General features: G+C 44.7%; 1 protein-coding gene and 1 long non-coding RNA gene across 5 annotated transcripts; one reads left to right on the top strand and one right to left on the bottom strand.

Moving 5' to 3' along the window:
* Positions 1–2,517: 2,517 nt before the first annotated feature.
* On the bottom strand, positions 2,518–222,633 carry PPP4R3A (protein phosphatase 4 regulatory subunit 3A). Of its 4 annotated transcripts, none has more exons than XM_033952661.1 (15): positions 222,181–222,633; positions 176,034–176,089; positions 141,445–141,543; positions 131,858–132,475; positions 102,241–102,318; positions 84,694–84,810; positions 81,716–81,832; positions 69,773–69,943; positions 52,134–52,236; positions 51,723–51,881; positions 42,127–42,296; positions 34,306–34,448; positions 31,508–31,698; positions 25,750–25,976; positions 2,518–3,506 (listed from the first exon to the last, which is right to left on the bottom strand). In XM_033952661.1, exons 1-15 carry the CDS (start codon positions 222,320–222,322, stop codon positions 3,393–3,395), a joined length of 2,505 nt encoding a protein of 834 aa, XP_033808552.1. In that variant the 5' UTR covers positions 222,323–222,633; the 3' UTR covers positions 2,518–3,392. The 4 variants fall into 4 exon arrangements, with proteins under 4 accessions (XP_033808552.1, XP_033808553.1, XP_033808554.1 ...); XM_033952662.1 differs by having other exon boundaries at positions 69,812–69,943; XM_033952663.1 differs by lacking the exon at positions 84,694–84,810.
* On the top strand, positions 222,611–224,530 carry LOC117363988. The gene is made up of 2 exons (XR_004540164.1): positions 222,611–223,585; positions 223,819–224,530. It is a non-coding gene; the product is annotated as an uncharacterized LOC117363988 (long non-coding RNA).
* The last annotated feature ends 19,263 nt before the right edge of the window (positions 224,531–243,793 follow it).

Genomic DNA, 243,793 nt, shown 5'->3' with positions numbered 1-243,793 from the left:
TCACTGCCTTTCCTGCACAAACCTGTAAGTTTCTCTCTCTTTTTGCTTCCTAATAAATTTACTCTTACAACAAAAGGATTAGAGCAGGGGTTCTTAACCAGGGGTCCATGGATGGGTTTCAGGGTGTCCATGAGGGTCAGATAAAAATTAACATTTATATTCACTATACAGCCCGGCACTGTTGAGTTTTCTTGCAGATAAAAGAAAATAGATGTACTAGTAGTAGAAAACATAGTAGGTCTGTTTTAATTTGCACAAGAGAATTGTATTTCATAATTATGAGTGGCCATTACTTTTTGCATAAAAAAAGTGGGTTTTTTTTTAGATTGTTTAAAGTCTAATAATACTTTATGTATGTCATATGTATGAGAAAATCAAATCTCAATAATGAAAGTACACTATATTTATGCATGCAAAGTTGTGTTTATGTGAATATTTCTGGGGAAGGGGGTCCATAGCTTTAATCAGATTCTTAAAACAGATCCGTGACTCAAAAAAGGTTAAAGAATCACTGGACTAGTAAACTAAACTAAACTAATCTAAAGTAAACTAATCTAACCTTTTTTGTTCTGCAGTGGGGTCCCTAATTAGGGAGGGAACATGCAACCCCTCTGCTGAGAGAAGCCCTGATAGACCTGTCAGATCAACACACTGACCTGAAGCCTGTGGACCAAAGTTTAAGGTTAAGGAGGACAAAACCTTTCTGGCTTGACTGGAATAAGGATTGTGGCCCAATCCCCAAAGATATGACCTTTAAAGACACATGCTGTAAACTTGCTCTAAATATCTGAACCTATTCACAGTATCCTACTGCACCTATGCTGTATACTGGAGGTAGAGAAATACAAGGGAATTCCAGCCTGAACTAATTCTGATACTAGTGATGTTGCTGTAATAGTTCAGTATATCTGCCTCTTTATTTTTTTGTAGGGGGCTACAAACCACTCAAATGGACTGGTTTAGACGAATGAAAAGGAAAGTTAATTTTGCATGTATATTCAACACACATGTGCAAGGAGACAGTGGTGAAGTGGTTAGCACTACAGCCTCAGCACCCTGAGGTTGTGGGTTCAAACCCTGCACTGTTCCTTGTGATGCTGGGCAAGTCACTTAGCAAGTCACTTAGGGCTAGATTCACTAAGCTCATCGATCAAGTCCCGACCACTTAGCGACCCTGACCAGATTCACTAACCTTCCTCCCGATTCTGATTTGAACATGCAAATGAGGGAAAAAAGGGCATCCAAAAGTAGGAAGGCAGTGATTCACAAAACAATTTCAGGAACACCGACTGGGCTGCCCGATTAAAAAACAAGCGACTCCTGAGGACCAGTTGCTTGTGCAAAAACCCTGCTCTCTGCCCCGACTCCATGATTTTAACCTGCAGTGCAGCACCGCTTTCAACCCGCAGGTTAAAACCACGGGCTTGCGAAAGTTTCCAGTTAAAAAAAAGAAGTTTCCGGCTCTTCCTTCGTGGTGAGCATGTGCAGACCATCTAGAGGCAAATAAAATGGTCTGCGCATGCTCAAAGATCGCTCTCCAGCAATCTGTGCAGTTAGTGGGGGGTATGCCTCAGATCACCCTCATTTGCATCACCCCCATTTGTGACTCAGTCAGCCTGCCTTGGATCGGCCACGTTTTGGACAAGTTAGTGAATCTAGGCCTTAATCATCCACTGCTCCAGGTACATTAGATAGACTGTGAGCCCACCGGGACAGATAGGGAAAAAACGCATGAAGTTACCTGTACGTAAATCGCTTTGAGTGTGGTTGTAAAACTACAAAAAGCCGGTATACAAGTCCCAATCCCTTTCTCAATGCTACTGCTTATCAATGTCAAATATGACAGGCAAAGAGGAAGCAAAATATGTACTTTTATACGTAGTTTGGATGAGTGGAAAGGATACAGGAGGTAGAGCTCCTATATGCATCTGCTAAGATCAAATTATGTCTTCTGCATGGCACTGTTCAAAAAAACAAGTGAGATTGATCATCAATGCAGGGAACATTGGTTTTAAATATAAGATTGTTCTATAGAAAAGTATTGCTATCATCAATACTAGATTTGCCATTTCCTGTGTTTACAGGTAGTCACGTTTTAAAAAGTTGCTTTGGACACCAACAATAGAATAGTAAAATCACAATCAAAGAACATTGCCAATCCTGGAAATCCTTATGACTCATATTCCAGGAAATAAGCTTAGCAGATCATCAGTTTTTAGAAATTTATTTTTCACCTTCACTGAAACATTTAATTTTAAAAAAATGGTCATGAGTGTTCTATTTTGACATGCCTAAACATCTGTTCTCTATGCTGATTTGTAAACGTACCTCAATTATTTTTATTACTGTAAGATGTGCAATTTAATGATCTCTTTGGAATACTAATTCCATGCTTTTCAAACACATATACCGTGTCTGAATTTAATTCCCTGAATGGCTTATCAAGACAGTTGCTGATGTAGAGTTATTTAATATAAAATATTTAGTCACAAAATAGTATTGCTTCAGGATGCACAATATGGCAAATATTCATTTACTTCGGTCCATAAAAATGATACCAAGCTCCATAAGGTCCTAAACAAGTTCAGCATAATGTAAAACAAAAATACACATGGTGAAACAGGTACCAGCACAACAGTGACAACATATTGCATCAAAAAAGATTTTTAATGGTCCCAAATATATACTCAACAACTAAGCATACACTCGGGGGAGGGGGGGGGGCGCAAGAATAAAAAAAAAAACATGACACAAATATGACATCTAGAATTCCACTCAATCTTTAATCAAAAAGGGACAGACAAATCCCCCACCTCAAAAAAAAATCTGTGGTTTAAAGGGCAAAAGGGAACAGATAAAAAAGGGGAAATGTTTTATTTAGCCCTCCCCCACAGAGGTTTTTAAAACCTGTTATAACTTGACTAAAATGTTCAGAATGTATGATTTCAAAGGCAAGTCTCTTTATACAAAGAAACTGCTGGCATTCTTTGTAAGGAGTGAAGAATCACTGCTGAACAGCCCATTCTTCCAAGTCTCATGGTCCGAGAAAGCACATTTCTGATTGAAGCAACTGACAGCCAATCCAGAGTTCCACTTATAAAACTCCTGCCCTCTTGGCTATTTTTTTCCATTTCCTTCCCTGAGAAAAGGGCAACGTGTGGTCCAAGCTGGAGAGCTCAAAGGCATTAAGTTTTTCCCCTTAATTTAAAATTCCCTCCATCCCCTTCTTCTGCTCCTATGAATTGGCACTTGATCAGCAGAAATCCATGTGTATAGGTTGATCTGCGTCAGATACAATAGTTCACAAAAGACTGCTGCTTTTTATGGATTTTTGGGGAAAAATCAGTTTTTATTTTTTTTTATAACAGGTAGTTAACTTTAGGTAATTGCCATTAAGACCCAAGCTTTGCTTTCTTTGATAAAGGTACAGTTTCTTCTTTATCTTCATCTTCATCTTCCTCCTCTTCATCATCATCAGGATAATCTACAAGCCCCACTAGGCCTCCCTATTTGGGGGGGGGAAAAAAAAAAGACCATTAAATTATGCTAACAAACTGACCTTTAAAAAAGAGTGCATTTTAAGGATTGCTAACATAGTTGCAGGGGGCTAGTCTGTCAGGGCCTATTTTCTAATAAACTTGCAAGTTCACATTGATATGCAATTATCCTACTGCCATGTTTGTGTGACTCAGTTTAAATGTGTCATGTGTGGAAGAGAATCCGTGAAGCCTGGCCTGATGTAGAACAAAGAGAAGTAAGGATGAGAATCACAGGACATAGTACTAAAAACAAAGAAAATTACAAAGACTCTAGGAAAATAGAGGACAATTGTGGATCTCTCTAGAAAAGAACAAGCTGGACCCCCCCCCCCCATGAAAAGTTAGAGGAACCTACAAGAAAAGAGAAATAGCTATTTAAAATGGAAATGAATGTACTGTAATAATTTCAGCATGTGATACTTTCTAAATGTAAAGGCTAATATAGAAATTAGCATTTTGAGGCAGGAATGAGTGAGGATTGTGTCTTGCAGTTAACATGAAGAGACTCTCTTACTAAACTGTGGTAAAATTTGCAGTCACTTTGGCTTAACATGGGACTTTACTGCATGGTAGCTGAAACTATAATATAGCAACATTGGAGCATTTGTTTTCACAGGTCCTGAGTCACAGCAATCAATTTTTCAAAATGATTGGGGGTACTCAACTCGGCAGATATTACCATGCTTGTAAAAAGGAAAATAAAGTATGGCAGAGTCCTGGGCACTAATGGCCAAAGCCATATTTAGATGTAGAGCACAGCAGGTAGTGTACACACTTAAAGGACTGAAATAGAGGCTGACCAAACTTTGGTTTTGGTTCCAAAATTGATCCCAAATCTTTTTCTGCCTGATTTCGACCAAAAGACTATGGCTTCAGTTTTGGCCAAAACCGACTAAATGTTTTCAGTGGAAGCAGTAAATTTGTGCCTTCTCCTGTTTCTACGTCTCCCTCCCTCCAAAGAAGAGTTGCCATCTCCCTGCCCACCTGCAGGTGCACCTTGGGCCTATTTTATAATCTCTGGAAGTCTAGGGGTATAATCAAGGCAAGAGTGATCCCCAGCTGCTTTTTGCCCATGATATCTGTTCTCAAAATAACTGCCATGACCTATAGTGGCAATCTTGTAAGACTGCTGCAAGAGGTCACAGCAGCCATTTTGAGAGCTAACATGAACAAGAGCAAATGGGGATCATTCCTGACATGAATAAACTGCTATAGCACAATTTGTAAGGGAGTCACTGGGGGAGGGGGATGCTACTCTTTGCATTTTTTTGTATGTGTAATGTGATTTCAGTTATGATCTTGCATAGTTGTTTATTTGGTAAATAGAGTGCTCCAAATGCTTTTGAAACAAAGGTTAGCGGGAATTAAGTTTGTAGATTTGGAAAGACAACACTTTGGGAATTATTAATTCATTTATTTAAAAATGTTATAGCCTACTACATCCACAGTTCTGGGCCTCTCTGTGGAGTTATGACATCAGCTGTCACTCTAAATGTGGTGCAAAGTCAGCCAATGTAAAAAGCACTTAGTTTCAATTTTCAATAGCTGAAGTCCATGTGTGTAGAGGCTATTTTGCTTGGAAGTATGGTCTTTCATTATTTAAATTATTACACATATTTTGGTTTGGATACTATATATGGGTGATACTAAAGAATTTCTAGCCTCTGCTGAGTATGACGAAGATGAAGCACCGAGATGCTTCCCATTTTTTATTTAGTTATAAAACTGATAAAGAACAAACATGATATATATTCTTACTAAAATAGGATAAAGGAGTCCAGACACTGCAGACATTATACCAGCCTGATGTACAATCCAGAATAAAAAAAGCACATTGTTACTGAACGTGAGGACTATAGGCTCTGAAAAATTATAATCAAGAGCAATACATTTCTCCTGTTTCAACATTTTATTAATTTCAGTTTCTAATATATAAACTTCCTTTCACTGTAATATTTCCTTACTGACATAAGCTGACCAGTACTTGTACTTGAAAAAAAAATCACTGCAGGTTCCTTTCTCATAGAATCTAATTTCTGCATACCATCAGTTTCATTAAAACACTGCTTTCTCTCATCACTTGTGTACAGTTGGGGTAAACATAAAAAGCTGGCAATTATGATTTTTCTTTTACACATTCTCACAAAGTTCTTGTCTCAGAGGCTATCAAAATACATCAGCACTGACTTGGGAACTTAAACATGCCAGACTTGTTGAGAAGTCCTTGTTAAAATGGTTTTCCCATGTGTCAACCTATGCTTGCAGTTCCTGGATCTGTGGGTTTAGCAGGACTGTGGACTGCAAGCTCTGACAATCCCCAGTGGGCCTTATTGGTTCACATTCACATAACCAATCTTAAGCTTTCAATTTCAGCCATAAGTATTTAGACAGTTTTGGTAGTAGTTTGTTTTGCTTGAAACTGAAAAAAAAAAGCTGTTGTGGTCAGTCTCAAGATTGATTACTTAAAGAAGAGCTAGGGAAGAAGTTAACATTTCACTAGTCTTTCTTCCTTTCTAACCTCATCTCATCCCTGCCATTTAACTCCACTTCACTTTACTCCCTCCACAGTTTATCTATACTTGTTATATCTCTTCCAATTCAGTCTGGCCTATCCATAGTTTCAAGCAGAAAATCCACCACTTATTCCTAGGATAAGCAGCATAAAATCTGTTTTACTACTTGAGATCTAGCTAAGTACTTGGGACCTGGGTTGGCCAGTTGGAAACAAGATACTGGGCTTTATGGACCTTCGATCTATCTCAGAATGGCAATTCTTATGTTCTTATGTTTTATTTTTGTGAAAAAGAACATGATGTTCGCCATTTCTCCTTCAATTTGAGGCTTGACTGCAGGTCATCTCCATTACAAAATTTTTTTCAAATCATGGCATCACATACTGCTAAAACTTCTGCTCCCCCAAGACCTTTCAGTAAAATAGCTTGTATATTCTGGTAAACATAAGATTAGCCTTATTGGTCAGACCAATGGTCCATCTAGCCCAGTATCCTGTCTTCGCGGAGGCCAATCCAAGTCACAAGTACTTGGCAAAACCCAAATAGTAGCAACATTTCATGCTACCAACCATGTCTGTCTCAACAGTAGACTATGGACTTTTCCTCCAGGAACTTGTCCAAACCTTTTTTAAAACAAGCTACATTAACTGCTCTTACCTTATCCTCTGGAAACATGTTCCAGAGCTTAACTATTCTCTGAGTCAAAAAATATTGTCTTTGTAAATCTTGACGCAGTAAAAAAAAAAAAAAAAAAAAAAAAATCGATCCATTTGTACCAGTTCTACACCACTCAGGATTTTGTAGACTTTAATCATCTCCCCTCAGCCGTCTTTTTTCCAAGCTGAAGAGCCCTAACCTCTCTAGTCTTTCCTTATACGAGAGGAGCTCCATCCCCTTTATCATCTTGGTCGCTCTAATTTGAACTTTTCTAGTGCCGCTATATCTTTTTTGAGATAAGGAGACCAGAACTGAATGCAATACTCAAGGTGAGGTCATACTATTGAGCGATACAGAGGCATTATAAAATTATTAATCTTGTTAACCATCTCTTTTCTAATAATTCCCAGCATCCTGTTTGCCTTCTTGACCACCGCTGCCGCACATTGGGCGGAAAGCTTCAGCGTATTGTCTATGATGACACGCAGATTATTTTCTTGAGCACTGACCCCCAAGGTGGTCCCTAGCATCCAATAACTATGATTTGGATTATTCTTCCCATGCATTACTTTGCATTTGTCCACATTAAATTTCCCCCTTATGGTTCCTTTGTTTATTTTAGCTTTACAGCTGCATTCTCACGTCAAGGTCATAACTCCTTCCTTATTCCTCCACCTACAGCTCTAACCTATTACCCAGCCTCTCTTCCCTATAGAGCTCCTTTCTACTTCTTCCAGACCTATACAGAATAATTCTCTCTTCCGTTAATCCTGTTACAATCCCCTTCACACCTTCCTCTCTATTCTTTTCCCTAAAGCTCCACTTCCAGCGCATGTCCCTATCACCCAGCCCCTTCTCTTCTTTAGATCTCATTTATGTTTCATTTAATTTTTTTCACAGCAGAATATGGAGTAGATAGTAGATGCTGCAGATGGGCAGACTGGATGGGACATATGGCCTTTATCTGCAATCATATTTATATCCCTTTTAATTCACTTACCCCTTCCTTCCTCTCTTCATAAATCCACTCCCAATGCATGTCCCCATCACCCAGCAACCCTCCCCTTACAGCTGCTTTCTGCCACCTCCAGCTCTTCAAAGCTGCATTGTTTCCCAGCCAGTAACCACTTTCAAACTTCTTCATCTCTTGCAACCCCTCTATTCCTCTCCTATTATTCTCTGTTCTTTTTACCTTAATTGCTAAATACATTATTGTGACAGAACATATAAATTTGTCATGCCAATAAAGTTATGTGATTCAGTCTTCTTTTGTTATCTGTTACTCCTCCTCTCTCCATTGGCAGCTGTAGGTAGAAGTGCCTCTATCCTTGGTTAGAGCAGCCCCCCTCTCCTTGAAGCCCATCAGTCTGAAAAAGCCAACCAACAGACTATAAAACTGTCTCTCTCTTTCTCCTGTAGCCCACTGATCAGGAAGGCAGGAACAGTAACTGGAATACAAAACTATCTCCTTCCTGCCTTCTTTGCTGCTCTGCATCATGGAGATTTCTACTCCCACTATAATAAAGTACAGTGGAACTTTGGTTTACGAGCATAATTCGTTCCAGAAGCATGCTCGTAAACCAAAATACTCGTATATCAAAGTAAGTTTCCCCATAGGAAATAATGGAAACTCGCTTTGATACGTTCCCCCCCCCCGAGGCCAGTAGTGTTGCTCCCCCCCCCCCACTTGCAAAGACCCCCCTCCGCGTGAACCAGCACCCCCCTTCTCCCCCCTGCGTGAACCGACACCCCCGCCCAAATAACTTAAACTTACCCCCCGTGTCTGGCACCGGCACTCAGCCCACAGGATGTGCCGGTGCCGCTAGAAGATTTTCCTGCTTCTGCCGGCCTTGAGCATGCATCTGCTTAAGAGCACAGTACTTACCGTAACAGGTGTTATCTGGGACAGCAGGCAGATATTCTCGCATGTGGGTGACGTCATCCAAGGAGCACTGGTACGGACAGTATTAAAAGCATACTGTCACTTTAAGTTTTAAGAAACTTTGACTGCCCACACCGTGCATGCGCGAGTGCCTTCCTGCCCGTTGTAGGTTCGCAGTACCTCAGTTCCATAAGCAAGCAAAGAAGCCAACCAGGGGAGGTGGGTGGGTTGTGAGAATATCTGCCTGCTGTCCCGGATAACACCTTTTACGGTAAGTAACTGTGCTTTATCCTAGGACAAGCAGGCAGCATGTTCTCTCATGTGGGACTCTCTATCTTACTGCAATGGGATGGAGGGAGAATTGGCCTTTAAAAGAATAAATTTTGTAATATTGCTTGGCCGAAGTGACCATTTTGTCTGGAAAAAGATTCCAAACAGTAGGGAGATGTTAACGGATGAACTGAGGATCAAGAAGCTGCTTTGCAGATTTAATCTATGGGACTGGAACATAATAATGCAACTGAAGCTGCTATAGCTCAGGCCTTATGTGCTGTTATATGACCCCCGAGCTGCAGCCGAGCCTGAGCAATAATACCGCTAACCATGTGGAATTAGTGTGTGGAATTAGTTCTCTTGACTACAGGCTGGTCCAAGTATTAGGATCAAAGGAGATGAACAATTGAGGAGATGTTCCATGTGCTTTTATCCGTTGTAAGTATGACGCCAAGGTTCGTCTACAGTCCAGAGTATGAAGAACTGTTTTCCAGGGTGAGAAAAAGGCTTGTGAAAGAAAACTAGAAGCACAATCGATTGATTCAGATGAAATTTGAGACTACTTTTGGAAAGAAATTTAGGATGGGAGTGGAGAACCACTTTATCCTGGTGGAAAGCTTAAAAAGGTGGGTCTGACAGCAACATGTGAAGCTTACCCACCCGACGTGCAGAAGTGATGAAAATTTACAATATCACTTTCCAAGTGAAATAGTTAAGATGAGCAGAAAACACTGGCTCAAATGGAGGTTTCATCAGTCTAGTGAGAACAACAGAAAGAACCCAAACCACTGGAAGCGGTTTGAGCGGTGGGTTGGTATTGAAAAGTCCTTTCATAAACCTGGAAAGAAGAGGATGAGCAGACAATTATTATTGTCAGGGATATGGAATGCACTGAAAGCCCTAAGGTGAACTCTGACTGAAGTGGTTTTAAGACCTGAATTGGATAAATGGAGAAGGTAATCCAACATTGAAGACATGGAGAAAAATTAAGCATCTTAATGATGAAGAGTACAACCACAATGAAAACTGTGTCCACTTCTGTTGGTAGCAGTGCTGTGTAGACGATTTTCTGGATGTATCTAACATGACTCTGATAGGATCAGAAGATCAGCAACTGCTGAGGTCATCCCAGGAAGTACCATGCAAGTCAAGTGCAATGACTGCAGATTAGGAAAACTAGTCGAGAGGCATCTGCCCCCAAATGATGAAGAAGAGAGAAGTGCCTGGAACAGAAGTGAGGCAGTGTGTGATTGTGGGGGGAACACAAATAGGTTTATCTGAGGAGTTCTCCAGAAGAGAGAATACCTGATGGCAGAAGAAGAGTGGTCGATAGTTATGGCGGTTAAATAAAGGGGATTTGCTGTCTTGAAAAAACGTTACAGTGAAACATGTTTGACATAGTGCTTATCCCAAAACTGACCACAAAAAGCTAAGTACAATTACTACTTTAAAATTATTGTATTTAAAAAACTATTTATGAAATGATTTAATATTTAAGGGTATTGCACCCATGAATTGAAAAAATTTTAAAGAATTTAATATATAAGATAGGATCCTGTGACAAAGTGACATGTTAACCACTGGGTAGATCATTGATTTGACCCCAGTGTGTTGTCTCTGAGGATCGGGAACCCAACGTTTGAGATTGGGTCCTTAGGGATGGTGATTTAATCAACACCATTTAAAAAGCATAGGTTGTAAAATTAAGCATCCAGTCAAGTGGCTGAAGAAATCTGCTGAGTATGTCGGCCAGATTATTCTGTACTCCTTCAACATAGAAAAGATGTGATGGTAGTAAAGATTGCAACGTAAACAATATCAGCAACTCACTTCTTAGCATTGCAACAGAAAGTGAAACGAAACAAAAATCTATACAAAAAGGAGATTACCATTGAAAAATAGCTGGAAAGCGATGACCACAAATGCTCGCAGTCTAAGCAACAAAGCTCATGATCTGCAAGCCCTGATGTTAGAGGCAGATCTGGATATTGTCGCTATCACAGAAACATGGTTCAGTGAATCCCATGGATGGGATGTAAACATACCGGGATATAATCTTTTTAGGAAGGACAGAGATAGTAAAAAAAAGTGGAGGAGTAGCTCTCTATGTAAAGATAGATATCCAAACAACCGAAATGCAAGGGATCTGGGGGAGAGGAAGAAGCGATATGGATCGCTCTGAAAATTAAAGCTGGAACTTCTATCTATGTGGGTGTAGTCTACAGACCTCCGACTCAATCGCAACAAATTGATAAGGATCTGATAATGGATATCCAAAAGTTTGGAAGGAAAGAGGAGGTGCTACTGTTGTAGATTTCAACCTGCCGGATGCAGACTGGAATGTTCAGTCTGCGGAATTGGAAAGAAGTAGAGAGATTGTGGATGCCTTTCAAGAGGCTCTGCTCAGACAAACGGTGACGGAACCCACGAGGGAAAAAGTGATATTGGATCTGGTCCTCACAAATGGAGAGAGTATCTCTAATGTTCGAGTGTGTGTAGCGATCATCAAATGGTTTGGTTTGATATAAAGGCTAAAGTGGAGAGCGGCCACACGATACTTAAAGTCCTAGATTTCAAATGTATGGACTTTAATGAAATGGGAGAGTACCTGAAGAAAGAGCTTTTTGGATGGGAGGACAAAAGAGAAGTGGAAAGACAGTGGTCTAAGCTGAACGGAGCGATAAAAAATGGCTACGGACCTTTATGTGAAGAAAATAAATAAAAACAAGAGAAAAAGGAAACCGATATGGTTCTCCAAACTAGTGGCGGAGAAAATAAAGACAAAAGAGTTGGCGTTCCTGAAATATAAAAATACCCAAGAGTGCAGAAAGGACTACAGGGTGAAACTGAAAGAAGCCAAGAGAGAGATACGTCTGGCGAAAAGGCGGAAGAATAAATGGCTACAAATCTAAAAAAGGGAGACAAAATTTTTTTCAGATATATTAGCGAAAGGAAGAAGATGAAAAATGGAATTGCTAAAATAAAAGATGCTGGGAACCGATATGTGGAGAGCGATGAGAAAAAAGCAAATGTGCTAAACAATTACTTCTGTTCTGTGTTCACAGAAGAAAATCCTGGAGAAGGACCAAGCTTATCTGTCAAAGTAATATGAGAAAATTGAGTAGATTCTGCGCCGTTCACAGAGGAGAGTGTTTATGAGCAACTTGAAAAACTGAAGATGGACAAAGTAATGGGACCGGACGGGATCCATTCCAGGATACTGAGGGAGCTCAGAGAGGTTCTGGCGGGTCCTATTAACGACTTGTTCAACAAATCTCTGGAGATGGGAGTGGTTCCCGGGGATTGGAGGAGAGGGGATGTGGTCTCTATTTACAAAAGTGGTCACAGGGATAAAGCGGGAAACTACAGGCCGGTGAGCCTCACTTCGGTTGTTGGAAAAATAATTGAAGTGTTGCTGAAAGAAAGGATAGTGTACTTCCTTGAATCTAATGGGTTACAGGATCTGAGTCAACATGGCTTTACAAAAGGTAAATCATTCCAAACAAACCTGATTGAATTTTTTGATTGGGTGACCGGAGAGCTGGATCGAGGACATATGCTAGAAGTAATTTACTTAGATTTCAGCAAAGCCTTTGATACGGTTCCTCATAGGAGGCTCTTGAACAAACTTGATGAGCTGAGGTTAGGACCCAAAGTGGTGAACTGGGTTAGAAATGGCTGTCGAACAGACGCTAGATGGTGGTGGATAATGAAAGTCACTCGGATGAAGGAAAATTGAGTAGTGGAGTCCCTTAGGGTTCTGTGCTGGGGCCGATCCTGTTCAATGTTTGTGAGTGACATTGCTGAAGGGTTAGAAGGCAAAATTTGCCTTTTTGCAGATGATATCAAGATTTGTAACAGAGTAGACACCGAAGAGGGAGTGGAAAATATGAAAAAGGATCAACAAAAGTTAGAAGAATGGTCTAAAATCTGGCAACTAAAATTTAATGCAAAGAAATGCAGAGTAATGCATTTGGGGATTAATAATCGGAAGGAACGGTATATGCTGGGAGGTGAGAAGCTGATATGCACGGACGGGGAGAGGGACCTTGGGGTGACAGTGTCCGAAGATCTAAAGGCGAAAAAACAGTGTGACAAGGCGGTGGCTGCTGCCAGAAGGATGCTGGGCTGTATAAAGAGAGGTGTAGCCAGTAGAAAGAAGAAAGTGTTGATGCCCCTGTACAGGTCGTTGGTGAGGCCCCACTTGGAGTATTATGTTCAGTTTTGGAGACTTTATCTGACGAAGGACGTAAGAAGACTTGAAGAGGTCCAGAGGAGAGCGACGAAAATAATAGGCTTGCACCAGAAGACATATGAGGAGAGACTGGAAGCCCTGAATATGTATACCCTAGAGCAGTGATGGCTAACCTTTTTGAGCCCGAGTGCCCAAACTGCCGCACAAAACCAAAGAATTTCCTCAAAGTGCCAGCACGTCAATTAAACCTTAATAACAAGATTTTAGTATCTAAAAACTCTTTATAAAGTTGCCTGAACTATGTAACATCATTTTTAAAGGTTGGAATCTTTGTATTGTCAGAGAATCAATTTGATTCACAATCCTTTGGTTTTCATTTCAATTTATTGGCAATTTATAATGTTTTAATGATTTCATTCAATTTAATGAATTTAGGAAGAATTTGATTCAGTTACACAATATATTTTAAATGTATTATTCACATAACATGTCAAATGTATCCTGAGTAAAAAAAAAGATAAACTTCTTAAAACTGTTAACTGTGTCAAGACTCGGTGTGCATTCCCAAAGAGTCTATACATGTTTTTTTGTAAAATTTACAATCAAATTAGGAAATAGTTAAATCATTACATTTCTAATAATATGATGTAAAGAAAACAAAAGAGCTTTCAATTAAACCAACCGTTTTTATTGGAAATTCCAGATTGGAATACAACAGGGCCATGTAAAATCCCTTTTTTAAATAACATCTTTAAATAATATTTAAATAACTTAGAAAGTGTCTTAACTGCAAACTGAAAACACTGCTTCATGTAAACATATGCATTGGGCATGCTCTGAAAAAAATTAATGTGACTTTTGTTGTTGCATGTATGCTGATAACTTGTCAATCCTTGGCTCATAGTGCGTTAATTTCAGAGCAACACATGCAGCACTCATGTCATCCGTTAATCTGTTTCTAGCATCAGATTTTATATGATTCAAAGCCGAAAACAGCTGCTCACAAGCATAGGATGACCCAAACAAAGTAAGAAGAGCAACCCCAAGTGCTTTCATGGACTTAAAATTGTCTGGCAGAGAATTCCACGCTTTTAGGATTTCATTTTCAGAACTGCTAGCAGTGATTTCATTTGTCACCCTTTCACACTCAATACGTTCAAGAGCCGCACGCAGGTCATTGAATTTACTTTTCCAGATAGAGCTTTCTTGAAATTCCAGTAGCTCCCTTTCCAAATTTTGAATATCCAACCACTGTAAGCAGGAAAGATCAAGATCTTCAAATGTGGACTTTTCTGGGGAAGTTATAAATGAAAGGGTTGTCTCCATCTTACGGAACTGAGAAAATCTTTTACTAAAATTCTCCTTTGCTTCGGCTACAATGGTGGAATATGCTTTGTGGATTTCCTGGTGTTTTTTATGACTGTCCACAAATGTTGTAGAATTATCCAAATGTATTTTTAGGTTGGGAAAATATTTTAGCTGTCCACTCTCAAGGTCTTTTTCAAAAACATGCAATTTTCTCTCAAAAGCTTTGATGTCACTAAACATGCTTTCTGCTGTTTTTCCCATGCCTTGTAATTTTTTGTTTAGTACATTAAAGTGGTTAGTAAAATCTGTAAAGAACATGAGGTTGGTAAGCCAGGCCATGTTGGTGAGTTGAGGATAGTCTTCCCCCTTTTCGTTCATAAATAGCCTAACTTCTTCCAAGCAGGCCATAAATCTCTCTAACACTCGTCCTCTGCTCAGCCACCGGACATTATTGCACAATGCAGCCCCAGATCAACAAAACAACCCAGAAAGCTTTTCTAACCATGAGAAATCTCCGTAAAATCAGAAAATTCTTTGACCAAGCACAATTTAGACTAATCGTCCAATCCCTAGTCTTAGGTCTGCTGGATTATTGCAACTCCCTATATCTTGTCCAGCCACTATGATAAAACAACTCCAGACCATACAAAACACCGCCCTCAGATTGATCTACTCACTCAAAAAATATGATCACATAACAACTGCCTTCTTAGACTCTCACTGGCTACCCATACAAGCACGAATCCAATTCAAATTCTACTGCCTGATATTCAAAGCATTACACGGCTCTTCCCCCTCCTATCTAAATAACCGCTTAAACCAAATCTCCACCTCAAGACACAGAAGAACCTCGAACCCTTTCGCCTTCCCCCCACTCAAAGGCACACAACGCAAGAAAATGTTTGACAACCTTCTAGCAACACAAGCAGCAAAAATCAACCATTCCATCTCCAATCTTATGACAATATCAGACAACTTCAAAACATTCAGAAAAGAAATCAAAACCCTGCTTTTCAAAAAATTCATCCAAATATCTTAACCCCTCCTCTTTTACCTCCAGAAGATTCACCTACCTTCAGATAACCTTCCCCCAAATTACCCACCTTAACATCTTCCAATTAAAAAAATACCATAAATAGATTGTAACCTACCCTCTCTAACTGCATTCCATATGTATTTTTCATACAGTTCTTCACTGTCAGTTTAATTTCCATCCTATAAATTCACATAGAATTTTTCTTTTTTCAACCATCTTTATTTTCTCTTCTTTATTAATTTCCAGGTACTTTAGTTAGATTGTGAGCCTTCGGGACAGTAAGGGAATTTTTTAAGTACCTTCTTACTTCTCATTTATAATCTTAATGTATATTTTCTTCAAACCGCTTAGAACCTAACGGATGTAGCGGTATATAAGAAATAAATTACATTACATTACATTACATCAGTAAAGTGTTATATTGTGCCTGAACCTCATCAAGAAGGGCTTGAAATTGTCGAAAATTAAGAGCACGCGCCATGATGAAGTTCACCATTTTTATTACATCTTTGAGGACATCGTCAAGTTTTTTGCTGCTTTCTTTGGCGCAGAGAGCCTCTTGATGTATTATGCAGTGAAATTGAATCAGTGGATGTTTTGCTTCCTTAGCAAAGAAATGAATGAATCCTGATGTTGTCCCCACCATGCTAGGTGCTCCATCGCTAGTAACTGAAACTACTTTTTCTGGACTTATGTCTAGTGATGAAAAAGCCTCCATCACAGCATTGTGGATATCTATCCCTTGTGTTCTTCCAGGCAAAGACAGCAGTTTTACCAGCTCTTCTCTCATGATGTCACCAGTAGCATAACGCAAAATGAGCGCTAGTCTTGCATGGTTAGTAATATCTGTACTTTCATCCAAGCACATGGAGTAGAAGGGTGCTTTTTGTAAGTTGCAAGTAAGCTGTTGACTAACATCAGCAGCCATTAGCAGAACCCTATCTTTTGCAGTATTTCTGCTTAGCAGCATCTCAGAGATGCGCTGCACAATTTTATCCTTGTTTTGGAAATCATGGAAGAGTGAATTACTCCCAGCCAAAATTGCCTTTTTGATAAAATCTCCATCAGAGAGGGGCTTACCATGTTTTGCCATGCACAGTGAAATTTGAAAGCTGGCAACTGTAAGATGATTAGTTTTTGAAAGATAGTTGCTAAAACTAAGAGACTGGAAGTGATATTTCTTTAATTTTCCTACAAGGAACTCTTCTTTGAGCTAAACCAAGTTCAGCAACACTGTTATGGTTAGTCTCAAAGTGACGTTTGACACTTGATGTGCGAGACACAACACTTTCATTACACATAATACACAATGCTTTCCCACTGCGTTCAATCACTCCATATGTACTCTGTCCAGGCCTCTTGGAATGGTCTTCCACTATCTGTTTTTGCTTTTTTTGCTGTACTCATTTTCTTTGTTCAAAACTTCAAGTCTACAAAAAGATAAAATTTGTATAATAAAAAAAATCTAATGAAGTGCTGTATACAAATCCGTCCCCATAAAAAAATATGTGATTGGGAAATTTTACTAATTGTAGACATCCGTTTTGGTCAAAAAATATACTGTCCGGGTGAAAACCGGACTTGTGCAACCTGAGTGTATGGGAAAAGGACTTTTATTTTTCATTATTGGAGCCTTTGTTATTTTATTATGTTATTTACAAAAGCACTGTGAAGGGCCACATATACACTTTACTGTTTTTTGCTATATTGAGTTTTCCATAAGGTACAGCGCAGATTAGTGTGTTGGTTGTTCACAGAGAGCCCAGCCCTCCTCTCAGCTTACTGAACTTCTCTATGCAATCATCATAAGCAGCTTTTTTATTTCCTCGAATTTAGCATGTCCCCCATGGAAGATACAGAGGTTTTTACAGAGGAGCACATTATTAGACACATTAACTTCCCCCCATATCCTCACCTCTCTAGCATGGGAGCACTAGGAACTGTTCCTGATTACAGATGTCACATGTGGAGTCACACTACAGCCTCACTGAGTTCCTGTGACAGACTCAGTGTGAAGCTTCTCTTCCTCCCCCCCACTTCCCCCTCACACACTGCCTGGCTCATAGGATACTAAGGGGAAGACAGGCAGGCTAAACATCCACTCAAAGGACTGCAGCCAGCACAGGAGGATGGGCCGCGGCCCACCGGGACAATGCCCGGTCCTCCCAATGGCCAGTCCGGCCCTGTTGCCAGGTGAGCTGTAAAGCAGACACCGGCACACTCGCCTCCCGCCGCGCCGCATATCTTAATTGCGGACTAGAGAGTTGCGCAGGGACAGAAATCCCACCCGTCCCCGTGAGGAATCCCTCCGTCCCCACCCGTCCCGCGAGGAATGTCCTCCGTCCCCGCCCGTCCCCGTGAGGAATCCCCTCCGTCCCCGCCCGTCCCTATAAACTTCAGAAATAGTTATTTCATTTAATTATGCTACTGAATTAAAGGCTCTGGTAGAAACCCATTTACAAATAAGCAAAAAGACTTTATTAATTTGGAAATATTAATTGGGAAGAATACACACTTTGTAAATGGGTTTCTACCAGAGCCTCTTTTGTTTATAAATTTTTATCAACACAACTAATATACTACTTTATCCTGAAGCAAAAAAAAAAAAAAAAGAAAAAAAGAAATAGAATTCTTTTCCTACCTTTGTTGCCTGGTTTCTGCTTTCCTCATGTTCTCATTCAGTTCCTTCCATCCACTGTCTCTCTTCCTTCTGCGTCTTCCATTTGCTCTGTTACTGTGCCTCTCCCTTTCTCCCCCCTTCCAAATTGGTCTGGAACCCATCTTCTTCCCTCCGCTCCCCCCATAGTCTGGCATCTCTGTCTTCTTACCTGCCAGCGTCTTCTCCCCACTCTCTCTTCCCCATTTCCTTTCAGCGTCCTTCTCCCCCATGTCCTGTCAGCATCCTTCTCCCCCCTCTGTCTTCCCCATGGCCTTTCAGCATCCTTCTCCACCCCCCGTCTTCCCCATGGCCTTTCAGCGTCCTTCTCCACCCCACCCCCCATCTTCCCCATGTCTTTTCAGCGTCCTTCTCCACCCCTTTGTCTTCCCCATGTGCTTTCAGCGTCCTTCTCCCCCCCGTCTTCCCCATGTACTGTCAGCGTCCTTCTCCCCCTTCTGTCTTCCACAAATGCTTTCAGTGTCCTTCCCCCCCACCCCATCTTCTCCATGGCCTTTCAGCGTCCTTCTTCGCCCCTTTGTCTTCCCCATGTGCTTTCAGCGTCCTTCTCCCCCCCCGTCTTCCCCATGTCCTGTCAGCGTCCTTCTCCCCCTTCTGTCTTCCACAAATGCTTTCAGTGTCCTTCCCCCCCACCCCGTCTTCCCCATGGCCTTTCAGCGTCCTTCTTCACCCCTTTGTCTTCCCCATGTGCTTTCAGCGTCCTTCTCCCCCCCCGTATTCCCCATGTCCTGTCAGCGTCCTTCTCCCCCTTCTGTCTTCCAGAAATGCTTTCAGTGTCCTCCCCCCCCCACCCCTTCTTCCCCATGGCCTTTCAGCGTCCTTCTTCACCCCTTTGTCTTCCCCAGTGCTTTCAGCGTCCTTCTCCCCCCCCCGTCTTCCCCATGTCCTGTCAGTGTCCTTCTCCCCCTTCTGTCTTCCACAAATGCTTTCAGTGTCCTTCCCCCCCACCCCGTCTTCCCCATGGCCTTTCAGCGTCCTTCTTCACCCCTTTGTCTTCCCCATGTGCTTTCAGCGTCCTTCTCCCCCCCGTCTTCCCCATGTCCTGTCAGCGTCCTTCTCCCCCTTCTGTCTTCCACAAATGCTTTCAGTGTCCTTCCCCCCCACCCCGTCTTCCCCATGGCCTTTCAGCGTCCTTCTTCACCCCTTTGTCTTCCCCATGTGCTTTCAGCGTCCTTCTCCCCCCCCCCGTCTTCCCCGTGTCCTGTCAGCGTCCTTCTCCCCCTTCTGTCTTCCACAAATGCTTTCAGTGTCCTTCCCCCCACCCCGTCTTCCCCATGGCCTTTCAGCGTCCTTCTTCACCCCTTTGTCTTCCCCGTGTGCTTTCAGCGTCCTTCTCCCCCCCCGTCTTCCCCATGTCCTGTCAGCGTCCTTCTTCACCCCTTTGTCTTCCCCATGTGCTTTCAGTGTCCTTCCCCCCCCCGTCTTCCCCATGGCCTGTCAGCGTCCTTCTCCCCCTTCTGTCTTCCACAAATGCTTTCAGTGTCCTTCCCCCCCACCCCGTCTTCCCCATGGCCTTTCAGCATCCTTCTTCACCCCTTTGTCTTCCCCAGTGCTTTCAGCGTCCTTCTCCCCCGCCCCGGGTGCAGCACAGCCGGCCAGGTCCCCTTACTTTTGTGGCGCTTCCGCGACCGACAGACCGACAACAGCCCCGGTCTGACAAACCTCCCTGCCCTTAACCGCAAATCTAAATTTCCTTCTTACAGCTGCTGTAAGAAGGTAATTTAGATTCGCGGTTAAGGGCAGGGAGGTTTGTCGGGCCAGGGCTGTTGTCGGTCGGTCGGGTTAGCGCTACAAAAGTAAGGGGACCTGGCCGGATGTGCTGCACACGGGGCGGGGCGGACCGCCCCCCTCCCTTGGTAGCCACTCGAGCCGCGAGGCTACTCCTCCTTACCTACCCTGCCTGCAGTACAGAGCCAAACGGAAGTCTTCCCAACGTCAGCGCAGACGTCGGAGGGAGGGAGGGCTTTGTTTACCGACGTCAGCGCTGACGTCGGGAAGACTTCCGTTCGGCTCTGTGCTGCAAGCAGAGCAGGTAGGGAGAAAAGCCGCGCGACTTAGTACATCCAGCCCCGCAGGAACCCCGCGACCCTCGGAGGCGTCCCAACGGGATCCCCGCGACCCGTGCAGCTCTCTATTGCGGACCTTCCCGCGTGCCAGCTGCAAGGCCTTCGCGTGCCACAGCTGGCACGTGTGCCATAGGTTCGCCATCGCTGCCCTAGAGGAAAGGAGGGACAGGGGAGATATGAACATAAGGAAGTTCTTCTTCACCCAGAGAGTGGTAGAGAACTGGAATGCTCTTCCGGAGTCTGTCATAGGGGAAATCACCCTCCAGGGATTCAAGACAAAGTTAGACAAGTTCCTGCTGAACCAGAAAGTACTTAGGTAGGGCTAGTCTCAGTTAGGGCGCTGGTCTTTGACCAGAGGGCCACCGCGTGAGCAGACTTGCTGGGCACGATAGACCACTGGTCTGACCCAGCAGCGGCAATTCTTATGTTCTTATGATTCAGACGTTCAAATTCTTGAAGGGTATTAACGTAAAACAAAATCTTTTCCAGTGAAAGGAAAATGGTAAAACCAGAGGACATAATTTGAGGTTGAGGGGTGGTAGATTCAAGAGCAATGTTAGGAAATTCTACTTTACGGAGAGGGTGGTGGATGCCTGGAATCCGCTCCTAAGAGAGGTGGTGGAGAGGAAAACGGTGACCGAGTTCAAAGAAGCGTGGGATAAACACGGAGGATCTAGAATCAAAAAATAATATTAAATATTGAACTAAGGCCAGTACTGGGCAGACTTGCACAGTCTGTGTCTGTATATGACCATTTGTGGGAGGATGGGCTGGACATGGCTGGGAGGATGTAGATGGGTTGGAGTAGGTTTTGACGGAGATTTCAGCAGTTAAAACCCAAGCACAGTACCGGGTAGAGCTTTGGATTCTTGCCCAGAAATAGCTAAGAATAAAAAATTTAAATTGAATCAGGTTGGGCAGACTGGATGGACCATTCAGGTTTTTATCTGCCGTCATCTAGTATGTTACTATGTTATGTTACCATGTTTTAGAAATATGCTTCAAGAAATTACTCAGTTCCAATTCTTCTTGGTCTCTCATTTGTGTATTCTAGGAGGACTTGATGGGAAATTACTGTTTTGAAAAATCTGTAGAGCACTAAAAATCGCTCTGAGTTCCAAGAGGTGGAAGTGGAACCTTATGTGTGTGTGAACACTGTTCAGGTGGGTTTTGCTAGTATATTTGGGTGAGTCTGTGGTCAGAACTTTCTGATGTGAAGGTATTTGAAACAGCAGCCCTTTGGAAAGATTCGAACAGTGTATCTATCACTTAAAGAGATTGATGAAGCAATGATATGACTGTGAAAATAGATCAAAAGCTGGAGATCATTGAGACGCCAGGAACCACTGAGGTGTTCTAAAATGAAGACCTGTGAAGAGAACAACATGGGTCATAGACGCCTTGTGAACCAACACTAATATCCTTCTTCTGGGTGATATGGACAGAAGATGGTAGACTTGAGTGCAAAGTCGAAGCAAATTGACCTGTCTTTGCTGAGTTAGGGACGCCATGAGGTGAATCATGTCGAGCAGGGCCCCTATGAACTTTAGAATTTGAGAGGGCTGAAGTTAAGATTTTGGAGAAGTGACTTCAAACCCTTAATGCTGAAGAAAACAGCATTGGTGACTGTGCGGAACTCTTGAAGTGATAATGTTGCTGCCAGAACTATCAGGCACTTGGTGATCACTCTTAGACAGGAAGGTAAGCTGAAGGGCAGAACTTTGTTGTAAAATGTTGATAGGCTAATTCAAAAACCACAGAAATTTTCCATGAGCAGAATTAAGTGATATATGGGTATAATCTGTTATATCTAGAGAGCATAGCTAATCGTTTTGAGGTAAGAATAGATGCAAGTTCCCAGAAATAAGATTTGAACTTTTCTTGAACTAGAAATTTGGATATAGATTCTGTCATCTTCATAATGAGAAATACTATCATTGAGGCAGAGCCTATATTCCCGAAGAAGAAGGGACATCTTGAGAGATAAGAGGTTTCTCTTGGATGATTTGGAGGTATGGTAATAAAAAAAACACAGTAACCATCCTTGATGACTGAGAAAACTCACAAGTTGGTTGTTATCAAGACCAACGTTGGTGGCAAAAATGAAGATGACCTCCAATTGGTTGAGAAAGTGGCTAAGAGGGAGAAACAGCACAAATATTGAGCAGACTTGAGGAGCTGCCTCTGAGCTTTTTGAGGTTGGTGTTATTTTTACTTCTTTTGTAGTGGCAGTCCAGAAGCAGAAGGTGTAGAGGCATATCATCTTTGATATGAATAGGAATGCTTAGCAGAGTGCTTTGAAGCATGAGGCTTAGACCTTGTGCTGTTCAAAGAATTCCAATTCTGTTCATGTGTGCCAATTTTTGTGTAGCCGCCTCTATAGAATCACCAAAAAGCTCTTCCCATAAACAGGAAATATTGGCTAATCTATTTTGGAGATTGATGTCCATATCAGAGAGTCTTAGCCAAGTTAGACATCTTGTAGCCACTGACATAGCAGGCGCTCTAGATCAGTGTTTCTTAACTCGATCCTGGAGCACTCCCTTGCCAGTCAGGTTTTCAGGATATCCACAATGAATAGGCATGAGATTGATTTGCACACACTTCCTCCATTATATGCAAATTTCTTTCATGGATAGATTGTCTTCTAGGTGGGGAATGATGATGCCTCTCAGAAAATCCATGAGAAATAGCCTGATGCTTTGATGGAGAGCTGACCTCGGTATCCTGAGTTCTCCTAGTGCTATGCTTAGGCTGGGTTGGTACCAAGGGAGTCGATGTTAGCACCGGCATGCAGTGCAATTTTAACATATTATTGAGCTCCTTCTGGAAGAACTCATCGAGTTTCTCCCTGAAAGTATGCAATGGTACTGATGCAGCAGGTAGTCTCAGAGTGGGTGACCTTGATGAGGATGCACACCGTGAAGGAGAGACAACTTGAAAAGCTGGAGAACGATGGTGTCGTTGTTTGGCCTGCATCAAGGGACTCGATGCTGTAGAGACCTGTGACGCTTGCTGAGAATGCAGCAGTACCGATGGCTCAACAGTCGGTACCCTCCATGCAGTAGGTTGTCTCGAAGCGGGTGACCTCGATGAAGATGTACACTGTGAAGGAGAGACAACCTGCAAAGCTGGAGAATTATGGCATCGGTGTTTGGTCTGCATCAAGAGGCTTGATGCTGTTAAGTCTTTCAACGCTTGCTGGGAAATGGATGCCTTAGCTGGCTTCCCTGATGCTATACATTCTTGTGATGTTGACATCGATGCAGATGCAGGAGTTTCTGATGGTGACTGCTTCAAAGATTTGGTGATGTCCATGGCTGAGCTGAAGAACTTCACCTGTTGAATGTGATGGGCCTTGATGGAGCACTTTTGTAAGGTGGAACACCGAGCACAAGATTCAACTTGGTGTTCAGGGCCCAAACACTGTAGACACCAACCATGAGGATCGGTAATAGAAATAGGGCGTTGGCACCTATAGCACTTTTAAAAACCAGTCAACAGTTTCAACATGGATGGAAAAAGTTTCAAGAAAAAAGACAAAAATACATATTTGTAGCTTTTTTAAAAAAATTTTTAAAGAAAGAAAGATCAATACTGAAGGCAAAAAGAAAAGTAGAAAAAACTTGAAAGCTGGAAAGCAACACAGACTGAATGGAGTCCATTCAAAAAGTACTTCGCAGAAAACAAAGAACTGAGGTACTGCGAGCAGTCATGCATGCGCGGTGCGGGCAGTCGCAAAGTTTCTTAAACTTAACATGACAGTACACTTTTAATACTGTCCATACTGGAACTCTCTGGATGACGTCACCCACATATGAGAATATGCTGCCTGCTTGTTCTAGGATAAAACCAAAGATCAGAGATCAGGAGAACTAGAATGGAAACAGGCTTATGGTCTTGTGAGTTATTTCTTAGGACTTTGTTTAGAAGCGAGAAACAAGGTTAGGGCCACCAATGGAAGAAAGATGTTGGCTAGGTAGAAGAATGCAAGAAACAATCATGCAACCTGAGGTTGAAAATTATGGTTAATAATGAGACAATTTGGGTTATCTGAATTGGAGGAAACAACGGTATGAGGAATTTCACAAAAGTAGAAGATAAAGAAATTTGCAGTGGAACAGAAAGTCCACTAGGCCAGTAGGAAAGAAGTGGAAACGTGTGAACAAAAACATTTTGTGTGCCTTGTAGAAATACAGGTAGAAAAAGCAAGGGGAGAGCGCATACTGCTTGAGGTATGTGATCGTATGATACAGTGGAAGAAAATAGAAAATACATAGTGTGGTAGTAAAACATAGTACTACGTAAACCAGAATCCAACAGAGCAGTCGTTGGAACTTTGAATAAGAAGAGCATAGTATTTACTGTGTACATGGTAGGTTCTAAGGATATCATAATGAATGGAGTGTGAAACTTGAAAACTAATGGAACTTGAAACTAATGAGTAAATACAACTCATTACAGGGTTGGAACAAGCAATTGAGTAGGCTCGAGTGTTAAGGTAATTGGGTACAAGGTACCATTTAGGTGAGGTTTTTTTTTCCCCCCAAACAAAATAAAGGAAAACTCAAGTTTGCGCAAAAAGATGTGGAGGAACGAATACTGCTGGAGGCCTGAAAAGAGGGAGGGAGGGAGTACGCCGGAGGAAGGCACCATCCCCGTAGGATCCCCAAACGTAGACGAACCATCCCCACCGGAGCCCCGCAAGTCTGGAGGGGTCCCCGCGGGATCCCCAAGGACCTGGAGGGGATTCCCACGGACTCCATGGGATTCCCGTGGTCCCCATTCCCATGCAGCTCTCTACCAAGAATAGAACCTTGAGGCACACAACTGGTAACATCCCTTTCCTCAGAGCAATCTCCATTGACCACTGCCCTCTTGTCGCCTTCCACTCAACCAGTTCCTGACCCAGTCCATCACTTAAGGGCCCATACCAAGGGCACGCAGTTTATTTATTATTTGCCTATGTGGAACACTGTTAAAAGCTTTGCTAAAATCTAAATACACCACATCTGGTGCACTCCCTCTATCTAATTTTCTGGTCACCCAGTCAAAGAAATTGATTAGATTTGTCTGACATGATCTGACTCTAGTAAATCCATGTTGCCTTTGGTCCTGTAATCCACTGGATTCCCGAAACATCACTATTCTCTGTTTCAAAAGTGTTTCCATTAATTTACTTAACACAGAAGTCAGACTTACCGACCTATAGTTCCCTACCTTCTTCCTTACTTCCATTTTTGTGGACAGGGACCACATCTGCCCTTCTCCTGTCCTCCGATACCACTCCTGACTCTAAAGAAGCATTGAAAAGTTCAGCCAGTGGAGCCATCAGAACTTCCCTAAGTTCCTTCAGTACCCTTGGATGTATACCATCCGGCTCCACTGTTTGTCCACCTTCAGTTTAGCTAACTCTTCAGAAACAAAATCCTCTGAAAATCGATCAGGATCTACCACACCTACATCCTTATTTGCATTTGTCACTGCATTAAGAATAAATCTGAAGCTTTATAAACATTGTGTTACTTGAAAGTTCCATAAAACATATGAAAATACAAAAGGTTTTGTAAATATTAAGCCAGATTTTTATCCCTAAGAAGTACCTTAGTAGTGATAGCTGCCGTTTGAGGTGTGCTTTTAGAAACAGATCCTGGAGAACCAGGAGATCCTGGAGAGCCAGGAGATCCTGGAGAGCCAGGTAGGCTACTTGCAGAAGTCTGGCTGGTGAGGTTCGTTTTAGTACCACTAGAGAAGGAAAGTTTAAAACTTGGACTCTGACGTCCTGTCAGATTAGTTTTTAGAAGCACTTCTTTTTCTTCACTTTCTTTCACTGGAATAAAGAATTAAAAATTTTTGGTTAGCGATATATTTAAAGATTCATATTCAGTCATGATAGAACTACATCATCATCTAAACATTCTAGACTTAAAATGAAGCATAAAAATTCAATCTATACCCGTTTAAATAACCCAATTAAAAGTTAATAGAAAAAAAATACTAGTAATGATTCCAATTTACTTCAGAGGAAAAATGTTATTTTTGAAAGTATCTAAATTTCTAGCTTATAAGAACTTAGCAATTGCCATAGTTCTAAGTAGGAAATAAAATCCTGGATTTAATGGACCTTTTGTCTAAAAGTGGTCAATTCAGGTCACAAGTATCCCAGAAGGACCCAAAAAGTAGTAACATTCCATATTGCTTACTCCCAGGGATTGCCTGTGGATTTCCCACCTTATTAATGATGTAAACTCAGGTATGCTGTTTTTATCACATCCTCTGGCAATTAATTCCAGAGCTCAATAACGCACAGATTAAAAAAATATTTTATACAATTTATTTCAAATATACTTATGTAAACTTACTTGTGTGTCCCCTAATCTTTGTACTTTTTGAAAAGCTAAACAATTGATTCAGGTTTACACATTCTACTCCAGTTAGGAATTTTATAGGCCTCTAGTGAAGTGGTTCCCAACCCTGTCCTGGAGGACCACCAGGCCACTCAGGTTTTCAGGATAGCCCTAATGAATTTGCATGCCTGTCACTTCATTATATGCAAATCTCTCTCATGCATATTTATTAGGGCTAGCCTGAAAACCCGAGTGGCCAGATGGTCCTCCAGGACAGGGTTGGGAACCACTGCTCTAATGTATCTCCTCTCAGCTATCTCTTCTCCAAGCTATCCTCCTTTATCCTTTCTATATAGAAGAATCATTCCATCCCTTTTATCATTTTGGTATCTCTTCCCTGTATCTTTTCTAATTCCATATATAATTTTTGAGATGGAGAGACCAGAACTACACAATATTCAAGCTGTAGTTTGCACCTGTAATTACAGAGGCAATATATCTGTTTTATTTCCATTTCTTTCCTAATAAGTCCTAAAATTCTATTTACTTTTTTGGCTGCCACTGCACACTGAGCACAGAATTTCAACATATTGTCCACGTCAACACCTAAATCTTTTTCCTTGTAAGTGACTTCTAATATGGAATCTAGCATTGTATCGCTATAGTTTAGGTTATTTTCCCCCCTGTGCAACACTTCACAAGTATCCACAACAAATGCCTTCTGGATGCCCAGTCTTCCAAGGGCCTCTTGCAACCTCTTGAAATCTGCTTTAGGTTTAAACAACTTGGCATAAACTCTGTGTTTGATCACCTCATTTGTTCCATTTACAAATCATGCAGATCTTGTGGTACTTGAATATTTAACTTTCTCCATTTCACAACTGACCGAATCACCTGTACCCATTATTTTCTATATTTTTAAAATTTATTTATGCTTTTACAAGTTGAATAATCAATGCTTGAAAGGAAATATAACAATCCAAAAAGAGGAAACTAATAATACAAATTATAAAATAATTCCACACTAGTTATGAGCCAAATAAATATGTTGCTTTCTACCACAGAACTTCCTTACGTTTGTATGGAATCTATCCCCTTTCAACTTTAGAGAGTGCCCTCTCGTTCTCCCTGCCTTAGCTACTAAGTCTATTCCCTTCAGTACCTTGAATGTTTCTATCATGTCCCCTCTCAATCTCCTCTGCTCAAGGGAGAAGAGGCCCAGTTTCTCTAATCTTTCGCTGTACGGCAACTCCTCCAGCCCCTTAACCATTTTAGTTGCTCTTCTCTGGATCCTTTCGAGTAGTACCGTGTCCTTCTTAAAGTACCAGTGCTGGACGCAGTACTCCAGGTGAGGGCGTACCATGGCCCGGTACAGCAGCATGATAACCTTCTCTGTCTCTTCAGTCCAGCATCTGCCCCTTCCATTCACTGTCTGTCTTTCCCTGCCATCTCTCCTCCTGCCCCCCCCCCACCCCCCCAATTTGGTCTAGCATCCATCATCTTCCTTCTGTTCCCCTCATGGTCTGGCATCTCTATCCTTCCCTCCCCCCTGTGGTTTTTAGCATATCTCTCTTCTCATTTCCTCCACTCAGATCTGATCATTCTCTGCTCTCTCTTCCCTTTTCTTCTCTGGTCTTCCTTCTCTATTTTCTGCCTCCATCTAAATTAAATTCTTTCTTACTATTTAGTCCCGTTTCCCTCTTTTCACTGTGTCTACACACAGCTTGTCACCCCTTTCCCTCACCCCTCCATTATCTTACTATTTTCTTCCCCCTTTATTTATCTCCTCCTTCCATCCAGTATGTGTTCTTTCCCCACTTCCATTCAGCATCTGCTCTCCCTTCTCAACTGACATCCATCTGCCTTCTGCTCTCTCTCCCTTCTTCTCACTTCCATCATCTGTCCCCTTCTCTCTCTCTCTCATCTCCTCCATTCCATCATCTGCCCCTTCTCTCTCTCTCTCTCCCCCCCCCAACTTCCATCATCTGCCCCCCTTCCCCTCACCTTTGTGGGTCACTTTCTTTCCCCTGAGGGTGGCTCATGTCACAGGGGAAGCTTTGGCCGAGCAGAACCGCTTGATTGACAGTGGAACTTACTTGATTGATGTCGATGCTGGGGCCCGTTGCCGTTTGAAGGAAAAAAAAAAAGGTGGAAAAAAGGAACCTGTAAAGGCGAGAGGAAGGGAAACCTCCAGGACAGCTGCTTTTTGCCCTCCTTCAGCGGCCCAAGAGTTCAGACCAGCAGCGGCAGCTCTGTATGCTTTTAACTTCGGCACAGAGCTGCCCCTAATCAATAGTTTAGCGCGGTTTCATGAGGCAGCCTCGGGGCCTTTGATAGCCGGCCCGCTTCGATGATGCGATGTGGGCCGGCCTAGCAAAGGCCCCGAGGCTGCCTTATGAAACCGCGCTAAACTATTGATTAGGGGCAGCTCTGTGCCGAAGTTAAAAGCATACACAGCTGCCGCTGCTGGTCTGGAGGTGCGGAGACAAGGCAGGAGGCAAACGCGGTGGAAGGCAGGAGTCCCGGCGAAGGCAGGAGTCCCGGCACAGCGACTGCAACAGGAAGTTGCAAGTCAGCTGACGCCGGCCTTTCGTTGCGGTGGGGACCGAATCCTTCGCGGACCGGCAAGATTTTGTTTGCGGACCGGCGGTTGAAGAACTGTGCTCTACACTGTGTGCGCTGTGACGAGAAACTTGTGCGCTGCGAGGTAATATTTTGTGCGTGAGCGCACCCCAGCGCAGCTTAGCGGGAACACTGCTAGTGACTAAAGTCCACATTTTGAGGAGAGAGAATCAATCACTTCCAAGGGTAGTTGGATTCCAGGAAATATTACTAAGTTAAATCAAATTACAGAGTACAGTTGGAGTATTTTTTATATTTTAACCAGTTCCCAAATCTACAAAAAGGAGTCTTTCTCCTTTATCCCTTCCCTCCCTCCAACTGGGTGCAACATTTCTCGTACCTCTATCTCTGCTGCTTGAAAGCTTTAGGCTGCCAGTAGCGTTACTGAGTTGAACATGCTGCCTCTGGGGGACCCGGAAGTTTCCCCTCATCTTCAACTTCCTGTCCCTGCAGAGGCAGGACGTTGCAGCAGAGTGAAAGCTTCTAGGACCGCTGAAGGCAGCATTTTCAGCTTATTAATGCTGCTGGTGGCCCAAAGATTGAAGGCTGCAGCATGGAGAGACCAGACTCTGGATCCCCAATGAGCTGCATCTGGGGCAGATCGCCCCCTCCCCTTTGTACATCACTATAGTAGTAGTATTAGTAGGACATCTGCGGTCATTTGAGGTCCCAAAAATATTGGGGGTGCTCAGGCACCAAAGAGCTGGCAGTGCCTGGCACTTATGTCACAGACAGAATAAATGTTGTTTCAGACTGCAATCTGAATAGGTGAATCACAAATTAAGAGTTATTCATTTACCAATAAATTCTGACATCGCATGAATTTGTTAAATTAAAAAATTATACAAGTCAAGTCATAAAATTATTCAGTTTTAGATGTAACTGAGAACATGATATTTACAATAATAATGTGAGGCCAAGCAGTAAGCGGTTTAAAGATTCTGCTCATCTCAAGTACCCACAGCTATGGTTCTTCTTTTTGCCTTTTACAATTGTTATGGGGAATAGAAAGAGCAAAATTTGGAATTTCCCTCCAAAGCTCTGAACTTGGAGCTTTGTCTTTGCTAAAGCAGCATTTTAGAGGGTAAGATGATAGTTTCTCATGTTAAAATTGGGGCAATAATGCTGTCTGTGGCTGGCGCCAAGCTCTGGAATGCGCTGCCTGGTATTATGCGATTCTGTGATGGGAGATTGAACTTTAAGAAAATGCTGAAAATGCAATTATTTGTTAATGCTATTCTTTGTTAATGCCTTCCTGTCCATGATTTTATGGGATCTTGTAGGATGAATTTAAAGATTTTAATGATGATACCGTTATTTGTCTTCTTGTGTGTCTTGTTGAAACATGTTTAGCATTTCTTAAATATGTATGATTGTAATTTTGTAAACTGCATAGTTATTATGCGGCATACAAATTTTTAAATAAATAAATATCATTAAAATCCAGTAAAGTAATCCTCCCAAATAGTAAAGCCTATTTTCTAAAGGCTAAGTTAAAGAGAAGGATGGGAAAAGACCAAGATGATCAAGGACTCTCCCTCTTAATATGGAGAATGCTATTTTGGAGAAGTTTAAGAAACAGAATAGTGCACTCTTAAAAAAACTTCATGTTCAAAAGGACAGAGATTGATTCTACACTAATTTTTCAGTATCAATATGTGTTCTTTGTAGGACAGAGACCTGCCACACTATTCAAGAAAGGAGGAAATTTTTTTATTCTGTTATATCAAATACAGTACTTGATTTTTCTATAAAAGTCTGAATTATGAAAATGTTGTCACATAACTTAAGAGCCCTTTCAATTGCAACTTTTCCTTATTCAAAAATATCCATGACTGAAGCTACCACTAAATTTCAGCAGACAAATTTCCTTGTTTGTTTTGGAATGATCTAGGAATCTTTACAAGCTCACTCTACTCGTATATTTCCTTTATTATTGCTTTCACCTTTTCTTTCTTGGTCTGCTTAAAGTAGGAAACATGCTCATAACTTTCATTCCATTTTAATTTTTCTCTACAGTGTGATACTTTAATTATGCTTAAAATGTATTTCAAATTTAAAAATCATTTAAAGAATAAAACTCTTCCAACAATAGATTTGAGCAGGTTGGAAAATGATCATCCAAGCATTTGTAAATGAAACCTTGTGGTGTTGGAACCCATTTCCAGTTCAAACTGAGTTATAAGCTTAAAGACGCAAAAAGTAACACTGTTGGGGCTAACCCCCCCCCTTCCCAATTTGACAGCAAAAATTCACAAATGTTTGAAGCTCTCCCGAGGGTTACATAAATAAGTATAAAGTACATAAATCCTCCTATGAATGAGGCAAGTGTAAATGTAAAAAGTCATTCTTTAGAAAGCCATAACTTCATCTTTTCCTCTCTCATGCTTACATTTCTTTCTTTCCATGAATTTACTAATAGGGTCCATGATGTCATCATCATTCTTTGATTTGTCAGATGGAGGCACTACTGCTTCTCCATCCTCAAGATCATCTTCATCCGTGTTGAACCACATCTCTTCCTCATCCTCCAAAGTCCTTGCATCTCGCCGATACCTATGGTTTCTCAGGATGGAACGCATGCTATAGAACAACAACAAAAAAAGATATTTGTATACAGCCTTGGTCTACCGTTTCCTACTTACCATGACTGCTTTCTATCTTACTAAGTCACACTGACTCCTTTCTTCTATCCCTGAACTTATGGAGCTAGTGCTGCTCGATTCAGTGAAAAATATTTAGATTCAATTAACCCTGTTGAATCGATTTTTCGATTCAATGTCAATAACATAGCTTTTTAAGTTTAAATATTTTGTTTAAATAAGGCAATATCAAGGAAATCGGGCCAGAAAGGACCCCATAGTCCCCCTCCCCAGCACCCACGATTCTCAGCTCCCCCAGGCCCAGAGCATCACCAAAGAAATAGGCCCCATATTCCCCCTCACCGATTCTCAGCTTCTCCAGAGCATCTAATATAATAAAACCCTAAGCCACGCATGCGCACTCCCACCTGCGTGCTCCCATTTTCCATGCGCTGTAGGGCACCGCAGGTAGGAGTGCGCATGCGCGCTTAGCTGTGGCAGTGGCCGATTAACAGAGGCAGCAAACACGCCGTGACTCCCCCTTCCCACCCTCACTCACCCACCGTCAGAGAAACATCGCTATGGCTGACTGCATTGGACCGCGAGGAGGTCATTGGGAGTGCTGGCGGCAGACACGTGCACAGAATTGGCGCTCGGGGGCAAGTAAAATGGAAGACGGGCCTTAAACCACTGGCCTACCTGCTATCCACCTCGCGCAAACCTAAATCCAGGAAAAGGTGCTGCGGCGGCTCCTCTCACGAGCCGCACCTGCGTTTGAGAAGGCTTCCGACGCAGGCAGCGATGGTGAAAGGAGCCACGGCGTAAACTTTAAACTTAAAAATAAACTTCTACCGGTAGTGCCGGTTTTCCTGCTGTGCCCTCTCGATCTCCTTGACCACTGTGAGTGCGATGGTAGGCCACACCGTGGGAAGCAAAGGGGGGGTTGGGGGAAATGCTGCTGCACAGGGACCTGCTGCTCAAAGAAATGGACACAGAGGGAAATACTGCTGCTGTTGCTGCACAGGGAAGTGAGGTCGGGGGAGGGAAATGCTGCACAGAGAAATGAAGGGGGGAGGAAATGTTACATATGGAGCAGGGAGAGACAGATAGAAATAAAGACAGACAGACAGCAGGAGGGAGGGAGACAGAAAGAAAGGAAGAAAGACACTGGGGCCGGAAGAGGGACAGAAAGACAGACAGAGAAAGGGGGTCAGGGAGAGAGAAATACAGCAGGAGGTAGAGAGACAGAAGAAAGAAAGAAAGAAAGACAGACAAGACATCTATTCTAGCACCCATTAATGTAACGGGCTTAAAGACTAGTCCCCAAATAAAGTCTCCTTATTCCCCCCAGCTCCCCCGATTCTCAGCTTCCCCAGGCCTTGAGCATCCCCAAAGAAATAGGCTCCATATTCCTCCTCCCTCCTCCTCCTCCTTCGCAAAACCGGAAGTTACATTAGATGAAGGACTCCGGCATCCGCGGCAGAAAGAAAGCCTGAACGTGAGCGGGTCTCAAGGGGGCTGACCTTTGAATCAGTGAGTTCGATTTTTTGTGCAAATGAATTGATTCAAACCGATTCATCCGAGGTGAATCGGTGAATCGATTCTAATCGGGCAGCACTATATGGAGCTTTTTCCCTATTATGGTTTGCTCACTTCACTTCTGGTAAGAAGACAAGGCGGTGGCTGCCATTCTGAATTTAGTGAGCAGGAACCAACTTACATCATTTTCATCTCCAAAACTTAAACTCACTGTCCTCAAAGTGCTTAGTGCTGGTCATACTAATACATAAAAACTCACATCCACCCATATACAAAATGAAATAACTGATGGACAGAACATTTGTTTTCTAATTATTTGTTCACACTCTTCCAAAGAGTGAAGATCCATTTTAGTATAATCCATCAGGATTTTAGTTTAGAGGCTATCCATGCAATAACATTAAAAAAAAACTCTTTCTATACTATACACAAAAGGAAATGGACATTCTGGGCTGGAGAGGACAAAGGAAGGCTGTTCCACTCATGTAGATGATGTATCTAATTCCAGATAGATATACCTGTTCACTCTTGTACTCTTGTTATGAACATAAAGAGTCAGCTAATTTCAATATATTTATCACACTTAAAGACTATCTTAAGAAAATACTATAAAATGGTTTTAAAATCAATCTCAAATCCTCAAAAATTCATTCGGCATTAAATATCTCAATAAGGAGCCAACATGGTGGTTAAACTGGCAGTGCTGTGCACGATCACTGCAAAGATCCCATATTCGATACCCCAGACATGTAGATTTACAGATCTGCTGAGGATACTACAGAGGTAGCATTCTCAGCCACTGGGCAGGGGTAGGAAGGGAGTCATTCTTAACAAAACCTAATGGCTGATCTCAGCGTCCATAATTTCAAGGATTTGGAAGGTGCATGGTCCTCAGTTCAAGCCCATCGGTGCAGTAACCACAGTAGGTAAACAGAGGTAAGGGGGCAAAAATCTGCAAGCAGCTGTATATGAAGATTCATATCACCATGATGTACTATAGTTCCAAATGAGCAGGAAGTCCTGCTAGGACAAAACACACTAAATGCTTTAGTAGATGTAAAAAACATACCTGTCAAGTTTGGGATTATCTTGCCTTTCCCTTTGTTGTTCATATCTTAGTTTTAAACCTTTAAAAGTTTGTACATAATCTATATCTTCCAGTGCTTTCCAATAATTTTCAATTACATGAGCTGTTAACGATTTTACATCTTCCTACAAGAAAGGAATAAAACCATAAGCAAAAAAGTTCCTTCTCTGTACAACTGTGGGAAAATCAGGTTCATCACAAGGAGATCAACACTTTAAAATAAGAGATCACGGATAAGCATTTTCAATCAACAAATTCACATTATTCATAGCCAAATTTGCCTATGAGATTTATGATCTCAGAAACCAAAGTTCCAAAGATTCAAAAGATACTCTATTTGCCAAGCATCATTCAGTGCCCCCTGTATAGATGTATCTGCACTGTTAAACACGTGGGAGCTTCATTAGTATAAATCTGAGGAACGTGTAAAGCTTATAAAAAATACTCACTCCCTGGTTCTATTAAAGCGGCATTAAAATCAAATAAACTTTAAAACCTATTGCAATTTAAAACAGAGAAGGAAACAAGATTTGGAGCAAGGTCTGGGAGATTGGGAATCATTGCAAAATATCAAACTGAGGTTGATTCCAAAGTAAGTTACTGAGTGTTATTTTAGAGTGTTGCATAGAGCCAAAACAATGGCCAATCAGGGACTTCCTTAGGCTCCTTCCTAAGTCCCTGATTGGCTCAGACGTCTCAGGCCCCTTCCCAAGGGAGGAGCCCAAGGCGCCTGAGCCAATCAGGGCCTTAGGCCCCTCCCCGTACCTCACAGAGTGATTGAGTCAGTGAGTTTACATGCAAATGATTTAATTTGCATGCAAACTTGATAGTGAATCAATCGCTGTTTGAAAATCAGCCAGAGAATCGGCCAATAGCAATTGAGTTGCTATCTTTAGTGAATCTAGGCCTTAAAGGATTGGTTGTTGGGGAACAACAATACACCCCCTACTTTCTTTGAGTCTGCTTTTTATGCCCCTTATTCCTTCCATGCTTTGTTATATTTGTCGAGAGTTGATTTACTGCTAGGCCTGTACAGTAATATTTTACTGGCTTCTATGCAAGAACTGTGGGAGAGTGAATGCTGTAATGAGTCCGTCTGAGGGGACCAGCGAGAGAGGAGAGAGTCTTGGAGGGGTCTCATGTGTGCTCTGGCCCAAGGAACCACCTCTATGGTCACCACCATCAACCCCAGGACCTGCAGATAATGTCACGCCATAGGAGCCAGCCTCAGCTCTGAAATCTGCTTCTGGAGCTCAAATCTGTGCAGCTCTGAAAGAAACACTTGGATTGGTGCCATGTCAATCAAGACTCCCAGGTGCTGAGATGATTGAAGCTGATTTATTTATAAATGATCTGGAAACTGGACCGACGAGCGAGGTGATTAAATTTGCAGATGACACTAAACTGTTCAAAGTTGTTGAAACGCATGCGAATTGTGAAAAATTTCAGGCGGACCTTAGGAAATTGGAAGACTGGGCGTCCAAGTGGCAGATGAAATTTAATGTGGACAAATGCAAAGTGATTCACATTGGGCAGATTAACCTGAATCACAGTTACCAGATGCTAGGGTCCACCCTGGGGATTAGCGCCCAAGAAAAGGATCTGGGTGTCATCGTAGACAATACGATGAAATCTTCTGCCCAATGTGTGGTGGCGGCCAAAAAAGCAAATAGGATGCTAGGAGTTATTAAAAAAGGGATGGTTAACAAGACTAAGGATGTTATAATGCCCCTATATCGCTCCATGGTGCGACCTCATCTGGAGTATTACGTTCAATTCTGGTCTCCTTATCTCAAGATATAGTGGCGCTAGAAAAGTTCAAAGAAGAGCGACCAAGATGCTAAAGGGGATGGAACTCCTCTCGTACAAGGAAAGACTCCTTCAACTTGGAAAAGAGACAGCTGAGGGGAGATATGATTGAAGTCTACAAAATCCTGAGTGGAGTAGAACGGGTACAAGCGGATCGATATTTCACTCCGTCAAAAATTACAAAGACTAGGGGACATTCAATGAAGTTACAGGGAAATACTTTTAAAACCAATTGAAGGAAACTTTTTTTCACTCAGAGAATAGTTAAGCTCTGGAACGCGTTGCCAGAGGATGTGGTAAGAGCGGATAGCGTAGCTGGTTTTAAGAAAGGTCTGGTCAAGTTTCTGGAGGAAAAGACCATAGTCTGTTATTGAGAAAGACACGGGGGGAAGCCACTGCTTGCCGTGTATTGGTAGAATGGAATATTGCTACACCTTGGGTTTTGGCCAGGTACTAGTGACCTGGATTGGCCACCGTGAGAACGGGCTACTGGGCTTGATGGACCATTGGTCTGACCCAGTAAGACTATTCTTATGTTCTTATAAACTGACTATCAAGCCAAAGTCTTGGAGGATTTGCACCCCTCTCGAAACCGCCTGCTTGCCATCCTCCTTGGACGGAGCTCTGATGAGTCAAACAGCCAAATATGGGTGCACCTGAATCCCAGCTTTGTGGAAGTGCACTGGCATCACCATCACCACCTTGGTAAAGGTGCAGTGGCTAGGCCGAACGATAGCACAGAGAACTGGAATTGTTGCTCCAGCACATGAAATTGCAAGTACCTCCTGTGAGCCGGAAGAAGGGAATGTGAAGACAGGCCTCCGTCAAATCAAGGGAGGCAAGAAATTTCACCAGTGCCACTGCCATTATGACCAACTGCACGGTCTCCATGTGGAAGTGTGGTACCTTCAGTGCCACTATGACACACTTGAGATCCAAAATTGACCTCCAGTCATCTAAGTCTTTCTTTGGCATGATGGAGTATCTACCCAAGCCGAATTCTGCATATGGAACTGGCTCGATGTATCGTAGCTCAAACTTTGAGGGATCTCTCCAGTCAGCTGGTCGAAGAATTTACAAAGAGGTCTGGTAAGGGGGCACAGACCTTGATTTGTACCCCTCCTGGACAACATCCAGACCCTAGTGGTCTGTGCCAATCTGAGATCAGATGAACCAAAAGGCTGACAGTCTGCCTCCTATCTAGAGCTCAGGCCATGTCTTGGCAACATTGTGCTCTCTCAGGGACTGGTGAGGAGCAAAAGCCTGAGGCTTGCTGTCTCCTGCCCCCGCTGGATATCTGATTTGGTCCCTGAAAGGGTCTCTAACTCATTTGGCCTCCTATATACATACTGAATCTTCAGGAGCCTCAAACTGCCCCGTCCGGAACTCCAGGCCATTTGGGGTCTGCTGTCTGGGTAAGGCCTTGGGGCAACGGTCCGCCACACAGATCAGGTCATCTAGACCCTTGCCAAACAGCATCTGCCCCTGAAAAGGAAGCCTGCTCACCATAGTTTTAGGAGGTAGAATCTCTTGCCCATTGTCTGAACAAGAGCATCCACCAGGCGGAGATGGCATAGGTCGAGACCTTGCTCATAACTCTGATAAGATCATACAGAGCATCCACAATATAGTTCAGAGAGCAGAATTTGGGAATGTTCCTCATCCTTCGGGTTTGAGGACTGAGACAGGCACGTGCCACAAAGTAAGAGGCGGCTGCCATCTTAATCCCTAGGGCTAAAGCCTCAAATTGCTGTTTGAGGAGCAAGTCCACTTTAAGGTCCTGAGTATCGTTTAATATTACCCCTCCTTCACTAGGCAGGGAGGTTCTTTCAGTGACCTGCACCACCAGCAAATCCATTTTCTGCTGGACATCTGGCACCACTGGATACAACTTGGCCATAATTTTAGCCACTCAAAGGGATCCTTTTGGTGACTTCCAGTGGTCAGTGACAAGCTTAGTAATGTCCGGATGCGAGGGAAAAAATGTGGTCATAGAAACATAGAATATGACGGCAGAAAAGGGTTGTAGCCCATCAAGTCTGCCCACGCCAATGACCCACCCCCAGACTTCACCCGGCTAGAGATCCTACATACATATCCCATTTCTTTTTAAAATCGAGCACGCTGCTGGCGTTAATCACCTGCAATGGAAGTTCATTCCAATGATCGACTACCCTTTCGGTGAAGAAATACTTCCTGGCGTCGCCATGAAATTGCCCGCCTTTGATTTTCAGTGGAAGACCTCTTGTGGTTGAAGGTCCTTTAAGAAAGAAGATATTGTCTTCCACCTCGATGCGGCCCGTGATATATTTAAAAGTCTCAGTCATGTCCCCCTCTCTCTACATTCCTCGAGCGAGTATAGCTGCAGTTTATTTAGTCTTTCATCATATGGGAGGTTCTTGAGTCCCGAGACCATCCTGGTGGTCATTCGCTGAACCGACTCGATTCTCCACACATCTTTTTGATAATGTGGTCTCCAGAATTGAACACAATATTCAAGATGAGGTCTCACCATGGATCTGTACAGGGGCATTATGACTTCGGGCCTCCGGCTGACGAAACCTCTACGAATGCATCCCACCATTTGTCTAGCCTTGGATGCAACTTTCTCCACCTGCTTGGCAGTTTTCATGTCTTCACTAATGATTACTCCCAAATCACGCTCTGCCCTAGTCCTAGCTAAGGTCTCACCATTTAGAGTGTAAGTTCTGCACGGGTTTCTGCTGCCAAGGTGCATGACCTTACATTTTTTGGCATTGAAGCCTAGCTGCCAAGTCGAGGACCAATGTTCCAATAAGAGCAGGTCTTGTTCCATACTGTCAGGCAAGGTGCTGTTATCTACTATGTTGCATAGTTTGGCGTCGTCGGCGAATAGTGTTATTTTACCTGGTCGGAGTCACAGAACTGCTCATAACTAAGCATTAAGAAGAGGAATTTGGAGGAACTTCCTGCTTTAACTCTTGTAGTGAGGTGGAAATAATACTTGAAAGCACAGAGGCCTTGAAGAGCCGATGCACCGTGGGGTCTTCCACCTGGTTCCAGGGTCATTATCACCTCTTGACCACCACTGTCCTCCTGCAAGGAAGAAACTCTGCCAGAGAAACTTCATTCTGTGATAAGTGTGGCATGGAATCAGACTTTCCATCAGACTTAACTTCCTGGTCCAGGTCTGCTACCTCATCTGGTTGGGGTACATGATGAAGGGAGAACCCCGGTGCCACCGCCACTGGTGCACTGCTAACACACACTGAGGACCCTTGGAATTTCAACTAGGCATTCCACATAAGGCTCATAATATCCATTGTGAAGCCTTGTACAGCGGGTCTCGAAGACCCTGGCAGGGACTCCCTGCCGATCCTCCTGGGCTCCGCGGCAACCATGTTCAAAGGGTTATAGAAAGGGTCTCTTCCTCTGAGAGCACACCTCCTGTGTATCCCCAGCCCTGAAGGACTCAGAGGCTGAGCCCGAGGCTCCTGCTCCTCCCCCACATGCTTCTTTGCACGCTGGACATGGATGCTCTTCAGCCAACCATCCAGCGCAAATGTGGCATGATATAGGGGTAAAAAGGCCTCTCTGAAGGAAACCCCCCGCACAGGGAAATAGATTTTAGAGGCATAGGGACCTAGACTCTGTTGTCAGAAACCTTGAAATTCAAATTTTGGGGACACAGCCCCACGCCCCATCCCCGATTTTCCCCATAGGCTACAATAACCTTGCTCACTGTGCAATGTGGTGCCTTCCTGCTTCAGCTTAGGATTTCAGCTGGAATCAAAGGAGAAGAAAATCTGCCTCACAGATTCGCTGGCCGAACCTGGTCTTCTGGCAACCAGTTGCACTGAGGTCGGACTGAGCCTCAACGCTTGAAAGCCCATGCTGTGAAAGTGGCACCATCTCGGATCTCGGAGGATTTCGGAGAAGGCCACCTTCACCTCCCTGATCTTCAGCTGTCTTCCAATTGAGCGGAACTGGCCCTTCATCTCTTCCCTGTCATACTTCCGTCCGCTCACATCATTTGTTCCCACGTGGATGAGCACAGCAGTATCCTCTCTCCCTGCGCTGTCTATGATCCTGGAGATCCTGTTGGCCACATCCTTCACTCTTGCTCCAGGCAGACAGATGACGATTCTGTCCTCTCTTCCTCCTGCGGTGTGACGTATAATGGAGTCACCTATGATGATCCCCATCTTCTTTATTCGGGGGTTTCTTGGGGGTCGTAAGTCCACGTCTATGGTATAAGGCCAGTCTTCTTCCTCCAGTGCTACTCTTGAAATAGTTTTCGGTTCTTCAGATGGGGGGACGTCTTCCTGTGTTCTCTCTCTTCCTCCTGGTGTGTGGATGTCTCCTACCTCATCTTCGTTTTTTTTCTGTGTTTGCATGGGTGTCTTCTCTCCTCTCTTCCAGGCCTTCTGTCTGGGTATCCTGGGTACAGCTTTCCAGCCCTGGGATCTCTACATGTTGCGCTCAAGCTCCTGAGTAAATCAGGGATATGAATAGCTGTGCAGGGGATGGCCCCTGAGCTCAAAAAATATAAAGGCAGGTTGGCTAGCTAGGTGTCCCCAAAGGCTGATCCTGCTAGCAGCAGATCTCTGCCACATGGATCTATGTTTTTTCCCAGGCAGAGGACCCAACAAGTGGAAACCTCTGGGCACTGAGTCTCCAAACGAACCCTGAGAAAAAAATACCTGAAAATAATAAAACCGCAGAGCAGATCAGAAGCACTTCTGAGTAACTTGCTTGCAAAAAACAAAGTGAGGGGGCAGGAGCAGCTCCCTGGGAAGAAGGCGGAGTTGAAAGCATGATTGACAGTTTTCTGCAAGTAACTTGCAAATTGAGATACAGAACCCTATTGCTTCAGGACCACTAGACATATTGCACTAGAAAATTTTTATATGTTCTGAAATAAAGTGTGAAATGCAGAGAAGTGTAGTAAACATCTTATCAAATTATCCTGCCTTACATTTAACAATTCTTCTAGAACTTCTTCTGTAGTCACTGGAGCAAAGAAGAACAGTGTATCGCAAACTGTGCGCCGCGGCAGATTCCAGGTGTGTCGTGAGATGCCCGACGAGACACACCGTCTGACTGCTTACAGAACATGCCTCTTGCAGCAAGAAGCATGCCCTATAGGCAGTCAGCCAGTGCCTCTCCTCCTCTCCGCACATCTCCCTCTCCAGCAAAGAGATTGGGACTTGTATACCACTTTTTGTAGTTTTACAATCACACTCAAAGCAGTTTACATACAAGTACTTCAAGCATTTTCCCTGTTTGTCCTGGTGGGCTCACAATCTATCTAATGTACCTGGGGCAGTGGAGGATTAAGTGACTTGCCCAGGGTCACAGGGAGCAGTGCGGGGTTTGAACCCACAATCTCAGGGTGCCAAGGTTGTAGCTCTAACTACTGTGCCATACTCTTCCCCTATCAGCAGTAATAAGAGGTTCAGGGCCATGGCTGGAGCACATCCGCACATTGCGTCGATGTCTGCACACTTCCAGATGCTCTCCAGTCGCAGCACGGCGTTTAGGGTGCCACAGCAACAAAAAGTTTGAGGCACACTGTCTTAGAGTAATTGGATTGTTTGAAGATGACTAGTAATCACTGCTCCATTCTCTATACACTCTTGATGCCTACTGCAAAACAACCAACAATGGCCAGATGGCAGCAGAGCTTCTGTACAAGAAACTTTACTACCAATGATGATCATGCCATCAGTACACATAGAAAGACATTCCCTCCCTCCAAAAGTATCACCAAAGCTGCAAAAAGTGCACTTGAAATAGCATCCATGATTCTGGCTGAAGAAAAGATCAACAATCTCTTCATTTATGAATTGGTTTCCAACTACTATTTCTTCTAATGACATTTTAACATGACATCATCCATGAAAGCAGGCCCTGGGCTTCCTTTTCCTAATATGTGAAAAGATAATGGACAGCTGTCAAGAAATGTTACATTGTAAGAAACAAAATTAAAATAAAAGGTGCAATTAAACTCACCACTCTAATGTATTCGAACATCTCAATTATGGCAGAGTTCATCAGATTATAACGGGAACCATTATTGAGAAATGCTTTGACCACTGGTTCAAACAAAAAACTTTTCATTATGTAACGGTTGTAAAATTCATCCTTTAGTCCAACTATTTTTCTCATAAAACGTAGGGCACCTGAAATAAGACAAAAAAAACAACACACACCTTGAAAAAGCCATTTCTCTCTTATTAAACCCTTTGTTCTGATGGGCAAGAAACTTTTTTCCAAGGAGTTCTATCCATTCAACATAAATTTATCACTTGCAGGGTAACTGATTTTGGCTTCATGCTCTCAGAAGAAAGTTATCAGCCAATTCTTCAAAATACTTTTTTGGTTCTTAGAACATAAGAATTGCTATATTCAGTCAGATCAAAGGACCATTTTCTCCTAATATCCAATTTCCAACTTTGGCTAAGCCAAACCACAAATACCTAGAAAAATCTCAAAAAGCAGTTGCTTTCCCCAGGTCTACAGACTTTACCTCCAGGAACTTATCCAAACATCTTTTAAACCCAGCTATACCAACTACTTTTACCATATCTTCTGGAAACATGTTCCAGAACTTCTACGTGTTGAGTGAAAATAAATGTCTCCTATTTGTTTTTAAAAGTATTACTATGTAATTTTATAGCATATCCCTTAGTCATTGTATTTTAAGAGTAAATAAATAATTTCCTTTTATCTGTTCCACTCCACTTAGGACTTTGTAGATCTCTATCATGTCATATCCCCTCAAGCCTTTTCTTCTCCAAGCTGAGATCTATATCCTGAATCATTTTGGTCACCTTTCTTTGTACCTTTTCTACTTCTGCTATATATTTTCTTGAAAACTGAGCACTGAATGTGAGATTGCACCACGAAGAAACAGAGGAATTATAATATTCTATGTTTTATTTTCTATTCTTTTTCTAATAATTTCTAATATTTTGTTTGCTTTTTTTTGGCTGCCACCACAAACTAAGCAGATTGCAATATACCTCCTCAATATTTTCTTGGATACTGACTTTCAATGTGAAATTTGCATCATGTACCGTGTTTCCCTGAAAATAAGAGTGTCTTATATTAATTTTTGGTCCAAAAATGCATTAGGTCTTATTTTCGGGGGATGTTTTATTTTTTTTAATGTACAACAATCATATCTCTTTTCCTCTCCTCCACCCCAATTCTTCCTCTTTCCTTTTCCCCCTCCCCCCCCCCATGTGCAGCATCTTTCCTCCCCTGTCACCTATCCCCTTTTGCAGCATCTTTCTATTCCTCCCTTCCATCCCCTTCAAGTTTCAAGTTTCAAGTTTAATGATTTTTTGATTAATTGCTTAATCATAATTCAAAGCGATGTACAATTTAAAATACATTCAGAGGGAAACAATACAATACAAACCTTAAAAAAGATTAAACATATAATACAAATCAAACTTGCATAATAACATAATATTAGAAATAGTTCAACATATTCGTAACAAAAGGTAAAAAGGGGAAGTGAAATACAATTCATGATAGAAAAGTAGAACAAACAAAGGGAAAAAACATTGGGAAGATATGTAACAGTAAAATTTAAGATTTAAAACAACAGTTTAAAAATTAATAAATCAAATGCCAAATGCATCTTTAAAAAGAAATGTTTTTAAATTACTTTTAAATTTTCCCAGATCATGCTCATTTCGTAAATAGATTGGGAGGACGTTCCAAATCTGTGGCGCAGTTACTGAAAAAATGAATTGCAGTCTTGTATTAATGATCTTGAGTGAAGGAATGGTTAGTAAATTTTGCTCATTGGACCTTAATGTTCTAGTCGGATTGTATGGGATTAATAATTTATAGATAAAAGCTGGAGTTTTATTGAGTAAAGCCTTGAAGGTGAGTAGACAGAGTTTATAAGTTATTCGATGAGTAACTGGGAGCCAATGTGCTTTTATTAAAAGAGGAGTAACATGATCAAACTTTCTAGAATTAGTTATAAGTTTAATAGAGACGTTTTGAATAATTTGGAGACGTTTGATTTCATTTAATGCTATCCCTTTAAAGAGTGCATTGCAGTAGTTCAATTTCGCGATTACCAACGAGTGAATAAGAATATTTAAAGATTTGAGGCATAGAAATTTTGAAATTGTTCGAATCTTACATAGTCTGTAAAAGGTAGTTTTAATAATAGTACTGATGTGATCATGAAAATTAAGTTTGGTGTCAAAAGTAACCCCTAAAATTTTTATATTGTTTACTAATTGCAATGGGATATTTTTTATAGTAATAGGAGCAATGAGAGTGGAACTTTCTTTCCATGGGAATAACATAATATTGGATTTTTTGATATTGAGAGCCAATTTGTTTGCATTTAACCAGTGATAAACTAGGTCAAGTTTTTCATTGATCTCTTGGATATCAGACATTTTATTAGTATCAATTAAATGCAGAAGTTGGATATCATCTGCATATGCATAAACTTGAAAACCCACGGATTGACACAAAGTAATTAACGGAGCAAGAAAGATATTGAATAATAAAGGAGAAAGAATGGATCCTTGAGGAACACCGTGAGTAGTTAAAGAAAAGTTTGAGGTTGAGTCATTAAAGAAAACAGCAGAAGTACGATCTGATAAATAAGATGTAAACCAGGAAAGAACTTGTGCAGCAGACTCCAGACCCTCCCACCGTGAGACTGACATACCTCCACTCTGAGGTCTCCAAAAACAGCAGCAATGGCAGCTGTATTTGGAGGACTCAGAGCAGAGGTATGTATCTCAGGTCTCACCAGGGTGAGGATCGCTGAATTGACGAGTCCGATTTTTTTCAGCAAATCAGGCAGCACTAGTGTCAGGGATGGAGTTGGGGGAGTGTCGGTGACATTTGTGGGGGTGGGGGGCTTTGGGGGGGGGTTGATCTTAACTAGAGCTTATTTTGGGAGTAGGGCTTATATTAGGAGCATCTTTAAAAATCATACTAGGGCTTATTTTCGGGATAGGTCTTATTTTGGGGGAAACAGAATTTTTCTTCCTGATATGTATTACGTTGCACATGGCTGCAATAAATTTCAAATTTCATCTCCCTCTTGGATACCCAGTTTTCCAGTCTTAAAAGCCCTTCCTGTAATTTCTCTCAAGTCTCAATGGGATTTAATAACTTTGAATAGTTCTGTGGCAATTGCAAATTTGATCACCTCACTCACTGTACAGTATAGATCCCTGTGGCACTCTACTATATACCTTACTCATACTCCATCGAGAAAACTGGCCATTTATTCTTACTCTCTGTTTTCTATCTTTCAACCAGTTCTCAATCTGTAACAGAACACTGTCTTGTAGCCCATGGCTTTTTTCTCAGTCTCTTATGAGTGACTTTGTGAAAAGCTTTCTGAAAATCTAGATATACTATATCAATCAACTCACCTTTATACACGTTTCTTTATGCCTTCAAGAAAATGTAACAAATTGGTGAGGCAAGATTTCCCTTGGCTGAACCCATGATGACACTGTCCTGTTAAACCATGTTTGTTTAAATGTTCAGTAATTTTGTTCCTTTTAATAGTTTTTCTGGTATTTAATTTCCCAGATCCCTGGAAACCATTTTAAAAACTCTGTTTCATTGGCCACCTTTTGATGTTCAGGTAACATGAACAATTTTACAGACAGGAAATTCTATATGCCTTAATACTTAATGTTAAAATTTCTCTTCTTCCTTGTTGTATTTTCTTTTCTGTAACCGCATTGAACTGAAAGGCATTTTGTAGTACATAAATAGGCTTATGTTAGTTATCAACAATTTCATTTTTGAGTTATTTCAGTACTCTGGTGTGTATACTGTCCAGTTCAAGTGAATTACTGTTCTTTAAACTTGTCAGTTTGGCTTATTACCTTTTCCAAGTTCACTGAGATTTGTTTCAGTTCCTCTATATCAGTGGCCTCAAACTCAAACCCTTTGTAGGGCCACATTTTGGATTTGTAGGTACTGGAGGGCCTCAGAAAAAAATAGTTAATGTCTTATTAAAGAAATTACAATTTTGCATGAGGTAAAACTTTATAGTTTATAAATCTTTCCTTTTGGCTGTCTTAATAATAATATTGTAATTTATAGCTAAAGAGACATATCAAGAAACTGTTTTATTTTACTTTTGTAATTATGATAAATAGACCGAGGGCCTTAAGATAGTTCCTGGCGGGCCACATGTGGCCCCCAGGCTGCGAGTTTGAGACCACTGCTCTATATCATCCCTATTAAATATAATTTCTGACAACGGTAGCTCCCTTACATCTTTGGTTAAACCTAGAACATAGGAGTTCCTATAATAGGACAGACTAAAGGTCCATTAAGCCTGGTAAACTATTTAAAATAGTGGCTAATCCAGGTCACAAGTATCTGGCAAAATCCCAAAGAGTAAAACATTTTATGCTGTTTATCCTAAAAATAAGCAGTTGATTTTCCAAAGTCCATCTTAATAATGGCTTATGGACTTGTTTTAGGAAATTATCCAAACATTTTTTTAAAACCCTAAGATCAGCTCACCACTTTCATCACAATCTCTAGCAACAAATTCCAAAGTTTAATTACATGTTAAGTGAAAAAATATTTTCTCTGGTTTGTTTTAAATTTACTACTTAGTAGCTTCACCACATGCCCCCTAGTCCTAGTATTTTTGGAAAGAGTAAACATCTATCCATTCCACTCCACTCTGTTTTATAGACCTCTATCATATCTCCCCTGAGCCGTATCTTCTCCAGTCTGAAGAGCCCTAGCTTCTTTAGCCTTTCCTCATAGGGAAGTCATCCCATCCCTTTTATCATTTTCATTGCCCTTCTCTGTACCTTTTCTAATTCCGCTATATCTTTTTGAGATGCAGCGACCAGAATTGCACAGTTTTCAAGGTGCAGCTGCACAATGGAAGAGATAAAAAGGAGATTATATACTTACCCTGGTAAATTATTTTCCACTAGATAGGTGAGACATTCTAGACCATAGGGTTTATTTCCCCATACTTGCATGAGCTGCAGAAGAAATCTATTCCAAGTTTTTCACTCTGCCTCCAGAGTACATCACAGAACATTAGAATAGCTTTACTGAGTCTGACCAGTGGTTCATTAAGCCCAGTAGCCTGTTCTCACGGTGGCCTATCCAGGTCACTAGTACCTGGCCAAAACCCAAGGTGTAGCAATATTCCATGCTACTAATACAGGGCAAGTGGCTTCTCCCATGTCTTTCTCAATAACAGACTATAGACTTTTTCTCCAGGAACTTGTCCAAATCTTTCTTAAAACCAGCTACGCTATCTGCTCTCACCACATCCTCTAGCAAAGCGTTCCAGAGCTTAACTAATCCCTGAGAGAAAAAAAAATTAATTCCTATTGGTTTGAAGAGCACTTCCCTGTAACTTCATCAAGTGTCCCCCTAGTCTTTGTAATTTTTGACGGAGTGAAAACGCGATCCACTTGTACCCATTTTACTCCATTCAGGATTTTGTAGATTTCAATCATATCTCCCCTCAGCCATTTCTTTTCCAAGCTGAAGGTGTCTTTCCTCATATGAGAGGAGTTCCATCCCCTTTACGATCTTGGTTGCTCTTCTTTGAACCTTTTCTAGCACCACTATATCTTTCTTGAGATAAGGAGACCAGAATTGAACACAATACTCCAAATGAGGTCGCACCATGGAGCGATAGAAGGGCATTATACCATTCTTAGTCTTGTATCTCGCTTCTGAGCCGGATCTGTGAATTAAGCGTAGTGCTTTCTTGCTTTGCGCCGCAGCCATGAGGTTGAGGCGGGGCTGCCCCCAGCGCCTCACAATCGCCTGAAACACCTACTGTGTTAGGGTCCACTCGCCCAGAACTCTAGATTGACGGCTGAGGAAGTCTGCTTGAACGTTGGCCACTTGGGCCACATGCGCTGCAGTCAGGGCCAGGAGATGACTTTCCGCTCAAAGGAAAAGAAGTCGAGCCTCCCGAGTCAAGGGAGAGTTCTTAGTTTCTCTCTGACAACAGGCAGCCGGACAGGCAGGAGAGAGCAACCGGAGTGCTGTTTTGACACGCAGCTCCTGATTGGTGAGGCCCGACTTTAGTGCAGGAAGAGGTAGTCTGAGCATACTGTGAGTGATTTCCTTCACTTGCCGGTGCTCCGGCTGCTCTCTCCTGCCCTCTCCTGTCTCCCCCTCTAAAACTCGTATTTGTGGTTTTTCAACATTCGTGGGGGTTCCTGGAACAGAACCCCTGCGAATATCGTGGGAGTACTGTATTTCCCCAAGAGGGTTTAAATGATTCTGACTTAAATATTTTTGAATGTTACAGTGAGAGGTTGTATTGTATGGTGAACCCCACTATTCACCCTTTTCCATTGAGAATATCGACCATTTAACCCTATTCTGTTTTCAATCTTTTAAAAATTTTATTTATAATCTTTTCCATTTTTTAAATCAAGCATTACAACTTGAAACAGATCAGAAACATTTCAAAAGAAATAATAATAATTAAAAAAAAAAAAAAAAAATCAGATAATTACACAAAAGTGTATACTTGGCAATATATAATCTACTATTTAGTCCACCATGATTTGAAATCAAGAAAAGAAATTAAATTTCAATAAACAAGAAACTATTCTTTATATTAGAGTAACGGCACTAGGTGATCCATTCTACAGTTGTTTGACAGATCATTTATCACTGGTCTGAGTTACCAACCCTTCTTTTGGTCCTATAAAATCTAACAACTGTCTGGGCTGAAAGAAAAGGAAATTCTTATTTTGATAAGAAATGTAACATTTAATCGGAAATTTAACCAAGAAAGTAGCCCCAAGAGTGAGGACTCTTGGCCACAAGGCCAAGAACTCCTTCTTTCGCTTCTGTGTTTTCTGATCCAGGTCTAGAAAAATTCTAACATTTGAGCTCAAAAATTTATCATTAATGTGATGAAAGTACAGATAAAGAATATATTCCCTTTCAATTTCCAAAGCCAATGTCAGCAACAAAGTGGTTCTGTTACTACCTCAAGGGAACTTTCCAAAAATAAACACAAATTCATAACAGCATTATTTTTAGATTTTTCAGTAGGAGTGGATTCTCCTTGAGGTCTCTTAATATTCAAATAATAAGCACTAACAATTGGAGGCAAATTTTCTAATGGTATGGCAAGAACCTCTTGAAAATATTTTCTCGCCATCTCTATTGGTGAGATGATGGGACATTTAAGAAAGTTCAAAAACTTTAAAATTAATTCTGAGTGAATTTTCAAAATTCTCCAACTTGCAGGAAATAAAAGATCTTTCGTTAACCATTTCCATTTGAACAGTCTTTATTTCCTTTAAACCTTCCTCTTGTTTCTCCAATTTTTCACTGAAATTTGATAGTCGCACCCCTTGCTGCTCCAACTTGGAGTAGATAGTTCCATAATCAGTTTTAATAGTTGAAAGACTCAATTTTAGATTAGCATCCATGACAGATATGGCCTGCCAATGCGCTTCCATATTTATTTTTTCTGGTCTTTTCAGCTCCCCAAAACTGATAGTATTCCCTCCAGAAGTACCTCTCCTTCTGTGGTGCTGAGGGATAGCTGGTAACAATCACCGACACCGTCCTCCTGAGGCTCCAGTGTTGGCATCCCTCCTCTGCCTTCCCTCGCCGAATCCTACTCCTGCTTGCACCAATTCACTTCCGGGTTGGAGAGGGACCAACCTCTTTCTGGATTCAGCAACGCCAGAACAGCTCCTGCGCAGAGTTCCCCCGAAGACTCCAGGCTCATCCCAAAGGTAGGACAGGTCTCCTCAGTTGAGTAGGCAAAAGCGCTTGAAATTGTTGTTTGTATCAAGCGCTGAGGGGGTCCCAAGCACTGGAGGGTTAGGGCGGGAGGTCCCTTTCATCTTTCCCATCTTAATCAGGAGAGAGTTAATCCTCGGCGCTAAAATTAATGAAGAAAAAAACTGTGATTCGCTGTGCCCGTTCAAGCGTCTGTCCTCAACGCCATCTTGATTTATTTGACCTGCTTTCAATCTTTTAAACCACTTGTTAATCCATAACATCCCCTCCTATGACTTTCTAATTTCCTCAGAAGACTTTCATGAAATACTCTGTCAAATGCCTTTTGAAAACCAAAATACACAATATTGACCAGCTCACCTTTATCCATGTATATTCACCCCTTCTAAGAAATGCAGTAGATTGGTGAGGCAAGATCTCCCTTGACTAAATCCATGTAGTCTCATTTTTCTTTCCTATGTATATGCTCTGTCATTTTGTTCTTTATAATAGTCTCTACCATTTTGCCCGGCACCAACACGGACTCACCGATCTATAATTTTCTGGATCACCTCTGGAACCCTCTTTTAAAAATCCAAATCATGTTTGCAATCCTCCAAGTCTTCTGGGACCACGTTGGATTTTAAAAGATAAATTACTAATTACTAACAATAGCTCTGCAAGTTCATTTTTCAATTCTATCAGTACTCTGGGATATATACCATCTGGTTTAGGTGATTTGCTACTGAGTGCCCCTTTCACCCCTCAATCATCTTGCGATCCAACTAATTCTTTTCCCGACTTCTTGTTTTTAATATACCTAAAAAAGCTTTTATTATGTGTTTTTGCCTCCAATGCAATCTTATTTTCAAGATCTCTCTTTGCCTTATCAGTACCTTGCATTTCACTTGCCATTTCCTATTATTTACAGTTGGATTCTTCAGAGCCGTCTCATCTCCCCTGAGCCATCTCATCTCTAAGCATAAGAGCCCTAGCCATTTTAGCCTTTCCTCATCGGGAAGTCGTCCCATCCCCTTCATCATTTTTGTTGCCCTTCTCTGTACTTTTTCTAATTCTGCTACACTTTTTATGAGATGCGGTGACCAAAACTGCACACAATATTCAAGGTGTGTTCACACTATGGAACGATACAAAGGCAAAGAATGAATTTAGTCTCTCTGCAATGCTCTTGTCCTCCTTGAGTGCTTCTTTTAGTCCTTGATGATCTAACAGTCCCACCAATTCCCTCACAGGTTTTCTGCTTCTGAAGTACCTGAAAAAAGTTTTTACTGTGAGTTTTTTGTCTTGATGGCAAACTTCTATTCAAATTCTGTTTTAGTCTTTCTTATTAATGCTCTGGATCTGACTTGTTAGTGCTTATGCTGCTTCTTGTTTTCTTCATTTGGATCCTTTTTCCATTTTTTCTAAAGTTTTTTTTGTTGTTGTTCCAATAGCCTCTTTTACTTTACTTTCAATTACACAGACTCATTTCTCACTCCTTCCATCTTTCTTTTTTGTCATAGCTTTCTTATATTTTCACTAGAAAGGCATAAACAAATTATAGCCACAATATCCACTCTGTCATAGTTATATAATATTTCTACACACTCAAGTGTAAACTGCATAATTTGATCCGAGAGGCTTTTTTAATTTATTAGATTTTCATTTTCTCAGCTTTGAATAATGAAAATAGTGTGCACGCATACAATAACAGAGCTATAAAGTCAATAAAGTACAGCCATTATTGCACTGAAATGAACAGTTTTGTGGCTGGGTTATATCAGTTATCTAATTCACAAACTGATATTTCTATTTCAAGGATAATTTAGAATTCAAATAAAAACCCAACTTACACAGTGCCAAGAACGCATGCACTGAAGACATAAGAACCAGCACTCGCCGAAGAATATCCTTGTTGATAATATAGTTCTTTATGTGATATGTGTGATGTTCAACACAAAATGTTAACAACTCCAATATCAATGCCAAAAGTTGGGCTGTCTGAAAATCATCTAAAAAGAAAATGCGTCAAATTATTATTACTTTGCTGAAAAACCTAGATGCATTTATGACATATTTCTCTGAAATATATAAAAATTAACTTTAAAATATGAAAAAGTAACTTAGATAGAGACAAATCTTAATCAACTCAGGAAGGAGGTAATATATTCTAATTTTTCTTTGATATGTTGTCAATTTAGCACTCAAAATATAACAAGGTGAAAGGTACTTAACATAACAGGCAATATGCATAGTGCTCTCACCTTTGCTGGGCTTCTCCTCCGTAGTATTTGCCAGCAAGGGGGCAGTTAGAACATGCATACAATGTTTGTAAAAGAAACCCAGAAATTCTGTCTTTTCAGTTTTCTAGAAAAACAAAAACATCAAGATCACCAACCTAATAGAAATTGAAGATTTAATAATAATAATAATCATCATCATCAGTGAGAAGGACCATACTACTTCCAGTACAGATAGAATTCATAAAAGTCTGGAAAGTCACATTTAGAAATCAGCTTAGACCTTGACAAATTCCAGGAGCTAGGTTGCCATGGTGACTAAAAATTATGCCCTGGCACCTGGAATTGTGTGTCCTGGTGCAGTATTTTGTTTCCACATCACCACTTCCAAATGGGTCTTCTTTTGCATAGCATGACTCAGCAGAAGTTTGTATTGTGTGATGTAGGAACTCAAGACACAGGTCAAATGGTCCAAAAAGAGATTAGGTTCTTACCTTGCTAATATCTTTTCTAGTAGTTATGTATATCATTCTGGATAGACTGATAATATCCCCATGATCGCGAGCCATGCAGAAGGAATCCACTCCAGCCTTTGGATCCCTCTTCCTTCACTAGAGGGCTCTGCTGTCCCTTCAGTTTGTACCTACTGTCCTTACCTCTTCCTATGCACCCTAGCATCCTTCTAGCTTTCGCCATCACCTTTTCAACCTGTTTGATCAACTTAAGATCATCACATACAATCACACCCAAGTCCCACTCTTCTGTCATTCACATACGTTCTTCACCCCCTAAACTGTACTGTTCCTTCGGGTTTTTGCAGCCCAAATGCACGACCTTGCATTTCTTAGCATTGCAAGGTTTGATCCAGAACATATAAAGACATATACATATGTTTGGTTTATATTATGTTTTATTTGTAGTTTGTTGACCACACAACCCTGAGGAAGGCTCTGTGTAGCTGAAACACAGCCATGCACTCAAAATGGCAACCATCTTTGGCAGCACCTATGAACAGACTTTTTCCCAAATGAAACATCTGAAATCTCCAACCAGATCTAGACTAACTGATGCACACTTGCATCACCTCTTATGACTGGCACTTCCCACTGAAATACTGGTAAGTTTATGTTGGTTAAAATTGTTCTTCATTTTAAATATTGTATTGTTCTTTCATGGTTTTCTTTTGCACTAGAAATAAGATATATGCAGTGTGCATGAGAATTCGTTCTTTTTTTTTTTTTCAAACTATAGTCCGGCCTCCAACAGTTTGAGGGACCGTGAACTGGCCCTCTGTTTAAAAAGTTTGATGGTCCCTGGTTTAGGAGGTGAAGAACTTATGTGCATGACTGAAGAGCGGGACTTGGGTATGATTGTATGTGATGATCTTAAGGTGGCCAAACAGGTTGAAAAGGTGATGGTGAAAACTAGAAGGATGCCTGGGCAGGCTTGCATAGTCTGTGTCCCATTTATGGACATTCAGTTGAGGACAGGCTGGGGAGGGCTTTGATGGCTGGGACGAGCTTTGATGGAGACTTCAGTAGATAGAACCTAAGCACACTGCCGGGCAGGGCTCTGGATTTCTGGCCCAGAAATATCTAAGAAAAAGAACAGTTTAAATTAAATGATTCATTTATGGAGCATGTATGGTTGGGCAGACTGGATGGGCCATTCTGGTCTTTATCTGCCATCATTTACAATGTTATCTTTTGTTGTCTGGTCACCTTATTATTCAAATAATGTTGGTCCCGGCTCTGGTTTCTGTTTGTCTTCTGTTAACTCACTCAGCAGGGTCCCTGCCCATTTGACGACGACTTTTTTCTCCGTACCTTCCCTTCTACTGCCATATCCAACATTTCATTTTCTTTCCCACTGTCTACCATCTCTCTCTCCCCCTGCCTTGTGCCCTGGGTCAAACCTCTCTATTCTCCTTCACGCAGCATCTCTTCCTTCCTCCCCTCCATTATCATGTGCAACATTTCTTTCTCTCTCCCCATGCACCATCTCTCCCTGCCTTCCACCCTATGTCCAACATTTCTCTCTCTCTTTTCTTTGCATGTCTCCCTCCCTTCCTGCACATGCAAGATTTCTCCCTTTTTAACTCTTACGGCCTCTTTTACAAAGGCGCGCTAGCGGCTGCGCTGCGCTAACGGCCCCGATGCACATAGAGATTTAAAGGGCTTTGGGGCTGTTGCCGCATGGCAGCCGCTAGCGTGGCTTTATAAAAGAGGCCATTTGTTTACTCCTGTCAGAATTCTGTGCAAAAAAATTCAAAATTCTGTGCACAAAATTAGAAAAAAATGAAAGTTTGTCAAAATTTAAACAATATTTTGCTAATTATTATCCATATTTCATTTAAAACAGTTAAAATAAAATGTTTTTCTTCTACCTGTGTTGTCTGAATATTTTACTTTTCCATTATGTTGGTTCCAGTTTCTTTTTTCTGCTTTCCTGTCTTCTGCTAATTCTCTATCAAATGGCTGCTATAAATTTGTCTTTTCTATTTTCTCCTATCTATTCTCTCACTACTCCTGCCTCAGACATATTGATCATTCCTTTTTAGCTGTCTTCTATCTTTTTCTTAACCTTCTCCTCTTTTTCACTTTTCAGCTACCTATCAAATTTCCATCTTTGCTCCCATTCCCCATCTCATTCCTTCCTCAGCCCTCCATTCCCTTTCTTCTTCAATGTACCTCCGTTATCATATTTCTACCCTCAGTTATATCTATCCTCATCTGCTTCTTTGCCATTTTCTTTTCCTCCTCCTCAGGGTTATACCATTCTCAGCAAACCCACGTTAAGGTTCCATGAGGGGCGTTCTTAGGAAGAGGGCCTTGTCGGTGATTTATAAGTGACTCAATGCTGGGGGTATGTCTGTGTTGCCTTATATGAAAGCTTGGGAGGGTGATTGGGGGTCTGCTATACCCAGGGAAGTGTAGGAGGTGATTTGGCGAGAGGTGTCTTCTTCAGGCATTGCTGCTTTGATTGTTGAAAATGGATTTAAGGTGATGCTCTGGTGGTATTATACCCCCTAAAATGTTAGCTAAGATGAGGGGGGAAGGTTGGGTTTGTGCTGGAGGGATTGTGGGGAGGTGGGTACCTACTTGCATATGTGGTGGTCTTGTGGGAAAGTGTGGGGCTTTTGGACCAGGGTATTTAGTCAAATTTCTCGCATTCTGAGACGGAGAATACCAAGCGATTAGCATCATGCCTTACTGTTTTGGCATGAGCTAGATTTGAAGCGGAGGGAATTCTCCTTTTGTACTTTGGCGCTCACAGCAGCCCACTTGATTTTGGCCTCTAAGTGGAATCAGCCGGTGCCTCCATCTTGGTAGTTGGTGGAACGGAGGTTGCACCAGTGGCAGCTTATGTATCGTCTTACTGCTGCTCAGCATGGTAACCGCCATGGTTATGCCCACATGGCAAAATTTTCGCTTGCTCACTTAATTCTTTTTGCTGGCCTGTTGAAGGGGTTGGGCTTTCTGGGCTTGGAAGTGTCTTTGGGAGAGCTTATGGGTAGGTACCGCTGGTGCTTATTACTTGAGACCCTTATGTATGTCTTGGGATTGTGGATTTTGGGATCTGTCACCGGGGGTGGGGGGTACTTAGTTGTAGTACTATTATTGTAGGCTTATGTCTCTCCTGGTATGCTGATTTCCTTTGAATTTGTCTCTTTGTGCTTGTTCTGGGGGGACATGATCAATGCTAGAATTCTATTTCCTTGTTGGATTGCTGTATTTATCTTGTTGTGTTCTTCCTGTGTGCATTTTTTCAATAAAAGTTTTAATTATTTTTTTAAAAAAGGTTCCATGTGGGAAACAAGTTTTTTTTACCGGTGGCCTGAGTCACAGCACTCCCTTTAAGAATGTAGGGATGTCCAGATGAGATGCAAATGAAGCCTTACGCTCTCAAGACCGGAAACAAGACAGTCCCACTACTTGGACCCTGAGGGACACCACTGTAAATCCCTTGTCAAGGCCTGCCTTGAAGAAGGTTAAAACCATGGAGATTGGAGCAGATAAAGGCTCTGCCTTTTCTTTAATGTAGCAGTGCTGGAAAGTTTCCCATGCCTTAGCATAAGCAGAGACAGTCATAGGCTTTATGGCTCTGAGCAGAGTAGCACAATGACCACCTCTGAGTATCCCTTACAAGCTAATGTAGTGCACTCAAGAGCTGTGCTGTAAGAGCAAATCGATCTGGATCTTTTATGATCACTGGTCCCTGAAAAAGAAGGTCCGGATGTACTCGTAGTCTGAAGAAGCACTAGGTCTGCATACCACAGTTTATGGGGCCAATCTGGAGCCACAAGAATGACTGTTCCACGATGGCTTAAAATCCTGTGGAGAATTCAGCCTATCATAGGCAATGGAGGAAACACATACAAGAGCTCACTCTTCAGACACAGCTGGACCAGAGCATTTAGCCCCATGCTTCCGGGTTCAGATCCTCAACTGAGGAATTGGTGCGCATTCTTGTTTCTTGCTGTTGTCAGATTGAACGTTGGATGACCCCAGCAACAAACAATGGAATAGAAGGCTGCTGCAGATAGCGTCCATTCACCAGGATCTGTTTTGTTGAAGAAATCGGCTTGGACATTGTCCACTTCTGCTACATGCACTGCTGAAAGAGCCTAAAGATGAGATTACACCCAACTAAATAGTAAGCGGGCCTTCAGACTCCCACTCTTGGTGCCTCCCTGGCGATTGACATATGCCACTGCAGTAGCACTGTCCGAGAAGACTTGGACCGCTTGCCCCTCCAAGCTCTTCTCCAGCCTCTGCAACACCAAGTGAATGGTATGACATTCCAATCTGTTGATTGACCACTTCCTTTGGGAGACCAACCAATGCCCCTGGATCAGGTGTCCGTTGCAGTGAGCCCCTCAGCCAAATAGGCTGGCATTCGTTGTCACAACTACCCATGAGGCTATTCTGAGAGGCATGCCTCTCAATAATGCCTGTGAATAGACCCACCAGTTCAAACTGGCCCGGGCTTCCAGAGTCCACAGCAGAGATCTGCAGGGGGTCCAACTGAAAAGATCACCTCGATAGTAACATGATCTGGATAGATACATGTGAGCCTTTGCTTATGGGACCATGTCTATTGTGCTGCCATGGAGCCTAGCACTTGGAGATAATGCCAAGTGGACAGAGCTGGTTTGACCAACAAGCTTATTATCTGGATGCAAAGCTTCTGTCTGTGTGCCTCTGGAAGATAGACACTCCCAAGTATTCCAGGAATTGGGACGGAACCAATTGATTCTTTCATAAATTCACTATCCAGCCTAGGCTTTGCAGAACCTAGACCACATGGGCCACCGCTTGTTCTCCTTCTGGGAATGATGGAGCCCTAATTAGCCAGTCATCAAGGTATGGATGAACCTGCAAACCTGTCTTGCTTAGATGGGCATCTACCACCACCATCACCTTGATAAGTGTGTGAGATGTCATTGCAAGCCCAAAAGGGAAGAGCTGAGAACTAGTAGTTTTTTCAGAACATGAAATCTGAAGAACTTTCTGTGTTCTGGAAAGATGGGTATGTGAAGGTAGGCCTTCATCAAATACAGCAAGGCTAGAAATTACCTCAGTGCCACAGTTGCTATGACTGATCAAACAGTCTCCATGCGAAAGTACAGAACTTTCAAGGTGGCATTGATGTGTGTGAGATCCAGAATAGGTCTATCATCTGAGCCTTTCTTGGGCACTGAAAAATATATGGAGTATCTGCCTGGGCCTGAATCTTTGGACAGCACAAACTCTATGGATGAAATATCTAACAGTCTCTGAACTGTAGCTGCAACCTTGCTTGCTTTCTCTGGTTACCCTGCAGGGGCGTCCACAAACCAGACTGTTAGGAGCTGGGCAAATTTGAGCTTATAATCTCTCTAAGTAATCTCCAGCACCCAACGGTCTGGCGAGACCTGTGCCCAGGCCTCCGCATACTCCGAGAGCCATCTCCCTATCTTCAGGGGAACTGCTCGGGACCTAGCATTATTGTGCTTTCTTGGAGGTTGGAGTGGAACGAGTGGGACCTGAGAATCTCTGTCTGGCTCCCTGGAAGGATCCGAGAGAGGAGCTATACCCGAATACTGTCAAAAGCACCTGGAACCATGAAAATTAGACTACTTGGGGCCTCTAGAGGTTTGTGGTCTATTGTCAGGTGAGATTTTGGATGATGATCTGCTTCTCTGGTCGTGAGATCATCCAGACCGTTTCTGAACAACATTTGTCCTTTGAAAGGAAGTTTGATGAGGGTACCCTTGGAAGAGGAATCTCCATCCCATTGTCCAATCCGACATTTTGTGGATTGAGATTGAATAAACCAAAACTTTGCTCATGACTCTGATGTAGAGAGCATCAGCTACATAGTCCACTCCCACTAATAGGAGTTGGGGCAAAGGCTCATTGTCGAATAGCTCAAGATTATGCAACCTGGTACGACTGGTGCATCTCACAAATGAAGCTACTGCAGCTGTTTTGATTCCCAAGGCCAGTACTTCAAACTGTCTTTTAAGAATCACATCCACTCTTTAATACTATGCCTCCCTCACTTGGCAGAATTGTGTGTTTGGTTACTTGTACTACCAAGAAATCTACCCTAGGCTGAGCAAACAGCTGCTGACATCAGATACATACAAGCCATAGTCTTGACTAGTTTGAGACCTTTCAGGTTTATCCCAACGCTCCATGACTAATACATTGATGTCAGGATGCCAGGGAAATGTGGAAGACTGGGCTCTCACTATGCTCATTATAGACCTGCTGGGAGTCCAAGTTTTAACTCCTGCAAAGAGTCCATAAGCTCAACCAGAGCTGAGGGCCTGAACAGCTGTTGGATCGTGGAGTTATCCCCTTGATCGAGGGCCACCACAGTATCTTTTCCACTTGCACCGGCCTGCAATCCTGCATCTCCCAACAGGGAAGGCGTGCTCTGTGACAGTAAAGGCATACAAATAGATTCCTCATCTGAGTCTCCCACAGAAAGGCCCACCGGATCCTGGCCAGGCTCTGACACTGAGGCAGATGTATCCTGGAAGCCCAAGTCCCCTTGCACACCTCCTGGTGCACTGCCAGACTTCCTCTGGGGATCTCATCCATCCAGATAAGCTCTTCACATCAGACTGACAAATTCTGAAGAAAATGCTGTACTAGGCAGTGTGGAATCCCCTTTAGTTGACTCCAGCTTCCATGTCTTGGGCTCTGCGGCCTCCACGCAGCTCTGAATGGACCCCCTGACTGATCATCAGCTCTAGAGAGCAAAGGGGAGGCTAAGCCAACTATTCCTGTCCCCCTCTGCATGGCATGTGGTGCAGGTTCTTCAGGCACCCACCCAGCGCAAACTTGGTATGAACTGAAGGTAACGGAGCCAGAGGACACAATCCTAGCCAGTTTTGAGGCAAACCAATGTGATTTGGGTTCTGGCTGGAATTCCAAGATGGCCATAGTGGCAGTGTTTTGGCGCCACAAAGACAGCTCCAAAATGCTTCAACTAAAATTTTAAACCAGCGATTTTAATAATAATAATAACAATAACTTTATTCTTATATACCGCCAGCAATCTTGCGACTTCTAGGCGGTTTACAAGCGAGAGACAGTAAATACAATAAAGAGAAACTGTACATACAACGAATTAAAGAGTATAGCAGTGTGCATCTGATAACATTGATAATGTTTACGACAGTATGTGTGCTGCAGGCCAGGAAGTGCCAAGCTGCTTACACAGAAGTAGAAATATTCCGTAAATTGAATAGAGTGTTCATGGTTAGTGATTAGGGGTTGAGGTTAACAGTTTATAAGTACAGGTATGTGATGATGTTACGAGGGGGGTTGATGTTCCGGTTCATTACCTAGGTATTTCAAGAATAGGTAAGTTTTTAGGTGTTTCCTGAATTCTTCATAGTTGTTTGTGTGTGCAATTAGTTTTTCTAGGTCTTTACCCCATATGGCTGCTTGATACGATAGCCGTTGTTGATGGTGTCTGAAAATGTGCTGAGGTGCTGGAAATGTGCTGCAGTCTGCCTCAACTCCAAAAGGTAGCTGGATCTGGGAGAAGAAATCATTGCCTCAAATGGGCCACTCCTCTAACGCTGAATCTTCGGGTTGCCAGTTGGACCGGTGTCTGACTGAGCCTTGAACCCCTGTGGACCCAAAAGGGAGGTGAAAAGTAGATGGCACCCAGCAGAACCCTGCTGAGCCCCCTACAGATGCCCGACAGCCAGCACACAAGCCCCTGCGATGCGTTAGGTGAGAAATGCTACAAGGGGACTGGACCCTAATTTCCAAAAATGTTTCTGCAAGCTGGCCAACAGGTACCACTGAGGGATTGGTCTGCAGCTGGAGACCTCAATCTGCTTCTCTTCCATAAAGGTAGAGCTGAATCCTCGACGAGGGGAGTTCTGAGCACCAAAATGTGACAAAACTTTGTAAAAAGACAGAAAAAAAATAAAGAAATAAACAGGGCAGATCTGAAAGACTCCTTCTAGCTCACGTGCAAAAATAAAAGCTGACAGGGGCAAGAGAGACCTCTAGTGAAGGAGAAAGGATCAAAATACTGGAGTGGATTTCTTCTGCACGGCTTGCAAACACGGGGATATTACCTTTTCATCCAGAATGACACTTATTTCACTAGAAATCTCTTTTCTTTAGTCTGTGAGATTTAGAACCACGGGACCAGCATCAGAGTTTGTATAGCATGCAAAAAACTTCAGCTGATTCATGTTGCATGTTACTCTTCGTTGGCAAAGCAAGAGCAGGAGGGTATTAGGACCAGGGGAGAACATTGCTGGGAGTCTTAGGATTGGAGCAATGGACATGCTGCTGAACAGGGGGGGAAAAAAGCAGGATCTCTGAACTGCTACAGGGCTCAAGTCCTTGCTTCTTTTCTATCCCCTCTTATTATAGACTTCCTGAAATCAATGAAGTAAGTTCATGCTGAATGAAGAAGTGGACACATGGCAAGGCCTTGAGCTCTGCAGTGGCTTAGAGATCCCATGTTTATTTACTACTTTGCTGCAGGCTGGACTAAGCTGTGCCATGGAGAAACTTATTGCCTAGTAAGGCAAAGCAAGATAAGATGATGGGCTGCTATAGAAATGTCACCTAGTCTGATGCTTCAAGTAAATTTGTCCCTGACTGTCAGTGAATGGGAGAGGGTAATCTTTATAAAAAGAATGAGGAAGAAAAAAAAAAAAAGCAAAGAAAGAAAAGGAGGACAAAAAGGTAGCAAATGTAGGTGCTGGAACTTACAGATTCCAACCCTCAAGTAATGCTACTCTTTTTTTATTTTAAAGACTAAAATGGCTGTTTCCTGATGTGTCTGCATTTATATGTATATGGACACAAGGCAATACAGTGAAATTTGTTCTTACCTGATAAATTCCTTTCATTGATTCCTGCAAGATCAGTCCAAACACGGGAATTGTGTCCCTCAACCTTATCTTTTTTGAGAGGTGGTAACCAGAATTGCACACAGTATTCGAGGGGGGAGGGGGGTTTGCCGGCAGGAAGGCCTGGGTTCGGGCATTGCAGCAGGGTTCAGAGGAGGAGGCTGTCTTCCGGCAAGAGGGCTTGGGCTCCCTTCTGCCGGAGATCGCCGCGATTTGGATGAGGGGAGGTTTGCTGCAATTCAAGGGGGGGGGGGGAGAGAGAGACGGTTATAGTATTCTGTAACCGGCATTGTTTTTGACAGACGCTGGTTCCAGAATCCTGCTTTTAGACGAAGGACTGGCCCCTACTTCACCTAAAACAGTGGTCTCAAACCCGCGGCCCTGCCAGGTACTATTTTGAGGCCCTCGGTATGTTTATCATAATCACAAAAGTAAAATAAAAGTTTCTTGATCAAATGTCTCTTTAGCTAAAAATTACAATATTATTATTAAGACTTAGCCAAAAGGAAAGATTTATAAACTATAAAGCGTTTTACCTCATGCAAAATTGTCATTTCTTTAATAAGACTTTAACTATTTTTCCTGAGGCCCTCCAAGTACCTACAAATCCAAAATGTGGCCCTGCAAAGGATTTGAGTTTGAGACCACTGACCTAAAAGGTCTTGTTTTGGGTGTTTGGGACTTGGGTGATTTTTTTGGTTGGGAATGTGTCTTAAGGATAGACGTAGTGGTGGTTTGGGCGATTAAACTAGTGAACATAGAGGTAGGCCATTCTTTTAAAAAAACCTCATTTTGGATGTTTTTGTTTTTTGAGAATGGACATTTCCTTGTTTTCTGCTTTCTGCGTCTAGGGACTTAGGCCAAAAGGGGACTTAGGCCTTTATTTTTAAATTATTATTATGCCCCCTAGGTGTTCAATCTGGAAGTTGCAGAAATCCAACACTTTTCTGAGCACATGCTCCTCCTCCTTAGACTGAGAGCTAGAGCCATATCTAACTGAGTCCAAAAGCCAAGCAAGCAACATACCTGAACAAATCCATGACAAGGGGGGTATGGAGGAAGATCCCCAGCAACATAAACAATGTCTGAACTGGTCTGCTCTGCAAACATGAACAAGTAGTAAACAGGCACAAAGGCAACTCAGAAAAACCATTGAGCAACAATGTAGTACTAATCCACTTTGTGCGACGAGCACCCCAAGATAAAGCCTTGGGCAATGCGCACACTCACAGAAAACTCCCCACAGGATCTGGCAACCGGCTGGAAAATCTTCAGGCCTGTAAGGAGAATAACTGAGGCAAAAAAATGCAAGCTATTCCAAACCACTGAGTGTACACAGAGAAGGCAGGTTGTATGGCATCCTATAGGGACTAACAGAAAGAAGATTATCGAAGGTAAAAACCTAATATTCCATTCTGTTACGTCCCTTCCGGATTCCATATGCTAGGCGACATACTAAAGCAATGGTAGGAGCTAGGGAGGGACAGAAGAGCCTGCCCTCAATACCAAGGTCCCCAAAACAGCATCAAAACGAGCCGTCACATCTACTTGGTAAAACCGGGTAAAAGTATGAAGAGAGGACCAAGTAGCCGCCTTGCAAATTTCATCAAGATGAATCGCACCAGACTCCATTCATGAGGCAGCCACACCTCTAGTCAAATGGGCATTAAAAGAAACCAGCGGCTGTTTGCTGCAGGTGATGTAAGTCGTGGAAATGGCCATTCGAATCCATCGAGCAATCGAACATGCTAGTCAGCCACGGCAAGGCACAGCAGCCAGAAATCATTAGTCCTCCTCAAATAATGGAGCAAGAATCTACTGACATCCAACTTGCGTAAGATCTGACCTTTGCGCTCCAAACCTGTGAAATGAAACATAGGCAAATGAACCTCCTGGCTGACATGGAAGGAGGATACCACCTTTGGTAGAAAGAAAGGTACCATATGGAGGACAACTCCTGCATCCGTAATATGGAGAAAAGGTTCCCTGCACAAAAGAGCCTGAAGCTCTGAAATATGCCATGCTGAGATAATGGTGACCATAAAGACAGTCTTGATCATTAGATCCAGAAGAGAAGTATTCTTCAGGGGCTCGTATGGGGCTTCCCCAATGTCCTGCAGAATGATGTTAAGATTCCACGAAGGGAAAGGATGATGCAAGGGAGGCCGTAAACGAAGCACCCCTCTCATAAACCTGGTCACGTCTGGATGAGCAATAAGCGAACTAGTGCCTCTGCATGCTCTGAAGTACGAAAGGCCCGCAACCTGAACTTTAAGGGAGGCCATTGCTAAACTCTTTTCTAGGCCCACCTGAAGAAAAGCCAGGACCACCAAAATGGGAGCCTTCTCAGGCTCCACCTGGTTCTTAGCACACTACTACTGTTGGAAAGCCTTCCAGGCTTTGGCATAAGAAGCCATAGTAGAGGGTTTCTTTGACTGCAAAAGTGTTGAGATAACTACATTTGAATAACCATGCTTCATCAATGCTGAGCGCTGAATAACCATGCTTCATCAATTCAGAGCTAAGCTGTAAAACCAAAGCGCTGTAGGTTCTCAATGGGCACCAACCCCTAACTGAGAAGGTAGTTATGAAGACGAAGTTGGAGTTTCCTGTCCCACTGAAGACGGACGAGATCCGCATACCATGGGTGACGAGGCCAGTCCAAACCTACTAGAATCACAAGGCTGGGATGCATCGCTATCCGTCAGATGACCCGATCAACCAGAAGCCATGGAGGGAACACATGAAGGAGCTTATGAGCCAGCCAGGACTGAACCAAGGCATCTAGTCCTAGGCTTCCATGCTGTATTCATCGACTGAAAAAGCACCTGGCCTTCGAGTTCTTTGCTGAAGCCATCAAGTCCATCTGGGGCTGACCCCAGCGCTATATGATCAGACAGAACGCATTTTGTGAGAGGGACCATTCTCCCAGGTCCAGGACTTGTTGGCTGAGGAAGTCTGCCTGAACCCCAATCTCTGATCTTGGGATGTTCATCTTTACCTTCTTTATGTTCCTAGAAAGATGACTATATGTTTTTTTGAGCAATGGTTTGAATTTGGCTTATGCTCTCAAAAGCGAGATCCCTCTCAAAAAATGGCAGGATCATAGTCAACTCATCTCTCCATTTTGTTTTCTAAAACAACAGAAAATGTAATTCCACCAATGTAATGTTTCTTTCTGTCACATTTTTTTTGGGTATTCTCTGTTTTGATTGCTTGAATAATCTAAAAGTGCCTGATCTATGGGACTTTCCAAGCTCATTTTCCACACTAATTGATTTTTCCCTTTCCCCTTGTTATTATCCTTAATTGTTCTCTCTTTCCTTCAAATTGTATTTCTCTCCACTATCCTATTGTTTCATGTAAGTAAAGTTATGAAATTAATAGTTTGTTAATTGGATCCCTTTTTAAATTTTTTACTGTAAAATGCTTAGAATTTATGATTAATGTTTTATCAAATTTTTAATAAACTTGAAACTTGACTCTGGCCACAGGGACTGCCGAGAGAGGCAGAAGATGAGCTTCTGCCCAGAGAAACAGCATGTGAGCCTCCTGGCCCAAGGGAATGCTTCTTGTGTCCCCTTGATGTTTTACATACGCCACAACCATAGCCTTGTCAGAGAATACTCGCACTGCTTCTCCCTCCAGAAAGGGCTGGAGAGCGAGTAACACCAGCCAAATTGCCTGGAGCTCCAGACGATTGATCGACCAACGTTTCTGATGAGGAGTTCACTGACCCTGAATGGATCTGTCCCTGCAATGAGCATCCCAACCCAACAGGCTGGCATCGGTCATAAAACTCATCCACTCTGAGATTCAAAGAAGCCTGCCCTGGCAGAGAGCTTCCCTCTAAAGAAACCAGCTCAAGCTGCTGCAAGCTGGTTCTGTCCAGGGGAATGGCATCTGAAGGGGATGACGTTGCGGAGACCGAGAGAGGAGGGACTCCTGTAAAAGGCGCATGTGTGCTCTGATCCAGGGGGACGGCCTCCAAGGAGGCTGCCATGGACCCCAGAGCCTGCAGATAATGCCAGGCCGTGGGAGCCGGACAGTCCAGAAGAGCTCTAATCTGTTGTTGAAGTTTCTGTCTGTGTGCCTCGGGAAGAAACACATGACCCTGCCTGGTGTCGAAGAGAAGACCCAGATACTCCAAGGACTGGGATGGTGTCAAGTAGCTCTTCCTGAAGTTGACAATCCAACCCAAAGCCTGAAGCAGAGACACTACTGTCTCCATTACATTTTCACATTCCTGTTGAGATGGAACCCGGATCAACCAATCATCCAAGTAGGACACCCTGCCAGTGGAGAAAGGCTGCCAGAACTACCATCACCTTGGTGAAAGTGTGGGGCACCGTCGCAAGGCCAAAGTGCAGAGCTGTGAACTGGAAATGCTGTTGTAGAACATGGAAATACAGAAACTTGCAATGATCCAAGTAGATTGGACTATGGAAGTAAGCCTCTGCGAGATCCAAGGATGCCAGAAACTCTACTGGAGAGAAAGCTGCTATTACTGTGCGCACTGTTTCTATGCGGAAATGAGGAATTCACAAGAAGCGATTGACCAGCTTTAGATCCAGAATGCGTCTCCAATCCTCAGATCCTTTCTTTGGCACGATGAAGTATAAGGAGTATCTGCTTAAGCCAGTTCGTGTTCTGGAACATGTTCTATTGCTCTGATGTCTAAGAGATGTTGCAGGGTAGCGCAGACTCTGGACTCCTTTTTCCGGCCGTCCTACCAGAGAGTCCAGAAACAAATCCAGAGGCAGGCTAAACTCATCTATCTTGTGCTCCTCCCAAATGATGCCCAGCACCCATTGATCTGAGGAAATGAGTCCACTCCTGATAAAACTGAGAAAGTCGGCATAAGGAAGCCCAGCCTGGCATCATTGGGGCTTTTTAGGAGTAGTAGCTGTTTGGGAACCTGAGGCTTTAGGATGCCTAGAATTGGAACTGTTTGAACGAAGGTGGTAGCCCTGGGAATATCTCTGGTTAGGGCACTGGTCTTTGATCAGAGGGCCGCCGCGTGAGCGGACTGCTGGGCACGATGGACCACTGGTCTGACCCAGCAGCGGCAATTCTTATGTTCTTATCCCTGACAAAACCTGTGGGAGGAACAAAAATTACTACATTCCCCTCCTGATGACCGACGAGACTGGTTCACAGGGAGAGACTTAGGGCAGCACTCAGCAACATTGATTATGAGGTCATCCAGAAAGAAGCTGGCTCTTGAAAGGAAGTCTGCTTAAAGGGAGGGAGCGTCCCAAGCCCAATAACAGATCCAAAGTCCGGCATGCAGACACTGCATAAGCAGAGACATTACTAAGAACTCGAATGATATCATAAAGAGCGTCCGCCACATAATCCACCCCATACATCATCAGCGGGGGACACACTGCACAATCTCGTATGACAGGCATGCACCGTAAAACAAGTGACCACCGCCACTTTGATACCTAAAGATGCCACTTTAAAAAGCTTTTTCAACATAATACCTACTCTGCGATCCTGAGAATCCTTAAGCATCACTTCCCCAACACTAGGGAGGGCCATGTGCCGTATAACCTGTGCCACAGCGGAATCTATCTTAGGCTGTTCAAAAACCTGCTGAAAATCAGGATCTAACGGATAAAGCGTAGACATTATTCATTAACCAAACCAAGAAGCTGTGGATGTGATGGAAAAAAGGAAGACAGCACATTAGAACGGGTCCATGACTGAAGCCTGAGATATGGAAGGAGGAGGTTCCAATTTGAGATCCTTCAGAACATCAGCAATAAAAAGGTGGACAGAGCCATGCTTAAAAAGCCTGTGGTTAGAAGGGTCATTACCCAAATCCGGACTCAGGGTGGCTGAGGTGACTAATCCCTGCAAAGGTATCAGTTGGATCCAATATAGAAACAGTATCAGGAGACAGAAGGGACTTAATACCTGAGTGGCAACTAGCGCAATCAAGGTCTGCCACAGCTAGATTAGAGGGATCCTGAACACGAATCTCCACCACCGGCACAACCAGCCGAGAAAGACCCAACACATCTGTTGGCTGCGTCAAATGAGCGGAGTCTGAAGAATACACAGTCGCTGATCCACTGCCAATCCAGCACAATCAATGCACACATTCAAAAGATTAGGGGCTGGGGAGTCCATCCCAAACAATTTTTAATCAAAACGAAAGGTTTTGAGGCAGAAATAAAACTTGGGGAAAAAAGATTGTTTAAAATCTAAGATGGCCACCGTCAGCGAATATGCACCAAAAATAAACAAAAATAAAAAATAGCTATTTAGGGTCTGGGGAGGTGGGGGACCTGAACCCAACCATCAGAAACTGTGAAAAATGACTTTTAAAAAAAGTTTAGCAAGCCAAAGTACTCATAGGAAATAATGGAGGTTTACTCACAGTCACTGAAATGCCTTTGCCTTTCAACAGTTTCACACAGCAGCTGAATGAAGAAAAGGATTTTCTGCCTCAAAATAGCTCCAAATGGACCAGACTTGAAGATCTTCAGACTGCCAGTTGGCTGGACACCGATTGTAACCTCCGCCTCCATGGATCCTTGCCATGTGAACAAGGAAAGGAAAGGAAATGGAACTTGCACGCTGATTCACTTCAAACACATACAACCAGTCCGTGCTTAAACCCGTGACAAGGTCAGCAGGCAAGCAAACTCTCAGGTGAAGAGAACCCAAGTCCAAGAAGGGTGGTATACAGCAGGCTTGCTCCACGGATCCACCAAAGCTTCTCTGAGAAGCAGCAGTCTGGCTCCATGGGACTGATCTTTTCCTCCAACAGGGGATCACCAGAAAGGGGTCTCAAGGCACTGAAGCCACCGAAAAAAAACCCGAACTTCTTCACGGATTGCTTGCAGAAATTGAAACTGGATATGGCTCTAGCTCTCATTCTAAGGGGGAAGAGCATGTGCTCAGAAAAGTGTTGGATTTCTGCAACTCCTGGATTGCAGGTTGGGATTGAACATCTAGAGTATGGAATCCAGAAGGGACGTAACAGAAACTGTTACTATGTATGTTATTCTGAAAGTCAGTGTTTCCCTGTCTCCAGCGAATGTGGGGAGGGAGAGAAGAAAAGAGAGCACAAGCCACTTGTTTGGACTAATCTAGCAGGAAGATGAATAATGTGCTTTACCAAAGGCTTTACATTCAGCAAGCCTTTAGTAAAGTATTTGGGGAATTGTGCATGCTTTGTTTTTGATGCCCTATATAAAACTGGGTTTGTAAGTTATAATTAGAACAATGCTTCTAACTCAGGAGTGCACAACTTCGGCCCTCGCCAGCCCAGGTTTACAGGATTTCCCTAATGAATATGCATGAGATCAATATGAATACAATGGAAGCAGTGCAGGCAAACAGATCTCATGCAAATTCACTGGGGAAATCTTGAAAACCCGAAAGGATTTGTCCTTTGAGGGCGGAAGTTGTGCACCCCTGTTTTATCTGGTTTTCTCCTACTCCTGCCAATGTGTATGTCATAGGTCACAGATTTTTTTTTTTACTTCAAATTCCTCAAAAGGTGTATCATTTCATTTCAATCCAAGCAAAGTATTTGCACTGTGAAAAGACCAACTATATTTAAAAGTTAGGACAAGATAGATCTCAATAAAGACTCTGAGCAAGCCATTTAAATCATATGAAAAAAACTGCAGGACTTACAAAAGCTCTATAGTAAGTTCAATATAAGCACAATGATTTTATTACTATTATAAGGTTTTGTCTAGATATGCTAAAAGGTGTAGCAAATTTTAAAAAACAGTTATTTGAACAGAAAAAGGTGAAATGAAAGATATGAGTGTTTAAAACATTTCCACTGAATTTCCATTCTACAACTATGAGGGTAGGAGCATGCCACTTTTTTTTTAGAAGTGAAATCCTTTCCACAGCAGAAAAGAAAGCATTACTTGCATGAAAGTGAGGCAGTACTTGTGAAGTTCTGGTTTTGAATGCTGTCATGGACTATTAATTTAGACAGCAACTATTAATCAAAACCATAATTGCTTCTTTTCTGCTGCTGAGTGAGGGGCATTCTAATAGCAACTTTGTCTCGTATTATTTGGCACCATTGACAAGGATTACCTCCTGTTGCAGGTGCTTAGTGTTTGTTTCAGCAGTATGCCATCTTCTTTTGTGCTTCCTTTTGGGTTTCTTGCACAATTTTCTAGTCTGTACATCTTCCCTACTTTATTGCCCTTCTCTTGTACTTTAATGCCGCTCTATAAATAATCCATATTTACAATTTACCAGAAAACAATTTAATTTAAAAAAAGTATAAAACTACCTTAAAAGGTATACAGAAGAATAAAAGCATCTTGCTTACATTGGCAGTAGCTAACATATTTTCTGGGTCAACTAATGTCCGAAGCAGACCCATGAGCTGAACTGCCCCTCCAAGTTCAGGATCTGTGTCACAAATCATGTGCTCTATGATGAGATTAATAAGTAATATATCCTGCAATAACACACAAAATTAACATTAGTGTAAAATACCACATAGAATATAACTGAAGACTAGTTAATCATTCTCTATATTTCTAAACAGTAACAAAGTTCAATCTATAACTACATTTTTTTTCAGTCTTAGTTTATTTGAAGTTATTATGAAACACAACAAAGTCAAATAACATTGAACAGAAATGAGAAATGAGCACATCAATGAAAAGAGTTATAATAATCTTAGTTGTATAGAAAAGTAAGACTGCAAATTTATCAAGTGAGTTAGATTTTTTGGCATTGTAATGTAGAGAATAACACGAGGGAAAAATCTGTCCCCGTCACTGGACCACCGTCCCCTTCACCGCCCCCGCAGCATCCACCCTTCCCTCTCACCACCTCACTGCCCTTCAGCGGCCTGAGAATCTCCTTCCCCCTTACCTTTACGGTGTAAAGAAACTTAAGGGAAGGAAGGCACACGGTCACCAGTCGCATGCGCAGCCTCTTCCCTCCCTCCCTCCGGCCAAATCTATCTCCCTCCTTCCCTCCCCCTTACCTTCGCAGTACTTTAGAAAAGAAACTGAAGCCGACGAAGCTGCCTGTGCCGCCCTTCAGTTGCGTGTGTGTGGGCGGAAGCTTCTTCTCTAGGGGAGAGAGATAAATTTGGCAGGGAGGGGGCCACGCGCAATTGGTGACTGCACGCCTTCCCTCCCTTAACTGCAGGGACAAGGCCATTCACCGCTCCAGGGGGCGGTGGATGGCCTTGTCCCCATGCCCACAGTGAGCACTTCCCCCCCCCCCCCTCCCCACCGTTTCAGCAGGCTACCTGCGGGTAACTGCCACCGTGTCATTCTCTATTGTAATGTTCAAATCTATATAGCAAGCAAACTGATTCCACCATCTATCATAAGTAACTTGCAAGAGGTCTTTCCAAGATGCACATATAATCTTCCATGCAGCAACAAGTAAAGAATCAAATAATATAGCATCATTATCAGATAAAGCATGAAAAATCTCCATCTGCTGATACATTAGCAGAATTTAACAATAAAATTAAAACACTGAAAAAAACAGATTCTTTTTGGCTAGTCCCAACGATAAAATTACGGATAAAACTCTCTGTTTATGAGGACAAAAATATCCAATAGCCTCGTCTCTTAAAATGTTAGGAGTCACACTCCTAACATTTTAAGTCGACATTTAAACCTGGGTGAGCATACTGATAAGCTTGTAAAGAAATGTTTCTTTGCATTATAGAAGTTGCATTCCATCGAAAAATACTTTGACCCTATTTCTTTCAGATTACTAGTTCAAGCATTAATTTTATCTATTCTTGATTATTGCAATATAATCTATTTGGGAGCTTATAAAACAGACTTAGGAAGATTAAGGCTAATCTAAAATACAGGGGTCCATTTAATTTTTGGATTAAAAAAAAAACCAGGAACATGTCAACCCTTACAACCGTCAGCTGCATTGGTTGCCAATGGAAGCAAGAGTACTTTTCAAATTTGTTTGTATTTCCTATAAGATGTTATTTGGATTAGCTCCGCTATATCTCCACTCTCATTCTGAATAGTACCGTTCAACTAGGCCTACTCGGCAGACTGGTTTATTTACTTTTCCTAATCCCAAAAATTACTGTTATAAAAAATATTTTGATCGATCTTTGGCTTATCAAGCAAGTAAAGTTCAAGTATGGTTAGATGACCTGATTCAACAATCTGCATCTTATTGCACCTTTAGAAAATTGATTAAGACCTATTTTTTTAAAAAAATTGTTACTTAATTGATGACTATGTCATAGGTTCTTATTGTATTTTTCACTATTAAAATATTGTACTGCTTTTCTGGGTGCTTTGTATGATCACTGGACTGCCCAGTCCTCTTTATTCTGTGAACCACCTAGAACTTTTTGGGTGTTGGCGGTATAGAAAAATAAAGTTACTATTATTATTATTATTAATATTAAAAGAAGCACTTTTCAAGATAATAGTTGCATAGGTATAGTGTGCAGTGAGTTTACGGATTTTGCAGATAGTATCCTAAACATCAATTCAAAATTTGGTAATAACTGAGCATTCAAAAATAAAATGTCTAAAGGTGCCAATATTAGCTTGCAGGTCCAGCATTTTTTTTAGAGTAAGAGAGATCAATTAAATAGGATTTTAGTGAGGTCCAGAGGGACCTGTAGTGGAGGAAATAGCACAGCTACTTACTGTAACAGGTGTTATCCAGGGACAGCAGGCAGATATTCTCAACATATGGTTGACGTCACCGACAGAGCTCCCTAGCGGACGTTTTCGCAAGCAGACTTGCTTGAAGACCTTCAAGCTTGCGATTGGCCCGTGCATACACGCGTGTGCCCCTCCCGCCCAACCTAGGGCATGCGCCTCCTCAGCGTGGCCTCAGTTCAGATAGCTAGCAAAGAAGCCAAACACGGGGAGGTGGGTGGGTTGCGAGAATATCTGCCTGAACTAAGGCCAGTACTGGGCAGACTTGCACAGTCTGTGTATGGCCATTTGGTGGGGGATGGGCTGCGAGGGCTTCAGTGGCTGGGAGGGTGTAGATGGGCTGGAGTAGGTTTGGTTTTTTTTTTTTTTAATCTTTATTCATTTTTAAACTTATAAGTGTGATAACATATCCATACAAATAACCATAAATATATTACATTACATTACATTACATTAGTGATTTTTATTCCGCTTGTACCTTGCGGTTCAAAGCGGATTTATATATCACTTAATAATCAACAATGATACATATAATATTCTCTTATCTCCCCCCTCCCCACCCTTATCTATCATATAATCAATACTTATACAACATGTAACAATAAAAATACCCTCCCTCCCACCCCATAATTGAACTTGTAAATTTAAGGGAAACAAGATTTTTCTAATCATTACAATACTTTATTAATGGCTCCCAAATATCTTGAAATTTCCTGAAACAACCCTGTTGTATTGCAATAAGTCTCTCCATTTTATAAATATGACATAAGGAGTTCCACCAAAAATTATAATTTAATCTATTCCAATTTTTCCAATTATATGTAATTTGTTGAATGGCAACCCCAGTCATTATAAGTAATAATTTGTTATTATTTGTAGATATCTGACTTTTTGCTCTCATTGCCATACCAAACAGCACAGTATCATATGATAATGCCACAGGGTTATCTAATAAACAGTTAATTTGGTCCCAAATTGATTTCCAAAAATTCATAATGAATGGACAATAGAATAATAAATGATCTAAAGTCCCTGCTTCGAGATGACAGTGCCAACATTCATTAGACTTAGAGCTATCCAATTTTTGGAGTTGGAGAATCTTGGCCACCTTCCACGAAGAGCATGTGGTTGCAAAGTCGCACAGCGTGGGCACGACTCAGCATGGTGCTCCAAAACCCAGGCACTCCACACATCAACAATGAGGGTCGGTGATGGAGATAACCCGGTTGCACTTAGTACAGTTTTTAAACCTGGAACGAGGCTGGGACATAAGAAAAAGGACGACCGTGGCCCCGCGAGGCCAGACAGCCAGAACAAGACCGGTGAACCCGGTCAAAAATATACGAACGGAAAAAAAGAAAAATAAAGACGCGGGCACAGCGACTTAACTGAAAATAACCAAATAAGCCTGCAGTGCAAGAGGGACAACGAGATTGCACGAAGCAAGGAAGCAGTGCTTCTGGCTCCGTGGAAAACATAGAACTGAGGCCACGCTGAGGAGACGCATGCCCTAGGTCGGGCGGGAGGGGCACGTGCGGGCCAATCGCAAGCTTGAAGGTCTTCAAGCAAGTCTGCTTGCGAAAACGACTGCTAGGGGGGGCTCCGTCGGTGACGTCACCCAAATGTTGAGAATATGCTGCCTGCTTGTCCTGGGATAAACAGATTGTGTTACAAAGGCGGATTTAAATATAGAGTGCCAAATGGCTTTTAAATCTGAGTCGGTTATGGGCAGGTTTAAATCTTCCTCTCAGGATTTGCAGATGCTTCTCATAGAGGCAGAACGCAAAGATTTAAAGAGTTTATAAAATTGCAAAGCAATATGCCCATTTACATGAATTTTAGCACAAAGTTGAAATATATCAGGAGTGGCATGTAGACAGGCAAATGGAATGTAGCTCTTATATAGGGCAGATTTTAATTGTAGCCAAGAGAAAAATTGGGAATCCTCTAAATTAAACTCCAATTGAATCTGTGAAAAGGTTTTCCAGTATCTAGTAGAAAAGAAATGGCTGAGGGGAGATATGAATGAACTCTACAAAATCCTGAGTGGAGTAGAACAGGTACTAGTGGATTGATTTTTCACTCTGTCAAAAATTACAAAGACTAGGACAGTGTTTCTCAACTTGCGGTTTGCATACCCTTAGGGGTACGAGGGCCGCTTGTTGAGGGTACGCAGCCTAACTGCAGCGATATTCCCTGCCTGACAGTAGAAGCTGCTACCACTGGGGATCCCTGGCTGCCCACCTGCCCTCCGGCTGAAGCCACTGCCAGAGATCCCTCTCTCCTCGCACCCCCTCCCCCAAAGCTGACCCAGTTACTTGTTGAGCCGCATTCTCTCCCTCCGCCCTCAGCCAATTCCATACAGGCACAGCGCAGGGAGTGACACACACACTGCATGTACGTAGCTGACCCAGAAACCTCCTCTCCGACATCAGGGTTGACGTTAGAGGGAAGGCTTGTGGGTCAGCCACGTGCAGCATGTGAATCGCTGCTTGGAGGGAGGAAGGGAGGGATCCCCGGCAGCGGCTTCAGTGGGGGCAGCCACCCCCGGCATACAACTTAATTTTGGGACAAAGATTGGAAGGCAGGGAGGGGCATGAATATGGGACACAGATGGGAGGAAGGAAGTGGGCACTAACTTGGGATATAGGAGGGAGGGAATAGAAAGGAAGAATTGTGTGATGGTACACATGGAGAAAGGAAAATTTAGCACAGAGAGAGAGAGGAGTGAGGAAGAGATGAATGGGGAATAGAAGGATGAGAGAGAGAGAAATGTTGGATATTGTGGTGGAGACAGACCAGAGGAACAGATTGAAGGAGATGCAAGGGGGAGGAATGCTAGACACAGTGATGGAGGGAGAGATGTGGCATGGCGTTGGAGAGAGATGATAGGAGAAATGGGCATGGGGGTAGATCCAGTCAGATAGTACTCTTATAAAAGCTGGTCCAAAATCTAAATCCAGCTTACCAGTACTTCAAGACATAGGGAGAAGTATGGCCTGTAGGAAAAAAGGAGGTATTGACCTCATTTAGAATATGTCCAAGGGGCATACTCCAGAGGGACTTCCTACAGTGCATGGGGGCAAGGGATGAATAAACAGACCCACTGGTACCAGAATAAAGGGGGATTGTACAAGAACTATTAATACTATTTTAAAAGTACAAACAGTTTCTCTCGCATTTCTGAATCTTTTTTTCAGCCCGCTTGCTCTCTTAAATCTAGTTTCATAACACCAGCACCTACCATTATGCAGACAGCATACTGCTGGTTTATTATACCAAGCTTTTAACCCCTGATCTCACCAGACTCCAACTCTGTTTAGAAGATGTGGCTAGTTGACCTCACACTCATAACATAACATCGTACTTATAAACCGCATAATGTAATGTAATGTAATGTAATTTATTTCTTGTATACCGCTACATCCGTTAGGTTCTAAGCGGTTTTAAGAAAATATACATTTAAATTGAAAGTGAGAAGTAAGAAAGGTGCTTAATAAAAATTCCCTTACTGTCCCGAAGGCTCACAATCTAACTAAAGCACCTGAAAGTTGATAAAGAAGTGAAAAAATAAAGAAGAGGATTAATGTTTAATATTTTAACTAGATAGCATAGATCTGATTAGTACTTTGGTAGTGGAAGAGAGGAGAAAAGGAATAGATATAAAAGGGAGAACCGTTAGAAAATAGAATCTTGAAGAGAATTTAAATGAGGAGATATAACATAATAAAGGCAGAATTAAAAACAATTGATAATGTTAAAGAAATTCATAATATTACAATGAAAATAAAGTAAAAATGAAAAATAGTGTCTTTAAACAAGATTCAGCGTTATTGATGAATTTGGAGCAGCAAGCGGTGTTGCTAGGGTAAATAGGACACTCCTGTCCTGTCATCACTGTGCCAACCTTGGCCGACAAACAGCGGGACACCAGGGTAGAAGTCCTCCGAATCTCGGGTAGGCAGGTGATGATTAGTCCAACGCCGCTGAAGTAAATGCGGTGGATGTAAATGCACTTCAGCAGTCAAAAGGCTCCGAGCTGTACACTGACATCGCTGGGGCCGAGTCCAACATGGAGCTCCTTCTCCGCCGCCGTCACGCTCCCGTATCGCCTGAACTTCGCAACTTCGGTGATAAACCCTGTAGAGAGGCTGGGCAGATGGACGATGGGACCTCAGGGCAACAGTCATCAGATCCCAGGCCGAGCAAGCGTCGAACAGGCCCATGCAGCCTGAAATCAGGTGAACAAAGGACATGCAAAAGTGACGGAGAGGACCGCTCTGATCATGGGCCCGATTCTCCCGCTCCTGTCCGATCTCCGAAACATCCTCAGACATCTGACCCCGCAGGAATCTCTCTCCAGATCCCCCAACCATTGGCCATCGACTGCAGCGCGGCATCTGCACCGCTCTCCTTCGGGAAGACGCTCGCCTGAGGTCAGCCATCTCCCCTTCAGCTTCCAATCAGGGGTAAATCGCCTCACATAGCTGTTGGCACTCCAGGCTAAAGGGTCTAGATCAGGACCTCCACAACCCCAAGTCCAAGTCCGGTCTCTCTCACACCATCCACTCAAAGTCCCATGACCCACAAGTGCAGGGCTCCTCAATCTGCTGAACTGGATCCAACGGCCAGAAAACAAAAACGGTAAATAATTTGAAAATAAAAATAAACAGAGGAAAATAAATTGATAAAAAAGAAACTAAGGATTAAGACTACAGCAAAAATTAGAAATCAACAATAAAAATTATATAAAAAAGACAAAGAAAAATAAAAAATAAAAATAAATAGTGGGAGACAGAACAATAGATGTCTTAACTGTCCGCCATCTTGAAAAAAAAACAACAAAAAAACCAAAAAACCGTAAGTTCAATGCGGTGAACAAAAGATTAAAAATAACATAACCTAAAGATGATTGGATTAGTTCACCAAGTATTTTGAGAATTGAATTTGGAAAAAAAAAAAAAAAAAAAAAGTAGCCTCCTAGGTATCAGCAGGCTTGTTTTCTACCTCTCAGATTACACTCATTCTCTTTTGTCATCCCATTCCTCTAATGTTATCATTTAAATATCTAAGGATTATAATTGATTACATCCTATTTGTCCCTCAAATCTCCAATCATGAAGGCAGGTTTTTATGCTCTTCACACAATTTGATCAGTCAGGACTTATTTTGATCAGAGTACTCTATGTCTTATCTATTATGCTCTTATAACTTCACAATATTACTGCAACTCAATCTATGCACGCCTCCCTCGTTTCAGCCTTAAGAGACCACTTCTTCAAAACAATGCTACTCAACTGATTTTTAATGCAAAATACCACGATCACATAACTCCTCTTTTGAAACAGCTACATTGGCTGCCTATCCCGTCTAGAATGAAATTTAAAATTCTTACTCTAATATGTAAAGTTTTTCATGATGGTATACCTAGCTATCTATTCTCTCTTATATTCCTACATACTGCCTATGATCATTAAACAATCACCATTTGGTGGTACTTCCTTTGGCTCAAAGAGGGAATCTTCACCTAAAATTGTTTCTACCAAGAATTCCAGTCAGAACTGAAAACTTTCTCAATTCCAATCTGCTTTTGACACATCTTAACCTCTACCTTAAGAAAGATAACACACTCTGAAATCCCTACAATAAACAGCTTCGAAAACATTAAGGGATACTACCTAAATACCCGTTCGGTGAGAAACAAAGCACACATAATAAATGATTGGATACTACAAACAAAACCAGATCTCCTGTTTCTGACAGAAACATGGATGATCTCTGACAATGACACAATCATGAAAGAAATCCTACCTCAGGGATACAAAATCATTCCACTATCAAGAAACTGGAAAAAAGGAGGAGGACTAGCGATCGTCCTAAAAGACCACTTCAACTACATCAAGACCGACTCCAAATCGTCTGAAAACCTTGAAATACTAACTTGCAAAATCACAAACGCACAGTTAGAAGAATCACTAATTACAACTTTATTCTATATCCCACCCAAAAAATGGTCAAACGCTAAAGAGGAATTCGCCGAATTCCTTACCCTATCCACCCTAAAAGGACCATACAACCTGCTTCTGGGAGACATAAACACACATCTAGAGCAACAGACAAAACCTGAAATAACCGAAATCGCCAACTTCCTAATATCACTAGACTTTCCTAACCCAGACACAGAAATAACCCATGAAAAAGGACACAAACTAGACTTAATCACCTTCTCCCACAAAGAAATAATAGATCCCAAAATACAATACTACCCAGGACCCTGGGAAAAATGCGTCTGGTCAGACCACTTCATTGGCAAATTCAATCTACACTGGCTAAAACAGAACACACAACAAAAACACAAAAACGTCAACACGAACACAATTACCAGCCGGGGCATTATCAACCCAACAGAATTCTGGACCCACTATGAGTTACATCCCATAACCAACGAAACTCAGTATTTCCCTACAAGATGGGAAACTTACAGCAAAGATCTCCTAGACCAAATAGCACCATATAAAACATACAAAAAGAAAAATAGACCACCAAATGAATGGTTCGACTGCGAACTACTAACCACCAAACAGGAACTAAGAAAAATGGAGAGAATCTGGCAAAAAACAAACAATGAGTCAGACAGGACAAACTGGAAACAAAAAATGAAAACATACAAAAATATGATCAAAGAAAAACGCACCAAGCACTATGCAAAAAAAATTGGTACATCAAAAATAAACAGCAAAGAGTTGTTCAAACTAGTAAAAACAATAACCGATACAACACAAATACTGAAAAAGGACAATGAACCCACCCCATCAGCACAAACCCTAGCCAACTTCTTTCAAAATAAAATTGCTGACCTAAGAGCAACTCTACCCACTACCATAACAAATGCTCTTCAATACCTCGAACCTCACGACCAAGACACCAGAGTCGACATGATATGGGACCACCTTGAATACCCAAATTGGCATCAGTTCCTAAACCTATTCAACAAATACACTAAATCTAACTGTCTACTTGATGCATGTCCCCCTAAAATAATGATAGTTGCTCCTCCAAAATTTAAAAAGGAACTATTTGAATGGCTAACTTCCACCCTCACAAGTGGAACACTAAACAAAAAACTGGGACACATACTAATCACCCCAATCCCCAAAGATCACAAAACCTCTTCAGCTCTGACATCCAATTTCAGACCCATAGCAAGCATTCCTCTTTTCACAAAGATACAGGAAGGATTGGTCAACCTTCAACTAGTAAACTACCTAGACAAATTCAACATCCTTAGTGAACACCAATCAGGATTCAGGAAAGGATACAACACAGAAACTGTCTTAGCCTCCTTACTAAACCACCTTTATGACCTCTTTAGCAAAGGCAAAAGCGCACTAATCCTACAATTAGACCTTAGCAGCGCGTTCGACCTGGTAGATCATGAAATCATGCTACTGTGCCTTGAAGTGATGGGAATCTCTGGAAAAGCAAAGAACTGGTTCAAAGAATTCCTAACAAACAGATCCTATCAAGTAATCAGCAATGGTAATTATTCCAAACCATGGAAAAACCCTTCAGGCGTGCCTCAAGGTTCCCCACTATCTCCCACCCTTTTCAATATTTATATCGCCTCCTTAAGTCACCTCCTACAAAAACTAAATTTAATACACTACATTTACGCAGACGACATATCCATTCTAATCCCCTTAAATGACATCACAAAAGAAATTGTAGACAAGCTCTCAAACGTAATGACCGAAATCGATAAATGGACCATTAATTTCAAACTAAAACTAAACGCAGAAAAAACAAAAGTCTTTCTGGCTAGCCCTAATGACAAAATTACAAGAACATCGATAAAAATAAACAATCACGAGTACCCAATTTCCAAAAATATAAAAATACTCGGTATCACTCTAGACACACACCTAACTATGACTGACCACACAAACGCACTAGTGAAAAAATGTTTCTACACGCTATGGAAACTAAGGACCATAAAAAAATACTTTGACCCAACATCATTCAGGTTGTTGGTACAGGCACTGATCTTATCCATCCTTGACTACTGCAACATCATCTACCTGGGCATACCACAAAAAACAATAAAAAAACTGAGATTATTACAAAACACCGCCGTTCGACTAATCTTCGGACTAAGAAAAAACGACCACATCAGCCCCTACTATAAAAAGTTGCATTGGCTTCCAATTGAAGCACGAATACTATTCAAATTTGCTTGCACCTGTTTCAGACAAGCCTGGGGACTAGCACCTTCATACCTACAAACTCACTTCATCCTTCACAACCCCACACGAGCGACCAGAAACAAAAACATCTTTGCATACCCAAAGATTACTGGCTGCAGATTCAAATCATTCCTGGATAGAACCTTTAAGTTCCAAGCAAACAGACAGCAAGTCTGGCTGAAAAACTACATAAACAAACCCAATCTGTCTTACAGTGCATTCCGCAAATCGATCAAAACCGCCCTATTCGCAAAATTCACTGACTAAAATTGTCCCCTCCCTCTCTAGGACTCCCCTCCCTGAAAACGCCTTTCTTTCTCTCTCTAAAGAAGCTCCTCATGTACTCATATATTCGCTGTTCCTAGAACTCCAATTCAAATGGAAGTTCTAAAAAAATACTCAGATATTCTTTACCCTCTGAACACCAATCTGTACGTAACTTTCCCTTCTACACTATTGTATTATATTTAGACTCATTGTATGGTATTGTATTAAGACTTATCAAGACTTAAGTATTGTATTGTATTTAGATCTATTATATTGTATTGTATCTAGACTTGTTGCATTACATTGTACTGTATTGTACATAGACTCATTGTACTGTATTATATGTTGACCTATTGTATTGTATTGAGACCTCTTGTTATTCGCTGAATGTCCAGCCTTCTTGCAATGTAAACCGCCTAGAAGTCGCCTGACTATGGCGGTATAGAAAAATAAAGTTATTATTATTATTACCTATGAACTAGATGTGCTGCTATGAGTGAAGGTGATGTGCCACCAGAAACCAATCATCAAATACTACTTAGTTTTGTTTTATTTTAACTAGGGTGGGAGTGTGGTGCAGAGGTTAAAGCTACAGCCTCAGAACCCCGAGGTTGTGAGTTCAAACCTGTGCGGCTCCTTGTAACCCTGGGCAAGTCACTTAATCCCCACATTGCCCCAGGTACATTAGGAATATTGTTGTGAGCCCACCAGGATGGACAGAGAAAATCACTTGATTATCTGAATAGATTCATGTAAACCATTCTGAGCTTTCCTGGGAGAACGGTATAGAAAATTGAATAAATAAACTGCTCTTGTAGAGTTATGTATATTAACTTTCCTATGGAGTTCTTTTCTACCTATGGCAAATTTTACTTTATTGTGAACCACTATGATCTGCTTATGTAACTTTGGTGGTATAGCAAATTTTAATAAAACAATATACAAATGATAGTCACTTATAAAAAGGATTGTTTCAGACCTTAGCACAACAAAACTAGTAGTAAGTCATATATATTTTTGATTTAGATTTATGCAGTTCCTACTCACATCATCATTCTGTTGAGCCTCTTGCATGACAAACTCTCGAACCATGGATGGATTGTATTCAACCAAATAAGAGAAAATATCAGTAGCAGCACTTCGCACCTGTGCATCATCCATACCCTGAAACACAGAAATATGTCTATTGGAGTAGCCTAATGGTTAGAGCAGTGAGCTGAGAACCAGAGAAACCAGGTTCTATTCCCACTGTGGCTCCTTGTGATTCTAGGTAAGTCACTTAACCCTCTATTGCCCCAGATACAAAATTTGGACTATGAGCCCCCTGCACTACCACTAATCCCAGTCTATGGTCACCAAAAGATATTCCATTCAGCCTTCCTATCAACAACTAAAGATAAGTCTGTTCTTGTTTACGAATTTTGACATATATAGAGACATTAGAATATTTAAAGAAGGAAGGTTGGGATCGTAAAGGCAATGATGGTCCCAGTGGCAGCCATAGTTTGGTGTTATCACTAAACAAATTTTGGTTGAAGGGTCTGAGCACTTTACATATATTTAATACAGCTGTGATATTAGTGGACTATATTATAATCATCACAGAATTTATAATTATCTCCCTAGTAGAGTGAGAGTATAATATATGAAAACACTTTGGCTGTAATACAGAGAAGGGGGTATATCAAACGTGCTACCCCTTACCTCACTTTTCTCAATTTGTTCAGATGCCTTTTAAACATTATTGTAACAAATTATCCCCCTCCTTTACTAATGCTTAGCGTGGGTTTTAGCGCCGGAAGCAGTGGTAACTATTCCGACGCTCATAGAAATTCTATGAGGGTTGAAGCAGTTACTGCCACTGCCGGCTCTAAAACTCACGCTACGCGTTAGTAAAGGAGGGGGTATGTTTGCCCTTTAGAACAATTATATACAGGAAAGTGTTTCAAAGCAAATGAACAGTCATCAAATTCATCAATGGCAGTAAAAAACTACAATCACATCACTCGCCTTTTCTTAATCGAACACTGGCTTCCCACTGCCTACCAAATTCCATAGAAGATACTTGTCCTATGCCAGCAAAATTTGGTTCTCGCATCTCCCCTCTTCTAGTTATTCTCCTCATACCTTATTCTCTAAAGAGGATCCTTTTTCACAGCATTTTCTTACTATCCCTTTATTCCTTCAGGTTCCTTCCTGTCCTTTGGGTTAGGCTTGATTTGACAAGGGATTTTAAATCCCACTCTTTTTGGGAACTGCTTTGCTACATCCCAGCTAAGGAATGAGAAATTGTATCTTACCTCGTAATTTTCTTTCCTCTGTCCTACTTGACCAGTCCAGAAATCCTCCCTAGTTATTACTGAACTTGTAATTATCGCAAGGATGTGCTGAGACTGGAGTCGGTGCAAAGAATGGCCACCCGGATGGTCTCGGGACTCAAGGATCTACCATATGAAAAACGGCTTGACAAATTACAGCTATACTCGCTCGAGGAGCGCAGAGAGAGGGGGGACATGATCGAGACGTTCAAGTATCTTACGGGCCGCATCGAGGCGGAGGAAGATATTTTCTTTTTCAAGGGTCCCACGACAACAAGAGGGCATCCGTTGAAAATCAGGGGCGGGAAACTACGAGGTGACACCAGGAAATTCTTTTTCACTGAAAGAGTGGTTGATCGCTGGAATAGTCTTCCACTACAGGTGATTGAGGCCAGCAGCGTGCCTGATTTTAAGGCCAAATGGGATCGGCACATGGGATCTATTCACAGGGCAAAGGTAGGTGAGGGACATTAAGGTGGGCAGACTAGATGGGCTGTGGGCCCTTATCTGCCGTCTATTTCTATGTTTCTATGTTTGTTTTCATTCTATATTGATCTCCTTTTTCTCATCATGTCATACTTTGAAGTGCTTGTGTCTTAAAATTTCTCATGTCTTAAAACTTCTCAAACTTTTCCAATTCTGAGGCAACTCCTGAGAGAACTATGTCAGAGTGCAAAGGTACCTTGTTGATAAAGGTAATGGGTAAATACATCATTTAACCCGGAAGTGTGAAAATGAGCATCTGTTGCTTGGTCATTTGAAACACTAAATGTTCTAATGTTTGCCCAGTACCCTTAAGGTAAACCACACAAAACTACTGAAGGGCACCCAAAAAAAATTAGCCTAATCCAGCATGGGGACAGACTTCTACAGACTGACCCCTGCAAATGGCAACTCCAGTGTTGTAGATCACTTTGTCAATTGCTGCAAGGTGAAGGGTGATGTGCAGCTCAGGGGGGAGGGGAAGACATCTTGACTGGTAAGTTGAATACTGTCAGCAATACTTGGGGATGATAAGTGATTACAATCAAGATTCCATCATATAAGTATGGGTGACTAGGGCCTGCGCAAGTGAGAGTGTAGCTCTAGTCACCTTGCAAGGCAAACTGGCTGGACCACGTGGGTCTTTATCTTTGGGGTGTGTGTGTGGAGTGGGGGTATTTAGACACCATTGGATTTCATGCTCCACTTTTATGGCATCCACATTCTGAAATAATCTTATTCTTTATCTCAAGACTTGAAATTTCTCTTCACAAACTGAAGTCCCTCTTGAAAATATTTTACTTTTTGTTGACTTTCCAACATAATCTCATTCGTCTTCAAATAACAACTTGAGATGACAACCACAAACAAGAATTTGTGAACACCCTCCTTTTTTGTCTTCCTTTTCTTCCCTTTCCTTCAATTATAATTGTATAAACTTTACATTTCTTTTTCTTTATGTATGTTACGGTGATTTATATTGTTTCTGATACTTGTGTTCCTCTGTTGTCTCTCTCCAAGTTTTTAACATTTGAAAATGTTGCTTAGATTTTAAACATCTAGGTAGTATATCAAATAAATTCAACTTGAACTCTCTGAATAAAACTAATGTTATTGGTATAATTTTTCTAACAAAGCTACTAACCACAAACCCATCCCCCATGTACACATATGACTCTGTTTTTAAGAAATTTAATTTAGAAATTTTACACTGAATGAACTTACTAGGATGACTTCTAGTGCTGACAGTATTCCCATATTAGACAACGTCTTGAAGAAAGCATCTCTGTTTTGAGGTTGTAATGTTTGAGAAAATGCACAAAACTCTTTTAGAAAATTTACCTGAAATTTAGAAAACAAAAATCTAAAGTATATAACAAATTCAAAGTTATTTAAGAGATTAGCATGGGCATTTTCAATATGATGTTTAAATCCGATTTTGGATGTTTTGGAAAATAAGTTAAAAAAAAAAATTAGTAGAGAAAAGTGTCATTGTCAAACCAGAAAAAGGTCCAACTTTTTGTTTAGAAATTGGCCATTTGCTAGATGTTTTTGAGCTCAGCGAGTATCTTTTAGGACAATTTTTGGAGAGAAAAAAACATCCAAGGGAAAAACACACAAAAACAAGCTATTAAGTTGTATGGGGCTAGTATTCTTAGTAGACTGGTCACACAGACATATCAACAGAGCAGTGGTGCATCCTAGAGGGCACCTCGATAGACTTCACATAAAGCAAGGATACTTATCTGTAGTAAGTGTTCTCCAAGGAAGGCAAGTATATTTTCTCACATGTGGGTGACATCATCCACAGAACCCGGTATAGACATATACCAAATGCACTGACACTTTAAATTTTAAGGCAGTGCCCTTACCACAGGCATGCTGGTGCCTTCTCGTCCAATGTCAACTCGCAGGATCTGCAGTTCAGTTAACAAAGCTAAGAAGCCAACTAGGGGAGGTGAGCAGGTTGTGAGAATATATGTCTGCTGTCCTTGGAGAATATCTGCTACAGGTAAGTATCTTTGCTTTCTTCAAGGACAAGCAGGTATAATATTCTCCCAAGCTACTAGGATTATGACTCTGGAAGAAGTGTAAGATTGAATATACACGAGCCTAGTGAAACCCAAGAGGGTTGGAGGGAAAGTTGGTGTTTAGGAAGTAAACAAATTTTGCAGAAATGCTTACCTAAACTGACTGTCTCTTCTAGAGTTTTGCTCTAAACAGTACTGTGAGGTGAAAGTATGAACTGAGGAACAAGTGGCCACTTTGCAGATGTCCTCAACAGAAGTAGAGCATAAGTGGGCTACTGAAACTGCTCTAGCCCATACAGTATGAGCTTAACGCAGCCAAGTCTGAGTATATACAAAGGCGATACAGTCTGTTAGCCAAGTGGAGATGGTTCTCTTGGTTTCAGGAACTCCAAGTCTGTTAGGGTCAAAAGCCACAAAGAGCTGGGAGGAATTTCTATTAGTTTTAGACTGATTCAAGTGATATGCTAGAACACATTTGCAGTCTAAAGTATAGAGGGATGCTTCACCTGGATGAGAACATGGTCTTGGGAAGCAGACATGTAGAACTATTGACTAAGATGAAATTCTGAATCAACTTTTGGATGGAAATTTCAGAAGAATGAGAACATAAGAATAGCCTTACTGGGTCAGATCAATGGTCCATCAAGCCCAGTAGCCCGTTCTCATGGTGGCCAATCCAGGTCACTAGTACTTGGCCAAAACCCAAGGTGTAGCAATATTCCATTCTACCAATACAGGGCAAGCAGTGGCTTCCCCGTGTCTCTCTCAATCACAGACTATGGACTTTTCCTCCAGGAACTTCTTCATACCTTTCTTAAAACCAGCTACGCTATCCGCTCTTACCACATTCTCTGACAACACTTTCCAGAGGATCTTCTGCTAAGGGGAAAAAAACCTCCATTGGAATATCTTACCTACTGGAATTCAAACATGGGAAAAGGTAACATTTGGGATTCAGTAAGTTATTTCATTGTCCCTCTCTTTTAGTACTCTGCTTTTTCAGCAAATTCAGTTTAGGAAATAGTGTAGCTTAGGGCACAGATAGCAGTTGAGGAAAGTCTTTGTTTAGTGTTTAATCCCTGCCCATGCCCTCAGCTTCCACCCATCCTAAGGCTGATCTCTTGATTTATAGCAGGGGTGCCCAATAGGTCGATCGCGATCGACCGGTAGCTCGCCAAGGCAAAGTGAGTCGATCATCCAGGACTCCCTTGGCGATCTATCGGGCCGATCAATCTTCCTCTCCCCGACGTCAATTCTGCCGTCGGAGAGGAAGTTCGGGCCAGCCAATCGCTGCCTGGCTGGGCGGAACTTCCTCTCCGACGGCAGAATTGACGTCGGGGAGAGGAAGATTGATCGGCCCGAAGTAAAGAGAGCATGGGGCGGTGGCGGCGGCTTTGGGACGTGTTTGTAGCCATTAGTGGCGTTTGGGTCCTGTTCCCCGATGGCAGCGGCAGTCGCAGTAGCTTGGGGAAGGGCAGGGAGAAAGAAAGAAAGGGGGCAGGCAGGGAGATAGAAGGAAAGAAGAGAAACAGGAAAAAAAGAAAGGGGGCATGAAGAGAGAAAGAAAGAAAGGTCAGGGAGAGAGGAAGAAAAAGTTGGGGGAGGGAATGAGGTGTGGAGGAGAGGAAGTATACAGGCTGAAAGAAGGGAAGAAAGATTGGATGCACAGTCAGAAGATGAAAATGCAATCAGAGACTCATGAATTCACCAGACAAGGTAGGAAAAATGATTTTATTTTAAATTTAGTGATCAAAATGTGTCTGAATTTATATCTGCTGTCTATATTTTACAATATGGTCCCCTTTTACTAAACCGCAATAGTGGTTTTTAGCGCAGGGAGCCTATGAGCGTCGAGAGCAGCGCTGGGCATTCAGCGCAGCTCCCTGCGCTAAAAACTGCTATTGTGGTTTAGTAAAAAGGGAGGGGGGTGGATATTTGTCTATTTTTGTATGGTTGTTACTGAGGTGACAGTGCATAGAGTCATCTGCTTTGACCTCTTTGAAAAAACCCCGGAATAGGAATGATAATTAACAATTCTATGCGTACAGTGTGCGTTGTGTTTTTTTTAAATTTTATTGTTGGTAGATCATTTTGACTTGGTCATTTTAAAAGTAGCTCGCGAGTCAAAAAAGTGTGGGCACCCCTGATTTATAGGCTCTTAAGTCAATTAGGAACATGATATTGCTTTGGTAGGAGTTTTTCAGCTTTTTCTTCTTTTTTTAACCCATCAGTACAAGTACTTCTTCAACTACAGTATGGCTGGGAAACATCGAGTCACCAAAGTTGTTTGCCAGGTTACAGCTTCTGTCTGTATGCAGACAGAAAATATTACCCAAGCAGAGAGATTGGTTCCATGTGCAAGCTGTCTTCAGCTTGAATCCCTCCTGAAGGAAGTAAAGGAAATGAGAGAGGAAGTGGCAAGACAGAGAAGCACTCTTAAGAATGAGAGATACAGCAATGAAATGTTTCATGAGGCATCAAAGATTTCCAACAGTGGAGAAGAAGTCATGCTGAAGGAGGACAGATGGACTCAGATTATAGGACACTGCAGAATGGATACTGTGACTCCACCTGCCCTTGAACTGAAAAACTGGCATGCAGTCCTGAAAGTAGAGGAGATGAAAGCATCCCAGGGAGAAGGACCAAAGCTTGAAATCCCCGAAGGGACCACTAGGAGGCGTAAGGTAGTGGTGGTTGATGCTTGACTTCTGAAGGGTACAGAGGTGTCCATCTGCAGAACAGACATGATGTCCTGGGAAGTATACTGTCTGCCTGGTGCCAAAATCCAAGATGTTACTGAGAGCTTGAAAAGACTCATCAAGGCTAATGATTATTATCCACTGCTATTCATCCATATTGGCACTAATGATACTGCTATGTACCCCTTGGAATGTATCAAAAGTGACATTATGGCTCTGAGAGAAGGTGAAGCAGTCAGGTGTGCAGGTGGTATTCTCATCAATCCTCCCTGTCAAGAGTAAAGGCCAAGGCAGAGAAGTTCGCATCCTGGAGATGAATGAGCGGCTGTGTGGATAACGTCAAAGAGCGTAATGGCTTTCTGGACAATGGAATGATTTTCCAAGGGCTGCTGAGCACGTATGATGTGCATCTATCAAAGAAGGGAAGAAGTGTCTTCAGCAGCAGATAGATTAACTTACTGAAGAGGGCTTTAAACTAGAATCATTGGGGCAGGGTGATCAAAACCCCCAGGTGAGTATAAGCCCTCAGGTAAGTGAATCAATAGGACAATGGGGAAATGTCTAGAAAGCAGTATATCAGTAATTCCATTTCAACTAGTCCAATTTTAAGGAGGGTCCCCACTCGACATCGTCTGCAGATACATAAAAGTGCTCCAAATAAAGGGGCAACTAACTCTGGGCCTAGTTGAGATCATGTCCCAAAACTTTGGTTATCCTCTCCTGAAATAATTTAATCAATTTCTGAGAAGATTGAGTGGGGAGGTCTGGACCACTTGACATGGAATGACTCATATACTAACACTTAAAGTATGGGAAACAAGGTTCTGGATCTAGACCAGGGGTGGGTAACTCTGGTCCTCGAGGGCCGGAATCCAGTCGAGTTTTCAGGATTTCCCGAATGAATATGCATGAGATCTATTTGCATGCACTGCTTTCAATGCATATTCATTGGGGAAATCCTGAAAACCCAACTGGATTCCGGCCCTCGAGGACCGGAGTTGCCCACCCCTGATCTAGACCCAGATGTACAAAGCTCCAACACCTTAGTAAAAAATACCGTGGTGGGAGCGATTTTTCTTTTACTAGCGATACTCAGCCCAATAACATGAATTACTGGTAAAAAGATGAAGGAACTCTGCCTGATGTTGAAATCACTAGGCACAGTCTCTCCCTTCAGTCAAGCTACTCTCCCTGATCAACTGAGTCACAGGACTCCCTGAAGCTGCTGGCAGCTTTGGGGCTTCCCTTCTTATTCAGCTGTTTGAGAAAGAGCAATTATTTATTTAAAGAAAGTCATGCCAGGACCCCCACCTGCCATGGCCATCATCACCACCTCCCACCCATGCCACCACCCCTGTGCCTCAATCCCTCCCACCAATTTCCCCAGTCATCCATAGCCCCCCCAACAACAAAGGAAGAGTTTTGGCAGGAGAGATGCCCACACCCTTGGCCACCGTTGCCCTGACACCCCCACCCCACCCCTTCTAATGAAGACCAGCAGGAGGGATGCCCACTCCTTCCTACCGGCAGGCCTGCCTCAAAATGGTGGACCTTCCTTTTCCTGATGCATCCTGGGATGCACTGGGAGGGGCCTAAGGCCGACTGGTGGATTAAGAACTGGTTGGTGGATAGGAAACAGAGAGTGGTGGTAAATGGACAATACTCGGACTGGAAAAGCGTCATGAGTGGAGTGCCGCTGGGTTAGGTGCAGCAAAAAGGGCGAAAAGAATGCTAGGAATGATTAAGAAGGTGATCACAAACAGATCAGAGAAGGTTATCATGCCGCTGTACCAGGCCATGGTACACCCTCACCTGGAATACTGCGCCCAGCACTGGTTGCCGTACATGAAGAAAGACACAGTACTACGCGAAAGGGGCCAGAGAAGAGCGACTAAAATGGTTAAGGGGCTGGAGGAGTTGCCGTACAGTGAGAGATTAGAGAAGCTGGGCCTTTTCTCCCTTGAAAAGAGGAGACTGAGAGGGGACATGATTGAAACACTCAAGATAATGAAGGGAATAGACTTAGTAGATAAAGACAGGTTGTTGACCCTCTTCAAGGTACAGAGAACGAGAGGGCACTCTCTAAAGTTAAAAGGGGATAGATTCCATACAAACGTAAGGAAGTTCTTCACCCAGAGAGTGGTGAAAAACTGGAACGCTCTTCCGGAGGCTGTTATAGGGGAAAACACCTTCCAGGATTCAAGACAAAGTTAGACAAGTTCCTGCTGAACCAGAACGTATGCAGGTAAGGCTAGACTCAGTTAGGGCACTGGTCTTTGACCTAAGGGCCACTGCGGGAGCTGACTGCTGGGCAAGATGGGACCATTGGTCTGACCCAGCAGCGGCAATTCTTATGTTCTGCTTTGTGATATTATTGCCCAGTGATTTTCATTAGCCTCTTAGATTGTTTGTTTAGCGCCTTGTGCTAGATGGCCTTTTTTTAATGAGCTAGTTGAGCCCAGTTTTTTGGTCAGAGATCTTTTCTTCCCTGCAATTAGGGGAGTATTTTCACTCTGGTTTGTTTCTGGAGCAGACCTATGAAAATAATTAAGCACATAAGCAATGCCTCTGCTGGGTCAGACCAGAGGTCCATCACGCCCAGCAGTCTGCTCACGCGGCAGCCCATCAGGTCTAGGACCTGTATAGTAATCCTCTATCTATATTCCTCTATCCCCTTTTCCTTCAGGAAATCATCTAATCCTTTCTTGAACCCCAATACCGTACTCTGACCTATCACACCCTCTGGAAGCGCATTCCAGGTGTCCACCACCACCACCCTTTGGGTGAAGAAGAACTTCCTAGCATTGGTTCTGAATCTGGCCCCTCTTAATTCTTCCGAATGCCCTTTTGTTCTTGTAGTTGTTGAAAGTATGAAGAATCTGTCCTTCTCCACTTTTTCTATGCCCTTCATGATCTTGTAAGTCTCTATCATGTCCTCTCTAAGCCTCCGCTTTTCCAGGGAAAAGAGCCCCAGTCTCTCCAATCTTTCAGCAAATAAAAGGTTTTCCATACCTTTTATCAATCTTGTCGCTCTTTTCTGTACCCTCTCGAGTATCGCCATATCCTTCTTAAGGTACAGCGACCAATATTGGACGCAGTACTCCAGATGCGGGCGCACCATCGCCCGATACAATGGCAGGATAACTTCCTTCGTTCTGGCTGTAATACCCTTCTTGATAATGCCTAGCATTCTGTTTGCCTTCTTAGAGGCCGCTGCGCACTGTGCAGACGGCTTCATTGTTTTGTCCATCAGTATCCCTAAATCCTTCTCTAGGCTACTTTAATCCATTACCAGCCCTCCCATCGTATAGTTGTGCATCGGGTTTCTGTTTCCCACATGCAAGACTTTAAACTAAACTAAACTAAATCTTGGGTTTATATACCGCAACATCTCCACAGGTGGAGCTCGACACGGTTTACATGGTTAGGGAAGGAACGGAACTCCAATAGATTTATAGAAGTAGGTAAGAAGAGAGGTTAGGTGTGATAATACTAGGGAGGGGATGAGGTTACGTTTTGGAGAAGAGCCAGGTCTTCAGAAGCTTACGGAATGGTAGAAGGGGGCTCAAGTTGCGGAGAGGGGAAGGGAAACTATTCCATAACTGAGCGATTCTGAAGTGGAGGGAGGAACCGAGTTTACCAACGAGGGAGATACCTTTTAAGGAGGGGAGGGATAATTTTAGTTTTTGCGTGGATCTAGTGAAGAATGGATTTGAGGAATTCCAGGATAGAGGAATAAGAGGTGGAAGGATGCCGTGGAGGATCTTGAAGGTTAAGCAGGCACATTTAAAGTGGACCCTGGAGATGACAGGAAGCCAGTGGAGCTTGGACAGGAGCGGAGAGACATGGTCAAATTTACTTTTTGAGAAGATAAGTTTGCCGCTGTGTTCTGGATTAGTTGGAGTCTGTGGAGGCTTTTCTTTGTTAAGCTAAGGTAGATGGAATTGCAATAATCCAATCTGGAGAGGATGATGGACTGTACGAGCACGGCAAAGTGTTTTTGGTGGAAGCAGGACCTCACTTTCCTCAGCATGTGAAGGCTGTAAAAGCATTTTTTTATCAGGGAATTGAGGTGGTCGTTGAAGGATAGCGAGGAATCTATGGTGATGCCCAGGACTTTGCTAGAGAACTCCAGTTGTAGAGAGGAGCCTGTGGGCAGTGGGATGGAAGTGGGTAGATGATCAAGTTTAGGGCCAAGCCAAAGTAGTTTGGTTTTGGACTCATTCAGTTTCATTTGTACAGCGAGGGCCCAGGATTGAAGGTTGGTTATGCATGAAGAGATGTTTGCTGCGAGATTGGTGAGGTTTGCGTCGGTCTCGAGGAGGACCAGGATATCGTCTGCGTAAGTGTAGAGTGTTTCTAGGGGGGAAAGGTGGAGGAGGTTCAGGGAGGACATATAAATGTTGAAGAGGATAGGAGATAGGGGGGAGCCTTGTGGGACTCCACATGTCGGTTTCCACGGGGAGGATGAGGTACCATTCTTGGTAACGTTGTAAGAGCGAGAGCGTAAGAAGTTTGAGAACCAGTCAAGGACTTTACATTTCTCTACATTAAAGTTCATCTGCCATTTATTCGCCCACTCTCCCAGTTTGTTCAGGTCCCTTTGTAAATCTTTGCAGTCCTCTTTAGTCCTAACTCCACTAAATAGTTTGGTGTCGTCTGCAAATTTTATAACTTTGCACTTCGTCCCTGTTTCTAAATCATTTATAAATACATTGAACAGCAGCGGCCCAAGTACCGAGCCCTGCGGGACACCACTCATGACCCTCCTCCAGTCCGAGTAGTGGCCCTTCACTCCTACCCTTTGCTTTCTATCTGCCAACCAATTTTTGATCCATCTATGTACATCTCCTTCCACCCCATGGTTCTTCAGTTTCCGTAGAAACATAGAACATAGAGTATGACGGCAGAAAAGGGCTGACGGCCCAACAAGTTCGCCCACTCAAGAACCCTCCCTCCCTCGAGAATCCATCTTTTAAGCATTCCTCTGGAGCAACCCCACCTGTCTCTCCCATCGTCCCTTGAAGTCGAGCGTGTTACTGGCCTCGACTACCTGACGTGGAAGACCATTCCATCGATCAATTACGTTTTTGTGAAGAAGTATTTCCTGGTGTCCCCATGAAATCTTCCCCCCCAGAGTTTTAGCGGATGCCCTCTTGTAGCCATGGGACCCGTAAGAAAAAAAGATTTCTTCCTCCACCTCAATGCGGCCCGTGATGTTTTTGAATGTTTCTATCATGTCTCCCCTTTCTCTGCGCTATTCGAGAGAATATAAGCGCAGCCTGCTCAGACATTCTTCATATGAGAGATCTTTAAGTCCTGAGACCATCCTAGTGGCCATTCACTGAATCAACTTCCTTCTCTTCACATCTTTTTGATAATGTGGCCTCCAAAACTGAACACAGTACTCCAGGTGAGGTCTCACCATGGATCTGTACAACGGCAGTATTACTTCAGGCTTTTGGCTGATGAAGCTCCTTCTGATGCAACCCGGCATTTGTATAGCCTTTGTTGAAGCTTTCTCCACCTGATTGGCAGCTTTCATATCTTCCCGGATGATTACTCCCAAGTCCCGTTCTGCTACAGTTCTTGTTAGGTTTTCACCATTCAGGGTGTATGTTCTGCATGGATTTCCGCTACCAAGGTGAATTACCTTACATTTTTTGGCATTAAAATTCAGTTGCCAAGTACTGGGCCATTGTTCCAGTAAAAGTAGGTCCTGCTGTCAGGTTTTGCTGCGCTGTTGCATAGTTTAGCGTCATCAGCAAATAATGTAATTTTGCCTCGAAGTCCCTGAGGCAGATCCCTTTCAAAGATATTAAATAGTATCGGGCCCAGGACCGAGCCTTGCGGTACTCCACTGGTCACTTCCAACGTTTTTGAGGGAATATCGTTTACCATCACCCTCTGAAGTCTGCCACTAAGCCAGTCTTCTACCCATGCAGTCAGTGTTTCTCCTAGGCAACAAACTTCAAATCGTTCTTCAGATACGTTAAGGGGAAGCAACCAGCAAGGGAAGAAGTGGGACCCTTGGATGATGGAGACAGAAAGGGGGTGGTAAAAGAGGAAAAAGAGATGGCTGACAAGTTAAATGAGTTCTTCACGTCAGTCTTCACGAGGGAGGACTCAACCAACATTCCGGAGCCAGAAGAGATCGTAAATGGAGATCAGGAAGATAAGCTGGCCCAACTAGAGGTAAGCCAAGAGGATGTCCTCAGGCAGATAGACAGGCTAAAGAGCAACAAATCACCAGGTCCAGACGGCTTTCACCCAAGAGTACTCAAGGAACAAAATAGCAGAGCCACTTCGACAAATATGCAACCTATCCTTAAAAACTGGAGAGATCCCAGAGGACTGGAAAATAGCAAATGTCACACCAATCTTCAAGAAGGGTTCAAGGGGCGACCTGGGAAACTACAGGCCGGTGAGCTTGACCTCGGTCCCGGGAAAGATGATGGAAGCGCTGATCAAGGACAGCATCTGTGAACACATCGAAACCAATGGACAGCTTAAATCAAGTCAGCATGGCTTCTGCAAGGGTAGGTCATGCCTCACTAACTTATTACACTTCTTTGAAGGGGTGAACAGACAGGTGAATAAAGGGGAACCCATAGACATCATTTACCTTGACTTCCAAAAGGCCTTCGACAAGGTACCACACGAAAGACTGCTTAAGAAACTATGGAGCCACGGGGTACAAGGGGAGGTACACCGATGGATCAAAAACTGGCTGGCAGGCAGAAAACAGAGGGTTGGAGTGAAGGGTCACTATTCAGACTGGAAATGGGTCACGAGCGGGGTGCCGCAGGAGTCGGTGTTGGGACCACTCCTTTTCAATATATTTATAAATGACCTGGAGGCGGGAACAAAATGCGAGGTCATTAAATTTGCAGACGACACCAAACTATACAGCAGGGTTGAAACAACTGAAGACTGCGAAAATCTCCAAAAGGATCTGACGACACTGGAAGAGTGGGCCAAAAAGTGGCAAATGAGCTTTAACATAGGGAAGTGTAAGGTCATGTATGTAGGAAAAAAGAACCCGATGTTCAGCTACAAAATGGGGGGATCACTGCTGGGGGTAAGTAACCTTGAAAGAGACCTGGGAGTAATGGTGGACACAACACTGAAGGCATCGGCACAATGCGCCACAGCCTCAAGGAAAGCAAACAAAATGCTTGGAATCATTAAGAAGGGCATCACGGCCAGGACGAAGGAAGTCATCCTGCCACTTTATCGCGCAATGGTGCGCCCACATCCGGAGTACTGTGTCCAGTATTGGTCACCGCACCTCAAGAAAGACATGGCAGTACTCGAAGGAGTCCAGAGAAGAGCAACTAAACTGATAAAGGGTATGGAAAACCTCTCATATACTGACAGGCTAAAAAAGCTGGGGCTATTCTCCCTTGAGAAGCGGAGACTTAGAGGAGACATGATAGAAACCTTCAAGATCCTGAAGGGCATAGAAAAAGTGGACAGGGACAGATTTTTCAGATTATGGGGAAGCACAAGTACAAGGGGGCACTCGGAGAAATTGAAAGGGGACAGGTTTAGAACCAACGCTAGGAAGTACTTTTTCACCCAGAGGGTGGTGGATATGTGGAACGCACTTCCAGAAGCTGTGATAGGCCAGAACAAGTTACATGGCTTCAAAGAAGGTTTGGATAGGTTCCTAGAGAACAAGGGAATTGAGGGGGTATAGATAAGGATTAAGGATTAAGGATAGGGATAGGAGTAGAGATAGGTTATAAAAATAGTCAAGGACCACTGCTCAGGCAAGGGGCCTGATGGGCCGCCGCGGGAGCGGGCCGCTGGGCGCGATGGACCTCTGGTCTGACTCAGCGGAGGCAGCTTCTTATGTTCTTATGTTTAACCTACGGTGTGGGACACTATCAAAGCCTTACTAAATGCACGATGTCCAGGGACTCTCCCCCATCCAGTTTTTTTGTTACCCAGTCAAAGAAGTTTATCAGATTGGATTGACAAGACCTTCCCTTCGTAAAGACATGCTGGTGGGGATCCCTTAGTAGTAGGCGTTCATGGGGTACCCTGTCAAAGGCTTTTTGGAAATCCAAATATACGATGTCTATGAGGTCCCTTTGTCCATTTGTTTGTTAATTCCTTCAAAGAAGTGCAATAAGTTTGTTAGGCACGATCTTCCCTTGCAGAAGCCATGTTGACTTGTTTTCATCAGTTTATTCCTTTCTAGATGCTCATCAATGTTGTCTTTTATCAGCGCTTCCTCATCTTCCCCGGGACTGGAGTCAGATTTACCGGCCTGTAGTTCCCCGGATTACCTCTCGACCCTTTTTTAAAGATGGGCGTAACATTTGCTATCTTCCAATCCTCCGGGATCTCCCCTGTTTTCAGGGATAGATTACAGATCTGCTGCAGTAATTCCGCTATTTCCTCTTTTAGTTCTTTCAATACCCTAGAGTGGATTCTGTCCGGGCCCGGAGATTTGTCAGTTTTTAATCTATCTATCTGCTTGAGTACATCTTCGAGGCTTACCTCCATGGATATTAATTTTTCTGCTTGATCTCCTTTGAAGATCTTTTCAGGTTCCGGCACATTGGATGTGTCCTCTCTTGTAAATACTGATGAAAAGAACATGTTTAGTCTATCTGCCACTTCTTTTTCCTCCTTCACCACTCCCTTCCTATCTCCTTCATCCAGCGGTCCCACTTCTTCCCTTGCCGGCTGCTTCCCTTTAACATATCTGAAGAACAGTTTGAAATTTTGTGCTTCCCTGGCTAGCCTCTTCTCGTATTCTCTTTTTGCTCTTCTAACCACACAGTGACATTCTTTTTGATGCTTCCTGTGCTCTTTCCAGTTTACCCCATTTTTGTCCTTTTTCCACATCTGGAATGATTTTTTCTTATCTCCTATCGCTTTCTTCACTTCTTTAGTTATCCACGCCGGGTCTTTTGTTCGGTTCTTTTTGCATCCTTTTCTAAAAACTCTTTGGTGAAGTTTTGTACTTCATGAGTTCTAACCTGTAGGATTTTGAAGTCCACTAGCTCAACTGCCCATTTGACACTAAGGAGTGATAAGATACTTGGTTTGAATCCTGTAGATAGTCCCAATATCCATGTTAGTTCACAAGTAATTGTTAAACTGCTATCTCATATTATGTATGTAAACTTGTAACCCATTCTGGGCTCTTGTCAGAGGATGGACTAAAAAAAAAAAAAAAATCAAACTAATAAATAAATAAGAACAAGAACTGCATGCATGCTTGAGAGCAGACTCCACAACCAGGGAATGATGTTGAAGCTGAGGCTTGTCAAATCCTGAACATGTTTGTATTCTAGTATTTTTTTTTTATTATTAGAGCAACCTGCACTAATAAAGGAGTCTCCCAATTTTTAAATAAAGCATCTTTCATGACTTTGAGCAAAGGAACTTTGAGGAATTTATTTTTTAAAGTCTCACAGTCAAGGATCTCAAAAAGCTCAGAATGAAGTTCCTCTTCTGTTTACATTTTTTTGAGTAATGCCATTTGGTGGAAGAAGCTAGTAAGAGATAGGCTTTTAGGAGGGAATGTGTGACATGGAGGGGTTCGGGAAGGATCAGACGGTATACCATAAGATTCATCCGCAGAAAAGTCTAATAAGTCCTCACTGGAGTGGAAAGATATCAGAGAAAGATTCCTCGAATACTATCTCTTTGGTGTATCTGGGAGTGTGTCTTGAGAGAGTGTGTCTAGGTGAAACGCTCTCTGAGGATGATGCATTTGTCAAGTGGGTTCTGGTAGATGACAATGCTTTGTGTCAAGCTTGTGTCCTTGAATGTATCCTGGATTAATGCACCGATGCATCCTAGGTTGGGCTGAGGTAGACATGAGAGCCTTTGGACTGCTTCTGTAGTAGCTCTGATAGCTTTTGTCTGAGCATTGTCCAGGTTTCTACCTATAGCGTCAGTGCCGGTACCTATAAACAGTGGTGCAGTAAGCAGTCTACTATACTGGTTACTGGTTAGTGAGGTATGGGAGACCTCAATGTTGAGTTATACCAATGCAGAGACACCAGCTGTATGGATGGAGAATGGTCATCTACACGTCAACACTTTGCATGTGTTGATAAAGATTATGCCTGGAAGGACGCAGTGGTATACCTAGGAGGTGGACTGCTTAAAACAAACAGGAGAAAATATTTCTTCAATCAACATGTAATTAAACTCTGGACTTCACTGCTGGAGAATGTGGTGAAACCAGTTAGTTTAGCAGGGATTACAAAAGTTATGAATAACTTCCTATGAGAAAAGTCCATAAGTCATTATTAAGATGGATGTGTGGAAATCCATTGCTTATTCCTAGGATAAGCAGTATAAAATATTGTTTTACTCTTTGGGATCTTGCCAGGTACTTGTGTTAGAAACAGGATACTGGGCTTGATGGACCTGTGGCCTGCCCCAGTATGACAGCTCTTATGTTAATATTCTTATGTTTCTTACATGTTAGGTCCCCTGATACTTGAGGCATCATCGAGGACAAAGAAAAGTCGATCTCAATGCATGATACAGTGTCAACCCGGGCGGTGCAGATGTCGCTAACAGGGTCACAGAAAGTTAAGTTCAAGTTTATTAAAAATTTGATATACCACCTTATCATGTATTTCAAGGTGGTTGTACAATTAAAAATTAGGGTAATACAAATAGTATATCAAGACAATTAACAACAAACAAAACATCTGGACAATTTATAAAAAGATTAATAAACAGGTACAAAAGGGAAAAGGGAGAACTACAATGTAATTTTAAGGAAAGAGAAGATGGGAGAAAAACAAGAGGGCATGATAACAACATGTAAGTCCAAAAGAAATAGAACAAAAAAGTTTTAAAATCCTTATAAGAACAGTCAAACTTGAAAAGCATCCTTAAAAAGTAACGTCTTAAGAGAAGACTTGAATTTCTTGAGTGTTGTTGTCTCTCTTAACGAGTCTGGGGCTGAGTTCCAGAGGGTGGGAGCAACCACAGAGAAGAGAGTATTTCTCCTAGTACAGTGGAACCTTGGTTTACGAGCATAATTCGTTCCAGAAGTATGCTCGTAAACCAAATTGCTCGTATATCAAAGCGGGTTTCCCCATAGGAATGAATGGAAACTCGCTTGATACGTTCCCACCTGCGCTGCTCCATTCCCCCCCTCAAGGCCACAGGCGCTGCTCCATACCACCCTCCCCCCCGCAATCAGGCACCCTGCCCCCCGCTCACATCACCCCCCCTCCCATGCACCCAAATAACATCCCTTACCCCGATTTAGCACCAATGCACAGAACATGCCGGTGCCTGAAGATCCTTCCTCTGGGCTAGGCTGACCATCGGAGATCCTACCTCTTGGCTGGGCTGGGCTGGGCCTTGAGCATTTGCGCATGCTCAAGGCCTTCTGGTCTCGCTCTCTTCGAGATTCTCAGAATTCTGAGACTCTCGGAGAGAGCGAGACCAGAAGGCCTTGAGCATGCGCAAATGTTCAAGGCCCAGCCCAGCCAAGAGGGAGAATCTCCGATGGTCAGTCCAGCCCAGCCCAGCCCAGAGGGAGGATCTTTAGGCACCGGCATGTCCTGTGCGTTGGTACTGGTGCCAAATCGGGGTAAGGGATGTTATTTGGGTGCTTGGCGGGGGATGTAGGATCACGGAGGGGGGGTCACGACGCAAGCCAGGGGGGATGCCGGATCGTTGGGGGGGGGGGGGAATGCTCATAAATCGAGTCAAGCTCGGTTTCCAAGGCGCCAATTTTGCTAATCTTTTGCTCCTCTTGCAAAACACTCGCAAACCGGTGCGCTCATAAACCGAGGTTTGACTGTATTTATATGGCTCAGTGATGGAATGACTAGTAAATTTTGATCACAGTGCGTGATGAAGTGTATGGAATCATAAGTCTATTGATAAATTCAGGCTGAGCTGTTTTTCTAGTTTTAAAAGTCAACAGTAGTGTTTTATATGTAACTCAATGATTGATAGGTAGCCAAAGAGCTTTAATTAGAAGAGGAGTTACATGGTCAAATTTCTTTGCTTTATAAATGATTTTAACTGCAGTATTCTGAATTATCTGTAGGCGTCTTAGTTCTTTTTTGGCGATTCCATGGTATAAAGCGTTACCATAATCCAAACAGGAAATGACAAAAGAATGAATAAGAGTGTTTAAAGCAGAGTGGTCGAGGAGTTTAGCTAAGGAGCAGATCATTCTTAGACGGTAGAAGCATTTTCTAACAACTGTGCTTATGTGTTCATGAAAAGTGGGAATGTCATCAAAAGTGATTCCTAAGAGCTTAATAGTATGAACTGTCTGTATCGGGATAGATTTGAGTTTAATGAGAGAGAGAAGAGAATGGCCTCTCTTAATTGGGAAAATCATTGTTTTAGTTTTATTGACATTAAGTGACAACATGTTAGAGTTCAACCAATCATGTATTTTATCAAGCTTTTGATTAATGATGGAGATGTCTGCTGGATTATCCAGGTTAATAGGGTGGGTTAGCTGGATATCGTCAGCATAGGCATAAACAGTGAAGCCAATTGATTGCCCGAGAGTGATCAGGGGGGACAAAAATATATTAAAGAGAAGAGGGGAGAGTATTGAGCCTTCAGGCTCAGAATCCCCCATCATGCTCGAAGTCGTGGTGCTAGAAAGTTTTTGAAATTGAAGTTTGTGGACTTTTAGTGACCTCTTCTTCATGTGGGGAACAGAGGACAAAGTCAATGTCTGATACTCAGGCCAAGGCACTGAACATACCAGTTATATGGATCAGAGCTTGAGATGGTCCTATTGCATCAACAGAATTATTTGAAACAGCTTGGTACCAATTTGGACATGGAGAGGAAAATGGCGGATGTGAAGTCAAAGGGCTCAATGGCCTGGGAAGCTCACAAAAAACACAACCTGAAAAAGTATCGATGCTGCCTGGAAGAAAAAAGGATCTGAATTGGCCCAAAGGCCCAAAAATGAAAAGTTGAGAAAAATGAACAAAACTTGGTAGGAATGAACTTGGTAAAAATAAGAAATGGTAACAAAACTGGAAAGAAAAAGTCACAGGAAGGCACCAAAAACTGAAAAAGTTTGATATGCTAACAATAAAGACACAGCTTCTCAGCTCCACAGAAAACAAAAAAATGCAGGTCCTGCAAACTGACATCAGGCAGGAAGGCATTGGCACACACAGCCTTAAATTTCAAGTGACAGTGTATTTCGTATGTGTCCATACTTGGTTCCATGTGCGATGTCACCCACATGTGAGATTATTATACCTAATCATCATCAGAGAAGGCCCAGATACAAATCGCACCATTACCCTCTTACGTTGTATGGTAAAACCTCCAAAATCTACTATACTCAACTGTACACAACAATAGCTCTTACTCCTGCAGGTCAGACCTATATGTAGGTTTTAGAGGGCTCACATATTCTACCACAAGCATACTACTTAAAAGTGGGATATGGGCCTTGATCCCCATCTCTACATTCCATTGCACCGATCACACTAGACTACTTCCAGGTTGCTGCTCTAATAAGAATAACATCTTAACCTATCATACATACAAGCATGTATTGTTTCTTTCATATTTTGGGGGGATAGGAGGGGGTCAGTGCCCACTGGGGAAGTAAAGGGGGGGGGCATACCTTAATCCCTCCAGCAGTCATCTGGTCAGTTTGGGCACCTTTTGGCACTTATTCGTTACTGAAACAGGTCTAGACTCAAACATTTAATTTTTCCCTTGGACATTTTCTACAATGTTCTATTATTGAAGAAAAGCGCCCAAATCATAAGCCCACCCTAGTCCCGCACAAAATGTGCCCCCTTGAGATTTAGATGTACTGCATAGAAAACCTTCTAAAAATGTGTTTCGAAAATAGTGGTTTGAACTCTTTTGTCAAAAAGATGTCCTTCTGTAGCTTTGTGTCACTTTTTGGGTGTTTTTCTCTTTTGAAAATAAGCCCCTAGGTCAATTTTTACAACTCCAACCAAATTTGTGCTGAAGTAGAAAAAAACCTAACACATTTTATCAAAACCGTGTACCAATATTTAAACATACGGTAATAGTCTTACCAACTCTTGTCTTTTCTCATCATCTGTGGCTTCATCTGTTAATTGTGCAAACAGATCTGTCAAAAATTTTTCATCTTCCTAAAAAGCAAGAAATCACAATGTGTGCTTATGATATATTCATTCCATCAGTGTCATTACAGTCCTGACTGGCATATTAACTATAAAATAATAGGAATCATAAAAAGCTTTACAACTCAAGTACTACCATGTGTTAGATAAGGACCAATATCCTATGGTTAAGGTATAAACCGCTTAGAATCATACATTACATTATATCATCTGCAGCACTGGGCAGACTAGACAGACCAATTAGTATTCATCTGCTGTCAACTACTCTGTTACCATGGTGGGCCACGCTGCTAACTCTGCATCAATTACATTACATTGGTATGTGCGTATTCCCCATGAGGAGTTCTATGAATAAACTGGTCATATCCAGGAATTACAAGTATTATATTATATTTGTTGCATACATAGGGATTACAATCTTATGTGGGAATCGAGATATCATGATAAGGGGGATCAGGTGATTATATATTGAATTTATTGGGTGGTATGCTGGGTACTGTTACCTAGGAGATCAGGGTTGATTTCCAAGTCAGCTCTGGTTCTACCTTTATCTACTGCAAAGTAGAGATGTGATAATGTTGAAGCACTACCTCTGTGGTGGTTATGAAAAATTAAAAAAGAAGGGAATATTAAAAATGGAAGGAATCCCAGATAATTGCAAATGAAGGTTCGTACACCACAGCACCTATGGAGACTGCTACTGATCCACCAGAAGCCCAAGAGGAAGAGCAAGTAACTGCTGATTTTTTTTTAGGGGGGAGGGGTACTTCTATGCTAATAAAACTTCTATAGTGGTTTGATAGCATATTAAGATCCATCTTTTCCACAAATAAAAATCTAATCTTCAGCATAGCACTGTTAATTGTGCTTATTAAATGAGATTTTTAGAAATTTTTTTCCAACCCTATAGAAATATTCCTTAATGTTTTTAGAATGGGGTAATTGGATAAATGCTTTCCCAGCAAGCCAAACTAAAGTACAATGTTAACTCCAGCACTAAAAAGATGGGAAAAGGAATGTATTTAACATTCCTTCTAGGGGAAAAAAACTACAAGCTTTCTAAAGATCAAAAGAACTGAAAGGTTTTTTTTTTTAAAAAAAAGGAACTTCAAACTGTGAAACTATATAGGTCAAAAATAATAATAATAGCTTTATTTATATCTCTTCATACCTTTTCAGTTCAAGATGGTATACAACAAGAGGTGCTGTAAAGGACAGCGGGGTAACATCAGTTAGATTTGGGAAGGGGTAGATAGAAGTGCTGCCCGATTCAGAGAAAAATATTTCGATTCGATTCACCCTGTTGAATTGATTTTTCGATTCGATTCACTGTTAATGACACAGCTTTTTTAAGTTTAAACATTTTATTTAATCAAGGCAATATCATATCAAAAATTCCCAGCTTCCATCCCCAGCCCCCCAGACTCACCAGCCCCCCAGCCGATTCCCAGCTTCCATTCTCAGCCCCCCTTCCGATTCCCAGCTTCTATCCCCAGCCTCCAAGACTCACCAGCCCCCCTGCTGATTCTCAGCTTCCATCCTCAACCCCCTACCGATTTCAGCTTCCATCCTCCAGCCCCCAAGACTCACCAGCACCCCTGCTGATTCTCAGCTTCCATCCCCAGCCCCCAAGACTCACCAGCACCCCTGCTGATTTCAGCTTCTATCCCCAGCCCCCAAGACTCACCAGCCCCCCTGCCGATTCTCAGCTTCCATCCCCAGCCCCCCTGCCGATTTCAGCTTCTATCCCCAGGCCCCAAGACTCACCAGCTCCCCTGCCGATTTCAGCTTCCATCCCCAGGCCCCAAGACTCACCAGCCCCCTTGCCGATTTCAGCTTCCATCCCCAGCTCCCCTGCCGATTCTCAGCCCCCCCTGCCGATTTCAGCTTCCATCCCCAGGCCCCAAGACTCACCAGCCCCCCTGTCGATTTCAGCTTCCATCCCCAGCCCCCATGCCGATTCTCAGCCCCCATGCCGATTTCAGCTTCCATCCCCAGCCTCCAAGACTCACCAGCCCCCCTGCTGATTCTCAACTTCCATCCCCAACCCCCTACCGATTTCAGCTTCCATCCCCCAGCCCCAAGACTCACCAGCCCCCCTGCTGATTCTCAGCTTCCATCCCCAGCCCCCCTGCCGATTTCAGCTTCCATCCCCAGCCCCCAAGACTCACCAGCCCCCCTGCTGTTCTCAGCTTCCATCCCCAGCCCCCCTGCCGATTTCAGCTTCCATCCCCAGGCCCCAAGACTCACCAGCTCCCCTGCCGATTTCAGCTTCCATCCCCAGGCCCCAAGACTCACCAGCCCCCTTGCCGATTTCAGCTTCCATCCCCAGCCCCCCAGCAGATTCTCAGCCCCCCCTGCCGATTTCAGCTTCCATCCCCAGGCCCCAAGACTCACCAGCCCCCCTGCCGATTTCAGCTTCCATCCCCAGCCCCCCTGCCGATTCTCAGCCCCCCCTGCCGATTTCAGCTTCCATCCCCAGGCCCCAAGACTCACCAGCCCCCCTGCCGATTTCAGCTTCCATCCCCAGCCCCCCTGCCGATTCTCAGCCCCCCTGCCGATTTCAGCTTCCATCCCCAGGCCCCAAGACCCACCAGCCCCCTGCCGATTTCAGCTTCCATCCCCAGCCCCCAAGACTCACCACCCCCATTTACTTACTGGACTGGATATTAAATCGCGGGGAAGAGAGAAGAAATGCAGTGAAAGAGCCAGCCAAAAATAGTATTTGCTGCTGCCAAGGTCTGCTCGCTCACCGATTGACTCTCCCACTCCTTTCATTTCTTACGATATAACTTCCGGTTTCGCAAAACCAGAGGTTACATTAGATGGGTAGAGTCTGGCGGCCAGCGGCGTGAAATATCCCGAACTCGTCTTGCAGCTGAATCGGTTTTTAACAAAAACGAACCGATTCGAATCGATTCACCTGATTTGAATCAGTGAACCGATTCGAATCGTGAATTGGACAGCACTAGTAGATATACAGTTATGAGACGGGGCGAGATTGGGTAGGAGGAGAGAATGTGTGAGACGAGGTAGGTGTAGAGCAGAATTGAAGGATCAGGTAAATTTGTCAAATAAGTGGGTTTTAAATGAAAGGTAGAAACATGATGGCAGATAAAGGCCAAATGGCCCATCTAGTTGGCCCATCTGCAGTAACCTTCATTTCGTCCTCTAAGAAATCACAAGTGCCTATCGCACACCTTCTTGAATTCAGACACAGAGACTGTCTCCACCACTTCCTGCGGGAGACTGTTCCACACATCTACCACCCTCGCTGTAAAAAAGTATTTCCTTAGACTACTCCTGAACCACCACCTTTTAACTTCATCCTATGCCCTCTCATTCCAGCACTTCCTTTCAAATGAAAGACTCAACTTATGCACATTTACGCCATGTAGATATTTAAACATCTCTATCGTAACTCCCCTCTCCCACCTTTCCTCTAAAGTATATATACTGAGATCTTTAACTTTGTGACGAAGACTATGCACCATTTTAGTAGCCTTCCTTTGGACCAACTCCATCCTTTTCATATCTTTTTGAAAGTGTGGTCTCCATAATTGTACACAATATTCTAAATGAGGTCTCACCAGAGTCTTATACATGGGCATCAATACTTCCTTTTTCTGACAGGCCATACCTCTTCCTATGCACCCTAGCATCCTTCTAGCTTTTGCTATCACCTTTTCAACCTGTTCTGCTCTTCTGTTGTGCATATAAGTTCTTCATCCCTAAACTGTACCGTTCCTTCGGGTTTTTGCAGCCCAAATGCATGACCTTGAATTTCTTAGCATTAAATTTTAGCTGCCAAATTTCAGACCACTCTTCAAGCTTCGTTAGGTCTTTCTTTATGTTATTCACACCATCTGAGGTGTCCACTCTATTACAGATTTTGGTATCATCCGCAAAGAGGCAAATCTTACCCAACAGCCCTTCAGCAACATCACTTATAAAAATGTCAAAAAGGAACAGGTCCAAGAACAGAACCTTGAGGCACACCACTGGTAACATCCCTTTCCTCAGAGCAATCTCCATTAACTACTACCTTCTGTCATCTTCCACTCAACCAGTTCTTAACCCAGCCTTTCACTTTGGGGCCCATCCTAAGGTCACTCAGTTTATTCATTAGATGTTTATGTGGAACACTGACAAAGGCTTTGCTAAAATCTAAATATACCACATCTAGTGCACTCCTTATATGCAATTCTCTGGTCACCCAGTCAAAGGAATTGATTAGATTTATCTGACAAGATCTATCTCTAGTGAATCCATGTTGCCTCTGGTCCTGTAATCCACAGGATTCTAGACACTTCACCATTCTCTGTTTTAAAAGTGTTTCAATGAATTTGCTTATCACAGAAGTCAGAATTACTGGCCTGTTAATTCCCTACTTCTTCCTTACTTTCACTTTTGTGCAGAGGGACCACATCCACCCTTCTCCAGTCATCCGGTACTACTCCCGACTCTAGAGAAGCATTGAAAAGGTTAGTCAACGGAGCCACCAGAACTTCAGCACCCTCAGTTGTACACTATCTGGCCCCATCGTTTTCTCTACCTTTAATTTAGCTAGCTCCTCACAAACAACCCTCTGAAAATGATCAGGATCTACCACTCCTCTATCGCTATTCACGTTTGTCTTCTGTGGTCCCGCTCCTGGCGCTTCAGCCGTGAACACAGAACAGAAATATCTGTACCGGATGACTGGAGAAGGGTGGATGTGGTCCCTCTGCACAAAAGTGAAAGTAAGGAAGAAGTAGGGAATTCAGCTTTTTTTATAATCAACTTCTATATATGCTTCCCCTTCACAATGTCAGTTTTGAACCTCTTAGACTAGCAATATTCAATCTGTACAAATATTGAGTATATGAATTAAAAAGTTTACAACTGGTATGTTTTGTCCAAACTATAGACAAATAGAGAATTTGGTAGCAGTACTTAGCTACTTAAATAAATGAAAAACCTTGATATACGAGGGGTTGCTGAAAAGTTCTCAGTTCAACCAAGAAGGAATTGCTATGGAGTCATGAAACTTACAAGTTATTCCACATATTCACCTCTAATTTCAACACACTAGGCACACCATATCTGAAGTTTCTGTAACCATTCCAAAAAATACTCTAATGTCTGGTCACTGAAATACTGCTCCACTGCTGCAATCACCTACGAATCACTTGAAAATTGTCACCCTTTCAAATTCTTTTTAAGGTTTGGAAACAGAAAATAGTCAGATGGAGCAAGATTTGGTGAGTAGGGAGGATGGTCTATGCACTGAAACCTCATCTGTGTCAAAACATCCATTGTTTTGTCAGCCTTGAGAGGAGGTGCTTTGTCTTGCAAAAAGAGAACTACTTTCCCTCTCCTTTTGTCTTTCAGTGCCTCCTTTAATCGGCACAGCAAGTTATAGTAGTATTCTGCATTAATTGTTTGGCCCCTTGGAAGACAGTCAGTCATTACAATACCTTTCTGATCCCAACACACCGTGGCCTTAACCTTTCCTGCTGAGTTTTGATTCTTGAATTTCCTTGGTCTTGGAGAACCTGAGTGCTGTCTTTGTATGGACTGTTGTTTTGTCTGGGAATCATAGTGGTGCAACCATGTTTCATCAACAGTTAACTAGTCATTCCAAAAATCAACTTGGAAGTATCCTCTTGATGTCATTTTTTGTCAGCATTCAAACATTTGGGCACCCACTTGGTTGACAGCTTCTTCAATCACAGCTACTCAAAGATTATAAACCTAACACTCTTCCTGGATATCTGTAGTGTCTCAGCAATTATTTTAACTCATATTAGATCATGGACATGATCAACAATTTCAGGAGTCAACACCATTTGATGCCTCCCAGACCTTACCGCATCTTCGTCTCAAAATCTCCATGCTGAAAATTTGTACACCACTTCTTCACTGTGGAGTATGATGGGCATTTGTCACTCAATGTTTATGTCATACACTTCTCCCTCCAAATTTGTGACTTTGGCTATTCATGGCCCATCCCCCAAATAACATCATCCTGGAGTGCAGAGGAAGTTCAACGTGGTTTTTTTTCAGCGTGGTCGGGCAAACAGCAGCGTCGGAGAAAAGTGTGCAGAGAGAAAATTTTAGCATTTGCTTCAGTGTGGTGCGACAAATGGCAATACCTAACTTCTTTTTAAAAGCAATTGCAAATAAATTTTATTCGCGATTTCACACCATGACTGGGGGCTATACCAATAAAACCTTCAAATATGATAGGAAAAAGTTATTCACATTTTTTCAATATTTGAAGGCAGTCTTTGAATGTATCCCCCACAAATATGGAGGGAGAAGTGTACATTCATGGATTTCCTTTGGCATTTTCTTCTGCAAGAATAGGAACTTCATGATGGCTCGGAGATCCACACCCAAGGGAGGTGGTGGAGAGGAAAACGGAGATGGAATTCAAAAAAGCACAGGATAAACACAAAGCATCTCTAATTAGAAAACAAACAAATGATATAAATTAAAGAACTAAGGCCGGTATTGAACAGACTTGTACGGTTTGTGTCCCATATGTGGTGATTTGATGTAGGATGAACTGGGGAGGGCATCAATGGGAACTCCACTACCTTGGAACATGAGGATGTTACTGGCCAGACTTTACGGTAGATATCCTGCAAACAACGGGATGGTTGGTTTGGGGTGAGCTTGGATGGCAACTTCAGCAGTTGGAAACTAGGACATTACCAGGTGGACTTTAGTCTGTGGCCCAGAAATATCAAAGAGACAAGTTAACTTAATCATGTATTTCTAATGAGAATAAATAGTGGGCAGACCGGATGGGCAGTTCAGGTCTTTATCTGCCGTCATTTACTATGTTACTTGAAAATTCCACTCTTCAACATATTTACAAACGACCTAGAAATTGGCACAACGATTGAGGTGATTTAATTTGTGGACAATACAAAGTTATTCAGAGTAGTGCGGACACAGAAGGATTGTGAAGACCTATGACGAGACATAAACACACTCGAGGAATGGGCTGCAAAATGGCAAATGAGGTTCAACATGTATAAGTGCAAGGTGATGCATGTCGGTAACAAAAATCATATGCATGAATACAGGATGTCCAGGGCTATGCTCGAAGAGAGCCCCCAGGAAAGAGACTTGGGAGAACTTGTAGATAAGTCAATGAAACCGTCCGCGCAATGTGCGGTGGCGGCGAAAGGGTAAACAGAATGCTAGGAATGATTTAGAAGGGGATCAGAAACAGATCTGAAAAGGTTATCATACCGTTGTACCAGGCCATGGTCCGCCCCCACCTGAATACTGCATCCAACACTGATCGCCGTACATGAAAAAGGACATAGTACTACTCGAAAGGGTCCAGAGAAGAGTGACAAAAATGGTTAAGGGACTAGAGGAGTTGCCGTACAATGAGAGGCTAGAGAAACTGGGCCTCTTCGCCCTTGAAAAGAGGAGACTGAGAGGGGACATGATCGAAACATTCAATATATTGAAGGGAACTGACTTAGTAGAGAAAGACAGATTGTTTACCCTCTCCAAGGTGAAGAGAATGAGAGGGCACTCGCTAAAGTTAAAAGAGAACAGATTCCGTATAAATACAGCCAAACTTCGGTTTATGAGTGCACCAGTTTGCGAGTGTTTCGCAAGATGAGCAAAACACGTGCAAAATCGGCACCTCAGAAACCGAGTTTGACTTGATTTACGAGCGCCAACCCCGTGATCCGGCATCTCCCCCCCAGCAACCCAGCATCCCCCCCCCCCCCCGCAATCCTACCCTGAGTGCCGAAATGACATCCCTTACCCCAATTGGGCACTGGCACCAGCACAGGACATGCTGGTGCCGGAGCCCGAAGATCCTCCCTCTTCTGTGCTGGGTGGTGCGTCGGAGATCCTCCCTCTTGCCTGTGCTGGGCTGGACTGGGCTTTGAGCATTTGCACATGCTCAAAGCCTTCTGGTCTCGCTCTCTCTGAGATTCTGAATCTGAGAATCTCGAAGAGAGCGAGACCAGAAGGCTTTGAGCATGCGCAAATGCTCAAGGCCCAGTCCAGCCCAGCCCAGGCAAGAGGGAGGATCTCCGCACTGCCCAGCCCAGCCCAGAAGGAGGTTCTTCGGGCACTGGCACGTCCTGTGCATTGGTGCTGGTGCCCAATCGGGGTAAGGGATATCGTTTCGGTGCTCGAGGGATATAGGATCGCCGGGGGGGGGGGGAGGATGACGGTTCGCAGGGGGGATGCTGGATCTCAGGGGGGGTATGGAGCAGCGTCGGTTCCCTCAAGGGAGGGAATGGAGCAGTGCCAGTAGCCTCGCGGGGGAGGAGGAGGAGGTGGTGGAACGAATCAAAGCGAGTTTCCCTTACTTCCTATGGGGAAACTCGCTTTGATATACGAGCAATTTGGTTTACGAGTATACTTCTGGAACGAATTATGCTCATAAACCAAGGTTCCACTGTATTATGATTCTGCAAATTGGCATTTTGCAAAATAAAAACAACACTCTTCAGCTACAGTGGCAAAATAATGATCAGAATTTAGGAAGTTGGTTGGGCTGAGAAATTTTCAGTACTCCCTCATATATACTTTGGAGGAAATGAAGGAGAAGGGAGATATGATAGAGATGTTTAAATTCTTCAGATTAATATTAATACTACCAGCCAGCAGCGAGTCCTCCCATAGAGATCCTCATTTAGCAACAACATGGAGAAAATGCCTCAAGCATTTTAATAGAGCCGGCAATCAACACAGATTTTCAGCTACTTGCTTTTTATCATAAGCATAAAAAACTTCACTTACATAAACTCACCACTGTGCACAGGAATAAAGGTCCCAAAATTCAACTTAGCTCTATGCACTTGACGTTCCCAATGTTGACTTTAAGAACTTTTTGACTTCAGCATCAAGTTGTTCATACGTCAGAAGTTACACATTCGCCACTCACTGCTCCATTCTCCGACTAGGTCCTTGTTTCGCCACACAACAGCTGCGTCAGGGAGGAATTTTTCATTTACTCAAAAACTACATCTCTGTGCATAGATGGAACGAAGACACACGCCCGGACTAAAAATGACTTCAGTTCTTCAACTTCCAGTGATGGCATTTTCGGTTGACATACGTCCATAGTCAGCTGTGCTCTTGATTGCAATTTAATTTAAAAAATGCAGTTGAATAGAAAATTAATAAAAAGCACACCATTCCACCCTCTGATTGAGTCCGTTGGACCAAACTGCATCACAAAAAAAAGATCCAGCACTGCTTATGTCATTTATACTCTATGTAAATGTGTGATTTTTTTCAGCATAGTGGCAGGTCAGCACATCAATCTGTTTCTTGTGAGTGTTGGTGCTCAAACAGTCTTTTTCAAACTTCTCGCAGTATGCCCAATGTAACACAAATCACACGGACCGATTAAGGCATATATTACCCCCACTGTTTCACAGGTAGTAAATGATCTCAAAATCACTGGTCTTTTCCTAGGAATGTGTGATATACTTCCCTCCTGCATGTTCTCACATGCTGAACAATAGCCACAGCGAAAATGACTCACCCGCCTCTCCTCAGTGTTGGACCACACATCAGATTTGCACAAAAGATCATTCAAATTCTGATTACGTGTAAAAGAAATTTGGCACTCTAATCCTTGAAAACATGAATTTACCTGCTACATGGGCCAAAGATTTTAAATTTTTCTGCCCAGTTTCTGAGAAATGTTGGAAAATTTCATTATGCAGGGAACCACTGTGTTATCAATCTTCTATTGCAATAACTGATCTCAAGAACTGAATCTGGCCCTTTTCAGAGCTTTAGACACCATTGTTTTAGGATATCTTCTTTCTTGATATTTCATCTGCAAATTCTAAGCTTGAATCAAAAATTCATTACATATCCAAAGATACCTGAAAAATTGAGATGTCGGTAAATTGTTCTCCAGCACACATAGATGCATGCTTGAATACTCCAACAAAGTATTGCGATCAGATGGTTTTGAATATACTGTGGTTAATGAAAAATTCCTCCCTGATACACCCGTTTGTGTGGCAAAACAAGGACTTTGTCGGAGAATGGAACAGTGAGTGGTGAATGTGCGACTTCTGACATTTGAACAACTTGATGCTGAGGTCAAAAAGTTCTTAAGCTCCTACCTAGACGAACTAGACATTACCTCAAATAGTTACGCAGATGACATCACCATACTCCTCCCCTTCGACCAACCTGTGCCCTCCATGGTAGGCACAATACACAGAACACTCAAAACAGTAGCAACATGGATGAAACAAACTAAAGCTTAACCCTGACAAAACAAACTTCATCCTCCTAAAAAACAGCAAAACCCCTTAATCTCATACCCCATTCAACCCACGCTAAAAAACCTTGGAGTGCTGATAGACAGAGGCTGTACCATGCAACCAAAAATCAACAAAATAATAAAACATCATTCGCAACTATGAGAAACCTAAGACAAGTCCAAAAATTTGACAGAAAACAATTTCAACTCATGGTTCAATCACTAATCCTAGGCCTAATAAACTACTGCAACATACTATACCTCCCCTGCCCTGCAACCACGATAAAACAACTACAAACAATACAAAACACAGCCCTAAGACTCATCTATTCACTGAAAAAATACGGCCACATCATAGAGGCATACCACGACTCACACTGGTTCCCAATACAAGCCAGAGTACACTTCAAATTCCACTGTCTATTATTTAAAGCTATAAACGGAGACAGCCCAACCTACTGGAACAATCGACTAATTCAATCCACCTCAACCAGACACAGAACCTACACAATATTCACACACCCGCCAAACAAAAACATCAAACGAAGGAAACTGTATGACAACTTACTGGCCACCAGAGCAGTGAAACTGGACAGACAACTCACCAATCTGCTGATTTCTACCATAGACTACAAAACCTTCAAAAAAGAAAAAAAACCCTACTCTTCAAAAAAAATACATAAAACCAATATAACAACCAAACATGTCCCAAACTCCTCCTGCAATACTATCTAATCCTTAGCAAATTAGAAAATGTTCAAACTATTCCTTAAGTACTTATTATTATCTTAAAAATATGTACTTCTTAATATCATAACAATTCTTATGTAATCCACTTTGAACCGCAAGGTAAAGGCGGAATAGAAATCACTAATGTAATGTAAACGTTGGGAATGCCAAGTGCATAAAGCTAAGTTGACTTTTTAGACCTTTATTCCTGTGGATAGTGGTGAGTTTAGTCCTTGGTTGAAATATGCATTTATGTAAGTACAGTTTTTTATGCCTATGACCAAAAGTGAGTGGCTGAAAATCTGTGTTGATTGTAGGCTCTATTAAAATGCTTAAGGCTTTTTCTCCACTTTTTCTAAATGCGGTTCTCTATGGGAGGACTCACTGCTGGCTGGTAGCATTAATATTAATCTGAAGAGTGTGAATTGTTAAAATACCATTATTTGATAGATGTTTTAATACCTATGTGGCAGAGTAAGAAAGCATGGGATGAAGTTAAGAGAGATAATCTAAACAAATACTTCATTTTTTTACAGAAAGGGTGGTTGATGTGTATAGTCTCCTGGTAGAGGTAGTGAAGGCCTGAATTCAAGAAAATATAGGACAGGCAGGCGAGATCTCTTAAGGAGAGGAGGAGAAAGTGGATGCTATGGATGTCATGTTTCTATAAATTTAAGAGCAAATATATTTATGTATTTGGAATTATAGAGATTTCATTCTATCTGGCTGAGATTTCAAGAAAATGTATTTCTTTCAACAAGAATGTTCTTGATAAGCTTTAAAAACCCACAAAGAAGTGTATACACCTTTAGAACTGTGAGGAATGATTCTTTATTGGCAAAAGACCCTACACTGCCAATGTTTCAGCTCTTGGCTTGCCTCAGGGGTCTACAACAATATACAAAAACATGAATTCAACTATACATATTCAAATAACCATAAAACATCATAGCTAAAAACATAACATTAAAAACATACCAGCACATTTCATTCTATCAAATTGTTCCCGTATTTTTTATTACAACATATATATATTTGAAGATACTGTATCTGTATATGATTTATATCTAGTCACTTATCAAATTTCTTCAAATAAAAAATAATAAATAAAAAAACACTACTAAAAACTATATTAACACATTTCACTCTATCAAATATCTCTCATGTCTTCTTTATATTGCATCTATGTGTAAACCACCTAAACATTAATTTCATCTATTTGCATGTTCATTCATATCGTATTCATCAGTATATCTTCTTTCATATTTTTTAACAAAATACATTTAAATAAACAATCCAAAAAGAAATTCCTTCGCTTTGGTTGTCAGTCACATGATTTCCTATATAAAGATGATGAATGTCCCAATACACTTCCCCCTCCGTATTTGCGGTTTCGTTAACCGCAGTTTTGATTATTCACGGTTTTTTGTTCCCTGTCTCTGCCCCCAAATTTACGTCACTGCTCCTGGCGTTGCACAGAGGTAATTGCTGCTCCCCTCAGCCATCTTTCTACCAACTGAAGTTCCAAGAAGTAGACTGTTGGATCATAACCCCTGTACTGTCCGATTGTCTCTAGCTGCCAGCGAAACTGTGTTCAATTTAGATCAATACTTCGGTGTTCAGGGTATTGCGCATGGAAAGGTCTAGAGGCAAGAGTGTTAGGTAGCAGAAGGGAGTGGATAATACTTCAAACCCTTGATGTGCCTTGTGTTCCAGCTATTGGATTTCATCAGCAAGCTAAGTCTGCTTTAAGTTACAGCGCTGCAGGTCAGGTTATTCGTGTTTTTTAATCTTTTTTAGGGTTTTTTTTTTTTTTTTTTGGGGGGGGTTTACAGAAAAACTGCGAATAACATAGGAAAAGTTATTCGCGGTTTTTCAGTATTCACAGCTATGTTCCGCCCACATCCACCGCGAATAAGGAGGGAGAAGTATATATTAAACCTTAAATATAAAATTGTGAACAAACATCACATTTTAATTTGATTTTTGATCTTCATTAATTATTAAATTAAAACCTTGTTAATCTAAAATATGAACAAGTTCTTCATTAATTATTAATTCAGACTTTATTAATCTAAAATATAGACAAGTTCTTCATTAATTATTATATTAGGACCTTACTAAATTTCATAATTGAACTATTATATTTCATTTTAAAATACTTGTGAATTATATTTAACACACTGTAGTTATACACTTCTCACTCAATATTCGCGGGGGTTAGGGGTAGAGCCAGCCTGCGAATATTAAAAAACCGCAAATAATATTCGGGCCGGTTCTGACCCACTTCCCCCAGAATCCCAGACCTTACCTTAAGCCCTCTGAGACTCCCCGGAACTGTACCTGATGGTCTAGCGGGCTTTTGGGCAAGAGCGATCTTCCTACACTCCTGCCCCGTGCAGATCACTCATAGGAAATGGCTGCCGTGAGCTCCCGTCATAGTCTCTCGAGACTACAGGAGCTCACGGCAGCCATTTCCTATGAGTGATCTGCACGGGGCAGGAGCATAGGAAGATCGCTCTTGCCCCAAAAGCCCGCTATACCACCAGGTAAGGTTCTGGGAAGTCTCAGAAGGCTTAAAAATAGCCACCCTCCAAAAAAAACGATTAAAAACAAAAAAATCATGAATAACCGAATCCGCAGATACTAAAACCACGGATTCAGAAGAAGTGTATTCACTAAACATTATACAGTGGAACCTCTACACGAGCACATCCCCCCCCCCGGCTCTAACCGGCATCGCAACTCCCTCCCCCCCCCCCCGCAAACGCCCCCCCTCCGAGATCTCAGAGAGAATGAGAGCCAAAAGGCCTTGAGCATGCGCAGATGCTCAAGGCCCAGCCCAGGCAAGAGGCGGGAGATTTCTTTCAGTCGCACAACCGGCAGATGGGGTAAGGAGCATGTTTGGGAGGAAGGAAGGGCGGATGCCGCTTTCAGCACGGGGGTAAGATGTGGTTCTTGTGGGGGTGCGTTTGCAGGGGGGGGGGGTGCGCGATGCCGGTTCGGGGGTGCAATGCCAGCTAGAGCGGGGGAAGGGGGGTGATGGAGCAGCACTGGTAGACTCGGGGGAGGAGGTATAACGAATCAAAGTGAGTTTCCATTCATTCCTATGGGGAAACTCGCTTTGATATAAAAGTAACTTGATTTACAAGCATGCTTCTAGAACGAATTATGCTCGTAAACCAAGGTTCCACTGTAATTATATTTTATAAGCGACTATAATCTGCTAAAAGTTTTAATGCATATGATCTCACTTTTACATTTCAATGCTCTTAGCTAATTTATTATTAATTGCTTACAAACCTATTTAAAAGCACTTAATTATATAAGGATATTTCTTTACCATCTGTCGCCCTCAACAAATACTTTTCATATCTAAGCTGTGAAATACTTTACAATTAAATGTTAAGACATATCAGCAACGTCTTTCTGAATGATCTATCTCACACGATCTCTCCAATCAAATTAGATAATCAGCATACATAATAAATGCAGACAGATGCCTTTTTTAATTAAAAGTAATTTGTGAGAGATTGTGTGAGTGATAGGAGGAAATAATGTTTAGATTAGATCGTTTTTACACATACATTTCTTCAGACATAGATACAATATAAAGAAGATGAGAGATATTTGATAGAATGAAATGTGTTAATATAGTTTTTAGTAGTGATTTTATTATCTTTTTATTTGAATACAACATGGAAATTTGATATGAATGAATAAGTGAAAAGATATAAATCATATACAAACATTTTCATAATGTGTTGTAATAAAAGAAGATATGAGACCAATTTGATAGAATGAAATGTGATGGTATGGTTTTAATTTTATAATTTTAACTATGATGTTTTATGGTTATTTGAATATGTATAGTTGAATTCATGTTTTTGTATATTGAGGGAGACCATGTTGGGTCTTTTTCCAATAAAGAATCATTCGTCTCAATTCTATTGATGCACTTCTTTGTGGGTGTTACTGACTGTTTTGTGTATATAAATAATAATAATAATAACAACAGCGTATATACCGCAATACCGTGAAGTTCTATGCGGTTTACAAAGATTAAACAAAGGTACAAATTGATTGACTTTAAGAGGGGAGGAAGAAAGAGGGTTAATAGGACAGGAAATCCATTTTTGAGGAGAGAGTAATCAATAGAACAAGTTAATCGCTATAGAGGGGAGAGAGAAGAGAGGATCAGTTGTCTAGATACTTTAGGAACAGGTGTGTTTTCAGACGTTTCCTAAATTCCTCATAAGTAGTAGGCGAAAGCAATTGTTCTAGGTCTTTACCCCATGATGCTGCTTGGTGCGAGAGAAGATGTTCATGGTGTTTTTTCAGTTTACAACCTCTCACTGGGGGGGAAACGAAGTTGGAATGTGAGCTTCTCTTGTGTCTGTTGGCTGAGAAGACGAAAAGGTCAGTTATATATTTAGGGGCAAGTCCGTGTAGTGCTTTGAAGCAGAAGCAGGCAAATTTAAACTTTACGCGCGCCTCCATTGGCAGCCAATGCAGCTGCCGGTAGTAGGGTGTCACGTGGTCAAACTTCCTCAGCCCAAAGATCAGTTTGACTGCTGCATTTTGCATCAATTGTAAACGCTGCATGTTCTTTTGTGAAATTGATAAATAGGCGATGTTACAGTAGTCAAGTAGACTCAGTACGAGGGATTGGACTAGGGTTCTGAATGCCGCTGTATCGAAATAAGCTTTAATGGATCTGAGTTTCCAGAGAGTGAAAAATCCCTTTCTGATCAAGGAGTCCACCTGGTCTCTCATGGTTAGGCACTGATCCAAAGTTACACCTAGTATCTTTATGGTAGGTTGGATAGGGTAATTAAGATTATTGATACATAGTGGTGATTTGGTGTCAAGCGGATGTGGCGAAGCAACGAAGAAAGTTGTCTTTTCTGAATTAAGTTTGAGCCTAAAGGTTGTCATCCAGTGCTCCATCACGTTTATAGCTTCTGAAGCTTTAGAAATAGTTTCAGAGATAGAATTAACGAATGGGATGATGATCGTAAAATCATCTGCATAACTAAATAGTTTTATCCCTAACTGGGTTAGCTGCGTGCCTAGTGAGGACATGTAGACGTTGAAGAGCAATGGAGATAGCGGAGACCCTTGTGGCACAGCGGATGGATTGCTCCAGGTATCTGAAAGTTCATAATTAAAACGTACTTGATAAGTGCGGGACATAAGGAAGCCACGGAACCAATTCAGCACCTCGTCCCTGATACCAATGGCGTCTAGGCATTGCAGCAGTTTCCCGTGGTCTACTAGATCAAAGGCAGAACTCATATCGAATTGCATAACCAGGGCATTAAGGCCCTTACTAAACAGTAGGCGCAGATTGTCTAAAATAGCCGCAATTACTGTCTCAGTACTGAATGACGGTCTAAAACTGGATTGAGTTTCATGTAGGAGAGAGAACTTCCCAGTTTTTAGGTTATGAGCCAAATATTGCATCAACGATAGTTTAAATACTAAAGGTGCCGTTTTCATGATTTCTGGGGGGCATGAGTCCAGAACGCAATAGGATTTAGAGTATTTGTTATATAGTCTGTTGTAATTGTTCCACTCTAAATCTTGAAAGGAGCTCCAGATCATGTCTGCCGGTGTATCATTTCCTTGGGTGATAGGTATCGGATGATCACTAGGGTCGTTTGTTGAACAATGAATTCTAAGGTTTTTAATTTTCGAATCGAAGTGTAGTGCTAAGTCATTTGCAGAGGGTAACTTAGTTGTGTGTGGGTGTGGTGTAGCGAGCGGTGTCAAATAAATTTGTGATCAGGTTGAATAGCTCTTTTGTATTGATTCCTTGTGAACCATTACAAGATGAGTTGATTTTAATTGAGTAGAATGCTTTACGTTTGTCTTTTATCATTTGTTTGTAGATTTTTATGTTAGCTCTCCATTTGTTACGGTCTGTTAGTTCTCCTGTTTTTTTCCAAGTTCTTTCTAGTCGTCTAGCTAGTTGTTTCAGTTTTAGAAGTTCGGTGTCAAACCATTTGTTATATTTATTTGCATTGCTTTTGCTATTGCGTATAGGGGCGATTTTATCTAAAATGGATGTGCTGGTTGTCATCCCGTGATCCCAGAAATCGATTCCTTCTTCTATCTCTGATTGCAATTCATATTGTGACCAGAAATCTATTGGATTAATATAGCCTCTGGTGTTATGTTCTCTTTTTATTATTGGGCGTGTTTTAGATTTAGAATAAGACCAGATTAGCTTGAAATAATAAGTAAAATGATCAGACCAGATATCATGACACCAGGTGCCTTTACGTATAGAGATGGCAGGGTTTGGGAAGTCCTTTGTGGACATGGCTACCATATCTAACTGATGGCCTTTTTCATGTGTTTGTGTGGGTGGAGGGAGGTTGTAATTGAGTAGGGATAGAAAGTTTTTAAACTCTTTCGCGTTTGTATTGTCCTCTTCATCTAGGTGTAAGTTTATGTCTCCTGCGATGATATTGTAAGAAGAACCGAATTAAATAAGCTTTAAACAACAGAAAATAAAAGAACTTAACTATTTAGTCAAAAAATGTATGGAAAAAGGCTAAGACAAAGACAGATATGTTTGAAAACAATCTACTAGGGCAAATACAGATCAATTCTTTTTGGATACAGATTTTTTTTTAGTCTCCAATATTGCCAGAAATTGGGATTGTTACTCAAGATTAAAAAAAAATAAAAAATAAAAAAGTGGGGACATTTACTGTGATACTGGGGTGGGAGAGCAACTAAAAGGTTAGACTAAAGGCCTATGAACAATGAATGAAAATGGTTTATAACTAAAAATGAAGAGATGATACATGACATCTAAGATTACCAATGTTACATTAACTACTGTGCGAGATTAGAAATGAACCACATTTTCTAAACATTTAGAAAGTTATTGAAAGCTTGGGTATATGTGTACAGAACTACAATATAACGTCAGGTTACTGATGGTGGTGGCTTATTTTTCTTTGGGGTGGTGAAACGAGAGATAAGCCTTGGATGATATTGTGGAGGCTGAATCACGAGGATAAGATTTGTATTGTTTTCTCTATATTTTTGAAATTATTTTTATGATTAATAGATGCCTCCCTGTCAATTAACGTAAGCCACCGTTATGGTATTGTCCGAAAAGACATGGGAAGCCTTTCCTTCCAGGACACTTTCCAGCACCTGAAGGACTAAGTGTATTGCTCTCAACACCAAATGATTCATGGACCAAACTCCTTTGCGAGGAGTCCTTCACAGAGGGCTCCCCAGCCCAAAGTAGTAGTAGTAGTAGTATCTGTCGTCAGGATCACCCACATGGGTATGAGCAGAGGTACCCCCCCTCCTCCCTGGGTCAGGGGCTGTGGCTCCAACCACCAGTTCAAGTTGTGCAGTGCTGCGGCTGTCCAAGCAAGAGAGAGATCCAAAGCCCCTGACTGCAGAGACCATCTGGAGAGTAACATCTCCTGGCGAGGACACAAATGTGCTCTCGCACAGGGTACCACCTCTGTCATCACCACCACCATAGACCCCACCAGTTGAAGATAATACCATGCTGTCAGAGCTAGCATGGTCTGCATCTCCAAGATCTGCTGCCTGTAATTCACTCTATGCGCTTCTGGGAGAAACACACCGTTTCACTCTGTGTCGAACAAAATGCACAAGTATTACAGGGTACAATGGAGGTAGGGAAAAAAGGAAGGGGTTTGTCTTCTGCATCTTTTTTTAAAGTTATATTTGTGATGGTTATGGGGTGGGTAGGGGATGATGAGGTAAGTAGTTTTATTTTTGTACTTGGTTTTATATTTTTTTTTTAATTGTACTTTGCTTTGATGTGGCATCTTTGAATCCAAATATGGAAGGTTGGCATACAAGGAAGAGCAAGGCATAGGAAGGAAAAACTATGTTCTTAACTGTTAATTTTCTTTCCTTTAAACACAGCAGATGAATCCAGAGACCAATGGGATAGCACACATCTACCAGCAGGCGGAGATATAGAAACTGATTAACAGGTGGTCCTATTGGCTGGCACTCCTCCTGTATCTTCAGTATAGCTCCTTGCTCAAGCATCCATAACCATCAATAGGCATAGCATATAAAAAACTTCTTTCCCATAACAAATCTCAAAAGGCAATAATACAGAATACAACCATCAATAATAACAAACTTCAAAAGTTGCAAAAGAAAAACTGACAGATAATATCCAGAAAAGGCGGGGCTCTGGATTCATCTGCTGCGTCTAAAGGAAAGAAAATTAACAGGTAAGAACATAATTTTTCCTTCCTTAGCAACAGCAGCAGATGAATCCAGAGACCAATGGGATGTAGCAAAGCAATCCTCAATCTGGGTGGGAAGCAAACGCCGCCTCCGCAACAACCGAAGCACTAAACACATCCACCATATGCGCCCCCACATCCATGAGATAAAGCACTCTCGGAAGACCAAGTAGCTGCGAGACAAAACTCCTCCAAGGAAAAAACCTCTGGACCGAGTACAAGAAGTAGCCATCGCCCTGGCGAAATGGTGATGAAGTTTTTTCGCCAATTATTCCCCGCCATCAAGCAAGCGTAAAGAATGTCCTCCTGGACCCATCGAGCGATGGAGGCTTTGGACGCCGCCATATGTTTGAGGCGTCCCTTGAAGAATACAAAAAGGTGATCTAAACAACTAAAAGTCGTTAGAAACCTAGCTCAGTGGAGAACGCTACGCACTTTTAAAAAAATGCAGTGAATAAAAGCACGTCTCCCCATTTCTCCTCCCAGGAAGAAGGAAGGAAAAGTGAGAGTGTCATAAAAGAAAGGATGACACCTCCTTAGAAAAAAATTGTGGTACCGTCCAAACTGACACCCCAGATTTTGAAAATCAGAAATAGGAATCCTCGCCAAACAAGGCCTGCAACTCAGAAAACCGCCGAGCTGAAGCCATGGCCACAAGAAACCCCGTGTTCAACGGCACAGCCCTTTAGAGTCTCAAAAGACAAGGATGAAATGAAGCCTTCAGTAAGTACCTTAAGACTGTCCTCCGAACAGGGCTTTCTAAGAGGTGTACGAATATACCGTACTCCGTTTAGGAACTGAACTACATGAAACTGAGAAGTAAGCGAAGAGCAATATACCTAGCCATTGTAACAAGCTAAGAATGTCACTTGAAGCTGAAGGGAATTGAACGCTAAGCCCTTGGCAATACACTTGTGCCAAAAAAGAACTCTGGAAGGGTGCAAATGTTGAGAAGTACCCAAGAAAGGAAAAACCTCCAAAAGGAAGCAGAAGCCACAGGTGAAGACGTCTGTATCGCCTGGATAAGAGAAGAAAGAACCTGCTTCCCATAAGCCTTACATGTCAGCCATGACTTTTCAAAAGCTAGATCGTAATACCAAAGTAGTACGAATATCCATGTTTTCTTGGACCCTAGGTAAGCAAATCCAGAGATACTAGGAAACTCAACAGTCTGGTTGTTGAAAGACTCATCAGATCCCCATAGCAAGGTTGGCGCAGCCAATCCAGAGATTCTACAAATACTGTGCCCTGAAAGCTAGCTTGCGATGACAAATGCAAGCCATCATCAGCCAGGGGAAAACACTGAAAAAAGAGAAACCAGAGGCGAGAAAGAAGCCACACTGCTACCCACTCTGACTCCCACACCCTGTGTCCGCCGAAGAAGCTAGGAAGCTTAGAATTTCGAGAAAGGCCATGAGGTCTAGTTCGAGATCTCACTTCCATAAAAAGAGCTGGAATGCCTGAGCCAAAATTCTCAATATCCAGGATGTAGAAGATTTCACTATTACCAACATTTACACTTTCTAGAGCGTATATAGCGCTGTACTCTGTAACATACAATAAATGAGCCATGGTCAGATTTCCCGGAGAGAAAGTCTATCCAAACACTTTTCCTGACCCATAAAATGATCTGCCAACAGAAGAGGAAGTTGAGGGTCCACTAACTGAAGTAGAACCACAACTTTACCCGCCAACTGAGTACATCACCTAATGCCCAGGCTGTACAGAAATACCCCCATCATAATACTGACTGAAAAGACCTTCAGTGTCATTCCAGAAGAATGGTCTGAAGCTCTAGAAACGGTAGTCTGACCATGCTCCAGAGTAGAAGAATGAACAAGTACTGAGTCGCCTCTTAAGACCAGACTCCTGGAGCTGAGGATGGAAGGCACCAAGCCCCCCAACCCGACACCCTGGGATGTTTGGTGACCATGAGCTAGTCCAGCAAAGACTGAGGCATACCTTTGAAAAGAGAAATCTCGCTGAGCCACCAAATCATACACAGCGATGCTTGAGGAGCCTACCAAATAATTGGAGCCCTGAGATACCGGGAACCACCGGAACAAAGCGACTGCTGTAGCATTATAATGGGAAAGCAAGCCGAAGTTCCTAGTGGAGTCAGCAACATGGAACCTAGAACCTGTACAGAATCCCATACTCTTGGTCATGGTGACCGAAGAAAAATGCAAACCCGAGACTGACCCATCGCCCTAGTCTCTGGGAAGAAACACATTTCTCTCCTATATGAATAAAAACATCTCCCCGATATACCTATAAATAGTACAGGAGAAAAGAACGCTGTGCAAATTCAAAGATTCACATCCAAAGAACTGAGGAAAAGAAACCACCCTTTTCGTGTCAGTCAAATGGCCCGACTGGAATCAAGCAGTCAGTCAAGAAGAAAGTAGGTGAATCGCCTGGTAGTGCCAAAACAGTACCACTGATCACATTTTCTGAAATGTTCATGAAGCCTTGGGTAGGCGAAATGGCATTTGCCAAAACCGAAAGTGCTGCTCCAAGAGAGGCAAGCAAACCTAGTGCCGATTCAGAGTCCACAGTGAAAATGTAAATATTCTCCCAGTTTTTCTGCAGAAATGTATAACCCTGAGAAACTAATTTAACAGAATGGGATCCAGCCTGCCCAATGTCCCCATCTTGGGCACCATGCAGTAAGTGGAATAACGTCCCTTAGTTCCTGAAGAACTACAAGAATTGCCCTGAAGACCAGTAACACTTAAAAGGGGAAACACAAAACATAGAGACTCCAAGAATGATCCGGAAACCTGAGGAGGATGCAAAGTTGCAAGCATCTTGAAAAATGTTCACAGCCCCCTGACCTGACATTATAGCGTCTTCCCCCTCATGAGAAAGCCTGAAGAGTCATTGGAAGAAGTCAAAATCCCCTCAGAATGAAGTGCAGAAGGCCAGGGAACGGCAGGATGAGAACTGTAGGATGTGTAAAAAGAAAGAAATTCTCCTAGGAAAAATCAAGTTTCGCAATTTAAAAAGGAGTATACTGGAACCATGAAAACAGTACTAACTCCATGCAATGTGAGCGAAATATGTATGTCCTTTAAAGTGAATACGTACTAGACGCAATTAAGATGCTGTATCTACCGCCCCGTGGAAAACAACAGCATCCTAACAGGTATCAGACAAAGCTCACATCGCTAATGAGAGCTTCAGGGACAACCATATAGCGCGTGCTCTTCCACGGGTTTGATAGAATAGGTAACTGTCTCCTGGTTGGAAGGAGCTGTACAGCCCTTCCTGTCTGGTTGGGGGGTCCGTCTAGCATGTGCCATGAGAAAATGGCGACAGAAGAAACCAGCATGATAAGCATGGAAATCTGAAGTCCAGGCCCCCTCAGAAATAGAGAAAGAGAGTCCTGGATCTCCAAGAGGAACACCATCCCCCACACAGTGTCTGAACTTCCAGGTACTCCAGAGTCTTGGAGGGAATCTGGTGATACTTGCTCCAATTCACAGCACAGCCCAAATTCTCCACCCAGGAGATGACTTGAGACATGGCCAGGATGGCCTCCTCTGCCAAGTCCACTCGAATCAGCCAGTTATCCAGGTAAAAAAATGCACCCCAATTCCCTGGTAGCACATAAGCAGCAACCACCACCATAACCTTGAAAAAGATGCGAGACCAAAAGGTAAGGTCAAAAACTAGTAATGGCATCCAAGAACACAGAAGTGAAAATAATGTCTGTGAAGAGCAGCAATGGGAATGTGCAGATAGCCATCTATGAGGTCCAGGGATATCAGGAACTTATCTGGCTGAACCAAGGCAATCACTGATGTGAGAGTTTCCATGCAAAAATGTTAAACTAGAAACAGGAATGGACTCCCTTCAAGTCCAAAATGGGATGGAATGAGCTGCCCTTTTTGGGGACCACAAAGAATGCACTCTTCACGAGGCACCAGCTCCACAGTGCAAAACTCCAACAGATGCTGAAAGGTAAGTATGACAGCCTGGCATTTTTGCTCCAAGTCATATTGGGAAGGCATCATGAAGGCGTCAGAATGGACTAGGTGAGCTCCAAGGAATATTCCTTCACAACCACCTCCAGAATCCTTTAATAATAATAATTTATTTTTATATACCACCATACCCAAAGTTCTAGGCGGTTCACAACAATCAAGCGGATTACATACAATGCAAATGCATATATCAGATTAAAATCTTCTAAAGATTTAGCAAAATAAAATATTAACTATATAAAGAAATACAAACAATTTAAAATAGGATAAAAAGTTAGGTTAAAAGAATAAACCACATTAATATTCTAGCCTGTTAAATAGTTGAGTTTTTATCTGTTTTCTAAAGTCAAGGTAAGAGGAAGTTTCTAACACCAATTTGGCAAGCCATATATTCAATTTGGCCGCCTGAAAGGAAAAGGTTCTCTCAGGGAACCTTTTGTAATGACAGAGTTTTATTGAAGGAAATGCAATCAGGTGTACTCTTCGGGAGCTCTTATTGGAATAACTCAAGGTAAAATGAGGGATGAGATAGCCTGCAAGCATGCCATAAACTGCTTTAAAGCAGATACATGAGAACTTGAATAATTCTCTGGATTATAATGGCAATCAATGGAGCTTTCAATAAAAGGGAGTGATATGCTCCCATTTTTTTAGTCCGAGATGTGGGCCCTCTCACGGTGGAAGGAAGACAACTTGCCCATCACATGCAGTACCAAGGGACTTGGCATGTCCTCATTAAGCAGGATGGACCACTGGAGTATCATCTGCAGGGGTCAAAGAACTGGCTCTCCTTTTGAGAACTTGTCCTTCACCCACACCCCTCTGTCAGGGTCATAAGAACATAAGAATTGCCACTGGAGGGTCAGATCAGTGGTCCATCGTGCCCAGCAGTCCACGCCCGCGGTGGACCCCAGGTCAAAGACCAGTGCCCTAACTGAGATCAGCCCTACCTGCATACGTTCCAGTTCAGCAGGAACTTGTCTAACTTTGTCTTGAATCCCTGGAGGGTGTTTTCCCCTATAACAGCCTCCGGAAGAGCGTTCCAGTTTTCCATCACTCTCTGGGTGAAGAAGAACTTTCTTACGTTTGTACGGAATCTATCCCATTTTAACTTCAGAGAGTGCCCTCTCATTCTCCCTACCTTGGAGAGAGTGAACAATCTGTTTTTATCTGCTAAGTCTATTCCCTTCAGTATTTTGAATGTTTCGATCATGTCCCCTTCTCAGTCTCCTCTTTTCAAGGGAGAAGAGGCCCAGTTTCTCCAATCTCTCACTGTACGGCAACTCCTCCAGCCCCTTTACCATTTTTGTCGCTCTTCTCTAGACCCTTTCGAGTAGTACCATGTCCTTCTTCATGTATGGCAACCAGTACTTGACGAAGTACTCCAGGTGAAGGCGCACCATGGCCCGCTACAGTGGCAAGATCTGTTCGTGATTCCCCTTCTTTATCATTCTCCTAGCATTCTGCTCGCCCTTTTCGCCGCCGCTGCGCACTGCATGGACAGCTTCATCGACTTGTCGATCAGAACTCCCAAGTCTCTTTCCTGGGGAGGTCTCTCCAAGTACCGCCATAGACATCCTGTATTCATGCATGAGATTTTTGTTACTGACATGCATCACTTTACACTTATCCGTGTTGAACCTCATTTGCCATGTCAATGGCCATTTCTCGAGCTTGATTATGTCATGTTGCATATCTTCGCAATCCCCCTGTGTCTTCACTACTCTAAATAACTTTGTATCGTCCGCAAATTTAATCACCTCACTCGTCGTACCAATGTCCAGATCGTTTATAAAGATGTTGAAGAGCATGCGTCCAAGCACCGAGCCCTGCGGCACCCCACTGGTGACACTCTTCCAGTCTGAGTATTGTCCATTTACCCCACTCTCTGTTTTCTATGCTCCAGCCAGTTTTTAATCCACGTGAGTATTTCACCCTCGATTCCATGGCTCGCATTTTTCCGAAGTAGTCGTTCATGTGAAACCTTGTCGAACACCTTCTGAAAAACCAGATATACAATGTTGACCGGGTCGCCCTTGTCTATCTGCCTGTTTACTCCCTTGAAGAAGTGCAGCAAGTTCGTCAAACAAGATCTGCCTTTGCTGAAACCGTGCTGGCTTCAGACCGTGTTCGTCAAGGTGATCAATGATGCAGTCTTTTATCAGCGCCTCTACCATCTTTCCAGGTACCGAGGTCAGATTCACCGGTCTGTAGTTTCCCGGATCTCCCCTCAAACCTTTTTTGAAGATTGGCATAACATTCGCCACCTTCCAGTCTTCCAGAAGCTTTCCCGATTTGATCGACAGATTGGCTATTAGTTGAAGCAGTTCAGCTATAGTCCCTTTCAGTTCCTTGATGACCCTTGGATGGATGCCATGCAGTCCCCGGGATTTATCGCTCTTAAGCCTATCGATCTGCCTGCATACCTCTTCTAGACTGACCGTCAACCCTGTCAGTTTCCCGTCTTCATTTCCAGCATATAGCCTGATGGGTTCCGGTATGCTGTGTATATTCTCTTCGGTAAATACAGACGCAAAAAGTGTGTTCAGTTTGTTGGCGAACGCTTTGTCCTCTTTCAACACTCCCTTTAGTCCATTGTCATCTAACGGTCCCACCGCTTCCTTCTCGGGTCTTTTCCCCTTAATATATCGAAAGAACGGCTTTAAGTTTTTTGCCTCCTTGGCTATTTTTTCCTCGTAGTCTCTTTTGGACCCTTTTACCGCCTTATGGCACCTTCGTTGATGTTGTTTGTGCTTATTCTATTTTTTGTCCGTTCTTGACCTTTTCCATTCCTTAAACAAAGTTTTCTTGTCTCTGATCGCTTCCTTCACCTCTACAGTAACCCACGCTGATTCCTTGTTCTTTTTCCTCTTGGATCCCTTGTTGATACGCAGTATATATAGATTTTGCGCCTCGGTGACTGAGTCCTTTAAAAGGGACCAAGCTTGCTCTAGTATTTTACAGTGCTTATCCTCTTCTTAATCTTCCCCATCATGAGTCTCATCCCTTTGTAATTCCCTTTTCAGAAGTTCAGTGGCAGTCGTTCTGGATCGATGTTTCACCCCTGCGTCCAGGTCGAAGCGGATCATGTTGTAATCGATGTTTCCCAGCGTCCCTTCTACTTCAACACCTTGTGCCGGTCCTCGCAGTCCAGAATTGCATTTCCTCTTGTATTTTCCTTGACAAGTTGTTCCAGGAAGCAATCGCCTACAGCATCCAGAACTTGGTCTCCCCTAGCGCAGCCGGAAGTGCCTAGGTTCCAGTCTATCCCTGGATAGTTAAAGTCACCCATGATAACTGCATTGCCTCCCTTGCAGTTTAATCTCGTCCGTCATTTCTCCATCAATTTTTTCGGACTGCCCTGGGGGTCGGTAGTAGATGCTGATCTTCGTTTCCAGTCCATTTGTTCCCGGAATTTTGACCCATAGAGACTCTAACTTATCCGTCTGTTGTGGCGTGTTCTCTCCAGTAGATTCAATTCCCTTTTTGACGTATATGACAATGCCCCCACCTTTTTGAGCCACTCGTCTCTGTGGTATAGTTTGTATCCCGGTAGCACAGTGTCCCAGATGTTTTCTTCAGTCCACCATGTTTCCGTGATGCCGATGATGTCCACGTTATCTTTTTGTGCCATAGCTTCTAATTCACCCATCTTATTCCTTAGGCTCCTTGCGTTCATGTACATACACTTGAGTTTGCGGCCTGTTCCTTTCTTGCATTTCCTTCCCTGTAGGACTGAGTCATAAAACTCACCCAGTGGATAAAAAGCACAACTGGGGGTGGCAAAGCTAAGCACCACATTCAACAAGGTTCATTCCAGGGACTGGATGGCCTGAGAGTGACTCAGGTTCAACCAAGTTGAGCAGCTACAGCCAGGAGCTATGTCAGGAATAGGTTCCCAACCAAAAGGGTCTCCCTGAAGTGAGGCCTTAGTTTGAACACATTGGATTGGGCTGGAAGTAGCTTGCCCCCTGGAGCATATCCTTTTCTAGCTTCTCTGGGTACTCCCCAAATAGCAAGTACCCTTGAAAGAACAGCTGACCAAGAAGTTTCATGGAAGCTGCATCTGCCAAAGTCAGCAACGGCCAATCACAAATCGAGCACACTGATCAAGAGACCAGGCAGAACAATTATACAGGACATCTACCAAGGCAGCAGATCCTGATTCTAGGTGGGAAACCTCTGCAGACTTCGGCACCTGTTGCAGCCAGACACACTTCACATAGCCTTCACAGATGGCTACTTGGAAAAAGAATGCTCCTACCAAAATGGCTAGTTACACCTGCTGCATCACTCGCTTACTGTCAAGCTCCCTGATGCCAAACCATGCTTAACAGGAACTGTGGTAGCCTTGGTGACTGCTGTAATAAGAGCATCCACCTTAGGGTACGCTCATTACCTCTCTGCCTCCTTAGAGGTGAAGGAATAAAGGTGGTTGAGGAACCTAGCCTCCACCATAAAAAAAAGCTTAGAGCCTCAACTGGGACTCCTTCTCCCTAGTATCAAGCAGGGAAACACCTTATGAAGTGGAAATTGCTTTGGGGGCTCCGCAAGCCCCTCACGAGAATCCCCCTGAGGTATCCACAACAGGCAACCTGAGAATCCTGAAAGTTTCTATAATCTCATCATTGAGAAGAGAGAAGGATCACATGGGATTGTTGCTCTGCCTCTTCCCATGAAGGCATATTATTTAAATCTGAATATATAAGATGAATTGAGGGTCAGAGCGGGCGTCAGGGTCATCCCCCGTTGCCCAGGAACCAGATGTCTGTGACCACCCCCCAATCTCCCATATGGTGCTTGTTCCCCCCCCCCAAGAGGGGACCCTAGCCAAAAGCAGCCCCTAGGGACCAGCATCCTTCTGCAGGGCTTATTTGACTATGTGGATCAAACTCTAGAGCCTAAATAAATAAAACCACACACCCCATCGGAATCCTCCCCACTGTTGGACTCAAAGTAAGTGGAAGGCAAGGTCTTCCACCACCACCCCTCTCCAAGCCCTGATGGGTGTTGTGAGGAGAAGAAAACACAAGCTGGGAAAAATGACCACCATTGCCACTGAGGTCACTGGGACTACGGGTGCTGATGCCTTGGGGCAGGAAGAAGAGGAATAACTCTGGCAGCTTCCCCCAGGTGCTGCCTTCAAAGTCAGAAACAGTCAATCACAGGAGGGGCAGACAGAACTGGCAGACGTGCTGATCTGTCAGCTTTTGCAGACACTGCAGCATCTGCTTGCAAGCATGCTTGGCCATGTATTCAGGCCTGTATAGCTGCTTGAGCCAACTCAAACCCTGGGTTCTGGCATCTCTGCTGACCCCTTTGCTCTCAGGTGCATTTTTTTTAAACGTCAATCCATTAAAAAAAAAAAAAAAAAAAAAAATCAAAATTTTACCCTACACACAGGAATAAAGCCTGAGTGAAATACACCCAAACACGATGAGCAGGCAGGAGGAGTGGGGGGATGGGGACCTGCACCCTTCTGTCAAGGTTCCGTAGGACTGAGCCACAAAATTCACTCAGTGAATGCTAAGAAGCACAATTGGGGATGGCAAAGCTGAGCTCCACACTTAACCAGGTCCCTTACAGAGTCTGGATGGCCTGAGAGTGGCAAGCTGTGTGGCCGCAGCCAGCAGAGCTGGGAGCTAGGCCAGGGACAGGAGCACCAGACCCCATGACATAACATCTGCCAAAGTAGAGAAATATTGGACCCTTCCAGGGAGCAGCACCAGCTAATAATTGGTGAGGTCACTGGTAAAACTCCATTTTCTCAACCTCCACCTGCTTGTAGGAGGGAATAATACCCATTTGTGCAGAACAGTGGAGCTGATGCTAAGTAGCGATTGAAACACAAAGGCAAGATGGATTTTATAAATGAAGCCTTCAATAAGCCTGCTCACAGCTCTGTACCTAGAACATATTTCCTGGTGGCCCTGATTAGCAACACTTGGAGGGGAAAAGAAGAAATGGTGGCAGTGAGAAGAGTGTTGGCAGCTGCTAACAGAATGGAGCAGAAGTAAGGAGTGGGAAATGTGAGTAAAAACATGCAGGTCAAGTTTGTATATAATTCAAGAGATAACAAGTGCTAATAAGTTCTCTAACAGAGTGATTATACTTACAGCCTCTTTTACAAAGCCGTGCTAACAGCCCCGAAGCCCAGAGAGATTTAAAGGGCTTCGGGGCTGTTGCTGCGCGGCTTTGTAAAAGAGGCCGTTAATATTTCAACTGTACTACTAGATGTAAAAGCACTTATCCTTGCAGTGGCAAATGTTCATTTTCCTCAAATAAATATTAAACAGGCTTACCTGCAACATACCAACTATTTCCACTTTATTAAAAAAGATGAAGGAATGAAGTGTTGACAACATATTTTCTTCAAATACTGAGGGGGTGGGTAAGACCATATCTTGAATGTACTGAACTCTATATGTTTGATGTATTTTTTGCTTCAGCTCTGGATCCGATATAGGAATCACTTCTTTAAACTTTGCAGTTTTTGTCAGAAATTCCCTGTGTTTCCGTGGTTGTGATAAAGAAGGGTCATACTCTAAGCATCCAATTATGTCCATTATGCAATCTTCAGAAAACATGACTTCAAAAAGTGCAGTTCGATTCAAGAGGAATATTCCTTTGATTATTTCATATAAATGGTGCAGTCCTTCAGTGTTTTCCAAGTCCTCACACACATGAAAAAGTTCTAAGAGCTTTTTTATATAGCCCTCATTCTCCAGTGCTAGTGCGAGTTTTTCTCGGCGTAATGGTGATGGCAAAGAAGATGCAACAACTTCTGCAATTTCTTCTAGTCTACTCAACTCACAAGATGGCAGTTCTAGACCTGGTGATGACATGTCATCAAAACGTTCTTCTTCAGATTCATCCACCAGGTCCTGAGTAATATCCACAGAAGGATCTTTTCCCTGCACCTAGTAAAAACAATCACAAATATAACTATTTAACATTTTTTTTTATTCACCTGTGAATTTCTATTATTAGTTTTTTTAAATTAATTTTCTATTTATTTATTTTTACTTCAAGTTAAAAGTATTTCTTCTTTGACATCTCCTTAAAAAAAAAAAAAAAAAGAGAGAGAGAGAAAGGGTTCTATGGTACACAGGCATACATTTTGTTTTTAAGTCTTCATTAGCAAAAGAAAAACAAAAGAACACCTTCTGGGCAGTTCATATTAGTTAATCCATTTGTAACCTAGTAATAGCAAAGAAACCAGTAAGAATGGATTTTGATGCCATTTGAAATGCAAGACATATATGTTATGAGAAATTGAAAATGCTTTTAACAGGTGGACTAACATAGGTTCCTAAATCCCAACAGGCCAAAAAGCAGAAGAAATTGGAAGAGCGGAAAGGGGAGAAAAGAAGGGATGGAGATGAAAGAAGAATGCCACCAAAATGTAACTGGAAAGCAATGACCATAAACACTCACACTCAAAGTTCATGATCTGCAAGCCCTGTTGCCATCACAGGCACATATATCAATGACTCCCATGAATGTGACACAAACTAACATGACTATAATCTATTTAGGAAGGATAAAAATGGTTGAAAAGGTGAAAGAGCAGCTCCATATATGAGGAACAATAATCAAAGGAACTGAAATGCAGGGAGCCTGGGGTGAAGAAGTGATATGGATCACCTAAAAAAAAGATGGAACCTCTATCCAAATGAGTGTTGTTTACAAACCTCTGACACAATCAGAATTTAATATGAGGGGGTGCTGAAAATTTCTTAGCCCCACCAACTTCCTAAATTCTGAGCATTATTTTGCCACTGTAACTGAGTGTTATTTTATTTTGCAGAGTGCCAATTTACAGAATCGTAATGCTACATTTTGACATTGTTACAGATCATTGATTGAACTACCGTATTTTCACGCATATAACGCGCATACGTGTATAACACGCATATGCGTATAGCGCGCAGGTCCAAAGCATTTCTGTAAAAAAAATTCTATATAGCACGCACACGCGTATACCGCGCATGCTGCTAAAACCTCCTCCCGCCTACTCCCTCTTCTGGCCTGCGAACCGACATCCTCCCCCCCGCTTGCGTCACCCCCCCTCCCGCTTGCGTCACCCCCCTTCCCCCGCGATCCTACATCCCCCCCAGCACCGCAAAGACATCTCTTACCCGATTTGGCAACAGCACCAGCACCAATGCACAGGACGTGCCAGTGCCCAAAGATCCTCCCTCGTTGGGCTGGGTTGGGCGGTGCGAGGGAGATCCTCCTTCTTCCCTGTGCCAGGCTGGACTGGGCTTTGAGCATTTGCGCATGCTCAAAGCCTTCTGGTCTCACTCTCTCCGAGATTCTGAATCTGAGAATCTCGGAGAGAGCGAGACCAGAAGGCTTTGAGCATGCGCAAATGCTCAAAGCCCAGTCCAGCCCGGCACAGGGAAGAAGGAGGATCTCCCTCGCACCGCCCAGCCCAGCCCAACGAGGGAGGATCTTCGGGCACTGGCACGTCCTGTGCATTGGTGTTGGTGCCGGTGCCCAATCGGGTAAGAGATGTCTTTGCGGCGCTGGGGGGGATGTAGGATTGCGGGGGAGGGGGCGACGCGAGCGGGGGGGAGGATGCCGGTTCGCAGGGGGGATGCCGGATCGGAATGAAAAAAAAAATTTGTACAACGCGTTCACACACATAACGCGCATGGTTATGCACGGTTTGTAATATGCGTGAAAATACGGTATATCAACGAAAAGTGGAATTTTCAAGTGTGAAACTCCGAGCCATCATGAAGTTCCTAGTCCTGCAGAAGAAAATTCCAAAGGAAATCCATGAATGTATGAAGCAAACACAGTGGAAGATTCTCAAAACTTCACAATAAAATCTAATGGACTGCTACCGATGTCACTCTTGTAATGACTTCAAAAAAGCAAGTCATTCTCAAAAGACCCCGCATGCAAATAAGATGTTCACATAGGCTCACTAAATTTACTTGAGATGAGTCGCTGGTGTTAGCAATCAGCACTTGTGCAAAATACATCCACATATTTTTTTTTAAAAACCCAAACCAAACTGAAGATCATCAGGAGAAATGCTCACTTTCTCCCGCCGCATTTGCACAACCTCCAGGCCCCACCCCTAGCAGCGGGAGAGATATCCACTATCTCACGCCACAACGCACAATCCCCTGACATTAATATCTACCCCACCCACTGAGATGCTCAATCTCTCCTGCCATATTGCACAATCCACCAACACTACTACCCACCCACCCCTCTGCAGGAGAGATGCACACTCCCTTCCTTTGCCCAAAATGGCGGGTCTTCCCCTTTCCGGTGCATCCTGGGATGTGCAAGGGAAGGGGCCTAAGGCTCTGATGGGCCCAGATGCCTTAGGTTCCTCCCCAGCGCATCCCAGGATGCATTGGGAAGAGGAAGGCCCGCCATTTTGAAAGAGGCGAGCCTGTAATCCGGAGAAGGTAGGCATCCTTCTGGCTAGACTTCGCGAATAAGATAAGTGGGGGCTGTTGGGGGCGCAGGAAAGTGGCTTTGTGGGGTTGGGTGAAGGCAAGAGGGAGAGGGCATCTCTTCCACTGCAAGGTGGGTAGTAGTGTCAGGGGATTATGCGGCATGGCGCGAGATTGGCCATCTCTCCTGCCGATCTTGCACATCCCAGGATTTAAAAAAAAAAAAAAAAAAAAATCTACTAGGGGAGAGTTCCACAAGACAGGCTCAGTCCAGGGACTTCACCAACAAGTGGGGGTGTCTTACTCTGCTTGTCTTTGGAGAATGTAATGTATGTACTTACTAGAAGTGACCTGGGATTTGAACCTTGGACTTTTACACCAAATACCAGGACTTTACTTCTGAACAAACTTTTCTCAACTGAAGGCGATATGAAACCGAAGATCGGAGGCTCAGGAGAACTAAAAATGGAAATTGGCATATGTTCCTGTGAGTTTAAGAGTTGTTTCTGAGGTCTTTGTTTAGAAGTGAGAAACAAAGTTAGGGCCACCAAAGAATTTAAGAATAACGTTGGCTAGGTTGCAGTAGAATGTGAGAAACAACCGTGCAACTAGAGGCATTTCCCAAAAGTAGAACTTAAAAAGATTGGTGGTGGAACAGAAAGTCCACTAGGCCAGTAAGAAAGAAGTAGAAACTTGTAAACAAAACATTCTGGTGCCTTGTAGAAATACAGGTAGAAGCAAGTAGAGAGCGCACACTGCTTGAGGTATGCAATCAGATGATACAGTGGAAGAAACTAGAAACACAGAAGTATTGTAAGAAAATATACTACTATGCAGAACAAATACAACAGAACAGTCGGAACTTTACTGCATACATGGTAAGTCCTAATGTACGAAGGAGGTCATATGCATATCATAATAAATAGAGCGTGAAAGCTAAAGGGCAATCAGTAGAACTAGAAGCTAATGAGTAAATATAATCCATTACAGGGGTAGGAACATGCAATCAAGAGGCTCGAGCTGCTGTCATGGTTGTGACTAGAGAATGACACGGGGAAAAAATCTGTCCCCGTCACCGCCCCGTCCCACCATCCTCTGCACCGCCCCGTCACCGCCATTCCATTCACCGTCCCGTCACCGTCACTGCCATCCCTTTCACCGCCCCGTCACCGCCACTGCCATCCCATTCACCGCCCCGTCACCGTCCCCGCAGCATCCATATAAGCCTTAGTACTCTAATATTTAGCGTATTCCATTCTTATAAATCAAAGTTCCTGCTGCTGAACTAGAGAAAGAGATGTTCAGCTGGCAGGGCTTTGTTTATAAATTTTTATTAACACAACTAATATACCACCATAATGTTTCCGACAGAGGACAAGTATGCAATAAATGCATTTTGCTGTTTCAATGCCAGTGCTCAGCAGAACAACAGACAGCAATATGGACATTCACCTTATGTAGTACTTTTTTAATATATAAAAATAGGCAAAATTAGTTGCTGTTTTATCATTATATTTTCTTGCCATTATAGTATTCTTCATTGATCATTTTTCTTTTTAAATTCAAAACAAATTCAACCTATCTTGTGTCCCAGCATGAATTCATGTTTCACTCAATTGGCTGTTTCAAGGGAATTAACCCTCCAACTTCCATTTTCAAAAATACCCAATGTTGTTCCTTCTATGAGCAATATTTAAATTATGAGGAACAACATTGGGTATTTTTGCTGAATTGTGTGACACCATTTGGGCTGAACATGAAGATTGAAAATGCCTGGTTAGCCCTGGACAGATGATTTGAACAGCCAGGAGCCTGTCCTGGCCATTTAAATCATTTTGAATATCTAGTCCAATGATAACACTGCACAACAATTTTTTGGTTAAGTCTTGATTCCTGAAAAGTTTTTGGTGATTATGACAGGTACCAACTTGGTATGCTCAAATATGGTTTTGGTTTTACTGCATCACGTAAGAACTATGAGAAATAGACATTTTTATGTTTACTGACAATAAAATATATAGTCAAGTTTACGTTTCGCACAAGCGACTAAATGAAACAGAATTAAAAGTGTTTTGCTCCCGAGTTTCTTTTATATTCAGTGTCTGGTGCATCACGTTGTAGCATCCAACAATAGTCGGCAAGCATTGACGGATTCCAATTGCCCTGGTATCGTTTCTCCATCGTAGCTATGTCTTGATGAAACCTTTCACCGTGCTCGTCACTCACAGCACCGAGATTTGCGGGGAAGAAGTCCAAGTGTGAATGGAGGAAATGAATCTTGAGTGACATATTGCACTTCATTCTCTTGTATGCTTTGAGAAGTTTGTCTACCAGCTGAATGTAGTTTGGGGCTCTGTAATTGCCCAGAAAATTGTCAACAACGTCTTTCAAGGCTTTCCAGCCAATTTTTTCCGGCCCAACTAACAGATCTTCAAATCGCTTGTCACTCATAACATGTCTGATCTGGGGGCCAACAAAAATACCCTCTTTGATCTTGGCATCAGTTATTCTTGGGAACATCTGTCTTAAATAACGAAAACCTTCCCCTTCCTTGTTCATTGCTTTCACAAAATTCTTCATGAGTCCCAGTTTAATGTGAAGAGGAGGCAAAAATATCTTTGTCGGGTCAACAAGCGATTCATGTGCTACATTTTTCTGTCCTGGAACTAACTTTTTACGGAGTGGCCAGTTCTTTCTAGAATAGTGCGACTCTCTGTCTCGGCTGTCCCATTCGCAGATGAAACAGCAGTACTTTGTATAGCCAAGCTGCAGTCCTAGTAACAGAGCAACGACTTTGAGGTCTCCACAGATATTCCAGTTATACCTGGTATACTGGACATACTTTAGTAACATTTCCATATTCTCATATGTTTCTTTCATATGTGCTGCATAGCCAACAGGTACTGAAGGATAAACGTTGCCATTGTGCAACAGAACAGCTTTCAGGCTTAACATTGACGAATCAATGAAAAGACGCCACTCTTCCGGGTTGTGATCACAACCAAAGACCGAGAACAATCCTTCAATGTCACAACAGAAACAGAGACTGTCGACTTGTGCAAAAAATTTGGTTATATCATGATGCCGGTCTCGAAACACAGAAATTTTCGTACCTGGTGATAGCAAACACCATTCCTGCAGTCTCGAACCTAGCAGCTCAGCTTTTGCTTTTGACAGACCCAAATCTCTGACCAAATCGTTCAATTCGGACTGTGTTATCAGATGTGGATCGCCTGATGAGGATGGTTCAAAATCCGGGTCAATGTCACTGTTAGAACCCTGCACTGCAGTTTCTTCATCTGGTTCGTCTAAGGTCCAATCCTCTGGTGGTTTCGGAACTGGAAGACTGTCATCATGTGGCATGGGTCTCATTGCTGAAGGCAGATTAGGATATTCAATTGACTTCTTGTTTTTGGCAGAGAAACCAGACACATTAGTCAAACAGAAATAACAGTCCGTCACATGGTCTTTCTGTTCTCGCCATATCATCGGAACAGCAAATGGCATCGTCTTTCGAGTACCTCTGAGCCAGGCTCTCAGACTAACAGCACATGTCGCACAGCAAATGTGAGGCGCCCATTGCTTGTCTTGATCACCTATTTTGCAGCCAAAATACAGATGATAGGCTTTCTTTACAAGGGCAGTCATCGAACGTCTCTGAGGCGTAAGTGTATATTCCCCACAGATATAGCAGAATGTGTCGCGGCTGTTACGACACCGACGAGACATATTGCCCGACACCAAAACGTCTATAGCATCAAGCTTACTTACTGTTATATTGCTACAGCTACTATACTACTATACTTTACTATACTGATACTATATACACACACGGACTATCTATATTAACCAAATGAGCAGGATCGGTGTATGGAAGCCACCATTATAGCATGGTGAGACAGCGCAAGCTCGTTCAGACCTGCCCAGACATGCCCAGGATGTCATCTTCCATAAAACAGCTTCCAACCTGGCTAGATTTTATGCATGGACATACCCAGGCGGCACAAACCGTTGTTGATAAGACACTTATGGGAGAAAAAATTGTTTGCATCCAAATATAAGAAAAAATCACGACAAAATTGAAGATTTCTCTGAAATGGTACGTGATGGGTAATTTTTGATGTAATATTCATGATCAGCACCCAAAATTCTATAAGAAACACCCAGCAGTGTTCAGGAAGCAAAAACTTTGTTGTGCAGTGTAACATAATTAGGGTGATTATAGAAACATAGAACTTTGTTGATCACTAAAAACAGTGGAGACTAAGGGTCTATCAAGCTCAGCATCCTGTCTTTGACACTGGCCAGTCTTGGTCTTTGGAACTGCCCATTGTGTCAGAAGCAATAGGGATTAAGTGACTTGCCCAGGGTCACAAGGAGTGTAGTGTAGCTCTAACCACTGGATTTAGAAGTTGGCTTCTTTTGGGATCTTTAACTCATCATCGCTAGGACTCGAATCTGAGTCCGTGGCACCTAACATAGAATGGAATTAGTATGGCAAAGTAATGAAGAATGGTCCAGCAGCCCCCACCCTCCCTCCACCTCACCTTATATTCGTTCCGAGTTTGCCGGCTTCCTTTTTCCCTAGCCGCACGCGTTCAAAAAGCCGTGCATTTAGCCAGCTCCCTCCCTCCACCTCACCTTAAACTTCGAGTTTTCCGGCTTCCTTTTTTCCGAGCCGCACGTGTTCAAAAATCCGTGCACGCGCGGCTGCGCGAATCAATCAAACGTCTCCTCTCCTGCAACTTCCTGTTTCCGGTTGCGTCAGAGGAGAAGATTGATTGACTCGCGCAGCCGCGCGTGCACGGATTTTTGAACACGTGCGGCTCGGAAAAAAGGAAGCCGGAAAACTCGAAATTTAAGGTGAGGTGGAGGGAGGGAGCTGGCTAAATGCTACGGGCGGGCGGGCGGTGGCTGCGGGGACCGTGCGATCCTTGATACCTCACTGCGGAGACAAGACCATTCACCGCCCCGCGGGCGGTGAATGGCCTTGTCCCCGTCGCCGCAGCGACTGCTAGTTTTCTTCCCCGTTTTCGGCGGGTGACCCGCAGCTAAAATGCGGTGGCCACGGGTAAACCGCCACCGTGTCATTCTCTAGTTGTGACCATAAAACTCAATTTTAGTCTCACCATTCCAAAGCATTTTAGTCTAGAAGTTTTGGGGCTTCTCTAGATACTGTTTGATGTATTATAAGCGAGTTGTTTTGTGGCAATGGTGTAGCAACAGCTTTTTTCTGGCAATTCTACCATGCAGCCTATTTTTGTTCAAGTATCTCCTTATTGTGCATGCTGAATCAGCCACATCAATTTGTTTCAGTAGAAGTTGCTTGTGGGTTTTTCTTTGCATCCCTTCAAAGTTTCCTGGCTGTTGTGTCAGAAATCTTCCCGACTGGGGCTTGGTATTAACAGAATCCATAATTTTACACTTCATGATTAGAGTTACTTTAAACAGTACTGATTGGCATTTTCAAATCTTTGGATATCTTTTTATATCCTTCTCCTAATTTCTAAAATGGAACTACTTTTTCTCGCATATCCTTTGATGGTTCTTTTGCTTTCCCATGCTTCAGTAACCAGCAAAGTCATAAGAACATAAGAATTGCCATACTGGGACAAACTGAAGGTCCATCAAGCCCAGCATCCTGTTTCCAACTGTGGCCAACCCAGGTCCCAAGTACCTAGTTAAATCCTAAGTAGTAAACAGATTTTATGTTATATATCTTAGAAATAAGCAGTGGATTTCCCCAGCTATCTCAATAATGACCTGTGGACTTCTATTTTAGGAAATTATCCAAACCTTTTTTAAACCCCGCTTAGCTAAATAATTTCACCACATTCTCCGGCAACTAATTCCGGTTTATTACACATTATGTGAATAAATATTTTCTCCAGTTTGTTTTAAATCTACTATTTAGTAGCTTCATTGCATGCCCCTAGTCCTAGTCTACCCTTTCCACACCATTCATTATTTTCTAGATCTCTATCAGCCCTGGATGAAATGCACAAAGGTTTCTCAAGAGCTAAGAAACTCATTGACACTAATTATAATCAAACAAGGCATAGGTGTGGATATGTACCCTTCATTGCGATCTCAACCAGTGTGTGTCAATTTCAATGTATATTATCAGCCCAAACATTCAAGGGTATGTAAACTTTTGATTGCTAAAGGACACACACAATTCTGTAATGATAGTTAGCTTCATCCTACCAATATTCCTAAATTAAAGAATAGTGTTTTGCAGGATCACTCATTTTCCACAAATGGTACACATCTTACAAATTGTGCCAGGGGTATGTAAAATTATGAGCACATCTGTAGTCTGTATTAAGCTTTAGTAAAAGAGCCCCTAAGTCTCACTGCATAAAATAGGATCTGTGCTATAAGAGCATGAGTAATACATCTTAACAGTAGCCAATGTTGACAACTATACCCCTATTATACATGATTTTAGGCTGTTAAAAACATACCTGGCATATTTTTTCCCAAATCTCATCACATCCTGCTTTTTCTTGAAAGCTAAGTGCCAAGTCATAATTTTCTGCTTCAGACCATACAATCAAAGTGTCCTGAAGGGAAGGTAGAAAGAGGAGGAAAAAAAAGGTATTGTTCAGAAGTGCATTAAAAAAAGCATATTTTGTTGATTATATCACTCATGAGCTTTTTAAGTTACTTTAGCAAGGCAATATGAAAATTTAGAGCTTTACTTTATAAATAAGACACTTAAGGGCTCCTTTTACTAAACGGTACTAGAGGATTTTAGCGGGTGCTGGCGAGGTAAATGCTCCAATGTTCATAGAATTCCTAAAAACCTCTAGTGCCATTTAATAAAACCCAGGGTTAATGTGAAGTTAAAAAAGCCACCTATTTTATAAAGACAGCATTGATGCTTTACATATTAGGTGCTCAGATCCAAATGTATGTAGTACAGTGCAAATCCTGATGCACAAATTTACACCTGCCTCTTTTCCACTCAAACTAAGCCCCTAGGAATGTCCATGTGCAGATCAAAAGTTATGTGCACACTTTACATACATTTCAGTTTTGTACAGAAAAATATTCTACTGCTAGTTTTTATTCATGCACATTTGATTTTAGTTCTTGTTTTGTTCTAATTCTATCAACAATGTTAATTTTAGTTTTTAATTCAGTTCAGTCCTCTCCCAAAATTTTTAGTTCTTATTCAGTTCGCAAACTCATGACAATTTCAGTTCTTGCTTTTTATTTTTTTTTTAATTGTGATCAAAGTAGATACAAATATAAGTATATCAAGAACAGCCCTCAGAATATAACAAGCACAAAACTTAGGGGGAAATTCTAGAAACAATACATAAACTTAAGCATTGGTAGGAACCCTAAGTTAACTGACAAACACCATTTAAAACAGAAAAAAAAAAAAAAACCCCAGCATAATTAAAGCACCTACCAGTGCCTAAATAATATGTGCTGGAATTGAGCTTACACAAGTGCTTTACAGAGTTTAATACTACTATGGGTGTAGCTAATGTCGGAAGTGGTATTAGGTGCCATAAAGCACCTACATAGGCGTGATTCACAACAAAGATAGGTGCTTGAAATGTGGGTCTGCAAAACCCTGGCCTACATTTCCAATTTCCCGGAGATGCAATTCACTGTATAATGCTGTTGTGTGATTGACAAACAATTGGCATTGATATCAGTGCCGTATAGAGAATCCGGTCCTTAGTGTCTTTCTCAATGTGAAACCAAACTAATACCACAAACAATGCCCAAAATAGTTATTTGAGTTTAGCATTTAGTTTCTGAAATATTCATTTCCAAGCAACAAACAAAAGCCAACAAAGAAAAACATCAGAATATCACATACACATAACTTGGTGCTTTTTCAGAGTAAACCAAACCAATAGCCATGACTTATGAGTGCTTTTCTCAGTGTAAAGCTAAACCAGTACCAGAAAGAACTGTTTAGCATTTAGGCCTAGATTCACTAAACTTACCGATCCTGTAAGGATGGTCGCAAAACCAGTTTTACTGTTCCCCGACCCGATTCACTAAACTGTCCGATTAATCTCCCATCTGATACGATCTACCCATGCAAATGAGTAAAACCCCATGCAAAATAGCCAAGTGACTGATTAACTAACAATTGCTTAGCTATTTTGAATCGGGTTTTACTATCCTAAAACCTGATTGCTGCAGACCTATCGGTAACTATGTTACTGACAGGTCTGCCTGGTTTGTTTTTTTTCCATTTTTTTTAAATGGCACTGTTATTTTGTGTGTATTACACACGCAAAAAATCTGACCAACAAAAAAACACAAAAAAAAACAAACCCAAAAAAATGGCAGGAGGGATGCCGACTTCCTCCTGCCATCGGCCCAAACTGCTGGCTGAATACTCCCCCCCACGCCCTAAAATGGCAGGAGGGATGCCCCCTGCCCTCCCCTAGCTCATACCTGTTGTAGTTGGGAGCAGGTAGAACCACAAAACCTCCTGCTCCTTTGCCCGGCCCAGACGCCCCGGTGCATGTGCCTTCCTGCCCGATGTAGGCTCAGGGTACCTCAGCTCTGTAAGCAAGCTAAGAAGCTAACCAGGGGAGGTGGATGAGTTGTGAGAATATCTGCCTGCTGTCCCTGGACAAGCAGGCAGCATATTCTCACATGTGGGACTCCCTAGCATAACTAGAATGGGATGGAGGAAGTGTTGGCCAATAAAAAAATACATTTTGCAATACTGCTTGGCTGAAGTGATCATCCCATCTGGAAAAAGATTAGTGAGATGTGAATGTATGAACTGAAGACCAAGTAGCAACTTTACAGATCTCATCAACATTATCCCGAAAGGTACCAAGCTGTCAGATGCAAAGACTGAAGATTGGGATGTAAAAGAGATCCTTGACTTTGCGTGAGAAGAGATCAGGGGTATTGGTTCCTTGAGATTGAGATGAAGCAGTAAGAAGAACCACAGTTGTCTGGGCCGAAGAGCTATGAGGATCATGGTGGTTTTCTCTTGTTTGAGCTTGACAAGCGTCTTGAGGATGAGAGGAATTGGGGGAAACGCATAGAGAGACTTTCGTGTCCAATTCAGGAGGAAAGTATTTGCTTCCAGATGCTGGGGAAGAGTACTGCCAGGAACAAAATTGGGGAAGCTTGTGATTGAGGAGGGGGAGTACAAACACGTCTATTTGAGCAGTCCCCCAGTGAGAAAATATCTGATGCAAGACTGTAGAGTTGAGCACCCACTCCTGTGCTGGAGAAATCTGTCAAGTTTGTCAGAAAGAGAATCCTTCTCCTTGAATACAGACAGCTTTGAGGAATATGTTGTGAGCAATTGTCCTGTGCCAAATCCTGTGGGCCTCCTGAGAGAGAAGGAGGGACTCTGTTCCTCCTTGTTTATGTAATGTATTGCAACCTGATTATGCGTGTGTTTACAGAGGACTTGATTGGCTATCAAGCTGCTAATAAGTTTTAAGAGCAGTGAGAATGGAGCCAAGTATGACAAGATTGATGTAAGACTTTTGTTCTTGGGCAGATGAGTGATCTTGCGAAGGATGTGCAGATGAACTCTCCAAGCAATCTGGAGGAGTCTGTGGCCAGAAGTATCTGTTGTGGAGGGATTTGAAACAATAGCCCTTTGGAAGATTTACTAAATCCATCCGCCATTGCACAGATGTAGAGATGAAGATGTGAGTGAAATCTCTTGTGCCACATGGCCTGCGGGCACCAGGTGACATAATAGCAGGAGCAGATCTGACAGATAAAAGAGTTTCCCAATTTTTAAAGAGAGTTTGTTTAAACATGTCATGTAATGGCAAGTTGGAAAATTCTCTGGAAGACTCAGTAAAATTGAGTATGTCTGAAAACTCTGTAAGTAAAGATGAATTATCATCCATTGGGAGAGATATGTCCTTGGCTAGATAGCTAATGTATGGGGTAAAGACGTTTCAAAAGGCTCAGGTTCTGAGAAGAGATCACAGCCTGTATCAGATCTTGATGTCTATGAGAAAACTTCCAATGCTTCCGGTACCGATGCAATGAAGATGAAGAGAACATGTGATGTGGAGAGGTAGTATCACGTCTGTTATTGAGAAAGACATGGGGAAAGCCACTGCTTGCCCTGGATCGGCAGCATGGAATATTGCTACTCCTTGGGTTTTGGCTAGGTACTAATGACCTGGATTGGCACTCTGAGAATGAACTACTGGGCTTGATGGACCATTGGCCTGACCCAGTAAGGCTATTCTCATATCTTCACCGTATTTCCTCGAAAATAAGACCTACCCTGAAAATAAGCCCTAGCATGATTTTTGGGATAGGTCTTACTATAAGCCTTACCACCAAACGCACAGTTACTTACCGTAACAGGTGTTATCCAGGGATAGCAGGCAGATATTCTCACGAATGGGTGACATCACCGACGGAGCCCCGGTATGGACCACTTTAAAAGTGCATCGGCACTTTAAGTGCTTAGAAAGTTTGCGATAACCCGAACCGCGGATGGGCGAGTGCCTTCCCGCCCGATGTAGGGCGTGTGGTCCTTCAGTTAAGATAAGCCAGCTAAGAAGCCAACCCAGGGAGGTGGGTGGGATGTGAGAATATCTGCCTGCAGTCCCTGGATAACACCTGTTATGGTAAGTAACTGTGCTTAATTCCAGGACAAGCAGGCAGCATATTCTCACAAATGGGTGACCTCCAAGCTAACAGAGATGGGATGGTGGGAGTGTTGGCCTAAGAAAATAAATTTTGTAATTCAGATTGGCCGAAGTGCCCATCCCACCTGGAGAAAGACTCCAGACAGTAGTGAGAAGTGAAGGTATGAACTGAGGACCAGTTGGCAGCTTTACAGATTTCCTCAATGGATGTAGAATAGATCTAAGGAAAGCAACAGAAGCTGCCATAGCTCTAATTTTGTGGGCTGTGACACGACTCTCCAGTGCCAGACCAGTCTGAGCATAGCAGAACGAGATGCAGGCAGCCAGCCAGTTGGAAACCGTTCTCTTAGATACAGGATGCCCCAACTTGTTTGGGTCAAAAGAGATAAAAAGCTGGGGAGATGTTCGATGTGGCTTTGTCCGGTCAATGTAGTAGTCCAAAGCCTGCTTACAGTCCCAAAGTATGCAAAGCAGTTTCTCCAGCATGAGAATGAGGCTTAGGAAAAAACACTGGTAGAACAACTGACTGATTGAGATGAAATTCAGTGACAACTTTTGGAAGAAACTTTGGATGTATACGCAGAACCACCTTGTCATGATGAAAAATTGTGAAGGGTGGATCTGCTACCAACGCTTGTAACTCACTGATCCTCCTGGCAGAGGTGAGAGCAATAAGGAAGACCACTTTTCAATAAGAAACTTGAGATGAGCTGTGGCCAATGGTTCAAATGGTGGCTTCATCAAACTAGAAAGGATTACATTAAGGTCCCAGATGACAAGTGGAGGCTTGAGAGATGGTTTCATATTGAAAAGTCCTTTCATAAACCTGGAGACCAAAGGATAAGTAGTCGGAGGTTTTCCCTCGACTGGCATGTGGAAAGCTGTAATAGCACCGAAATGGACTCTGATAGATGTAGACTTGAGACCAGAGTCAGACAGATGAAGAAGATAATCCAACACCAATTCCACTGCCAAGGAAGTTGGATCATGATGATGAAGAAGACACCAGGAAGAAAACCTAGTCCACTTTTGTTAGCAACATTGCTGAGTGGCTGGATTCCTGGATGCATCTAGAATTTGACAAACAGGCCGAGAAAGATGTAAGTGAGATGGATTCAGCCTGAGAGAAACCAACCTGTCAGGTGTAGTGATTGCAGGTTGGGATGCAGAAGTGATTCCTGATTCTGAGTGAGCAGAGTAGGATATACTCCCTGGAGCTGAGTTGAAATAGAAGGGAGAATCAAAGTTGCCTGAGCCACCGTGGAGCAATGAGAATCATGGTGGCTGTTTCTCTCTTGAACTTGAACAGAGTTCTCAACATGAGAGGAAGTGGAGGGAATGCATATAGAAACAGGCCCGTCCAATCCAGAAGAAAAGCATCTGCTGCCAGACGGAGAGGAGAGTAAAGCAATGTTACTTACCGTAACAGTTGTTATCCAGGGACAGCAGGCAGCTATTCTCACTAGTGGGTGATGTCATCCGACAGAGCCCCGATACGGACATCTTGCAAGCATGTCTTGCTTGAAGAAACTCAGAAGTTTCGAGATGCCCGCACCGCGCATGCGCCAGTGCCTTCCCGCCCGATGTACCGGGCGTGTCTCCTCAGTTCAGGTAGCTAGCCTGAGAAGCCAACCCAGGGGAGGTGGGTGGGACGTGAGAATAGCTGCCTGCTGTCCCTGGATAACAACTGTTACGGTAAGTAACATTGCTTTATCCCAGGACAAGCAGGCAGGTATTCTCACTAGTGGGTGACCTCCAAGCTAACCCCAATGGGATGGTGGGAGAGTTGGCAACTTAAGAGAACAAATTTTGTAACACTGTTTGGCCAAACTGTCCATCCCGTCTGGAGAAAGTATCCAGACAATAATGAGAGGTGAATGTATGAACCGAGGACCAAGTGGCAGCCTTACAAATCTCCTCAATCGGTGTCGATCTGAGGAAGGCAACAGAGGCTGCCATTGCTCTGACCTTATGGGCTGTGACCTTACAAGGAAGGGATAATCCAGCCTGGGCATAGCAGGAAGAGATACAAGCCGCCATCCAGTTGGAGATGGTGCGCTTCGATACAGGTCGTCCCAACTTGTTTGGATCAAAGGAGACGAAAAGTTGAGGAGCAGTTCTGTGTGGCTTTGTGCGATCCAAGTAGAAAGCTAAAGCACGTTTACAGTCCAGAGTGTGTAAAGCAGGTTCTCCAGGGTGAGAATGAGGCTTTGGAAAGAACACTGGAAGCACGATGGATTGGTTGAGGTGAAATTCAGAGACCACTTTAGGCAGGAATTTCGGATGAGTACGGAGGACCACCTTGTCATGATGGAATACTGTGAACGGGGGATCCGCCACTAGGGCCTGAAGCTCACTGACTCTGCGAGCAGACGTGAGGGCCACCAGAAAAACCACCTTCCAGGTGAGAAACTTAAGGGGAGCCTTGTTGAGAGGTTCAAACGGAGGCTTCATGAGTTGAGACAGGACAACATTGAGATCCCAAACCACAGGAGGAGGTTTGATAGGAGGGTGGACATGGAAAAGTCCTTTCATAAATCTGGAAACCACAGGATGAGCAGACAGAGGTTTCCCCTGAAGAGGCTGATGGAAAGCCGCAATAGCACTCAGGTGGACTCGTATAGAGGTAGACTTGAGACCAGACTGAGACAGGTGTAGAAGATAGTCCAACACAGAGGATAGGGAAGCTCGCTGAGGCTCCATGGCATTGGAAATACACCAGGAAGAGAATCTAGTCCATTTTTGGGAATAGCATTGTCGAGTAGCAGGCTTCCTGGAAGCCTCCAAGACCTCCCTCACTGCTTGAGAGAACTGGTGAGGAGTTACCAAGCTGTCAGGTGAAGAGACTGCAGGTTGGGATGAAGCAGTGATCCCTGATGTTGAGTAAGCAGAGAAGGAAACACTGGAAGAAGGACTGGTGTCCTGCTGCTGAGTTGAAGCAGAAGGGAGAACCAGGGTTGTCTGGGCCACCGAGGAGCTATCAGAATCATGGTGGCTTGGTCCGATTTCAATTTGACCAGGGTCTTTTGAATGAGAGGAAATGGAGGAAATGCGTACAGAAATTGATTCCTCCAATCCAGCAGAAAAGCATCTGCCTCGAGGCGATGAGGAGTGTAGATCCTGGAGCAAAACTGAGGCAGCTTGAAGTTGTGGGGGGCAGCAAAGAGGTCTATCTGAGGCGTCCCCCACTGAGCAAAGATCTGATGAAGGGGGTCGGAATGGAGCGTCCACTCGTGAGGCTGCAAGAGACGACTCAATTTGTCTGCCAAGACGTTGTCCTTCCCCTGAATGTAGACAGCTTTGAGGAAGGAGTTGTGGCGAACAGCCCAATCCCAGACCCGAAGAGCTTCCTGGCAAAGAGGGGCCGAGCCCGTGCCCCCTTGCTTGTTGACATAATACATGGCGCCCTGGTTGTCTGTATGGATGAGGACCACCATGTCGTGAAGCAGATGCTGGAAAGCTTGGAGAGTGTTGAAGATGGCTCTGAGCTCCAGAAGATTGATTTGATGGAGCCGTTCCGCACTGGTCCAGAACCCTTGTGTGCGAAGACCATCCAGATGGGTCCCCCAGGCATAGTTCGAAGAATCGGTTGTGAGAACTTTCTGGTGGGGAGGAGAGTGAAACAGCAAACCTCTGGAGAGATTCGAAGAGGTCATCCACCAAAATAGAGACTGCCGAAGAGCAGAAGTGACTACGATGTGACGGGACAACGGGTCGGATACCTGAGTCCACTGAGATGCCAGGGTCCATTGAGGAATTCTGAGATGCAGTCTGGCAAAAGGCGTCACATGAACTGTAGATGCCATGTGGCCCAAGAGGACCATCATGTGTCTCGCTGAGATGGATTGGCGAGAAGACACCGACTGGCAGAGTAGAAGGAGAGCATCCATGCGCTGAGGAGGAAGGAACGCTCGAAGTTGAATGGTATCCAGGTTTTGCTGGTCCAACGGAACCGGCTCGACGGCCCGGAGCCGAAGCAGAGCCTGAGCCTCCTGAAGAAGAAGAGCGGTCTGCGTCAAGTTTGAAGGATACTCTCTTGGCGGGTGGTCCGGAGGGACCCGTTGGAAATGAAGAGAGTATCCCTCTCTTACGATGGTAAGGACCCAAAGGTCCGTGGTAATGGTCTCCCATCAATGACAAAAATGATGGAGACGACCCCCAATGGGAAAAATGGGGGGAGGCAGAACGAGGTCGGTTATGCTCCCTGGAAGAGAGTCAAAAAGGCTGAGTAGCCTTGGGTGCAGCCGGCATCTGAGGCTTCTGCTGAGCCTTCTGGGGGGGCTGTCTCTTCGCAGGTTGTCTCGCTTGAGGAGTTTGGCGAGGAGTATAACGCCGCTGGTAAATCAAAGGCGGCCTAGTAGGTCGAGACTGTTGAGGCTTGGGCTTAGGCCGTAGGATAGACTGAAAGGACTTCTCATGATCCGAAAGCTTCTTAGTAACAGTCTCGATAGACTCATCGAACAGATCCGCTCCCGCACAAGGCACATTTGCAAGCCTGTCTTGGAGGTTCGGATCCATATCAATCGTACGAAGCCATGCCAGGCGACGCATGGCTACCGAACAGGCGGCAGCACGTGCCGAGAGCTCGAAGGCATCGTAGGAGGATTGCATCAGCTGGAGGCGTAGCTGGGAAAGGGTCGCCACCACTTCTTCGAACTCGAATCGAGCCTGAGCATCGATGAAAGGGATAAACTTGCGGAGCACCGGCAAGAAGAACTCCAAATATGAAGAAAAGAAGAAATTGTAATTGAGCACTCGAGACGCCATCATAGAGTTCTGGTAGATACGTCTACCAAACTTATCCATCGTCCTCCCTTCTCGACCCGGTGGTACTGAGGCATAAACCTGGGAGGGATGAGATCGCTTGAGAGAGGACTCGACCAGGAGGGACTGATGAGAGAGTTGAGCCCCCTCAAACCCTTTGTGGTGGACGATGCGGTATCGAGCATCCAACTTGCTGGGAACTGCAGGGATGGAGTATGGCGTCTCAAAACAGCGCATGAATGTCTGGTCAAGCAGTTTATGCAGAGGAAGCCGGAGCGACTCCGCCGGAGGGTGAAGTAAATGCATGGTGTCTAGATACTCCTTGGAATATCGAGAACCAGTGTCCAAAGTCACATCCAAGTCATCCACCATTTGACGGAGGAAGGAAGAAAAGGACAGTTGGTCCGCCAGCGCCGGCCGGAGAGACGGACTAGAAGAAGTAGAAGCCTCCGGGTCCAGAGAGAACTGAGAACGGCAAGGAGAATAGGATGTAGATGGTTCCTCATACTCCGGTCCCTCAGGCGGGGATAAATCCGACGAGGAGTATCCCATACGCTGCATCTTCTTTTGCGGGGACACCTCCAAATGACGTGAAGAGTGTCGAGACGAGTGTCGAGATCGATGCCCCTCCCGGTGACGGGATGGAGAACGTGAACGCCTATGCATCGCACGGTCCCCCGAAGCCTCCACGGAATGGATGGGACTGGATGCGGTGGATCGTAGAGGTGGCAAGGATGCGGACTCACGCGCTGCCACCCAGGCCTGGTATGGAGTGCGGAAGAACTCTTCCTGCGAGGTAGTATGCCCAGGGCTTCGATTATCAGCGGCTGGTATAGTACTCTGATGGCGAGGAGGCGTGATGGGCTCCAAAGGCGGCATATCACTAAAGGAAGCCCGCCGCGAGGCCCCCGCCGCCCTCCGCCGATCCTCCTCGTCGAGTAGCGAGATCGAACGACGAGGAGGAGGGGGAGGGGGCGGCCCGCCCCCCGGGACCGGTACCGGGAGGTCACCCTGGATGGAGGCGATGAGCCGAGGTCCCATAGTCTGCATAAGCTCGACAAATTGAGCTTCCAGCAGGGATCGCAGCGAAGCCGATATGGAGGGATCCGCACCGAAAGGGGGTCCTCCAGCACGGTCTTCGCGCTCCTTTGCAGCCAAGTGCTTCTGCTTGCTAGCCTTAGGCACTTTGATGACCACCGGAGGGACAGTGGACGGCGGAACCTGAACCGAGGAGACGGGAACAGGCACCGGCGTCGAACTCGAGGCTGAAGTTGGGGCGAACGATGCCGGCTTCAAAAGGCCAGATGCAGGAGTTGACGATGCAGGTTTCGCATGGACCGGCGAAACATCAGCAGAAGTGGAAGCAGACGGCTCCTTAGCAGTCTCCATCTTAAACATCGACTCCCACAGCAAGCAGCGCCGTTTAAACGAACGCGCAGTAAGCGTGGAACAAGGCCGGCACGATTTCGGTATGTGTTCTGGACCATGACACTGAAGACAGCGTCGATGCGGGTCCGTCAACGAAATCGCGCGCTGGCACTTGCTGCACTTTTTAAAACCGGTGATTGGCCGGGACATAGGCTGGAAAATCGTCGCTGCAAGGTCGAAGGCGCTGGGCCTAAGCCACGAGGCCGGCCCGGCCGAACCGCCAGAAGAAATAATTTTAACTTTTTTTTTTTTTTTTTTTTTAAAGAAATACACGTTCTAAGTTAAAGTAGAAATAAACAAATAAACAAAAAACGCGGACAAAGAAGGCAAAATTTACTGAAATTCAGTCAGCGCAGAATGAAGTGAAACTTCTCAGCTCCACGGAAAGAAAAGAACTGAGGAGACACGCCCAGTACATCGGGCGGGAAGGCACTGGCGCATGCGCGGTGCGGGCATCTCGAAACTTCTGAGTTTCTTCAAGCAAGACATGCTTGCAAGATGTCCGTATCGGGGCTCTGTCGGATGACATCACCCACTAGTGAGAATACCTGCCTGCTTGTCCTGGGATAAAGTCTGGAACAAAACTGGGGCAACTGGTGATTGTGAGGAGCCGCAAACAAGTCCACTTAAGGAGTGCCCCATTGAGCAAAGATGGACTGGAGAGTTACAAAGTTGAGAGTCCATTCGTGAGACTGAAAGATTCTGCTGAGGCTGTCCGCTAGGGAATTCTTCTTCCCTTGAATGTAGACAGCCTTCAAGAATAGATTGCGAGCTGTCGCCCAAGTCCAGATTATTTGGGCCTCCTGACACAACAGGAGAGAGCCCATATCTCCTGTAGGGGTGTTTCCTTCTTCACACCTGAAGGTTAGGCCTCTCTGATGTCATAAAGCCTGAACCATTGTCTGCAAGAAATCATTCCAGCATGAACCATGCAAGAAGAGAAAGAAGAAAACATTTTTGCTGTTTATGCCTGCTGGATGCATTCTGGGTATGTATCAGAACTGTATTCTAGTTAAGGACATCCAGCTATGCCTACAAGCTTGTGTGAATCTTGGGGGAGGCATTGTTCCTGTGCTGGTCTTATCTAACGAAGGCGCCTCTGTTTCACAGCCTTTGCGAGATTTTACACAGTAAGGCGATTCATCTAAGTTCAGTTTCTGGATTGGTCCTGAGAGGTCATCTGACGAGAACCAAGTAGAAGGTGCCTAATTAATTGATTAGTCTGTGCTAAGGTGTGAGGGAGCTTGCATCTTAACATAGGTTTATCTGCACATCTTCTATAATAATTAAGACCTGAAAAAAGTTACCTCTTGTGACTCTCTGCCTGAGAGAGAGAAACCGGACTTTTATACAGATCTGGATTCCAACCTAATTTACAGCTGTTACAGTGACTACCGGACTTTGTTCCTGATCAGAGAATTCATATCATCCGTGTTAAGTAGAAGACGACTTCCCTTTCCCCTGATTCTGTGCGAAGGCCTAATCGGATGGTGAGAAAAGGAAATTTATCTATCTTATCAGCTGGGGTTAGATAGAAGAATTCTATTGTGGTACGGGACAAGGAAGTGAAGTTACTCTTGGTGATAAGCTATTCTTATAGTTGCTGCTAATCAGGAATTATTATTATAAGGAATTATTTAGTGTGTAAAAATTAGTTTTACTCATTTATCTAGCAAGTGTGGTGTGATAATTATGTACTGAGTTTCATATATGTATTCGGATATTTTGTGAACAATAATTAGTTATTATTTATAGCTGGCTTATGAATTATATTTTTATATTTCTATAATAAAGTATTTTACATAGCCTTACATAGGTCTCTATGTCTTGTAAGTAGGCAAAGCTTGCTGAACCTGGAAGAGGTATTATGGTTTCCCCTAGCAACTGACTAAGATATGCACATAACTTGTTTATGTAACTGATTAGTTATCCATAAATCTACCTACACTCCTTGATTGTTTATGTAATACATTGCTACTTGATTGTCCGTGCAAAGGAGAAGGACTTGAGGGCAAAGATGATGAAAAGCCTTGAGGGCATAAACATTGCTCTGAGTTCCAGGAAATTGAAGTGAAATTTTTGCTCCCTGGAGGTCCAAAGACCCTGAGTCTAGAGATCGTCCATATGAGCCCCCCAAGCATAAGGGGATGCGTCCGTTGTGATGACCTTGTGATGAAGTGGCAAGTGAAGGGGGAGGTTTCTTTTTGGTTTCACCAAAGTATCCCACCTGGTTTCATGGGCCGATAACTTTTGGGTAGCTGTATCCAAAGATACCCCAAAAAGTTCATCCCCCAAACAAGGAACATTAGCCATTCTATCCTGATAGTTAACATCAAGCTCTGACACCCTAAGCCAGGCAAGACGCCGCATAGCCACAGAAATAGCCGCAGCACGTGAGGTTAGCTCAAAGGTGTCATATATAGAGCGGACCATATATTTACGAAGCTGCAGCAAGTCAGAGATGTAATGCCGAAATGCAGGTAATTTACAGTCAGGTAAATATTTTTGAAAGGCGGCAACTTGGTTGACTAAATGCTTTAAATAAAAAGAAAAATGAAAAGCATAGTTGCCAGACCAGTTGTTGAGCATGGAATTCTAAAAGAGACTTTTGCCAAAGCGGTCCATTGCCTTACCCTGTCTGCCAGGAGGTACTGAGGCATATACACTAGAAACATAGAAAAAAGCAGCAGAAAAGGGCTATAGCCCACGAAGTCTGCCCATTCCAAGTATCCCCTCCCCTGAATTTACTCCCTTAAAGATCCCACGTGAGTATCCGATTTTCTCTTAAAATCCGTCACGCTGCTGGCCTTTATCACCTGGAGTGGGAGTCTGTTCCAATGATCCACTACTCTTTTGGTGAAGAAGTACTTCCTGGAGTCGCCATGAAACTTCCCTCCCCTGATTTTCAGCGGATGCCCTCTGGTGGTCGAGGGTCCCATGAGCCAGAAGATATCATCATAAGTACATGCGTCCCGTGATGTACTTATATGTTTCAATCATATCTCCCCGTTCTCTTCTTTCCTCAAGTGAGTACAGCCGCAATTTTTTTAATCTTTCTTCATACGTGAGATCCTTGAGCTCCAAGACCATCCTGGTGGCCGTTCGCTGAACCGACTCGATCCTCAGCACGTCCTTTCGGTAGTGTGGTCTCCAAAACTGAACACAGTACTCCAAGTGAGGCCTCACCATGGCTCTGTACAACGGCATCATAACTTCAGGTCTCCTGCTGACGAAACCTCTGCGGATACACCCCATCATTTGTCTTGCCCTGGAGGAAGCCTTCTCCACTTAATTGGCAACCTTCATGTCGTCACTAATGATCACCCCTAGGTTGCGTTCCGCCGTGGTCCTAACCAAGGTCTCACCATTTAGTACATAAGTTCTATGCGGGTTTCTCTTACCCAGGTGCATTATCTTGCATTTTTTAGCATTGAAGCCTAGCTGCCAAGTAGTTGACCATTGTTCCAGCAACAGTAGTTCGTGTGTCATATTATCAGGTAATAAGCTTTTGCCTACTATGTTGCAAAGTTTGGCGTCGTCGGCGAACAGTGATACCCTTCCTCTAAGTCCTTGCGTCATATCTCTTATGAATAAGTTAAATAGAATCGGGCCCAGGACCGAGCCCTGCGGCACTCCACTGATCACGTCCGATGCTTCAGATGGGGTACCGTTCATCACCACCTTCTGAAGTCTACCGCTCAGCCAATCCCCAACCCATGTAGTTAGAGTGTCTCCTAATCCTATCGATTTCAGCTTGTTCAGTAATCTTCGATGAGGGACGCTATCAAATGCTTTACTGAAGTCCAAATATACCACATCCAGTGACTCTCTGGCGTCCAGTTGTCTAGTAACCCAGTCAAAAAAGCTAATCAGATTAGATTGGCAGGATCTACCCTGGGTGAACCCGTGTTGGTGTGGATCACGCAGTTTTTCTTCGTCTAGGATTGTGTCAAGATTCTGTTTGATCAGTGTTTCCATGAGTTTACACACTATAGACGTGAGAGTCTGCAGATTTCTTCAGGGTTTACTCCACCAGGAGGGATTCATGGGGAAGCTGAGATTTGTCAAACCCTGGTATGGGAACCACCCTATATAGTGAATCAAGTTTGCGAGGAGCCACCGGGATGGTAAGAGGAGTTTCCAAATTTTTGTAAAAAGTTTCCCTTAGAATGTCATGTAGGGGAAGCTTGAGAAGCTCCTTGGGCGGCTGGTCATAATCTAAAGCATCCAAAAAAGCCTTAGATTTTTTGGAATCAGCCTCTAAAGGAATGGAAAGAATGTCAGACATTGCACGTAAAAAGGTGGCAAAGGATAACTTATCAGACTTGATATGAGGCTCCTGAGAAGATGGTAGCTGAGACTCGTCTTCTGAAGAACCCTCCTCATTAGATAAAATGGGTTCTTGATCAGAATCACCCCAAAGATCAGAATCTCAGGTAACTAGAAGCCGGTGCCGAGTAGTTGGTGTGGAGGACTCAAGATAAGAACATAAGAAACGCCTTCACCGGATCAGACCTAGGTCCATCTAGTCCAGCGATCCGCACACGCGGAGGCCCAGTTAGGTGCTCCCTGTTGGAGACCCGGATCTCCCATATCCCTCGATATGATTTGCAAGAAGGTGTGCATCCAACTTGCGCTTGAAACCCTGAACACTAGTCTCTGCCACAAGCTCCTCTGGGAGAGCATTCCAAGCGCTCACCACTCGCTGTGTGAAGCAGAACTTCCTGACATTTGTCATGAACCTGCTGCCACACAGTTTCAGGCTATGACCTCTTGTCCGTGTACATCTGAAAATGTCAGTAATGCTTCTTCCTGGTCTATTATGTCAAATCCTTTTAATGTTTTAAAAGTCTCTATCAAATCCCCCCTCAATCTTCTCTTTTCGAGGGTGAACAGTCCAAGTTTTCGGAGGCGTACTTGATAGCTCAAATTCTCCATACCTTTGACTAGTTTAGTGGCTCGCCTCTGCACCCTCTCCAGCAGTTATATCCTTCTTGAGGTATGGAGACCAGTGTTGGACACAGTATTCCAAGTGTGGTCTGACCATCGCTCTGTAAAGTGGCATTATGACGTCCTCCGACCTACTCGTGATCCCCTTTTTAATCATGCCCAACATCCTGTTTGCTTTCTTTGCTGCCGCCACGCATTGAACCGATGGTTTTAGGGTTCTGTCTATCAGGACCCCCAAGTCCCTTTCTTGTTCGCATTTGGCTAATGTCACACCCAATGCTTCATTTTTTTCAGAGCCTTGCCCGATCTGACCGACACCATCTCAGAAGATGTCTGTGAAGATGATTGGTGTCATGTAGTCCCCAATACGGGTTCCTTAACCAGGTTAGGCGGCACCAATGGAGACTCCCGAAGAGTTAGAGCCAACAAGGACTCAGACCTACAGGGAGCAGAAGTTGTAACTGCTCCCTTAATTCTTCCTGCAGCAAGTCTCTAATTTGCTGCTTTAGGGTATGCACCGGTACTGCTGGCTTTTTCGCCTATACCTTCGGTGATGAGGAGGCCGATGTCGAGGCACTCACTGAAATCAGAGCGGAGCGCTTTTTGGGTCTCCTCGAGGTCAGCAAGACTTGGCTCACTACTGAGGTGACCTGAGGACCCAAAGGGATGGGGAAAAGGCTTCTTAGCCGGCTTATCCACTGCATGTGACGAGATGGGTCTGCCGATGTCAAGAGTGCAGTGCCGATTTAGATGGTACCGCTGACGCCGAGATCGATGTCGAATCTCCCTCCATACCGAAAAGCAGCTCTTAAGGTTTCTCTTTTGTAGAGATGGACAACAAGAACAAGTCTCTGGACGGTGCTCAGGCCTCAAACATTGGAGGCATCAGCGATGTGGGTCAGTAAGGGAAATGGGCCGAGCATAGCGTCCACACTTTTTAAACCCCCATCTGAGGCGGGACATTGATGGAAACACAGCCTCAGCTAAATCAAATCTGGAGGCCAAGGTGGACGAACAGGCCCCGCTGGGTCGAACCCGTGAAAGGGAAAAAACAAAAATGATTTTTTTTTAAACTAAAAAAGAAAAGAAACAAAGATAAAAGAAAAACCTAAAAAGTTAGAAAACCGCGAGAGCGGGAAGGCAGCAATACGAGAAAATTTTTAACAGCCATTGAAATGCGACTTCTTAGCTCCGCGGAAACTAAGAAACTGAGGGACCACACACCCTACGTCAGATGGGAAGGCACTCGCGCATGCATGGTTCGGGCTATTGTGACCTTTCTAAGCACTTAAAGTCACAATGCACTTTTAAAGTGGTCCATACCACGGCTCTGTTGGTGAAGTCACCCATTCGTGAGAATATGCTGCCTGCTTGTCCTGGGATAAATAAGCCCTAGTCGCTGGCAGCAGTAACAGCAGCGTTTCCCCTTCCCCATCTCTTCCTCCCATCCGAACCGTGAGACAGAAATAAATGCCTTATAACAAACCGATAGCGTCAGCAGCAATCTAGAATGCTTCGTGGCCTGGTCCATTCCTCTGCCGCGTTGCTGATGATGTCATCAGTGATGCGGCAGAGGAACGGCCCAGGCCGCGAAGCAGCCTGTCTAGATTGCTACCGACGCTGCCAGTTTGTTATAAGGAATTTATTTCTGTCTCATGGTTCGGATGGGAGGGATAGATGGGTCGGCGGGGGGGGGGAGGGGCAAGGGGGGCACGCAATGGTGACGGGGGATAGAAAGATGCTACACAGGGGTTAGGAGGAAGGGAGGGATAGAAGCTGCAAGGGATGGAAACTGCAAGGGTTCTGCTGCACAAGAGATGGGAGGGAGGGATAGAAAGATACTGCACAAGGGGATGGGTGATAGGGGAGGAAAGATGCTGTACACATGGGGAAGAGAAAGGAAATAGGAAGAATTGGAGTGGAGGAGAGGAAGGGAGAAATGATCATTTTACATGAAAAAAAATAAGACATCCCCAAACATAAGACCTAGTGCCTTTTTTGGGTCCAAAATTAATATAAGACAGTGTCTTATTTTGGGGGGAAACACGGTAGCAAGTGATGCCTTAGGACAGGGGTGTGTCAAACTCAATCACATATGGGGCTGAAATCTAAAACATAGGCTAAGTCGCAGGCCAAAACTTTTATTAAGATACTTAGGGGTCCTTTAAGGTACACTAGCTGATTTAGCATGCGCTAAATGTGCACCTTAATAAAAGGATCCCTTAGTCTTAGTAGAAGTATAGGGTTACAACCTCTCCAATTCCATGCTGGCTCTGTGATGTAAACAAAATAAATAAAAAAGACTTTTCCTCTCTCTTTTAGGTCCTAATTCACACTTGCTGTCTAACATAAGCTCTGGTAGGATCCACATTTCAAATCTGGCATATTGTAATCACAAAACAGAAAATAAAATTATTTTTTCTACCTTTTGTTGTCTGGTCATTATTCAGATCATGTTGTGGTCCTAGGCTTTGGTTTTCTTCTGATAACTCGCTTGCCAGGGCCCCTTCTTTCTTGTTCCCTCCTCCATCCCGGCAGCTGAAGACAGGCACCTCACCCCAGCAGTCTGAGACAGGAGGGTGCATCCACAACGCGCAAATACTGAGGCAGGAGAGCGCCTGAGATCAAAAAGGGGCACAATAGCGCACAACAACCTTTCCTTCCCTTCCTCCATCAGATGCAGCGCAGCCCCACCAAAGTTAAAAGGAGTCACGTCAAAATCGGAGCCTTGCCACTGCCGTAGCATGTTCCCTCTGCCTCGGTCCCATCCCTCCTGACGTACAAGACCGCGGCAGAGGGAATATGCTACAGCAGCGGCAGGGCTCCAATTTCGACGTGGCTCCTTTCAACATTGGCAGAGCTGCGCTGCACCTGATGGAGGGAGAGAAGGAACAGCAGGCCAAATCTCAGTGACGGCAGGAATTGTTTGGCAGGCCAAATTTAACCCGCGGGCCAGAGTTTGACATATCTGCCTTAGGAGAAGCTTGATGCTTCGATGGGTCACACAAAGGGTATTGTGAGGCTCCAAAGAGGTATTGATTTGAGCCGGTACTGAGAAAGTTGACTGAGGGAGAGACATGAAATATGACTTAAGCACACTGGCAAGCTCCCTGCTGAAGGAACCATCGAGCTTCCCTCGAAAGAATTGCACCACCGATGGTGTACCAGCCAGTACCGATGGTGCCACAGATTGCCTCGATGTTGGCGACTCGGGATGGGAAGTCTGTAGATCGCGGATGTCGGCTTGCGGCCTGTATCAAAAGGCTCGATGCCTGTGAGGTCTGTGACGTGTGATCAACAGGCACCAGTACCGTAGGCATATAGGATTGAAGTAATATCGATGAAGTACCAGCCGGTACCGATGGTGCTGCAGACTGCCTCGATGCGGACCACTAGGGAGAGGATGCACCCTGCACAAGAGAGACAGATTGGAGGTCTGTAGATCGATGACGTCGTCTTGCATCGAGAAACGCAATGCTGTTGAGGCCTGCGAAGTATGTTGAACAGTAGGCGCCAGTACTGTAGGCATATCAGGAACTTTTGGCATCGCAGGTTGCCTCAGTGAGAATGTTCTCGAAGAGAATGCAAACCTAGATGGAGAGGCAACCTGCAAGTCCATGGACCGATGGCGTCGCTGAGAGGTCTGCATTGAGAGACTTGATGCTGTAGAGACTATTAACGCATGCTGGAAAGATGTAGCTGACTTTCCCGATGGAAGATGGTACAATCTTGTCCCCGAAGACGGCTGGTCCATAGATGAGCCAATAGCTTTTCTTGCTGAATCCGACAGGCTTTATGGGAGCGCTTTTGAAGAGTAGAACACCTGGTGCAAGACTCGATCCAATGCTCAGGGCCCAAACACCGGCAGCACTTCTTAAACCCTGTCGTAAGCTTCGACATAGGGAAAAGTTGTTCAGTTAGATTAAACTCAATGATTAATTAAAGATGACCGCAAAAGAAGAAAAAGCCCTGAAGTAGAGCCCAAGGGAATAAATGGACTGATAACAAAACAAATGTCTTTTTGGTTACGTATTACTACAGCAGGAAAAAGAATCCTTGTGGAGAAATTTAGACAATATGTTTCTAGGCATTTAAACTAGAAGGTGGGGGTGGTGTATGTATGAAGGACAATTATAGAGACCACCCCATGCAAAAGATAAGATGTGATGGTAGTAAAGATCGCAATACAAACAATATTAGCAACTTACTTCTTAGCACTGCAACAGGAAGTGAAACAAAACAAAAAAACTATACAAAAAAGATCACCGCAGAAAAATAGTTGGAAAGCGATGACTACAAATGGTCGCAGTCTAAGCAATAAAGTTCATGATCTGCAAGTCCTGATGTTAGAGAGAGAGACCTGGATATTGTTGCTATCACAGAGACGTGGTTCAGTGAATCCCATGGATGAGATGCAAACATACCAGGATATAATCTTTTTAGAAAGGACAGAGATGGTCAAAAAGATGGAGGAGTAGCTCTCTATGTAAGGACTGCTATCCAAGCAACTGAAATGCAAGGGACCTAGAGAGAGTAAGAAGCGATATGGATAGCTCTGAAAAGAGAAGATGGAACTTCTATCTACATGGGTGTAGTCTATAGACTGACTCAATCACAGCAAATTGATAAAGATCTGATTGTGGATATCCAAAAGTTCGGAAAGAAAGAGGTGCTGCTGCTGTTGGGAGATTTCAACCTGCCGAATGAGGACTGGATAGTTCTGTCTGCAGAATCAGAAAGAAGTAGGGAGATTGTAGATGCCTTTCAAGAGGTTCTCCTCAGACAAATGGTGACGGAACCAACGAGGGAAAAAGCGATATTGGACCTGGTCCTCACAAATGGATAGAGTATATCTAATGTACGAAAGAATGGGTCTTCACCGGGGAAGTAGCGATCATCAAACGGTTTGGTTTTATATAATGGCTAAAGTGGAGGGCGGCCGCATGATACTGAAAGTCCTAGATTTCAAACGTACAGACTTTAATAAAATGGGAGAGTACCTGAAGAAAGAACTGTTAGGATGGGAGGACATAAGAGAATGGAAAAACAGTGGTTTAAGCTGAAAGGAGCAATAAAAATGGCTATGGAACTTTATGTGAAGAAAATCAATAAAAACAAGAGAAAAAAGGAAACCGACATGGTTCTCCAACCTAGTGGCTGAGAAAATAAAGGCAAAAGAGTTGGCGTTCCTGAAATATTTTTTAAAAACCAAGACGAAGAGTACAGAAAGGACTACAGAATGAAACTGAAAGAAGCCAAGCGGGAGATACGCCTGACGAAAGCGCAGGCGAAAGAGCAAATGACTAAAAATGTCAAAAAGGGAGACAAAATTTTTTTTAGATATATCAGTGAAAGGAGGAAGATAAAAATGGAATTGCTAAACTAAAAGATGCTAGGAACCAGTAAGTGGAGAGTGATGAGGAAAAAGCAAATGTGCTAAACAAATACTTCTGCTCTGTGTTCACAGAAGAAAAACCTGGAGAAGGACTGAGATTGTCTGGCAAAGTTACACAAGAAAATGTAGTAGATTCTGCGCCGTTCACGGAGGAAAGTATTTATGAACAACTTGAAAAACTGAAGGTGGACAAAGCAATGAGACCGGATGGGATCCATCCCAGGATACTGAGAGAGCTCAGAGAGGTTCTGGCTGGTCCTATTAAAAACTTGTTCAACAAATCTCTGGAGACGGGAGTGGTTCCTGGGGACTGGAGAAGAGAGGATGTGGTCCCTATTCACAAAAGTGGTCACAGGGATGAAGCGGGAAACTACAGGCCGGTGAGCCTCACTTCAGTTGTTGGAAAAATAATGGAAGTGTTGCTGAAAGAAAGGATAGTATACTTCCTTGAATCTAATGGTTTACAGCAGCGGTCTCAAACATGCGGCCCTCGGGCCGCATGTGGCTCTCCAGGTTTTATTTGTGGCCCGCGGTCTGGACGCGATCATTCTCTTCGTTTTGGAGCAGCAGCGTGTCTGGCCAGCTCATTCCGTTCAAAGCCGCGGGTTGGCGGCTCCTTGCGCTATCCACGGAAGAGCTGGCCAGACACACTGCTGCTCCAGTGGCATACCAAGAGGGGGGGGGCGGTCCACTGTTCTCCCTAGAGTGCGGCTCGTCTAGAGCAGTGGTGCCCAACCTGCTTCCCTTCCCTTCCCTTCTCACCGCTGCCATCGGGGAACAGGCCGGCACCGTGTTCTTTAATCTCCCTGCTTCTCTTCCGCCCGACGTCAATTCTGACGTGGAGAGGACGTTCTGGCTAGCCAATTGCTGCCTGGCTGCCCGGAACGTCCTTTCCGACGTTAGAATTGACGTCGGGCGGCAAGAGTTGGTCAGCCCCGTGGAGAAGAGAAGCAGGGAGATCTCGGCCTGTTCCCGATGGCGGCAGCAGCAGTAGCCTATTCCCCGGCGGCAGTGGCATGGGGAGGGCAGGAAGGAAAAAAGAAAGAAGGGGGGGGGACAGGGAGCCAGAAACAAAGCAAAAAATGGGACACGGAATCAGAGAAAGACAGACAGAGAAAGAAAGAAAAAAGTTGAGTGAGGGAATGAGGTCTGGAGGAGAGGAAGCATACAGGAGGCTGAAAGAAGGGAAGAAATATTGGATGCACAGTCAGAAGAATAAAGTGCAACCAGAGACTGATGAAATTACCAAACAAAGGTAGGAAAATGATTTTATTTTCAATTTAGTGATTGAAATGTGCCAGTTTTGAGAAAGAAAAGATATTAAACTTTAAATGTGAGGGCTGCAGAAAAAAAAGAGTACTTGGAGGGCCGCAGAAAAAATAGTTAATGTCTTATTAAAAAAATGACAATTTTGCATGAGGTAAAACTCTTTATAGTTTATATATCTTTACTTTTAACTGTTAAAGAAAGTTTTATAAACTATAAAGAGTTTAACCTCATGCAAAATTGTCATTTCTTTAATAAGACATTAACTATTTTTTCTGCGGCCCTTCAAGTACATACAAATCCAAAATGTGGCCCCGCAAAGGGTTTGAGTTTGAGACCACTGGTTTACAGAATCCGAGGCAACATAGCTTTACAAAAGGTAAATCGTGCCAAACGAACCTGATTGAATTTTTTGATTGGGTGACCAGAGAACTGGATCGAGGACATATGCTATTTATTTGGATTTCAGCAAAGCCTTTGATACAGTTCCTCATAGGAGGCTGTTGAACAAACTTGAAGGGCTGAAGTTAGGACCCAAAGTGGTGAACTGGGTCAGGACAAACGCCAGAAGGTGGTGGTTAATGGAAGTCGCTCGAAGGAAGGAAAGGTGACTAGTGGAGTCCCTCAGGGTTCGGTGCTGGGGCCGATCCTGTTCAATATGTTTGTGAGTGACATTGCTGAAGGGTTAGAAGGAAAAGTTTGCCTTTTTGCGGATGATACCAAGATTTGTAACAGAGTAGACACCAAGGAGGGAGTGAGAAACATGAAAAAAGATCTACAAAAGTTAGAGGAATGGTCTAAAATCTGGCAACTAAAATTCAATGCAAAGAAATGCAGAGTAATGCATTTGGGGATTAATAATTGTATATGCTGGGAGGGGAGAGGCTAATATGCACGGATGGGGAGAGGGACCTTAGGGTGATAGTGTCCGAAGATCTAAAGGCAAAAAAAATAAAAACAAAAACCGGTGTGACAAGGCGGTGGCTGCTGCCAGAAGGATGCTGGGCTGTATAAAGAGAGGCATAACCAGTAGAAGAACGAAGGTTTTGATGTCCATGTACAGGTCGTTGGTGAGGCCCCACTTGGAGTATTGTGTTCAGTTTTGGAGACTATCTGGCGAAGGACACAAAAAGGCTTGAAGCGGTCCAGAGAAGGGTGACAAAAAAGCACAGTTACTTACCGTAACAGGTGTTATCCAGGGACAGCAGGCAGATATTCTCACATGTGGGTGACGTCATCTACGGAGCCCCAGCGCGGACAGCTTTTCAAGCAAACTTGATTGAAGTTTCAAGTTTGCTATGCTGCACCACGCATGTGCATGCCTTCTTGCCCACTAGAGGGCGCATCCCCACCTCGTGGTCCTCAGTTCCATAGCCAGCAAAGAAGCCATCCCCGGGGAGGAGGGCGGGTTGTGAGAATATCTGCCTGCTGTCCCTGGATAACACCTGTTACGGTAAGTAACTGTGCTTTATCCCAGGACAAGCAGGCAGCATATTCTCACATGTGGGTGACCTCCAAGCCAACCAAAAAAGGGCAGGTGGGAGGATGGCAATTTAGGAAAACAGATTACGCAAAACCGACTGGCCAAACCGGCCGTCGCTTCTGGACAACGTATCCAGACAGTAGGGGAGGTGAAAGTATGAACCGAAGACCAAGTGGCAGCCTTGCAGATGTCCTCCACCGGAGTAGACCGGAGGAAAGCGACAGAAGCTGCCATTGCTCGGACTTTATGTCCCGTTACCCGACCATGCAGCGCGAGACCAGCCTGAGCGTAGCAAAAAGAAATACAAGCAGCCAACCAGTTGGACAAGGTGCGCTTGGAAACAGGACGTCCCAACCAATTAGGGTCGAAGGACAAAAACAATTGAGGAACCTTATGTTGAGACTGAGTGCGTTGAAGATAAAAAGCCAACGCCCTCTTACAGTCAAGCGTCTGAAGCGCCACCTCGCCAGGATGCGAGTGGGGCTTCGGGAAGAACACCGGAAGAACAATGGACTGATTGAGGTGGAAATCAGACACAACCTTTGGCAAAAATTTAGGATGGGTGTGAAGAACCACCTTGTCATGATGAAACACAGTAAAAGGCGGGTCCGCAACCAAAGCCTGCAGCTCACTAATCCGACGAGCGGACGTGAGCGCAAGTAAAAAGATCACCTTCCAAGTGAGAAACTTAAGATGAGATTTGTCAATAGGCTCAAAAGGAGGCTTCATCAGCTGAGCCAAAACCACATTAAGATCCCAAACTACAGGAGGAGGTTTCAGAGGAGGATGAACATTCATAAGACCCCCGCATGAAACGAGTCACCAGAGGATGAAGAGAGAGAGACCGACCCTCAAGATGCCGATGGAAAGCAGCAATAGCACTAAGATGCACCCGAATGGAAGTCGTCTTCAGCCCAGACTTGGACAAATGCAACAAATATTCCAGAACCGAAGACACCGGAACCGAATTCGGATCCAGATGGTGTAAGGAACACCAGGATGAAAATCTGGGAATAACAAAGTCGAGTCGAGACCTTGCACGAGGCTTCCAAAACCTCTCTGACAGACTGCGAAACAGAAACCGAAGTCAAGGGGAAAGGAACCAAGCCGTCAGATGTAAGGACTGAAGATTGGGATGCAACAGCGAACCCCGACTCTGAGACAGCAGAGAGGGAAAAACAGGCAGAAGCAGAGGCTCCTTGACACTGAGTTGAAGGAGCAGGGAGAACCAGTGCTGACGAGGCCAATGAGGCGCAATGAGAATCATAGTGGCTCTGGACGATTTGAGATGAACCAACGTCCTCAAGATCAGAGGGAAAGGAGGAAACGCATAAAGGAACCTCCCTCCCCAGTTGAGAAGAAAGGCTTCGGCCTCGAGACGGTCCGGGGAGTACATCCGAGAACAATAGAGGGGCCGTTTGTGAGTCTCCGGGGAGGCAAACAGATCCACCTGAGGAGTCCCCCAGCGGTCGAAGACCTCGTGCAGAACTCGGGAGTTTAGCGACCACTCGTGCGGCTGGAGAAGACGACTGAGTTTGTCGGCCAGACAATTCTTCTCTCCCTGAATGTAAACCGCCCGAAGGAAGATGTTCTGGGAGACCGCCATTCCCAAAGGCGCAGGGCTTCCCGGCACAGGGACCAAGAGCCCGTCCCCCCATGCTTGTTCACATAGTACATTGCCACTTGGTTGTCCGTCCGCACGAGGACTACCTGATCGTGCAGCAGGTGGCAGAACGTTCGAGCTGCCAGAAAAATGGCACGAAGCTCCAACACATTGATGTGACAAAGACTGTCCTCCGCCGACCATAGACCTTGAGTCCGCAGACCGTCGAGATGAGCCCCCCCACGCGTACTCAGAAGAGTCCGTGGTCAGGACCTTGCGATGCGGAGGGACGAGAAAGAGCAAATCCCCGGAAAGATTGGAAGAGTTGGTCCACCAACGGAGCGAGCGTTTCAAGGAAGGCGTCACAGCGACTTGAAGGGAGACCGAGTCCCGATCCTGACGCCATTGGGAGGCCAGAGTCCACTGAGGCAGCCTCAGGTGCAAGCGGGCAAAAGGGGTGACATGCACCGTCGACGCCATGTGGCCGAGCAGAACCATCATACGCTGTGCGGACACCGAAGTCTGCAGCGAAATCTGGGAACTCAGGCGAAGCAGGGCCTCCAACCTCGGAGGATGGAGGAACGCACGGAGGCGAACCGTGTCCAGCACGGCCCCGATAAATTGAAGGGATTGAGCCGGGAGCAGCTGGGACTTGGGAAAGTTCACTTCAAAGCCCAGACGTTGAAGGAAGATGATAGTCTGTCGGGTCGCTGAGATAACCCCCTCCCTGGATGATGCCTTGATCAGCCAATCGTCCAGATAGGGAAAGACCTGCAGCCCCCGAGATCTCAGGGCTGCCGCGATCACCACCATACACTTCGTGAAGACTCGAGGGGACGAAGCCAGCCCGAAGGGGAGGACCCGATATTGAAGGTGCAACCCCCCCACCTGGAACCATAAGAACTTGCGGAAGGTGGGATGCACCGGAACATGAGTATACGCTTCCTTCAAGTCCAGGGAGCACATCCAATCCCCTTCCTCCAACAGAGGGTAGAGAACCGGAAGCGACAACATACGGAACTTCTCTTGGACCAGGAACTTGTTGAGCTTCCAGAGGTCCAAAATGGGGCGTAAGTCCCCGGTCTTCTTTGGGACCAAAAAGTAACGGGAGTAAAACCCCCGCCCCCGTTGGTTTGGGGGCACCGGCTCCACCGCCCGAAGGCTCAACAAGGCCCTGGCTTCTGAGAGGAGAAGAGGAAACTGGGCTCGATTGCAAAGAGATGCCCCTGGCGGTTGTTCCGGCGGCGTGGCTGAGAAGTTCAGCAAGTAACCCTCGGAGATGAGACGGAGCACCCAAGCGTCTGACGTGATCATAGCCCAGGCCGAATGAAAGGCCCGCAGCCGGCCCCCGATGGGCATGGGGTCCGGCGAGAGTGCGGAGGGGGCCCGCCCCCATCCGCTCATCACGTCAAAAAGACGGCGCCGGCTTAGACGCCCCTTGCGCCTGAGGTTTTGGTTGGCCCGGTCTGCCCTGCTGCTGGGGGCGCCGGGGCGGAGGCCTAGAGAATGCCGGCGTAGACTTTTGAGGGTATCGCCGCGGTGGAGGTCTGAACGTCTTCTGCGGCGGTACCCGGGGTTTAGGACGGACCAAGGAGGCGATGGAGCGCTCATGTTCGGACAGGCGTTTGGTCGCCGCCTCCAGCGACTCATCGAACAATTCCGACCCAACACATGGCAGATTGGCCAGGTGCTCCTGCAAGTTCGGGTCCATATCAACCGTTCGGAGCCATGCGAGACGGCGCATTGCAACCGCAAAGGCGGAGACCCTGGAGGCCAACTCAAATGCGTCTTAAATGGCATGAAAAAGGTATAGACACAGCTGTGACAAGTTGGCCATAAAATTACCAAAGTCCCCCTTATGGGAATCCGGCATGACCCCATGATAACGGGGTAACGCCTTCACCATCTGCCTCAAATAGGATGAAAAAGTGAAAGCATAATTAAGGACCCTGGCCGCCATCATGAAATTGGAGTAGAGGCGGCGACCTAACTTGTCCAGGGTCCGCCCTTCCCGTCCGGGAGGCACCGCAGCCGAGACCCTAGAAGGCTGGGACTTCTTTAACGCCGACTCCACCAGCAACGACTGGTGAGACAGTTGCGCTTTTTCGAAGCCCTTGCATGGAATGGTACGGTACTTCGACTCCATCTTCGACGGAACCGCTGTGACCGTAAGAGGGGAGTCCAAGTTTCTCAGGAAGGTCTGATGGAGAACTTTATTGAGAGGCAGACGAGGAGTCTCCCTCAGGGGAGAAGGCAAATCCTGCTCCTCCAAAAATTCCTTCGTATATTGAGAACCTGACAACAGATCAAGGTCCAAGGCCCTCCCCATATCAAGCACAAATCTTGAAAAGGAGAAGGGTTTGGAAGGCGGGGAGGGAGATCGAGAAGCCCGCGCCGCCAAAAAGGAAGGGGAAGCCTCACGGGAATACCGAGGTTCCCTACCCGTGCCAGACCCCGAACCCCACGACGCCGCTCCAAGCGACCTCGACGGGGTCGGGGACAGCCTATGCCCCGAGGAACCCCTGTGGGAAGTCCCCGGGGTACGAGGCACCGAGGCACGCCCCTTCTGTCTCGGCGAGGAGTCTCTCGATAACCCTCCCTCGGAGGAACGGAGAAGCCTCGGATTGTCGAGGCGGAGCTCCGAGACACGTAGCGTCTCAGCCCCGGTCGGCAAGGAGCGACCACGTCTCCGAGGAGAACCCCGAGGACGTTTGGGCTTCCTCGGTCGACGCTTCGCCTGAGGCCAACCCGAGGGCGAGGAGCCCCGGGAGGACCTCGACGAGGAAGAAGTGGAAGAGATCCTCCTAACCCGTCGCACCTTGACCCGAGGCCGCACACTCCGCTCAGGCTGGTCAACTGAGGTCGAGGGCAAGGTCGGGGTCGAGGCTGGAATCACCCCGGGGGCCGAAGTCGAGGGAACCGAGACCGAGGCCGCCGAAGCCGAGGCAGTCGAGGCCGAAGCCGGCTGCAGCTGCGCGAGGGCGCCGGACAGCTCCGAGGCAGCGCTCGGAGCAAGTCCTGAAAAACAGGAACCGCCATCATGGCCGGTAGATCCGGGGCCGGGGGGTGCTCCCTCGAGGGCGACCTCAGCCTCGAGTATTCCCGCGGGGCACCCAACTTCGACGCTCGGGGCGGGGCTGAGGACGACCCACCCGCCCCCGTCGAGGAGCCCGAGGACGGCTTCTTCGCAGACCCTGGAGTCGAGGAAGGAAGTGAGGACTTACCCTGGGCAGGCTTCATCGCTGAGGTAGGCTTGGACGAGGAAGACATCCGCGGCGAGGTCGAGGGAGTCGAGGCCGACGTCGAGGCCTTCCCCGCCGCGGGGTCAACAGCAAAGAGCTCCGCCATTTGGGCACGACGGCGGCGGAGAGCTCTCGGCTGAAACGTCAAGCACCTGGTACAGGAGTCAGTCGGGTGCTCAGGACCTAGGCACAATAAGCACCACCGGTGGGGATCGGTAATTGAAAGCAACCGATCGCACCGGGTGCACTTTTTAAAGCCCGTCAAGGGACGGGACATGAACTCAAAAATGGCCGGGAACGAACGAGGTCCCGCGGCCGCGGCTACCGGGAACCCCGGAGCCGAACGAAAAACCTTTTTTTTTTTTCGACGATAACTAACACACGAACTAATAAAAACAACAAAGCAAGCACAGCAACCGATAAACACACTCAGCCGCGGTGTCGGAAGGCAAAAGGTATAGAGCACAATTTCCACAGGGCTTCTGGCTCCGCGGAAAAAACTGAACTGAGGACCACGAGGTGGGGATGCGCCCTCTAGTGGGCAAGAAGGCATGCACATGCGTGGTGCAGCATAGCAAACTTGAAATTTCAATCAAGTTTGCTTGAAAAGCTGTCCGCGCTGGGGCTCCGTAGATGACGTCACCCACATGTGAGAATATGCTGCCTGCTTGTCCTGGGATAAATGATAGGAGGTTTGCAACAAAAGGCATATGAGGAGAGACTGGAAGCCCTGAATATGCATACCTTAGAGAAAAGGAGGGACAGGGGAGATATGATTCAGACGGAAAAATTATGTTCTTTCCTGTTAATTTTCTTTCCTCTAGACGCAGCAGATGAATCCAGAGACAAGTGGGATAGCATACATCTACCAGCAGGCAGAGATAGAGAACTGATTAACAGGTGGTCCTATTGGTTGGCACTCTCCCTGTATCTCTAGTATTGCTCCTTGCCCAAGCAGTCGTAACCAGAAATATGGTCAACATGTAAAAAACTTCTTTCCCATCATAAATTGTAAAGGCAACAATAGAGAAAATAACTACCAACTATAACAAAACTTCAGAAACATAGGAAACAGAAACAGAGATCAAATAGCCAGAAAGAGTGGAGCTCTGGATTCATCTGCTGTGTCTAGAGGAAAAAAAATTAACAGATAAGAACATAATTTTTCCTTCCTCAGCAACGGCAGTAGATGAATCCAGAGACAAGTGGGATGTAGCAAAGCAATTCTCAATCAGGGTGGGAAGCAAACGCCGCCTCCGCAATAACCGAAGCACCAAAAGCAGCCGCTGCACACACTGCCACATCCAACTGGTAATGCTTAGAAAAAGTATTCTTAGAAGACCAAGTAGCCGCACGATAAATCTCCTCCAAAGATAAACCTCTGGACTCCGCCCAAGAAGTAGCCAGCGCTCGAGTGGAATGAGCATGAAGCTTGGCCGGCAATCGCTTACCTGACGTTAAGTAAGCAGAAGCAATGGCCTCCCTGACCCATTGAGCAATGGAAGCTTTGGGCGCCGCCATACCCTTGTTGCGGCCCACGAATAACACAAAGAGGTGATCCGAATGGCGAAAGTAGTTAGTAACGAGGAGATAATGAAGAAGTATCCTATGCACATCCAGGAACCTCAGCGAAGAGAATTTCTGCCTCCCAGTCCTCCTTCTGGAAGGCAGGAAGGAAGAGAGATTGGTTAACGTGAAAGGTTGACACCACTTTAGGAAGAAACGAGGGAACAGTCCTAACAGACACACCGGAATCTGAAATGCACAAAAAAGGATCCCTACAAGACAACACCTGTTACTCCGACACCTACCTGGCCGAAGCCATTGCGACAAGAAAAACTGTTTTCAACGTCACATCCTTCAAAGTCGTCGTCGACAAAGGCTCAAAGGGAGGCTTTCGTAACCCCCCAAGGACTACTTTAAGACTCCACTCCGGACAGATCTTTTTAAGAGCGGGACGAATATGTTGCACCCCTTTCAGAAATCGAACTACATCAGGTTGGGATGCAAGGGAAGAACGAGCCACCCGACCCCTGTAACAAGCAATAGCAGCCACTTGAACCTTAAGAGAATTATAGGCCAATCCCTTGGCAACTCCATCTTGAAGAAAGGAAAGAATGGCCGATAGCGAAGCCTGGAAGGGCGACAGACCCTGAGCAGCAGCAGGTGAATCTGAGATTGTAACTTGTCTCCCCGGTCGCTGAGTAGAAAAACCTTCCCCAGACGCTCCAACGATTGGGAAGGGGTAAGAGAGCTCTTCGGAAAATTGATGACCCACCCCAAAGATTGAAAAAGAGATCACCCAGTGGGTCACCGCCAAATTCTCTTGTCTGGAAGATGCCCGGATCAACCAGTCATCCAAGTAAGGATGTAACTGAATCCCTTCCTAGCGAAGGAAAGCCGCCACTACTACCATGACCTTCGAGGACGTACGTGGAGCCTAAGAACATAAGCAATGCCTCCGCTGGGTCAGACCTGAGGTCCATCGTGCCCAGCAGTCCGCTCACGCAGCGGCCCAACAGGTCCAGGACTTGTGCAGTAATCCTCTATCTATACCCCTCTATCCCCTTTTCCAGCAGGAAATTGTCCAATCCTTTCTTAAACCCAGTACCGTACTCTGCCCTATTACGTCGTCTGGAAGCGCATTCCAGGTGTCCACCACACGTTGCGTAAAGAAGAACTTCCTAGCATTCGTTTTGAATCTCGAAACTGATAGTGCTGGCCAAGGATTGCAAAGCGAAGATACTTCTGATGCGGCGGCCAGATAGGAATGTGTAGATAAGCCTCCTTGAAGTCGAGCGCCGTAAGGAATTCCCCTGGCTGAACATCCGCAATGACCGACCTCACTGTTTCCATCCAGAAATGCCGGACCCGCAGAAAGCGACTGACCTTCTTGAGATCTAAGACCGGTCTGATCGAACCCCCCTTTTTGGGCACTATGAAATAAATGGAGTATCTGCCCTGTCCCCTTTCCTCCGGAGGAACCAGAATCATGGCCCCAATCTCCAAAAGAACTTGAAGGGTGACCTGTACTGACTCCCGTTTGGCCGCCCCTGTACAAGGGGAGACCAAGAAAGAATCTGCGATGGGAGAGGAAAATTCTAATTTGTAACCTTCTTGAATTATGTCCAATACTCACTGATCGGACGTTATTTTGGCCCACTCCACCAGAAAGGAAGACAGCAGACCCCCTATGGACACGACGGAGGGAGCCAACATCCCATCATTGTGAATGACGTGAGACCGGGGTTTGGGCAGGTTGAGAGGTTGGAGTTTTGTAGGACGAAAGGAATTCTTTTGAGAAAACCTAGGCCTAGAATTATAGGAAGAGCCATAAGAAGGTGGAAAAGATGACTTTCCAGGCCGATATCTCTTAACATCCCTGAAGCGAGATCTGGCAGACAAAGCTTTCAAAGGGGATTTAGGTTTATCCTCCGGCAACCTCTGCGTTTTGGTATCACCAAAATCTTTAACCAATTTTTCTAAATCATCTCCGAATAACAAACGACCCTTGAAAGGAAGCATCACCATCTAAGCTTGGAAGCCGCATCTGCCGCCCAGTGCCGGAGCCACAATGATCTGCGAGAAACAACAGAAAGAGACATTTGTTTTTCCGAAGCGAGAATAATATCATAGAGGGCGTCCACTAAATAGTCGAAACCCGCCTCCAAATCAGGGAAGTCCCCAGTCGCCATCATTTGATCTGCCATACGTTGAGCCCATTGCAAACAAGCCCGCGCCACATATGAACTGCACACCGCAGCTTGCAGAGTAACCGCCGCAATTTCAAAAGACAGCTTAAGTGAAGACTCAATCTTCCTATCCTGAATGTCTTTGAGCGCTAAACCTCCCTCAACTGGCAAGGTAGTCTTTTTGGTAACCGCAGCCACCAAAGCGTCCACCATGGAGTTCTTAAATTTGTCCAGCTCGTCTTGCTAAACCGGATACAACTGGCACATAGCCTTAGCGACATGGAGACAGCCTCCGACGTGTTCCACTGAGCTGAAATAAGCTCCTGCATCGCTTCATGAACCAGAAATGTTTTAGCCGACCCCTGCGCGTGAGGATCAGGCTGAGAGATATTAAGGCCCTGAAGTGTTTTGGTAATAAAAGAGGGCAATTCCTCCTTATGAAAAAGGCGGAGTGCCGTAGGATCATCTACCTCCCTAGCTAGCGCATCCTCTAACTCCAAATCCGCCACCTCACCGTCCTCCAGTGAATCCGGAGGAGCAAGAGAAAAGGCAGAGTCAGACAGAGGGTCCCCCCGTCCATAGGCGCTACCCTGTGCCTTTTCGTCGCCTGAGACTCAAGAGGAGGTCTAGTGGTCTGAAGCACTGGAACCTGGTCCACATCACCTGCCCGTGGCTGTGCAGACTGAGAACTCTGCATCAAAAATGCCTTTTGCATCAACATAACAAACTCAGGGGAAAAGGCCATCGAATGTGCAGGAGCCTGCATCGAAAGAATCTGCTCCTGTCCAAAAACCTGCCCCGCAACGGAAGCAGAAGAATAACAGCTGACTGCCTGCCCAGCCGCCGAAGTGCAATGAAACGGAATGGAAGCAGCCGCGCGTGCAGGAGAAGCAAGCTGGCATTCAATTGCGCGGGAAACAACTGATCGCTCAGGCACGAGAGAATCGCTTCACCCACGGCATCTGCGCACCCCGCCGAACAGAGGCCCAATGGTGTTCGCCGCTTCCCACAGCGGGAACACCTTTTAACCGCCTCTGCCGCCATTTCCCTTAAAACTAACTGTCGAGCAAATCGAAATCGGCAGCCAACAAAACAAAACCGCTCAGCTACACTGAAGCAACCAAACCCGCCAACCCAACGAGAAAGCAGAAAAAGAGTCAGAAAATAAACTTTCTTACCCAGTTAACCTTTGTTAAGGCTGGCAGTTGCAAACTGGAACGGACAGAAAAATACCATCCAGTTGCAGCACTTCTGGTTTCCACTTTTTTTTTTTTTTTGTTAAAGGAAAGAAGAAAAAATAAAGAACCAGGAATAACCTTAATCCCAAAGGAGAGGAGGGTGGAGTAGGGACCTGGGGGGGCCCAAGTGTACCTCCCAAAGTTGGCACCGCTCAGCCAAACACCCCTGTCTACCTGAAGAGAATAATCTCAACAGAAGAAGAAATAATATCTCAGCCAAAATTCAGGAGCTAGTGGAAAAGCGACCATCACCTGCTGGGAGATAGAGAATACTGGAGATACAGGGAGAGTGCCAACCAATAGACCACCAGTTAATCAGTTCTCTCTCTATCTCCCCTGCTGGTAGATGTGTGCTATCCCACTTGTCTCTGGATTCATCTGCTGCCGTTGCTGAGGAAGTTCAAATACTTGAAAGGTATTAACATAGAACAAAATATTTTCCAGAGAAAGAAAAATGGTAAAACCAGAGGACATAATTTGAAGTTGAGGGGTGGGAGACTCAAGAGCAATGTAAGGAAATTCTTCTTTACGGAGAGGGTTGTGGATGCCTGGAATGCGCTCCCAAGAGAGGTGGTAGAGAGAAAAACAGTGATAGAGTTCAAAAAAGCGTGAGATGAACACAGAGGATCTAGAATCAGAAAATAATAGTAAATGTTGAAGAACTAAGGCCAGTACTGGGCAGACTTGCACGGTCTGTGTCTGTATATGGCCGTTTGGGGGAGGATGGTCTGGGGAGGGCTTCAATGGCTGGGAGGGTGAAGATAGACTAGAGTGAGCTTTGACAAAGACTTCAGTAGTTGGAACCTAAGAACAGTACTGAGCAGAGCTTTGGATTCTTCCCCAGAAATAGCTAAGGAGAAAAAGAAAAAAAACAAACAAACCCAAAAAACTTTTTTAGATTGAAACAGGTTGGGCAGACTAGATGGACCATTCGGGTCTTTATCTGCTGCCATCTACTATGTTACTATGTTTTTTATAAGGACTTAAACTTAAAGAAAAAAGTGCTTAAAATAGCAGAAGAAAAAACGGAATGGGAAAACAAACGGCAACTGACAGTTAGGAAAAATTACACTTTCTTCACTCCACGGAAAACGAAGAACTGAGGTACTGCGAGCCTACACTGGGCGGGAAGGCACTCATGCATGTGCAATGCGGGCAATCATGAACTTTCTAAAAAATCTTAAAGTGGCAATGCACTTTTAAAGTGTCCGTACTGGGGCTCCAAGGATGACGTCACCCACATGTGAGAATATGCTGCCTGCTTGTCCTGGGATAAACACTGGAAACTAGGCATATTGGTCCCCTAATGAATATCAAATAAAGAAATGGAAAGTAGCAAACAACAAGTAAGAAGCTTAAAAGTTTACCTGTTGTTTCTGGTATGCAGTGTTAGGATTGATTTTGGATTCCAAAAGAAGAGAGCCTGGAAAAAAAAAAAGGCAAAATGTTCTTCATCTCCAATTTTACTATATTTTCAAGTATGGAATGAAAGCCTTGCAAAATATTCATTTTCATGTACAAATTGGCAGATAGTCAATAGCTTGTTAAAAAACCCCAATGCATTCTATTAACTTGATAAATGCATATTCTGCCAGTGATGCTTCATTTCACATTAGCCTTTGGGAATCAGAAAGAATTTCTCTTACATTTTGCAACTGCTAACTTATAGTCAATGTAGCTCAGCCACTCTCTGTAGTTATCAGACTATGAACCAACTCCCATGTGTAATATGACGCTTCATTAGCTTTATTCATATAAAACATTCTAAGTTTCATAGGTAAGATTTAAACTGATAGTACTTGTCCAACATATGCATTGTACTAGTAAAACCCAGTGAAATTCAACAGGAGCAGTTTGAGGTCCCTTGTCCTGTTAACAACCAGAACAACTGGCCTCTTGTCCTCCTCCTATCTATCACTTCACTTTGAAGAAAACCATAGAAAGATGGCTGAAATGCCAAAGGGGCCAACTTGATCCCTTCAGTTTTTCTAGGTGTGACTTCTTACAATTTTGGAAAATTCAATATGATAGCCCAGTGGTATTCAATTTTTATGCTGGGGTTAATTTAGAATCTAATGAGATGAAGAAAAGTCACCAAATATTTTCCCATGCAGGGCCACGACATTGCTGACCAGTTTATGTCAATGACATCCACTTCTACCAGCTCATTTTCAAATTTCATTGGGGGTATCCTCATAGTTATATGTATTTCCAAATGCTCTTTTATCTATTGAGAAATGCCTTGGCCTTCAAGAATGAAGTTCTTCCCAACTATTTACTCATACTTCTTTCTGTTCTGAGCCTAGATAGAGAAGCAGAAAAGAACTAAGAAAGGGTATTTGATATATCGCCTTTCTGTGGTACAATCAAAGTGATTTATTATAAGCAGCTATTTTCTCTGTCATAAGACCATAAGAAATGCCCGCACCATATCAGACCTTGGGTCCATCTGGTCCGGTGGTCCACACCCGCGGAGGCTCATAGGTGTCCCTAGTGGGCTCAAAAATCTAAGCATTATACCTGGGGCAATAGAAGGTTAAGTGCTTGCCTAGAAGCACAAAAAGCTGCAGTGAGAGTTGAAGTTCTCCAAGTTCTTAACCCACTGCACTAACCCATCCTCCCATCACTGGCTCCCAGGCCTTGTACTGAATACTGAAATTTACAAGGGGCTGCTGAAAAGTTCTCAGCCAAGCCAACCAACTTCCTAAATTCCGAGTGTTATTTTGCCACTGTAGCTGAAAGCAAAATTATATCTTACCTGACAATTTTTGTTCTCTTAGTCACAGCAAATTAATCCAGATGCATGGGTTAAGTCTATCCACAAGCAGGCAGAGAGAAAACAGCAAATTAGAGAGTCAATACCTTGGATGGCATGCTCCATACCTCTCTAGTATCACGCTATCCAAAATCTAAAGAGATAGTAGATCAAAGTTTCCTCCTCACTTTTCTCTGTTGGAGCAATTGCCCAAGTAACTGAAAGGCCCTACTGCAAAGAGAATTAAAAGGAAAACAGAGAAACAGGGACAATAAGAAATCCCTCCACACACAGGGTGGGGCTCTGGATTCATCTGCTGTGACTAAGGGAATGAAAATTATCATGTATATAATTTTGCTTTCCTTGTCATCGGCAGCAGACGAATCCAGACACTTTGGATGTAGCAAAGCTGTACTTAATTAGGTGAATAGATGCCACCACGAAGACTGATGCTCCAAAAGAAACAACTGTCTTCTCTATCAACATACAGAATAAAATCAGAACATAAATGAGAAAACCCAAGCTTCAGAGTCACTAAACTTTACCTCTTGCTTCATCATCTAATCAACAATGCATAAGTTAAATCAATACTACTCAATCAAATGCAATGTTTATGATTGAGGACTGAAGCACGAGTGTGAAATAAAGCTAAGAAATGAGGACTAAGCAGCTGTTTTGCAGATGCTATTTAGAGAAAGAAAAATTATTTTCTTACCTGATAATTTTCATTCCTTTAGTCACAGCAGACGAATTCATAGACGAGTGGCAGAGATAAAGAACAGAAAGCTGAGCTCAGTCATATATACAATGAATGGTCTGCTCAGTGGAACTTCAGTATTTCTCTTAGCAAAGCAGCAGGATCAACAAACAGGCCTAACAGCACAGAACTCCCTCCTCACAACTGTCGAGTCCACAATGAAACTGCCCACATGGCTAATCCCAAAAGCACAAAGATGGTGCAAGTTGGGTTAGGTGTTGAAGCACTCGTCACTTCAACGATGAGGCATGCCTCAAAGGTGACACCACTTGAAGAGAAGGCAACCTTGCCTCAGTGTGTCTATGCTTAGGATGCACCAATGGTATAGATACTTGAGAGGATGCTGAAGTGTGCTTGGATGGAGAAGAGTGTTTGTTTCTTAGCCTTTTTATTCGATTCCCCAGATGGAGGTAACACCGACGATGCAGATTTTGAAGAGTCAGTGCCTGTCAGTGGATACCCTCGATGCTCCTGAAGTTTCTCCAAGAAGTTTTTCAAATTGGAGATGATGAGCTTTAAGTGACCTCTTCTGCAATTTTTAGCAGTGCAAGCACAAATCAGGTCGGTATTGAGGACTGAACACACCAGTTGTGTGGGTCGGTTACCAAAATGGTCATGTTGTACCGAGTACACTGCTTGAAGCCACTTGAAGGCTTTGACATCGAGGGGAAGATCGTCGATGTGAGATCAAAGGACACAATGATCCAGGAGGTCAAGTAGTAGCTATAATAAAAAAGGCTCAACACAGGCCGAAATAAGCCTTAAGGCCCAAAAACAAAAGTTGGTAAAAATCAGAAAAAACAATTACTGAAATGAAGAAAAAAGGACTAATGAAGAAACAAAGGGAAAAATACGAACGGGGAGACACCTAACTATCAAAGTTTGACATGCTGGAAAAAAACACAGCTTCTCAACTCCACAGAAAACAGAACTGATGATTCAGCGAGCCAAAGTCGAACATGAAAACACCGGTGCATGCATAGCAAGAGTGGTCTCAAGTTCAATCTTTTAAAGTAACAAGTACACTTTTGTACTGTCCGTTCCGGGCTCTGTAGATGACATCACCCACATGTGAGAATATGCTAGCTGCATGTCCTGGGATAATTCCATAATTATTTATCTATGTATTTCTAATAGTGTAACCAAATCAGTTATTTTTTTAATATAACTGTAAAATTAATCTGAAGAGTTTATTTTCCAAAAATGAAACCTTCATCTAATCTAATCTAATCTTCTATTTCTGCTTCGCTCATACCTAGGTAGGCTCAAGGAAACTTAAAGAGGGGGGGTGAGGAAGGAGGAGGGGTGGGAGAAGAGAAGAGGAAGGTAGGAGTTGTAAACTACCTATAATTCTGGAAGAAACTAAAAACATACTTATTTTCACTTTCTTACCCTTCACCCCTCCTTCCAAAACCAATGCTACTGCAAACAATGTAACTTAAGAACTTTATCTAAATCTTATTGTAAACTGCATAGATTCCTTGAAGAAAATTGTGGTATAAGACAATGTATTGGATATTAAGATTATACCATCAAAAATGATTTACATAGAAACATGTAGAGCAGGGGTGCTCAATAGGTCGATCGCGATCGACCGGTAGATCGCCAAGGCAAAGTGAGTCGATCGCGGAGCCCATCCCGGGCTCTGTGATAGACTCACTTTGTCTTGGCGATCTACTGGGACGATCAGCTTTCCTCTCCCCAAAGTCAATTCTGCCGTCGAAGAGGAAGTTCTGGCCAGCCAATCACTGCCTGGCTGGGCCGGAACTTCCTCTCCGATGGCAGAATTGACGTCGGGGAGAGGAATGCTGGTCGGCCCGACGCAGGGAAGCAGGGAGAGCATGGGGCGGCGGCGGCTTTGGGGCCTGTTATTGGATGGCAGCGGCTTGGGGGCCTGTTCACCGATGGCAACGGCAGTGGCAGTAGTTTGGGGGAGGGCAGGGAGAAAGAAAGAAAGAGGGCAGGCAGGGAGACAGAAGGAAAGAAGAGAAACAGAAAAAAAGAAAGGGAGGCAGGGAGAGAGGAAGAAAAATTTGGGGCATGGAATGAGGTCTGGAGGAGAGGAAGCATACAGGCTGAAAGAAGGGAAGAAAGATTGGATGCACACAGTCAGAAGAAGAAAGTGCAACCAGAGACTCATGAAATCACCAGACAACAAAGGTAGGAAAAATGATTTTATTTTAAATTTAGTGATCAAAATGTGTCTGAATTTATATCTGCTGTCTATATTTTACACTATGGTCCCCTTTTACTAAACCGCAATAGCAGTTTTTAGCGCAGGGAGCCTATGAGCTTCAAGAGCAGCGCTGGGCATTCAGCGTAGCTCCCTGCGCTAAAAACTATCATGGTTTAGTAAAATGGGAGGGGGGTATTTGTCTATTTTTGTATGGTTGTTACTGAGGTGACAGTGCATAGAGTCATCTGCTTTGACCTCATTGAAAAAATCCCGGAATAGGAATGATAATTAACATTTTCTATGTGTAAAGTGTGCTTTGTGGGTTTTTTTTTTTATTTTATTGTTGGTAGATCATTTTGACTTGGTCATTTTAAAAGTAGCTCGCAAGCCCAAAATGTGTGGGCACCCCTGATGTAGAGAATGACACAGGGACAAATACATAATAGTTGGGTTATTTGCTATAATTATAGTACAATTTACAATACCAATTATTGTCCTAACTTGATACATACAAGGGATCTAATACCAATTTACATAATATACAGTTTATAGGTTGCAATCTGTCATAGTTATCCTACAGTGCAAGTTTTTTCAATACCAATTGTGTCTCCCTTTCTACCTCAAACTATCATTCCTACCTCCACTTGTAGATCCAGCATCTTTTTTCCCTGGTCACTTTCTCCCCCCACTACCGAAGCAGCACAGACGGTCCTGACAAGCCCCTTCCTCCCTCTGTTCCTGAAGTAGCAGAGACAGCCCCGACAAGCCCTCTCCCTCCCTCTTCTCTCACTCACTCACCAACGTTGTAACGCAGCCAACAAGCAGAGGAAGTGCCTGTAAATAGGCAGCTTCTGGCCAGCCCCGGCAGGGCCTTTCCTCTGCTGCACAGAAGCAATGGGAAGGAGGGGGTTGTCAGGAACGGAGGGAGGGGGTTTCAGGACAGACTGTACTGCTTCAGGAATGGAGGAAGGGGGCGGGGGTTGTCAGGACTAGCTGGCTGCCTACCTACTGCTTCAGGAATGGAAGGAGAGTGGGAGGGAGATTTGTAGCTGCCGCAATGCTTCAGAAGCGAGAGAGCGGGAGAGGGAGACAGAGAGAAATAGAGACAGAAGGAGAGGGGTAGCAAAGGTGGGAAAAATAATTTTATTTTAAATTTTGTGATCAAAATGTATCCAAATTTATATCTGCTATCTATAGTTTGCACTATGGCCCCCTTTATCTAAACCGCAATAGCGGTTTTTAGCGCAGGGAGCCTATGAGCGGGGCATTCAGCGCAGCTCCCTGCACTAAAAACCACTATCACGGTTTAGTAAAAGGGGAGGGGATATATTTTGTCTATTTTTGTATAGTTATTACTGAGGTGACATTGCATATTTTAAAGTCATCTGTCTTGACCTCTTTGAAAAACCTCCCTAATATAAATGATTATCCCAGGACAAGCAGGCAGCATATTCTCAACATGTGGGCGACGTCAACCACGGATCCCCGATGCGGACAGTTTCACAAGCAGACTTGCTTGAAGAACTTTTAGAAAGTTCACAACTGCCGCACCGCACCTGCACGAGTGTCTTCTCGCCTGACATAGGACGCGTGTCTCCTCAGCATCTCCTCAGTTCTAAGTTTTCAGCAGAGCTGAGAAGCCCTCGTTTCAAGGCTCTGCATGCATGAGAGTTAGTTCTTAACTTGTGCCTTCTCTACACCGTGGCTTGTATATTTCTTTTCTTTTACAGGGTTGTTTTTGTCGGGTCACGGTGGGGCCTACTCCGCGGCTTCAGCCTGCGGGCTTCGATTTGGCTGCGACCGTTTTTCATTCCATGTTCCGGCCAGGCACAGGCTTCAAGAAGTGTAGTGCGATTTCTATCACTGACCCGAATAAGTGGTGTGTTCAGTGTTTAGGACCTGGCCATCATCCTAAGTTGTGCACCCGCTGTGCTACACTTCAAAATCGGGCCCTTAAACAACATAGTGTTTAAATTGAAAAAATTTTCAGGGCCATGAATCTTCCTGCAGCCAAATCCTCAACCCCAATTGCGACCTCAATTGCATCGAAGCCTTCTGCGGGGCTTAAAGCTTCGACTTTGACCTCGCTAAAGCCTTCTTCGATGAGGAAGTCCTCCTCTGCTAAATCATCTCCGGAGGGGCTGTTGTCCTCAGTGTCTCCATCAGGTCAGTTAGCTAAGCCACTCCCTTCAGGAGTCACAGCCCATTCCACCAGTTGCTTCGAAGCTTCCAAAGAAGTTGGTCTCCAAATCGAGGAAGCACTCTTTTTCGAGGTCTTCTTCCTCAAGAGTCTATAGCCACACCAATTGCACCAACTCCAGTGGTCTCAGTGCCAGCTTTGCAGAATATGTTAGAAACTATTCTGCATCAGTAGTTTGGTAACATGCTTGCCAATTGACTCCTGCCTTGACCCTGCTTCCAGCAGTTCAGACTGAGCACTCAGCAGTATTACAAGGAGTTGAGTCCTTGAGAGTGCCTCGAGGTCAATCTGAACACTCTAGACAAGGAGCCGAGTCCTTGCAAGTGTCTCAACCTCAATCTTCAACTTCCAGTCCTACCTCACAACATAAGGCATTGCCTTCTTCGAGGCACAGGGCGAGGACACCTTGACATTCTTCATCGAGGCTGGATTTGACTCGATCAATGCCTCGTTCTTCGAGACATAGTTCATCACCACACCATCTATCAAAACATTCGTCTAGACCCAGGTCTTCTTCTCGAGGCAGACCTCGTTTATCTCCACACCATCTATCAAAATATTCGTCTAGACCCAGGTCTTCTTCTCAAGGCAGACCTCGTTCATTGAGGCATCCAGACTCTTTGAGGACACCAACTCCCTTGTTGAGGAAATCTATTGTAGAACCTCATCTTTGGCAGCCTCAGGATTCTCGCCAATCGAGTTCTTCTCCTGCGAGATTTTCTTCACCAGCTGGTTCCTCAAAAAGAAAGTGTTCTGCTTCCCCTCAATCCAGGAGTGGACTTTCTTACACATCTTTGCCTATTGATTCAGATCTTCGCTACCAATATTCAGAGAGGCTTCAACTACTTTTTCTGCCGAAAAGGGAACTTCGAGGGGCTCTCGTTCACCTTCACCTCAACAGGGTCAACCCTCTTCTGATCTGGTGTCCTTTACTAAGTTCCTATGTCAAATGAGTAAAGATCTCAACATTGCCTTGGAGTCTGATTCAAAATACTCTAAGGAGTATTTGGAAGAGCTGCGTATGCCTAATTCTTCCAGGGATTCTCTCAAATTATCCATGAATGGCATTCTTTGTCAGATTTTCAAGAGAAATCTGGATACCCCATACTCTGTTCCTGCAGTGCCAGTAAAACTAGAATCCCATTATAAGATGGTCCATTGTAAAGGATTTGAGAAGTCTCAACTGTTGCATCAATCTCTTCTCATGGAGTCTTCTTTAAAACAATCCAATCCTGCCAAAGTTTATGCCACAGTCTCTTCTGGCCAAGAGGGAAGGACCAGGGACAAGTTTGGCCGTCGTCTGTATCAAAATTCTATGATGACGAATCAGATTTCTATCTCAAACATTGGGTCAATGCTATGCCTACTTTCTTCAAGTATCTCCCAAAACATTGGCTACCAAGAGTTCCAGCATATGCATTCTACTCTAGGTCAACTTTGCATGCATATGGTTCAGGCTGCATATGATGCTTTTGAAATGTCCTCCAGGGTCACTGCATTCTCAGTGGCCATGCGTCATCTGGCCTGGTTACACACTGTAGACATGGATCCAAACCTGCAAGATCGACTGGCCAACATTCCATGTCAGGGAAATGAGCTGTTTGATGACTCCATTGAAGCAGCCACAAAGCACTTGTGTGAGCATGAGAAATCGTTTGCCTCTATAGTTAGGCCGAAACTGAAGCCTTCTACTGCTAAGAGTTATAGGCCTCCTCCATCTTATCAGAGGCGTTATCCTCAGAAGTCAGCACCATATTCAAGGCCACCTCCTAAGAAACAGCAGCAGCAGCAGCAGCAACAACAACTACAGCAGCAGGTAAACCTCAGACTCCTGCTGCGCCCAAGTCCACTCAGGCTTTTTGACCATCTAACACAGAGCATAACATCAATCTTTCTTCCTCTGTCTTCCCCTCTTCTCATCGGAAGTAGTCTCCATCATTTTTATCAATGATGGGAACTAATTACATCTGACCTTTGGGTCCTCACAATAATCAGGGAGGGTTACTCTCTTCAATTTCTTCAGGTTCCACCAGATCTCCCCCCCAAGAGTGTCCTTCCAATTCGTCGCAACTCACCCTTCTTCTTCAGGAAGCTCAAGCTCTGCTTCGGCTCCGTCCCATCGCGCAAGTTCCTTTGGAACAGTAGAGCACGGGGTTTTACTCCCGTTACTTCCTTGTCCCAAAGAAAACAGGAGATCTACGACCTATATTGGACCTCAGAGCTCTCAATAAATTTCTTGTAAAAGAAAACTTTTGGATGCTGTCTCTAGCATCCTTGTATCCCCTTCTGGATCACAACAATTGGTTATACTCTCTGGATCTCAAAGAGACTTACACTCACATTCCCATTCATCCAGCCTTCCGCAAGTTTCTCAGATTTCGGGTGGGAAATCATCATCATTTTCAATATAGAGTGCTACCTTTCGGCCTGGCATCATCTCCCAGAGTTTTCACCAAATGCCTAGTAGTAGTAGCAGCAGTTCTGCATAGCCATGGTCTTCAGGTTTTCCCATACAGGGACGACTGGCTCAAAGATTCAACATCTTAGGGGGTTATTGTAGCGACCCAACGGACTATTTGGTTTCTCCAATGATTGGGGTTCAAAATAAACCTTCCAAAATCCCAGCTACAGCTCTCTCAAACTCTACAGTTCATTGGAGCTGTACTGGACACTGTGCAACTCAGAGCATTCCTTCTTCAACGTCAGGATACTATCATACAACTTTGTCACAAAGTGTTGCCCCTTACGAGACACATGATGGTTATCTTAGATCACATGACGTGACTCCTTTTGCCAGACTTCACCTCAGAATTCCTCAGTGGACCCTGACTTCTCAATGGGCGCAGGCTTCCGATCCTCTCTCTCAGCACATTATAGTGACTTCTTCGTTCAAACAGTCTCTCCACTGGTGGATGCTTTCTTCCAATCTTTCCAGAGGTTTACTGTTTCAAACATCCCCTCATCAGAAAGTCCTCACGACAGACGCTTCAACCTAAGCTTGGGGGGCTCATGGAGACGGTCTCCGTACTCAAGGCCATTGGTACAGCATGGAGCATCAGGATCACATCAATCTGCTGGAACTCAGAGCCATCTTCAATGCTCTCAAAGCTTTTCAGCATCTTCTCCTTATTTATACAGACAAGCAAGTAGCCATGTACTATGTCAACAAGCAGGGAGGAACAGGATCCCTTTCCCTTTGCAAGAAAGCTCAGGTTTGGAATTGGGCAATTTTCCACAACATCTTTCTGAAAGCGGTCTACATTCAAGGAGAGAAAAACTTTCTGGCGGACAAACTGAGTCATCTTCTACAGCCTCACGAATAGACACTCAATTCGTCGCATCTCCATCAGATTTTTTTCTGTGGGGAACTCCTCAAATAGATCTCTTTGCATCTCCCCACAACAACAAGCTGCCTCAGTTTTGTTCCAGGATATACTCTCCTCATCGCCTGGAGGCGGATGCCTTTCTTCTGGAATGGACAAACAAATTTCTGTATGTGTTTCCTCCATTCCCTCTAATTCTCAAGACACTCATTAATCTCAAACACGAACATGCCACCATGCTTCCGATTGCTCCTCGGTGGCCCAGACAACCGTGGTTCTCCCTTCTACTTCAACTCAGCAGAAGGAAGCCACTACTTCTACCAGTTTTTACATCTCTGCTTACACAGAGTCTGGGTTCTCTTCTTCATCCCAACCTGCAGTCTCTATACTTGACAGCTTGGTACCTTTCAACGTAACTGCCAATCTACAGTTTTCTCAATCTGTAGCAGACATTTTAGAGGCTTCCAGAAAACCTACCACTAGACAATGTTACAACAAGAAATGGACTAGATTTTCTACTTGGTGCACTCTTCATCACAAGGAGTCTCAGTCTACCCTCCTTGTCTTCAGTTCTGGATTACCTGTTGCATTTATCTCAATCAGGTCTCAAATCAACATCCATTAGAGTCCATCTCAGTGCATTTGTTGCTTTCCATCAGCCGTTAAGAGGGGAAATCCCTTTCTGCTCATCCTCTGTTTTCCTGATTTATGAAAGGATTTTTCAATGTCAAACCACCTCTCAAACCGCCTCCAGTGGTTTGGGATCTCAAAGTGGTTCTTGCTAGATTGATGAAGCCTCCCTTTGAACCAATGTCTACGGCTCATCTGAAATCTCTCTCTTGAAAAGTGGTCTTCCTTATTGCTCTCACATCTGCAAGCTTTAGTAACGGACCCTCCCTTCACAATATTCCATCATGACAAGGTGGCCCTCCGAACTCATCCTAAATTCTTACCAAAAGTTGTTTCAGAATTTCATCTCAATCAATCCATTGTAATTCCAGTGTTTTTTCCAAAACCTTATTCTCACCCGGGAGAAACAGCTCTTCATACTTGGACTGCAAGCGTTCTTTGGCACATAGATCTTCTCCTCAACTTTTTGTCTCCTTCAATCCAAACAAGTTGGGACAACCAGTGTCCAAAAGAACCATCTCCAACTAATTGGCTGCTTCCATATCATTTTGCTATGCTCAGGCTGGACTGCATCTAGAGGGTCGAGTCACAGCCCATAAGGTTAGAGCCATGGCAACATCTGTAGCTTTCCTTAGATCTACTCCTATTGAGGAAATCTGCAAAGCTGCCACTTGGTCCTCGGTTCATACATTCACCTCTCATTATTGTCAGGATTCTTTTTCCAGATGGGATGGCCACTTTGGCCAGGCAGCATTACAAAATTTATTCTCCTGAATTACCAACACCACCACCATCCCATTCTGGTTAGCATGGAGGTCACCCATATGTTGAGAATATGTTGCCTGCTTGTCCTGGTAGAAAGCACAGTTACTCACCGTAACAGGTGTTATCCAGGGACAGCAGGCAGATATTCTCACAACCCACCCACCTCCCCTGGTTGGCTTCTTAGCTAGCTATCTGAACTGAGGAGACACACACCCTACGTTGGGCGGCAGTCGCAAACTTTCTAAAAATTCTTCAAGCAAGTCTGCTTGTGAAGTTGTCTGCATCGGGGCTCCGTGGTTGACGTCACCCATATGTTGAGAATATCTGCCTGCTGTCCCTGGATAACACTTGTTACGGTAAGTAACTGAGCTTAATTAACATTTTCTCTTCGTATAGTGTGCTTTTTTAAATTTTATTGTTGGTAGATCATTTTGACTTGATCATTTTAAAAGTAACTCACAAGCCAAAAAAGTGTGGGCACCCCTGCTCTAGGGTATTGATCCTGAAAACACAAAAAGTGATTGCTCAAATGTAAAGAAGAGCCATGTCATACTACTAAACCACAAGCACCTCCAAAAGAGGCAGGCTGTCAAACAAATTCAATTGTAAACCATCACAGAAGAGAGCAAATGATTCGCACCCACCTCCACACACAGAATGCTGCAGCAGAGCTATGCCAGAGTCAATCCTCCAACAGCTATATGCTGAAACCTACAGATGGAAGCAGAGCTAGACTTCTGAAACCACCCAAAATCTGGTGCGAATGGAGAAGAACTAAACCAGCTAAGTGGCGAATACCAGGCACAACAAGAAAGAAGCAAAGTTAGTTCCAGGTAGATGTGCATGGACTGTCTAGGCCAGTGTTTCTCAACCTTTTCAATCTAAGTACCACCTAAGCCTAACAAATACCAATCGAGTACCTCCACCCAAGCTCTGCCCCTAACTCCACCCCCATAATAATAGTACTAATTGTAATGCAATTTCTTCCATCCATTTTTCATATACACAGAATAAAATCTTATTAATACACTAGTCTTATAGCCCGTTACATTAACGGGTGCTAGAATATATGTGTGTGTCTGTCTTTATTTTTTTTTCTCTGTCCTTAGCCGCTTTCTGTATTTCTGTCTGTCTTTCTTTCTTTTTTTTTCCCTTGGCTGTCCACTACCACCCCTTGCCTGCTCTCCCTGTCCATTCTCCCTTCCTTTTACCTCCCCTGTGTCCTCCACCACCCCATCACTGCTCACCTTATCCAGCAGCAGCCCTTCTCCCTTTGTTTTACCTCTCCCTGTCCATCATCACCTCCTTCCTGCTCCCCCTGTCCAGCAGTAGGCCTGCCTTCATTTTTCTGCCCCCCCTGTCCATCAGCACCTCTTCCCCTGTCCATCAACCCCTTTTTCCTGCTCCCCCTGCCCAGCAGTACGCCTCCTTTTTCTGCCCCTCCATTTCCGTGTGCTGCAGCATTTCCCTCCCACCCCACTTTCCTGTGCAGTATTTTCCTCCCCCCCCCATACCTTCCTCCTTAAATCCATGCCCTATACCATTCTCTCCCCTTCTGCTCCCTTTCCTCCTTCAACTTCATCGGGCAGCAGCAACAGCATTTATAATTAATTGCTGTTACCGGATTTCAGATGAGCCGTAGACATTGGTTCAAAGGTGATGGGGTGTTTGAAAAGGCATCGTTTAAAAACTTGCCTGTTTTATTTAAAAATGCCGTCCAGGTTCAGCCGCCGCAGCCTGCAGCCACCGACATCCACCGCGGCCAACATCCGCCTCGGGCCGCCGACAGCCGACATCCGCCTCAGGGGAGGGGGGGAGAGAGAGAGAGCTTTGCGCGTATGCGCACTCCTGCCTGCGGTGCCCTACAGCTCACAGAAAACGGGCGCACGCAGATGGTAGTACGCATGCGCGGCTTAGAGTTTTATTATATTAGATAATGGTAACCACAAAAAAAAACACAAAGCACACTGTATGCAAAGAAAATGTTAATTATAATTTATATTTGAGGGGGTTTCAAAGATGTCAAGGCAGATGACTTTAAAATACAGTACTCCCCCCCAAATTCATGTTATGTTTTCGGAGTTATGTTTTCGGAGTGACCGCGAAAAGTGAAAAACCGTGAAAAATGGATGTGGTACAAAAATGCCCTCCCCGCTCCAAAGTAGAGGCTATATAAGACAGATGAATAGTAAAGGTAGGCTGGCCCCAACGGGAGCAGACCTGAGCTCCACAAAAAGTGAGGAGACAAGGCGGCAAGAGGACCTGCACAGAAAAGAGTTCTAGAAAGAAGACAGAAAGATGAACCAACCATCAAGGCGTTGAAAGAATAAACGCAGGCCAACTGCTGTACAAAGGAATAGACATACTCATTATCTTCAGTTCCCCTTCTTGGGTAGCATGCCCCAGTTCAGGCTAGGCCCCTTGGCCTCGTAACAGCTGCACTAATGTTTTCCAAAGTGATGGTGGTGGTGGCAGCTTCCTCTGGAGAGAGAATTCAGGTGAACCCCTACTTGGACGACAGGCTAACCCGAGTGTCTTGGCAACAAGAGAGCTATCAGGTAACTCAAAGAGTGATTTCTCTTTTCCAATCTCAAGGTTGGGCCAACACTCCCCAAGAACTGTATTACACCTCCAGACCAAAGTTTCCACAGAAACATGCCTTCCGTCCTTCTAGAGCGTCTGCCTCCCAGCTTGCCCGTCCGCAGGGTCTGTGAATCCCAACATAACTGGACCAATGATATCCGACATGCATCCCCTTCAAGATGTCCCTGTGGAATCCTGCACAGCAGTCATTGTTGAAAAAAAACAAACAAGTGAGACACCAAGACAAGCTCCTTCACCCGAAAATGGGTAGACAAGCCACCATCCATGAGAATGGCATTTGAGACACAAAAGGCACAAGGAGCAGGCACTGGAACTGCATTGCTCTAGCAGTGGCATGTAAGGGTTATCACCAGCCATTCTAAGCCCTAGAACCCCTTTAAGTCAGAGAGGCCAGATGTTCACTTGGAGCCACTGCAGAACTTCTTTGCAGCCACACTAGAAAGTAGCAAAAGGAACTGCTGTCATACGAGCACCGAAAACTCTGTTGGACAGATAATACGAACTAAGAGTGCAGGAATAGCGAAATCTGTACACCACCAAAGCATAAAAACAGAAGGAAATAAGTGGAAGCTTTCACCGAGAGAAATGCAGAACCAAAGCTAAAAACCAATAGGTTTTTTGGGTGAGTGTTGGTTAAAACTGCCCTTAAGAGACAAGACTAATTAACATGACTGAATATAGTGTTAGCAAGAAGCAACAGAAGACACTATCCTGTGCCAAGGAGAGAGAAGAGAAGTAAGCTCAGAGTCACCCATATGGCCACCTTGTTGCACACTGAACCCTGCAAAGACCAGAACTAACATCGAGTAGGGTGACAGAACATCCCAATGCCCACTGTCGTGGAGCAGCAGAAGTTGTAAGAGTCAGTGTTCCACGTGACAGAGGCAGCTACTGCCACTATAGAGGCTATGAGGTCCTAGAGCAGGGGTGCCCACACTTTTTGGGCTTGAGAGCTACTTTTAAAATGACCAAGTCAAAATGATCTACCAACAATAAAAATGCTAAACATATACCGGTATATATTTATTTATATATATATATATATATATATTTTTTTTTTTTTTTAACATATATACACACCGAGTGTACTTTGTATTTATGTTCAAATATTTTTTTATTATACAGCCCCCCTCCCCTGAAGGCCTGACCCCCCCCTGAAGGTCTGCACATTCCCCCTCAAAGGTTGACTCCCCCCCTGAAGGCCTGCACTACCCCTTGAAGGACTGCACCCCCCCCCCCCGAAGGCCTACCCTCCCCACATCCATTTACCTAATTCCAGCAGAGAGCAGTCTGCAGAGAGGATCGCTGGTACTTTAGCGATCCTTGCAGGTTGCCTTAGGCCTCAGGAGCTGTCTTCCCTCTGCCCCAAGCCGGTCTCTGACTTAGAGGAGGGGCAGGACCACGGCAGAGGGAAGACAGCTCCTGAGGCCTATGGCAACCTGTAAGAATTGCTAAAGTACCACCTGCCACCGGCCGTCTCCCATTCGTTCCCTTTGGAGATCCCCACAGGAATAAGGAAGTTAAATTAATAGAATACTTAGGCACAGAAAAACAAAGAAATACCTCCAATAACTGCCCCATAAGAACTGCCTGTCACAATGCTCATTAGTTGAACTGAATAAAAGACAAGTGGATTTAGAAGGGGGACAATCCGCCCGGGTGCACAGCCGGCCAGGTCCGGGTCATCCTGCCTTTCTTTTCCCCCGGTCCGCGCTCGGGACTCACGCCTGCCTGGTCCCGCGCCGACGCTCGAATGGTGCCGTCAACTCCCGCGAGTCTCGCGATAACCAACAGCACCATTTGGGCGGCGGGTGCAAGCCCCGTGCGCAGACCGGTGGAAAGGAAGGGCAGGAGGACCCGGACGGCTGTGCATCCCTCCAAGCCGTGCACCCGGGGCGGGGGCGGACCGCCCCACCTCGGTACGCCACTGATTGGGAGGCCGATTTTGGGGTTTTTAAAATTGTATATCGGGCAGCATTAGGCCTCGCTCTTACCTCAATCATTACAGGTGCTTCTATTTCTTGTGATGCGTTGAGCTCCGTCCCCCCACCGACCTTCACCCCGCCCTTCCAGCACTCTGATTGGCCAGCGTTCTTTAAGAGGCGGGCCAGTCAGGAGGGAAAAAAAAGAGAAGGGAAGAAGGGAACCTGCTGTGCGATCGACTGGGGTCGCCTGAGCAAACGACCTGTCGATCGCGATCGACGCGTTGGGCACCCCTGTCCTAGAGCATACTCAGCATACCCAACAAGAATGGCCTAGTTAGTAGGATACCAGAACCCTACTGCCAAAAGCAGAAGTGTACTGAATAGGGCTAGCTAAAAAAACATGAAGATTCGCCCACTCATCAAATGTACCGTGACCCTGTAGCATAAGAATGTTACCATTATGCAGGAGACAAGAACAGCACCTTATTTCAGCCGCTAAGAATACACGTACCATGCAGCCAAAGAAAGGGCTGCTAAGCTGGTGCAGAGAAACATGGAGGCAGCACACAGTGTCACTAATATCATAAGGAAGATGGTACAGGAAATCATTAAGTAGATACTCACATGCAAAACACACACACCACATCCGTGTTTAGCAGTATAAAAGGAAGACTTGATGCCAAGACACCAAGAACTAGAGACAGTATAGGCTAATCTGCCATGCAGAGAATACAACCAAAGGGGGGGGGGTGCACATGCATTATCTTGGTACAATGTGTGTTCAGTACAATCGATGGTTAACAGACCCACCAAAGTACCAAATGTGCCTGAAAGAAAAAAACCCAGATTCTCTATGCCCCAAAGCCAGTGCATCAACCTATTAACCCAAAAGGGAAGCAGCAAGTAGTAGTGGAAATAGAGCCAACAACACACCGCTGACCGGCCAAGACATTATAAATTGCTATGCCAACATAATGCTGCACGCCCAGCACTGTCAGAAGGTTGGTGTCCCTACCCACAATAATCAGGGACAGGAAAAAGAACCTTGGCCCCCATAATGACAAAAAATACTGCCTGGCAGAAAAATTTGGAAGCATATTAATTAGCATGCCCAAAATGCCTACCAATTACGTCACCCGGAGGAATGGAAAACAAATAGGCAGCACACCAAGGCACCTACCTGAAAAAGGAGACACCATGCCTAATTGAAACAGCATCTGGGCCCAATGGTGCCCTGGCAGTGTAACCAATGTCAGGTCAGCCTACAGCCTGCTGATGTCTGTCTAGCCTGTAAGCAATGCAGCTGAAAGAGAACTGGCCTAACCCTGGCAAGACCTGAGACAGACAAGAGAGGCAGACGAGAGAGAGAGAGAGAAACCTTAGATGCACGCCGCAGATTCACACCACCCAAACACAAAAAGGAGTTGAGGGTACCTGGAGCAGCGCAGCTCATGCACTAGTCTAGGCTGACATAGGAAAAGGTCCACAGCCTATGTGAACACATGCCCACCCACCGGAACAGTGGATCCGGACCGGCGCAGGGACAACCACAAGTAGTGCTTAGAAATACACCCCATGCACCACTATGGCAAAAAATGAAACCAAAAAATGAACGTACTCCCCCGCTATAAAGAGAAAGGGAGGGTAGAAACGGAGCATCCAACTCCACTACAGAGAATAACCGTAGAGACAGAATCCAACTATGAGGCTTGGTCCTAAAGAAACTCATATCCTCATCGTAAACATGCCCGAAACCGGCCAGCACTAGCGCATTCCCGCAGACTGCTGGCTCATGAAGGCACCCAAGAAATTGTCCCGACTTTATTGAGCACGCACAAAAAATGGACTTGTTTAGCGCCCAAGCACTAAATCCCAAATTCCAACCAGTACTCTGACCGGAGCCGACTCACATGGGCCGCTCCTGCAGAGAAAAGATGGCCACGAACGATTGTGCTGAAAAGTGCAGATTGGCTACCAATACCACATCGAATTATATATAAAATAGCTTAACCTTTCTTTTAAGACACAAAATACTAATGAACCGGCCTTTATCCACAGCTCCTTATTCCAAATGAACCCTCAAGAGTTTTAAGATCTTCATCCCAACAGCTTCTTTACACACCATTCCTGAAAATTATCAGCACGCATCGGGCCACTTCATTTGCAATTACAGCCCTCACAATATGGAATTCCCTACCACTTCATATCAGGGTGGAAAAAAATCTAGATAAGTTTAAGGGAAATTTAGAGAGCTATCTCGTCCGTGATGCATATAACTGTTGAAGTGACTTAGAGTCAGACAAGGTTATTTAATTATCTGTACCCCCTAGCTGTGATTTACCCTCCTAGTTCTCTTTACTTTTAAATTGTAGTTCTCCCCACTTTCCTATTGTTTCACATGTGTGATGTACTGTTTAGTCGGTATTCATTTGTTCAGCATTTTTCCCATTTTAATATAAATTGTAAAATGCTTAGAAATCTTGATTTGTGTTTCTTCAAAAATTTTAATAAACTTGAATGCGGCCTCTGCTCTCCTGTGCGGGAAAACAACATACTCCTCCCGCCGAATCGCCCTCGAGAGCAAAGGAGAGTGTAGCTCCCCCAACTAGGTTCGACGGGGCTAGATGATTAGTCTCATCCGAGCGCCTATTAGCTCCTTTAACTGCCATTCAATGAACTGCACAGAGTCCCCGACAGGAAGAAATGCAAAAAAGAAACACTCACCTGAAACAAAAAAATAAACGGGTTGTGCTCATTTACCAGCAGGTGGAGATAAAGAGCACTGAAATGAGCTCTGTCTCATAGGCTGGAATGCTCCTTGATCAATCAGCATTTCTCTTCACAAAGCAAAAGGAAAAATTTCATGGAAATATACTCCTCCACACCATAAAAAAATTAATTGGAAAAACAAACCCCATCATAAACAACTGGGTCATTCCATGTCAAGTGCACCAATACTGAAAACCACCCACACTCGAACCCTTTGAAATCCAACCTAACGAAACTGCAAAATTTTTTGGATCTATCTACATTTGGTCAGGAGCTAGGGGTGCTTGGTCAGGAGCTAGGGGTAGTTGAATAAAAGCAATTGATCCACTCCCATGGCTCATGTGACCTAAAACGCTAACTTTGTTTAAGCACTGCGGCAGAAGGAAACTACCTAGGAGTCTGAAATTTTGCAGTTTGGTACAACACCTTGGGGCAAGTTTCTGTGCCAAGTTTGAAATCTTTTGCGAACGTGCTACCATTTCCACAGGCAAAAAAATTCACGAATGAAAATCTTTGGCACAGTTTGGCTCCACACTGCTGCTGGTAGGTAAGTCAACTTAGGTATAGCTTTACCAGGAGACATGTATCATGATGTACTTCCAAGATTTGCAATATGAGCTTTTACAGTCAAGTGAAGCTGAAGATATGACCATCCAAAAAATATGGCTTAAAGCATTTATGCAAATTTTCACTGTTTCTCAGATTCAAATATCTCTAATGTGTAGTTTTTTTGTTTTGTTTTTTATATCATTTGAAAGAGCATGTTTTTTGCTACAGAAGCTCTCCTGTTTCATCTTGGACCCGACCTTTCTTTGGTGAGAATTGATGGTTTAAAGATAAGTATTACTTGCTTGCGTAAACATGTTATGTTGAAGGGTCATTGGCACTTCATTGTGAATGTGCAATGGAGCTATATTGATCTGAAAACTCATAACCAAACTTTGCCAGCCACAAGTATTCGTCTCGTACTATGTTCAGTGTTTTGACAAACTTACTGTGCACTTTTGCAAGACGACAGTCAAAACATACATTGGCTTGCACAAACTACTTACTGCATACAAGCCCAAACGCATACAACATGGTTTGTGTTAAACATGCCTCTTTTCAAAATTAAACATTTATGCGCATATACAACTAATGCTTATCTTTGACGCTTTAATTCTCACCAAAGAAAGGTCGGGTCCAAGATGAAACAGGATAGCTTCTGTAGCAAAACACATGCTCTTTCAACTGATATAAAAAAGCAAACAAATACACATTAGAGATATTTGAATCTGAAAAACAGTGAAAACTTGCATAATGCCATATTTTTTTGAATGGTCATATCTTCAGTTTCACTTCATTGCAAAAGCTCGTATTGCAAATCTTGGAAGTACCTCATGGTACATGTTTGCTGGTAAAGTTGTACCCTCAGCTGACTTACCTACCAGCAGCAGTATGGAGCCAAATTTAGCTAAAAGTTTCATTCGTGAATTGTTTTGTCTACTTTGCTGACCTGTAGAAATGGAAGCACGTCACAAAAGATTTCAAACTTGGCACAGAAACTTGCCCCAAGGTGTTGTACCAAACTGCAAAATTTCAGACTCCTAGGTAGTTTTCTTCTGCTGTAATGCTTAAGCAAAGTTGGCGTTTTAGGTCACACAAGGCATGGGAGTGGATCAATTGTTTTGTTCAACCACCCCTACCTAGCTCCTGACCAAATTGAGATAGATCCAAAATATTTTGCAGAGTTTCATTTGAGACCCTAGACCACAGTTCTTCAACCGCCGGTCCGTGGACCGGTGCCGGTCCGCAAAAATATCTTGCCGGTCCGCGAAGGATTCGGGTGCCCGCCGCAGCAAAAGGTGCCGGCGTCAGCTGATGTGCAACTTCCTGTTGCCGTCACGCAACTTCCTGTTGCCGTCGCTATACCAGCACTCCTGCCTTCCACCACCGACTCCTGCTCCAGCCTTTGTCTCCACACCCCCAGACAAGCAGGGGCAGCTCTGTGTGCTTTTAACTTCGGCACACAGCTGCCCCTAAGCAGTATTTTAGCGCGGTTTCATGAGGCAGCCTCGGGGCCTTTGGTAGTTAGGCCCACATTGCATCATCGAAGCGGGCCGGCCTACCAAAGGCCCCGAGGCTGCCTCATGAAACCGCGCTAAAATACTGCTTAGGGGTAGCTGTGTGCCGAAGTTAAAAGCACACAGAGCTGCCCCTGCTTGTCTGGGGCTGCGGAGACAAAGGCTGGAGAGGGAAGGAGGGAAGGGAGTAGGGGTGCTCCTGGACAAGAGAGGGGAAGGGGCTACTGCTGACAGGGGAGAAGGGAAAGGGAAGGGATGAGAGTTACTGTTGGATAAGGGGAGGAAGAAAGGGAGAAGGTACTGCTGGACAGGGGAGGAGGAACATTGGAAGGAAACAGCTGGCAAGGGAGATTAGAGGAGGGGAAGGAGTCAGGATGGAATGGAGAGATCAGATGAGGGAAAGGGGAGAGACAGAGGAATGACAAAGTAGAGAGAGATTGATGCTGGGAAGGGGGGGTCAGATAAAAAATAAGGAAAGAGGGACAAAGATGCTAGATCTGGTGTAGGAGAGAGGGGCATAGAAAGAACGCAGATACCATATGGGAGGGGGAGGGGTAGAGGGCAGACAGTGGATGGAAGAGGCAGATGCTGGATTTAAGAGACAGAGGGCAGACGCTGGATGGAAGAGAATGAAAAGACAATGAAAGCAGAAACCAGAGACGACAAAAGGTAGAAAAAAATAATTTTATTTCTATCTTGTGATTAGAATATATCAGATTTAAAATATGTATCCTGCTAGAGCTGATGTTAGACATAACTGGGGAGTGCAAAGCCCAGGCAGTGCATCTTTAGCTTCCAGCTGGCTTAGGACTCTCTCTGCCCTAGTTGCACTCCCCCTAACACCATTCCTGCCATGTGTGACTGCAGTATTCTGTTAGCATGATATTTGTGTAGCATTCTGTAATAATTTGGCTTATTCAGTTTTCTTGATAGTAGAGGGGATATATGTCAAGGGGAGAGGAGACGGGGGTTTTGTTGATCCTTGCCCTGTATTATTTATATTTATAAAATGACAATTGTACAGAATATTGTTTCTTTTTATACTTTAATAAAATATGTTCAATATAAAATCATAAATATTTGAGGCTTGTGCGGATGGGATCAGATGGTTAACGGGACAGAGCTCGCGGGGACGGGGCGGCAATGGGGTTTTAAAAAATTTCAGTCTTATTAGTTTGCCGGTCCACAAAATAATTATTTTATTTCCGCCGGTCCATAGGTGTAAAACTGCCCTAGACAACACCCCTGTAAAATTTGGTTGTATTTCTAGGGGGGTTGAGCGTGGGTGGTTTTCAGTATTGGTCCACTTGACTTGGAATGAACCAAATAAGAATGCAGGGCTAGGCAACATGGGGTTCTAGGGGATGGGCAGGGAACTGGCACCACCAGCTATGCCTTTGAATAGGCACCTAGATAGCCAAATACCATGCTCAACCAAGATAGCAAAGCTGCAACAGGAGCCAAACTAGGCTGGATCGAGCAACTGCTTCTAGGCCACGCTGAGCAAAAGATGAAACCAGGAGCAGGACAGATCATCCCTCTGCCTGCGGAGATAGAGAATACTGAAGTACCAGTGAACAGACCATCGTATATAGGGGAAAACACCCTCCAGGGATTCAAGACAAGGTTAGACAAGTTCCTGCTGAACCAGAACGTATGCAGGTAAGGCTAGACTTAAATAGGGCACTGGTCTTTGACCTAAGGACCGCCACATGAGCGGATTGCTGGGCATGATGGACCACTGGTCTGACCCAGCAGCGGCAATTCTTATGTTATGTTCTTATATGACTGAGCTCAACTTTGTGGTCTCTCTCGCCATCTGCTGTTAGGTGGAATTAAACCACTCATCTGGATTCATCTGTTGCTTGGGAACCTAGGATAAGCTGCTTAATCATTGGCTTGGGAGCCAGACAGACACCCACTGAAGGCTTTGGAACTGCAGTGAAGAAACCAAAAGTACAGGCTTGGGACCCTAAACTAAGAGACCCATCTGTGACTGGTATTGCACAGCTATTAGGCATGACTTCTATGGCGATGAGGTTGCTGGTTCAAATTTCTTGCCACCATGGACCAACGCAATCAAATATTTTCCTCATAAAAAAATGCAAAACAGTTTATAACTTGAAGAGCTGACTATATTTCGATGTTAATATATGCCATTGCTATGAACACTTCCATGACCTTTAACCCTTATTTTCAGGAACCAACTTTTTCAGGAGGTCTGAAAAATGCTCTAACAGAGCTAGTTTGAAAATGTTTCCAGAATATTTTTTTTTTGTAAAATCTAGTTTAAAATAACCAATTTTTTATATTTTTTGAAAAAACACAAACTTTAAATTGAAATTATAAAGTAATGAGATTAGTTTATAGGTTGAAATCATATATTTAAGAACAAAGTCATGTCACAAAATGACAGACAAAATTTTACGGGGATAGATAGCTTCATTATTACAGATGCAAGGCTAAACGTTTGAAATTTTTTAGTCCAGTCCAATTTTTTTGGTCCACTTGAGGCTTTTTACGTACGTCTGTTTCAAAAACAGAAAATCCACATTAGTTCCATTGAATAAATCGTAAAAAGTTGTATAAGATGGAAAAGTTATGTTTCTACCTGTTAATTTTCTTTCCTTTAGAAGCAACAGATGAATCCAGAGACCAATGGGATAGCACACATCTACCAGAGGCGGCGATAGAGAAACTGATTAATAGGTGGGTCCTATTGGCTGGCACTCCTCCTGTATCTTCAGTATAGCTCCTTGCCCAAGCATCCGTAACCATCAATAGGCATAGCACGTAAAAAACTTATTTCCCATAACAAAACTCAAAAGGCAATAAGACAGAATACAACCATCAATAATAACAAACTTCGAAAGTTGCAAAAGAAAAAAACGACAGACAATATCCAGAAAGGGTGGGGCTCTGGATTCATCTGCTGCGTCTAAAGGAAAGAAAATTAACAGGTAAGAAAGCACAGTTACTTACCATAACAGGTGTTATCCATGGACAGCAGGCAGATATTCTCAACATGTGGGTGATGTCACCGATGGAGCCCCCTAGCGGACGTTTTCGCAAGCAGACTTGCTTGAAGACCTTCAAGCTTGCGATTGTCCCGTGCATGCGTGCTTGCCCCTCCGACCCGACCTAGGGCATGAGTCTCCTCAGCGTGGCCTCAGTTCAGATAGCTAGCAAAGAAGCCAACCACGGGGAGGTGGGTGGGTTTCAAGAATATCTGCCTGCTGTCCCTGGATAACACCTGTTACGGTAAGTAATTGTGCTTTATCCCAAGACCAGCAGGCAGCATATTCTCAACATGTGGGAGACCTCCAAGCTAACCAGAATGGGATGGAAGGAGAGTTTCAAGTTTATTGACATTTGATGAATCGCTTATAACAATATTGGCAATTTAGAACAGATTTTGCAAAACGGACTGGCCAAAATGGCCATCATGCCTGAAGAAAGTATCCAGACAGTAGTGCGAGGTAAACGTATGAACCGAGGACCAAGTGGCAGCCTTACAGATTTCCTCAAGCGGAGTAGAGCGGAGGAAAGCAACAGACACCTCCATCTCTCTGACCATGAGGACCGACCCGGGAGGGAGAGACCAGCCTGAGATAACAGAAAGAGATACAAGCAGCCAACCAGTTAGAAATTGTCCGCTTAGAAACAGAGCGACCCAAGCGATTAGGATCGAAAGAGAGGAACAGCTGGGAAGCCGAACGATGAGGAGCGGTGCGCTTCAAGTAGAAGGCCAGCACACGCTTACAATCAAGAGAATGCAGAGCCACTTCTCCAGGGTGAGAATGGGGGCTTCGGAAAAAACACAGGAAGAACAATGGATTGGTTGATGTGAAATTCAGAAACAAATTTAGGCAAGAACTTTGGATGGGTACGGAGAACCACCTTATCATGATGGAAGACAGTGAAAGGTGGGTCCGCAACCAAGGCTTGAAGCTCACTGACCCGACAGGCAGAAATGAGAGCAATAAGAAATACAACCTTCCAAGTAAGAAACTTCAAGTGAGCCCGTGCTAGCGGCTCGAATGGAGGTTTCATCAAGCAAGTAAGGACCACGTTAAGATCCCAAACCACCGGAGGAGGTTTAAGGGGCGGATGAATGTGGAAAAGGCCTTTCATGAAGCGAGAAACCACAGGATGAACAGAGATAGGCTTCCCGTCAATCGGCTGATGAAAAGCAGCAATGGCACTAAGGTGGACTCGAACCGAAGACTTGAGTCCAGCGCCAGACAAGTGCAACAGATAATCCAAGACAGCAGCTAAGGAGGCAGACAGCGGCTCCTGCTGTCGAGTAGCACACCAGGAAGAAAAGCAGGTCCACTTCTGATGGTAACATTGGCGAGTGGACTCCTTCCGAGACGTCTAAAGGATGTCCAGCACAGGCTGAGAGAACTGGAACGAGGGCATTAAGTCTCGAGGAACCAAGCCGTTAAGTGCAGAGACTGAAGGTAGGGATTAAGAAGAGAACTTCGACTCTGCGTAAGCAGAGAAGGAAAAATAGGTAGAAGAAGAGGCTCCCTGGAACTGAGTTGCAACAGAAGGGAGAACCACGGCTGTCGGGGCCACCAAGGAGCTATCAGAATCATGGTGGCACTCGTGGACTTGAGCCTGACGAGAGTCTTCAGAATCAGAGCGAACGCATACAGAAATAGGTTCGTCCAGTCCATCAGAAAAGCATCCGCCTCGAGTCGGAGAGGGGTGTAAACCCTGGAGCAGAAGTGGGGCAACTTGTGATTGAGGGGGGACGTGAACAGATCGACATCCGGAGTCCCCCAACCAGCAAACACCTGACTCAGGGTCAAGGAATGGATGGACCACTCGTGAGGCTGCAGAAGATGACTCAGCCGGTCAGACAATTGTGCTGGCCCTGAATGTAGACCACTCAAAGGAATATGTTGCGGCAGATAACCCAATCACAGAGCCGCATCACCTCCTGGCACAGGGACAGGGACCCCGTGCCCCCTTGTTTGTTGACATAATACATGGCGACCTGGTTATCCGTGCGGATCAGCACCACTCGGTCGCGGAGAAGGTGACAAAAGCACAGTTACTTACCGTAACAGGTGTTATCCAGGGACAGCAGGCATATATTCTCACATGTGGGTGACGTCATCTACGGAGCCCCGATGCGGAAGCATTTTCAAGCAAACTTGATTGAAGATTTAAGTTTGCTCTGCTGCTCCACGCATGCGTGCCTTCCTGCTCCACTAGGGGGTGCATCCCCTCGTGGTCTCCAGTTCACTTAACTAGCCAAGAAGCCAACCTCGGGGAGGTGGGTGGGTTGTGAGAATATATGCCTGCTGTCCCTGGATAACACCTGTTACGGTAAGTAACTGTGCTTTATCCCAGGACAAGCAGGCATGATATTCTCACATGTGGGTGACCTCCAAGCTTACTGAAGAGGGATGGAGGGAAGTTGGCAATTTAAGCAAATAGATTTCGCAATACCGATTGGCCGAACCGGCCATCGCTTCTGGACAGGGAGTCCAGACAGTAGTGGGAGGTGAAGGTATGAACCGAAGACCACGTGGCAGCCTTGCAGATTTCCTCGATAGGTGTGGACCTGAGGAAGGCTACGGAGGCTGCCATCGCTCGGACTTTGTGTCCCGTTACTCGACCATGCAGCGCGAGACCAGTCTGAGCGTAGCAAAAGGAGATGCAATCGGCCAACCAGTTGGATAAGGTGCGTTTGGAAACTGGGTGGCCTAACCGGTTTGGGTCGAAGGACAGAAACAGTTGTGGGACTTTCCGGTGTGGCTGAGTGCGTTGGAGGTAAAAGGCCAACGCTCTTTTGCAGTCAAGAGTGTGGAGCGCCACTTCTCCTGGGTGAGAGTGGGGCTTGGGAAAAAACACGGGTAAGACGATGGACTGATTTAGATGGAAATCAGACACTACTTTAGGTAGGAACTTTGGATGGGTGCGGAGTACCACCTTGTCGTGATGGAATACCGTGAAGGGTGGGTCCGCTACCAGCGCTTGTAGCTCACTAACCCGCCGTGCGGACGTTAGCGCGAGTAAGAAAATTACCTTCCAAGTGAGGAATTTTGGATGGCATTTGTCTAGTGGCTCAAATGGAGGTTTCATTAGTTGAGCCAGAACCACGTTAAGGTCCCAAACCACCGGGGGAGGTTTGAGAGGGGGGTGGACGTTTAGCAGACCCTTCATGAAGCGAGTGACTAAGGGATGGAGCGAGAGGGCTTTCCCTTCCAGGGGCTGATGAAAGGCCGCAATTGCACTGAGGTGTACTCGAATGGAGTTGGTCTTTAGGCCGGAATGAGATAGTTGAAGTAGATAGTCAAGGACCAGGGGGACGGGGACCGACACCGGGTCCTGGCTGTGGGAGGAGCACCAGGTTGAGAATCTGGTCCACTTTTGTGAGTAGCAGGTTCTCGTTGAGGTTTTTCTGGAGGCCTCCAATATCTCCTTGACTGATTGAGACACGGGGAGAGCAGTCAGGGGGAGAGAAACCAAGCATTCAGATGAAGAGACTGAAGATTGGGATGTAACAGTGAACCCTGACCCTGTGACAGTAGAGAGGGAAACAGAGGCAGAGGCAGTGGATCTCTGACACTGAGTTGAAGTAGCAGGGAAAACCACGGCTGGCGTGGCCAGCGAGGGGCAATCAGGATCAGGGTGGCTTGTACTGTTTTCAGGTGGACAAGCGTCCGCAGTATCAGAGGAAACGGCGGGAACGCGTACAAGAACCTTCCCTCCCAGTTGAGGAGGAAGGCGTCGGCCTCGAGCCGGTCCGGGGAGTATATCCGGGAGCAGAAGAGAGGCAGCTTGTGATTGTGAGGGGACGCGAACAGGTCTATTTGAGGCGTCCCCCACCGTTCGAACACTCCTCGTAGTGCCTGAGAGTGTAGTGACCACTCGTGTGGCTGGAGGAGACGGCTGAGTCTGTCCGCCAGGCAGTTTTGTTCTCCTTGTATGTACACCGCCCGAAGGAAGGTGTTGTTGGAGATTGCCCATTTCCAGAGGCGCAGGGCTTCCCGACAAAGGGGCCAAGACCCTGTGCCCCCTTGTTTGTTTATGTAGTACATTGCTACCTGGTTGTCGGTTCGGATGAGAACCACTCGGTCGCGGAGCAGATGTTGAAAGGCTACAGTTGCGAGGTAGATGGCCCGAAGTTCTAGCACGTTGATGTGGCAGCGACGGTCTTGTGCTGACCACATTCCTTGGGTGCGTAGGCCGTCCAGATGGGCTCCCCAAGCGTACTCCGACGAGTCCGTGGTGAGTACCTTGCTGTGGGGTGGGGTGAGGAAGAGCAAACCTTTGGAAAGATTTGAAGAGTCGGCCCACCAGCGGAGCGATCGTTGCAATGAAGGAGTCACTGTCACGGAGTGGTCGATCGGGTCCCGGTCTTGACGCCATTGAGACGCCAGGGTCCATTGAGGGATTCTCAGATGGAGGCGGGCGAAGGGTGTGACATGGACGGTGGAGGCCATGTGGCCCAGGAGGGTCATCATCTGTCGAGCTGATACTGAGGTCAGCCGAGAGATCCTTCGGCTCAGACTTACTAACGCCTCCAGGCGCGGAGGGGGGAGGAAGGAACGGAGGCGAACCGTGTCCAGCGTGGCCCCGATGAACTGTAGGGACTGCGAGGGGCGTAGTTGAGATTTTGGGAAGTTTATTTCGAACCCCAGACTTTGTAGGTAGGTAATAGTCTGTTGGGTCGCTGAGATAACCCCTTCCATGGACGGGGCTTTGATTAGCCAGTCGTCCAGGTAGGGGAATACCTGGAGGCCCTGGGAACGCAAGGTTGCTGCTACCACCACGAGGCACTTGGTGAAGACCCGAGGTGATGATGCTAGTTCGAAGGGGAGGACTCGGTATTGTAGGTGCCAGTCCCCTACCTGGAAACGCAAGAACTTGCGGTGAGCGGGGTGCACTGGGACATGTGTGTACGCCTCCTTGAGATCGAGGGAGCAGAGCCAGTCGCCCTCGTCGATCAGGGGGTAGAGTGTTGGTAGTGAGAGCATCCGAAACTTTTCCCGTACCAGGAATTTGTTGAGGCGTCTCAAGTCTAGTATTGGGCGTAGGTCTCCTGTTTTTTTCGGTACCAGGAAGTAACGGGAGTAGAAGCCCTTCCCCCGTTGGTCAGGGGGGACCTTCTCCACTGCTCTCAGGCGGAGCAGGTCTCGAGCCTCGGAGAGGAGTAGAGGTAGCTGAGTCCGGTTGGGAGGGCAATTCCTTGGTGGATTGTCTGGGGGAATGGCCCGAAAGTTGAAAGAGTACCCTGATGAGATCACGCCAAGGACCCATGCGTCCGACGTGATTTGTTCCCAGCGAGGGTAAAAGGCTTTGAGTCGACCCCCGATGGGAAGGAGGCCTGGGACTATGGCGGAGGGGGCCCGCCCCCTTCCGCGTGTCCCGTCAAAAGGACGGGGATGGTTTGGTGTTCGCGGGCGGTTGAGACTTGGGCATGGCCCTGTGGTGGGCTTGCGGACGTCTGGGTGGGGGCCGCGAGAAAGCAGGGGTGGACTTTTGTGGGTAGCGGCGCGGAGGGGCCCTGTATGGCCTGGATGCTGGCGGTTTGGGCTTTTGCCGGACAAGGGAGGCAAACGAGCGTTCATGTTCGGAGAGGCGTTTTGTCGCCGCCTCGATAGTGTCATCGAACAATTCCTTTCCCACGCAGGGGAGGTTAGCCAACCGGTCCTGTAAGTTGGGGTCCATGTCGACCAGGCGCAGCCAAGCTAGTCGGCGCATGGCGATAGCGAAGGCTGCTTCTCTGGAGGAGAGTTCGAAGCCATCGTAGGCCGCGTGGAATAGATGAAGGCGCAGGCTGGAGAGGGACTCTAAGAGCAGGCCGAACGTTCCCTGCCGGGAGGCCGGTATGTCAGTCTCAAAGGCTCTCAATAGTCCAATGAGGTGTTTGAGGTATGATGTGAAGGTGAAAGTGTAGCTTTGCACCCTAGAGGCCATCATTGCGTTTTGGTATAGCCTCCTGCCGAACTTGTCCAGGGTTCGGCCTTCTCGGCCTGGGGGGACCGCTGCTGAGACCCGGGACGGGTGAGCCTTTTTCAAGGAGGATTCTACTAGCAGCGATTGGTGGGAGAGCTGTGGTTGCTCGAATCCCGGGTAAGGTACTGTGCGGTACTTGGTCTCCATTTTGGAGGGTACGGCCGTGACCATGTAGGGGGTCTCCAGGTTCCTGAAGAAGGCCTGTTGGAGTACCGGGTTAGGTGGTAAGCGAAGGGACTCTCTGGGCAGTGATGGCATATCCAGCTCCGCCAGGTATTCCTTAGAGTATCTGGAGTCGGACTGGAGGTCTAAGTCCAATGCGTGGCCCATGTCTTGGACAAAGCGAGTGAAGGATGGGCGAGATGTCCCCGGGGCCCCGTGCGGGGTCGGGGAACGAGACCTTCGTCGGGTGGAGAAGGATAAGGAGGCTTCCCTCGAGTATCGAGGTTCATGCTCTGATCCATGCTCCGAGACTGGGGAAGCACTGTGAGAGTGTTCCGGGGTTGTCGATCTTCGGCGTCTCGAGGAGCCCCTCGGAGACGATGCCGGGGTTAGGGGTACCGATCGATGTTGGATTGGTGACCTTGATCCGGACTCCCTCGGAAAATGCGTCCGAGGGGGAGTTCGGAGGATGCGCGGGTTGGAGAGTGATAACTCAGCCACCCTTAGTGGTCCCGTACGAGGTGTGGGAGAACGGCCTCGTAGAGTTGGTGAACCTCGTGCCCTCTTGGAGGTACGGCGGTTCGAGGTTTCTGTAGTTCTAACCCGACGTTTTGCCCCTCTGCGGTCTGCGGAGGGGGAACGTCTCGGGCGTCTCGGCGAGGAGTCCGAGGAGGATGGGATGCGGCGAGGATTGCGCACCTTTCCTCGAGGTTGTTCGGTGTGAGGCTCAGGCTGGTCTGGCACATTCGAGGTCGAGGCCGATTGAAACTGGGCCATTGCAGCGGACAGCTCCGACGTGATCATCGCTCGGAGTAGGTCCTGGAAGACGGGCACGGACAGCATCGAAGGCATGTCCACTGCCTCGGTGCGCTCCACCGGGGGCGACCTCGTATTAGAGTATTCCCGTGTGGTGGAGGCACGGCCCGAAGGCTTGGAGGGCTTAGACGTTGCTGTAAGCATGGGGCTCCCGCCATGCGTCGCCGTTGTCCCCGAGGTTGGCTTCTTCGCTGTTACAGAACCTGAAGAGGGAAGAGGGGACTTACCCGGAGCCGAGGCTTTTTGTTGTCCCGAGGGCTTCGGGGTCGAGTCTCGAGGCGATGCTGAGGTTTCCGGGGCCGAGGTCAAGGCCGGGGCCGAGGCCGGGGCCGACCTCGAGGCCGAGGTGGAGGGTTGGTCCGGGGTGAAGAGGTCCGCCATGCGGGCTTTTCTTCGGCGGAGGGCCCGGTTTTGGAAAATAGCGCACTGGGGGCAGGAGTCGGTTGGATGAGCCGCCCCCAGACAGAGGATGCACCGGCGATGCGGATCTGTGAGAGAAAGAAGCCGCTCGCACCGGGTGCACTTTTTAAAGCCGGTCAGAGGCCGGGACATTAAATCGAAAGTAGCCGCGGCTCGATTAGCCACGCGGCCACGGGGACCCGGAAGCCTCCGGGTCGTCGAAAACGAAGCAGGAATCAAGTAAAGGAGTAAAGAATTCGCGCACAGCGACTTAATCGTGAAAAAACAAGAAAAAATCGCGGTGCTAGAAGGCAGTTGGGGCAGAGCCTGAAAAACACGTCTTCTAGGCTCGCGGAAAATTTTGAACTGGAGACCACGAGGGGATGCACCCCCTAGTGGAGCAGGAAGGCACGCATGCGTGGAGCAGCAGAGCAAACTTAAATCTTCAATCAAGTTTGCTTGAAAATGCTTCCGCATCGGGGCTCCGTAGATGACGTCACCCACATGTGAGAATATCATGCCTGCTTGTCCTGGGATAATAGCCTTCAGGGCGGGGAAAATCGCTCGAAGCTCCAGCAGATTGATATGACAAAGGCACTGGACCAAAGACCCTGAGTGCGAAGACCGTCCAGATGAGCCCCCCAAGCATAGGTCAATGAGTCCGTCATGAGGGCCTTCTGCGGAGGGGGGGGGCATGAAACAGAAAACCTCTGGAAAGATTGGAAGAGAGCATCCACCAACAGAGAGACTTCTTCAACAAAGGAGTCACGACAATGAGCTGAGAGACAGGATCTCGATCCTGGTTCCATTGGGACGCAAGAGTCCATTGTGGAATACGGAGGTGAAGTCTGGCAAAAGGAGTCGCGTGAACCGTAGAAGCTATGTGACCAAGGAGGACCATCATAAGCCAAGCCGGAGCCGAGGGCAGATGGGCCACCCTATGGTACAAACAAACAAGGGCCTCTCAACGAGGCCGAGGTAAGAAGGAGCGGAGACGAATCGTGTCCAGGACTGCTCTGATGAATTCCAGAGACTGGGACAGACAGAGGTGGGACTTGGGCAAGTTCACCTCGAAGCCGAGACTCTGAAGGAGCAAGATGGTCTGATTCGTCGCACGCAGAAATTCATGGCGCGAGGACGCTTTGATCAACCAGTTGTTGACGTAGGGAAACACCTGCAGGCCGTGGAGACACAGGGCCGCAGCTACCACAACTAGACATTTTGTGAAAACCCTCGGAGAGGCCGCCAGGCCGAAGGGAAGAACACGATATTGGAGGTGGAGATCCCCCACCCAGAATCTCAGATACCGATGAGAGGCCGGGTGTATCGGAATGTCCGCATACGCCTCCTTGAAGTCCAGTGAGCACAGCCAATTCCCTTCGTCCAAGAGGGGGTACAAGGTAGGAAGGGTGAGCATTCTGAAACGTTCCTTGACCAGAAACTTGTTCAGAGCACGGAGGTCCAGGATCTGACGCAGATCCCCCGTCTTCTTGGATACCAGAAAGTACCGGGAATAAAATCTGGTATTCCTCTGGTCCGGAGGAACCTCCTCGACCGCCCAAAGGCGAAGAAGGGCCTGAGCTTCCTGCAGAAGGAGAGGCAGCTGAGACCGGGCAGAAAGAAACTTTCTTGGAGGAAGGTCCGGGGGTACGTGACTGAAGTGAAGGGAGTACCCCTCCTGAATGATGGAAAGCACCCAACTGTCAGTAGTAAGACGTTCCTACTGGGTATAGAAATGATGGAGACGACCCCCGATGGGGAGGGGGGAAGGCTCCAGAAGGAAGAGAGCCCGAAGGCTTCGCCGGAGCAGGCGGCTGGGCCTTAGCTTGTCGCTGCTGCTGTTGTTGCGGCCGCTTCAAAGGAGGCCGAGAGAACGCAGGAGTAGATTTCTGCGGATACCTCCGGAGAGGAATTTTGTATTGCCGAGCCGGAGAAGTCTTCGGCTTAAATCTCACCAGAGAAGTAAAGGACCGCTCGTATTCTGAGAGGAGCTTAGTGGCTCCCTCTATGGAATCATCAACTAACTCGTTACCCACACAAGGGAGATTGGCAAGACGATCCTGGAGATTCGGATCCATGTCCACAATCCTGAAACAAGCGAAACGACGCATGGCAATCGCAAACGCTGTGACCCTCGAGGACAACTCAAAAGCGTCATAGGCCGCCTGAAACATATAGAGGCGGAGCTGGGAGAGGGTCTCCTCAAGGGGACGAAACTCCTGACGCTGAGAATTCGGCACATCTTCCCGGAACGAGCGGAGGGCGTCCACACAGAACCGGAGGTAGGACGTGAAGATAAAGTTACAGTTGATGACACGGTTCGCCATCAATGAGTTTTGATAAATACGGCGACCAAATTTGTCCATCGTAAGGCCCTCCCTGCCCGGAGGGACGGCAGCTTAAACCTTAGAGGGGCTGGACTTCTTCAAGGAAGACTCAACCACCAAGGACTGGTGCGAAAGCTGAGACCTCTCAAACCCCTTCACCGGTATCGTCCAGTAGCGGGACTCCAACTTAGAGGGAATGGCTGTAACCGCATAGGAGGGTCTCCAAGTTCCGGAGAAATGTTTGCCGGAGAACCTGGTGCAATGGCAAGCGCAGCTCCTCATGGGGCTCATGATCAACACCCATTTCCGCCACTCCTGGGTATAACGGGACTCAGACTGGAGGTCCAGGTTCAAGGCCCTACCCATGTCAGAGATGAAATGAGTAAAGGAGGAGTTTCGAGAAGAAGACTCATCCCCCGGAGGACACTCCGAGTGAAATCTGGGGCAGCTGAGAAAGAGGGAGAAATTTCTTTCAAATAGTGCACGGGGTCCTCGGAATACCGCAAATGGGAGATGGAAGAGGCTCGACTAAAGTGTCTGGGGGGCGTCGAGGAGTGACCCCATGCAAGGTGGACCAGGGAGGACCCCGGAGTCCGAGGAATCAACTGGCGGAGCCTCGGAGAAGACGGGGCAAATGAAAATTCCTCCACCAGTTTTGAAGACCCTTTAGAGGCTGGCATCTGCCTCGATGGGGAACACACACTGGAGTCCAACTCGAGGACAAGGGTGTGCCTGGAAGGCTTTGCAGATGAAGACCTGCCCCGAAGGGGCGGAGAAGACCGGAGCTTTTTAGGAGCAGCAAGCCTCAACATAGTAGCGGGCGAAAAGCAGGCCCCCGTTCTGGACCCTCAAAAAGTCACAGGAGACTCGGGGGAGGAAGAATTGCTCGAGAAAACCCAACAAGTCTTGTGGGCACAGCCCCTAGACACGAGAGAAGGATGCTCAGGCTGGTCAGACTGAGACCAAGGTTGGGTCGAGACCGAAATCAGAGGCGTCGAGGTCGGGACCAGTTGGCTCACCACCAAGGAAAGCTGCGTGGTAAGTATAGCCTTAAGCATGTCCTCGAACATAGGCACTGAGACCAAAGGCTGTTGGATCGTAGGTGCAGCAGTGCGCTCCTTCGGGGGTGACCTCGAGGAAGAGTATTCCCTAGGTGAGGAGGCAGGCTTAGAATGATGTCTAAGACACCGACGAGGCGGCACTTACATGAGACTCCGAGGCAGGCTTCTTTGCCGGCACACCTGAGGAGGCAAGAGGAGACTTACCCGAGACCGGAGGAGCCAAGGCTGGAGCCTTCGAGGCCGAGGCTCCCAACGAGGGCACCGAGGCCAAGCTCAAGGCCTGTCCCATAGGATCCATGGGGCCAAAGAGTTGGAGAATCTTGGCCACCCTCCAAAAAGCCCGCGGTTGCAAAGTCGCACAACGTGAGCACAACTCAGTGCGATGCTACGCACCCAGACACTCCACATACCAGCGATGAGGGTCGGTGATGGAGATAACCCAGTTGCACTTAGTACAGTTTTTAAACCCGGAACGAAGCCGGGACATAAGAAAAAGGACGGCTGCGGCCAGAACAAGACCGGTGAACCCGGTCAAAAATATCCGAACGGAAAAAAAGAAAAATAAAGACGCGGGCACAGCGACTTAACTGAAAGTAACCAAATAAGCCGTGGTGCAAGAGGGTCAACGAAATCGCGCTAAGCAAGGGAGCAGTGCTTCTGGCTCCACAGAAAACATAGAACTGAGGCCACGCTGAGGAAACGCATGACCTAGGTTGGGTGGGAGGGGCCCGGCCAATTGCAAGCTTGAAGGTCTTCAAGCAAGTCTGCTTGTGAAAACATCCACTAGGGGGCTCCGTCGGTGACATCACCCCACATGTTGAGAATATGCTACCTGTTTGTCCTGGGATGACATAATTTTTCCTTCCTTAGCAACAGCAGCAGATGAATCCAGAGACCAATGGGATGTAGCAAAGCAATCCTCAATCTGGGTGGGAAGCAAACGTCGCCTCCGCAACAACCGAAGCACTAAACGCATCCACTGCATGCGCCCCCACATCCAACCGGTAATGCTGAGATAAAGCACTCTCTAAAGACCAAGTTGCCGCGAGACAAAACTCCTCCAAGGAAAAAACCTCAGGACCAAATCCAAGAAGTAACCATCGCTCTGGCGGAATGGTCATGAAGTTCTTTCACCAACCGCTTCCCTGCCATCAAGCAAGCGTAAAGAATGTCCTCCTGGATCCATCGAGCGATGAAGGCTTTGGACGCCACCATACGTTTGAGGCGTTCCTTGAAGAATACAAAAAGGTGATCTAAACAACTAAAAGTTGTTAGAAACCTAGCTCGCGGAGAATGCTATGCACTTTCAAAAAAAATGCAGTGAATAAAAGCACATCTCCCCATTTCTCCTCCCAGGATGAAGGAAGGAAAAGTGAGAGTGTCATAAAAGAAAGGATGACACCTCCTTAGAAAGAAATTGTGGTACCGTCCGAACTGACACCCCAGATTTTGTAAATCAGAAATAGGAACCCTCGCCAAACAAGGCCTGCAACTCAGAAAACCGCCGAGCTGAAGCCATGGCCACAAGAAACCCCGTGTTCAATGGCACAGCCCTTAGATTCTCAAAAGACAAGGATGAAATGAAGCCTTCGGTAAACTGTGAAGAATTACCTTAAGACTTTACTCCGGACAGGGCTTTCTAAGAGGTGTAGGAATATACCGTACTCAGTTTAGGAATTGAACTACATGAAGCCGAGAAGTAAGCGAAGAGCAATATACCTAGCCCTTGTAACAAGCTAAGAATGGCCCTGGAAGCTAAAGGGAATTGAACACTAAGCCCTTGGCAATACACTTGTGCCAAAAAAGAACTCTGGAAGAGTGCAAATGTTGAGAAGTACCCAAAAAAGGAAAAACCTCCAAAAGGAAGCAGAAGCCACAGGTGAAGACATCTGTATCGCCTGGATAAGAGAAGAAACAACCTGTTTCGCATAACCCTTACATGTCAGCCATGACTTTTCAAAAGCTAGGTCGTAATACCAAAGTAGTACAAATATCCATGTTGATCGGACCCTAGGTGAGCAAATCCGGAGATACCAGGAAACTCAACAATCCGGCTGTCGAAAGACTCATCAGATTCGCATAGCAAGGACGGCGCAGCCAATCCAGAGATTCTACAAATACTGTGCCCTGAAAGCGAGCTTGAGATGGCAAATCTAAGCCATCATCAGCCAGGGGAAAACACTGAAAAAAGAGAAACCAGAGGCGAGAAAGAAGCCACGTTGCTACGCCCTGACTCCCACTCCCTGTGCCCGCTGAAGAAGTTAGGAAGCTTAGAATTTTGAGACGAGGCCATGAGGTCTAGTTCCAGATCTCACTTCCATAAAAAGAGCTAGAACGCCTGAGCCAAAATTCTCAATATCCAAGATGTAGACGATTTCACTATTACTAACATTTACACTTTCTTGAGCGTACACAGCGCTGTACACTGTAACATACAATAAATGGGCCATGCTCAGATTTCACAGAGAGAAAGTCTATCTAAACTCTTTTCCTGACCCATAAAATGATCTTCCAACAGAAGAGGAAGATGGGGGTCCATCCATTGAAGTGGAACCACAACTGAGTACATCACAACTTTACCCGCCAACTTAGTTCATCACCTATTGCCCAGGTTGTAGAGAAATACCCCCATAAATAATACTCACTGAAAAGACCTTCTGCGTCATTCCGGAAGAATGGTCTGAAACTCCAGAAATGGTAGTCTGACCATGCTCCAGAATAGAAGAATGAACAAGTACTGAGTCGCCTCTTAAGACCAGACTCCTGGAGCTGAGGATGGAAAGCACCGAGCCCCCCAACCCCACAGCCTGGAGGTTTGGTGACCATGAGCTAGTCCAGCAAAGACCGAGGCATGCCTTTGAAAAGAGAAATCTCACTGAGCCACCAAATTATACAGAGCGATACTTGAGGAGCCTACCAAATAATTGGAGCCCTGAGATACCGGGAACCACTGGAACAAAAGCGACTGCTGTAGTGTTATAATGGGAAAGCAAACCGAAGTTCCCAGTGCAGTCAGCAACATGGATCCTAGAACCTGTACAGAATCCCATACTTTTGGTCATGGTAACAGAAGAATAATGCAAACCTGAGACTGTGACCCATCGCCCTAGTCTCTGGGAAGAAACACATTTCTCTCCTATATGAATAAAAACATCTGCCCGATATACCTATAAATAGTACAGGAGAAAAGAGCGCTGTGCGAATTCGAAGATTCATGTCCAAAGAACTGAGGAAAAGAAACTTATAAGATCATGAAGGGCATAGAGAGAGTAGAGAGGGACAGATTCTTCAAACTTTCGAATAATAAAAGAACAAAAGGGCATTCAGAAAAGTTGAAAGGGGACAGATTAAAAATGAATGCTAGGAAGTTCTTCTTTACCCAACGTGTGGTGGACACCTGGAATGCGCTTCCAGAGAGCGTAATAAGCAGAGTACGGTACTGTGGTTCAAGAAAGGATTGGACAATTTCCTGCTGGAAAAGGGGATAGAGGGGTATAGATAGCGTGCCGATTCGGAGTCCATAGTGAACATGTAAATATTCTCCCAGTTTTACTGCAGAAATGTGTAACCCTGAGAAACTAATTCATCAGAATGGGATCCAGCCTGCCCAATGCCCCCATCTTGGGCACCATGCAGTAAGTGGAACAACGTCCCTTAGTTCCTGAAGAACTACAAGAACTGCCCTGAGGACCAGTAACATTTAGGGAAACACAAAATATAGAGACTCCAAGAACGAACCAGAAACCTGAGGAGGATGCAAAGTTGCAAGCATCCTGAAAAATGTTCACAGCCCCCTGACCTGACATTATAGCGTCTTCCCCATCATGAGAAAGCCCGAAGAGTCATTGGAAGAAGTCAAGATCACCTCAGAATTAAGTGCAGGTCAGGGAACGGCAGGATGAGAACTGTAGGATCTGTAAGAAGAAAGAAATTCTCTTAGGAAAAATCGAGTTTCGCAATGTAAAAAGGAGTATACTGGAACCATGAAAACAGTACTAACTCCAAGCAATGTGAGTGAAATACGTATGTCCTTTAAAGTGAATACGTACTAGACTCAATTAAAATGCTGCATCTACCACCCCATGGAAAACAACAGCATCCTAACAGGTATCAGACAAAGCTCACATCGCTAATGAGAGCTTCAAGGATGAGACTAACAGCCACATAGTGCATGCTCCTCCGCGGGTTAAGATAGAATAGGTAACTGGCTCCTGGTTAGAAGGAGCTCTACAGCCCTTCCTGTCTGGTTGGGGGGTCCGTCTAGCATGTGCCATGAGAAAATGGTGACAGGAGAAACCAGCGTGATAAGCTTGGAAATCTGAAGTCCAGGCTAGAGAATGACACGGTGGCGGTTACCCGTGGCTAGCCGCGTTTAGCCACGGGTAACCCGCCGAAACGGGGAAAGAAAAATAGCAGTCGCTGCGGGGACGGGGACAAGGCCATTCACCGCCCCATGGAGCGGTGAACAGTTTTGTCTCCGCAGTGAGGCATCAAGGATCACGCGGTCCCCGCAGCCCCTGCCCGCCCGATCGATCTTAGCCAGCTCCCTCCCTTCACCTCACCTTAGTTTGCAGGCTTTCCTTTTCGGCGACCTGCACGCTTTCAAAGAGCCGCGCACACGCGGCTGCTCAATGTTCAATCTTCTGCTCTAACACAACCGGAAACAGGAAGTTGCGGCAGAGCAGAAGATTGAACACTAAACAGCCGGCGACGGGCAGTTTCTGGCCCGGGAGGCCGACGGGTTCAGGTGAAGCGCCCCGAGGAAAATGGCCTCATTGGTGTGAGAGTGTCGGGCACCCCTCCCCCATGGATCCGCCGCCCCCTCCCCAGAAGAATGCCTATGCCCAGTTCTTTCAGTAGCACCACAGCCCCCGCTTCAGGCTCTTCTTGAACCACATTGCCGACATAATGCACCTGCACAAGGGCGCCCCAAAGGAGGAGCCGGACGCGGCCCCCAGCAAAGGCCCTGCGCCGGCCAAAAGGAGAGGAGAGGACAAGTCGAGGAAAGCCGGGCTGCTCATCGTCATCGACGCTTCTGGCAGCAGAGTCGTGTTCACTATTCCGCGCGTTAAGGCGCTAACACATCTTTGTAAAAGGAGCCCTTAATTCTCCCCACCACCAAATTTCTCTGTCCTGCCCCACCCCACCCAGCTACTTTTTCATGCCACCCGGCTGGAAAAAATATCTGGGGAGAACACTGTAGTTGAAAAGCGAACATCACCTGCTGGGAGATAGAGCATACTGAAGATACAGGAGGAGTGCCAGCCAATAGGACCACCTATTAATCAGTTTCTCTATCTCCGCCTGCTGGTAGATGTGTGCTATCCCATTGTTCTCTGGATTCATCTGCTGCTGTTGCTAAGGAAGATCTTATTACCTGGAAGGCCCGTAATCATTACAAACAAAAAACAACAGTTGGCAAAGAAGCACTTCATTTCTAAGAACATTAACCAGAGTTCTAATCCTAGTAGAGAGTTCTTTCAATTGGCAAGGTCCTTTACACAACCTCGGATACAAACTGCCCTATACCAATTACTGCTCAGAATCTTACAGATTTGTTTCAGTCTAAGATAAATAAGACTGTAAAATCCCTACCACGGGTCAATGTAGAGCTAGTTATTACTCAATTAGAAACAGGTGAACTTTTAGTGGTTATTCTGGTAGATCATATGTGGACTTCATTTAAGTTGGGTTGACATACAGTACATGTTAAGACAATGCTTCTACAATTTTCCAAAGGGGATTGTAGACTGGACCCTCCTGCTGCAAGATTGTTAAGCTCAATGCCAGATAATCTGTTCCAATGGTTTATTAATTTGATAAATTAATTACTACAACATAGTATCTATCTGAAAGATATGGGAATAATTTTGTTAAATCCCTTATTAAAAGGAGAAGACCTGGATTCTTCAGATTGTGGAAATTATCAACCAGTAGCTTCCAAACTTAACTAAAGTCATAGAAGCAATTGTTACATTACAGGTTCAGGTTCAGGAATATACAGAACATTTTGATCTGTTGGGTCCTTTTCAATCAGGATTCTCTACACTTTACAGCACTGAAATAGTTCTTCTGGCGCGAATGTCTAAAGTGAGAAATAAAAAATGTAAGTGTTGATATTAGATTTATCTGCAGCATTTGATTTAGTCAATCATGACTTGCTGTTGACTTTAATGGATGGAACGGGTATAAGAGGAAAAGTTTTCTTAAGAACAGATAGATGCCAGTAGGTTGGTAAGAAAATTTTTCACAACAATGGCAGGCTCCCCAAGGAGTTCCCCAGGGTTCTCCCCTTTCCCCTATTCTTTTGAAACTTATACATGAGAGACTTAGGTTTATTGCTCCAGAAAAAAAAACATACTGACTATTTTGTCTTGCTGATGATATTGTATGAATCTTTCCTTACTATCTAACGTGTCTTGATGAATGATGTATTTATGGCATATTTGGATATCCCAACGTTCCTTGAAATTAAATTTGGACAAGACAAATGTAATATAGTTAAAACCATATTTAGGCCCTCTTTTATTAAGCCACAAAAGCCTAGGGCACTAAATGCTCCAACACTCATAGGAATTCTATGAGCATCGGAGCAGCATCAGAGCATTTAGTGTTCCAGGGCTGCTGTAAAACCTCCTTATCGCGGCTTAATAAGAGAGTGGTTAATGCAACATTGGGGAAAAGGAAATCAGGTCAATAATATGCTCAAAAAATGATGGTATAAATTAAAATTGTTGCATAATAGTTCAGTCCTTAATACTTACCTCATTGGATTATTGTAATATAAGTCTGCAAGGTCTTCCTGCCAAGCAGATGAAATGATTGCAGATTTTATAAAATGTTGCTGCTAAAATTATATTGGGGGAAAATAAGATTCAATCATGTTACCCCGTTACTACAAGAACTGCATTGGATGCCAATCAAGGCAAAAATCAAATTCAAAAGCTTGCTTTCCCTCCCCCGCCCTTTTACAAAGCCACGTTAATTTTTTTTGTTTTTATCGCCAGCCACAGCAGTATTAGCTCCAATGCTCATAGAATTCCTGAGTGTTGGAGCTTATACCGCTGCAGCTAGTGAAAAAAAAGACTAATGCTATGTCATAAAAGGGAGTGGGGGGGTTATTTGTAAAATTTTATATGGGTTATGTCCAGGTTATTTGATGGATTTGATAACAGCATATCACTCAAGTACTGAATTTATACTCTTCCCGAGAATTTTTATTGGTAATACCATCTTGTAAAGATTGTAGATTGATCTCCTCTATGAAGGGAACACTCTTGGGAAGAACTGGAGAGTTTTGGAATTATCTGAACAGTGAATCAAGGACTAGATTCACTAACGTGACTTCCATGGGCGATCTGTGGCTGATTCCAGCAGGCCCGACCAATTCACAACAGCAAAAAATTCAAATGAGGGCGATCGGTGGAACGCCCCCTCCGACCGCATGGATCGCTAGTGTGCGATCCTGACGCATGCACAGACCATCTGCTTTCCCTGCAGATGGTCTGCGCATGTGTTTTGTGTCCGTTTTTTATTTTTTTGCTGGTTTGTTTTGGGAGGTTTTACGCACCCCCAACTCCTGCTCTCTCCTTCCAGCCAAGCCCTGCTCTTGCCACCCTGACTCTCCTGCTCTCTGCCACCCTTCCCTACAATGCAGCCCTGCTTTAAAACCACAAGCTAGAACTGCAGGGAATGGCGACAGAGAACAGGAGAGTCGGGCGGCATCTGCATTATCGTAGTGGTCTCCGATCTTGCTTCCACTGGCGCTGCTTTTGATTCGATGAATGTGCTCCCGTTACTCTGCTGCCGCTGCTGCAGTGACCACCAAGAACCCCTTCTGATTATTAACATGCCAAGCATCTGTTGATATATTTTCAGCAAGCATACTGGGCTAGATCTGAAAAATCCAGCTACAGCTTTCCAAGACGCTGCACTGCACTTGATCCAGAAAATACTTTTTCCCCCCCCTCCCTCAGTGTAATATATTGTTTATTCAATTTTAGAAATATGCTTCCATTTTAAGGACACCTGCCCAAGATGAAGACCACTGTCCCTGCTTTTCTTTAGCGTTGTCTGCTGGTTTGCAAGTTCTATGGAAGGGGCAGAGTAGAGCAGAGAGCTGGGATTTCAGGCCAAAGACAGTGGGAAAGGACATTTGCAACTGGTTCCCAGCAGTCACTTATGTGTTGATCGGTTAGCTCAGTTGGTTTAAAAAAATTTCTTTAGTGAATTGCGTCCCTACATACTTTGCATGCCGTTCCCCTCATTTGCATGCACAGATTGGAATCGGATCGGCACAGAGGTAAGTGAATCGGGCCGGAGTAAAATCGGGTCGCAAACCAATTGGTTTGCTTTGTGAATCTAGCCCTAAGGGCTAGATTCACTAAAGCCCCCTTACCTGTCCGATCCATTTCCAAGTCTTGCTGGGCGACCTATTCACTAAAGGCTCCCATGCAAATGACTTAATCGGAAACATGCCCACAAGCGATCCCACGGATCACTGACGACCGATCGCGACACATGCGCAGACCATCATTGATGACTGTACATGCAATCCGCACATGCGCCGCTCTCCTGCACCAGCGAGGTCAAAACAAAGGAGGAAGGGTTGGGGAAGTAATGGCAGGCAAAGGCAGCTGGGCCCGATCTCGTCTCCCGATGGGACTCGCTACAACCTCTTTTAAAAAAGCCAAGGGGGGGAACTGCCAGACTACGGAACTGAACACGAAACCCGCCCCAACTCTCCTGCTCTGTGCTGCCCTTCCCCACAGTGTGAGCCCGTGGTTTTAAAGTGGGGCTGCACTGTAGGGAAGGGCGGCAGAGAGCAGGAGAGTCGGGGCGGTATTTTTCCCCACAGACTCAATGGTTTAGCAGATGGAGAAGCAGGCTTACTGCTTGAACACAGGAGGCAGGCAGGGCGGCAGAGAGTATAGTTTTTTCAGAGGTGCAGGGCTGGTATTTCGGTGCGGGAGAGAGAGCAGGAAAGGAGTGAGTGACTGGTCCTCATCAGTCACTTGGTTTTGGATCAGCCAGCCCAGTCGGTATGCCTGAAAAATATCGATGAATCACTGCCTTCCTAGTTTGCATGACATTTCCCTCATTTGCATGCGCAGATCGGATCGGGTGCAGACAGGATCGGTCAGAAGGTTAGTGAATCGGGTCGGGGTCGCAAAATGATCGGTACATGATCGATTTGCTTAGTGAATCTAGCAATAAGAAACTTGTCTAATATCAGGATTTTAAGGAAAGTGATAAACATGGTTATTTCAAAAATATTTTTGATTAAGTAGGATTGATAAAATGATTATATTTTAAGATGTATTTAAATAGTTTATAATTTTTGTTTTATATTTTACTATCTTTTATGGAAATGAAATTAAATCTGAACAATCATTGAATGATAAGTCTCATAGGAGATAGGAGACCAAAAACAGGAGCATGGAAGAAGCCATCCATCCACCTGCTGGAGACAGACAGAGACCTAGGAGCATTCCATCCTTTATTATGTTACAATTCAGTGCTTTCTATCTCCACCTGCTGGTGGGCGGACTTACCCCATACGTCTGGGTTTGTCTGCTGATGAGAGGGAATTTTATTTTTGGCAAATAAATTAGAGCCCATGATTATTCCATCAAAATTGATAATACTGACATGCCAATTGCCTTACCGTGTCAGTATCTTGAAGTCAATATTGACTCATCTTTGCCTTTTAAACCCCATGTTAGTAATATTATTCAGTATTCAGAAGATATTTTTCAAGCAGACAAAAGATTTTCTTTCTCCCAACAATTTTCGATCTGTATTGCAATCACTGGTATATATTACCAGTTTTTGATTATTAGGTCTTCAAAAAAAAAAAAATAATAATACTATACACTTTACAGATAGCTTAAAATGCAGCTGCAAGCTTGCTTACTGGCCTTTCATGATCAAGTCATAACTCAAGTACTGAAGGAGCTACACTGGCTCTTAATACTATTTCAAGTTCGGTTTAAAGGTGCTTTCATTCATTTAAAATGCCTTAGGCTTAGGCTTAGAATATACAGACCAAATTGTAATTTGAGGTCTTCTGACAAATTGCTTGAAGTTCCTACTTTCAGGCAGATTAGACTTAAGACATTAAACAATTGCAGATTCAATGTATTTTGTGTGTTATTATATTTTAACAAAAATGTTATGTATGCTTTATTTTGTACACCACTTAAAATCGCACTGTTTTATGATAGTAAGTAAATAAATAGAAACAAAGCCCTATTTACACAAAAGCACCACTACTTGTTCAAGGGACTAAATACAGCTCAAAAGGCCAGATATACTGAAGAGTTTTCCCAATACAGGTACAAGTTCCTTTATCCAAAATTCTAAAAGCCAAAAATTTTTTGTAACATTGTTGCATTACTAATTTGTACAAAAAAGTTTAACTTCTAGCATCAAACGTGAAACCTGGGCCCAGTAACTTTAAAGATGTCACTCTATACCAGGGGTGGGCAACTCCGGTCCTCGAGGGCCGTAATCCAGTAGAGTTTTCAGGTTTTCCTCCATGAATAAGCATGAGATCTATTTGCATGCACTGCTTTCAATGCATATTCATGGAGGAAATCCTGAAAACCTGATTGGATTCCAGCCCTCGAGGACCAGAGTTGCCCACCCCTGCTCTATACCAATAGTAATTCAGTTTTTTCATCTTACCTCACACTTGTATAACTTCTGACATGTTGCGGGTAGCACCTCATCACCTGCTGTGGCCCTGCACCTTTCTCTCTGTCATGCCCAGCCAGGAAGGAAAGAGGAAGTGATGTCAGCAAAGCTGCAGAGAGAAGACTGCAGGGCTGCAGCAAGCGATGAATATGAATCACTAAGGCCCCTGGCAACACATCATTCCAAACACTGAAAAATTCTAAAATCTGAAGTGTCTCTGGTCCTGAGCATTTTGGATAAAGAATTGTGAACCTGTATTACACTATTTCCTTGGAAAGAAATGCTTACTACATCTGATGCAAAGTAAGACAAGCCTTCAAACTGAATGGGAAAACATCAAAACTAGTTTAGTATGTCGGAAATTTAATTATAAAAAAAAGATTTGGTAACACATTTTGAAATACTGATTTGGACTGGTCTGCTCCTTCACTGTGCTATCTGAAACGTGATACTTCAAGATGTTATAAGGTAACCACAGTAACCATTAATGCACTCCCCTAAACATGCAAACATGACATCACTTGTATAACAAAATTGGCCACATATTTACAAATTAAAAAGATTGATTAAAGGTAAATCAACCTCTACATTCAAAAGGTCACCCAGTATGGTTGAAAATGCCTACAATATTGTTTACAAGGGAATTCAGTACATGTATTAATAATCACAGTAAATATTTTGATGCTAAAAACAATGCAGATGCAGTATTTTTTTTAGAAATTAAGAATGTGAATAGGTGATCCAGTGTGTGTGTGTGTTTTGTATATGTCAGACAAGCCCTTAGCTATATATTTCTAAACAAGTTATGTTCCCACAAAGTGGCTGCAGAGTGAATAAAAAGTTAATTTTAAAAGACCGTTTTGTAAATTCCTACAAAAAAAAGTTTGATTAGATTATGTTCTGGTTGATGATTAAAACGCATAAAAAAAACCAACACAACTAACTGGCAGATAATCTGGCTTACAAAAATTGTCGACCAAGAAAACACTTAACTGAATTCATTTTTTTTTAAAATGAAATCACAAAACTCTCATAAACAGGATATTAATTGACCTGTCCCCTCCCCCCCCCCCCAGCATAGAAAACGTTAGAAAGCAGCACTCACCGTCGCTCTCCGCCCTGACAAGCAGGGACATGCCCTTCAGCCTCTCCACGTAACCGGAGGACACATGGCCGGTGCCCCGATCATCCCACTGCCGGTCCTCGTTCAGCGTGTAGACTTTCACCCGTCGCCGGGTGTCAGTCATCCTGCCGGCTGCCCTCCCACCACCTCACACGCCCGGAGCAACCCCCCTCTGCTTAGCCCTGACTCGGGGCACCTGTCCACGAAGAAGACCGGGAGGTGGGTGGGGGTAGGGGGGAAAAACCCACCGCAGTAGCCGGCCCCTCTCTCCCGTCACGGGCCTGGGCTACAGGAACGGCATTTTCGGAAGTGGCGGGCCTCGAACACAAACCAGCATGCAGGATTTTTGGCAATAGTATTGTCGAATTAAGTTGTTGGTTTTTTTTTTTAATCCTCCCCCCAAATAGCCAGCACCTCGCCGCTACGATGAAGATACCCCAGGCCGACTCAAGCGGCTAAAATAAACCCAGTTAAAAAAAAAAAAAGAAAGGCCCAAGCAAGGAGGTCAAAGAAACAAGGATCGGAAAGGACGAGACGTGTGGCTCCCTCCCCGTCCTTCCAGCCCCGTTAACGCTCTCCGGTTCCCTCACCGGGAGACTCTGTGTATATAGTTCACGTTTATATACATATTATTATTTTCTGTCTCGGTCCTCCGCCATGTTTTCCCCGACACCCAGGCCTCAAGAAGCCGTCTTCCCCCCCTCGCCCCCCCCCTGACTCTCCGTCGACCGTAACGCTACGCAAAAACGTAAAGCCCCAAAACTAAATGAAATAAACAATAATAATAATTTAAAAAAATCTTCCGGCGCTTCGATCTCCTCGGCGCCCGTGGTCTGCTTTTTGAGGCCGAACTGTGTGTGTAAAAAAAAAAAAAAAAAATTGTGTTTTTAATTTCCCGTCTCTTCACTCACAGACCCGCCATCTTGGTTCCCCTCTCGGCTAGTGGCGCGGGGTCTCCGGCGAGCGACGGCACGGGCGGCCCGCCAGAATTTAAAGTTACAGTAACCCCGGCAGCAGCTCGCGCTCTGCCTGCTGCTCCCGCGGCCGCGCGCGGCTCCCGCTAAAGCGGTCAGGTGGAGAAACGGCTTCTCGTTCCCCATAAACACCAACGTGTTCGAGAGAAGGGGAGGGGGGTGAACCCCAACAACAAACTTTTACTGCAGCAAGCCGTAAGCGTGAGTCGTAAACCGATTAAGCGACGCGGAGAAACTTTGGAGTCGAGACGAGCAGCGGTGCCAGAATTGTCGCTGGACTTGTGAGGGGGCAGCGAGATGACTGAAGTAGTGACGGTTTGGCCGTGCCCGGGGGTACCGGAGTTTGGGGAGCTATTGGTTGAAGAAAGAAAGAAAGAAGAAGAAGAAAAAAAAAAAAGCCTGTCTTCCGCTTGGTAAAAATAAATAAGTTGTAAAACACACGAGCGAACGCATGAGAATACTATTGTTGTAAGGGGGAAACCGACTAATCTCAGATCGTTTAGTATAATGTAAAAACCCAGATCCTTTCATGTTCGGTTTAAGGCAAGCCAATTATCTTCCTTTGTTCATTCTATTTTGGGTATCCCTTTATAATGTAGCATTTGCGCCACAATTATCTTTTAAATTTAGCTCGCCTCTTTTCCAGTTACCCAGTTCTAGAGGGAGATGAGAGGCCGGTCCTGGTTTTCTGACAACCCTATCCTGTTGCATTGTGGGACCTGCAGTATGCCTTTCGACGGGAAGAATCGGCCATGAGTTTACACGTTCAGCCCGTTTGAGCTTCCAGGTTACCCAGTCCAGGATGGAGATTGTGGGCCAGTGCTGGATTTCTAAAGTGCCCACACTTGATTTCTAGATCGGGGACTGTGATACTACACTCTTTGGGACGTAAATTCAAAATTTAGGACTGGCCAAAAAGGCTGCCTCCTTGAATTTCTGTTGTCCCCAAAAGGCTTACAGCCTAAGGTACAGTAAAATAGCACGTTTCTGCACTATTTTACTATTTGAAAATTTACTGCGGGAGCACCATAGTAATTTTTTGTCTATATCCCTGCAGCCAGGAGCCTTGTGAGTTTCTTGCCAGAGCAAAACTGGATTGTGGGCCTCAGCTGCCTTGATTCATACCAGAGTATTTCTTGTGGGCCACCCACTGAAAGAGAGGCTGTTGTGATTCCTTGTTGGCAACAGCCAGCAGATTAACTGTATCCATGACATCCTGTTTGTCTGTCTTGTCTATTTAGATTGTAAGCTCTTTTAAGCAGAGACTTTCTTCTTTGTACAGCGCTGCGTATGTGTGGTAGCACTATAGAAATAATTAATAGTAGTGGTTCTGTGAAATAATAAAAGATCTAATGATATTGGTTTAACCTTCTTCATGGAGACTTGGCTAAAAGAACCAGATAGTCCAGAGCTTCCCCATAATGAGAACATAAGAAGTTGCCTCCGCTGGGTCAGACCAGAGGTCCATCCCGCCCAGAGGTCCGCTCCCGCGGCGGCCCATAAGGCCTATCACCTGTGCAGTGGTCCCTGACCATTCCTATGACCTACCTCTACTCCTATCTGTACCCTTATCTTCTAGGAACCTATCCAAACCTTCTTTGAAGCCCTGTAACGTGCTCTGGCCTATCACAGCCTCCGGAAGCACGTTCCATGTGTCCACCACCCTCTGGGTAAAAAAGAACTTCCTAGTATTTGTTCTAAACCTGCCCCCTTTTAATTTCTCCGAGTGCCCCCTTGTACTTGTGGTTCCCCACAGTGTGAAGAATCTGTCCCTGTCTACCTTTTCTATGCCCTTCAGGATTTTGAAGGTTTCTATCATGTCTCCCCTAAGTGCCCGCTTTTCCAGAGAGAATAGCCCCAGCTTTTTCAACCTGTCAGCATATGAGAAGTTTTCCATACCCTTTATCAGTTTAGTCGCTCTTCTCTGGAGTCCCTCAAGTACTGCCATGTCCTTCTTGAGGTACGGTGACCAGTACTGGACACAGTATTCCAGATGTGGGCGCACCATTGCACGATACAGTGGCATGATGACTTCCTTCGTCCTGGCCGTGATACCCTTCTTAATGATGTCCAACATTTTGTTTGCTTTCCTTGAGGCCATTGTGCACTGTGCCGAAGCCTTCAATGTTGTATCTACCATCACCCCCAGGTCTCTTTCAAGGTTACTTACCCCTAGCAGTGATCCCCCCATTTTGTAGTTGAACATTGGGTTCTTTTTCCCTACATGCATGACCTTGCATTTCTCTATGTTAAAGCTCATTTGCCACTTTTTTGGCCACTCTTCCAGTATCGTTAGGTCCTTTTGCAGGTCTTTGCAGTCTTCCGCGGTTCTAACCCTGCTGCAGAGTTTGGTGTCAACTGCAAATTTGATAACCTCACATTTAGTTCGCGCCTCCAGGTCGTTAATAAATATATTGAACAGGAGCGGTCCCAACACCGACCCCTGCGGAACTCCGCTCGTGACCCATAGCCAGTCTGAGTAATGGCCCTTTACTCCAACCCTCTGTTTCCTGCCTAATGGATACAGTATACTGTATATTATATGCACCAAGGCAAGTCAAAATAGGTGGAGGACTAGCCTTCATTTACAAAAGCCTTTTCAGCATATCCTTGCTGGATTTGAGTATTCAGCATGATCTGGAATACATGACACAAGCTTCAAGATAAAACAGACCATCTTTCCAGGATCATAGAGTTACTACTATACAGACCACTGGGTCCATGGCTAAGGACTAGCAATAAACTGCAAGAAATCATTTCAAGTCTTACCTGTAATTCTAGTGTGATGAACACTCCATTCCTGAACATGTGGGTGGTTTATACTTTCTCATGAGAATTATTGTGCTTTCTTTTGATCTGCTTCCCATCCTTCTGGAACAGTGTCTTGCTAACTTCCAGAAGCTGTGGCACACAACCCTGTGCTACGGCTGGAGGGCATCCGGAAATGCGCAGATGTCAACGCAATGACAACATGCACATGCATGAAGGCCCTCCAGATGGGTTCCTGAGCCACCGATTGTGTGTGTGGGGAGTGCTACACAAAGAGACATGTAGAAAAAGGCGCCAGCTGACTGCCTATAGAACATACCTCTTGCCACGAGAGGCACATCCTGTAGGCAGTCAGCCAGCGCTTCTCTTCATCATCAGTGTCTCGCGACACACAGTTTGCAATACACTGTTCTGGACTGTCCTCCAATTGTCTCTCTACAAGTAAGATGGTAGGAGCTTGTATTTTCTGCTCGTGTTTCTTTTAATTTAAATTTGGTCTTTGTTGCTAACTGTTGGTGAAGCTTTTGGTACTGCAGAGGATCCCTCTTGGGACAGCTCTGGCTGTGGGAGAGCGCAGACTGAGGTCGAGGGTCTGTTTTCTAGGGGCAGATTACTTTGCATTGCACCCACTTGAACAGCCTGCACTAATAGTTCGGGGGCTCAGGGACCATTCTCTTGGGAGCAAGGCTTGCTCCATATTCGTCCACAGTTAACTTGAGCACAGGCTGAATGGCTCTGTGGTGGCTTTTCCAGGATCAGAGCCTACTGCTTTCCCCTCCCTGTTTGCATGCATGTAATCTGGTGGGGGTTGAGGTCTCCATCCGGTTTGTTGGGCTCAAGAGACAGAAGACACAAGCAATCTGGATTCCAGGCTTGATGGGGCAGAGGTTCTCCCTGTAAGCTGTTTGCAGCTTCCACGCTTAAGCTTTCCGCACACAGCATGGCACAGTGAGTAACAGGCTGACAGCCTGAAAAACAAAATCAAATTTTTTTAGGTTCCGGGGTTAGAGATAGGTTTCCCCACCTCTAAAATTGCTCATTTTTATTCTCCAGTGAGCTCCCCTGGGCTGTTAATGGTGCTAAAATCACTGCTGTGGCAGCAATCTTGGATTTTCTGATTTGAAAATAAAAGCCTCTGTCCATCTCAATTGTGCTTACAATTAAGTATGATTGAGTCCTCTGGCCAGGATTCATGCTAAGTTTCCGGTGGATGGCCATCTGAGGATCGCCGTGTTCCACGTGCCGCATAGCACATGAGGGGTGGGGGGGGGGGGGTGGCATGGAAGCTGCTGATTTAGCCTCCTTTGGTTCCTCGGGGAGTGTTAGTGCCCAGTTGGGCTGAGGGCCAGGGGAAAAGTCCAGGTTTGAACCAAGCAAATGTGTCCCCGGCAAAGCGCAGCTGCAAAACCCCAGAAAGTTGCTTGAGTGTGTCCACAGGTGTCCTCCTGGTCAGGGGGTTTCCCCTAAATTCATCAATATGATGGTTGAAGCTTACATGATTAACAATAGCCACATGGAATCCTTGGAGACTGCGGCCCTGCAAGAGCCGGAGGTCCCCACCCCCCCAAAAAAAAAAAAAAGCACAATTTCCCAGCAACAGTGCCATGTGTAAGATGTGGAAGTTCAGTCTGAGGATGACTCGGACAAAATGGACTCTATTTCGATGCCTTTACCAGTCAAGGTCCTCTATAGCAAGTGATGCTGCTTCATCTCTGGGGAACTAGATCTGGTGGAGGCCCCAATTTCCACAGAGACTGCCCTCACTAAGGTCTGCAGTGACTTGATTATGGCCAGATCTAAGGGCCTTACTCTATCCTTCTTGACCTGTCTGCTGCCTTTGTAAATCACAGCTTACTCCTTGATGTGCTGTCCTCGTTTGGATTCCGTGATTCTGTCCTCTCCTGGTTTGCCTCCTACCTTTCCCAACGCATCTTTGGTGTATGTATTGGTGAGTCATCTTCTACTGCTACCCCATTAGCGGTTCATGTACCCCAGGGTTCTGTCTTAGGACCTCTTCTCTTCTCTCTACACCTCTTGCTGCGGTGCCCTGATCTCCTCGCATGGCTTCCAGTATCACCTTTATGCTGATGACTCCCTGCTCTACCTCTCTACACCTGAAATTTCACCTAAAGTCCAAGAAAAAGTCATAAGAACATAAGAATTGGGTCAGACCAGTGGTCCATCGTGCCCAGCAGTCCACTCACGCAGCAGCCCTTGCTCAAAGACCAGCGCCCTAACTGAGACTAGGCTACCTGCGTACGTTCTGGTTCAGCGGGAACTTGTCTAACTTTATCTTGAATCCCTAGAGGGGTTTTCCCCTACGACAGACTCCGGAAGAGCGTTCCAGTTTTCTACCACTCTCTGAGTGAAGAAGAACTTTTCTTACATTCGTACAGAATCTATCCCCTGACATTGCTGCCTGGATGTCCTGCCGTCATCTGAAACTAAATATGTCCAAGACTGAGCTGCTCCTCTTTCCTCCTCAACCCTCTGCTCCTCCTCCTCCTTTCTCCATCTCTATAATACTGTCATTGTTCCAGTCTCCTCTGCTCGCAACCTTGGAGTTGTCTTCGATTTTGACCTCTCATTTTCTACATATATCCAACAAGCTGCTAAGACCTGTTGCTTCTATATCACTAAAATTTGCCCCTTCCTCTCTGAGCACACTACCCGGACCCTTTTCCAAGCTTTCGTAACCTCACACTTAGATTACTGCAATCTATTCCTAACTGGTATCCCTCAGTGTCGCCTCTCCCCCCTTGCAATTTGTGCAAAACTCTGCTGCGCGACTCATCTTCTACCAACCTTGCTGCGCTCATGTCACCCCTCTCCTTAAGTAACGTTACCCTACTCCTCCTCTGCCAATTCCAGACTTCGTTCCTTTCATCTAGCTGCCCTCTATGCCTGGAATAAATTACCCAAGTTTGTCCATCAGGCTACTTCCCTTGTTTAAAAGCAGACTGAAAACCCACCTTTTTGATTTAGTTTTCAGTCCTTAACCCTACTCCTCTGTCCTCCCAGCCAGCTGATTAACCGTTCCCCTTAACTGATTTCCCGTTTCCCATGTATCCATGACATCCTGTTTGTCTGTCTTGTCTGTTTAGATTGTAAGCTCTTTGGAGGAGGAACTGTCTTCTTTGTGACTCTGTACAGTGCTGCGTGTGTCTGTTAGCACTATAGAAATAATTTAGAGTAGTAGCAGTGTGAAGAGTTTCAGTCTTTGGGAAGCAGAGCTGAGATTGTGATGTCATAATGCCACATTCCACCAATAAGAGCCAACCTCATCAGTGATGTCACAATGGCTTGATTGTCCTGTACTCCCCTCTGCCCTCCAACCCAGCCAGCTGATTAACTGTTCCCTTTAACTGTATCCATGACATCTTGTTTGTCTGTCTTGGCTGTTTAGATTGTAAGCTCTTTCGAGCAGGGATTGTTTTCTTACTTTTTGTGACTACAGTGTTGCGTGCATCTGGAAGCGCTATAGAAATAATTAATAGTAGTAGGACCTGACTGTGCGTAGGCTAAGCCCTCAGCGCTTTTGGAGGTGATCACAGAATCCCTCCAGGAATTAAAGATAAAGACTCCACAATCCTCTGCTACACAACTCATGAGCAGCACAAAGCCACAGACCTGCTTTTCCTCTCGTTAAGACATTGCCAAAATGTTCATGGACCATTGGGAGGTCCCAGAGAAGCCCCTTCAAGTGGCCAAAGCCATGGCGAAGCTCTATCTGATGGATGCAGAATTTAAGCAACCTTTTGTTTCACCGAAAGTGAATTCACAGATGCTGCAGGTTAGAAAGCACAACACAGAATGCTGCTGTGCGCCTGATTTTCAGACTTAAAAAATATGATCAGGTCAGCCCTTACTATGCTAAACTACACTGGCTACCATTCGGTGCCAGAGTATTCTTCAAGTTTGGGTGCATATGTTACAAGGCACTTTTTGGTTTATTGACTTCTTACTTGGTTTCCTACTTGAAATTTTTCTATTCAGCAAAAGATACCAGAAACTCAAGTATTTTCGCCTTCCCTGCCCCGAGGTCCTGCCATTATAAAACTTTTTTTGATAGGACATTGGAGTACCAGGCTGGGAAGTTTAATTCCTGGTTACATCCATTGATCGCTCAAACATATTCTTATACTACATTTAGGAAAGTTTTAAAAACATATTTATTTGATAAATTAGATTGATGTTATTTTAATTCTGATGGGTTTAATTACTAATTGATCGGTTTTTAGAAGAAAACTGCTGTAGGGCTGCATTTTTAATATATTATGTGTTTCTCTTCATTAGACTTTTTAATATTTTAAATTGTATAATAGTCTCTGCTGCATTTGATTGCTTACGATGTATTGGTTTTTTTTATTATGAAATTGTATCCTCTTCGCTGAATTGTTCAGTTTTATTCCTTGTGAACCGCCCAGAACTGGTAGGGCAGTATATAAGAAAATAAATAATAATAATTATTATTACCCTCCCAGTGAAGATGGTGTAGTATTAAAGGATGCCTAAGACTGGAGGCTGGATTTTGTTCATAGGATTTTGTTCTTTGAGACCATGGTCTCATGTTTGAAAGCAGCTACGGCTGTGTCTTTTGTCACCTGGACTTGTCACTCACTGCGCCATGATCCACAGACTATTGTCAGGAGGGTTCTCCAGTTTTTAATGTTTAAAGTGGATTATGTAGCCGATGCTCTGTATGATCTTTTCAGTCAAGAGCAAAATGTCTGCTTATTCTATTTCCACCTGCAGGATGCTATGGATTAGGTAGTGGACAGAGGATTCCTCCTCTAAGGCAACCTTGAGTAAATTACCATTTAAGGGACATTTACTTTTTGAGAAAGGCCTGGATAATATGGCCAGTGTGTAGGACTGTAAGCCAAAGTCTGTACCAGACAGAAGACCTTGAGCCCCTAGGGCAGGGCTACCCAAGTCTGGTCCTCGAGATCTACTGGCAGGCTAGGTTTTCAGGATATCCACAATGAATATGCATGAGAGAGATTTGCCTGCAGTGCCTTCTTGGTATGCAAATCTCTCTCATGCATGTTCATTGTGGATATCCTGAAAACCAGGCCTGCCAGTAGATCTCGAGGACCAGACTTGGGTAGCCCTGCCATAGGGAATCAGGTCATGGTAATCTTCGATCCTCAATCTTCAGGATCCCGCTCCACCACAACTCCCAGGAAGCAGTTATGATGCCATGCTGTCAGCCAAGCTTCCATGCATCGGAGGAAGGTTAACGACTTATTGGGGAGCACGGGCGGAGATCACAGATCATTGGGTGCTTGCCATTATATGGGAGGGTTAAGCTCAGGTTCTTTCATCCATTCCCAGACCTTTGTCTAGATTGTAGCTGGAACGCTGGAAAAAACAGCCAAAGTCGGAGCAACAGTGCAAAGTTTGCTGGATCTGGAAACTATAGAGCCCATATCAGAGGAAGACTTGAGCTCCAGCAGATGCTAGATATACTTCATAGAGCCTAAAATAGGCTCAGAAGACTGGAGGCCGATTCTAGACCTCAAAGCAGTGAATGCAGCCCTCAAGATACCACGTTTCCGAATGGACTCGATGTCCCTACATTGTGACTATTACTCTTGACTTTCTCCCCTTCTCTGATTACCCCCTTTAACCTATTCAACGACTTTCATTGTAATTATTTCGCTGATTGTCCAACTCTTCTTATTGTAAACCGCCTCGAACTACTATGGCTTTGGCGGTATATAAGAATAAAATTATTATTATTATTACTGTCTTGAAGAAAGATTTGGACTCTGAAAGCTAATTGAAAAATGGATTAGTCCAATAAAATGGTATTTTCTTATTTCTCATTATTTTATTTCTATTTGTTAATTTGTAAAGTGGTGATTGTTATGTTGCAGTTTTTTCACATTTATATCTACTGTCTATATTTTGCACAGTATTAGAGGGTGTGTCACTTTCTGTGGTGTTGCATTGTTTGCAGAGACTGGTTTCTTGGTTCAGTTTAACTTTTGTCTACATATTTCTATTTTTAGTTTGTGATTATTCCATATTGGGCAAGGGTGTATCTGTTCTATGTGTATGAAAAGGACATGGCTTTCTGTTAGCATCAACTGTACAGGATCAATTGACTGTGTAGGATCTGGCTTGTTTAGTTTTACATTGCATGTGTTGGTGTTCTGTTCTAGTGCTCACTGCAGTGTTTAAGATGCTGCCTTTTCCTAGGTGCACCCTTGTTGTATGAGTCATGGATTATTACTAAAAATATCTTTTTTATATAGAGGAGGGGGTTGTTAAAAAAATGATCAGCACTGGCTGCCATATATACTAGGATGCCACTGGATTTAATAACCCTATCTAACATTATCCCAGGACAAGCAGGCATGATATTCTCACATATGGGTGACGTCATCTACGGAGCCCCGATGCGGACAGCTTTTTCAAGCAAACTTGATTGAAGTTTTAAAGTTTGCTCTGCTGCTCCACGCATGCGTGCCTTCCTGCTCCACTAGAGGGCGCATCTCCCCCTTGTGGTCTCCAGTTCAAATTTTTCCACTGAGCCTAGAAGTCGTGTATTTTTAGGCTCTGCCCCAACCGCCTTCTAGCACCGCAATTTTTTTCTGGTTTTATTGAATTAGTCGCTGTGCGCTTTTTTCTCTTGATTTTTTATCTGTTCCTGCTTCATTTTGACCGACCCGGAGGCTTCCGGGTCGCCGCGGACGCGTGGCTACTTGGGCCTCGGCCAGTTTCGTTTTTCTATGTCCCGGCCTTTGACCGGCTTTAAAAAGTGCACCCGGTGCGAGCGGCTTCTTTCCATCACAGACCCACATCACCGGTGCATCCTCTGCCTGGGGGCCGCTCATCCAACCGACTCCTGCCCCCAGTGCGCTACTTTTCAGAACTGGGCCCTTCGTCGAAGAAAAGCCCACATGGCGGACCTTTTCACCGCCGAACAACCCTCTACCTCGGCCTCGAGGTCGGCCCCGAATACCTCAGCACCACCTCGAGACCCGACCCCGAAGACCTCGGGACAGCAAAAAGCCTTGGCCCCAGTTAAGTCTCCTCTTCCTTCTTCAGATTCCGCACCAGCGAAGAAGCCAGCCTCGGGAACACCGGCGACGCATGGTGGAACCCCCATGCTTTCAGCCCCGGCGAAGCCTCCCAAGCCTTCGGGCCGTGCCTCCACCACACGGGAATACTCTGACACGAGGTTACCCCCGGTGGAGTGCACCGAGGCATCGGACATGCCCTCGATGCTGTCCGTGCCCATCTTCCAGGACCTACTCCGTGCGATGATCTCGTTGGAGCTGTCCGCTGCACTTGGCCATCTACAACCGGCCCAGACCTCGACCTCGCGTGCGCCGGACCAGCCTGAGCCTCGCGTCGAGCCCCCTTGGGGCAAAGTACGCCAGCTTCGCCGCATTTCATCCTCCTCGGATTCCTCCCCGAGGCGCCCGAGACACTTTCCCTCCTCAGACCGCCGCGGAGCAAAGCGTCGCGCTAAAACGACCGAGACCTCAAACCACCGCACCTCTAAGAAGGCCCGGAGTTCTCCCACACTATAAGGCCGTTCACCGACGCCCCGTACAGAACCGCTGAAGGTGATGGAGTTATCACTCTCCAACCCTCGCATCCTCCTAACTCCTCCTCGGACCGGGGCTCCGAGCCGAGGCCCCAGGCTTTCGCCGAGGGAGTCCGGGTCGAGGTCACCGATTCGACATCGATCGGTACCCCGTACCCCGGCATCGTCTCAGAGGGGCTCCTCGAGACGACGTAGGTCCTCGACCCCGGAACACTGCCACAGTATTTCCCCGATCTCGGAGCGCGGGTCAGAGCATGAACCTCGATACTCGAGGGAAGCCTCCCCGTCCTTCTCCGCCCGACGGAGGTCTCGTTCACCGTCCCCACACGGGGGCCCCGGGAACGTCTCGCCCCTCCTTCACTCGCTTCGTCCAGGACATGGGCCACGCTCTGGACTTAGACCTCCAGTCCGACTCAAGATACTCTAAAGGGTACCTGACGGAACTTGACTTACCGTCACAACCCAGAGAGTCCCTTCGCTTACCGCCCAATCCGGTACTCCAACAGGCCTTCTTCAGGAATCTGGAGACCCCCTACATGGTAACAGCTGTCCCCTCCAAAATGGAGTCCAAGTACCGTACAGTACCATACCCAGGTTTCGAGCAACCACAGCTCTCCCACTAGTCGCTGTTGGTAGAATCTTCCCTGAAAAAGGCTCACCCCTCCCGGGTCTCAGCGGCGGTCCCCCCAGGTCGAGAGGGTCGGACCCTGGACAATTTCGGCAGAAGACTATACCAGAACGCTATGATGACCTCGAGGGTACAAAGTTACACTTTCACCTTCACGTCCTACTTGAAACATCTCATTGGACTATTGGGAGCCTTTGCGACCGACCTACCGGCCTCACGCCAAGGAGCCTTTAACCTGCTCCTGGAGGTCTTCTCCAACCTGCGCCTCCATTTATTTCACGCGGCCTATGATGGCTTCGAACTTTCCTCCAGAGAGGCAGCCTTCGCTATCGCCATGCGCCGCCTAGCCTGGTTACGCCTCGTCGACATGGACCCCAACTTACAGGACCGGTTGGCTAACCTCCCCTGCGTGGGCAAAGAACTTTTTGATGACACCATCGAGGCAGCTACGAAACGCCTTTCGGAGCACGAACGCTCGTTTGCCTCCCTCGTTCGGCAAAAACCAAAACCACTAGCGTCCAGGCCATTCAGGGCCCCTCTTCGCAGCTACCCTCAAAAGTCTACCCCTGCCTTCTCACGGCTTCCACCCAGACGCCCGCAAGCTCACCATCGGGCCCCACCCAAGTCCCAACCGCCTGCGACTGCCAAACCATCCCCGTCCTTTTGACGGGATAAGTGGATGGGGGCTGGCCCCCTCTGCCACAGCCCCAGGCCTCCTTCCCATTGGGGGACGCCTCAGAGCCTTCTACCCGCGCTGGGAACAAGTCACGTCGGACGCATGGGTCCTTGGCGTGATCTCATCAGGATACTCTCTCAACTTTTGGGAAAACCCTCCAGACAATCCTCCAATCGAACTCAGTTACCCCTCCTTCTCTCAGAAGCTCGAGGACTGCTTCACCTACGGGCAGTGGAGGTGGTCCCCCCCGACCAGCGGGGGAAGGGGTTCTACTCCCGTTACTTCCTGGTACCGAAGAAGACGGGAGACCTGCGCCCAATCCTAGACTTGAGGCGACTCAACAAATTTCTGGTGCAGGAAAAGTTCCGCATGCTTTCCCTACCGATTCTCTACCCTTTCATCGACGAGGGCGATTGGCTCTGCTCCCTCGATCTGAAGGAAGCCTATACACATGTTCCAGTGCACCCCGCTCACCGCAAGTACCTGCGCTTTCAGGTGGGGGACCTACACCTACAATACCGAGTCCTCCCCTTCGGCCTGGCGTCGTCACCCCGAGTCTTCACGAAGTGCCTCGTGGTGGTTGTAGCTGCTTTACGCGCGCAGGGCCTCCAGGTATTCCCCTACCTGGACGACTGGCTGATCAAAGCCCCGTCCAGGGAGGGGGTTATCTCAGCAACCCAACAGACTATTATTTACCTTCAAGGTCTGGGGTTCGAGGTAAACTTCCTAAAATCCCAGCTGCGCCCCTCTCAGTCCTTACAGTTCATCGGGGCCATGCTGGATACGGTCCGACTCCGCTCCTTCCTTCCCCCTCCACGTCAAGAGGCGTTAGTAAGTCTGAGTCGAAGGATTTCGCGGCTGACTTCGGTATCAGCTCGGCAGATGATGACTCTTCTGGGCCACATGGCCTCCACCGTCCACGTCATACCCTTCGCCCGTCTCCACCTGAGGATTCCTCAATGGACCCTGGCCTCCCAATTGCGTCAGGACCGGGACCCAATCGACCGTCCCGTGACAGTGACTCCTTCCTTGCAATGATTGCTCCTCTGGTGGGCCGACTCTTCAAATCTATCCAAAGGTTTATTTTTTCTCGCCCCCCCCACACAGCAAGGTACTCACCACGGATTCGTCGGAGTACGCTTGGGGAGCTCACTTGGATGGCCTACGCACTCAGTGGATGTGGTCAACAGAAGACCACCGCTGCCACATCAACATGCTGGAGCTTCGGGCCATCTATCTCGCCGCTGTGGCCTTTCAACATCTCCACGACCGGGTGGTTCTCGTCCGAACCGACAACCAGGTAGCAATGTACTACGTAAACAAACAAGGGGGGACGGGGTCTCGGGCCCTCTGTCAGGAAGCCCTGCATCTCTGGAAGTGGGCAATCTCCAACAACATCTTCCTTCGAGCGGTGTACATACAAGGAGAGCGAAACTGCCTGGCAGACAGACTCAGCCGCCTCCTCCAGCCACACGAGTGGTCGCTGCACGCTCAAACCTTACGACAGGTGTTCGAGAAGTGGGGGACTCCTCAGATAGATCTGTTCGCCTCCCCCCTCAACCACAAACTCCCTCAATTCTGCTCCCGGGTGTACTCCCCGGAACGCCTCAAGGCCGACGCCTTCCTCCTAGATTGGGAGGGAAGGTTTCTATACGCGTTTCCGCCTTTTCCTCTGATTCTGCGGACGCTGGTCCATCTCAAACCGGTACGAGCCACTATGATCTTGATTGCTCCTCGGTGGCCACGCCAGCCTTGGTTTTCCCTTCTACTTCAACTCAGTACCAGAGATCCACTGCCTCTGCCTCTGTTTCCCTCTCTGCTATCACAGAGCCAGGGTTCGCTGTTGCATCCAAATCTTCAGTCTCTTCATCTGAATGCTTGGTTTCTCTCCCCCTGACTTCTCTCCCTGTGTCGCAATCAGTCAAGGAAATACTGGAAGCCTCGAGGAAGGCCTCGACTAGAACCTGCTATTCCCAAAAGTGGACCAGATTCTCGTCCTGGTGTTCCTCGCACGACCAGGACCCGGTGTCGATCCCGGTCCCCTTGGTCCTGGAGTATTTGCTCCACCTTTCTCACTCCGGCCTGAAGACCAACTCCATTCGGGTACATCTTAGTGCAATTGCTGCCTTCCATCAAACCCTGGAAGGAAAAGCCCTTTCACTCCACCCCCTAGTTTCTCGCTTCATGAAAGGTCTTCTGAATGTCCACCCTCCTCTCAAACCTCCCCCGGTGGTTTGGGATCTTAATGTGGTCCTGGCTCAACTCATGAAACCCCCTTTCGAGCCATTAGACAAATGCCATCTGAAATTCCTCACTTGGAAGGTGATCTTCCTGTTCGCACTCACTTCCGCCCGACGAGTTAGCGAGCTACAGGCGCTGGTGGCGGACCCCCCTTTCACTGTATTCCATCATGACAAGGTGGTCCTCCGCACTAACCCTAAGTTCTTACCTAAAGTGGTGTCTGATTTCCATCTCAACCAGTCCATCATCTTGCCAGTATTTTTCCCCAAGCCCCACTCTCATCCCGGAGAGACGGCGCTACACACGCTTGACTGTAAGAGAGCGTTGGCCTTTTACCTCCAACGCACTCAGTCTCATCGGACAACCCCACAATTGTTTTTGTCCTTCGACCCTAACTGGCTGGGTCGCCCAGTTTCCAAGCGCACCTTGTCCAACTGGTTGGCTGCTTGTATTTCTTTTTGCTACGCTCAGGCTGGTCTTGCGCTGCATGGTCGAGTAACGGGACATAAAATCCGAGCGATGGCAGCCTCCGTAGCTTTCCTCCGATCCACACCCATTGAGGAAATCTGCAAGGCTGCCACGTGGTCTTCGGTTCATACTTTCACCTCCCACTACTGCCTGGATACATTGTCCAGGAGCGATGGCCGTTTTGGCCAATCGGTATTGCGTAATCTATTCGCCTAAATTGCCAACTTCCCTCCATCCCTTTTCAATTAGCTTGGAGGTCACCCACATGTGAGAATATCATGCCTGCTTGTCCTGGGATAAAGCACAGTTACTTACCGTAACAGGTGTTATCCAGGGATAGCAGGCATATATTCTCACAACCCGCCCGCCTCCCCGAGGTTGGCTTCTTTGCTGGTTAAGTGAACTGGAGACCACGAGGGGGAGCTACGCCCTCTAGTGGAGCAGGAAGGCATGCATGCGTGCAACAGCAGAGCAAACTTTAAATCTTCAATCAAGTTTGCTTGAAAAAGCTGTCCGCATCGGGGCTCCGTAGATGACGTCACCCACATGTGAGAATATATGCCTGCTGTCCCTGGATAACACCTGTTACGGTAAGTAACTGTGCTTTACTGTTGATGTAGGTTTTTGTACCCCCCACACACACATACACACACTATAAAGAATTAAATTAAAGTTGTATTAACATCAAGCAGCTTTCATATGGCATTATAAGCAAATAAAATATTTGTAATACATTCCTAATTATTACCTGCATCTTTACCTAAATTGTTTTGCTCTAGCTCTCACTATGATCTTTATCTGCTACTTTTTAATTTTGCTGTAGTGCAATCACATAGGTCTCCTTCAAGGCTCAGTAACACCTCTCCATAAATTATAAGGATTGCATCTATTTCATATCCTCAGTGAGACCTCAGGAAGGAACCTAGTGATCAAAAGATTATTAGAGGTGCTGTAGAGCCATTTCTTGTATGACTGAATGAGCTATATTTATCTTTTTTTTTTTTTTTTTTTTTTTTTTAGTTGTTTAAATTCATGCAGAAATAAATGGATAGATTGAACCTAATGACTTCATTAATGCATTTCCCATTTGAAAGAGGGCAAATATCTAATTATTCCCTTCTAGATTTGGATACTTCTTAAATTTAGTAAAAGTATTCTGGCACAAGTGTCAAACCTTAAAAAAAGAAGTCATATTGAGCATTGGAAAATAATAATAATTAACTAATAAAAATAGTACACATTTAAGGGCTCTTTTTACTAAGCTGCAAAAGCGGTTTTAGTGCGCAGAATTGCCATGCGCGCTAGATGCTAATGCCAGCATTGAGCTGGCGTTAGTTTTCCCGTATAGCACGGGGGTTTGTGCGTGCTAAAAACGCTAACACACCTTAGTAAAAGAGGGGGCTAATTTCCCCCACCCAGCTACTTTTTCATGCCACCCGGCTAGAAAATATTTCTGGGGAGAACACTACATGTAAATAGAATACAGAGAGAAGGCTTTAAGAGTTCTCGGTACAGCAGGGGTGCCCACACTTTTTTGGCTTGCGAGCTACTTTTTGGCAAAGTCAAAATGATCTACCAACAATAAAATTAAAAAAAACATAAAGCACACTGTACGCAGAGAAAATGTTAATTATCATTTGTATTTGGTTTTTTTCCCAGAGGTCAAGACAGATGACTTTAAAATATGCAATGTCACCTCAGTAACATCTATACAAAAATAGACAAATATACCTTCTCCCCTTTTACTAAACTACGATAGCGGTTTTTAGTGCAGGGAGCTGTGCTGAATGCCCCTCGCTGCTCTCGACGCTCATAGGTTCCCTGCGCTAAAAACCACTATCGCGGTTTAGTAAAAGGGGACCATAGTACAAAATATAGACAGCAGATATAAATTCTCAAAACTGACACATTTTGATCACTAAATTGAAAATAAAATCATTTTTTCTACCTTTTTTGTCTGGTGATTTCATGAGTCTCTGGTTGCACTTCCTTCTTCTGACTGTAAATCCAATATTTCTTTCTGCCCCTCCCCTTTTGTTTCTGTCTCTCTTTCTTTCTGTCTCCCTCCTGCCTGCCTGTCTTTCTCTCTCCCCCTGCCCCCTCTTTATTTCTGCCTTTCTTTCTTTTTCTCTCTCTCTCTCCCCTTGCCTGCCTGTCTTTCTTTCTCTCTCCCCCTGCCCCCCCAAGCCATCGTGCCGATTTCTCCGCGTCCCCGAGCCAGGCCAGGCACATACAAGCGTCGGACTCGCAAGACTTCACCTCCGATGTCAATTCTAATGTTGGAGAGGAAGTTCCGGACCAGCCAGGCAGCGATTGGCTGGCCCAGAACTTCCTCTCCAACATCAAAATTGACGTCCGAGGTGAAGTCTTGTGAGTCCGGCGCTTGTACGTGCCTGGCCTGGCTCGGGGAGGCAGGAAGAAAAAGATCGCAAAGGCAACGCGATCGACTCACATTGCCTTTGCGATCTACTGGTCGATCACGATCGACCATTTGAGCACCCATGCAGTACAGTATACTGCTGTTATGGTATCCTGTCCTGACCTGAGGAAAGGGGTTGAGTCCCCCCCAAATTGCCTTGTTTCCACTTCCTATTTATAAACTTTAATCAATACAGTTACAATACTACTTGATTCTACTTACAGCAACAAAAAAATTTTTCTACCTTTTGTCATTTCTGCTTTAATCATCTTCTCTTCGCTCTCTTCTTTCTATTCATCGTTTATCCTCGCTCCCTTCCATGCAACATCTGTCCTCTCTCTTTGCCACTTGCATCCACTGTCCACCCTATCTGCCCTTTCCATCCAGTGTCCGCTCTCTCTGTTCCATAAGGTATCTTCCCTCTTTCTATGTTCCTTCAATAAACTGTATATCCTGTGCCCTTTCTCTCCTTTGTACATGATTCATTTCAGCTTCACCCCCTCCCCTATGCTCTGGCATCTCTCTCTTCTCCTTTCCTTCCTACCCACTCCACCCCATGGTCTGGCATCTCTATCTCCTTCCCTTCTCTCCCCCCATTCCCTGTCATCTCCCTCCTATCTCTCATTCCTTCTCTGGCACCTCCTCTCCTTTCTTTTTCTCTGGCATTTTGTCTCCTTTACTTTCCCTTCCTTCCCCCCATGCCCTGGCATCTCTCTCCTCTCCTTCCATCTCCCCCTCCCACTCCATTATCTGACATCTCTTCTCCTTCCTTCCTTTCACCTGGTCTGGCATCTGCCTCCTTCCCCTCCCCCCATATGTCCTGACATATCTCCCCCCCCCCCTCCATGGTCTGGTAGCTCCTTTCCCTCGCTCCCATGGTCTTGGCATCTCTTTCCTCTCCTCTCCCTGGTCTTCCTTCTCCCCTCTCCCAAATCAGGTGCTGCTGCAGCAGCAGCACCACTTCTCTTCCCCTCCCCAATTGGGTGCAGCAGCAGCATTTCTCCCCCCACCCCCTCCGCCAATTGGGTGCAGCAGCTTTTCTCTTCCCCTCCCCCGAAAATAGGGTGCAGCAGCAGCAATATTTCTCTTCCCTTCCCCCCAAAAATGGATGAAGCAGCAGCGCATTTCTCTTCCCCCTCCCCTCCCCTATTGGGTGCAGCAGCTTTTCTCTTCCCCCTCCCCCAAAAAAATAGGGTGCAGCAGCAGCAACATTTCTCTTCCCTTCCCCCTCCTCTACCCCATTGGGTGCAGCATCAGCATTCCTCTTCCCCCTCCCGCCAATTGGGAGTAGCAGCTTTTCTCTTCCCCCCTCCCACCCAAAAAAATAGGGTTCAGCAGCAACATTTCTCTTCCCTTTCCCCTTCCCCCAAAATGGGTGCATCAGCAGAACATTTCTCTTCCCCCTCCCCTCCCCATTGGGTGCAGCAGCAGCATTCCTCTTTCCATCCCTCCCATCTCACATGCCCGTCAGCAGAGTTGCTAGGCAAATTGTAAGCGACGGAGGGAAGCTTACAACTTGCTGCTCTTCCTTGCTTCAGGCCTTCCTCGTTACCGGGTCCTGCCTTCGCGGAAACAGAAAGTAGGCAGGACCCGGCAGCCAGGAAGGCCCGAAGCAAGGAAGAGCAGCAAGGCAAGTTCTAACTTTCCTCCATCGCTGACCTATCTCCCGAATGCTCCGGGGCTCTAATGGTACCACTGTCAGTGCCGACTTCCCTTCTCTTCCCTACCCCCAGGACGTAACTTCCGGTTTTGGAAGGAAGAGAAGGGAAGCCAGCACGGACAATGGTACCATTAGAGCCCTGGAGCATGGGTTCAAGTCGCTTGCTGCTGTTTAAAAAAGAAAAGTCAGACGGGAACTTTTGGTGGCTGAACTTTTGGTGGCTCGTCAATGTTGAGCAGCGGCAGCAGCAGGATTCGCATCAGATGACAGCCGGGTGCTCACCTAAATTATCCGAGCGGAGCGCCCGGCTAAAAGGCACTAGAGAGAATACTGCCCTTCAGTACCTTGAATGTTTCGATCATGTCCCCTCTCAATCTCCTCTGTACGAGGGAGAAGAGGCCCAGTTTCTCTAATCTTCGCTGTACGGCAATTCCTCCAGCCCCTTAACCATCTTAGTCACTTTTCTCTGTACTGTGTCCTTCATGTACGGCGACCAGTGCTGGACGCAGTACTCCAGGTGAGGGTGCACCAAGGCCCGGTACAGCAGCATGATAACCTCCGATCTGTTCATGATCCACTTATCATGATTGATTCTAGGCTGTCTTGGAATGAAGAAGTTGGACAGGTTGTGCATTTGTCATTTTTTCAACTGAAAAATATTGATGAGATTGAAATTAATGCCTTCTGTTTTTGAGTTTAGGATTATGGTGCAGGCTTTAGTGTTTAATAGACTACTAGATTATTGTAACATGCTCTATTTGGGGATGGTAAAAATAAAATTGAAAGCACTACAGATTGTTCAAAACTCTGCAGCCAGGATGATTTTGGGTGGTGACCATATTTCATCAAAGTTGAGGCAGCTTTGTTGGCTGCCGGTGGATTTCCATATACAATTTAAAGTCCTTTTGCAAATGTATCTGTGCCTGTTATGTCGGCTCCTGCCTGTTTACAACATCTAATTCAGTTGCATAAGCCAGTGCACAGCTTGTGATCTGTGGCAGATAGGCGAGAAGCAGTGCTTGATTTCTGTAAAACGCACTATGCCTACACAGTGTCATGCCTTTTCTGTTCTTAGCCCACGTTTGTGAAACAGTCTGCTAGGACATGTATGTTTTAGTGCATGTTTACAGCAGTTCAAAAAAGTACTGAAGACCTATTTACTTTTGTTCATAACACCATTGAGTCATCCATACAGTGGAGTAGGGTGAGCAATGTGCGAATCTTGTAAAGTATGCTTATCCTTGCTAGCAAATTGTTATGCTGTTTTATAATAGCCTTTAGTAGTGTTTTAGATAGATAGATTGTGTTTTTGGTTATGTATGTTTTATTGTGAGCTGCTTTGGTATAAGCAACATATAAATGTTATTTATAAATAAACAAATACTGCTGCAATTTTAACATGGCAGTAATTTGCATGTTCATTAGTTAAACAGCTTTTTTAGACTAACTACACGCCATTGTCGGTTCAATCAGCATGCAGTTAGTCTAGAAAAGCGTTGCTAATGAGACATAGCCCTGACGCAGCGGGGTTGTAATTTTTTATCCTGCGAAATGCAGGCCCCGTCAGAAGATTGAAAGTATAAGCAATGGCCCTGGTTTTAAAAAGAGCAAACATAAGAACATAAGCAATGCCTCTGCTGGGTCAGACCTGAGGTCCATCACGCCCAGCAGCCCGCTCACGCGGCGGCCCAACAGGTCTAGGACCCGTGCAGTGATCCTCTATTTATACCTTTCTATCCCCCTTTCCAGCAGGAAATTGTTCAATCCTTTCTTAAACCCCAATACCGTACTCTGCCCTATTACGTCCTCTGGAAGCGCATTCCAGGTGTCCACCACACGCTGGGTAAAGAAGAACTTCCTAGCATTGTTTTGAATCTGTCCCCTTTCAGCTTTTCCGAATGCCCTCTTGTTCTTTTATTTTTTGAAAGTTTGAAGAATCTGTCCCTCTCTACTCTCTCTATGCCCCTCATGATCTTATAAGTCTCTATCATATCCCCTCTAAGTCTCCTCTTCTCAAGGGAAAAGAGACCCAGTTTCTCCAATCTCTCAGCGTAAGAAAGGTTTTCCATCCCTTTTATCAGACGTGTTGCTCTCCTCTGAACCCTCTCGAGTAACGCCATATCCTTCTTGAGGTATGGCAACCAATATTGGACGCAGTATTCCAGATGCGGGCGCACCATCGCCCGATACAACGGC

The sequence above is a fragment of the Geotrypetes seraphini genome, chromosome 7 (assembly GCF_902459505.1).
Source record: "Geotrypetes seraphini chromosome 7, aGeoSer1.1, whole genome shotgun sequence".
NCBI lineage: Eukaryota > Metazoa > Chordata > Amphibia > Gymnophiona > Dermophiidae > Geotrypetes > Geotrypetes seraphini.
The sequence above is the reverse complement of the archived record's forward strand: the minus strand, read 5'-3'. Positions and strand labels throughout refer to the sequence as shown.

Bases quoted from the DNA above. Each gene is read 5' to 3' on its own strand.
- PPP4R3A (XM_033952661.1), bottom strand. From the start codon at position 222,322: ATGACTGACACCCGGCGACGGGTGAAAGTCTACACGCTGAACGAGGAC. The intron at 141,544-176,033 runs GTAAACTTTTAA...CCTTCCCTTCAG, and splicing joins CTGCATACCAGAAACAACAG to GACACTTTGATTGTATGGTC. The intron at 25,977-31,507 runs GTAAGCATGAGA...TCTTTATTCCAG, and splicing joins ATTCATGGAAAGAAAGAAAT to TGAAAGAAAGTGAAGAAAAA.